The sequence below is a fragment of the Dipodomys spectabilis genome, unplaced genomic scaffold (assembly GCF_019054845.1).
Source record: "Dipodomys spectabilis isolate Male_0828 unplaced genomic scaffold, ASM1905484v1 ptg000329l, whole genome shotgun sequence".
NCBI lineage: Eukaryota > Metazoa > Chordata > Mammalia > Rodentia > Heteromyidae > Dipodomys > Dipodomys spectabilis.
Window position 1 is genome coordinate 3,110,781 of NW_024871006.1, and position 219,883 is coordinate 3,330,663.

A 219,883-nucleotide genomic window follows, 5' to 3' on the forward strand; every position below is an offset into this window, starting at 1 on the left:
GGTGGGAAGAAGTTGGGGTGCCTAGGCTTCCAGCACCCAAGTGGCATGCTTTTAGTTATGAAGATGACTTCCACTTGATCTCTGCCTTCAAGTGTCTCACATGCCGATGGGGAAGTTTCCGTACTTACCCAGAAAGCAGAAGTAGATAGCATGGAGGGCAGGCTGGGGGTGTAGCTCAGGAAAGTTCTTTCTCAGTATGCATGAGGCCTTGGCATTCTCTGCCCATCCCAGCACAAAAATAGAAAGGGGGCATGCATCTGTGGTCCCATCACTCAGCAGACAGGTTGCTGGAGACCAGAGTGTTTCAGGTCAGTCTGGAACATGGACTCTAGAAGGAAGAGGGGTGGGGTGGGAGGAGGGGGAGGAGAAAGAAAGGGAAATGGGGAGGGAGGAGGCTGTGGACCTTTGGGGAGGGTGGCACCAGGGGTTTGCCCTATGAGTTGGGGAGAACTTGAATTGTGGTTGTGGGCAAGAAGGGCACTTTTTGGTGGTGGTGGTGGTGGTGGTCATGGGGCTTGAACTCTGGGCCTGGGTGCTTCCCTCACTTCTTCCGCTCAAGGCTAGTCCTCTGCCACTTGAGCCACAGTGCCACTTCTGGTTTTCCTGCCCGGGTTGACTTTGAACCATGATCCTCAGATCTCAGCCTCCTGAGTAGCTAAAATTACAGGTGTGAGCCACCAGCACCAGGCTTGGAAGGGCACTTTCAAAGGAGGGGATAGCACTAACAGGACTTAAGAAACAGAGAACTCCCACTCATCTGGTCAAACCACTACTAAATATCCCCATGCTGCTGATCACATGTATGGTGTATATGTGTGCACCATTATATGTTATAGACTGTGATAGACAATTTGCTCCAGGAAAGTTAGAATGAACTTGTGACTTTATTTATTTTTTTGTCGGTCGTGGGGCTTGAACTCTGGGCCTGGGCGCTGTCCTTCAGCTCTTCAGCTCAAGGCGAGCACTCTACCACTTGAGCTACAGCGCCACTTCCGGTTTTCTGGTGGTTTATTGGAGATAGGAGTCTCACGGTCTTTCCTGCCTGGGCTGGCTTTGAACCGCGATTCTCAGATCTCAGCCTCCTGAGTAGCTAGGATTACAGGTGTGAGCCACCAGCGGCCGGCTAATGCTAACACTCTTTTTTTTTTTTTTTGGGGGGGGGGGGGTTCCTGTCATGGGGCTTGAGCTCTGGGCCTGGGCGCTGTCCCTCAGCTCTTCAGCTCAAGGCTAGCGCTCTACCACTTGAGCCACAGCACCACTTCCGGCTTTTTTCTTTTTGCTTATGTGGTGCTGAGGAATCGAACCCAGGGCCTCAGGCATGCAAGGCAAGCGCTCTACCACTGAGCCACCTTCCCAGCCCTGAACTTGTGACTTTAAATGAGCATCATTATTCCACAATACTGTGAAATTCAGGAAATTATGTAATCACTTAATCACAATTTAAAAAAAAAAAAAAAGAACCTCGCGGAAGGTAGGGAGGGAAGGGATGGTAGGGGGAAAACAATGGAGGGGGTAACAATGCTCAATAGGAAGTGTACTCATTACCTCGCTCATGTAACTGTAACCCTCTGTATAGTATCTTTACAATAATTTTTTTTTTTTAAAAGGAGAGGATAGCATGAGTGGTCACAGAGCTAGTATTAGGGCATTTCCTAGGGGAACAAGAGGTGATGGGGAGGACCAGTCCCTACTCCTGAGAAATTCCTCCCTGTAGATTCAAGGACAGTCCAGGTGACATGGATGCCTGCTGCTCTAATCCTAGCCACTCAGGAGGCTGAGACCTGAGGATTGTGGTTTGAAACTAGCCTGGGGAATAGCTCAGGGGTAGAGTGCTTGTCATGAGTTCTAACCCTGCTTCCTAAGAAAGTGGAAAAAGTTATTTCTCTTAAGACAAACAGCCAAGTGCTGGTGCCCACACCTGTAATCCTAGCTACTCAGAAGGCTGAGATTCATGGCTTGAAGCTAGCCAAGGCTGGAAACTCTTGAGACTCTTAACCACCAAAAAAAAAAGCCAGAAATGGAGCTGTGGCTCAAATGGTACAACACTAACCTTGAGCAAAAGAAGGTCAGGGACAGCATCCAGGCAGTAACTTCAAGGACCTGTACCCTCCAAAAAAAATGACCAAGTGCCAGGCACTTTGTCACCTGACAGGCATCCTTAGTCACCCCTGTTGAGGGGAATGCACACAGAGCTTGGCCATGACCAGGTTCCACAAGACAGTGGTGCATTGATGGTTTTGCACAGTGATAGTCTGGAAGATGACAAGAATCCAATTCCTATTGCACAAATCAACTGGGCAGCAAAAAGCATCCTGGGGAGTCTACCGTCTCCAGCCACGGCCCCCAGCACAGGGCGGAGGGATAGATATCCACATCTATGCTGGTGTAGAATAGAGTGCTTCACAGGAGTTAGGATCTCAGCAGATAAAAATCAGTAGTTATGTGCAGGAAATTAAAACCAGGAAAGAAAGACCCCTGGGCTTCAAGCAACAGGCCCAAGTCTCGGCCAACGTAGACTCTTCATGACCAGACTGCCCAAGCTGTGAGCAATCAGGTATGCCTTGCATTTTTTGGTATAAATAGAAATGGGTACAGCCCCATCAGAAGATAATTTACTAATATCTATGGAAATGAAAATCCAGGCACTTTTTGGCCCATCTGTTACTATGAGTATTCGGATGTTGGCCAAGACACCCACAGAAGTAGACGTGTGGATTCATTTTTCCCCTCTTTGTAATAAGATAGAAGTAATTTGATGTCCAAGGGAATTCTGATTAAATAAAAATAGTCCATCAGTGCAATGTTTAATACAATGAAGGGACAGCTCAGTGTGTATTCATAGGAAACCATTCTATAATCTCTGAAGATAATATCTGGAATATAATGTCTCAGTGGGTTGTGGTGACTCAGTCTCTGAGAGGGTTGTTTGCACTGATTGACGAGGACTACTTTATTGTGTGTGTGTCTGTGTGTATGTGTGTGTACGTGCACATGTGCACACATGCCTGTACTGGGTCTTGTGCTCTTACATAGCTTTTTTACTCAAGGCTAATCCTCTATCACTTGAGCCACAGCTCTGTTTCTGGCTTTTTGGTGGTTAATAAGTCTCACACTTTCCTACCCAGGCTGACTTTGAACTGGGATCCTCCGATCTTGGTCTCCTGAGTAGCTAGGATTACAGGCATGAAACACTGGTGCCTGACTTCAGGTTTTCTTATTGAAAGACAAAAATGCTATTGCAGGGCTGGGAAGGTGGCTCAGTGGTAGAGTGCTTGCCTCACATGCATGAGGCCCTCGTTTTGATTCCTCAGCACCACATAAGCAGACAAAGCCAGAAGTGGCGCTGTGGCTCAAGTGGTAGGGCGCTCGCCTTGAGCTGAAGAGCTGACCAGAGTTCAGGCCCCACAACTGACCCCCCCCCCCCAAAAAATATATTTCATCGCCCTGTTGTTGAGTCACTATTATTGGCTATAGATACACAAAGGTTTAAGAACTTAAGGCTGGAGCCAAATGCAGTTCTCTGAGAGTGTTAGCTGCAATTGTGGTAAAGATCAAATACTTATTCAAATGCAGTATATTTTCTGCTGGAGGTGGGGAGAAGTACAGTACTGGGTTTACTGACTGGCTATTCCCTATCACCATTGAGAGGGGGACCTTGCTTTGTTACAATGCATCTAATTCAGTACATATTTTCCTGGATATGGACTTCGAAATGCTTTCTTTGTTTGTTTGGTTGTTTTAATACCAGTCCTGGTGCTTGAACTCAGGAGCTGGGTACCCTCCCTGAGCTTTTTGTTGTTGGTCTTGGGGCTGGAACTCTGGGCTTGGGTGCTGTTCCTGCGCTCTTCAGCTCAAGCTGAGCACTCTACTGCTTGAGCTACAAGGCCACTTCCGGGTTTTCTAGTGGGTTATTGGCGATAAGAGTCTCACAGACTTTCCTACCGGGGCTGGCTCTGAATTGAGATCCTCACATCTCAACCTTCTGAGTAGTTAGGATTACAGGCGTGAGCCACAGGTGTCCCTGAGCTTCTTTTGCTCCAGGCCACCGCTCTACTGCTTGAGCCACCAGAGACTTCTGGCTTTTTCTGAGTGGTTTATTGGAGATAAGAATCTCTGGCTAGCTTCAAGCCAGAACCTTAATCTCAGCCTCCTGAGTAGCAAGGATTACAGGCGTGGGCTCCAGCCCTTGGCTGTTTGTCTTAGGAGAAATCACTTTTTCACTTTTTTAGGGAGCAGTGTTAGAACTCAAGACCTTACACATGCAAGGCAAGCATTCTACCCCTGAGCTATGCCCCAGGCCCTCAAAGAGTTTTAATCTGCCTGATGACCCTTATATTTGAATTTATATCTCTGACTTCCCAAATTCAAATTTGCTCTGCCTAATTAAAATTTCTAATTTGATATCTCAAGCTTAATATACCCAAACTAAGATTCTTGGCTCATGCCTGTAATCCTAGCTACTCAGGAGGCTGAGATCTGAGATCCATGTTCAAAGCCAGCCAAGGCAGGAAAAGTCTGTGAGATTCTTATCTCCAATAAAACACTCAGAAAATGGGAAGTGGTTCTGTGGCTCAAGTGTTAGAGCGCTAGCCTGGAGCTGAAGAGCTGAGGGGCAGCCACCACGCCCAGAGTTAAAGCCCCAGGACCAATCATAAAACAATACAAAACAAAGATACCAAATCCTCCTTCCCTCCCTCCTTCATCCCTCTCCCCCTCCCTCAGCCTCTACTTTCTTCCCTGTAATAGTGTTTTAGTTCATCAAGGGACCATCTGTGTAAAACCTTTTGTTAAATTTTTCTCCAGGTAGGATATTGCCGTCATTCCCATTTTGCAGAAGAGAAAACTAAGGCTCAGAGAGGAGAAATGCCTCTGAAGTCACAGACTGACTTAGCTACAGTACTAAGGCCATTTAGGTTCAGGCTCTACTTAGCTTTGAGAAAATTGCCTGGCTTCCTGGAAGCTCCCATTGCTTCCTTCCAATTCTGTTCCATCCTAGGTGGAGGATTGCAATGAAGATTACCTGAAAGACTGCATAGGAAGGACCCGGTCCTGGAGTTCATCTCGATCTGCAGTTGTGCTGTGCCATTTGTACCCCATGGTGATTCGGGACAGGCGGGAGTAGAGGGCCCTTTCTCTCTGCTCAGTATCTAGGTTGGAGAACTCCAGGTTGGGACCTTGGTGCCTGGAAAGCCACACGCCTGTGTTCTTCCAGCTTCTCTCTTGCTCCTCACATTGCACACATGCTTTCATGCACAGATGTTTGTTCTGTGGAATTTCCAGCTTGGACAGGAGAAAGGAATGTATTTTGAAGCCCACAATAGCCAGAAAAATAATCCAGCCTGGCACCGTTCCCAGGGCCCCCGCGTCCCTGGGGTTGTCTTGACCCAGGTCCACACCCAGTGGCCTTCTCACTGTCCAGTGCTCTGCTGGTCTCCCAGAACCACCCTCTCCTAGGACAGGATGCACGTCACCAAGACTAAGGCAAGCGAAGAGACAATAGAAGTGCAGACAGTCAAGACTGCTGCCCGGGCACTGGTGGCTCAACCTGTCATCCTAGCTACTCGGGAGGCTGAGATCTGAGGATTGCAGTTCAAACCCAGCCCGGGCAGGAAAGTCTATGAGACTCCTTTAATTTTTTTTTTTTGTTGTTGTTGTTGTTGGTTGGTTGTAGGGGCTGAACTCTGGGCCTGGGCACTGTTATTCAGCTCTTCAGCTCATGGCTAGCACCCTACCACCTCAGCCACAGCACCACTTTCCGCTTTTTTCTGCTTATGTGGTGCTGAGGAATTGAACCCAGGGCCTCATGCATGCGAGACAAGCGCTCTACTACTGAGCCACCTTCCCAGCCCTATGAGACTCTTATCTCCAATTAACCACCATAAAGCCAGAAGTGGAGCTGTAGCTCAAGTGGTAGAGCACTAGCCTTGAGCAAAAAAAAAAAGCTCAGGGGCAGTGTCCAGGCCCTGAGTTCAAGCCCCAGAACCAACACACACACACACACACACACACACACACACACGCTCACAAGGCTTTCAGATGGAAAAGACTATGGAATGCATGCAATGCAATGATGTTATATTGTGGAAAAGAATGTATTTTGTCTGTGTGCTGTGAATTTGCATGAAGCTGAATTTAAAGGTGAAGCACTAATTTTGTGGAAGATACCTCATAACCCCATTATTTAAACATTGGCATGGTTCTTGCTGGCTGCTTTTTGCCAGATTTTACAGTGAGCCTTGGAAGAAAAAAAAAAAAAAAAGATTTGAAAAAACATACAACTTGGCCAGAAAAGGAATAGCTTTAATGTGAGACTCAGGGCCCGCTCACTGGCCAGCGCTCTGCTGATCTCCCAGAACCACCTGCTCCAAGGACAGGATGTACATCCACAGGACTCTAAAGCACAAAAGCTCAGTGAGAATGCTCAGGGCCTGAGTTCAAACCCCGAGACACACACACACACACACACACACACACAAAGAATCAAACGCTTCAGCAGAACAATAAAAAAGATGCCTTGAGACTGTCTCAGGAATCAGTGAAACTCCATCCATCTACTGCATGTAGTTCATTTAAGACTTTCCCCTGAGGGCTGGGAAGGTGGCTCAGTGGTAGAGCGCTTGCCTTGCATGCCTGAGGCCCTGGGTTCGATTCCCCAGCACCACATAAGCAAAAAGAAAAAAGCCGGAAGTGGCACTGTGGCTCAAGTGGTAGAGTGCTAGCTTTGAGCTGAAGAGCTGAGGGACAGCACCTAGGCCCAGAGTTCAGGCCCCATGACCGGACCCCCAAAAAAAAAACTTTCCCCTGAAAAGACAGAACCACCTGCTGGCACAGGGTTACCTATGATGCTGCTTCCCCAGGGTCTGTTCACCACACGCAGCCAGCCAGGCACTCAGAGACCAATGTAACCACGGTCCAAGGGAGCTCAGACAGTGTTCAGACTGGCAGTGAACCTTGGCATCATCCACACCATGCTTTTTTTTTTCTTTTTGTCAGTTGTGGGGCTTGAACTCAGGGCCTGGGTACTGTCGCTGAGCTCTTTTGCTCTAGGCTGAAGCTCAGGAAAGTCTCATGGACTTCCTGCCTAGCCCCCTGAGTAGTTAGGATTACAGGCGTGAGCCACCCCACCCGTCTTACAGGTTGCTTTTGGGGGTTTTTTTTTGTTGTTTGTTTTTTTGGTTGGTCGTGGGGCTTGGACTCTGAGCCTGGGCGCTGTCCCTCAGCTCTTCAGCTCAAGGCTAGTGCTCTGCCACCTGAGCCATAGCACCACTTCCAGCCTTTTCTGCTTCCACTTCCAGCCTTTTCTGCTTATGTGGTGCTGAGGAATCGAACCCAGGGCCTCATGCATGCAAGGCAAGCACTCTTACCACTGAGCCACCTTCCCAGCCCACATGTTGCTTTTCTAAGCATGCAAAATTCAAGAGTTTCAGGGTCACCAGGCACCTGGCTCATGACTGTAATCCTAGCTACTCAGGAGGCTGAGATCTGAGAATCTCGGTTCAAAGCCAGCCCAGGCAGGAAAGTCCGTGAGAGTCTTACCTCCAATTAACCACCACAGAGCCAGAACTGGCGCTGTGGCTCAAGTGGTGGAGCACTTGCCTTGAGCTGAAGAGCTGAGGGACAGGGCCCAGGCCGAGTTCAAGCCCCTTGACCAACAGGGCCATAGAGGCTTCCATTGAATTGCAGAGTAAAGCCTTTGATGTTAGGCAGTGCCTGACAGGATTGGAACCTGGGAGGAAGCCTATGACAGGGCCATGCCGAAGTGAAGCGTAAGCTAGAATGTTGGAGGGGCCAGGAATGTGGAATGAGTACAACCAGCTCAACACGAGGCCACGTCGGCTGTCTGCCAGGCTGTGGGGGTGTGGCTGCCCACACCTGTAGAAGCCCACAGAATAACACAGTGTGCCTTGCATGCCAGACATGGAAGGATATGATTCACATTTGCCCTTCTGGGTTTGGTCTTGCTTGGTCTAATATCTTCCCTTTGAGTATGGGAATGTTAGTTCTGTGTCACTGTGTCTTAGAAGTATGTAACTTTTTGTTGTTATTAGTTGTGAGGTTTGAAATCTGGACCTAGGCACTGTCTCTGAGCTCTTTTGCTCATGGCTAGTGCTCTAGTACTTTGAGCCACAGCACCACTTCCAGTTTTTTGGTGGTTAGTTGGATATGAGTCCCCCAGAGGGGCTGGGAGGTGGCTCAGTGGTAGAGAGCTTGCCTTGCATGCATGAGGCCCTGGGTTCGATTCCTCAGCACTACATAAACAGAAAAAGCCGGAAGTGGCGCTGTAGTTCAAGCGGTAGAGCGCTCGCCTTGAGCTGAAGAGCTGAGGGACAGTGCCCAGGCCCAGAGTTCAGGTCCATGACCGGCAAAAAAAAAAAAAGTCTCACAGAGCCAGGTGCCAGAAAGTCACTGAGACTCTTTATCTCCAATTAACCACCAGAAAACCAGAAGTGGCCCTGTGGCTCAAAGTGATAGAGTACTAGCTCTGAACAAAAAAGCTCAGGGATATCACCTAATCCCACAGTTCAAGCCCACAACTGACAGAAACAAAAACAAAACACAGACTTTACTGCCTGGGCTGGCTTTGAACAGATCTCAGCTGCCTAAATAGCTAGGATTACAGGCATGAGCCACCAGCACCTGGCTTCATGCAGATTTTTCTTTTTCTTTTTTTTTCTTTCCATTGTTCTTATTTTTAGCCAGTATTGGGGCTTGAACTCAGGGCCTGGGCGATGTCCTTGAGCTTCTTTTGCTCAAACACTTGATTCACAGTGTCACTTCTGGCTTTTTCTGTTTATGTGGTACTAAGGAGTCAAACCCAGGGTTTCATGCATGCTAGGCAAGCATTCTACCACTAAGCTACATTGCCAGTGCATACATATTTTTAACCAATGCTAAGTATAGGATTTTTCTAGCTCATTCTGTGAAAATACTGCACTAGCCATGCTCATAGCAGATGATTTGGTGCTATTCAAATCCTGATTAAAGGTCAAGCCTTCTGAGGTACTTATTTTTCATTTTTAGGATTATTACTGGGTCATTTCTGAATATTTCATTTTTACGAAGGCATAAAACTTCATCCTAAATAGTGCATTAATTGTGTCTTTTTCCTCTACATTAACCCTTCAAGGAGTGTGAGTTTTAAGCGAGCCAGTCCTAGTAATCCTAGTCCTAGCTGCTCAGGAGGCTGTGATCTGAGGAGCATGGTTCGAGGCCAGCCTGAGCAGGAAAGTCCGTGAGACTCTTATCGCCAATTAACCACCAGAAAACTAGAAGTGGTGCTGTGGCTCAAGTGGTAGAGCGCTAACCTTGAGCTGAAGAGCGCAGGGACAATGCCCAGGCCCAGAGTTCAAGCCCTACAACCAACCCCCAAAAAAGTTTTCAGCTGGGCTGGAATGTGGCTTAGTGGTAAAGTGCTTGCCTAGCATGCATGAAGCCCTTGGTTTGATTCCTCAGTACCACAGAAACAAAAAGCGGCTCTGTGGCTCAAGTGGTAGAATGCTAGCCTTGAACAAGAAGCTCAGGCAGCGCCCATGCCCTGAGTTCAAGCCCCAGGACTGGCAAAAAAAGAGTCAGGGCATTCCATGTCAGCCACAACTCCCTATACGCTTTTATTTTTTCTCTCCTCAGGTTTTGGTCCCCATATATTTTATTTTCTTGTTTTTTTTGGGGTCCTGTCATGGGGCCTGAACTCTGGGCCTGGGCACTGTCCCTCAGCTCTTCAGCTCAAGGCTAGCGCTCTACCACTTGAGCCACAGCGCCACTTCTGGCTTTTTTCTTTTTTGCTTATGTGGTGCTGAGGAATCGAACCCAGGGCCTCATGCATGCAAGGCAAGCGCTCTACCATTGAGCCACCTTCCCAGCCCCGGTCCCCATATATTTTATTACTGGTTTTTTTTTTTTTTTTTTGCCAATTCTGGGGCTTGAATTCGGCCTGAGTGCTGTCCCTGAGTTTCTTTTGCTCAAGGCTAACATTCTATCACTTGAGCCACAGCCCCACTTCTGGCTTGTTCTGTGTATGTGTAACTGAGGAATAGAATGTAGGGCTTCATGCATGCTGAGCAAGCACTCTACCTAACTAAGTCACATTCCTAGTATATATTTTAAACCATTCCAGATTCTTTCTAATACCTAATTACAATATAAATAAGGTGTAAATAGTAGCTACACTGGTCTAGGGCTATGGAGTTGGCTTGCCCTGGTTTTGGCCCTCAAAGCTGAAACCAAAAAAATGTAGTTCTGTTTGTTGTTTAAGGCATAATGACACTGGAAAGTCTACAAGTTCAGTCCAGATGTAATTTGCTTCCCCAAATACTTTCCACTGTGGTTGGTTCAGTCCAGGAATGCCGAACCTGTGGATAAGGAGAACCAACTGCATCCACAAAACCAGCCCTGTTCCACCATTTGACCACGTGTTCATCAGCAGAAGGGCCAGTAGCGCCTCCTGCTGCCGCTATCTGTGCACTGCATCATGCCCAGTTACATCAATAATGGTGGCAGCCTCTGAGTTGTGGTTCCTCCAGCCCCTGACCCTTTTATCTGCACAGCCTGGCTGATCAAGTTCTTACACCCATTGCACCTGAATCCATCTGACAGCAGAGCACACTGTCACTGGAACTTCAGGACAGCTTGGGGTCCCTGCTTCAGCCCACCACAACTCCCATTCCTACTGGTGATGCGTGAAGCTAAAAACTACTAGTGAGCCTGGATTTGATCTGGGAGTTGCAGCTTCTGTACTGTCTTCCCTGCAAACCAAGGGACTGGCTCATGCTTCCCTTAGATGTTCCTGATGTGTCTTCTAGTTGAATTTTGGACTTCTAATGCCTTATTTACTAAAGTGTAGATGTTTCCCCTGCTGTGTTCACTGTGTGTCTGACCATATACATCTCTCAGCATGGCCCTCTCCCAGCGAGCTCTGTAGCTATAAGTATCTTTTTTTGGAGGCGGGGAGGGGGGTCCAGTTGTGGGGCCTGAACTCTAGGCCTGGGTGCTGTCCCTCAGCTCTTAAGCTCAAGGCTAGCACTCTACCACTTGAGCCACAGCACTACTTCTGGCTTTTTCTGTTTTTGTGGTGCTGAGGAATCGAACCCAGGGCTCCATGCACGCTAGGCAAGCACTCTGTCACTAAGCCACCTTCTCAGCCCTACTCTTACAATTTTGTTCAGGTGACATCTTCATTTAACAGTCCTGGCTTTGGAGCTGGGAAGGTGGCTCAGTGGTAGAGTGCTTGCCTTGCATGCATGAGGCCTTGGGTTCGATTCCTCAGCACGACATAAGCAGAAAAAGCCAGAAGTGGAGCTATGGTTCAAGTGGTAGAGCGCTAGCCTTGAGCTGAAGAGCTGAGGGACAGCGCCCAGGCCCAGAGTTCAGGCCCCACAACCGGACCCCCCCCCAAAAAAAAAAAAAAAAAAAACAGTCCTGGCTTCTACCCACAAAATGTCAATTGTGTTCCCTAGTTATTGAGCCTATACAAAAAATAAACAAGCCCTCCCCTCAGAATTCCATTGACCCCAAGGAAAACATCACCATCCTTGCTTAAGGATGGCCAGAGCAAAGAAAAACCTAAACATAAGGTGGTACTAAAGATGAAAAGCGTTGGGGGTAAAGCTCAGTGGTAGAGTGCTTACTTAACACGTGTGAAGCTCTGGGTTCAATTCCAAGCACCACAAAAACAAAAATAGCTTCCTTCAAAGGGAGAAAAGCTCCACTTAGGTTCAGTATTCAAATGTCAAGGGTGTGGGCCAGATAGCATTTCTCTTCCAAATAATGTAGTCATTCTCCACCCTGCTTTCTGCCTGGAGGCTGACCTACAGGGATCCCGAGAGGCTTTGGAGCGTGCTTTCACTTATTTTTCCTGAGGGGGGTAGGTTAGGATTGTGGGGATAGAGCATGTGTGCTAGGCAAGCATTCTACCACTGAGTTATGCCCAAGTTTCCATGTTCTGGTTTCTGGTTTAAGTCCAAGGAAGAGATCAAGGAAACAGATCAGAGCATTGGGCAAAGTTAACAGCGTAGCCTGTAATCCTAACTACTGAGGAGGCTGAGATCTCAGGATCAAAGCCAGGCCGTGCAGAAAAGTCCCTGTGAGACTCTTACCTCCAATTAGCCACCCAAAAGCCAGAAGTAGGACTGGCTCAAAGAAGTAGAGCGCTAGCCTTGAGCAAAAAGCTCAGGCAAAGGTGGCTGGGAAGGTGGCTCAGTGGTAGAGCACTTGCCTTGCATGCCTGAGGCCCTGCGTTCGGTTCCTCAGCACCACATAAGCAAAATAGAAAAAGGCCAGAAGTGGTGCTGCGGCTCAAGTGGTAGAGTGCTGGCCTTGAGCTGAAGGATATCGCCTAGGCCTAGAGTTCAGGCCCCACAACCAGATCCAAAAAACAAAACAAAACACTACATTGGCCTGGAGGTGGCGCCCTCGCTATCGATCTGGAAAAGCTAGACCACCAAGGTTAGAGGAGTCTGGCAAATGAATGGAAGGGATTGTAGAAGACTGGTTGGACCTTTCCACCAGCCCCCAGAAGAGAGCAGGGACACTGTCAAGTTCAACAGTCCAGCTACATTCTCCAGCTGTTTAGGATTCATCATGAAATCTGTTTTGTTGGTTGTGGGGCCTGAACTCTGGGTTTTGGGCACTGTTCCTCAGCTCTTCAGCTCAAGGCTAGAGCTCTACCACTTCAGCCACAGCGCCACTTCCAGCTTTTTCTGCTTATGTGGTACTTAAGGAATCGAACCCAGGGCTTCCTGCATGCCAGGCAAGCACTCTACTGGCAAGTACTGAGCCACCTTCCCAGCCCTTGAAATGTTTTTACTCCCATACCCTCGGATCCACAGTGACCTGGCTTTTACATACCACACTGATTTCTTCTTAACCATTCTGGGCTGGGCCAGATGGAGCCTGTAATCCCAGCAGTCAGAAGGTGGAGGTGGCAGGGTCTTAAGACCAGTCTGGGCTACATAGTGAGCAAAAGAAGGAAGAGAGGGATGAAAGAAGAGGGAAAGGAGGGAGGGAGGGTGAGAGGAAGGGAAGAGAAGGGAAATGGGGGAGAACATGCCAAATCCTTACCATAGAACCTTCACAAGTCCTGACTTGCAAGTCTGGATGCAGATGGCTACTCAGGAGGCTGAGATCAAGAATCACAGGCCAGGGCTGGGCATGTGGCTCATGGTAGAGTGCTTGCTTACCATGCATGAAGTCCTGGGTTCGATTCCTCAGTACCGCATACACAGAAAAAGCCGAAAATGGCCCTGTGGCTCTAGCTTTGAGAAAAAGAAGCTCAGGGACAGAGCCTAGGCCCTGAGTTCAAGCCTCAGGACTAGTAAAAAAAAAAAATGGTCAAAGCCAGTTTGGCCAGGAAAGTCTGAGACTCTCCAATTAACCACCAAAAAGCCAGAGATGATGCTGTAGTTCAAGTGATAGAGCACCAGCTTTTTCTTTTTTTCTTTTGGTCGGGCGTGGGGTTTGATCTCTGGGCCTAGGCGCTGTCTCCCAGCTCTTCAACTAAAGGTGAGCGCTCTACCACTTAAGCTACAGCACCACTTCTGGTTTTCTGGTGGTTTATTGGAGATAAGAATCTCAAAAGGATCCTGGTGCCTGTGGCTCATGCCTATAATCCTAGCTACTCAGAAGTCTGGGAACTGAGGATTGCAGTTCAAAGCCAGCCTGGGCAGGAAAAGTTCATGAGACTCTTATCTCCAATAAAACCACCCAAAAAAACAGAAGTACACCACCACATAAGCAGAAAAAGCTGGAAGTGGTGCTGTTGCTCAAGTGATAGAGCACTAGCCTTGAGCTGAAGAGCTGAGGGACAGTGCCCAGAGTTCAGGCCCCATGACTGACCCCCCCCTACCCTACCCAGAATGGCTTTGAACCATGATCCTCAGATCTCAGCCTCCTGAGTAGCTAGAATTATAGGTGTGAGCCACCAGCGCCTGGAAAGTGCCAGCCCTTAGTTCAAGTCCTGCTACAAGCACAAAAGAAAATAAAATGGAGAATCAACCAAGCAGGGCACAGTCCCACATAACTGAATCACATTAGGTGTAGCCTGGCCATGCCTGGTCTGGAGGACAATATGGTTGTGTGCGTGTGTGCGTGCGTGCGTGTGTGTGTGTGTGTGCGTGCGTGTGTGTGTGTGTGCGCGCGTGCGTGTGTGCGTGTGTACGTGTGTGTGTGTGTGTGTGTGTGTGTGTGTGTGTGTACGTACGTGACATGTTTACCCAGAACAGAGAAGGGCAGATCTATTTCTTCCAGTCTGGGTTCAAGGATACCTAAACCAGCCAAGGGGTGGACAGTTTCCACCCCCTCTCCAGCCTCTTATTTATTTTAGAAATTAAGAAACTTCTCTGGGCCTTTGGCATTCACTGACAAATGTGTAGCAAGTTTCATTCCTTACCTTGTCCTTCTGCTAAAAAATAAAAAGTCATTTATTTCATAATCAATCTATAACATACATTTGCTTTTGAGCAATGCAAATAAATGTTTCATAAAATTCTAAACCTCCAAAGATATTGACTTTATAGTTTCCTGGCTGAGAAAGTGGCATTGGGAAAAGTGAAACTGCTGGAATTATTTGAGGCAGCTTAAATTGATCAGAAAATAAAAATATTCTATCCCTATCTTGCTTGGTGAAAATGACCTATTAGGAAGACTAAACAGAACTTTGAAAAGTCTGCACCTGTTTCATTTTCTATTAGATGACTGTTCACAAAGCAGGCAGGGCCAAAGACAGCAGCTCAGGCTGGGCATGATGGCACAGGCCCATAATCCAAGAACCAGGGAAGTTAAAACAGGAAGAAAGAAGGTTCAGGGATAATAAGGGCGGAACAGAGTACCTACCTGAAAAAGAAAAAAAAAAGGGGGGGGGGAGGGGGGCTGGGAAGGTGGCTCAGTGGTAGAGTGCTTGCCTAGCATGCATGAAACCCTGGGTTCAATCCCTCAGTACCACTAAACAGAAAAAGCTGGAAGTGGTGCTGTGTCTCAAGTGGTAGAGTGCTAGCCTTGAGCACTGAGAGGCTCAGACACAGCGTCCAGGCCCCGAGTTCAAGGCCCAGTATCAGCAAAACAAAACAAAACAAAAAAAACTCCACTTTCTGGACATCAGGCACTAGTGGCTTATGCCTATAATCCTAGCTCTTGAGGAAGCTGAAATCTGAGGATCATGGTTTGAAGCTAGCAAAGGCAGGAAAAGTCTTTGAAACTCTTTTTTCCAATTAACCACCCAAAACAAAACAAAAAGAACAGCCAGTGGTGGCGCTGTGGCTCAAGTGGTAAAGTGCTAGCCTTGAGCAAAAGAAGCTCAGGGACAGTGCCCAGGCCTGAATTAACTTTGAAGTGATTAATATGTTTTTCATTTCTGACTTCTACTTTCCTCAGCCCTTTTTTATGTCTAAAATCAACCTCCTATGCTTGGCTCATTGAAATACTTACTCTGTGTTATGGAATAAAATTGGTACCATTTTAGAGTTAAAAATCAATTCAAGGGGGGGCTGGGAAGGTGGCTCAGTGGTAGAGTGCTTGCCTTGCATGCCTGAGGCCCTGGGTTCCATTCCTCAGCACCACATAAGCAAAAAGAAAAAAGCCGGAAGTGGTGCTGTGGCTCAAGTGGTAGAGCGCTAGCCATGAGCTAAGAGCTGAGGGACAGTGCCCAGGCCCAGAGGTCAGGCCCCACAACTGACAAAAAAAATACATATATTTCCTCTGATGCTATACATTTTATGAAGAACTCTGTGTGTGTGTGTGTGTGTGTGTGTGTGTGTGTGTGTGTGTGTGGTGTGTGTGTGTGTGGTGTGTGTGTGTGTGGTGTGTGTGTGTCCCGCTATGGGAGTTTGAACTCAGGACCTTTAGCTCTTGCTTGGCTTTTTGACTTAAGGCTGTTGTTTTACCACTTGAATCATACCTCCCACTTCTTGCTAGTTCATTGGAGATAAGTCTTACAGATTTTTTTTTTTTTGCCCAGGGCTGACTTCAAACCAAGATCCTCACACCTCAGCCTCCTGAGTTGCTAGGACTACAGGTGTGAATCACCAGCGCTCAGCTTTCTATTCCACCCAGCCTGAACCTCCACCCAGGTTCTTGTTTCTTGTTTTTTTTTTTTGGGTCCGGTTGTGGGGCCTGAACTCTGGGCCTGGATGCTGTCCTTAAGCTCTTTAGCTTAAGGCGAGTGCTCTACCACTAGAGTCACAGCGCCACTTCTGGTTTTCTGGTGGTTCATTGGAAATAATAGGCTCATGGACTTTCCTGCTCAGGCTGGCTTTGAACTGTAATCCTCAGATCTCAGCCTCCTGAGTAGCTGGGATTACAGGCGTGAGCCACTGGTGCCAGCCCCACCCAGGTTTTAAAGCATCCTTTCCACTTGCAGGTATAGCCTACAACCTTCTATTGGAATTGAGGTACCAGGCTGGGCCTCCCTTGTAGCTAAACACTGGACTAAGACACATACACTGAAACCTTATTGTTTTGTCCATCATGGGTCTAGAACTTGGAGCCTGGGCCATGTCCCTGAACTTTTTTTGCTCAAGGCTAACATTCTACCACTTTGAGACACAGTGCTACTTCTGGTTTTTCTGGTGGTTAATTGACGATAAGTGTCTCATGACTTTTCTGTATTGGCTGGCTTTAAACTGAGATCTTTAAATCTCAGCCTCCCGAGTAGCTAGGATTACAGGAAACACAGCACCTGGCTCACTGCAGCCTACCCTCCCACCCCCCAACTGAGCTCAGGGCCTGGGCACTGTCCCTAAGCTTCATTTGTTCAAGGCTAGTGCTCTACCACTTGAGCCACAGAGCCACTTCTTGTTTTTGTGTGTATGTGGTACTGAGGAATCAAACCTAGGGCTTCATACGTGCTAGGCAAGCACTCTACCATAAGCCACATTCCCAGCCCCACTGCAGCCTTTTAATCCATCCATCCATCCCATCCACCTCCCTAGCTATATCTATCTTGTGTTGAGGACTGAACCCAGGACCTCTTGTGCTAATTATGCGCTCTATCACTCACTGTCCCTCTTAAGTTTCTATAACAAGAACAGAGAGCTGCTTTGTACATAGCATGGGCGCTGCTATAAGGCCAAGCTGTCAGCTTGCTGTCTTCATTGGTGCATTTCTACAGCCTGACTTTGGACATTTCCTGGCTGCAAAGCCCAGTACCTAGCTCAGGTACTCTCAGAACTTAATGAAAGCTTAAAGTGGGCAGTATTATTATTATTTAACCAAGGATCCAACTGATAATTGGTTTCAGAATGGCTGTGGGCCACAGTTCAGAGTTAGAGGGGCATGGACAGTAGGTGTTATGACTGTCTTGTTTGTTTTTGTGAACTCTGAGCCTGGGCGCTGTCCCTCAGGTCTTCAAGGCTAGCGATCTACCACTTGAGCCACAGTGCCACTTCCGGCCTTTTCTGCTTATGTGATGCTGAGGAATCGAACCCAGCACCTCATGCATGCAAGGCAAGCACTCTACCACTGAGCCACCTTCCTAGCCCTTATCTTTTTTTTTTTTGGTTGGTTGTGGAGCTTGAACTCAGCCCTGGGCACTGTCCCTCAGCTCTTCAGCTCAAGGCTAGTGCTATACTACTTGAACACAGCGCCACTTTGGGTTTTCTGGTGGTTCATTGGAGATAAGAATCTCACAGACTTTCCTGCCTAGGCTGGCTCAGAACCACCATCCTCAGATCTCAGCCTTCTGAGTAGCTAGGATGTCTTGTCTTTTGAGGCCAATGATGGTAAAGACAGTGGACTAGGTTAAGGTTTGAGTCAGACAAATGCACACTATGAATATTCCGTTTTTTCCCCAGGGGCATAACCAATTTTGTAGAATCAGCTATGTCACTTGGAACTAAAGGCAAGTCTTTATAAGTGTGGTAGAAACCAAGGGGCATCCTTGCATGAGTATGTGGAAGCCCAGGACCCAGGACAGTGGGTGATGTGGGTTGGGTGAACAGGACAGGCAGCTTCTTGGACTTCTATAGCTCACATCTGGAGGTCTGCCTGAAGCTTGCTGAGCCAGCATGCAGAGCAAAGCTTCTTCAGCAGACCCAAAGTGCACAGATTATTGGGCCCCAGGATTCTGTGTAATTCCCACCCATCCACCATGCTCCAAGCCCAGGTACATACCTGGATGTACAGAGGCCACAAACCTCCAAAGGATCATCACTAGGAAGGGGGCAGACAAAACCTTGTTCTCAGCTAAGAACTATTCTGCTTATTTGGGAATTGCTCTTACTTTGTCGCTGGGCTTTGAGAAACAGAAAGCTGGGTGACCCAGACCTGGGCAGTTTATCAAGTAGCCATAAAGGCCTTCCCCAGAGAGGCAGGGCCTAGACAAAGGTAGGGCTGACCAGCCCTGGAAAAGCGCAGGAGTGCTGTGATTTCAAGCAAGTCTTCTCCAGTCACACCTCCTCAGCTCTCAATCATGGCCTTACGTAGAACTCGGCACACCCAAGTTACTGGGAACGCTGGGTTGACAGCCACATGGCATAGTGACAGTGACATCAACCATGGGAGGAAAAGTTATCTACCCTGATTTCACACCTGCTTTTCCACCAACTATTCTCTTACCAGCATCACCCATGCAACATAGGTATCTCTCTCTCTGGTGCTAGTACTGGAACTTGAACTCGGGGCCTGATACTGTCCTTTAGTTTTTTCACTCAAGACAGGTGCCCTACCATTTGAACCACAGCTTACTTCTGCCTTTTTTTTTTTTTTTGCTGTTCATTGGAGAGAAGAGTCTCTCAGACTTTCCTGCCTTGGCTGGCTTCAAACCTTGATCCTCAGCCTGAGAATGTGGCATAGCGGTGTACTACTTGCTATAGTACTTGCCTAGCATGCATGAAGCCCTGGATTCGACTCCTCAGTACCACATAAACAGAAAAGGCCAGAGGTGTGGCTTCAAGTGGTAGAGTGCTAGCCTTGAGCAAAAAAAGCAGATCAGGGATAGTGCCCAGGCCCTGAGTTCAAGCTCCAGGACATATATAATATATATATATATATTATATATATATGTATATGTATGTATACACACACACACACACACACACCAAACCACCAAACACCTCGATCCCAGATCTTAAGTGGACCTATCCACTCAGACATGAGCCACATGGCTAAGTGTAAACACTGTGGCATCTGCCTATGAACTAAGTTTACAATGAAAGGAGGACTGTGCTGCTAGATCCACTAACCTCACTATGCACCCAACAAACAGAACAGTGGAACAGCCTATGGAACGCTGGGCTTCCGAGGCAGATGGAAGGCAAACAGCCTGAGCACTCGGATTCCATTTACATTCAAAGCAGTTCTGGAAACGTCCACATCCTTCTGAAGAAGTTCTTCTGTTGCTTGCATCTAAAATCTCTACAGCATTTCCCCTCATGTGCCATCTACTATATTTTTATTGTTTTTGTCAGTCGTGAGGCTTGAACTCAGGACCTGGGTGCTGTCCCCTGAGCCTCTTTGTGCTCAAGGCTAGTGCTCTACCACTTGAGCCACAGCACCACTTCCAGTTTTTGAGAGGCTTATTGGAGATAAGAGTCTCCTGGGGACTCTTCTGCCCGGCTGGTTTTGAACCACGGTCCTCAGATCTCAGCCTCCTGAGTAGCTAGAATTACAGCTGTGAGCCACAGGCACCAGGCCTATTGTATTTTTAAAAGGTTATTCCTATTTATTTATTTATTTTGGGGTGCTGATTCTGGGGTGTCTGGGTGCTGTCCCTGAACTTTTTTGCTCAAGGCTAGTGCTCTATCACTTGAGACACAGCTTCACTTGCAGCTTAAAAAAAAAATGCTTAATTGGAGATAAGAGTCTTGTAAAAGGGGTTGGGAAGGCAGCTCAGTGGTAGAGCGCTTGCCTTGCATGCCTGAGGCTCTGGGTTCAATTCCTCAGCACCCCATAAGCAAAAAGAATAAAGCTGGAAGTGGCGCTGTGGCTCAAGTGGCAGAGCGCTAGCCTTGAGCTGAAGAGCTGAGGTACAGTGCCCAGGCCCAGAGTTCAGGCCCCACGACCAGAACCACCCCCCCCCCCCAAAAAAAAAAAAGAGCCTCGTAGAATTTCTAGCTGGGCTGGATAACCTCAGACTTGGGCAGTTTCTCATGATCCTCAAATCTCAGCCTTCTGAGTAGCTAGAATTCTAGGCATAAGCCACCAGGGCCCAGCTCCCATACCCATTTCTAATCTCTATTCCCTACAGTACGTAGAACACTGTACTTTTCATGGTGTAAGACACAGATTGTAAACTCATGGACTCTGGCTTATATCTGTAGAGCATTTTAATCAATCTGAAGTGTGCATATGTGTGTTTGTGTATGTATTTAAATGATTTATACCAGGTATGGCAGTACTTGCACTTAGGAAGCTGAATGAGGAGAATCACTTCAGCCCAGGAGTTTCATATCATACTGTAATATGTAGTGAGACCCTGTTTCCTGGAGAAAAAAAAAAAAAGGATGTGGTGGCATACACAGTAATCCCAGTGGAGGTACAAGCTAAGACCTTATTTTGGAAAAAATGAAAAGCAAAAGACCATAGTAGCCAATAATTAAAATTCAAAAGACTTCAATGAGATCCATACTTACTTCCATCTTTCCCTGAAGATTTGGCCTGCATTTAAACAGTGGTCCTTTTTTTTTTAAAAAAAACAATAATTTATTTTGCTGGTCTCAGCTTCCTGAGCAGCTAGGATTTTAAGCACGTGACATATATTTCAATAAATATGTGCTTATAAACTTCTCTTTTTTCTGTTTTTTTGGTGGTACTGGGGCTTGACTCTGGGTGTTCCTAACCTTTTGTGTTAAAGACTAGCATTCTACCACTACTTGAGCCACAGCTCCACTTCTGGCTTCTGCTGGGGCTGGCTTCAAATGAGAATCCTGATCTCAGCCTTCTGAGTTGTTGGATTACAGGCACGTGCTCTTGGGCTCTCTCTCTGAGACAGGGTCTTAAGTCCAGGTTGATATAGAATTTAGAATCTTACTTCAGACTCCAGAGCATTGGAATTACAAGTAGGAACTACTGCCTGGCTAAGAGAAAGGTTCTATAAAGCAGGGTGTGGTGATACTGCGCTCTTCTGGGGCTGGTGGCACACCCGATTAATCCTAGCTACTCAGGAGGCTGAGATCTGAGAGTGGCAGTTCAAAGCCAGCCCAGGCAGGAAAGTCCATCATACTTTTTGTTGTTGTTGTTTTTGTTTATGTGGTACTGAACCCAGGGCCTCATGCATGCTAGGCAAGCACTCTACCTTTAAGCCACCTTCCCTGGCCCTTCCCATCAGGCTCTTATTTCCAATTAACCACCAGAAAAATCGGAAGTGCCTGTAGTCCAAAGTGGTAGAGCAGAGTGTAGCTCAGAGACAGCGCCCAAGCCCCAAGTTCAAGCCTCAAGAGGACAAACAAACAAAACCCAAACCCCTGGATTATATAATGAGTTCAAAGCCAGCCAGGGCTACAAGGGGAGACCCTTTCCCAAAGAATACAAAACACTGCTCCAAAAAAGCTGCGTGCCAGTGGTGCACACCTGTGACCCCATCTCCAGTGGTGCACACCTGTGACCCCATCTCCAGTGGTGCACACCTGTGACCCTATCTCCAGTGGTGCACACCTGTGACCCCATCTCCAGTGGTGCACACCTGTGACCCCATCTCCTGTGGGACACACCTGTGACCCTATCTACTGGGGAGGCTGAGATCTGAGGAGCATTCCACGAAGCCAGGCCCGGAAGCAAGTCCAGTAGACTTTTATCTCCAATGAACCTCCAAAGCCGGAAGTGGATCTCTCTACAAACAAAAACAAACAAAACAAAAACCGCGTTCCCCTGGCCAGGGCTGACGCTGAGCGCCCCGCCGGTGTCCCCGACCTGGGCGCCTCGGATCTCGTCGGGGTTCACCCCGGGGCCAAGCCGAGACCCCGGGGAGGGGGGAACTTGTCCGAAGAGAAGTTGGACCGGCTTCCCAGTGGGACAGGGTGGCCGTGGGCGCGGGTGCGGGCGGCGGGGCTGCGCGGGGAACGGCGCCCGCGGCCGGGGAAGGTCGCTGCGCGGCGGCGAGGGTGGGGACGCCGGGCGCCGCCTCTGAGCGACCCTCCCTCGCCCCGGAGGCCCGCGGTGCGGCCGGGACGCGGGGCTCCCGAGCCGCTGTCACCGGGGCCGTTTCAGGGCACTCCACCCCAGCCGTCGGGGGGGGGGGTCTGACCTCGTGGGGAGGGTCGCCCCCACTTCCGCGCGCCGCCCCCCCCAGCTCCCCTGCAAGGCCGGCCGGCCTGGGGCCCCCGGCCGCTGGAATCGCTCCCCCGCATCCCTGCCCAGCGCTCCCCGAGGGGGTACCCGGGGATGACATGTGCGGGCGCCCCTGGCCTCCGACCTCGGGGTTGGAGGTCGTGAGGAGTTTGGGGGCCCCTCCGGGCCCTCCTCGCCTCGCCCCGGCAGAGACGTCGGAGTGAGGGCGCGTCCGGGAGCCGCGCAGCGCCGCTGCGCCCCCGCAGCGCGGCCCCCGGCGGCCCCGACCCCGCGCCCCAGGCGCCCCCGCCCCTCCAGCGCCGCCGCGGCGCTCCCGCGCTCCCCCTAGCGGCCGCCGCGCCGCCTCGCTCCGTCCCAGGCTCGTCGGCGGCGCAGCTCACGTGACGCGCTCCTGGGCCTGCGGCCGCTGTCGGTTCCCCCAGTCACCGAGCGAGAGGGAGGAAACAAGATGGCGGCTGAAGGCGATCCGGAGTGGGGCCCCAGCAATTCGGACTGAGCCTTCTCCCCTCCGCCCGCTCCCGCCGGCCGGGCCCCTCCCGCCCGGCCCCGCCGGCCTCCCCCCCCGGCCCCCGGCGCCCCCCCCTCACCACCCCGCGCCCCTCCCCCTCCGCTTTCCTTCACCCCCTCCCCCTCCTCCGCCTCCCCCGGCCGCCGCTCCGACATGAGGGGCCGGCGGGGCAGGCCGCCCAAGCAGCCCGCGGCGCCCGCGGCGGAGCGCTGCGCCCCGGCCCCGGCCCCGGCCCCGCCGCCGCCGCCGCCCCCGCCGCCGCCGCCGCCGCCCGCGTCCGGACCCATCGGGGGCCTGCGCTCGCGGCACCGAGGCAGCAGCCGGGGCAGGTGGGCCGCCGCCCAGGCTGAGGTGGCGCCCAAGACGCGGCTGAGCTCGCCCCGGGGGGGCGGCAGCGGCCGGAGGAAGCCGCCGCCGCCGCCGCCGCCGCCGGCCCCCCCCAGCACCGGCGCCCCGGGCCGGGGGGGGCGAGGAGGCGGGGGCGGCAGGACGGGGGGCGGCGGCGGCGGCGGCGGCGGCCACCTGGCCCGGACCACCCCGGCCCGGCGCGCCGTCAACAAAGTGGTGTACGATGACCACGAGAGCGAGGAGGACGAGGAGGAGGACATGGTCTCGGAGGAGGACGAGGAGGAGGAAGAGGAGGAAGGCGACGCCGACGAGACCCAGGACTCGGAGGAAGACGACGAGGAGGAGATGGAGGAGGACGAGGACGACTCCGATTATCCGGAGGAGATGGAAGATGACGACGACGACGCCAGCTACTGCACGGAGAGCAGCTTCAGGAGTCACAGCACCTACAGCAGCACTCCAGGTACGCGCCCCGCGGGGCCGCCGCGCGCCCCGGCCCCCCCCCCCCCCGCCGGTGTGCCGAGCATCCTGCGCCCGGCTCCCCCCCCACCTCCCCAAACGCCGGGCCCCGGCGACGCCGACCGCAAGTGGCAAAAAAACAACCCCAGCCCCACAGCCACCCCCCAAAACTCGATTTGCAAGAGAAAAAGAGGCGCATTGTTCAAAATGGAGATTGCATTGTTGCCTGGCAGGCCACACACGCTCGCTCGCTCCCTTTCTCTACCTTCCTCCATGCCATCCCACCCTCAGCCCCGCACCCCCCTCCCCGGCCCTCCTCCCTCCTCCCCCCCTCCTTCAAAATGTGTGCCACCGCAGTGCCCGGGCCGGGCAGGGTTGAAACTTTGGCACGCATCCATTGTGTTTACTTATTTATTTATTTTGTCTCTTTTCTCCTCCTGTTTTGGGGTGGTGTGCGTTGGGAATGAAGCAAGCCTCTCGTGTTGGCCAGACCTCTGGGCAGCGCGAACGTGGGTTCCTGACGGTTTTTATTTTATTTTATTATTTTCATCCTTATTCTGGCTCTGTTCCTTAAACGGGGGTCGAGGATTTGGGTAGCTTGTGGCAGCCCCGGCACACGCACAACACGCTCCCCTCTCTCGTGGCAGTGCGGTCTGAAAAGCGTGGTGGGTTGGACGGAGGGGGGTGGGAGGGGAGCTCTTCTGGTCCCGCGCGTGTGGTGTGTGTGTGTGTGTGTGTGTGTGTGTGTGTGTGTGTGTGTGTGTGTTCAAGTGCCCATGGGCGCGTGCAACAGTTGCGGGCACATTGCAAGGCCCAAAGCAGAGGACCCCGCATTCGACAGTCGAGGAGGTTCCAAATCATGTTAGTGCAATCCGGAAAGTCAAGTACAGAACCGCAGGGCCCCTAGGTCTCCGGAGCCCTGGGCTCTGCCGGGGAAACGCAGTTCGGTGGCACCTGTTGCGGAAGATGTGTAGTCGATCGTCCAGGCGCGAGTGCGGAAGAACTTTGCAGGTCACCCACTCACAACAAATGTACCACCATACTTTCCTCCTGCCATGTCTGAGGAAAAAGGCCTCCGCGATCTCTTAAGGCATTTCTCCATGCTGACGGCTCTCCTGTTTTCTCACAAAGTTTCTCAAGGCTAATGCTGAGATACATTTTGTAAAAAAAAAAAAAAAAAAATTAAAAAGAAAAGAAAGTAACCCACGCACAATTGCTGCTTTGTATTAAATGCGGAGTTGTGGTTTACTAACTTGTCAAAAAATATAACTTGTAACAACAAGCTATCGGGTCTGTATATTTTGTGAACGTGGGTTAAATAAATTACAATCCAGTTCTAGAAGCATTTACAAAGTAAAGTTTGTGAGGAAATAGGAACTTAAAGTAACCAACTTGTAATTTGCCATTTTTACAGAGATTGGGAGAATGAAAAGTGGTTAAAGGTTTCCGTTTTTTTAATAGACGCATAAGTGTTTATCAGGAGAAATACAGCTGTTAAGCCAGATGCAAATCCATTTAGGTTTTCCTAACTTGAAGTGAAAAAGGTAATTTCTTTTGTGTGGTGGTAGTAAGCATTGTGGTCTGTCTTAGGGGAGTGAGGGGAGAGGCTGGCAGGTAAAAGGCATAAGCCAATGTGAAATATGTATGTCTTTTACTGCTTGAACATGTTTTAATTTCTTGGGTGTGTGTGTGGGGGGGGGTTGTTTGTTTGTTTTGTTGTGGGACTTGAATTCTGGGCCAGGGCACTGCCACTGAGCTCTTCAGCTCAAGGCTAGTGCTCTACCACTTGAGCCACAGCACTACTTCCGGTTTTCTGGTGGCTCATTGGAGATAAGAGTCTCAGGGATGTTCCTGCCTGGGCTGGCTTTGAACTGCGATCCTCAGATCTCAACCTCCCTGAGTAGCTAGGGTTACACGCGTGAGCAACCAGTGCTCGGCTCTGTGTGTCTTTTTTATTTTTTTTTCTCTGAGGGGACTCTAACTCAATAGCTGATGTTTTTGCTCACTGGCAGTGTACCACCTGAGCCACGCCTCCAGCCACATGCACATCTTTCTCTCTTCTTTTTTTTTTTTGGACAGTTGTGGGGCTTGAATTCTGGGCCTGGGCACTGTTCCTGAGCTCTTTCAGCTCAGGGCTCATGCACATTTCTTATACGTAATAGGTTTTATCTTAAGAAGTCTTCCCTTTGTACCAAGAATTGAAACCTGAAGACTAAAGTATGTTCATGACTGGAGAAAGTTTTTTCAAGTTAAAACTGAGGCATTTTGGCAGGATAGTTCAATGGTTCCGCTAACTTTAATTCCTGATTAAGACCTAGCAAATAATACTTAGCATTGATGGCAGTGCATATGTTAAGTTAGAATTGGTGGTTTTGTGTGTGTGTGTGTGTGTGTGTCTGTCTGTCTGTCTGTCTGTCTGTCTATGTCTGTATATGTTGCTGTTGGGACTGAAACTTGGGACCTGTGCTCTGGGTGCTAACCCTTAGCTTTTCTGCTTAAGGCTGGCACTGTATCCCTTGAGCCACAACTCCACTTCTGGCTTTTTGGTGGTTAACTGTAGGTAAGAGTCTCTCTGACTTTCTTTCCTGCCTGGATTGGCTTTGAACCACCATCCTCAGGTCTCAGCCTCCTGAGTAGGCAGGATTATAGGTGTGAGCCACCAGTGCATGGCAGTCTTCTTTTTTAAAACAAGAAATTTGTTTATTTATGATACTTGGGGGGAACAATTTTTTCCTGACACTTTAGCATACTTGGGGTTACTTGTCCTGTATTTACTTGAACTTACTGACTCCTCATGGATCCTACTGACATAGCAGGAACTCAAGAAAGTTGGGTTAGATAAATTATTGTAGTGAGGATTTGTAATAGATGAAGTTTTGAGAATTGTTCAGCTTGTGTCATAACACATATTTTGGATTTAAGACACAGAGTTGGTCTGATTCGGTTTTGGTCAACAATTTTTTGTTTACTTTCTAAATTTGTTTTTTTTTTGGGTTGGTCCTGGGGCTTGAACTCTGGGCCAGGGCACTGTCCCTGAGCTCTTTAGCTCAAGACTAGTGCTCTACCACTTGAGCCACAGCACTACTTCCGGTTTTCTGGGTAGATAATTGGAGATAAGAGTCTGATGGGGATGGGAATGTGGCTTAGTGGTAGAGTGCTTGCCTAGTATGCATGAAGCCCTGGGTTCAATTCCTCAGTACCACATACACAGAAAAAGCTGGAATCTCATGGACTTTCCTGCCTGGACTGGTTTTGAACCACCATCCTTAGATCTCAGCCTCCTGAGTAGCTAGGATTATAGGCATGAGCCACCAGTGCCCAGCCTACTTTCTAAATTTCAAATGGTTGTACAGTACAAGGGGATTCCAGTTTAACATGTTCAAATAGGTGTCCAGTGATTGATTACAGCCCTTCTTGCCAAACAGTTTGACCGATAGCTGTTTCTAATAGCAACGAACTTGATTGCCAGGGAGCTTCCTTTGTGGAGTTAACTTGAATGTCTTACTTTTTTTTGGGGGGGGAGCTAGTATTGGGGTTTGAACTTTGTGTCTTGCAGAGGCTCTGCTACTTGAGCCACGCCCCTGCAGAGCCACGCCCCCCACATGAACTTTTACCTTTTGAAACATACTCTACCAAAACTATGGTAGAATGTGTACTACACTTTGTGTTTTACCTTGTAGTATATGTCCCCTTATCTAGAAGTGTACCAGTGAAAAATCATGAATTGTTTGGAGTTACATGCTAGCTAGTTTTATTAGTTTTATAGTCTGTTCTTCCTGGAGGGAGGCTGTCTAGTAAATGTGTGTGTGTTTGGGTTAAGCTATCCCAAGGGTAATACAAAAACAAAATGGTTAAATAGGAATGTCAAGATCTAAGAGAAATATACTTTATTGGTGATTTAGACTAGTTAGTTTTTGTAGTTTAGAATATTTAAGCACTAAAATATTAAATTCCTAGTATAAGAAGTAACTCATTTGTATACTGTGCATGCAGACGTGGGCTAACGTTGTGTATTAGAGATTGTTTACTTTTTATGGGAAAAAAACTGAATAAGTACCTAAGGTATTCACGTGACAATACTGTAGGGATGTCGTTTTACGAGTACAAAATTGAAATAACCTTCATTGATATGGGATTTATAGAAAATCTGCCCCCCCCCTTTTTTTTTTGCCCGTCCTGGGGCTTGAACTCAGGCCTGGGTACTGTCTCTGAGCTTTTTGTTCAAGGCTAACACTGTACCACTTGAGCCACAATGCCGTTGCTGGCTTTTTCTGTTTATGTGCTACTGAGGAATCGAACTCTAGGCTTCATGCATGCTAGGCAAGCACTTTACTACTAAGCCACATTCCCAGCCTTGCCCCCCTTTTTTTGTGGTACTGGTTTTTGTTTTTGTTTTCTTCCTTTTTTTGTGTGTTTTGTGTTGGTCCTGGGGGTTGAACTCAGAGCCTGGGCACCTCCCCTCAGGGTTTTTTTTTTTTTTGGTCCTGGGGCTTGAACTCTGGACCTGGGCGCTGTTCTTCAGCTCTTCAGCTCAAGGCTAGTGCTCTACCACTTGAGCCACAGTGCCATTTCTGGCTTTTTCTGCTTATGTGGTGCTGAGGAATCAAAACCAGGGCCTCATGCATGCAAGGCAAGCACTCTACCACTGAGCCACCTCCTCAGCCCCTGCCCTGACCTTTTTTGCTCAAGGTTAGTACTCTTCCACTTGAGTCACAGCTACACTTCTAGCTTTTTGGTGCTTTACTGGAGATAAGAGTCTTACTGACTTTTCTGACTGAGCTGATTTTGAATTGTGATCTTCAGATCTCAGCCTTCTGAGTAGCTAGGATTACAGGCAATCCAAACTGGATTTTGAACCCCTGGATTTCATGTACTAAACAGATGTTCTACCACTGAGTTACATTCCCCAACCCTTTAAAATATTTGATTTATTTTGGACAGTACTAGGGTTTGGACTCAGGGCTTCCTGCTTGCTAGGCAGGTTTCCTACTGTTTGAGCTACGCTTTGAGCCAGCTCTATTTAGTTTAGTTTAGTTTGTGAGGGTCCTGAAGCTTGAACTCAGGGCCTGGGCACTGTCTCTGAGTTTTTTTTTTTTGCTCAAAGCTAGTGATCTTACCACTTGAGCTACGGCTCCACTTTTGACTTTTAGGGGGACATAAAAGTCTCAGAGACTTTCCTGCCTGGGCTGGATTTGAACCAGGAACGTCTTATCTCAGCCACTGAGTAGCTAGGATTACAGGTGTCTAGCTCCTGTTTATGTTTTTCTTTAGACAAAGACTTGCTAAATTGAACTTCTGATCATCATGCCTCAGTTTACTGAGTAGTTTATGTTACCCTGCCCTGCAAAAAAACTTGCATAAACATTTGGAGTAGTTATGATTGCACTTTTAACTATTTGCTAATTTAAAAAACGGGGCTGGGAATGTGGTATAATGGTAGAGTGCTTGCCTAGCATGCATTAAGTCCTGGGTTCCATTTCTCAGTACTACATAAACAGAAAAAGCCAGAAATGGCACGATGGCCCAAGTAGCCTTGAGCAAAAGAAGCTCAGGGACAGTGCCCAGGCCCTGAGTTCAAACCCCAGGACTGGCAAAGAAAAAAAAAATTATGCTTGAAGCAGAATGTTTCCTAGAAGTGTGAGACTTCTGAGAATACTTACCTGGAATTTTGAAACTTGGAACTTCTGATGACATCAGAAGACTAAATGACTCAGGTGGTCTAAGGATGATGCAGGGGAGATGAGTGGCAGAATCAGAGCTGCGTGACTGCAGCAGCGTTTGTAACTGTGTGGCCAGGTTCATTCCCACCAGCATCAACCCAGCACCTTTTCAGTGCACGGGCAATTCCTGATCGCTACAGGTGAGGTACAAAGTACAGCAGAGATTTAAAGGAAGGCAAGATCCTGGGCCCCGGCTAGGGCTCAGTGTGGATGTGTGCTTCCTGGGTGGACTTGGGATTGTTAAGGACAGATGGAGAGAGGGAGGGAACAGGCAGCGCGCTCGGGCACTGGTAGTAAAGTGTGGGCAGTCACACAGGAGTGTGCTCCTCGAGAGGCTGGATATGGAAACGGGCTGTGCTCTGTGTTGGCCAGTTCCTTAGAGAGAAGGCAGTGGGGGCTGGGAAGGTGGCTCAGTGGTAGAGCGCTTGCCTTGCATGCATGAGGCCCTGGGTTCGATTCCTCAGCACCACATAAGCAAAAAGAAAAAAGTCAGAAGTGGCGCTGTGGCTCAAGTGGTAGAGCGCTAGCCTTGAGCTAAAGAGCTGAGGGACAGCACCCAGGCCCAGAGTTCAGGCCTCACCACCGGACCCCTCCCCCCCAAAAAAAAGAGAGACGGCAGTGGCCATTCTGTTTCCTCCTCCTCTGTGGAATGGGGGTTGGGTCACACTGGTGACCTCAGGCATTTTCAGTCTTGGAACTCAGGAGGGATTGCAGTGTTCCCATCAGTACCACACACCACATCACAGGTGCTGCCCCGACCTGTCAAGTCACTTGTGTGAGAGAGCTACCCGAGAGGTGGGCTCAAGACCCTTTGTCTGTCTGTCTGTCTGTCTGTCTGTATCTCAAATTAATTTCCTGTCTGTTTAACTTTGGATATGATGGGAAGTGGCCGCAATGGTGTTGTGGCTGGAGGATGGGTTGGAAGAGGGTGTGCTTAGCTGGTGGTGTCTGGATGAGCTTTGGAGCCTGGGATGGCCTTGGCCCATCAGAAGTGTAGACTGAGGTAGAAGCATGTTGCGCACATACCTCTAGATGAGAGCGCATTCCGTAGAGGTTGAGAAGTCAAGATGATGAGGGAAATGAGTGAAACTGATTTTCCAGTCTCAGCACTTGGAGAGATGAAACATGAGAAAAGGAGGGTCGAAGACTTCTTAAAAGGACCGCGAGCTGTGTAGCAGGGAGGCATGTGCTAATCTGCCATAATAAATAGCCTTGCATGCGGCTCATGCTTGTCTGCTCTTCTGCTACTTCCCCACAGGGATAGTTGGAAATGGAGCTGTCAATTGAAATGTGTGTGCAGCAGGCCGGGTGTTGTTAAGGTCAAGAGCTCTGGTCTCTTTCGTTAGGTCCTCTTTCCTCATTCTTTTAGACCACTTTTCTTCCTATAGCTGCAGACCTGTGTGTGTGTGTGTGTGTGTGTGTGTGTGTGTGTGTGTGTGTGTGTGTGTGTGTGTGTGTGTGTGTGTGTGTGTGTGTGTGTGTGTGTGTGTGTGTGTGTGTGTGTGTGCCTGTGCCTGCTGTGGGCGCTGATGGGAAACAAGTAATCCAAATGTCACAGGCAGAAGCAAGTCCTAGTGTATACCTTCCTCCCTCCCTGCTTGGGAGCCAGGCTGAAATCCCTGCTGAATTATTACAGATCCCTTCTGCTCATGTTTATCTTGGTCCCTTCTCTTTGAATGCTTGCTTAAAGTGTTACAACTTCTACTTTGTAAGTTAGCAGTAACTTACTTTGTAAGTTATTGTCATAGTAATGCCATAGGAAGCAGAACTTTTACCTTAGTCTCCCGAGTGCTGGGATTGAAGGCAGGTGCTACCACACCATACCCACTGGTGTTTGAATGCAGGGCTTCTTGCTTGATAGCCAGGGTGCTCTATCACTTGCTGTACACTTGATGACTCCAGCAAGAATTTTTTCTTTTTGGTCCATTATGGGGCTTGAACTCAGGGCCTGGTTGTTGTCCCCTGAGTGCTTTTGATCAAGGCGAACACTCTACCACTTTGAGTCACAGTGCCACTTCCAGTTTTCTGGTAGGTAATTGTAAATAAAGAGTCTCATGGACTTTCTGGCCCCTGCTGGCTTTGAACTGCGATCCTCAGATCTCAGCCTCCTGAGTAGCTAGGATGACAGTGTGAGCCACCTGCGCCTGGCTCAAGTATTTCTTACTTGTGGAATAATTTCCAGAAAAGCAACAGTAATAGCCAACATTTATTGGAAAGCTAAATTGCTAAATATTTTAATCAATATAGAAATAAATTTTAAAGCTGGGCACTGGTTACTCACACCTATAATCCTAGCTACTCAGGAGGCTGAGATCTGAGAATCCAGTTCAGAGCCAGCCTAGGCAGGAAAGTCTGTGAGACTCTTACCTCCAATGAACCACCAGAAAATCGGAAGTGGTGCTGTGGCTCAAAATGGTACAGTGCTGGCCTTGAGCCAAAAAGCTCAGGGACAGTGCCTGGGTCCTAAGTTCAAGTCCTGGGACCAACCAGAAACCACAAACCCCACAAAACCCCAACAACTCTACTCTGTTAGGATGTTAGGAAGTTTGTATTTCTTTAACTGCTACATTGATTTGCTCATTATTCAAGAAATACCTATTGAACCCCTGCTATTTCAGGTCCTACCCTGGATGTCCTAGTGAGTGTGTCAGATACAGCACCTGCTCTGATAAGGCCTCTTGGGCAGCACAGCCTCACAGGCAGCCTGTGTATCTGCAAGCCTTTCAAAGAAGAGAAAGCAGCTCAAAGTTATGCCAGAAGAGGTAGAGGTTTCTGGACCCAAGGATCAGATCAGTATGTTAATGCACCAGAGGGGAAATCATGAAAGGTTGTAAGTAGGCAGTGATATGATCAGACTTGTGTCTTAGAAAGTCTTTCAGGGGCCGGGCGCCGGTGGCTCATGCCTGTATTCCTAGCTACTCAGGAGGCTGAGATCTGAGGATCACAGTTCAAAGCCACCCCGGCAGGAAAGTCTGTGAGACTCTTATCTCCAATAAACTACTAGAAAACCGGAAGTGGCGCTGTGGCTCAAGCGGTAGAGCGCTAGCCTTGAGCTGAAGAGCACAGGGACAGCGCTCAAGCCCAGAGTTCAAGCCCCATAACCAACAACAACAAAAAAAAGTCCTTCAGGGTATGAACAATATTTAGTGAGTTTCTAGGTGTCTGTGCTACTGATTTTTAATTTAATTACATTCAAAGAAAGCTGGGGTTGTGTCTCACAGGTAGAATACTTGTTTTCTTTTAGGTTAAAGACTTCTGAGTTCAGGCTGGGAAGGTGGCTCAGTGGTAGAGCGCTTGCCTTGCATGCTTGAGGCCCTGGGTTCGATTCCCCAGTACCACATAAGCAAAAAGAAAAAAGCTGGAAGTGGCGCTGTGGCTCAAGTGGTAGAGCGCTAGCCTTGAGCTGAAGAGCTGAGGGACAGCTCCCAGGCCCAGAGTTCAGGCCCCACGACCGGACCCAAAAAAAAAAAAGACTGAGTTCATACTTCCTATGACCTGAGTTTTGTGATTTTGTTACCCCCACAGTGGTTTGAACTGAGGTTTGTACTCATAGACTTGTATTTTCTAAACAAGTGCTCTTACTGCGTGAGCTATTCTCTTTTAGCTCTTTCTTTCTTTTTTTTTTTGGGGGGGTCCGGTCGTGGGGCCTGAACTCTGGGCCTGGGCGCTGTCCCTCAATGCTTCAGCTCAAGGCTAGCACTCTACCACTTGAGCCACAGCGCCACTTCCGGCTTTTTTCTTTTTGCTTATGTGGTGCTGAGGAATTGAACCCAGGGCCTCGAGCATGCAAGGCAAGCACTCTACCACTGAGCCATCTTCCCAGCCCCTCTTTCTTTTTTTCTTTGTGGGGCCTGAACTCTGGGCCTGGGTGCTGTCCCTCAGCTCTTCAGCTCAAGGCTAGAGCTCTGCCACTAGAGTCACAGCGCCACTTCTGGCTTTTTCTGCTTATGTGGTGCTGAGGAATGGAACCCAGGGCCTCATGCATGCAAGGCAAGCACTCCACCACTGAGCCACCTTCCCTGCCCCTTAAAGTATTTTTTTTAACCCTTTTATAAAATATTTATTCTAAAAAACAATCACACTGTACAAACCTTAAGGTATTTTTTAAATACAGTCTTAATTTTCTTTTCAGGCTAGCCTTGCACTTTAATCCTCTCATCTCCGCTTCCAGAGTCACTGGGATTACAAGCATGTGCCACTACACCTAGTCCTATAAAATATTTTTAGAGCCAGCGCGAGTGGCTCATCCCTGGAATCATAGCTACTCAGGAGGCTGAGATCTGAGGATCATGGTTCAAAACCAGCCTGGACAGGAAAGTCCTCCTGCCCATGAGACTCCAATTAACCACCAGAAAACCGAAGTGGCACTGTTGCTCAAGTGGTAAGAGTGCTCACTTTGAGCTGAAGAGCTCAGGGACAGTACCCAGGCCCAGAGTTTAAGCCCCATGACCAACAACAAAAAACAAACAATTTTTACAGGTTTTCTTTCTTTCTTTCTTTCTTTCTTTCTTTCTTTCTTTCTTTCTTTCTTTCTTTCTTTCTTTCTTTCTTTCTTTCTTTCTTTCTTTCTTTCTTTCTTTCTTTCTTTTTTTCTGGTCCTGGGACTTGAACTCTAAGCCTGGGTGCTGTCCCTGAGCCTGTTTGTGTTCAAGGCTATCACTCTACCACTTGAGCCACAGCACCACTTCTGGCTTTTTCTGAGTAGTTTATTGGAGATAAGAGTCTCGTGGACTTTCCTGCCCAAGCTGGCTTTGAACCTTGATCTTAGCTTCCTAAATAGCTAGGGTTACAGGCATGAGCCACCAGCGCCCCATAGAGTATTTCAAGGTATTTGTGTTGCTTTGTAGGCTGGGCTTGAGTTCTTGTCTCAGTCTCCCAAGTGCTAAGATGATAGACATTGCCACTGTACCTAATTTAGAGATGTGTTTTGCACCCTGAAATATTGTCAGTCCAGGTAAATATCCTATAGGCACTTAAAAAAGCAGGTATTTCCTGCTGTTGTTGGGCAGAATATACCATAAATGTTAATTAGTTGATAGTATTAAGATCTAATCTTACAGATTTTTCTGTCTACTTGTCCTATTGACTATTAGTAAAGGACTTGTTTGTTTATAGGAGCTGTTTTTGTTTTGCTTTTTTGTTTTGTTGTTTTGTCCTGGGGCTTGAACTCTGGGCCTGGGCGCTGTCCCTTAGCTCTTCAACTCAAAATGAGTGCTGTGCCACGTGAGCCACAGCACCACTTCTGGTTTTCTGGTGGCTAATTGGAGATAGGCGTCTCATGAACTTTCCTGCCTTGCCCAGGCTGGCTTTGAACCGCAGTCCTCAGATCTCAGCCTCCTGAGTAGCTAGAATTACAGGCCCGAGCCGCTGGTGCCTGGCTCTACTTTTTTGTTTTTTAAAGACTATGTAGCCAGGGTGTCCTCAAACTCGCGTGCACCCTCATGCCTGGCTTCTCCGTGGGGTTCTGTCAGTTTTCATGTATTTTAAGTCTGTTATTAAGTTCATAAACCTTTACGAAGGATGTTTTATCAAACTCTTCATTATTTAAATGTTATCATGATATCTTTGTCAAGTCACTGGACTATGAAAATGGACTATTAGCTACCTGGGACCTCTATTATACCTACTTTAGGCAGGGAGGATCTTATGAAATCTCCGTTTCTTTAGTGCCAAGCCCAATTTCTAGTATTTGGTATGCTGCTCAGGGTAATTCTTTTCACATTCTTGTTCTGTGCTGTTTAGTATGGTAGCCACCTATCCCATGCAGAAGTGTGTGTGTGTGTGTGTGTGTGTGTGTGTGTGTGTGTGTGTGTATATTTTTTTTTTGTCCATCGTGGGGCTTGAACTCTGGGCCTGGGCACTGTCCCTCAGCCCTTCAGCTCAAGGCTAGCGCTCTACCATTTGAACCACAGCACCACTTCCAGTTCTCTGGTGGTTAATTGGAGATAGGTGTCTCACAGACTTTTCAGCCCAGGCTGGCTTTGAACCATGATCCTCAGATCTCAGACTCCTAAGTAGCTAGGATGGCAGGCATGAGCCATTGGCAGCCAGCTTCTGTGTTTGTACATTTTTTTTTGGGGGGGGGGTAATCCAGTCATGGGGCCTGAATTCTGGGCCTGGGCGCTGTCCCTCAGCTCTTCAGCTCAAGGCTAGCACTCTACCACTTGAGCCACAGTGCCACTTCCAGCCTTTTCTGCTTATGTGGTGCTGAGGAATCGAACCCAGGGCCTCATGCGTGCGAGGCAAGCACTCTACCACTGAGCCACCTTCCCAGCCCATGTGTTTGTACATTTTTGAGCCTCAGTTCTTCAGTATTCAACAGCCATGTGTGATACTTCATTGTGTGTATTCCACCACAATGGAGAACATTTCATAAAATGTTTCCTGTAATTGCAGAAAGTTGTTGTGTGGGCAGACTGTGCTCTGGTAGCCACTCTGCCTCTTGTAGATGATGGGAATTCACCTGACCTTTTCTTTTTCTCTGACCGTTACTTTCTCCACAGTGCTGGCAATGGTTATTTTTGTTAAGATTATTGGCCCATTGATGGATTGTATTCCTTTCAGTAAGAAAGAAGATTATAACGAAGCATTTAGTAGTTCATTCTTGTTGTAATCCTAGCTACTTAGGAGGCTGAGATCTGAGGATCATGGATCATGGTTCAAAGCCAGCCTAGGCAGGAATGTCCGTGAGACTCATCTCCAATTATGCACACACACAAAAAAAGCCACAGGTGGAGCTGTGGTTCAAGTGGTAGAATATTAATCTTGAGCAAAAGAAAAAAAAAAAAAGCTCAAGGAGAGCACTCAGGTCCTGAGCTCAAGCCCCCGACACACACACACACACACACACACACACACACACACACACACACGCGCGCGCGCGCGCACACACACACACACACACACACACACACACACATGCACACATGCACCACAGCACCACACCCCCCCCCAAAAAAAAAAAACAACAAAACACCACTTAGGGCCAGGCGCCGGTGGCTCACACCTGTAATCCTAGTTACTCAGTAGGCTAAGATCTGAGGATTACTAGCTGGGGAAGGAAAAGCTGTGAAACTCTTTATTTCCAATAAACCACCAGAAAACTGGAAATGGCACTGTGGCTCAAGTAGTAGAGCGCTGGCCTTGAGCTGAAGAACTGAGGGACGGTGCTCAGGCCCAGAGTTCAGGTCCCATGACTGACGAAAAAACCAACAAAACAGCAAACACTTTAGGAGGCACTGCTAAATGACTTACCTCATTGTTTGCAAGGAAAAGATGCTCCTTTTTTTGAGTGGAATTATTTTTTGACTTAAATGGGTAAGTTGCCGCTGTGGAGCCTCCTGAGAAAGTTAATGTTTGGTGTCTTCTCTCATGGATATGTTCTGTGGTTCACACACTTGAGAGGCGGCCTAGCGGAGTGATTCATACCAAACACTATTCTGTAGGTGCAGTTTTTATATTTTACTAGAAACATGGATTCATGTTCAGTTTCAACATCTTCATATCGCCTTCTTTGAGATCTGTTTCTATTCATGGAACTTAAAAGGTATTTTTGGAAATGAGCATATTAATCAGTGTGGAATTTCTCTTGTCCTTTTCCTTTTCTGATGGTTGCACAGCTACTTGAGAGACTTGTTTGAGGAGTCCAACATGAGACTAGCTAATGAGGGCAGTAGGGACGTGGCTCAAATAATTGCATGCCTGCCAGATATGCATGAGGTCAAGTTTAAACCCCAGTACTACCAGGAAGAAAAAAAATGTATTTTTGTTTAACTATTCTCTGCTTCAAAGTATTAGGTGAATAATATAAAATATAAAAAAATGAGTTTATATGGTACTGAGGAATCAAACCCAGGGCTTCATGCATGCTAGGCAAGCACCCTTCCACTAAGCCATCTTCCCAGCCCCAATACTACAGATTTTAAGAGCATGGTGGTGTTGCAGCTATAATCCCAGCACTGGGGATGTTGAATAAAGAGAGTTCATGATAAGCCTGGCTACTGAGTTTAAAGCTCCTATCTCAAAAGAAATCACAACCAAAAAGTGATTTATACTGTAATTTCAGACACATTTGAATTTTGAGTCTCAGTTTTCCTAGTGAAAGGCCTTATCTCAGATAATCTGCAAACTTGTGAGGTTGCCTTCTTCCTTTTTTTTTTTTTTTTTGACGGTTGTGGGGCTTGAACTCTGGGCTTGGGCGCTGTCCCTCAGGTCTTCAGCTCAAGGCAAGTGCTCTACCACTTGAGCTACAGCACCACTTCCGGTTTTCTAGTGGTTTATTGGAGATAGGAGTCTCACGGTCTCTCCTGCCCAGGCTGGCTTTGAACCGCGATCCTCAGATCTTAGCCTCCTGAGTAGCTAGGATTACAGGCGTGAGCCACCAGTGCCCGGCTTGCCTTCTTCCTTCTGAGTGTCTTGTCCTTGATTGCCTGAGTAGCTTGAGCTGATTCTTCTCTGTCTCAGAAGAAGCCTATGGCTGGTTGCCAGTGGTACATGCCTGTAATCCTAGCTATTCAGGAGGCTGAGATCTGAGGATTGTGATTTGAAGCCAGTCTAGGCAGAAAAGTCCATGAGACTCATTCTTCAATTAACTGCCAAAAAGTTGTAAGTGCAACTGTGGTTGAAGTAGTATAGCATCAGCCTTGCGCAAAAAAGCTAAGGGACCATGGACCATGCCCACCCTCTGAGTTCAAACCCCCGTTCTGGTACACATGCTCTCATGTGTACACATACTCGTACACACACATACAAAAGCCTAACAGTAGAAACTGGATATAACGGGAGAAGTGTCTGTCTGCCTGCCTGCCTGCCTGCCTGCCTGCCTGCCTGCCTGCCTGCCTGCCTGCCTGCCTGCCTTCCTTCCTTCCTTCCCCTCCCTCCCTCCATCCCTCCTTTCTTTCTCTCTCTCTCTTTCTCTCCTTCCTTCCTTCCTTCTTTCTTCTCTTCTCTTCTCTTTTCTTTTCTGTTTTCTTTCTTTCTTATCATGGGACTTAAACTCCGGGCCTTAACACTGTCTCTGAGCTTTTTCATTTAAGGCTGGTGCTCTACTACTTGGAGCCACAACACCACTTCCAGTTTTCTAGTGGTTAATTAGAGATAAGAGTCTCCCAGACTTTCCTGCCTGGGCTGGCTTTGAACTGGGATCCTCAGATCTAAGCCCCCTGAGTAGCTAGGATTATAGGCATGAGCCACCAGTACCTGGCAAGAAGTATCTTTAGTAATATATGACATATTTGTTATTGCTAGTTATTTGCTGTGAAATCTAGTCTTGTTAAGATTTCAGTCCCTTTTTGATTTTGCACAGTCTGTCTAAATGTTCTGGGGGTGTAAGTGCTTCCTGGTGCTTTGGGAGAGGACCTGCCATTTCAAAGGTCAAACAGGTGATACTCCATTGGTTGTTTGCTTAAAACTTCTTCTGTAAGTAGCTGGAATAGAATTTATGAGGGCTTATAGTCCCTATTACAACTCTGTTGTTGTTTATAAAACAACCAGGCAATATGAATGACTGTTCAATAAAACTTTATGGACTCTGCAGTTTGAATCCTACCTGATTCTCAACATCACTAAATTGGGTTATTATCCACCCATTTAGTTCTCATGGGCCAAACAAAAACAGTTCATGGGTGCACCATAATTTGCTGGTCAGTGTGAGACAGATTTTCCTCCTTTGATTTCTTTCGGACTTTTTATTTAAAAAAAATAGTTTCAGGCTCTCTTTCCCTCCCTCCCTCCCTCCCTCCCTCCCTCCCTCCCTCCCTCCCTCCCTCCCTCCGTCCCTCCCTCCGTCCCTCCCTCCTTTCCCTCCTTCTCTCCTTTCCTCTCCTCCTCTCCCCTGCTTAAGCTAGCATTCTACCACTTGAGCCACAGCTCCATTTCTGGCTTTTTGTTCTTTTTCGTAGTTAATTGGGGATAAGAGTTTCATGACTGGAGTGGCTTTGAACCTCTATCCTCAGATCTTATTAGCCTCCACAGCAGCAAGGATTACAGGTGTGAGCCATCAGCACCAGACTCTATTTTTGGTGGTAGGATCAAACCTAAGATCTTGCACATGCTCACAAGGGCTCTACCACTGAAATATTCCAGTGTGTGTGTGTGTGTGTGTGTGTGTGTGTGTGTGTGTGTGTGTGTGTGTGTGTGTGTGTGTGTGTGTGTGTGTGTGTGTGTGTGTGTGTGCGAGCGCGAGCGCAGGGGGCGGGGAGGGTGTACCTGTACCAGTCCTGGGGCTTGAACTCAGGGCTTGGGTACTGTCTCTGAGTTTTTCTGCTTGAAGTTAACACTATCACTTGAGCCACAGTTCTACTTCCAGCTTTTTTGATAGTTAATTTCGGAGAGGCATCCATGGATTTTCCTGTCTGGGCTGTCTCAAACCAAGATCCTCAGGTCTCAGCCTCCTAATTAGGTAGGATTACAGGCATGTGCCATTGCTGCCTGGCTGTTTTGTTTTGCCAGTCCTGGAGCACTTAGTGTTTTTGCTCAAGGCTGGTTTTCTACCATTTGAGCCACAGTTCCACTTTCAGCTTTGTTCTGGTTAATTCTAGATAAGAGTCTCATGGATTTTCCTACCCCACAATCCTCAAAATCTCAGCCTCCTGAGTAGTTAGGATTACAGGCATGAGCCACCTGCACCTAGCTTATTTAGTGTTTATTCATTTCTGACTGGTGAACTCCTATAGGTTCTTTATAGTTTTTCCTTAGTGCACATACCCCATGTTCCATTGGTTCATATGTGTATGTTTGTATGGGTTTTTAAATTTGATGGTTATTTCAGTTTTGACAAACTCCTTTTCTGTTATCACTCCATTGAGAATGTTTGCTATTTTACCATTACCTTAACCTCATTTTGATAACAATGGGTTATTTGAAGTCATTATTGTGCAGTGGTCCGTAGATATATCTCTGGACCAGGGTTGTCCAATAAGCGTTCTGTGGTGATGGAAGTATTCTCTTTATTCAGTATGGTAGCACATAAGCAACCACGTGTGGCTGTTAGGCACTTGAAATGATAGCTCTTATTGAAATTTTGGGCTCAGTCTCATTCTTTAATCCCATATCTGATTTCCTTTATCTGCTATTTCTCCATTCTGCACAAAAGGCATGTGCTACTTTTTAAATTTGTGTTCATTGAGAGGTCAGCTTGGTTTTTTTTTAGTAAAGAAAGGCTGTCCTAAGGTGGAAGTTCAGAATATAGGTTGAAGATCCTTGTACTCTTATGTTGTAGTGACACATTGAGCCTCTGTATAAGCATCTTTGAAAGGTAGTAATTGATAGATCTGAGGATAAAATAGGACAAGGCATTGAAAGGTGCTTGCACAATCCCTGCACCCAGGAAAGCCCTGTTTGTGAAAGCTTGCTGTTGTTTGTGAGCATTGCTGGTACAGAGGATAGGAATAAGGGCAGATGGGATGTGCTTGGAGAACACAGCCTTACCAGCAATAACCTCATGCTGGATTGAGACACTATTCTAGATTCAGGAGTGAATCCTTGTTAATGTTGGCAAGTTTGTTTCCAATTTCTGTTTTTGCTCCCCCCTCACCCAGGGATTGAACTGGATGAGCCTTGCATTTGCTAGACAGGTGCTTTTGACCACGTAAGCTACTCTCCAAGCCCTTTTTGATTTAGTTATTTCTCCAAATAGGGTCTTGTGTTTATGCCCATATTTATCTAGTATGGAGTTGGGATGAAAGGCATACATCATTGTGCCTAGCTTTTTTTTTTGGTCCAGTTGTGGGGCCTGAACTCTGGGCCTGGGTGCTGTCCCTCAGCTCTTCAGCTCAAGGCTAGCGCTCTACCACTTGAGCCACAGCGCCACGTCCGGCTTTTTTCTTTTTGCTTATGTGGTGCTGAGGAATCGAACCCAGGGCCTCAGGCATGCAAGGCAAGCGCTCTACCACTGAGCCAACTTCTCAGCCCATTTTTTTTGGGGGGGGGGGCGGTCGGTCATGGGGCCTGAACTCTGGGCCTGGGCGCTGTCCCTCAGCTCTTCAACTCGGGGCTAGCACACTACCACTTGAGCCACTTCTGGCTTTTTTCTTTTTGCTTATGTGGTGCTGAGGAATCGAACCCAGGGCCTTCTGCATGCAAGGTAAGCGTTCTACCACTGAGCCACCTTCCCAGCCCTGTGCCTAGCTTTTTATTGGTTAAAATGTCTTGAGAACCTAGGGTGGTCTCAAACCATGATCCTTCCAATTTCTTCTGCCTCCTGAGAGGTTGAAATTAGAGATGTATGCAACCTCAACTGGCCTATAATTTTTTTGTTTGGTCAGTTATGGTACTTGAATTGAAGCCTAGGAGCTGTCTCTGAGCTCTTTTTGCTCAAAGCTAACTACTCTACCACGTTGAGCCGCAGCGTCACTTCCCATGTTCCCATGTTCTGGTAGTTAGAGATAAGAGTCTCACAGACTTTATTGTCTGGGCTGGCTTTGAACCGTGATGCTTAGATCTCAGCCTCTGAGTAGCTAGGATTACAGGCATGAGCCACCAGCACCCAGCTGGCCCATAATATTAAAACAATGACTGTAAAGTACATGATATATTTTCATTTTTATTTATTTATTTATTTATTTATTTTTGTTGTTGGTAGTGGGGCTTGAACTCTGGGCCTGAGCACTGTCCTTGAGTTAGGCCACAGTGCCACTTGTGGTTTTCTGGTGGTTAATTGGAGATAAGAGTTTCACAGCTTTTCCTGTCCAGGCTGGTTTTGAACCATGATTCTCAGATCTCAGCCTTCTGCGTAGCTAGGATTACAGGCATGAGCCACCAGTGCCCAGCTTATATTTTTAATTTTGAGAGGATTTTTCTTTTCTTCTTTTTTTTTTTTTTGGTCAGTCATGAGGCTTAAACTCTGGGCTTGGGCGCTGTCCCTGTGCTCTTCAGCTCAGAGCGCTTTATGGCTTGAGCCTCAGTGCCACTTCTGGTTTTCTAGTGGTTTTTATTGGAGATAAGAGTCTCACGGAGCCAGGCGCTGGTGGCTCACGCCTGTAATCCTAGCTACTCAGGAGGCTGAGATCTGAGGATCTCGGTTCAAAGCCAGCCCGGGCAGGAGAGACCATGAGACTCCTATCTCCAATAAACCACCAGAAAACCGGAAGTGGCGCTGTAGCTCAAGTGGTAGAGTGCTCGCCTTGAGCTGAAGAGCTGAGGGACAGCGCCCAGGCCCAGAGTTCAAGCCCCATGACCGACAAAAAAAAAAAAAGTCTCACGGACTTTGCTGCATGGGCTGGCTTTGAACCGTGATCCCCAGATCTCAGCCTCCTGAATAGCTAGGATTATAGGCGTGAGCCACTGGCGCCTGGCTTTGAAAGGATTTTTCTATTAACATACATTGGTTGTTGGTACAAAGGACTTGATTTGGACATTTCTATACATATATACAATATATCTGATGAACTTCACTCCCCCTCTATCATTCTCCCTTCTCCTACCCCTTCTTAAAATAATTTTAACTGGTTTCATTGTTCTGTTTTCATACATGCATATAATTGGGCCATATTCACTCTCCTAAATCCTCTCCTTTGGTCCTTCCCCTCCTACTGATCCCCATTCCCCCCTTCCTGTCCCCCGAAAAGCCTGTTTGACTCTCCATGGCAGGTTTTTGTTGTTGTTTGTTTTTGGGGTCCGGTCATAGGGCCTGAATGCTGTTCTTCAGCTCTTCACCTAAAGGCTAGCGCTCTACCATTTGAGCTACAGCGCCACTTCCGTCTTTTTTCTTTTTGCTTGTGTGGTGCTGAGGAATTGAACCCAGGGCCTCATGCATGCAAGGCAAGCGCTCTACCACTGAGCCACCTTCCCAGCCCTGTGGCAGGTTATTTTTGTTGTACCACTTATAGTGTATATATGTGTGCCTGGAGGTTAATGAATTCGATTTTACTACATCCAAATCTCACTGGAGGTGAATTTCTCTCCCTCCTAATACCAAGGTTGAATTATTTGTCTCTCTTTCAGATTCCAGTTAGAAATAGGGGACTGTGTTTCATTTTTCTGTTCTAGAAACATATCTTAAGATTGACATAGGAAATCTAGAAGTCTGAAAGCACTCTGAGTATTCCTTTTAGAATTAGTAAAATAAAATTCAGGTGTCAGCCCTGACAAATCAACAGTGTCTTTGAGGTTTTACTCTTGGCTGGCCTTTTACTCCTGGGTTTCTACCCTCCCTGTGGCTGAACACTTTTTTTCCCCCCAGTGCTGGATCTTGAACTCAGTGCATTGCCCCCGAGCTTCTTTTGCTCAAGGCTAGCACACTATCCCTTGAGCCGCTGCGCCACTTCTGGCTTTTTCTGTTGATGTGGTACTGGTGCATCAAACCTTGGACTTCAGGCATGCTAGGCAAGTGTTTTACCACTAAGACACATTTCTAGCCCCTAAAACACTTTTGACTTTAGAGTAGTTAGGATTTGTGCTCTGAAGAGGTTAACAAATGAGCTGGGGCCACTTGAGCAGTGGTATACGGAAGTGCTTGTGCCATCTAGGAAGGCGGGACAAAGTGTGCCCAGTGCCAGAGGAGGCACAAGCCCACAAGACGGTGCGTGTCCTGGAGCAGGTCCTCACGAACGTCTCAGATAGCTGTCTCAAAACTTCCTCAAAGTAAGGCAGCGTCTGTCCAAAATATATAAGCTTTTTTTTTTTTTTCCTTTGTCAGTTGTGGGGCTTGAACTCTGGGCTTGGGCGGTGTCCCTGGGCTCTTCAGCTCAAGGCGAGTGCTCTACTGCTTGAGCACAGCACCACTTTCAGTGTTCTAGTGGTTTATTGGAGATAAGAGTCTCACAGACTTTGCTGCCCCGGCTGGCTTTGAACCGTGATCTGAAGATCTGCTAAAATGTATAAGCTTTTTAAAGTTAATTTTTTTTAATTTAAAAAACCCTAGAAGCTAAATAAATACAGAATGTGCCCTCAATGCATATTTTTAAACCTCAGCTGTGTAGAAAGAAACCCCTATAGCATTTTATGCAGAGTTTAGAGAAACACATGGTTTCTCTAAAAAAACATCTTCACATGGTTAGGATTATTTCACCTCTTCCTTTTCTTTTTGTAGACTTGTTAGTAGCTTTGATTAAGCTTCCATTTGCTTTAGATCAGTCTTCATCTTCCCTTCCTTTGCTTGACTTTGCCCAACTCATTCCCTGGGGAACTGTCCAGTTCTTTAAAGTAGTTTTCAAACTTGGCTGTACGTTAGAACTACCTGGAGAAAAGTATGAAAATAGGGGTTACTTGCTTCTCCTGGGGTTCTGTAATTTGGGTTGGGACTGAGAAAACATTATTATTATTAATGTATTGAAAAATATTTTAAAGGTGATGTACAGAGGGGTTAAGTCAGGTATTAAGTGCATTTTTTTGGAACAGTGTCACCCCCTTCCTCATTTTCTCAGAGAAAACTCTGAGTAGGTGATTTGCAGCTCTCTGCAGTGAGCACCTGAATCTGTGCAGGTTTGCAAAGCTTCAGGTCCTCATTCTGTGTGCCTGGAGTGGGACCTGCTGTTCTGGATTTCTTTCTGGTTTTTTTTTTTTCTCTCTTTCTGTTTTTTTGTTTGTTTGTTTTTTTGTCGGTTGTAGGGCTTGAACTCTGGGCCTGGGCGCTGTCCCTGTGCTCTTCAGCTCAAGGCGAGCTCTCTACCACTTGAGCCACAGCGCCACTTACGGTTTTCTAGTGGTTTATTGGAGATAGGAGTCTCACGGTCTCTCCTGCCCGGGCTGGCTTTGAACCGCGATCCTCAGATCTCAGCCTCCTGAGTAGCTAGGGTTACAGGTGTGAGCCACTGGCGTCTGGCTCTGGATTTCTTTCAAACATGCTCATCACATTTCTAGTTCCAAGGTTTGAAGGTATCTTCTGGAATTTTATCTAATGTATATTGTTTTACTCACCGGCCTCTTAGGGAGGGGATTTCAGAACAGCACTATTAGTGCATTCTGAGAATTATTAGAGATGCAAAATCTCAGACCCTGTTCTCAAATCTTTTTTTTGGGTGGGGGGGGGCAGGTCAGTCATGGGGTTTGAACTCTGGGTCTGGGTGCTATCCCTGAGCTCTTCAGCTCAAGGCTAGCACTCTACCACTTGAACCACGGTGCCCCTTCCAGCTTTTTCTGCTTATGGGGTGCTGAGGAATGGAACCCAGGGCCTCATGCATGCAAGGCAAGCGCTCCACCACTGAGCTACCTTCCCAGCCCTGAAGTCTATTTTAATCAGACTCAGCCCTCTAGTGACCGTGATGGTGTGTGAAGTTCAGGACCACTGTTCTAGGATTTCTCCCATATGTGCCGAGTTTGCAGAGTGAAAAGGTAACAAACATTTCTTGTCTCCTTCCTCCATCCTCTCTTGTTCTCTTCTCTTTCCAGAAGCAGGTCAGTGTGCAGCCCCGGCCCCGGCCCACCTCACACTCCCGCTGCGCCTGCTCCCACCCTCCAGAGTGTGGGATTGCAGGTGGTTTGTTTCCATGTTTAAGATTCCTTCATATTGACATACACAGCCCTCAATCACTCATAATTGCTCTAAAGAATTCTGCCAAGTGAATGTTCCACAATTTCCTAATCATTTCCTTATTAGTGAACCTTTTGGTTGTTTTCAGTTTGTTTGTTCTTTGTTTTCATAAACAATGTTGAGTGTCCTGAACATGCATTAGGAGAATTTTTCTAAAAGAATTTGTCAAACTGTGGGCTTCAACTAGCATTTGTTGTTGTTTTTTTGTTTTTTTTGGGTCAGTCCTGAGGCCTGAACTCTGGGTCTGGGCGTTTTCCCTCAGCTCTTCAGCTCAAAGCAAGCACTCTACCACTTGAGCCACAGCACCACTTCTGGCTTTTTCTGCTTATGTGGTGCTGATGAATCGAACCCAGAGCCTCATGCATGCAAGGCAAGCGCTCTACCACTGAGCCACCTTCCCAGCCCTTAACTAGCATTTTTAAAAAGTGAAACAGTAGAGACACAGAGGGAGAGGAGACGAGGGGACAGTAGTGGTCTGTAGAACTTTGACTTTCAGGCATTTGTGTGCCAGATGAAGATGTGAAATATATTCCCTACGTTAGTCATGGGCAAACAAGTTTGGAGACTGTTCTTTCAGGGTGGATGCAACCTTCTATAACCAGAACTGTCCTCAAGCTGTCCTTCTAGTTTATATAGTCTTCACCACAGGAGGTTTTCTGGTATTTCCATTGTTCTCAATTGTTTTGTTTACCTTAAAATTTTTGTCCCTTAGTGAGTGGTGGTTTTTCCTTTATCCGCTGACTCTTGAGGTGGAGATGAAGGTTTTGTCTTATTTGTTTGTTTGTTTTTGTTTTTTTCTTTCAGAGATTGAACTCAGAGCTTTGTGCATGCTAGGTAAACCTTCTGCTAACCAGTTGAGCTAACCAATTGAGCTAGGCTCTCATTTCTTTTTTTTTTTAAGTTTTTAATTTTATTTTTATTTTTTGCCAGTCCTGGGGCTTGAACTCAGGGCCTGGACACTGTCCCTGAGCTTTTTTTTTTTTTTTTTTTTTTTTGGGGGGGGGGGGTCCGGTAGTGGGGCCTGAACTCTGGGCCTGGACACTGTCCCTCAGCTCTTCAGCTCAAGGCTAGCGCTCTACGACTTGAGCCACAGCGCCACTTCCGGCTTTTTTCTTTTTGCTTATGTGGTGCTGAGGAATCGAACCCAGGGCCTCGAGCATGCAAGGCAAGCGCTCTACCACTGAGCCACCTTCCCAGCCCTCCCTGAGCTTTTTTTGCTCAAGGCTGGCACTCTACCACTTGAGCCACATCACCATGTCTGGCTTTTTCTGTTTATGTGGTACTGAGGAATTGAACCCAGGGCTTCATGCCCACGAGGCAAGTGCTCTATCACTAAGCCTCCTTCCCAGCCGCCTTTTAATTTTTTAGTACAGGAAAATTAACATAGTTAAGTCAGTGTTGGGAACAGTAATAATATAACATGTGATAAATGCATTTCTGTGAATTGTTGAAATGACTTGCTCATAACTAGCGATTCGACAGCTGAGGACCTTTCGTGGTTTCCTTTTATGAGTTTTCTCTTTACATACATAATCTATGGTTAGTTCTGTAAACCTGACTCTTTGCAATTGGTAAAGTGACCATATATTTGTAGTCAAACAAGACCATCCGCAGTTATAAGTAGGAGCATCATTTTTATCTGAATATCAGTATTATGTGTGTACATAGAAATTTACCCTTTTTTTTCCTATTAACGCGATAAAAGTGCTTGAGGTTTTTATTGTTGTTGTTTTTTTTTTTTTTTTTTTTGTCGGTCATGGGGCCTGAAGTAAATCTGGGCGCTGTCCCTCAGCTCTTCAGTTCAAGGCTAGCGCTCTACCACTTGAGCCACAGTGCCACTTCCCTTTTTTTCTGCTTAAGTGGTGCTGAGGAATTGAACCCAGGGCCTCATGCATGCAAGGCAAGCGCTCTATCACTGAGCCACCTTCCCAGCCCCTGCTTGAGGTTGTGTGTGTGTGTGCCTGCGCATGTGTGCGCTAGTACTGTGCTATCCTTTTTTCTTAGCCTTTTCTGCTCAAGGCTGGCACTCTACCACTTGAGCCCCAGCTCTACTTTCAGCTTTTTTGTGTGTATATGTGATTAATTGGAGACAAGAGTCTCATGGATTTTCCTGGCCAGGCTAGCTTCAAACTACAATCTTCAGATCTCAGATGCCTGCATAGCTAGGATTACCAGTATGAGCCACCAGTGCCTGGCCTGAGATTTTCTTTTTTCTTTTCTTTTTTTTTTTTGGGGGGGGGGGTCAGTCGTGGGGCTTGAACTCTGGGCCTGGGCGCTGTCCCTCAGCTTTTCAGCTCAAGGCGAGCGCTCTACTGCTTGAGCCACAGCGCCACTTCTGGTTTTCTAGTGGTTTATTGGAGAGAAGAGTCTCACGGACTTTGCTGCCCGGGCTGGCTTTGAACCGTGATCCTTAGATCTCAGCCTCCTGAGCAGCTAGGATTACAGGTGTACCAGTGCCCGGGGAGATTTTTTTTTTTGGGGGGGGGTCCGGTTGTGGGGCCTGAACTCTGGGCCTGGGCGTTGTCCCTCAGCTCTTCAGCTCAAGGCTAGGGCTCTACCACTTGAGCCACAGCGCCACTTCCGACTTTTTTCTTTTTGCTTATGTGGTGCTGAGGAATCGAACCCAGGGCCTCAGGCATGCAAGGCAAGTGCTCTACCACTGAGCCACCTTCCCAGCCCTGTTTTTTTTTTTTTTTTTTTTTTTTTTAAATTGTACAAAAATAGGTTTTGCTTCAACTGTAAGCCTCTAAACCAAAGTTCAGAGGGTTCTGTGATGGAAAGAGGATGAGGCATTCATTTACTGAGAGGTCCGTGTGTGTGAAAGGTAGGCTAGGGCCACACGGAACACCAGCAAGGGGAGTATTGTATGGAGGACCTGGGTTGCATGGGGAGGTAGCAGTTCCCCCGGAGCCTAGGGTCACTGAGGGAGGGAGCTTGGTGAGGATGCCTCCTGTCTATAGTGCGAAGTAGAGCTGTAGCTGTCGGCAGGTAGGGTGTAGAGTAGTTGGGGGGCTGGTACCCAAAGCCTCTGCTCCCTTGGGTGGCTATATATCCTGCTGCCCAGAGCAGGCCCCCTTGGGCCAGGCTGTAGTTTCCCTGGCCATAGTGGGCAGGCCCGGGCCTGAGCTCTTGGTTTTCCGCCGAGGCCGGTACTTGTAGTCTGGGTAGTCGCACAGATGAATTAATTGTTTTTTATACTTTGTTAGATGTGTATATCTTTAGGATAAATCCCCGGAGGCAGAAGTATATTCAGTAGGGCTTTGCCAACTTGCCTTTAAAAACAAAATTGACTCAGGCTTGTAGTCTCCCCCGAAAGTATCATATGAATATTTAAAGTTTACAATGTGAGACATGCTCACTTGGTTCAGTATATTGTGGTAACAATATGTAACTTACAGAAGTCTCTGGCCACCTTCCTTTACCTCTAAAACCAACCAAAGACTGACAGATGTCAGCTCTGGGGACTGTGGATCGCAGGGCTTTGCTGGGTGAGCAGCTCTGGGTTCAGTTATGAGCTACTTTGTTTTCAATGGCTGTCATCCAGGGAGAGTCTCTGGGCTCACTGTTTCTCTCATTCCTTTACTGTCCCTGGGTTATGCTTGTGCAGCAAAGTCTTACAGTGACCAGACTCCCACAGAAAGTATTGAGTATATTCTTACTTGAAACATCTGCTTGCTGGTGAGTGGTTGGGATTGCATTGTATAAATGTAAAAATCTTGACATTTTTTTTTTTCTCCTCTAGTATCTTGTATGACTAATTTGTAGATGGTAGAGTAAAGGTAGAGGTGAAGTTTTCCAGGGAATGGTAGCTTCACATCAGGGCTAATAAAACTGAATTGTACAAGAGGGAGTTCAATGTGAATCTCATTAACACTGTTCCTTTTTGAAAAGTAGAGATTTACCATTCTGTAGACATCGCCGGAAACTGTAACAATAATAATATTACAGGCATTAACTTTAGGAGGAGCTTGTTTGGTTAACAAGTTCTCTCATTTTAACAGACAGATCATAGTACCCCATGTGTTTGTTCAGAGGGTCAAGTGAGATGTGTACATGTGTTACAAAGTAAGCTGTCCCAAAGATGTCACACACATCTGAGAACTGACTTGATGATATCCATGGCCTTTTGTCCATTTCCTAAACAAGATACTTTTTTCTCCCAAGCGTTGGAGGTCCTCTCCTCTCCCCTCCCTGCTCATAGCTACCTCCTCCCCTTTACTTCCTGCTTCTGTCCTGAGCTCCTGCCTCCCTGTGGAGCTCTGAATCTCTGTTTTCTGTACAGTATAAGATGAGAACTCAAAGTGCTGCTTCTCTATAGTGGGTTTCATAATCCTGGGGATGATATCCAGGCCCTTGAGGCTTCCGGGCTGGTAGAGCTCTACCTCCGATCTACAGTCCCCAGTCCCTTTTGTGGCTCTATTTTAACTTGAGAGTTACAGGGAAATCGGGAGAACCCCATGTTTGTGGCAGCAGTGTGGTGTATAAATTTGTATATCATTACAAATGCTATCATGCGTTTCTTTGTTTGCAGGTAGACGAAAACCGAGAGTACATCGACCTCGTTCTCCAATATTGGAGGAAAAGGACATCCCCCCCCTCGAATTTCCCAAGTCCTCTGAGGATTTAATGGTGCCTAATGAGCATATAATGAATGTTATTGCCATTTATGAGGTACTGCGGAACTTTGGCACTGTTTTAAGACTGTCTCCTTTTCGCTTTGAGGACTTCTGCGCAGCTCTGGTAAGCCAGGAGCAGTGCACGCTCATGGCGGAGATGCACGTGGTGTTGTTGAAAGCCGTGCTGCGTGAGGAAGACACTTCCAATACTACCTTTGGGCCTGCGGATCTGAAAGACAGTGTCAACTCCACCCTGTATTTCATAGACGGAATGACCTGGCCGGAGGTGCTGCGGGTGTACTGCGAGAGCGACAGGGAGTACCACCACGTTCTGCCCTACCAGGAGGCGGAGGACTACCCCTATGGACCCGTGGAGAACAAAATCAAAGTTCTGCAGTTTTTAGTCGATCAGTTTCTTACGACAAACATTGCTCGTGAGGAGTTGATGTCGGAAGGGGTGATCCAGTATGACGACCACTGTAGGGTGTGTCACAAACTTGGGGACCTGCTTTGCTGTGAGACGTGTTCAGCTGTCTACCATTTGGAATGTGTGAAGCCCCCTCTTGAGGAGGTGCCAGAGGACGAGTGGCAGTGTGAAGTGTGCGTCGCACACAAGGTGCCTGGCGTGACTGACTGTGTGGCTGAAATCCAAAAGAACAAACCGTACATTCGACATGAGCCTATTGGATATGATCGAAGTCGGAGGAAATACTGGTTCTTAAACCGAAGACTCATAATGTAAGTTCCATGAGTGAGGGAATGAGTACATATCTTGTTGAGCATTGTTACTTTTTCCCTTGTTGTTCTCCCACTATATCTCTTCCCTCCCTCCCCTCCCCCCCATGTTGTAAAGTTGAATTCCAAGATAATGTCTTGTGGGTATCATTGTTGCAGTGGGTCATCCTGTGTCCTTGTTTCAGCGTTTTGTTATTTCCCTTCCCCTCCCCAAACAAGACAAATGTATATACAAGATGCAGGGTACCAAAATCAAGTACAGTGACAGCAGGGGATGTACCAGGCTGAAGACCACACAAAGGAAACAAGTGAAAAAGAAATCACATAGTACATTTAAAACAACAACAAGGAAAGGCCTCGTGTGTCCATATCCTGGGGTTCATTTCACTTAGCATCATCTTATATGGTCATATGTACATAGCTTTTAAACTTTGTCTGCTCATCTGATAAAATTGTCCTAGACATATACTAGTTGTTGCAAATGAGGGAAACCATGGGACCTAAATTTCTTTGGGTCTGGCTTACTTCACTTAATAGGATTTTTTTCCACATCTTTCCATTTCCTAACAAATGGTGTCATTCTTTCTGATGGAAGCATAGAATTCCATTGTGTGTGTGTGTGTGTGTGTATACCACATTTTCTTGATGCATTCATCTACTCAGGTACATCTGGTTTGGTTCCATAGCTAGCTGTCACTCGAGGATTTCTTTCTTTTTTTTTTTTTTTTTTGGGGGGGGGGGTCGGTCATGGGGCCTGAGCTCTGGGCCTGGGCGCTGTCCCTCAGCTCTTTAGCTCAAGGCTAGCACTCTACCACTGGAGCCACAGTGTCACTTCCACCTTTTTTCTTTTTGTTATGAGGTGCTGAGGAATCGAACCCAGGGCCTCATGAACGCAAGGCAAGCGCTCTACCACTGAGCCACCTTCCCAGCCCCTCACTGGAGGATTTCAACATGCCCTTCCAGGCTCACGTGGCAAGGCCAGGCAGACACTTCAGTTGTAATCAGGGCATCAGGCTACTCTTTTAAATTTTGTTTTTGAGGTAGAGTCTTGCCAGGTTTGCCCAAGCTAGCTTTATGATCCTCCTACTTTTATCTCCTAAAGAGCTGGAATTACGGTAGGCATTATCATACCCAGCTTCTGGTTCTTTTTCTTTTTTTCTTTTTTCTTTTGTCAGTTGTGGGACTTGAACTCTGGGCCTCAACACTATCCCTCAGCTCTTCAGCTCAAGGGTAGCCTCTACCACTTGAGACACAGTACCACTTCTGGCTTTTTCTGCTCATGTGGTGCTGAGGAATCGAACCCAGGGCCTCATGCATGGAAGGCAAGCACTCTGCCACTGAGCCACCTTCCCAGCCCCCCAGCTTCTGATTCTTGATTGTGTATGAGGGATTTGGCTGGAAGCTTTGGGTAATTTGTAGGTGTAGAATGAGATGTGGGTCTAGTTTTATCCATTGGACACCGTTTGGTAGTGAAGTGTGTCCATTGGTTCTGAGAACTCTTCTGACAACTTCCTCCTCTTCTTTCTCTGTTGTTATTATTTTATTGAATGTTGTGCTTCCTATTTTGGTCTTCTGATGTTCTTATCTTTCCTCTCCAGTGTTCATCTATGTTTATTTCCTCTTTGAGTTACTCAGTTTTTCTCAAAGGTTTTCTTATCTTGTTCTCCTAACCCTGCTACCTACTACTTTGACTAACATATTTTTCTATTTTTTTCCTAAGAAGCTTAGAAAACAATAATCCTAGAATCTTTCTGGTTTTAGGTGTCAGTTCTGGGCCTTGAACTCGCCTGGGTGCTATCCCTGTTAGTCTTGTGCTCAAGACTAACATTCTACTACATGAGTTGCAGCTCTTTCTAGCTTTTTGATGGTTAATTGGAGATTAGTGTCTCACATACTTTCTTGCCCAGGCTGACTTGAAATTAGATCCTTAGATCTCAGTCTCCTGAGTAGCTAGGATTATAGACTAGGCACGAGTCACTGGAACCTAGCTAGAATTTTTCTTTTTAAAAGTAATAAAACCTAAAAAACAAAAAATTTTCAGTACCAGTGATTCAGTCCTGGAATCCTAGTTACTCAAAAGCTTCAGATGCAGAGTGATTTGAGGCCAGCTTAGGTAAGAAGGGCTGAGACTCCATCTCCAAGATAACTGGCAAAAAGCTTGCTTGGCTCAAGGGCTAAAGAAACAGCTGAACAAGTACAAGGTTGAGTTCCGATCCCAGTGCTAAACCCCTTTCCCTAGAAAAATCCTGCTGAGAACTCTCAGTCCTCTTGCCTCAGTTTCCTGAATGCTGAGATAACAGGCTTGCTCTGACTATTCGCTTCGCTTCCGAGGATATTAATTATAGCTTTTTCCCCTTTGTATAGTCTTGTTTCTTCTAAATTACTTCCTTTTGTTTGTTTTGGTTTCTCTCTTCCATTTTCAGATGTCTATTAATCTATTTTCTGCTCCTAATGAACATGGTAGAACTATCTAGTTAATTGGAAGCTCTGGGCGAGTAGGTGGGCCTTAGCTTAACCATGAGTGATTTTCATTGTTTTAGCAGCCAGTCTCCTGTTAGTACCTTTAGCTCAGTCTTTGAGAGCTTGGAGCTTGCAGGTGTGGCTGGTGGCATTCTCAGCTGGTGGCTGAGTGGCAGAAGTGGGTTGCATGTCATTTAAAGCTCTGGTTTTCTGATAGTAGGACTTTTCTTCACCCTTGAGCCTGGTGTCTCCTGGCCCAGAGAACTTGAGTTTTGCATTCTCTAGAGACTGATGTTCAGCAGTTTGAATGTGAGAGATGTTCTGGGGACCTGCCCTTCAACAGCTTGCAGCCAGTTCTGTTGCAGACCCCCTTGCCTTCCGAGGGACTGGGAGCGTGGAGGGCAGGGAGCGTGCGTGGGCTGCCTCTCAGCTTCTCAGTTTCAGATGGGGCTTTTCTTGGCTCTCCACCTTGATGGTAATCTGTTGTCCATCTGCTTTCCTGTTCTTCATTTTTTTCTGTTGTCTCTCCTCTTTTCTTTACCCTTGTTAGCTTATACCTCTGGAAATAGTTCTTTTTTTAAAAAAGAAATATAAATAAGGGTTTTTTTTGGTAAGTGTGTGGTTTGTTTGCTTGCTCGTTGATTGGTACAAGTTCTCTCTGTGTAGCCCAGGTAGACCTGGAACTTGGACTTCCTGCTTCAGCCTCCCCGTGTGTGGTTCCATGCCTGGTGTTCTTTAGTACGGTTTAAAGCGAAAGAAGCGGTGTTAGATCCGTCACCTTATTCCACAAACTGACATAAGAGACAATATATAGGGCTGGGAAGGTGGCTCAGTGGTAGAGCGCTTGCCTTGCATGCTCGAGGCCCTGGGTTCAATTCCTCAGCACCACATAAGCAAAAAGAAAAAAGCTGGAAGTGCTGCTGTGGCTTAATTTTTAGTGCCGAGTCTGGGGCTTAAACTTAGGGCCTGGGTGCTACCCCTAAGCATTTTCACTCAGAGCTAATGCTCTGTATCACTTGAGCCACAGCTCTACTTCCAGCTTTCTGGTGGTTTATTGGAGATAAGAGTCCAACAGACTTTTCTGCCAGGGGTGGCTTTGAACCTCCATCCTAAGATCCCAGCCCGAATTACAGACATGAGCCCGAATTACAGACATGAGCCACCAGTATCTGGCCTCCTTTAAAATTTTTATATAGTGTGTCTTTTTTTTTTTTTTTTGGATCCGGTCATGGGGCCTGAACTCTGGCTCTGGGCGCTGTCCCTCAGCTCTTCAGCTCAAGGCTAGCACTCTACCACTTGAGCCACAGCGCCACTTCCGGCTTTTTTTCTTTTTGCTTACATGGTGCTGAGGAATCGAACCCAGGGCCTCATGCAGGCAAGGCAAGCGCTCTACCACTGAGCCACCTTCTCAGCCCGAAAAAAAAATAAATAAATAAAAATTTTAAACTATATTTTGTGTCTTTTCGGTTTGGATTTTTATGCCTTTTGGGGAGCAGAGTCTTGCTCTAGCCCAGGTTGGCCTTGAACCAGGATCCTCTTATTTCCACCTTCTGAGTAGCCGCACTTATGGGAAGGCTCGTGTCATAGTAAAAGATTTTTGTTACATGTACACTGAGTATTTCTGAGGGCTTTTAAATTTTGAAATAAAAGCATTTTTTAGAAAACAAACTAAATTAAGTGTTCTAAGTATTATTTTATATACTAATACATCAGGAGGCAGATATATAATACTAAGGAAGCAAAGAAGAGTATACTTTTGAAATCTCATGATTCACTTTTTAAAAAGTACACATAGACAAGTTTCTCTTTTTTTTTTTTTTTTTGGGTCCGGTCATGAGGCCTGAACTCTGGGCCTGGGCGCTGTCCCTCAGCTCTTCAGCTCAAGGCTAGCGCTCTACCTCTTGAGCCACAGCATCACTTCCGGCTTTTCTCTTTTTGCTTATGTGGTGCTGAGGAATCGAACCCAGGGCCTCAGCCATGCAAGGCAAGCGCTCTACCACTGAGCCACCTTCCCAGCCCCAAGTTTCTCTTATTGTAAAGATGAGTAAGGTAATGAGTACATTTCTTCCCCCTCCCCCCCCCCCCCCTTGCCAGTCTTGTGGCTTGAACTTGGAGCCTGGGCACTGTTCTTGAGCTTATTTTGCTTAAGGCTAGCACTCTACCACTTGAATCACAGCACCACTTCTGGCCTTTTCTGTTTATGTGGTACTGAGGAAGCAAACCCAGGGTTTCATGCATGCTAGGCACTTCAAGAACTCTAGTTGTAGCTGGGCACTGGGGTTCAGGCCCATAATTCTAGCTACTCAGGAGGCTGAGATCTAAGAATCACAGTTTAAAGCCAGCCTGGTGAAAGAAAAGTCTGAGAGACTGTTATCTCCAATAAAGAACTAGAAAACTGGAGAAGCTCTGTAGCTCAAGTGGTAGAATGCTTGCCTTGAGCTGAAATGGTGAGGGACAGTGCCCAGGCCTAGAGTTTAAGCTCCAGGATCAACAACAGCAACAAACACCCAACCAAAAACCCCTCAAATTGTAGTCTCTTAAATCTCCATTATTATGCGTAGTAAAGTGTGTAGAGTAAGGCACAGGCGCTCGAGATACCTAAGGATAGCTTTTTTTTTGTGCTGTGATATTTTGAACATTTCTTGTTTAAAATAAAATAAGTACTTCAAGCATTGAGATATTAGTGCTCTGTGTCAGTCATTTAAGTAGCTGAAAATAGGTTATATATTTTTTAATGAAAAGTAGATTAAGATAGTGCCCCCTGGTGGCAGACAATAGGAGGGCCCTGTGAAAGTTTCAGAACCTGAGGAAATTACTGGCCAGTTTAGTTCATGGTGTTTGGTCTGTGCTTCTCTGCAGCTCAGAAACTTAAATTGCTAATTCTTAGTGGCCCTGTAGTTCAGGGCAAAGGGAAATGTGTACAACAGCCTGCCCATGTACAACTGGTAAATATGAAGTTAGCAGTGCATAGTAATTTTTACATTACTGCTTTTATTTAGTAAGCATTAAAGATACATTATTTGTGTAGATCAACAATACATATAAAAGAGCCGGAAGTGGCGCTGTGGCTCAAGTGGTAGAGTGCTAGCTGAAGAGCTGAGGGACAGCGCCAGGCCCAGAGTTCAGGCTCCACGACCGGACCCCCCCAAAAAAAACAACAACAAAAACCGCAATATATATAAGAAAAGTTCTTACACATGAATTTATAGTCTACTCTGGGGAATCAAGCTAGATATTCAGCAAACAGTTTAAAGATTGGTTTAATTAGGTACCAATCAGACCAATCTTTTCTTTATTCCTTTCATTCCTTACCTCTTTCGTTCTTCCTTGCTTTTTCTCTTTCCATCTCTTCCTCTCTCCCATTATGTAGCCCAGGCTGGCCTTGATCTCAAGATATTCTTGTCTCTGCCTCTGGAGCATTCAGAGTATTGGGGTTACAAAGCTTTTATTAAAAACTTATTTGGTACTTATCCTGGGGCTCGAACTCAGGGCATAGGTGTTGTCTCTGAGCTTTTCTACTCAAGGTGAGTGCTCTTTGAGTCATAGTACCACCTCTCTCTGTCTCTCTGTCTCTCTCTTTCTTTCTTTCTTTCTCTCTTTCATGTTAGGATTTAGTTTATCTTTCTTCAGTCGGACAAAAGTCAAGAAAGGAAAATCCATTTACATGATTGAAGTTTGATGGTAGATACTGTTAAATTAATCATGTGAAGAGTATTTCCTAAAATGCAAAATTAAAATATTTTCCTTTTCAAATACTTCCTTTAATTTATCAACAACTGCTATTATGGCACGATAGCAGCAATGGAGGTTTGTAACATCTGTGGATCTTAGATATACAGGAAGCATAAAGACGTTACAAACAGACTGAAGGAAAACAAGACCAAAAATTATTTTCTTTTGATGGTAACTCATCACAATAATGTAAACATAAGTCTACCTTTTTCTACTTATAATAAAGTATAAACTATGCAGATGTGACAGTGCTTGTTAGTAAGAGAACCTTAGAAAAGATTTGTAAGAAGTACAATTGGGCTGGGAAGGTGGCTCAGTGGTAGGGTGCTTACCTTGCATGCATGAGCTCCTGGGTTCGATTCCTCAGCACCACATAAGCAGAAAAGGCTGGAAGTGGCGCTGTGGCTCAAGTGGTAGAGCGCTAGCCTTGAGCTGAAGAGCTGAGGGACAGTGCCCAGGCCCAGAGTTTAGGCCCCATGACTGACAAAAAAAGAAAAAAAAAAAAAAAGAAAGATACTTTGGGGCAATTAACTATTCTTTGTAGTTATCTTCAAATAAATTGAACAGAGAGGGCGCTGGTGGCTCACGCCTATAATCCTAGCTACTCAGGAGGCTGAGATCTGAGGATCGCGGTTCAAAGCCAGCCCGGGCAGGAGAGACCGTGAGACTCCTATCTCCAATAAACCACCACAAAACCGGAAGTGGCGCTTTAGCTCAAGTGGAAGAGCCCTGGCCTTGAGCAAAAAGAGCTGAGGGAGAACGCCCAGGCCCAGAGTTCAAGCCCCACGACCGACAAAAAAAAAAAAAAGAATAAATTGAACAGAGAATATAGAAATACAAATTTCCTGTGCACTCATGAAACTTCAAAAATAGTAGAATTAATGTGTTTCATAAAATTTGTAAGCAAAGTATAGCTACTTGTCACAATTATTTTAATATATTGCTGTTCTAAGGTAAATTTTAAACTCAGAAAAGTAGGGTTTGGAGTTGGGAGAATTCAAAAAGTCCTTATTTCTTGACTAGAAGATTGAGTATCACTCTAGTCTGTGTCTGTTTGTATAGCCCTCCCTCCCTCCCTCCTTCCCTCCTTCCCTGCCTCTCTCTCCTTTCTTATTTTTTTGGTATTGTTTCTGGGGCCTGTTGAGGGGCAGAGCAGTGGGTTGAACTAGGGCCTTGTAGTTGCTAGGCAGGTAGTCTATTACTTGAGGTGTGCCCCAGCTTTTTTTGCTTTAGTTACTTTTTTCTTCTCCCTCCCCCCCTTTTTCTTTTTCTTCCTTTGCCAGTCCTGGGCTTGAACTCAAGGCCTGGGCTAGCACTCTGCTACTTGAGCCACAGCACTACTTCTGGCCCTTTCTGCTTATGTGGTACTGAGGAATCAAACCCAGGGTTTCATGCATGCTAGACAGCCACATTCCCCAGCCCCAGTTTTTTGTTTTCTTTCTCTCTCTCTCTCCTTCCTTCCTTCCTTCCTTCCTTCCTTCCTTCCTTCCTTCCTTCCTTCCTTCCTTCCTTCCTTCCTTCCTTCCTTCCTTCCTTCCTTTCTTGTCTTGTCTTTTGTTTGTGGGTCTTGAATTCTGGACCCTGGGTGCTGTTCCTGAGCACCCACTTCTGGCTTTTTCTGTGTATGTGGTGCTGAGGAATCGAACTCAGGGCCTCATGCATGCAAGGCGAGCACTCTACCACTGAGCCACCTTCCCAGCCCCCTCCCTCTTTTTTGGGGGTGGGGGTCCAGTCGTGGGTCTGGGCTCTGTCCCTCAACTCTTCAGCTCAAGGCTAGCGCTCTACCACTTGAGCCACAGCGCCACTTCCGGCTTTTTTCTGCTTATGTGGTGCTGAGGAATCGAACCCAGGGCCTCATGCATACAAGGCAAGCGCTCTACCACTGAGCCACCTTCCCAGCCCTCCTCCCCACCCTTTTTATTAATAGTGTCTTACATTTTTTTCTGGGCTGGCCCAAACTGTAATACTCCTGTTTACACCTCCCAAGTAGCTACTAATCCCAGTTTTATTGATTGAAATGGGATCTCCCTAACTTCCCTCATAGTCTGGCCTTGCCTGTCATCCTCCCATTTTCCACTGATAGTGTAGCTGGGATTATAGGTGTGAGCCACTGTACCTAGCCTTTACTCTCTTATCTATGTGCCTGTCTCTATTCTCTTTTCTTTTTACATAGATGTCAGTCTTTGGATCATCTGAGATGATTTCATCTCAGAAGCTAAAATTAACATCTACAAAAGCCGTATTTTCAAAATTAAATAGACTTGGCATTTAGGGGGACACTACTGACTTATCTCAGGATTTCTTACTCCTTATTTCTGTGATTGGTTTACAAAAGAAATTTGCATCTGATGTGGTGACATAGGCTTGTAATGGTAGCACTTAGGAGGCTGAGTCAGGAGGATCTAGAGTTCTCGGCCAGCCAACCTGGACTACAAAGATTCCCCCCCCCCCCCAATACCTGAAAAAGAGAGAGAAAGAGGTGAAACAAAATCTACTATTAAACTTGCTATCCAGAGTGATTGGTTATACTTACAGTGCAGTCTAAAAGTTAAATTATGTGAAACTACATGAAATGCACATACATAGCTGGGCACTGGTGGCTCACACCTGTAATCCTTGCTTCTCAGGAGGCTTAGATCTGCGGATCACAGTTCAAAGCCAGCCTAGCTAGGAAAATCTGTAAGACTTTTTTTTTTTTTTTTTGGTCGGTCATGGGGCTTGAACTCTGGGCCTGGGCGCTGTCCCTCAGCTCTTCAGCTCAAGGCAAGTGTTCTACCAATTGAGCCACAGCGCCACTTTCAGTTTTCTTGTGGTTCATTGGCAAAGAGTCTCATAGACTTTCCTGGCCGGGTTGGCTTTGAACCACCATCCTCAGATCTCAGCCTCCTGAGTAGCTAGGATTACAGGTGTGAGCCACCAGCACCCGGCTAGTAAGACTCTTTGTCTTTAGTAAACCACCAGAAAACCAGAAGTGGCACTGTGGCTCAAGTGGCCTTGAGGCTGAAGAGCTGAGGGACAGCGCCCAGGCCCAGAGTTCAAGCCCCATGACTTACAAAAAAAAAAAGTACATACATGATGTGTACATATATCCCTATACAATTTATACCTGGTGGCCTGTAGTTTCCCTTTGTGGCAAGTATTCTGTGGAGCATCTGGGGAACTGCTGCAGGTGAGCCTCAGTGGGCAGCCAAGGAATGAATGCTGTGGGTAGTAGGCACAGAGCTCCCGAACCAAAGAGGCGGGCAAGCAGAAAGCTGCTGTGGTCTTTTGCACAATTACAACAGACAGTTTGGATTTTATAAACTTGGTAAATACATCCAAACACAGCATAAGCATAAACAACAACTTTCTCTGAGAGCATTAGCGGTTCCTGTTTACTCTGTTTTGCCACTTTATACTTAAGAGTGAGTGTATCCTTCTGTTGCTTTTGAGAGGAAAAAGTTAAGTCTGTGAATATTAATGTTGATGAACAGAATAAAAACCAGAGGCCTAACGCCTCATTTTTTAGAGACATTAAAGAACTGTGGTGGTAAGTCACTTGTCAGGGGGCTTGCAGCTGGACAGCATGCCACAGGAAGAACGATGCAAGTATTTGAACATGTTTAGCCTGAAAGAAAACAGCAGAGTAAGTGATGGGCACTGTGAAGGCTTTGAAGGATTTGTGTGGAGGAGGAGGTGTTAGGTTTGTTTCACATACTGTTAGCAGGCAGAATCGAGACTAATTGTAGAAATAGGCAGGGCGTGAGTCATCTCATTACAAGAAAAACTTACTAAAAGCAGCTCCAGCACAAAATGGCCTGCGAGAGGAAGTAGTGAGTTTTCTGTTGTGAATGGGAGACTCACAGTGTTAATGTCCCCTGCTAGTGTCCCCGTCAGTAGTCTGTGAATTACTTGTAAAATCAACAGAATGTCCATTTAGCTAATGTGTTTTCCTGTAGCATGTCATTTTCTTTTTCTTTGTCTTTTTTATTCTTTTTTTGTCAGTCCTGGGGCTTGAACTCAGGGCCTGAGCACTGTCCCTGAGTTTCTTTTGCTCAAGGCTGGCACTCTACCACTTGAGCCATAGCGTCACTCCCGGCCTTTTCTGTTTATGTGGTGCTGAAGACTTGAACCCAGGGCTTCATGCATGCTAGGCAAGTACTCTACCACTAAACCACATTCCCAGCCAGCATGTCATTTTCTTAGTGAAATCTTACATATATATTTGATTGATGAGACTTGAGCTCTGGCCCTGGGCACTGTCCCTGAGCTCCTTATGCTCAAAGGGCTAATCTAAAATTTATAGCTATTCTAAAATTTAAAGTTTTCATGTGGGTGTCTGTGTCTACACATGCATGGTGTACACTGAAGCTTGAACTCAGAGCTTGGAGTTCTTGTGCAGCTTTTTTTTTTTTTTTTTTGGTTGGTCGTGGAGCCTAAACTCTTGGCCTGGGCACTGTCCCTCAGCTCTTCAGTTTAAGGTGAGCACTCTACTACAGCGCCACTTCTGGCTTCTTCTGCTTAGATGGTGCTGAGGAATCGAACCCAGGGCCTCATGCATGCAAGGCAAGCACTGTACCACTGAGCCACCTTCCCAACCCCTTGTGTGGCTTTTTAATTCATTGCTTCCTTTGATTATTTAAGCCACACCTCCACCTCTGACACTTTGCTAGTTAGTTGGAGTCTTTTGGGTATGTCTGCCCAAGCTGGCTTCAAACTGTGAACTTTACACTTCTAAGTAGCTAAGATAGTAGGAGAATGGCACTGACAGTCAGAAGGTGTTTTTCTTGTTGCATTGAAGTGTGTAGATAGAGCTGTGTGTGGCTTACTGATGGGGCATGTTGTGAGAAGAGGCACTATTAGGCATCCTGGCCATGGGTGAACTTAATAAACTAGTTGGCGATCAACATGTGCTTACTTGGGCCCACCATAGTCTGAGCCAGTCCATCGTAGAATGAATTGCCAGTATGTGGTGCATAACTAATTCTCAACAAAGAAAATGCAATAATTGAAAAATAATGCAGCTGGGTGCTGGTGGCTCACACCTGTTGTAATCTTTGCTACTCAGGAGGCTAAGATCTGAGGATCGTGGTTCAGAGCCAGCCCAAGCAGCAAAGTTTGTGAGACTCTTATCTCCAATAAACTGCTTAGAAAAGCCTAGAAGGGGCCCTGTGACTCAAGTGGTAGAGTACTAACCTTGAGAAAAATAATCTCAGGGACAGGGCCCAGGCCCTGAATTCAAGTCCCAGGACTGTCATAACAAACAACTCAGCATCTTTATAAAAAGAGAAATCTTTGGGCTGGGATGTAGCTCAGTGGCAAAGCGCTTGCCTAGCAAGTGCAACCTCCTGGGTTCGATCCCCAGTACCAAAAAAGAAAAGACAAAAAAAATACAGTTAAAAAAAAAAACCCAAACCAAAAAAAAAAGAGAAATCTTTAAGACTGATTTTTTAGAAAATAATGGGCTGTGTAATAATTCTTAGGCTCAGAGCAAAGTACTGTCTAATTTTATGTTGCTACTTAGATTTTTGCTATAGTTATGTTTTAAAAGGTGTGTGTGTGTGTGTGTGTGTGTGTGTGTGTGTGTGTGTGTGTGTGTGTGTGTGTGTGTGTGTGTGTGTGTGTGTGTGTGTGTGTGTGTGTGTGTGTGTGTGTGTGTGTGTGTGTGTGTGTGTGTGTGTGTACGTACCAGGACTTGAACTCAGGGGCTCAAGCTCTGGCTCAGTTTTCTTTGCTCATAGCTGGTGCTCAACTGTTTGAGCCATACCTTCAGTCTAGCTCTTTTTTTTTTTTTTTTGATCCAGTCGTGGGCCATAACTCTGGGACTGGGCGCTGTCCCTCAGCTCTTCAGCTCAAGGCTAGCGCTCTACCACTTGAGCCACAGCGCCACTTCTGGCTTTTTTCCTTTTGCTTATGTGGTGCTGAGGAATTGAACCCAGGGCCTCATGCATGCAAGGCAAGTACTCTACCACTGAGCCACCTTCCCAGCCCCAGTCCAGCTCTTTTGCTAGTTAGTTGGAGATGGAGTCTTTCCTGTCTGGGTTGGCTTCAAGCTATGATCCTCATATTTCGACCTCCTAAGTAGCTAGCGTAAACCACTGGCATCCAGCCATTTTCTTCGTTTTTAGTATTTTTAATATCCTGTCATTGATCTAAGATTTTATATACCCTTTCTTGCATCAGAACTCCTGAATGACTTATTCATGGAATTCTAAATTTTTGTTAAGTTAATGGTAGTATTTAATATTTTCTGATCATCCACGAGTTGCTGGGCACTGTAACAGATGCTTTATCATAATACCTTCAAGGCTACAGTAATCCTGAGGCATTTTAGAAGTGGAGTGAACAAAATGGTTTAGAGACTCAGAGTTTTGTACTGTCCATGTCTTCATGTCTCAAATGTGCCAGTCCATTCAAAGCCAGATCTTTTCTATTTACAGTGGTGGGATGGAACTCCAAGGCCTCCAACATGCTAGTAAGCACTCTTCACCGAGCCGCATTCCTAATCCCAGGTCCTGTCTTCAAACCCAGTTCTCTCTGCTCCGTCAATCCACCAGTGAGGAAACAAAGTCATTGTATACAACACATTGCTTAATTCCTCTTGAGTTGGAGTGGAAATACCATGAGTGTTTTGTGAAATCTTGATGTAGGTGTTCATCTGCCATGTTTGTTTTGTTTTTTTAGCTAATGACTATCTCTGTTGAAGTCTCCACTTCTCTTAAAAGTAGATAGGGCCTGGCACTAGTGGCTCATGCCTGTAATCCTAGCTACTCAGGAGGCTGAGATCTCAGGATCTTGGTTTGAAGCCAGCCTGAGCAGGAAAGTCCATGAGACTCTTATCTCCAGTTTACCACCAGAAAACCGAAACTGGTGCTGTGGTGGCTCAAGTGGTAGAGTGCTAATCTTGAGCTGAAGAGCTGAGGGACAGCACCCAGCCCCAGAGTTCAAGCCCCAGGACTGACAAAAAAGAAAATAAAAGTGGATGGAAACTTAGGAGAGTTGTAGACAAGAAAGGAAGCTATTCCACTTCAATTTGAGCTGTATCTGCCCTTATGAAAAAAAGATGAAATGCTATTGCTCAATGAAGATGACTTCCTCAGCAGTTTATATCATTTGTGAAATGCTAACCTACATTTTAGTGTGAACCTGGTCTCTCCCCTTTCATGTACTGAGCTTACATATTTCTGATGGGCTCAGGTGTTAAAATTCTCACTGGACTGGTACAGGGGTTTTCAAGGAATTAAAGGGAATTCAAGGCCTTATGTGTGCTAGGCAGCACTTGCCACTTGAGCCCTGCTTCCATCTTTTTGTTTTAGTTAGCTAGGTTTACAGTCACCAGCCATCTATCATGTACAGTATACACTGCTGTTTTTTTGTTTTTGTTTTGTCAGTCGTGGGGCTTGGGAGCTGTCCTTGTGCTCTTCAGCTCAAGGTGAGCGCTCTACCGCTTGAGCCACAGCACCACTTTCGATTTTCTAGCAGTTTATTGGAGATAAGAGTCTCACGGCCTTTCCTGCCCAGGCTGGCTTTGAACCTCGATCCTCAGATCTCAGCCTTCTGAGTAGCTAGGATTACAGGCGTGAGCCACCGGCGCCCGGCTTTTTTTTTTTTTTTTTTTAAATTGACAGTCCTGGGGCTTGAACTCAAGGCCTGAGCACTGTCCCTGAGTTTCTTTTGCTCAAGGCTAGCCCTCTACCACTTGAGCCACAGCGCCACTTCTGGCTTTTTCTGTTTATGTGGAATCAAACCAGGACTTCATGCATGCTAAGCAGTACTCTAACACTAAGCCCCCTTCCCAGCCCTGCTCTGCTGATTTTAAAGGTGATTGACATAGAACTCTATCTATTTTCTATTCAATGCTTTGAATTTTGAGGTAGTTTATATGTCATGTTTAGGTATATCTCTTATCCAGCTCTGGTCCCAAATTATCTTCTTCTAAGAGGCTGAGGGCTCAGAAATCAAAACACTTAGAGGTTGCTTGAATGAAATAAGAGTAAATGGAGTTTGACTAAGACTGGAAGACGACCTGAAGACATTTCTGTGTGCTCACATTGAGCTTTTATACACACACACTTGTGGAATTGTTACCTGAGTACCATTATGTCTAACGTGTCCCATCCCTCCCTCATTCTACCACAGAGAAGAAGATACGGAAAATGAAAACGAAAAGAAAATTTGGTACTACAGCACAAAGGTTCAACTTGCAGAATTAATAGACTGCCTAGACAAAGATTACTGGGAAGCAGAACTTTGCAAAACTCTAGAAGAAATGCGTGAGGAAATCCACCGGCACATGGACATAACGGAAGACCTGACCAATAAGGCTCGGGGCAGTAACAAGTCCTTTCTAGCAGCAGCTAATGGTGAGGGGAGAAGCTTTCTTGTTTTATTTATTTATTTTTATTAAATTTGAGATAAATTCATGGTTTCAAATCACATAAAACTTTAAAATAGACATGAATGTCCAAATTACATGTTTTACTTTAACTCTTTTGGGAATCAGTTCACCAGATACTATTCATTTTAGGGTTTTATTTCTTGTCTTGGTCTTTGTTAATATTCATATCATTTCTTTACTTTTTTTCTTTTGTTAGAGTTTTTGAAAACAGTGTCTTGTTACATAGCTTGGACTAGCCTCGAACTTGTGTTCATCTTACATCAGTCTTCCATGTTCTGGGATTACAGACATGCACCATCACAGTCAGTCCGCTAGTTTCGTTTCATTTCTTTTCTTTTTTTTTCCTTTCTTTTTTCTTTTCTTTTCTGTCGGTTGTGGGGCTTGTCTGGGCCTGGATGCCCTCCCTCAGCTCTTCAGCTCAAAGGGAGCACTCTACCACTTGGGCCACAGCATCACCTCATCATTTCTTTTCTGAGTGGTTTATTGGAGATAAGATTCTCATGGACTTTCCTGCTGGGGCTGGCTTTGAACTGACATCCTCAGATCTCAGCCTCCTGAAAAGCTAGGATTACTGGCGTGAGCCACCAGTGCCTGGCTCCATTAGTTTCTTTAATTCAAACCTCCTCATACCCTTCTACTGCTATCCCCGGTAGACCCTCATGCTTGCTAGGCAATTTCTCTACTGCTAAGGAATGGCTCCAGCCCCAGGCTTTTTCCTTTTTTTTCCCCCTTTTCCCTACTGGTACAGGGGCTTAATTCATGGCCTTGCACTTTCACTTGGTCTTTTGCTCATAGTTAGTGCTCTAGCACTTGAGCCATGCCTCCAGTTGGCTTTTTGCTGGATAATTGGAGTCTCATAGTGTTACCTGGGCTGTCTTCAAACCATGATTCTCAGATCTCAGACTCCTAGGATTATACATGTGGAAACCAAAATCTTAGCTGTGATAGTCCAGGTAAATACCCAAAATATTATCTAAATTTTTGTTTTGTTTCGTTTTTCTGCCAGAACTCAGGGTTTGGGCACCATTTTCTATTCAAAGCTGTTGCTCTTCTATTTGAACCACACTTCCACTTCTACTGTTAGCTAATAGTCTAACAGACTCTGCTGCCTGGACTGGCTTTGAAGCCCAATCCTCAGATCTCAACCTCCTGAAGTTGCTAGGATTACAGATGTGAGCCACTGGTGCTCGGCTTAACTAATAGTTCCTTAACTTAGGATTCTATCTATCTATCTATCTATCTACTTGCTTACTTATCTGAGACTGGGACTCCAACTTGGTATGACTCTTGCTCATTGGCTGGTCTACCACCTGGCTACCCCTCCAACCTCTAACTTGGGATTTTTATGAGATGAAAACCAAATTGCTTGATTTATGATAATTGCCAATAATAATCTGCAACACAGTAACAGAAATTTGTAACAATGTGTATTAGAGACTTTGATTTAATAATTTTAATCTCTTTAATAGCATAATTCCTTTAAAATTCTTACTCTAGTTTTATATAGGTGCTTATCCACCTTAAGAGAGTTTAACTATTTTTGGTAGTTGAATTTTCTTCTCCATATCAGTGTGTAATATATGTGCAATATAAATATGTAATATATATATGAAATGTAAATGTGTAATATGTATCATATATGTTATGTAATGTACCTGTTATATAGTATGTGGCCTGGAACTCTCCATCCTCCTGCCTTATCCTCTCAAGGGTTGAGACTATAAGCAAGTATCCATTACCATATCCCACAGCTACTTTGGAAATATTCCTGTTCATTATAGAAATTTGGGTTTAGAATATAGTCCACTGGAAGTTCCTTCTTCACCACCACCTCCAAAAATAAATACTTAAATAAAATAAAATGTTTGCTGGGCTCCGGTGGCTCACGCCTGCAATCCTAGCTACTCAGGAGGCTGAGATCTGAGGATCGAGGTTCAAAGCCAGCCCAGGCAGGAAAGTCCATGAGACTCTTATCTCCAATAAACCACTAGAAAACTGGCGCTGTAGCTCAAGTGCTAGAGCACTAGCCTTGAGCTGAAGAGCTGAGGGACAGCACTCAGGCCCAGAGTTCAAGCCCCACGACTGAAAAAAATAAATTAATTAAAAAATAAATGTTTATAGGTAGACACATATAATATAGATGAGGTATATAATCCTCCTCCTCCTTTCTCTCCTTTTTTTTTTCACAGGTTCAAATCTTTATTTTTAAAATTGTACAGGTCTTTTACAATACAATATTTTGTTATTTAAGTGAGTAATGTACAGTGAATATCTTTTTCTGAAACTCAACCATGAATTGTGATTTTACCAGTATGATTATTCTAAATAGAGTCATCAAGATGTGGAAAAGGTTTGAGTCTTGCATGTGAAAACATCAGTGGCACAGACTCTTCCCTGTAGAACCCAGGTGGCCAATTTGTTCAAAGTGCTTTTGAAGACTGCTGATCATTTATAGCTGATCTTAAACTCAGTCAGTCAAAAAATTACACGTGTTTTTTCCCCCTCATAACATCAAAAGGACATTTAAAGAAATGAAAGAATTTGCTTTAGCAATCTATTGTCTCTCTCTCTCTGTTTTTGTCTCTCTGCTTTCCTTTTCATGCTTTTAAATTTTTTCCTCTTTTTTTTTTTTTTTACTGTTTTTCTTTATGGGTATGGCTATCGTATTTTTTAGCCTAAAATCAGTATACATAAATTAACAAATAAATTTAAGAGTTGATATTTGAAATTAAAACTTTCATAGAACATCAGAGAAGCTAGGATTATCCTATACTACCTTTGATTATCTGAGCTAAGTAGTCTAAATATAAATGACTAATAAATTTTTTTTTAAGCTGGGCTCTAGTGACTCACACCTGTAATCCTAGCTACTCAGGAGGCTGAGATCTGAGGATCAAGGATCGAAGCAGACTGGGCAGAGAAGTTCCTGTAAGACTCTCCAATAAACTGCTCAGAAATGCTGGGTGTGGCACTGTGGCTCAAGTAGTAGCTAGCCCTGGTCACAAAGAGGTTCTGGGGGAACACCTAGTTCCTGGGTTCAGTCCCCAGGACCCGCAAAATAACATGCAAACAAAAAGACAACAACAAAAAAAAAACCAGTTTTTTTTTCTCCACCAAATGACACTTAGGAAAGTACAGTGGGTATATAATAGTTTGGCTGGGAAAAGTTTTTATATTTGAAGGTCAAGATAGAGAAGCAGTGTGCATTTAAGGAAAATATGATTGGTAACTAGATTTTCTTTCCTTTTGTGGGAGAGAAGTGCTTAGTACTGAGGTTTAAACTAAGGGCCTTGTACTCATTCTGCTGCTTGAGTCATGTCCCAACCCCTTTTGCTTTGGCTGTTTTTGAGATACAGTCTTGCTTTTTGCCCAGGTAGCCTCAACCTCAGTCCTCCTATTGATACTTCCCATCATGCTCAGCTTTTCCAGTTGACACGAGTCTCTCTCTCTCTCTCTCTCTCTCTCTCTCTCTCTCTCACCCCCCCCCCCTTCCCCCCAAGGCTGACCTCAAATCACAATCTTCTTTATCTCTGTCTCCCAAGTAACTAGGATTACAGTTATGAGCCACTGTTCTTTAGCTTAGATTTTCTTTTGCTAATAAAAATTTCTCTGAAAATTAGTGATGGAAGTCCTCTCTTGGGTAAGTCTAGTGTACTTATAAGCTTGGGGAAATCAGCCCTGCAAGGCACCCAGTATGGTTAAGTTAATTAAATGGTACAAAGAAATAATGTAGAATTTGATATTTGAATGACTTGGATGATGAAGAGGATTGGGATAGGCTTTGAGTTTCCTTCAGTTTGGAATGTTGTAACTCTCTTAGCTTTGAGTTCTGATTCATTCCCATCTCCCATCCCCCTCACTGCTTATATGAGGTTTGCACTCTGGGTCTCACTGTTCTATTACCTGAGTCACACCCCTATCCCAACTCTGAATTCTTACAACAGTCAGGATTAGTGAAGATGACAGAGTGTGGGAGGAAATAGTTTTCGGAAGAAAAATTGTTTTCAAATAGTTCTGTATTTGTTCAGTTTATACTTGAGGATATAAAAGCCTGAAAGGGTTAGAAACCTTGCCTAGAGCGACAATGCCGATTCAAGATAGATCTGCATGGTTTTTTTTTGTTTGTTTGTTTCTGTTTTTTGCCTGTATCTGAGTTTGAACTCAAGATCTTGTGCCTGCTGAGCTTCCTCAGATTGCTTGCTGGGCTGGCACTCTACAACTTGAGCCATGCCTTCAGCCTTCCTTTTTGTGGGTTATTTTAGAGTTGGAGTCTCTCCGGTTTTTCTGCCCAAGTTGGCTTTGAACATTGATCCTTTGGATCTCAGCCTCCTGGGTGTCTTGGAGGGTACTGGTTTACATTTTTGTTTTTATTTTCAGTACTTAGGATTTGAACTCATTCTTTCACTGTCCTACTTGACCTATGCTCCTAGCCCTTTTGCTTTGTACTCATTGCTTTTGTGGTTATTTTTTAGGTAGGATTTCACTTTTGCTTGGGGCTGGGCTTAGACCGAGACCCATCTACTTAGGCATCCTGTGTAGCTGGGATTATAGATAATGCACCACCATGTCTGACTTGTTCTTTCAGATAGAATCTTGATAACTTTGCCCAAGCTGTCCTCTGAATTGCAATCCTCCTATCTGTCTATAACTTTCAAATAACTGTGGTGACAGTGTGACTGTCTCCAGGTCTTTAGGTTTTGATTCTTGCATTGTGATTATGCCGCTGACATTGAGTCTGTGTCAACTGTGTCTTTCCTGTGGCAGAAGATGTAACAATAATCTATAGCAAGTCTCAATTTCAAATGACAGACTACTTTTACTTTTTTTTTTTTAAGATAGGTCTTGTAACATAGGCTGCCTTAAGCTCAGAATCCTCCTTGCTTAGTCTTTCGAGCACTGGGATACAGGTGTGCACTACCATGCCCAGCCACCCCAGCTCCTTTTAAAGAAAGTAAATCTATAATTAGCGTGTACTTTATAAAAGTGAAGGAACCCCATATTGAGTTTTGTAAACACAGTTGTGTTGTAATATTATTTCATAGTTACAATGGTTTTAAAATGTTTTAACTTTTCTCTTTAATAACATACACAATAACTTCTAAGTGGCATTTGGTGATACTTTTGTTGTATATGCAAATAAGACTATGAATTTGGTTTTTTTTTAATCGTAGAAGAAATTTTGGACTCAATAAGAGCCAAAAAAGGAGACACCGATAATGATAAAAGCCCAGAAGAAGTAGAAAAAGACAAGAATGAAACTGAGAATAACAACTGTAAAGAGGCCGAGCCAAGCAGAGAGGAGTTTGAAGATCAGTCCTGTGAAAAAGAGACCGATGGCAGAGCATCGGATGACAGTCGGGAGCCAGGCAAATCAGAGGGTAAAAGAATTGCTTGCTTCGTAAGAATTGCCTCATTAGTTTTGTTGGTGAAGCATCCAGTTTTTACTTGCAAAATGACAATGAAAAAAATTATTGCAAACAACTACTTTTTATTTCAAAGGCAATTAAGATAGTCTGTCCCTTGTAATGAATTTGATAGATTGATAGATTCGCAATAATAATACTCTTCCTGGATCTCTACTTAAATATTTCCTAAGGAATTGCCATTCGCTGTGTGATTGTTGAAAAGTCACTATTTTTATCTTACTAAAATACACACTTTTATATGTGATTAAATTATGTTCAGTGTTACGTTAATTCCTTAAGCATTCTTAAAATATTAACTACCCATTGCAGTTACCCATTGCAAAACTGTCCAAGATTCTTAATTGCTTGAAAACGGCCAGCAAAGAGCCACAGGTTTTTGGTGATTGCTTGTTTTTATTGGTTGGTTGAATGTGGCCATTTGTCCCAAAGCAATTTTAAAGAATATCTTTAAAGTTTTGTTGTGCATTTTGCTGTAGAGCCAACAGAAGTTGGGGATAAAGGTAACTCTGTGTCAGCAAATCTTGGCGACAACACAACAAACGCTTCTTCCGAAGAGACTAGTCCCTGTGAAGGGAGGAGCCCCGAGGGGTGTCTCTCAGAAACCCATGATAGCAGCAACATGGCAGAGAAGAAGGTGGCATCCGAGCTCCCCCAGGATGTGCCAGGTACAGAGGGCCGTGTATCTGTGCCTCTGTAATGGGGGGAATCCTTCCCTTTTGCAGCACAAGCTGAGTGTCACCTAGAGCTCTAAAGTATGTGCTCATTCATGCTGCTTGCTCACATGCCATTCCTCATTGCTAAGTTGTCACCTAACATGTAAAGTTCCAACCCATCATAATCCTCATGCTTTTTTAAACCTCATCAAGCTGGTTTTGTTTACTAGATGTATATAGTTGCTTACCAGCTCATTGTGGCAGGTACTCGGGTTTGAATTACTTACGTATTAATGGCTCAGCGTTGAATGATTTGGCCCCTTGAGCTCTCTATGTACTAACACCTTAATTGTATGTTTGCATGTTCTCCTATCATTTTGACATTTTAAATTCATAATGTTATGACAGTATCCATCATCACAAAACCTTTTTGCAAGGTATAGTTTTTTATGTAAGTTGTATTTGAGCCTTTTTTAAAATTAAAATTTCTTTTAAAATTTTGATTGGTTGAAGGTGGCCATTTGTCCCAAAGCAATTTTAAAGACTGTCTTTAAAGTTTTGTTGTGCTTTTTGCTGTAGAGCCAACAGGAGTTGGGGATAAAGGTAACTGTGTCAGCAAATCTTGGCGACAACACAACAAATGCTTCTTCCAAAGAGACTAGTCCCTGTGAGGGGCTTATTTATATGCTGTGGTTCTTCTTTGTTTCTTTTTGTTAAAAGACTTTCTTTGTATGTGTGTATGTGTGTGTAGGTACTAGGATTTGAACTCAGGGCCTTATCCAATTGCTCAGCTTTTTTGCCATCTAATGGAATATAAGAATCTCTTGGATTTGTCTACATGTTTGGGTTCAAGCTGTGATCCTCATATCTTAGCCTCCTGAGAAGATAAGATTATAGGCATGATCCACTGGCTTATTATGTTCTTTAGAAAAGTAAACATTTGTGTAATCCAATAAAAAACTAAGAGTAGTACTGGAAAGACATCCTTAAAGATCCTTTTCTATGCCTGAAAAAAACAGTATCACCTATTTTCAAACTGTACCATAGCTGACATGTTGTAAGTGCAGCAACACCCTAACTGAAAAATAACTGAAAAATAACCAAAGGACTAGAAACACGGCTGAAGTTACCTGCCCAGCGAGCACAAGGACCTAAGTTCAAATGCCAACACCACCAGAATGAACAGAGACAATTAGGTCAGAAATGTAAATTGTGTTGTTCTAATTTATTTTCCTTCTGTTGTTTGGTTTTTTCCCCCTCCCTGCAAAATGTTTTCAAGCTATCCAATTATTACTGTGAGGTTGCTTTCTCTTTTATTATTTCATTTTAGTTTTAGTGTTTGCAGCGCTGGGCATTGAACGCAGGGCCATGCCTGTGTTAAATGGGTACACAACCGTTGAGCTGTACCCAACTCTTTATAGTCTGGTCCTCCCGTTTTTGTATTATATGCAGTTTAAGGCTACGTTCAGTGCATCCCACTGTGTTTCCGTGCAGTCTGATAGACGGTATTACACAAAGGAAAAATAACAAATGTATAGCTTAACAAAGTTATAGGAAAACATAAAAAAAGAATAATTCCTTTTCAAGATTACCAGCATCTTGGGTATAATCAGTAATCCAAAGCATTTTATGTGGATCTGACTGAAAGACCACATAGTGAAAGTGAGTAGCAATTTGACTTTTTTTTTTTTTTGGGTGGGGGTCCGGTTGTGGGGCCTGAACTCTGGGCCTGGGTGCTGTCCCTCAGCTCTTCAGCTCAAGGCTAGTACTCTACCACTTGAGCCACAGCGCCACTTCCGGCTTTTTTCTTTTTGCTTATGTGGTGCTGAGGAATGGAACCCAGGGCCTCAGGCATGCAAGGCAAGCGCTCTACCACTGAGCCACCTTCCCAGCCCCTGTGTTCTGGATTTTAGATTCAAAAGTACATGTCTTCCTGGCATCTTTTTTTTTTTTTTCCTCCTGTTGTGGTTTGAACTCAGGGACTTGTTCTTGCTCTGTTTGCTTGCTAGGCTGGCAGTCTACCAACTGACTCATACCACCAGCCAGGCATTTTGCTGATTATTTTGGAGTCTTACGTATTTTTTTAGCCCACGCTGTCTTTGGACTGATTAGCCTCAATTCTTGTAATGTGTGGGTCTTTTATTGGGCCATTGCCCTGTTGTTTCTAGTCTTTTCTGTTAAAAATCATGCTTTGCCAAATCACATGGCAGATAAGTAATGTAGAATTCTTGCTAGTTCCTTTTGTGACAGATTCTTAGCGATGGAATTACTAGGTGAGTAGTAAATGCACTGTTGGTTCTCTGATTTACCACCGACCCTCTGTCCAGATCCAAAGCAGTGTGTGGGAGTGTTTGAAGCCACTGCCTCAGCATATTGTGAGACTTGAATTTCTGCCAATCTGATACCTAAATAGTACTTTCTCCACGTAGTTGGGTTTTTGTTGTTGTTATTGTTTGTTTTTCTTTCTTTCCTCACACAGTTTCTGGGACATGAACTCAGGGCTTTGCTGTCTCATTCAGTTTTTTCTGCTGCAAGTTGATGCTCTACCACTTGAGCCACATGTTTACTTCTAGCTTTTTGCTAGTTAATTGGAAATAAGAGTCTCTCAGATTTGTCTGCCCAGACTGGCTTCTAACTTTCATCCTCAGATCTCAGCCTTTGGAGTAGTTAGGATTACAGACATGAAGCCACTGATACTGGGCTCTTCGTATAGTTTCATTTCACATTTCTCTTAGTTGAAATAAGTGAGTAAATGTCTATAAGTTTAAGGTCACTTTCATTTCTTTTAGGATTATTCCTGTTTTCCCATATTCTATCTGGTTGTTGACTCTTCCACAAAAAGATTTTAGGAGCTTATACATTTGAAATAGTATGACCGAATGTCAAGTACTTTTCAGTTGGAGTGGCTTAAAATGTGCCTCACTAGTGACATAGAAGGGCAGAGTGGCACTTCTGATTTCCGAATTGCTGTGGAAAAAACACTAAGGCTCTCAGTTTGTGCAAGTACTAATTTTAATATGATTACGTTTAAGAACTAAGCTCTTAGTGATGGTATTAAATTGTCCAGAAAAGCTACTCACGTCTAGGCACAACTTGGGGGGGCAGGTAGTTTAGGCAGAAAACTAACATATAAATAATCTTGTGGAAATCTGTTTTCACTACTGTTGAAGACAAGAGTCGTTGTTATCTGGCTATACCACCTGTGCAGTAATTGCGGCACCTTAAGTTTTGTGCAGTCATTATGGCTGTTGGTTTTGCTTTGGCTCTGGCTCTCTGAAACTTTGCCTTCCACTAGACTAAGAGGACTTTTCAAATACCTCCTGGGTGTGCTTACAAAGTCTTCTTGCTTAGTGTATTTCATTCTTCATACACAACCTGCCTTGCTTTTTAAAATACAAGCTTTGTAATGAAATCCCAAGACAATGAAGTGCCTTTTCTGACAGCTATTTTTGATGTGATTCTTCCATTTAAAAATGAGATATTCTATTTTTCTAGAAGACTCTCACAAGCCATGTGACAGCAGTAAGACTAGTGCTCCCACCTCCTCCGTGCAGCCCAATGTGGAAAACAGTAACAGCAGCAGTGAGCTCAATTCTTCCCCGAGTGACTCTGCTCAGGCCGCTGATGACCCTGAAAACGGAGAAAGAGAGTCCCATACACCTGTCTCTATTCAAGAAGAGATAGGTAAGAATTCACTTCTGCCTGCAAAGGAAGCATTTTTTATTTTTATTTTTTAATATTTTCAATTTTTTGTAACTAAAAGCTTGGTGGGGTGGAAAGATTGAACTTTTCCATTTTTTTCTTCCTTTTTTTTTTAAGTAGCACTTGAACTCGTTATTTTTTTTTTCCACTTCAAATAATATGGAAGCACACAGGGGAAAAAAAGAAAGACCCTTTCTTTTCACCACCCTTCCATCAGCAATCTGCGTTATATTCATATACATATATTTTCGCAGTTTCATTTTTTATTATTTTTTTCTTTTTCTTTCTCTTTCTCTCTCTCTCTCTTTCTCTTTTCCGCTCTCTTTTTACATAAATGGGATTAACCTGCATGCATTGTTCTGCATGGTGGTTTTTGTTTATTTTTTGTTCAGTAACTCTTGTCAGGAATCTTGTGAGGTTAAATTCATTCTCTGGAGTTTCTGCATGATACTTACCATTCCCAGGAGCAGTGCTTCTCCTCATCCTCAGTCTTGTCTGTTTGTCAGCATGGCCAGCAGTAGTAGCATTGCTGGTCAAATGTTAGAGACAGTTTAAAAGCATGGCCTTTACTTGGGGATCAAAAGGTAATTCTAATAACTCACAGACATATCTGTTCTCATGCCTAAATTTTACACTATCAATATTCTTAAATAAGCGTTTCATGAATTTGCATGCCCTTGCTTACTAATATATATGGCTGAACATCTTATATGTTAGTTGAATTGATTACCGATGTCTTTGCTCACATTTTCCTCTGGAGTTTGAAATTTTTCTTGAGTGGATTTGGAAATGTTTTCTGTATGGTTATTGCACTTGGGAGTTACACGTATTGTTACAGTAGTTACTCATTTTTAATTATCAGCTGTCTAGTCATACCGAAGTCTCTGCGTTTCTGTATGGTTAAACGTATTGATCTTTTTCTTCAGGATTTCTCTGGATTTTCTGTCTTAATAAGGACGACCATCCCAAGAATGTACATGTATTTCATAGTAGTTTCCTATAATGTTTAAAGGATAATTTTATATGTGGTATGTTATCTGTGGGAGATACATTTTATTTAGGACTTTTTCAATTGCAAGTGATCAAACTAGCTTAAACTAGCTTACAGGAAGAGGAAAATTAATTAGCTCATATAGGTGGGAAGTCTAAGACATTGTTTGGCGTAAATGCACCCCCCCCCAGGTATAGCTCCTCTTTCTGATTTCTTCTCTTTCTCCTCCACCTTTTGGATCTACATTTATCTGTGTGTTAATTTCCTTCTCTCCTAATACAGACAAGCTTTTTCCAAGTGTCAGGGAAGGTGGCACCAGCAGTTTGGTTTCATGTCTTCCTGAGGTCTGTGACCCAAAGGGAAGACCCCCTCCTGCTCCACATCCAGAATCCTTGAGGAAAGAACTTGAGTGGCCTATTTGGGATCCTATTGTTCTCACCCCTATGGCCAGGGAAGGCAAGGTATTATGATTGATGGCTCCAGCAGAAGTAAACTGTGAGAATGGGATCGGAGTGGCTTTCCAAGGAATGGTGCGGCCTGCACAGATAGAACATAGTAAATAGTTGCAGCTCCACCCTTGATTGCTCAGCACACACACACATTTACTCACACTTATTCACATACATTTAGTAAATATGCCTCTTATCTCATAATGCAAATAGCTTACCTACAACAGACCCCAAACTCTTTTCCGTCCCACAGTTACATCCAGTAATAGTATCTAGAGTCAAATCTGGGACTTTTGTTTGTTGTTCATTCATATTGACAGGTCTGGATATGGCTTATCTGAACTTCATTGCCTGAAACACCTCCTGACAGCGGAGGTACTCTGGGAAATCTAGAAGAATGATCATGAAAGACAAAGGACAAAAACATACCAGGGGGCGCTTCTGGAGGCCATTCAGTTTAGCAGCCTCATTCCTGCTAGCTGCTCCTAGGGATAGCTTGCTGGGAATTGCTGTAGTATTGAACAGTCAAATGTACCAGTTTGGGAGGCTTGTAATTTTTTCCTGCAGCAGCACTCCCTTATAGGGTGCTGGGTACCCCAGTAACTTATACTTCACATCCCAGGAGGTGAACCTCTCTGCATCCTCAGTTTGTCAGCTTCATAGACCAGTAACTCTTGCCCTCCATAGTCTGTCCCTCGCCAAAGAGGCTGAGGGAGAGCTAATCTGCACTCTGCCACCGAGTTTTCTCACAGTGAGCCACTACTTCATTATTGTTAACTGGGGAAGTACTGAGGTTTCAACTCCGCGCACCTTACGCTCGCCACGCAGGTATTCTACCACTAGGCAGTGCTCCCAGCCCTTTTTTGCTTTAGTTGTTTTTCAGGGAGAGTCTCTTGTTTCTTGCCTGGGCTATCCTGGAACACACACTTTCTACTTAAGCTTTCCTCATAGCTGGGATGACAGGTATATGCCACCATGCCTAGCTTTTTCATTGAAATGGAGTCTTGTAAACTTTTTGCTGGTTTGCTGGGGCTGGCCTCAAGCTAGGAACCTCCTGATCTTTGCTCTCCAAGTAGTTAGGATTATGTGCATGAGCACCTGTGGCTGGTCTGATTCACTCCTTTGTAATTGGAAAAATACGGCTCTTGGACAGAGTTGGTTCAGTTACGACCTCTACTCTCAGCCTCATTCCCTTTCTCCACTGTTTCAGGTTTTACTTGGTCATGAATTACTCAACTTGACAAATGGCAAAGATTAATTCTGAAATAGTGGCTGTACATTGAGAGATTTCTTTTAAAAAGCATTTGCCATTCCTTTGCTATTTTCAAGAAATCCAAAGTAGACCAAACAGTATGTATAAACTTGTTGCTCCAGGTTGTTTTGGATGGTCCCAAGAAATAGGCACCTAAGTTCAGCCTCTTGGTATAAAATTCCAGCATGAATAGAATCATGAGCTGAGACCCAAGAAAAAGAGGAATGGTCTGACCAACCATCTCATCACCACAACATCCAGGTTACCAGCCTTCTATCCCAGCATGGCAAGATACTTAGTGTCCCCATTCCTTTGTGATTTCGTCAGTACCATACTTTGGACTCAAAGTCTTAAAATTCTCTCCAGAATTATGTAGAACCTATTTGTTTGGCTAGAAATCCATTTATTCACCTTGCTTGAAATGGAAAGTGAATTTTGCTAGCATGGTTGACAGGGAAGTCCAGTATTATTGACAGCCTCAGGTGCATTATTTCAACTAACATTTTATAGGGTAGAAGTAGCCAGCTCCCTACTCACTAACAGAAAAAGCAGAGATCTGTCTTTACCTCCAGATTTTAAACAGTTGGGTAGGATGCTTCATTTCTTGGGCCATCTAGCCAGTTCCTGGAATAGTCACATGATTGTTTTGGCCAATCTCTGGGTCTTATTCATAACAGAGGGGCAAGATACTTGATAGGCAGCCTGCCAGCATTATATGATAGTGGAAAGAAAGGATATAAGACACAGGTTAAGTGAAAGAGGTTTACTAAGTTGTCTTATATCATTGTGCCCCCAGAAAATGAACAGCCAGTTTCCCAAACCTGTCTTTGTCCTTATGTATTTAAAATTGACATCATTATAATACATTATGAAGTAAATTCTCTGTCCTTGCCATATTGTGTCTTAACTTTTTTTGAAAAAACTTTAAATTAAAAAAGAAACAAGGGCTGGGAAGGTGGCTCAGTGGTAGAGTGCTTGCTTCGCCCTGGGTTCTATTCCTCAGCAGAAAAAGCTAAAAGTGGTGCTGTGGCTCAAGTGGTAGAGCGCTAGCCTTGAGCTGAAGAGCTGAGGGACAGCGCCCAGGCCCAGAGTTCAGGCCCCATGACTGACCAGAAAACAAAACAAAAAACCCCGAAATTTTGTGCAGCTACCTAGCCAATGTTAAGCCAATGATGGTGCTCTAGCTTTCATATGGATTAACCTGTTCAGCCCAAGGGAGGTTGGTTGGTGAGTGAACAAAAAACAGAGATGGCTTCTGGACAGTGTGGTCCATCACTTTAAAAAACAGTTAATACCGGGTGCCAGTGGCTCATGCCTGTAATCCTAGCTACTCAGGAGGCTGAGATCTGAGAATGGTGGTTCAGAGCCAGCCCAGGCAGGAAAGTCCATGAGACTTTTATCTCCAGTTAACCACCAAAAAACTGGAAGTGGTGCTGTGGCTCAAGTGGTAGAGCACTTGCCTTGAGCTGAAGAGCGCAGGGATAGCACCCGAGCCCAGAGTTCAAGCCCCATGACTAACAAAACAAAAACAAACAGAAAAAACTGAGTTATCAAAATGTTGAAAAGACCTTATTATAGTAAGTACATTAATTTAGTTACTTTTTACATTAATGAAAATAATTTCCCTTTGACACATTTATAAGATAAGCTCAAAACTGTTAGTTCCTTACACAGAATTTCAGTGGAAATTATTCTAAAATTAATTATATCCAGAAATCCATACTGAATATAAGGCAGCATTGTTAATGTCTGTTTTGAGTTACTATGTTTAGTACTTGTAAATTTCTAGCAGTAGCAGCTGCTCATATTTTCTAATAGATGAGCTTTGAAACATATTTCAACACATTTCTATTTTTTTGTGAAACAGAAATCACTTACAATGAAGTTCTAAATTTTTTTAAGTAAAATACTTAAGAATTAATGAAGTTTGCTTTTGTCTATTCAAGGATTTTTGTCTTTCTGGATCTTGAACATAGTAAAGCATTCATAAAGCATTCCTGTCAACAATTACTTTGTGGCTTTTTTGCTTGACACTAGGTGATTTCAGACTAGAGAAGTCTAATGGGGAGGTGGCTGAGTCCCCTGGTGCTGGAAGAGGAGCATCCGGCTCAACTCGGATCATCACCAGGTTGCGGAATCCTGACAGCAAACTAAGTCAGCTGAAGAACCAGCAGGTGGCAGCTGCAGCCCATGAAGCCAATAAACAGTTCAAGGAGGGCAAAGAGGTCTGTTCCTTCTGTTTAAAACCAGCACCTATACAGGATGAATTATTATGTTTATTTGACATTAAAAACCAGGGCAACAAGTTTTATTTTATTTTTTTATTTTTTATTTTTATTTTTGGGTCCAGTCATGGGGCCTGAACTCTGGGCCTGGGCGCTGTCCCTCAGCTCTTCAGCTCAAGGCTAGCGCTCTACCACTTTAGCCACAACACCACTTCTGGCTTTTTTCTTTTTGCTTATGTGGTGCTGAGGAATCGAACCCAGGGCCTCAAGCATGCAAGGCAAGCGCTCTACCACTGAGCCACCTTCCCAGCCCCAAGGGCAACAAGTTTATAGACTTACTTTTGAATTAAATTTGATCCATTTGTCAGGGTATTAGTGAGTGATGAGCAAAATTGTTATTTAGCGTTGTATTATGATTTTTTTAAAAAGCCACTTGTACAGCTTGCTGTAGTCCATACATAGAAATGCTGTAAGAGCCATGGATTCTTTTTTTTTTTTTAGTCGGTTGTGGGGCTTGAACTCTGGGCCTGGGCACTGTCCCGCAGCTCTTCAGCTCAAGGCCAACACTCTACTGCTTGAGCCACAGCACCACTTCTGGTTTTTGAGTGGTTTATTGGAGATAAGAGTCTCACGGACTTTCCGGGGATGTCTTTAAACCTCGATCCTCAGATCTCAGCCTCCTGAGTAGCTAGGATTACAGGCGTGAGCCATTGGCACCCAGCGTCCATGGATTCTTTACTAGGACCACTTCTAGTGAACTGCAGCCCTTGGTAGAGCTTATCTTGGCAATAGGAAACTGTGCACAAGGATTAAAGCTGGACACATGGATTAAAAACAGTTGCTTTGAAGTGTTGAAGCATCTTTTTGGGGAGATTTGTCTGCCTGGGCTGGCTTCAAAGCTCAATCTTTGGATTTCTGCCTCCTGAATAGCTAGGGTTTTAGCTACCAGCACCTGGCTGAAACACCATTTTGACTGTGACTCTTAGTGAGGTATGCCATTTTTTTCAGTCATCCATTCCCCTCATTGAAAAGCTTCCCGACGTAGTGGTACTATGTCAGAATTGCTGTGATATTTTCTTTTTTTTCTTTCTTTTTTTTTTTTTTGGGTCCGGTCATGGGGCCTGAACTCTGGGCCTGGGCGCTGTCCCTCAGCTCTTCAGCTCAAGGCTAGCGCTTTACCACTTGAGCTTCAGCGCCACTTCTGGTGTTTTTTTTTTTTTTTTTTTTTGCTTTTTGCTTATGTGGTGCTGAGGAATTGAACCCAGGGCCTCAGGCATGCAAGGCAAGTGCTCTACCACTGAGCCACCTTCCCAGCCCTGTGAGATTCTTATCTCCAGTTAACTGCCAGAAAAATCACAGGTGGTGCTGTGGCTCAGGGTGGTAGAGCACTAACTGAGCAAAAGTGCTCAGGGACAGCACCTAGGCCCCAAGTTCAAGTCCGAAAACTGGGGGGAAAAATTGAATAAGACCTACTGTTAGTTTCATAGTCCACTAGAGAATTGGGATCAACTTTCTGAAAATACTATCTTTAAAGTATCCATGGCTCTTGAACTGAAGCGAGAATGATGAAAGGAGCAGACAGAAATAGAATTGTTAGGAGTTAGTACGCATAAAGCCCTCCTGTAGTCCTAAAGCATGGATTGTAAACTTGGCATAATGACAGGTTAAAGGATTTACACACTTAGTTTCATGGTTGTTAGAGATTCATGAACATAGTCATCAGTAGTATCTATTGTACAATACTTAATTTTTTCCTCTTTTTGGCATATCTGCTTATTTAGTTCTGAACAGTTAACTGGCACTTTTTTTTTTTTTAAACACTCTCACTGTATTCTACAGAGCAGGGCAGCCTGGAGCTCCTTGCGCTACTCCTGCCTCAGCTTCCTGAGTGCTGAGATTACAGGAGTGTACTGCCACCCTCAGCTCTAGCTTTCATTTAAGTTTTTCAACTTCAACAAATCTGTTATAAAATGTATCTTGTTTGGAATGATGGTCGTTATTGAAAGACAGTTGATTAGGCAAAATTTGCATTTTTAACATTAATAATGAGTTCTTTTTGCGTTCTTGGTCAGGTACTGGTAGTTAACTCTCAAGGAGAAATTTCACGGTTGAGCACCAAGAAGGAAGTGGTCATGAAAGGAAATATCAACAATTATTTTAAATTGGGTCAAGAAGGGAAGTATAGAGTCTACCACAATCAGTACTCCACCAATTCATTTGCTTTGAATAAACACCAGCACCGGGAAGATCATGATAAGAGAAGACATCTTGCACATAAATTCTGCCTGACTCCAGCTGGAGAGTTCAAATGGAATGGCTCTGTCCATGGGTCCAAAGTTCTTACCATATCTACTCTGAGACTGACCATCACCCAGCTCGAAAGCAACATCCCTTCTTCCTTTCTTCATCCCAATTGGGCTTCACACAGGTAGAGGAAACTATGTTTAATTTATTGCTGCAAACATGCTAGATACTTAGGAAAGATTATTGTATCTGTATACTATTATTACTTATTAATGCATACAACTGTACAATTAAAATGCTGTTATAAATGAAGGAACTCTGTATTTGTACAAAAGACAGGAAGTTAGTAGAAGCCAAAATTCCAGAAACATTCTAGAAGGCCAAGGAATTGGGAGGTCTAAATGATCTCTGGGATTCCTTCCAGTGTTTGAAATCTATGATTTCTGTGAGCTAGAACTTTCCGCTTCCATTCTATTGGTATTTGTCACCTAGGACCCTTTTTCATATATGTCATAAGATGAAGTCATTGTTCTTTCAATTTAAGATCAACCTAGTGAAATGGCTTTTTTTTTTTTCTTTCTTCTGAAATTAGGGCAAATTGGATCAAGGCAGTTCAGATGTGTAGCAAACCCAGAGAGTTTGCATTGGCATTGGCTATTTTGGAGTGTGCAGTCAAACCAGTTGTGATGCTCCCAATATGGCGGGAATCTTTAGGACACACCAGGTGAGAAAATTCTGAGTAACTACACTATTCTCTGAAATGCTGGTTCATCAATAATTAAAGTTACTGTGTTCAAGAGATCATATTAAGGACTTCATTTACCTTTTCGGTCTTACTAATTTATTTTATTTATTTATTTATTTTGTCTAGTCCTGGGGCTTGAACTCAAGGCCTGGGCACTGTTCCTGAACCTCTCTGTGTGCGGTATTGTAATGAAGACCAAAGAGATCAAATACATAAAATGGAAAATACTTTTGTTGTTGTTGTTGTTGGTCATAGGGCTTTAATTCTGGTCCTGGGTGCTGTCCCTGAGCTCTTCAGCTCAAGGCTAGGGTTCTACCACTTGAGCCATAGCACCACTTCCAGTTTTTGAGTGGTTTATTGGAGATAAGAGTCTCATGGGGGCTGGGAAGGTGGCTCAGTGGTAGAGTGCTTGTCTTGCATGCATGAGGCCCTGGGTTTGATTCCTCAGCACCACATAAGCAAAAAAGCCAAAGTAGCACTGTGGCTCAAGTGGTAGAGCGCTAGCCTTGAGCTGAAGAGCTGAGGAATAGTGCCCAGGCCCAGCGTTCAGGCTGACAAAAAATAAATAATTAAAAATAAATAAATAAGTATATTTTTTTTTAAAGAAAAAAGTCTCATGGACTTTGCTGTCTGGGCTGGCTTTGAACCATGATCCTCAGATCTCAGCCTCCTGAGTAGCTAGGATTACAGGTGTGAGCCACCAGCACCCCACTTCAAAAATACTTTTATGCTGGGTGCTGGTGGCTCACGCCTGAAATCCTAGCTGAGATTTGAGGATCACAATTTGAAGCCCTGGACAAGGAAGTCCAGGAGAAAGCCGGGCGCTGGTGGCTCACGCCTGTAATCCTAGCTACTCAGGAGGCTGAGAGCTGAGAATCGCGGTTCAAAGCCAGCCCGGGCAGGAAAGACCGTGAGACTCCTATCTCCAATAAACCACTAGAAAACCGGAAGTGGCGCTGTAGCTCAAGTGGTAGAGTGCTCACTTTGAGCTGAAGAGCTGAGGGACAGCGCCCAGACCCAGAGTTCAAGCCTCATGACCGACCAAAAAAAAAAAAAAGAAAGTCCAGGAGACTCGTATCTCCAGTTAATTACCAAAAAGCCAGAAGTAAAGATGTGGCTTAAGGGCAGAGCACCAACCATGAGCAAAAAAGCTCAGGGATAGTTCTTTGGCTCTGAGTTCAAGCTCCCAAAGCAGCACATTTTTTTTTGCGGGGGGGGGGAAGGGGGTCTGGTCATGGGGCCTGAACTCTGGGCCTGGGCGCTGTCCCTCAGCTCTTCAGCTCAAGGCTAGCGCTCTACCACTTGAGCCATAGCTCCACTTCTGGCTTTTTCTGCTTATGTGGTGCTGAGGAATGGAACCCAGGGCCTCACGCATGCGAGGCAAGTGCTCTACCACTGAGCCACCTTCCCAGCCTTTTTTTTTTTTTTTTGTCGGTTGTGGGGCTTGAACTGTGGGCTTGAGTGCTGTCCCTCAGCTCTTCAGCTCAAGGCGAGCGCTCTACCACTTGAGCTACAGCGCCACTTCCAGTTTTCTGGTGGTTTATTGGAGATAGGAGTCTCATGGTCTTTCCTGCCCGGGCTGGCTTTGAACCGAGATCCTCAGATCTCAGCCTCCTGAGTAGCTAGGATTACAGGCGTGAGCCACCAGCGCCCGGCTTTTCTTTTAATTTAAAAATGCTTTCAAAGTGAAAAACATTTTGCTGGAATTGAGCACTTACATATTTAAGAATTTATTCTGACTTATATACTCGTCTAGATTTAGATGTCTGGCAAAAGAGCATAGAGCTCCCAAGTAGGGACTGTGTGTCTTGAGTAGGTAGTTTTTAGAAACAGATAAATTTTGTGACTTGAAACTTCTATTTTATCCCTGATAGAATTTTTTTTTTAAATAAAACTTCAGTTTCTTGAGAGTTATTACAAGTGCCAGAAACGTAGCTTAATAGTAGATAGAAAATGCCAGGTATAGTGGTACGCACTTAATAATCCCAACACTGATGGCTGAGGTAGGAGGATTGGGAATCTCAATCCAACCTATCTTAAAAATAAATAAATACAGCTGGGCACTGGTGGCTCATGCCTGTTGTCCTACTACTCAGGAAGCTAAGAGGTAAGGATCACAGTTCAACGCCAGCCCAGGCAGGAAAATTCATGAAACACCTATCTCCACTTAACAACCAGAAAGCTGGAAGTCAAGCCCTGGCTAAGTGATAGAATACTAACCTTGAACAAAAAAAAGCTGGGGTACCACCCAAGCCCCACAACTAACACAAAAAAAGAAAATTTAATAACAATATATATAGATCAGCCTCCAGTGTCTCATTTCTGTAACCCAGGCTACTTGAGAAACTGAAATCAGGCAGATCAAGGTTTGAGCAAGCCTGGGCAAAAAGTTGGTAAGCTGGATGTGGTGGCCTACACTTCATCATTCCAGCTACTATTGAAGCAGAGTTCCAGGCTGGCCTGAAGATAGCACTGAAAGGACTGGTAGTTCACGTGGTTGAGTACCTGCCTGGCAAGCACTAGCCCTCTTGAGCTCAAACCTAGGACTGCCAAAAAGGTTTTAAAAGTGCCAAAAAAGACCAGGCTCTGGCCTATAATCCTAGCAGCTTCGGATGCTGAGATTTGCGGATCATAGTTCAAAGCCAGCCTAAAAAAAAAGAAAAGAAAACGTTTAGGAGACTAGTCATAATGACAAACCAGGAAAAAAAATAAAATAATCTGGATTACAAAGACAAAAGTAGAGAAGTGCAATGGCTCGTGCTTGTGATCCTGCTTGCTCAGGACGCCGAGGTCTTAAGATCTGCATTTGAAGTCACCCTTGGCAGACAAATCTAAGAGATTTTTATCTCTAACCAATCAGCTACAAACCACTGTGGCTCAAGTGGTAGAGTGCTAGTCTTGAGCAAAAAGGCCAAGCGAGAGCATGAGAAACCATTCAAGCCCTAATACTGGCACCAAAAAGACATACCCTCCCTGCCCAAGTAAAACAGCCAAAGTTATAATATTGGTGACAGCCTTTCAGTAGGTCAGGAAACATAAAGTGGTTCTTACTTTTCACTTTATACTAGTAAGTAAGTATATAATAGTTTTGTAAAAAATATATTTCCTTGATTCTTTTTTTTTGGTGCTGTCTTGGGCTTGAACTCAGGACTTGGGTATCATTCCTGAGCTTTTTTTGCTCCAAGCTAGCACTCTACCATTTGAGCCACAGTGCTACTTCCCGCTTTTTCTATTTATGTGGTATTGAGGAATTAAACCCAGGGCTTCATGCATGTCAGGCAAGCACTCTACCACTAAGCCACATTCCCAGCGTAGGTTATTTTTTAAGTAATGATAAATTATGATCTTTTTGAGAAATGTACTAAATTTTTGTTGAAAACAATACCTAAAAAACAGGAAAATATCTAATGTTCTTTATAAGAATTATTGTCTTGCCTATTTCAATTATTCTCCTGTTAACATATTAAGTGAATTTCAGTAGCATTAAAATTTTTCATTGGATTTTCTGTAGAAAATCACAAATTTATTTGGAAAAGACTGGTATTGGAATAAGGTAAATGTGGCTGGACGTCGTACACACCTGTGATTCCAGCTCTACAGGACATGTCGGGGTCCTTGTCAAAGGTTGGCTCCTAGCCATTAAAAATAACTAAAGCAAGCCGGGCACTGGTGGCTCACGCCTGTAATCCTAGCTACTCAGGAGGCTGAGATCTGAGGATTGCGGTTCAAAGCCAGCCCGGGCAGGAGAGACTGTGAGACTCCTATCTCCAATAAACCACCAGAAAACCGGAAGTGGCGCTGTAGCTCAAGTGGTAGAGCGCTCGCCTTGAGCTGAAGAGCTGAGGGATAGCGCCCAGGCCCAGAGTTCAAGTCCCACAACCGACAAAAAAAAAAAAAAAAACTAAAGCAGAAAAGGACTCGGGATCTGCCAGGCACCAGAGGCTCACTCCTGTAACCCTAGTTATTTAGAAGGCTGAGATCTTAGGATCACGGTTCAAAGCCAACCTGAGCAGGAACATCCATGAGACACTTATCTCTAATAAACCACCAGAAAACCAAAAGTGGTGCTGTGGCCCAAGCAGTAGAGTGTTACCCTTGAGCTGAAGAGCTGAGGGACAGCATCCAGGCCCAGAGTTCAAGCCCTATGACCAACAAGAAAAGGGGGGGGATGTTCCTTTGTTGTTCAAACCCCTATATTCGAACCCCGATTCCTCCACATCTAGCCTCTGTGCAGCCAGTTTTATGCTTGTTACTGAATTTTCCAAATTCACGTTTTTTATTATTTAGAATACACATTGTAGTAAAGCTACAAGGGAAAGCTAGGTAACACTGTATATAAAAGGCAGTAATAAAGTTCAATTTCTTAACTTTCCTGTATTTTATGTATTTTTAAAAATTTACTGGAAAAGATTCCAGCAGCAAGATCAGCAACGAAACCTTCAGTTTCCTAGGAGTAAATGTAAGAAAAATGCTCAGTATCTGTGTAAACCAATCTTGAAACCTTATCTCCAAGTAACTAGCAAAAAAAAAAAAGAAGAAGGTAGTTCATGCCTGTAGTTCTGTCAGGAAGCTGAGATCTGAGGATCACAGTTTGAAGCCCACCCAGGCAGGAGTGTTTTGGTACTTTTATCTTCTAGCTAACCACCAAAAAATAAAAGGCAGAAGAACTAAAGTTGTGGCTCAAGCAATAGAGAGTCTAAAAGCTCAGAGGCAGGGCTAGGAAGGTGGCTCAGTGGTAGAGTGCTCGCCTTGCAAGCATGAGGCCCTGGGTTTGATTCCTCAGCACCATAAGCAAAAAGAAAAAAGCCGGAAGTGGCACTGTGGTTCAAGTGGTAGAACGCTAGCCTTGAGCTGAAGAGCTGAGGGACAGCGCCCAGGCCCAGAGTTCAGGCCCCACGACCGGAAAAAAAAAAAAAAAAAGCTCAGAGGCAGTGCCCAGGCCCTGCATTTAAGTTCTTGGTCCAGTGCATAAAAAGGCAGAAGTGGACCTGTGGTTTAAATGGTAGAGTGACAGCCTTGAGAGGAGTTCATATCCCACTACTTGGTGCTTACTTGCATGTATATATACCTTGTAACTATAAACTTGAAATGTATAGCCCTGTGGATAAGATTTTCTCTCCTTGGGCTATGCAAGTCTTGATCAAGAGGATAACATTTTATCTAGGAAAATTGATAGGCAAGAATAGTCACAAAGGGGAATAGATACCAAGACTAGATATAGAGCTAGGCATGGTGGTACATTCCTATAATCCCAGCACTCAGGAGGCAGTAGGAAGCAAGAGGATTGTATGTTGAGGCCAGCCTAGACTGCATAATGAGATCCTGTTTGAAAGATGAACAGACAGGAATTAGAGCGTATTTGGAAAATGTCCTATAGAAGAAGCAGGGCAGTGGAGTGGAGTAGACTCTGGAATTTAGCAATAGATCTAAAAATGTGAATTTCTATGGAACATTATACATCACAAGAGGAAGAAGCTAGTGGCGCTGTGGCTCAAGTGGTAGAGCACTCACCTTGAGCCGAAGAGCTGTGGGACAGCGCCCAGCTCACGCCTATAATCCTAGCTACTCAGGAGGCTGAGATTAGATGATGGTGGTTCAAAGCCAGCCCGGGCAGGAAAGTCCGTGAGACTCTTACCTCCAATAAACCACCAGAATACTAACGTGGCACTATGGCTCAAGTGGTAGGGCGCTAGCCTTGAGCTGAGGAGCTGAGGAATAGCACCCAGGCCCAGAGTTCAGAGTTCAGGCCCCACAACCAACCAAAAAAAATAAAATAAAAAATAACCACCTAAAAGCCAAACAACCTAAAAGACCTCAAGAAAACATGAATTAATTTATATTTTTGTTGTGATGCTTTCTTTTTAAACAGATATAAAATCCAGATGCCATAATGGAGAAAAATGGACACATGTATTTAAAATTGAGTGGAAAAAAATTTTGTTATAATCAAACTCTAAAGACAGATGACACACTGAGGAAAATTATTTGCACCACAAATGGAAAACCTCCCTTAATTGACAAAGACCTTTGATAAGTGAAAGGGATTAATTTAGTCCAATACAAACAAGACAAAGGATTTGAACAGACATTGTACAGACAAATAAATATGAAAGGCTAGTAGACATGAAAACCATTCCTTCTCTTATAATTAAAGAATGATAAGATAGTACCTTTTTCCCTCTCAGTTGAGCTGGTAGTTTGGAAGTTTGATACTCTAGTGATGGTATGACACAGCTTGTTGGCTTTTTAGTTGTGGCCAAATTGTTCCTCAGAATTGTGCACTACGGGGCTGGGAATGTGGCTTAGTGGTAGAGTTCTTGCCTGGCATGCATGAAGCTCTGGGTTTGATTCCTTAGTACCACATAAACAGAAAAGGCCAAAAGTGGTGGTGTGGCTCAAAGTAGTGATAGAGTGCTAGAAGAGAAGCTCAGGAACAATGCCCCAGGCCCTGAGTTCAAGCCCCAGGACTGGCTCCCCTTGCCCCCCCCCAAAAAAAAAATTGGGCACTACATGCTACATTGCATTAAATGCCATGAATTTTTGTTGTAATCCACACAGAGGGATATCCCCACTTGTGGATGAGAGGCATACGTTACGAGTTGTAACTTCAGTGTAGTAGCAGAGCTAAAGACTACAGGGCCCTGAGCAGTACATGGAAATTATGGGTGAGGTAGCACTCCATTGCTCCATGTGACCATGGTGTTGTACAAGGGACAGTGGTCATCTAGTGCCAGAAATTTCTAAACTGCACTGAACTACCAAGCTGCCTGTATGCTACCTCTCTCTGTAAGAATGATCTCAGTGTCAGTGCAATTGTTAGCATCACAGATCGCCTCTAACACTACCACCTCAGCAAAGTGCAGCTTTTGGTGATGAGAACAGACAAACTTGCCTTATAGACAAATGCCACTGTCCATACTGAGCACCAAGCACAGCTGTGGGCTCCTGGAGTTTCACTGTGATGTGATTGTCCACGTAGCATTCCGTTCCTGGCCTCTGTCACTGCTGAACCTGGCTTTTCAGAGTGCAGAGCAGCCCACGAACACAGAGCCATAAAACTTGGTCCTGGCATAGGCTGGTTTTAGTGCAGGACTGAGACTGCTAGCTTGCTCACATGCAGTGCTCTAGAGCTTGCTTTACTCCCTAGTTTCAAGAGTGTTGGTAAAGGATGGTGTTTCAGTACGTAAATGAGTTTCTAATGGGGACCCACCCCTGTTGTCTCCTCCTGTTAGTGTATGAGACCCTAAAGGAACTTTTATGGAGAATGTCCCGGTACTGCTTGTATGCAGCTAGTGCATGAACCCTCACCTGCAGAAGGCTGTGTGCTGAGGACCTGTCATTAGGATACAAAGCCTTCTTGAAATTGAGGAGGAGATGGGGGCTGGGAAGGTGGCTCAGTGGTAGAGTGCTTGTCTTGCATGCATGAGGCCCTGGGTTCGATTCCTCAGCACCACATACACAGAAAAAGCCAGAGGTGGCGCTGTGGCTCAAGTGGTAGAGCACTAGCCTTGAGCTGAAGAGCAAAGGGACAGCGCCCAGGCCCAGACTTCAGTCCCATGACTGTCCAAAAAAAATTGAAGAGAAGGAAGGAGAGAGAAAGGTTTGTTTCTTTTCTAGACAGGATCTCACATGTAGTTCAGGCTGGTGTCAAACTCCTCGTACTTCTGCCGCAGCCTCCTAAGTGCTGGGGTTACAGGTGTGGGCTACCAGACCTGCCTATTGTTGTCCGGTTTTGTTTTTTTTTAACTCTGTGTTCTGACAAGAAAAGATTTGCTGATTACAGAGTTCTGAGTGTGGTCAGTATCCTTTATGGAAATGTGTAGTAGTCAGGATTAGCAAATGCATGGAAGAAAACAGGAGCATTTCCTTGAAGCAGACATGCAGCAAGATAGCATTCCTTATTTTTGCTGTTTTGTGCTTTGATTTTTCTTGTTACAGTACTTCTACTTACTTTTGATAGATAAGATGGGGTTCTGGGGTTATAATTAACCAGCCCTTGCTTTTGTGCCTAATTTGCTGTGTTGCATTTTCAGCTTTTTATTTACCTTTTCGAAAGTTTACATAGAACTCTGTTTTTCTGCTTGTAGGTTACACAGGATGACATCCATTGAGAGAGAAGAGAAGGAGAAAGTGAAGAAGAAGGAGAAGAAGCAGGAAGAGGAAGAAACAATGCAGCAGGCCACATGGGTGAAGTACACATTCCCTGTCAAACACCAGGTAACACAACTCGATCCTCTTCAGCTGAGCTGGCCACTTCTGAGACATTGAGTAATTAATACAGTTGTGATGAAGTTCATCTTTCTGGTACTTTTCTAAGCATACGTTTCATTTTCTTTTTAGCAGGGGGGCTACCCAGTGCTTGACTCAGGGCCTCCCACTCATACATTTCTTGCTCAAAGCTGGCACTCTCCCACTTGAGTTACAGCTCCACTTTCAGCTTTTTGTTGATTAAGTGGAGGAGTGTCAAGACTGTTTCTGCCAGGACTGATTTTGAACTCTGATCCTTAGATCTCAGCCTCCTAAGTAAGTAGTTAGCATTACAGGTGTGAGCCTGCACCTAGCTGGTACCCAGGTATTAGCATAGATTTCTTTTAATGGAATACAGATGGAAAATTGGTTTCACTTTCTCATTTTAGAAAGGAATGAGGGGCTGGGAATGTGGCTTGGTGGTAGAGTGCTTGCATGAAGTCCTGGGTTCAATTCCTCAGTACCACATAAACAGAAAACTCCAGAAGCAGCTCTGTGGCCTTGAAGAAAAGAAGCTCAGGGACAATGCCCAGGCCCTGAGTTGAAGGCCCAGGACTGGTGCAAAAAAAAAAGAAAAAAGATACGTTCATCCATAAATGTTTGATTCCATGAGACAGATTAGTTGATACCTTTAATTTGTTTGATTCTTAGTATTGTTTAACAAGCATGAACTTCTACATGCTTTTTAACCATGTTGTCTAACAGAAGTGTTTGCATTCATCCAGGTGTGGAAACAGAAAGGAGAGGAATACAGAGTAACAGGATACGGTGGTTGGAGCTGGATTAGTAAAACTCATGTTTATAGGTTTGTTCCTAAATTGCCAGGCAATACTAATGTGAATTACAGAAAGCCATTAGAAGGAAGTAAGTGGTGAATTATTTTATGCTATATGTAATATTTTAGTAGTAATGTTGATTTATATGCAGAACAATTTTTGTTATGTATTATTTTCTTAGAAATTCATAGTATATTAACTTTATTGTTTATACTTATTTATACTATTGGGATTTTGAACACAGAGCCTTACACTTGGCTAGGCCAGTGCTCTGTTACTACTTGATTCACATCTTCCCTTTTCGATTTGATTTTAGTTTTGGTGGTGGTGGTGGTGGTGGTGGTGGTCGTGGTGGTGGTGGTGGTAGTGGTGGTGGTCGTGGTCATCGTCATCGTTATTGTTGTTGTTGTCATCGTCGTCGGGCTTGATCTCTGGGCCTAGGCGCTGTCCCTCAGCTCTTCAGATCAAGTCTAGCACTCTACCACTTGAGCCACAGCACCATTTCCACTTTTCTGGTGGTTAATGGGAGATTAAAGTCTCGTACACTACTTTCCTGCTCAGCTTGGCTTTGAAACGTGATCCTCAGATCTCAGCCTCCTAAATATCTAGGATTATAGGCGTGAACCACCCGATGCATGGCTTGATCTGTTGTTTTTTTGGTGTGTATGTGTGTGTGTGTGTGTGTGTGTGTGTGTGTGTGTGTGTGTGTGTGTGTGTGTGTGTGTGTGTGTGCGCTCTTGTATTTCACCCAGGACAGGTCTCAGACCACAATTCTTCTGCATATACCTCATGTATCTGCGACCACAGGCATGAGCCAACACATCTGACTTGTTTTATTGAGAAAGAGTCTTGCTAACTTTTTTCCTGGGCTAGCCTCAAGTCCTAGCTTTCCCAGCTATGCCAGTTTCTGCTCCCAGAGTATCTCAGATTACAAATCTAGTCCCACGCCCTGCAGCCAGCCATATTTTAGATAAAAGCATTTTACTGAAGTTTTTAGTAGTATGCAAAATTAGTATTGTAGTTGACTGATTAAACTCTAAAGTTTGCAAGATTCTAATTTAAATAAAGGTTTTAAAGATTTAATTTAAATATGATAGAAAAATATTTATAAAATGAAAGTGATAACCATCTGATTGGTTTGTTTTTCAAAGTCAAAATTCTGTACTAAGCTGGGTGTCCGTGTCTCATGCCTGTTACCCTAGCTACTTGGAGGCTGAGCTCTGAGGATCATGGCTCAAAGCCAGCCTGGACAGGAAAGTCTGTGAGACTCTTATCTCCAATTAACCATAATAAATCTGGAGGTAGAGCTGTGGCTCAAGTGGTAGAGCACTAGCCTTGAGCACAAAATATCAGCGACAATGCCCAGGTCAAGTTCAAGTCCCAGAACTAGTACATACACAAAAAAAAAATCCGTATACTAGCCGGGCGCTGGTGGCTCACGCCTGTAATGCTAGCTACTCAGGAGGCTGAGATCTGAGGATAGCGGTTCAAAGCCAGCCCGGGCAGGAGAGACTGTGAGACTCCTATCTCCAATAAACCACCAGAAAACCGGAAGTGGCGCTGTAGCTCAAGTGGTAGAGCGCTCGCCTTGAGCTGAAGAGCTGACGGACAGCGCCCAGGCCCAGAGTTCAAGCCCCACGACCGACAAAAAAAAAAAATCTGTATACTAGTTGAATTCTTGTTCTTGGGAAGTCACTTATCTGGTAAGCTCACTCTTCCTGAACATAGCAAACCCAGAAAAGAAGTGACAAGGGCTTCCAGAATACTATTACAGAATGGAGTTATAGATTGAGATTTAAGAAGTGGCCTTTTAAGAGACTAAGGAATTTCAAGTTGCAGAGCCCAGGACTCAAACTCAGTACCTGAGGCTTTCACTTATTGGCTAGTCTTCTACTAATTGAGCCACGCCTCCAACCCCTCAAATTACTAAAGATCAATTACTTCATAGATAGGCTGAGTGACACACTAAGCACCATGATGGGAGGTAGAACCCTGGCCAGCACACATGTCTTCTGTAGCTCTTTTTGCTGTCTGCCATGTGGTTTTTTGGTATCTAAGGGGGTTTCAGCAGAACTCATGGTAACTGTGCAGTGAGACTTGCTAATTCAGGCTGCAGTGTATTCATCCCTATGAAATCTCCATGAGGACATTGTAAAATAAACTGTATGTTTGCCTAGTGATCAGCCTTGGCTTCTTTCTGACTGATTCACTGAAGTTGTTTCTATAGAAAAATTATATTGGTTTATCTTAAACAGGAAAATAGGTATTTACAAGACTCACTATTTCATAGGCTAAAAGTTTCTTGGACATAGTAGAATTTCCAAGGCTTACTTCTCTTTGGGAACTAGCAATAGCCAGGACTCAATTCTGTAATCTATTATATTCATCTCAAATGGCAGTTATAATACCTTCCAACAGATGATTAAAAGATTCTTTTACTACTGTTTCCTTGCTCCTTTTACCCCATGTAGCACTTAGGATTATAGAGAGCTATAGGAGCTTTTTGTTTAATTGTTTTGACCTGGCTTTGACCTATATGATAAAAACCAGCTGATCAATATACATATTATTTATATTTTCCAGATTTATTTTAAATCCACTTTCTTTAGCACAGTGTTTTCCATTGTTCAAATCCTGGGCTGTTATCTCATTAAGTGGTAAATGATCTTTCTCAGCTCTGCCTCCCAGGTGATGGCAGGAAAGAAAGCAACAGTTCACATGCTTTATAAAATAGAAACCATAGTAGGCTCCTAGCAGTTCATGCCTGTAATCCTAGCTACTTAGAAGGCTGAGATCTAAAGATCTTATTCCAGAGCCAGTCCATGAGACTCTTAGATCCAATTAACTACCAGAAAAGTGGAAGTAGAGCACTAGCCTTGAGCACAAAAGCTCAGGGACAGCTCCTAGACCCTGATTTCAAGCCCTAAGACCAGTGCTGAAGAGCACTGCAGTTCAGGAAATTTCAGCTCAGGGCATTTGCATATGTTAGTCAAAAATTTTATTACTAAGATGCACCTCAGCCCAAGGAGACCTTTAATCCTGGGAAACCCAAACATTTCATAGTTACCTGTTTGAAATACCAGGACTCGTAATGCTTACAGAAAAGGAATGTCACCAGCATATAAATTGGTTGTTGTTTTTTTTTCCCCAAACAGGGAAGGATAAAGGATATGGGATGCCTTCAACTTCCATTGTGATAAAAAATAATGACATATACTTACTGGCAAATATTTGATTATTTCTACTGAACTAGATATATAGAGTTAATTTCTAGTATTGAATACATATATATATATATATAATTGTTATATGTGATTCTTTTTAGTGAAAAATAATGTAGATGAAAATATGGATGAATCAGATAAACAAAAAGGTCTACAAAGTCCCAAAAAAATAAAAACAGAATCTGATTGTGAAAAAAAAGATACTGCCAAAGGAGCAGGCCAGAGTGAAGTGGATATGTCAAAGACTACTGAGAAGAAGGAAGAAGGTAAGGAGGGTCCGTGAGGAGGGCGCCTGGGCGTCATGGGAATGCACTGCCCGGTTCCACCTCAGAAAGGTACTCGTCCTTCTGTTAACAGCTTTATTAACAAGCGGAATTCATGTCATGTACAGTTCACCCAGTTAATGTGACCATGGTCACATAGTTCCAGGTGGTTAGCCTGTGAAGTTTCTGAGATGATTAGAATAAGTCATGGACAGGGTTAAACACTGAATCTAATACACACTGTACTTTGTTACAAAAGATAAGTTTCACAAAAGGTTAGACATGGAGTTGTCATAGCATCTTCATAGTCAACCTTAGCACATTTTCATCACCCCAAAATTAAGCCCCTTGCTCACAAGCAGTCACCTTGCAATCCTTCCCAGATGCTTCCAGCCTACCAGTCTCTTCTTTGTATGCATTTTCCTGTGGTGGACATTTCAACGTAATCAGACAATATGTTGTCCTGTGGCTAACTTCTCTGACTTAGTGTAGTGTTTTCAAGGTTTATTATTTCCAGTATTTTATTTTATTGTCTCTAACAGGGCATATCTGAACTGTTTCTGCTTCTTAGCTATAAACCAGAGTTTGGTGTTTTTGTTTTTTGTAGATTTATGTTCTTACTTCTCAGAGCTAGATCTAGGAATGAAATTTACTAGTTTAAATGCAACTGTATGTGTAACCTTTGAGAAACTTCTCTTTTGTAACAAGGAGTGTATTAAAGTGGAATGTTTTTTTTTTAACATTTTATAATGTATAACCCTGTCCATGATCTATTTAATCACTTCAGAAACGTTAAGCCAGGCACCAGTGGCTCACTCCTATAATCTAAGCTACTCAGGAAGCTGAGATCTAAGGGTCACGATTCGAAGCCAACTCAAGCAGAAGAGTCCCTGTGAGAGTCATTTCCAATTAACCACTCAAAAAACCAGAGTGGAGCTGTGGCTTAAAGTAGTAGAGCATGCTAGCCTTGAGCAAAAGAGCTCAAGGACAGTCCCCAGACCCTGAGTTCAAGCCCCACAACTGACAAAAACAGAAAAAGAAAAAAAAGAAACTTCAAAATGTATGATATTTCCTTAAAGCTTTAGCATTACCTGTGTGTGCAATCATACACACATGCGTTTCAGAACTGGGGCTGGAACTCAGGGTGTGGTCAATTATCTTTGAGTTTTATTGCTCAAGGTTAGTGCTCACCCACTTGAATCACAGCTCACAGCTTCATTTCTGGTTTTTGTTGATTAATTGGAGATTAGAGTGTCATAGAATTTCTTTCCTAAACTGGCTTCTAGCTGTGATCCTGAGATTGTAACCTCCTGAATAGCTAGGACTATGGGCATGAGCCACCAATCAATGCCCAGCTTCCCCCCCCCCCCCTGCCCTTTTGGTCCTAGGGCTTGAACTCAGGGCCTGGGCACTGTCCTGGAGCCTCTTTTTGTTCAAGGCTAGCACTCTTACTTGAGCCACAGGGGCATTTCCAGCTTTCTTGAGTAGTTTATTAGAAATGAGAGTCTCACGGGGACTTTTCTGCCCAGGATGGCTCTCAACCATAATCCTCAGATCTCAGCCTCTTGAATAGCTAGGATTATAGGTGTGCGCCACCAGCACTCACATTCTCTAATTTATTTTATTTTATTTTTCTTGGGTCTGTTATGGGGCTTGATCTCAGGGCTCTCAGGATTGTCCCTCAGCTCTTCAGCTCAAGGCTAGTGTTTTACCACTTGAGCCACAGCACCACTTCCGGTTTTCTGATGGTTAATTGCAGATAAGATTCTCCTGGACTTTCTAGCCCAGGCTGGCTTTGAACCACAATTCTCAGATCTCAACCTCCTGAGTAGCTAGGGTTATAGACGTGAGTCACCAGCACCTGGCTTTCTGTAAGACTCTTATCTCCAATTAACTACCCAAAAGTAAAGTGGAGGTTCAAGTGGTAGAGCCTTGAGCAAAAATACTCAGAGTCAGCTCCCAGGCCCTGAGTTCAAACCTCAGGAATGGCACAAAAATTAATAGTGTGTGTGTGTGTGTGTGTGTGTGTGTGTGTGTGTGTGTGTGTGTGTGTGTGTGTGTAAACTATGTGTTTATATGTATATAGTCTCACGAATCCCTCTTTTCAGAGTTAAAAATTAACGGTTCTGTAAATGTCTATTTCGCAGATGTGAAAGAGCTATTGGATTCTGAGAATGATAAGTCCTTCAAGGAAGAAGCAATGGAGGTGGATCAGGAGGAGGTGAAAGCGGAGTCGCATGTGAACTGCCAGGAAAGCTCCCCCGTCGATGTGGTCAATGTCAGTGAGGGCTTTCACCTAAGGACTTGTTACAAAAAGAAAACCAAATCATCTAAACTAGATGGGCTTCTTGAAAGGCGAATTAAGCAGTTCACGATGGAAGAAAAACAGCGCCTGGAAAAGATGAAGTTGGAGGGTGGAATTAAGGGTTCTGGAAAGTCTTCTACAACTTCCTTGAGAGATCTCTCTGATTCACCCATCACAACCAAAGCAAAAGAAGGGTGTCAAAATGACTTGCTGAGAGACGAACCAAGCCCAGCTGTAAATAATGAGAAGTGTGAGGAGTCAATTCAGGGATGTTCACAAAGTGATTCCTCAGCTCTGGGCATCAGTGATTCTAGTCTTACCCCAAGCAAACCTTATTCAAAACGCCGCCTGTTAGATGATGTCTCCATTCGGACTCTGGGGACAAATTACCAGAAACAAAACTCGGTTGACAATGACGTAGATGAGAGTCTGTCTGAAAGCACCAGTCAAGGACAGGAACTCAGCAAAAGCAAAACAAAAGGAGGTGCTCTTTTCGTCGATGTCTCTAAACCAGCCAGAACAGATGATAGTGGTACTTTGAGATTTAAGACCAGAAAACCACTCCTAGAGGAAGAGAATGACAACTTTATTTCTTCTTCTGAGACTGCTTTACTCCCATCAGGACCTAAAAATGCCAGCAACAGAGATGCCCCATCACTCTCAAAAGCAATGGACTTCGACGGGAAACTAGTATGTGATGAATATAATAACAGCACTTTGGAAAATAGTTCTGATACTATGTCTATTCAGGATAGTAGTGAAGAAGATATGGTTGTTCAGAATAGCGGTGAAAGTATTTCTGAACAGTTCCTAACTCCAGAACAAGATATTGAAAGCTCAGAGCCATTGAGATGTGAATTTGTTTCGAAGTCCACTGGAAACTGTGATGACAGGCTACAGGGCAAGGTAACAGAAGCAAATGGGAAAAAAACAAGCCAGCAGCAGAGCTCAGAGGAGAGACCAATGAACAAATGTGCCGACCAAGCAAACCTCAAAAATATCACGGATAAAAGGAATAGTGAAAATCGAGAATCTGAAAGGAAAGGACCGAAGAGCACCTTTCAAATAAATGGAAAAGATAAGAAAGCAAAGATATATTCAAAAGGTGACTGCTTGAAGGAAATCCCCGAAAGTAAAGTAGTGAGTGGTAATGTTGAATCCAGAGTTAATAACGTAAATAAAATAATCCCTGAAAATGATATTAAGCCTTTGACTGTTAAAGAACCTTCTATGAAGCCTTTCATTAATGGTGATGTCATCATGGAAGAGCTGAACGAAAAAAACAATTCAGAGACCAATTCACGTGTACCAAGTTCCTCAGATGCGGAAGGTAATTACCAAGATAGCCTCAAGAGCCTGCCCTCAACCAAAGAGTCTGACAGCACGCAGATGACGCCTCCGTCCTCTTGTCCAGAAAGCAATTCCTTTAATCAGGTAGAAGATATGGAAGTGGAAACTCCAGAAGTGAAGAAGCTTACTCCGTCCTCTGTCACCTCGGGAGAGGAGTCCAGCCTTAGTAATGATTTCACGGATGAAAACGGGTTGCCCACCCACAAAGCCGAAAACATCAATGGAGATTCCAAAAGGAAAACAGTCATCACGGAAGTTACCACAATGACATCCACGGTTGCCACGGAATCGAAGACTGTGATCAAGGTAGCAAAAGGCGATAAGCAAACTGTGGTGTCGTCCACCGAAAATTGTGCCAAATCCACGGTCACTACCACCACCACAACAGTCACCAAACTGTCTACACCCTCCACAGACAGCACTGAGGACATCATCTCTGTTAAGGAGCAGAGCAAAACCGTGGTCACCACGACCGTGACGGACTCCCTGACCACCGCAGGAGGTACACTGGTGACATCCATGACTGTCAGCAAAGAGTATTCCACGAGGGACAAGGTGAAACTGATGAAGTTTTCCAGACCGAAGAAGGCTCGCTCAGGTACAGCTCTGCCATCCTACAGGAAGTTTATCACCAAGAGCAGCAAGAAGAGCATATTTGTCTTGCCTAACGATGACTTAAAAAAGTTAGCCAGAAAAGGAGGAATTCGAGAAGTCCCTTACTTTAATTATAATGCGAAACCTGCCTTGGATATATGGCCGTATCCTTCTCCTAGACCAACCTTTGGAATCACTTGGAGGTATATATTTTAAAATGTATTTGGGAGGATGGGAAGTTTTCAAAGAATGATCCCACACTTGTAATAAGATAATTGAACTGCGACAGAGAGGCATGCATTCAATGAGCAAAGTTGGTCATAGAAATAAGATACAGAAAGCTTCCATCTTGGCTAGTTGGTAGATACCAAAGTTCGTTTAGGAAGAAATATTGAAACACTTGGAAGTGTAAGGGAATCCTTTAATTCAATTTTCAATTTTAACTTTCATAAGGCAAAGGGAACCTGTCAACCCTAGCGTGCTTGTGTGCAAGTTATTTGCTGCTTTGTTTGTTCAGGGAACAAGATAACCACAAAATTGGATTGGGATTATCACCAGCTTTCTGGAATGTTTGTATTTTATTTCTATTGGGTAGATGCTCATAAAAATGTAAAAAGAAGGAAGCATACCAACATATTTCTTAAAATTCATCATAATGTGGAAATCTTCTGTAATTTATGTGCATGATAAACTTGTATTTTGGAGTTCTCTGTTATTCATGTAAGAAAAAGTAGACTCTGCAGTTCCTTAGGAATAGTCTAGAGCCCAGGAATGTTCCTCGTTTAAAATTTTCTGGGCACTGTAGATTCCAGGAGACAGATCTAAGTATATAGTATTGGCAGTTGTAAAGGGACCGTAAAAATTCTTTCCTAGATGTATAGCAATGTGCCTTTGCCTACATAGGGGTGGAGTTAGAAGTAAGGCCTAGTTTCCTGAATCCCACTCTGCTACTTTGTCATCTTTCACCTATTTGTCCTTGCTTTATCCTTTTTAATATATGTCTCTGTCTCTTCACCCTTTCAACTGAAGGTAGGACTTAAGTATGAGAATGTGTAGGGGCCTGGGGATTGTGTGTGGAAAGCAGGCCAGGTCTTATTGAAGATTGTTTTTGCTAGATTCTTAAGATTATTGTAGTAAGTTACTGAGCAGATTGCATTTCTCCTAAAACTTCATTTTGGTGTGTCTTTTAATGTGTTTCCAAATTTCTTTTACGTCACACTTTTTGTGTGTCCTTTATATTATAGTCAGCTAATATCAGAAGAGACCAAACAAGAATGTAAATAAGTGCTCTCTGTAGAGGAATTAATTTACTGATCCAACCAATCATAGTTTATATGAGCAAGTTTTATTTTTATTACTCATCATTTAATTTAAAGTAAAATATCATCACTCCATTACACATGCAATAGAGACAGCTGAAAAGTCCAATTTCTCTGCAGGGCCTGCAATGAAGGATTTGCAGAATCCTGCAGGGAATCAAGGAACTCTTCATTACAGTTCATGGATTTGTAGGATTACTCTGCACTTTTCTGCTTTCTTCATTGAGAGCGGTCCCAAAATGTATCCTTGACTGTCCTGCAGGTAACTTCTTTCCCACTGGAAAAGTTACTGTGTACAAATACTCTAATTCAAATGACCTGGCAATTGCTGAGGCTGGCCCTTCTGCTCTTTTCTGTTGGGAAGTGGAAGGTAGGCTGAACTGGGAAGTGCTGTTCTCTGAATTTGCCAGCCCTCAAGCCGTGCTCAGGGCCCTTCTGTGCACAGCTGGGTTTAGGAGCCTTGTGTCAATGTTTGCTATGTACTGTGCACAATTTGTACCTGTTTAATTTCTCATTTTTTAATGGAAAGAAATACTCTCCTATATGTTTTTGATAATTGCCTTCAGATACCTGCTAACATCTTAATTTGCTAAAGTTAAGGTAAATAAAATACCTTCTGAGAGAGGCCTGGGTAAATATGTATGTTCTTGATTTTGGAACACATTTTTTAAAAAGCTATTAAAAACATGCATATGAAGTGCGTTTTTATACTCACACTTGAATCAAGTATGATCCTTAGAGCAGGAACTAAGAATCCTACAGATAAGAGGAGTGATAGTTTCAAATATTTATTCTGGGGTCTCACTATGTTGCCCAGACTGGTCACCAATTCTAGGCTCCTTGTGCCCAGCCCCTCAGTTGCTGGGACTATAGGTGTGCCTGGCTGCATGTAAGAGTTCTATTAATGTTATAGCTGAGCATTGTGGTGAGTGAAGTTAGTCTCATAGACACAGAAACTTTGACCCGTCCACTGCCACTTACCTTTCCCAGGCCTGCCTCTCTGTTTCATGATCACTTTGACCTGGTAATCTCTACAGTGCTGCCAGGAGAATCCCGTAACATGTCACTCCGACTTATGATTATTCTGCGGATAACTACCCAATAACTGAAGCCTTTATATATATGTGTGTGGGTATACACACACACACACACACACACGTATATATATATATAGTCTATCCTACTCTTTAAGCCTTTGGTCTGAGCAGCACATTTTGGATTCTGCCTGCCTCTGTCAGGCCAGCTTCATCTCCATCTGAACCTCCACAATCCTGCCCCACACTCATAACACATTGGATGTGGTGTCAGACAAGTGTGTGCTCTGCAACATTTCTCCTAAGCAAATCTGTACCCCCTTGCCCTCAGACAGCCCCCCTCACCCCCCCCCCCCCCAGCACCCTTAACTTGTCCTTTTAGATGATGCCAAACCTCTGATCGCTGTCCTCAAGCTAGGTCAGATGTCCCTGTCTTGTACATAGAACACAGAAGCAGATCCTTTCACATAGTCTGCCAAACAGCCGAGACTTAGCTGTGTTCTGAACAAATGACTGGAGGAGCAAGCTGATGATCTAGGGAGTTTCTCCCTGATGAGGTTATTGTGTGGACATAGAGATGAGAAGAGTGAATGAGAATGAATTTGTCGCTGGGAAGGTGGCTCAGTGGTAGAGTGCTTGCCTTGCATGCATGAGGCCCTGGGTTCGATTCCTCAGCACCACATAAGCAGAAAAAGCCAAAAGTGGTGCTATGGCTCGAGTGGTAGAGCGCTAGCCTTGAGCTGAAAAGCTGAGGGACAGTGCCCAGGCCCAGAGTTCAGGGCCCACGTCTGGCCAAAAAAAAAAAAGAGAGAAAGAATAAACTTGTCTTTATACCTAAGTCTCCATTTGCTTTCTCCCATGAGAGCAGAGCTCCCGAAGGATTCCTTTAGGGTGTAGCCTGACAGTGACACTTTTTCCTCTCAGGATATCCCTGCACTTTGTGTTTCCCTCCTAATTAAGGAGCTGCTCTGTCCTGACTGAGGATGCACCAGGAGATAACAATGTGTCAAAGTAGGGGGGCAGGACATTAGGGAGCTGCAGCAAATTTCTAGCTAGAGCTTTGTCTTTTTTCACATGGTTCCTTTTTCTAATGCCCCTAGTAGGAAGTATTGCCCTTCAAATGCTAAGTTGTCTTCAGATTTACTGTCTACTGGGCTGGAGATATGGCTCAAGTGGTAGAGGACTTACCTAGCATGAAAGGTTCTAGGTTCAGTCTCCTGTAACACACTGACACAGTCTATCTCTATTAGTGAAAGAAGTTACTTTGATTTTGTAGACTTCCCTACATTGTAATCAGCCAGTGTATTCATTTATGTAGAGTGAAAATGTCAATTGCTTGTTATCCAAAGGTCCTAATAGAGAAGTGACAGCCTAAGGCTCCTTTAAAATGCATCATGGGGCTGGGAATGTAGCTTAGTTGTAGAGTACATGCCTAGCACACATGAATCCCTGGGGTCGATTCCTCAGTGCCACATAAACAAAAAAGGCCAAAGTGGCACTGTGACTCAAGTGGTAGAGTGCCTTGAGCAAAGGCGCTCCTAGACCCTGAGTTCAAGCCCCAAAATGAAATACATTCTGGTGCTAGGTTCTGGTGGCTCAAAGGGGTAGAGCACTTGCCTTGAGTGAAAAAGCTAAGACAGTACCCAGGCCCTGAGTTCAAGCCCCATGACCTATCCAAAAGAAAGAGAATTCTAGTGAGTTCTATTATAGGACATTTACCCACTGCAGTTGAGTAAATTCCTTTGAAATTGCTTTTAGCATTAGGCTTTGAAGAGTAGAAAAACAATTCAGTAACTTCACACACTATGCTGCTTATGTGTAAAGGGAAAAACAAATATTTCTGATTAGTCACTGATCTAGCATTGTCCTTTTTCTAATGTTTTACTACTTGTTATAGGATCCCTAAACTGCACTAACATTGTTAAATGATATTATTCATCATCTAGTACTTGATGTTTTGCAGAACCCCTATTTGGATACAGAGTTTTCTTTCCACTGGAAAGGTCTTCCTAGATTTGCAAAGTGTTCAGGTTTAATTTTGCTTTTAAGAAGATATAAACAGGCTGGGCACTGGTGGCTTACATCTGTAATCCTAGTTTACAAAGGGGACTGATATCTCAGGACTGAGGTTTGAAAAGCCAGCCAGGGCAGACAATTCTGTAAGACTCTTATCTCTACTGAGCCAGCCAGCGAAAAGATGGAAGTAGAGATGAGCTTGAGTGAAGAAGCCAAACAAGGGGGCTTGTCCCTGAGCTCCAGCCCCGTGTTGCTATGCACAGAAAAAGAAGATTGAATATTTTCAGATTTTTCTGCTTCGGCAAAAATTAGTCAGAACTCCTGTAGCTACTTTAAAAAACTATTTTATTTGTTCTTGTTTTTACTTTCCCTTGCAGATATTTTAGAATTGAATAAATTTATGAAATCTTCATAAATTGTTACCATTTCAGCTTTACAATAAAACATGCTTATTACTTTGCATATTTATGTGACATTCAGAGTGAATATGGACCCTTTAAAATTGTCAGACATGGGGCTGGGAAGGTGGCTCAGTGGTAGAGCGCTTGCCTTGCATGCCTGAGGCCCTGGGTTCCATTCCTCAGCACCACATAAGCAAAAAGAAAAAAGCCAGAAGTGGCGCTGTGGCTCAAGTGGTAGAGTGCTCGCCTTGAGCTGAAGAGCTGAGGGACAGCGCCCAGGCCCAGAGTTCAGGCCCCACGACCGGACCCAAAAAAAAAAAAAAAAATTGTCAGATACAAGTTGTGCTAGGAACAAAAAGTTCTTTCAAGGAACATATAATGTCAGAATCTTACAAAACCATATTATAAGCTGGGCACTGGGGGCTCACGCCTGTAATCCTAGCTACTAAGGAGGCTGAGATCTGAGGATCACCAGCCTGGACAGGAAAATCCATGAAACTTATCTCTGGGGAAAAAAACAGAAGTGGCGCTGTGGCCCAAAATGGTAGAGCCTTGAGCAAAAGAGCCCAGGCCCAGAGTTCAAGCCCCACAACTGACTTTTAAAACAAAAAAAATAAAACAAAGCAAAACAAAAAACTATCTATAAATGCTGAAGCCATAATAAAGATAAAGCCAAAATCTTTCAATTAAGGAAAGAAAAGAAAGGATAGAGAGGGAGGAATAGCAAGGGAGAGAGAAGGATGGGGAGGAACAGAGATTAAAATGGAAAATGTATGTGAATGTGCATGTAGAGAGAGAGTTTTACTTGGTCTGTTCTTTCAGATACAGGCTTCAGACTGTGAAGTCCCTGGCTGGAGTGAGCCTGATGTTACGGTTACTGTGGGCCAGCCTGAGATGGGACGACATGGCAGCCAAGGCTCCTCCAGGAGGAGGGACCACACGGACAGGTAAGGGGTATTGTAGATAGCATCTTTTACAAAACAAATGTAATGGTTGTTTTAAAGGTGATGCACAGAGGTACATAAATACGGGTAAAATGTGCAGTTTTTTTGGACAATGTCACCCCTTCCCTTGCTCACTCCAAGTGATAGTTTGCATCTTGGTTATTCATAAAAATACAGCTTTCTGGGCTGAAGGCATGGCTCAAGTGGTAGAATGTTGGCCTTGCAAGCGTGAGGCCTTGAGTTCAATTACTAGTACTACCAAAACAACAACAGCACTGCAGCTTTTAACTGTGACACATATCCTAAAATCCTGGTGGCTGGGACAATTCAGATTGTGACACCATACATGAAAGTCAAGTCTTTCAAATGACATCTTTTATAAGACTAGAAGTCATTGAAACTGAGTCTCCCAGAGTCCTGTGTTTGCTTCTGTTGTTCTATTTCTGTTGTTTTATTTTGTGGGTTGTTTTTTGTTTTTTTGTCCTAGACTGGGTCTCATACTTGGTACTTACTGCTTTCACTCATTGGCTAGTGCTCTACCAAGCCATGCCTCCATCCCAGGACTTGTATTTTGAGTTTCACTGCCAGAAACTAAGTTGTACCCTACAACAGTTTGTTCAGTTTAGAAATTTTTCTCTCAGCTATTCAAGAAGCTGAAGTAGGAAGATTGCTTGGATCCAAGAGTTCAGTACCAACATAGTGAGACCCTAGGTCAGAAGTACATAAATATATAACCTAAGAAGTTTTCCCATGGAAGAAACTATACTGTTGCAGTCTGCTAGCAACTGTGTAGTCATTAATTAAACGTTTCTGAAGGTTTATTCCATATGTGTCTCTTCATTAGAGTGCCAGGTGTGGTACCTTTGTAGTCTCTGAGAATGTCTGGTGGTATTAATAATATACAATTAAATCCCAATAGAAACATCTGAAACTGAAATCACAACCACAGAAATAATTAAGAGGCGGGATGTTGGTCCTTATGGCATTCGTTCTGAATACTGTATCAGGAAAATCATTTGTCCCATTGGAGTTCCAGAAGCACCAAAAGGTAAAGAACGGTAAAAATTCTACTCTCTTATATCCATACACATTAATTACATGAATTGAAAGATTTTGAAAAATATTTCTAGTATGAACTCTATAAGTTTCAGAAAGATTCAGAAAGAAACCTTAACTGAAGCCGGGTGCTGGTGGCTCACACCTACAATCCTAGCCACTCAGGAGGCTGAGATCTGATGATCACAGTTCAAAGCCAGCCAGGGCAGGAAAGTCCGAGAGACTCTTATCTCCAAGGAAGTGACCCTGTGACTCAAATGGTAGAGGGCTAGCCTTGAGCGGAAGAGCTTAGGGACAGCTCCCAGGCCCAGAGTTCAAGCCCCATGACCAACCAAAAAAAAAAAGTAAGAAATCTTAAGTGAATTTAAGCAATAAACAAAACAAAATTGCTAGCCACATATTAGTGCTTGTTGTTACTGTGTAACCTCATATAATGAAGATATGGGCAATGATTGGACCACAGGCCCTTAGCCCCAGGAAAACAGCTGCTACTATGGCTAGCTTATTGTAGTCATGGCACTTTGTGCAGTATCTGACCTATGAAAATGGTTTGTGGAGCCAAGGGTTGAAGCTACTGCAAAGTACTTCTGTGGTCAGAATAAAATAATATGAAACATGAAGAATTATTCAGGCTGGATGTAGTGGCATACACCTGAAATCCCAGCTTCTTGGGAGACTGAGGCATCCCAGTAAGGATACCCATCCCAACTGTGAGAGGGACATGCAACTTGCTGGGGTCTTAGTCACATGTGGGGAAGGGGCAGAAATAGTTACAGAGGGGCCAGGTCACACAGCCAGTAGGCCGTATCCCGTGAGCTTTTGCAACAGCCTGCTTTTTTTCTTGCAAATGAGGTTTGATTGAAGTATAGTTATTCTTACTCAGGTATGCATGCTCTTTTCTATTGTGATAAAGGGCAGAATCAAGTAATCAAGTAGGGAACAGAAACCAGCTGGCCTGCATAGTCTGACTATTGCATCTGGCACTTTTTTTTTTTTTTTTTTTTTTGGGTCCGGTCGTGGGGCCTGAACTCTGGGCCTGGGCGCTGTCCCTCAGCTCTTCAGCTCAAGGCTAGTGCTCTACCACTTGAGCCACAGCGCCACTTCCGGCTTTTTTCTTTTTGCTTATGTGGTGCTGAGGAATCGAACCCAGGGCCTTGAGCATGCAAGGCAAGCGCTCTACCACTGAGCCACTTTCCCAGCCCCAGCATCTGGCACTTTAAGGAGAGAAAGTTTGCTGAGCTTAGCTGTACATTCTTGCTGTCTACAACATTCACTCGCGAAGCTAAGGGGGAAGCATCATTAATCCAAGGCCAACCTGGGCTGCATACAATCTGTGTCCAAAAATGAAGTAAAAAGAAAAAGGTTGAGGGTGAAAAGCTTGAGGTGAAAAGCTGAGGGACAGTGCCCAGGCCCAGAGTTCAGGCCCCACAACCAAGGGGAGGGAGGGGGAATGAAATATATATATATGAGAAAACTCCCGCAGTACTCTCTTTTGGGGAGTTGGCGTGGGGGAGGCATCAGTCAGGGGCTTCATCTCAGGGCCTAAGAGCTCTTTTAGTCAAGGCTAGCACTCTACCACCTTGAGCCACAGTGCCATTTCTGGTTTTCTGGTGGTTAATTGGAGATGTCTTTCACAGACATTCCTGACCAGGCTGGCTTCAAACCACAATCCTCACATCTCAGCCTCCTGAGCAGCTAGGATTACAGGTGTGAGCCACCAGCACCTGGCAGTAGAGTCATTTCTAAAAAGCTATATTATTTAAAATACTCTGCTTTTTTTCCCAAAGAAACACCTACACCTCAGAGGAAAGGCCTTCGATCAAGTGCACTGCGGCCAAAGAGACCAGAAACACCTAAGCAAACTGGCCCTGTTATTATTGAAACCTGGGTAGCAGAGGAAGAATTAGAACTCTGGGAAATCAGGGCCTTTGCTGAGAGGTAAGGAAATCCTTAATATCTGGTCATAGATTCTATCAATTCAGAATTTAAAAATACCAGGCTATTATTCAGTATATAATTTATATATAGTATATTTCTATATAGATATGTCTATGTTTATAGATAGTTTATGTGTGTATAATCTATATAAGTCATGTTAATTTTATTGCACTTTTTGAGTTACTTTTTGTTCATTAAGGTCCTATTTTATATGTTATTATCCATTTGTTAGTCTCTAATTATCCTAACACGTTATTTTTTAACAGATTGGCAAAAAAATAAATAGAAATATTCTTACATTAGTGGCCAGATGTCTGATAGGATAGTTTCTGATAAGTTGCTTTTTTTTTTTCTGCAGAGTGGAGAAAGAAAAGGCCCAAGCAGTTGAACAACAGGCTAAGGTTAGTGACCAAAGGTGGGGGATGATTTCAGGGCCCATAGGGAGGCTCTCCTAAGACAATAGTGATCATCTACCTAACAAGGAGTCCTGCCTGGAAACCTATTTCCAGTTCTTGCCAAATTTATACATCCTGCAAGCACAGTAACTGTATATACACAGGATATTTCAAATGCCCCTCACCCACATTTTTAGTTTATTACTTGAACCCAACTTTGTGGTGCAGGAAGCTACATAGTGGAGAACATAGGAAAGTTCTGTTGTTCATTATCTTTCTAATTCCAGAAATTAGAATTCTAGAAATAAATTATCCTGAAAAATTCCAATCTGGAAAGTCTCTGTAATCTATGCACAAGTAAATTGTACTAACAACTCCATTCAAAGAATCTGTTGTAATTGCTAATGCTAAAGCCAGTGATAGTTCTGTGATGAACTGTACATGTGCCTGAGTACTTGCTGCACAAAGAGAAGATGCTTGTTTCTATCAAGGAGACATGAGGTGCTTTCACCCAGTGAGAAGTTTTAAACTCTGGAGACACAAATAAAATAGAATGTAGATAAAATAGTTTTGTTGTTGTTGTTACTATGTTGTGTCAGAAGTGGGGCTTGAACTCTGGGCCCACTGTTAGCTTTTTTGGTCAAGACAAGTAGAATCTACCACTAGAGCCACACTTCTACTTCTGGCTGTGTGTGTGTGTGTGTGTGTGTGTGTGTGTGTGTGTGTGTGTGTGTGTGTGTGTGTGTGTGTGTGTGTGTGTGTGTGTGTGTGTGTGTGTGTGTGTGTGTGTGTGTGTGTGTGTGTGTGTGTGTGTGTGTGTGTGTGTGTGTGCGCGCGCTCAGGCAGGTCCTATGGTTTGAACTCAGGACCTAAGCAGACCTAAGCTCTATCCCTAATCTCTTTTGATCAGGGCTATCACTCAACCACTTTAGCCAGGCTCTACTTCTGGCTTTTTGTGGTTGTAGATAAGAATCATAGACTTTCCTGACTGGGCTGGGATTGAACTGGGATCCTCAGATCTCAACTTCCTGAGTAGCTAGGATTACAGGTGTGTGCCTGGCTTACTTCTGGCTTTTTGATGGTTAATTGGAGATAAGAGTCTCCTCTTGAGTAGCAAGGATTATACACTTGAGCAGCTGGTATCTGGCCTTGCCTATTTTTTTTAATTGTTTATGGCAGGAAGGGTCTTACTATGTAGCCCAGGTTGACCTTAAACTAAAGATCATCCTGTCTCTACCTCTTGAGTGTTGGGATTATAATTGTATGGCACCATAACTGGCTTAACCCTGAGTTAGTTTTGTTTTGTGGTGTTCTAGGGGTTGCTTCATGATTGCTATGCAGATGCCCTACCACTTGAGCCAACTCCTTTTTTGTGTGATGGTTATTTTTGAACTTAGATCTCACTTTTCTGCCCATGCCTGGACTGTGGTTCTCTTATTTGTGGTTCTTAAGTTGTTGGATGACTGGTACTTTTTAACCACATCACACCCTTCCATTGGATAAGATGGAGTCTCACCAATTTTTTCACCTTTCATACCTGGTTTGCCCTCAAACTGTAATCCCCTACCCTCTACCCCACAAATAGCAAAGATTATAGACTAGAGTTCCTGTGTTTCTGTTTGGTTTGGTTTGGGGTTTTTTTGAAGATCTTATTATACCATTCTCTGTAAAATAACATTTTTGTTGTTGTTGTTGGTCATGGGGCTTGAAGTCTGAGCCTGGGCACTGTCCCTGAGCTCTTCAAATCAAGATGAGTGCTCTACCACTTGAGCCACAGCACCACTTCCGATTTTCTGACGGTTAATGGAGGTAAGAGTCACACGGACTTTCCTGCCCAAGCTGGCATTAAACCATGATCCTCAGATCTCAGCCTCCTGAGTAGCTAGGTTCAGGTGTGAGCTACTGGCCCCCGGCCCTAAAATATCTTTAGTAAAAATATTTTAACAAAATACTATGAGAACCAGATGCTAGCTACCCATGGCTGTAATCCTAACTGCTCACAAGGCTGAGAGCTGAGGATTATAGATTGAAGCCATGCAGAAAAGTTCATGAGACTTATTTCCAATGAGCTATTCAAAAAAAAAGAAACCAGGAGTTGGTGGCTCACACCTGTAATCCTCGCTACTCAGGAGGCTGAGATCTGAGGATTGCAGTTCAAAGCCAGCCCAGTCAGGAAAGTCCATGAGACTCTTATCTCCAATGAACCACCAGAAAACCAGAAGTGGCGCTGTGGCTCAAGTGGCCTTGAGCTGAAGAGTGAGGGAGGGCATCCAGGACTAGAGTTCAACCCCTACTACCAAAAAAAGAAGAGGGGGAGGGGTAGGGGAAGGAGGAGATGACGAGGACAACAAAGTTGTAGAGCGATGGCCTTAAGAAAAAAAATAAGCTCAGGGATAGCACCCAGGCCCTGAGTTCAAGCCCTGGGACCAGCACAAAAACAACAACAAAAAAAAACCTTTCAGAAGTCTAGAGAAGTTGTTTTTATAATTTTTAGCTTGTTGACTCTGATTGGATTATTATAGTGAAACAGAAACCTATGATTTGTTCTCAGCTCTGAATGTCACCCCTGAGCAGCAAGGTGTTCCTCTTTCCAGTAAACTAGTCACATCTTCTTTTCATTCTGAAAGCTTGGATGTTTGTACAGGTCACAAAATTTGGATCATTTTCTTTTGTTTTGGACAATGATAATGAAATATGTGTGATACAGAGACATGTAGATATTGCCTACATTAAAATTTTAAATTATAGATTAAATGTATTTTAGTCTCTTTAGAAGTGAAATATATTAGAAGTTTAAAAGCTCTAGTCACCAATGGCTCATGTCTGTAATCCCAGGTACCTAGGAGGCTGAGATAGGAGGATTGTGATTTGAAGCCAGCCTAGCCATCAAAGTCTGAGACTCTAATCGCTGCTAAAAACTACCAAAACCCCCTCCCCCCCCAACCCCTCAAAAGCCAGAAATGGAACTGTGGCTCAGACTGTAGAGCCCTAGCCTTGAGTAAAAAGAAGCTCAGAGACAGCACCCAGGTCCTGAGATCAAGTCCCAAGGCTGGCACCAAAAAATAAAATTTAGGGGCTGGGAAGGTGGCTCAGTGGTAGAGCGTATGCCTTGCATGCATGAGGCCCTGGGTTTGATTCCTCAGCCCCACATAAGCAAAAAGAAAAAAGCCAGAAGTGGCGCTGTGACTCAAGTGGTAGAGCGCTAGCCTTGAGCTGAAGAGCTGTGGGACAGCACCCAGGCCCAGAGTTCGGGCCCCACAACCGGATCCAAAAAAATAAAATTAAATAAATAAATAAAATTTAGTCTGTTTTCTTGGGGTGAACAAAATTATGGTGGGATTTCTTGTAGAACAGGTTGTTTTAATGTGGAACTATGTGGATTCACATTTTCTCTCACTGACTTTTGTAGAAACGACTGGAACAACAGAAGCCTACAGTCATTGCCGCTTCTACTACATCCTCACCAAACAGTACAACCAGCACCGTCTCTCCAGCCCAGAAAGTTATGGTGGCCCCCATAAGTGGTTCAGTTACCCCTGGTACAAAGATGGTACTAACTACCAAAGTGGGCTCTCCAGCGACAGTCACATTCCAGCAAAACAAGAACTTCCACCAGACCTTCGCCACCTGGGTTAAACAAGGCCAGTCAAATTCAGGTACAGACATGCTGAAGTCACACAGTTTGCCTCCAGGACAAAGCACTTTCAATCCTTCCCCTACTGAAATGAGACCTGTCTAGAAAGTTATTTTTCTTCTGCAGCTGATTGATCAAGCAAACTGTAACCATTGGTTTATTTCCAGCTAAATATTCATTATATGACATTAGCAAAGCTTTCCTACATTATTTAACGTTCAACATCTACATAATTCACTGTGAGTGGAGAGGAATGTGATAGAGGATGAGCCACATTTCATGCATTGGTGCCCTTCCTAGAAATCACTCCATTGCTGGTTATTTTAAATCTAAAGCTTATTAAATGTCTTATACCCCATTAGCCACCAGCACAGCTGCCACATCTGCTACCACCATTGCCAGCACAGGTCAGACGTTCCAAATTACAGGCAATCCAGTCACTATGGCAGGAAAAGTAATTACCAAACTGCCACTTCCTGCAAACAGCAAGATTGTCGCTGTAAATGTGCCAGCCACACAAGGAGGTAAGGGAGATGCAAAGAGTTTTAATTCACATTTGCCAGATCATACTGTTGCCATTATTCCATTTCCTCCTCACTGATTCCAGTCCTCAGATCTCACATTCTGTGTGGCCCACTATGCAACCTTCCACACATAGTTTCTTCTAGAAACCAAGCAGCACCAATGCTTCTCCTTAAAGAGATACTTGTTAATGACCTCTTCATCTTTTTTTAAGGTGTTGTTCAGGTGCAGCAGAAAGTCCTGGGTATCATTCCATCGAGTACAGGTACAAGTCAGCAGACGTTTACTTCATTCCAGCCAAGGACTGCAACCGTCACAATTAGACCTAATACCTCAGGCTCAGGAGGAACCACCAGCCCATCACAAGTAAGAGTTCTTCCCAGGCTCCTTTTGTTATGGAGTGATAGACATTTCAGGATGATGAGGAACTTAGGAGGACCTTGTTTAGGATCAGTCCAGCTAATTTATTTGTTTGTTTGTTTGTTTGTTTTGATATTGGTCCTTCTGTTTGAATTCGGGACTAGGGTGATATCTCTGAGGTTTTGTGCTCAAGGCTAGTAGTCTAGCACTTGAGCCACAGCTCTACTTTGAGCTTTTTGGTCATTAATTGGAGATAAATGTTATGGCCTTTCCTGCCTGGGTTGGCTTCGAACCATGATCTTCAAATCTCAGCCTCCTGAGTAACTAGGATCGTAGGTGTGAGCCATCAGCAGCACCCAGCTCTGCTTTTTCTTAATTTTGAACAAATTACTAATTTTGGAAAAAAATCTGTTTTCTTCCCTCCCTTCCTCCTACCCTCCCTCCCTTCCTTCCTCCCTCCCTCCCTCCCTCCTCCCTTCCTTCCTCCCTCCCTCCCTTCTTCCTCCCAAGCCCCCCCCTTCCTCCCTCCCTCCCGTGTATGCCTGTGTATGCGTGTACCCGACAGTCCTGAGTCTAAACTCAGAGCCTGGGTATTATCCTTCATCTTTTTGCTCATGGCTAGTGTTCTATCACTTGAAATACAGCTCCACTTCTGGCTTTTGTTGACATAAATGTTGGACATAAAAGTTTCAGACTTTACTACCCAGGCTGGCTTTGAACTGCAATCCGCAGATCTTAGTCTCCTGACTAGCTAGGATTACAAGCATGAGTCACAGCTCCTGGCTTATTTTATTTTTGTAATAAAGTTGATACATGAAGTATTAGTTTTTAACATTTAGTTAATAGCACATTAGTATAGTTTAGAAAAAATTTCTGCAAAGGAAACTTTACATAAAATCAGTGAATAGCACCAACCCACCAAAGAAAGCATTATACTGCCTACATAAGACATAGCATGATGGGGGCTGATGGGGGAGGTGCCGAGAGATGGGAAGGGATAGGAAGGGGAAACAAAGGAAGAGGCAACAATGCTTGATAAGAAATGTACTCATTATCTTGCCCAAGTAATTGTAACTCCTCTGTATGGTATTTTCACAATTTAAAAAAAAAAAAAAACTCAGGGACAGCACCCAGGCCCAGAGTTCAAGCCCCAGGATTGGCATTAAATGAATGAATGAATGAATAAGAAGTAGCATGAGGAAGTGGCACTGTGCTCATGTGCTGGAGCGCTAGCCTCGAGCTCAGGGACAGCGCCCAGGCCCAGAGTTCAAGCCCCACAACCAACCAGACAAAAAGGAGTAGCCTGAAAATATCTTGTCTACCCCCTGATAGAGATGGTATAGATATCACCTAAAAGTCCATGTTAGATACTTCATTTCTTTGGTGCTGGTATTAACTTTCTCAGTCTTTAATATTTTCTTACTCTATATAAAACTGAAATAGCATATATATAATTATATCTATTAAAACTATGGAAGAACAATGTAGATTCTCGTTATAAGTAGGCTTCAGGGATGGATTGAAGCATAAGTAAATTGTGCTGTCAGGAATGGGTGTAGAGCAGAACCTTCCCTGGCTCAGCTTCTTGCTTTTCTAAAAGTCTGGAGGTTGTTTCTAGTCTACACGGCAAGAATACATAATACTCATGTGAGCTCATTTGAATTAAATTTTATCTTCTCAAAAATCTCATCTTTATTCCAGTGCTTACTATTATTTAAAATGTACAATCCAAGAGCCTCTGTCATTTGGGTAGACATTTTTTGTCAGTATAGAAGGTTAAAAGATCTCATTCTAGGGCTGGGAAGGTGGCTCAGTGGTAGAGCGCTTGCCTTGCATGCATGAGGCCCTGGATTCGATTCCTCAGCACCACATAAGCAAAAAAAAAAAAAAAGCCGGAAGTGGCGCTGTGGCTCAAGTGGTAGAGCGCTAGCCTTGAGCTGAAGAGCTGAGGGACAGCACCCAGGCCCAGAGTTCAGGCGCCATGACCGGACCCAAAAAAATAAAATCTCATTCTAAGTCTATTGTCCTTTAGTTTTTTTTTGTTTGTTTGTTTGTTTTCGGTCGGTGCCACTTACGGTTTTCTAGTGGTTTATTGGAGATAAGAGTCTCACGGACTTTCCTGCCTGGGCTGGCTTTGAGCCGTGATCCTCAGTTCTCAGCCTCCTGAGTAGCTACGATTACAGGCATGAGCTACCAGTGCCCAGATTCCTTTAGTATTTTTATAGTATTTCATAGTATTTTAATGTATTGTTCTTTGTATCATTTATAGGTAATCACAGGACCTCAGATTCGACCTGGTATGACTGTGATTAGAACACCACTCCAACAATCAACACTTGGAAAGGCAATTATTCGAACACCAGTGATGGTACAGCCAGGTATTCATCCACCCACTATTATCATCTGCATCTGAACATCTGCTCTAGGAAATCAGTAATAGTTTATATTTGGCAATATTCATGTTAGAAAATACTGATTTAAATTTGCATTTAAAAGCATACCAAATTTCTAATCCATTATGTTATGCACCCATAGATATTATTCATTCTTGCTACCAAGATCAAAAATAGGTTAGGTATACTTACCAAAATGTAAAAGAAGCCTCTAATAAATGAAATATATAGATTCTAATCATTGTCCTAAAGAAAATGAAAAAATTTGCATGGCAAAATGTATAAAATCATGGAAACAGCAAAGAAACATACAACACAACATAAAGCAAAATTACAAAAGTAATGCCAGACCTCCATTTACTATAATGAATGAGATTCGGTTAAAAGTTAAAGACTGTGAGCCAGGGACTGGTGGCTCACGCCAAAATCCTTAGGAGGCTGAGATCTGAGGATCGTAGTTCAAAGCCAGCCCATGCAAGAAACTCCATGAGACCTTTTTTTTTTTTTTTGGTTGGTTATGGGGCCTGAACTCGACCTGGGCGCTGTCCCTCAGCTAAAGGCTCAAGACTCTACCACTTGACCAACAGCACCAGCTTTTTCTGCTTATGTGGTGCTGAGGAATCGTACCCAGGACCTCATGCATGCAAGACAAGCACTCTACCAATGAGCCACCTTCCCAAGCCCATCCTTGAGACTCTTATCTCCAATTAAATACTTTAAAAAGCCAGAAGTAGCCCTGTAATCATGTGGTAGAGTGCTCACCTTGAGCAAAAGAATCTCAGGGACAGCATCCAGTCCCAAAGATCAAGCCCCAAGACTAGCAAAAAAAAAAAAAGTTAAAGATGATTGACTGAAGCTCGGGGGAAGAGCTTTTATTTATCTAGCATACACAAAGGCCCTGAGTTATTCCCTAGCAGTACAACAACAAGAATGTTAAAATTAAAGACTGAGCTTTAACAACAACAAAAAGGAAACAAGATCCCTAAACAGTTATGAGAAAAATTATTTTATATAATAGGTTTTGAAGATTAAGACTGCAGTGATATGAAATCTTGAATTCTGTGATTTGGGTAAGGTGTAATAGTGCATTTTCAGAGCTAGTTAAAACCAAGGAGGCATTTGGTAAGAACGAGAACATAAGTAGATCACTGTGTGTCAACTTGTGTGCCTGCAAACGTACAGCACATTTATGTGTTACTTGGTGGGAAAATGGTCCTTGAGTCAGATAAGAGCTTGATAATTTCCAAAAAGTAGGATACGATTATGCCTCATTTTTTGGTGATAAAGCTAAAACCTAACACAAAGGCATAAATAACTTTTACCTGTTTTGGATTTTTTTTTAATGTATAATATGTATATATATATATGTATATATATATATATCTGTATACGTAAGTTTTCCCATAGTAACTTTAAACCATGACACCAATGCTGAACTCAGGCAGATTCAGTTCATCCAAAAAGTACTTGATTGCCTACTCTAGGCAGTTGAAACACATTGATGATGTTTTGACTAAAAATGCCATCTTCTTGTTTTTTTTGGCATGTGTGGTATAAGTATATGTGACTATGCGCATGCAAGTGCGTGTGCATGTCCTGAGGATTAATCTCAGACCTTGGGTGCTGCCCTGGAGCCTTTTTGCTCAAGGGAAGTACTCTGACATTTGAGCCACCGCTCTACTTCTTGCATTTTAGTAGTGGAGATAAGTCTCACAGACTTTCCTGCCCACCTAGCTTCAAACTGCAACCCTCAGATCTTAGCCTTTTAAGGGAGCCACTGGTGCCCAGACCATATTCTTGAATTTTAATTCGTAATTAGAAAAACATATAAAACAAATATTAATAGAGACTATTCTAGCTGGGTATCCACAGCTCCCTCCTGTAATCCCAGCTATTCAGGAGCCTGAGACCTGGAGGATCATTGTTCAAAGACACAAGACTCTCCATTTAACCAACTGGCAAAATGCTGTACTAGCAGCATGGCTCAAGTGGTAGAGCACCAGCCTGAGCCATCAAGCTGAATGAGAGACTAAGATGCTGAGTTCAAGCTCCAGTACCACATCAGAGAGAAAGAGAGAAGAGAGAATAAGAGTGAGTGAGAGAGAGGGAGAGGGAGAGAAGACAGGTCTCACAGCATGTACCATGACTACTACGCTCACCTGTAAGTATAAGCTCATGAGAATGCAAGGGAGCAGGAGAACTGTGTAAGCAATAATTCAAGCCAAAAGAGCCTCATTATTATTTTTTTATTATTATTATTAACACGGACCACATTAAAATTCATAGGTTTAGCCGGGCGCTGGTGGCTCACGCCTGTAATCCTAGCTACTCAGGAGGCTGAGATTTGAGAATCTAAGTTTGGAACCAGCCGGGCAGACAAATCCATGAAATTCTCTTACTTCACTTAACAGCAAAACACTGCAAGTAGAAGTAACATTCACAGTAAGAGCTTCAAGCCCTAAGTTGAAGTCTGGTACCATCACAAAAACAAATGTGTGTGTGTGTGTTCATTCACAGAAAGAAAAATGACAGGAAATAAATGCAAAAACCTGAGAAATGTGGTATCATGCACAAATTGGAAATGAACCAGTAAATAACAAATACTAAATAATTACTTCGGCATTGGCGGGGGCAGAGACAGTGCATTTGCCCATCTCGTTTTCAAGAAACAAAAGTGAAACACTAAGGTGTTTCAGCTGAGTGCCTTTATTTTGGAGACTAATGTGTGCAATTCTTTGGGCCCTGCCCTCATGTCAGGGACATGATGTGCTTCCCTTTATGCTCCTCACAATTGGCCCTGGATATTTGCAGTTCTAAGACTTTCCGATTGTGAAATTACTGTTATTTTTATGCATTAATTAAAAAAAAAAAACAAACTTGTGGTATGGTTTACACGTCTTTTGTCTCCCCTGTTGTCACTTCAGCTTTGAGGTTCTGGTGGGTATGTTGTCTCTTCACTCTGCTGTCAATGGCCCGAGCTGGCTAGTGGGTGTCAGTGACCCACTACCACTCAGGCAGCTCCTTTGGCTGTAGGCCTGTGTTTTAGTACGTGAAAGGTGAAATGAATATGTCATGTGCAGTGTTGAGTTATTTCAGCCTAGAATATTGCTTGCTGCAGCAGGCATGAAAGCATCCGAGTCCTTCTGCTGTTTGTACAGGTGCTCCTCAGCAAGTGGTGACTCAGATCATCCGAGGGCAGCCAGTTTCCACTGCCATCTCTGCCCCAAGTACAGCATCCTCGACCCCTGGGCAGAAAAGCATAACTTCAGGAGCAGCCAGCACCAGTCTACAGTCTTCCGCGTCCCCGGCCCCCCGCCCCCAGCAAGGGCAGGTGAAGCTTACCATGGCTCAGCTGACCCAGTTAACGCAGGGCCACGTAAGTAATGTCACTTCCGCTTGAGAGGTGATCTTGTTGAGTCTTGCTGTAAGTTTAAGAACATGTGCATATTCTGCTAAGTTTTACAAAATATTTAAGACAAGTGTGCTTCCTGGGTTCAGACAAACATACTTTGTACAGGGAAGACAATTTAATCAATCACAACTGTCTAGACTCTTTACATGTGAGCATGCAAACATAGTAGATAGCTCTTCTAACTACCAAATTGTTATTAGCTGGTCATTTCCACAGGAAACAACAGGGTACGTTAAGTTGCTTCCTCACAAGACATAATATTGCTTCCGCTGTTGATCAGTATATTCAATGCTGTTCCCGTTTAAACAGCAATGGGTATTTTTTTCTTGGTAGAACTTCACATGCTGACTTTTGCAAAGGTGTTTGGAAATACAAAGAATCAGAACTAGCTACAATACTAATAAAGACCAAGAGGACATGCCCTAAGTGGTATATTAAAACTTACAATAATGCTTCACTAATTAATACAGTAAGGTTCAGGAGCAGGAACAGACAGAGCAGCAAAATAGCACAGAGAGTAGAATGTGACCTATGTGTGTGGGTGCTTGTTAAATTAACAGATGTGCCATTGCGAACTATTGAAAGGACAAGGTTTGTAATAAATGGTCTGTGGTCAACTGAACAGACATGGGAAACCATGAATGTGAGTAAAATGTAAGAATAACTCAAATGTCTGTCTACAATGTTAGACAATAAGTTATAATTTCCTAGAGCACTGAAACAAACTGCATAGAAAACTACAGAGATGACTCTCACAAACACAATGTGGGATAAAAAATGCTTGTAACAAAAAAAAAAAAACAAAAAACATTATGACTCTATTTGTATAAAATTCAGAAACAGGCAAAACTATGCTATACTGTGTAGGGCTAAAATACCTCTTTATATTTGGAGAGGATACTTCCTGCGATATTCTTTTTTTTTTTTTTTTTTTTTTGGCCAGTCATAGGGCCTGAACTCTGGGCCTGGGCATTGTTCCTTAGCTCTTCAGCTCAAGACGAGTGCTCTACCACTTGAGCCACGGTGCCACTTCTGGCTTTTTCTGCTTATGTGGTGCTGAGGAACCAAACCCAGGGCCTCATGCATGCAAGACAAGCATTCTACCACTGAGCCACCTTCCCAGCCCCTTCCTAAGATATTCTTGTGAATGGTGCTCACGTGCTGGGAGCCTCTTTGGCCTTAGCATCACACAGGCCTCAGTAAAATCACTTGTGAGAGAAGCAGTGATGTGAAAGCAAGGGCAGGGTGACCTCTATAATTGCTTAAGTGACATTTGGTATGTGTATCTTTGAATCTACATAAAATAAATACATATTAGTCTGGGAATGTGGCCTAGCATGCATGAATCCCTGGTCTCGATTCCTCAGTTCCACATAAACAGAAATGGCCAGAAGTGGTGCTGAGGCTCAAGTGGTAGGGTGTTAGCCTTGAGTCAAAGAAGCTTAGGGACAGTGCCTGGACCCTGAGTTCAAGCCAGGACTGGCTTTAAAAAACAACAGCAACAAAAAATACATTCTAGATAAACAAGATTAAGTGTGCTATGAAGAAATCATGAATATATGAAACTCTGTACACCAACTTCAGATGTCTGGAATTGGCTTGTTGTTAAGTGTTTGTGAATTCTTTTTACTTTGGCTTTCTAGTTCTCTCCCATATTCCTGGCAGTCAAGGTGGTTGTATTCCTAGATGCTCGACAGAGAGTCAGTACATACAGCATTTTGGGCTCCTGGTTCCCATGTGGAAATTACTTGGACCTTAAGTGGCTCTCTTGACTTGGGGCTTACATCCTGTATCTAAAACTCGTAAGGGGCCAGGGTTATAGCTCACTGGTGGAATGCTTTCTTAGCATGTGAGAAGTTTAGTACCTAGCAGCACCAAAACAAAACAAAACACTTTTTCATACTTCATGTATAAACACACCCCAGTCAGAATGCTTTTCACATAGTTCAAAAACAACAAGCTGGTGCCGGCTGGCTCATGCCTGTAATCCTAGCTACTCAGAAGCCTGATCTGAACATTAAGATTTAAACCTAGCTTGGGCAGGAAAGTCTACAAGACTCTTATCTCCAACTACTAAAAAGCAAAAAATTGGCACTGTGGCTCAAGTGATAAAGCCCTATCCTTGTGCACAGAAGCTCAAGGACAGTTCCCAGCCCCTGAGTTCCTGGAAGGAGGAAAAAACAAAAGAAGAAGAAAACAATAGGAATATAATGTTTAAAATAAGAATTTTACAGAGGGCTGGGAATGTGGTTTAGTGGTAGAGTGCTTGCCTAGCTTGCATGAGGCCCTGGGTTCCATTCCTTGGTACCACATGAATAAATTTTTTAAAAAAATTTTACAAAGACTTAGTGCTTTGCTTCATGGATGGGGGACCATGGGCTGGAGGAATGATGCTTCTGGTAGGTGAATACCTGGCTGCTATTTGGAGAGCTAGGACCACACTCTTCATCATTCATGTGTTTTCTTCTAGACATCACAAGTACCCTCGTTTTAGCTTATCTAAATGCTTTTGTCATTCTATAGACACACACACACACACACACATATGTATGGATATGTATGTATTCCTTATGGTAAAGGTTCTTTACAATATATAAATGATTTAATAAGGAAGGGGGGCCTGGGGAGGGGGAGGAAGATGGGAAGGGGAAACAAAGGAGGAAGCAACAATGCTTGATTAAAAAATGTACTCGTTACCTTGCCTATGTAATTGTAACCTCTCTGTACGGTATTTTAAAATAAATAAATGATTTAATAATACTTTATAGCTGGCCACCAGTGGTACACACCTGTGATCCTAGCTACTCAGGAGGCTGACATCTGAGGATTGAGGTTCCAAGCCAGCCTAGGCAGGAAAATCCATGAGATTCTCTATCTCCAATAAACTACTTAGAAGAGACCTGAAGTGGAGCTATAACTCAACTGATAGAGCACTATCTTTGAGCAAAAGAAGTTCATGGACAGAGCCCAGGCCCAGAGTTCAAGCCCCAGGACTGGTTAAAAAAAAAAAAAAATATATATATATATATATATGCCAGGCACCGGTGGTTTATACCTATAATCCTTAGCTACTCAGGAGGCTGAGACTCAGAGGATCACAGTTCAAAGCTAGCTCAAGCAGAAAAGTCCATTAGATTCAGTGTCTAAAATAACTAGCAAAAAAGCAGGGCTTTCAGGAGGTAAGGCTGAAATAGTAGAGCACCATGGGTCGAGTACCAGCCCCCTAAGTTCAACCCTAGTATCTCCCCCAAAAAACAAAAAGCTTTACAGATTGGTTCTTTGAACATTCTTATATGTTGTGCTCTTTTCCCACAGGGTGGCAACCAAGGTTTGACCGTGGTAATTCAAGGACAAGGTCAGACTACTGGACAGTTGCAGTTGATACCTCAAGGGGTGACTATACTGCCAGGCCCAGGGCAGCAGCTCATGCAGGCTGCTATGCCAAATGGTACTGTGCAGCGATTCCTCTTTACCCCCTTGGCAACAACAACCACCACAGCCAGCACCAGCACCACCACTGTTTCCACTACAGCAGGTAGAGCTTTGGGCTTTTTGACAATGCTGAATGCTAGTGGCACTGTCACTGGGGTCAGCAGAACAGAACAGGAAGACCAGAGCTTAGCAATTGACACAATCACTCTCAGAACATCTCCCTGCTCCTGTGTCTTGTTCTTGTAGACTCACTGTCACCACTACCTCCTAACCAGCTTAAAAAATTAAAAAGCAGCCAGGTATTCTAGCTATGCAGGAGGCTGAGATCTGAGGATCAGAATGTCCGTGTCTCCAATAAACCACCAGAAAAGCAGAAGTGGTGCTTAGCTCAAGTGGTAGAATGCTTGCCTTGAGCTGAAGAGCTCAGGGACAGTTCCCAGGCCCAGAGTTCAAGCCCCAGGACCAACCACAAAAAGAAAAAGAGGCGCCCAAAATAATGGACAGCATGGCAGCTGTGCCCACTCCTTGCCAAGCTTTGATAGAGTCTTGGAGCCAGTTTGGAGGGTAAATCTGTCCAGGTCAACCTACAGCCCAGCGCTAGAGGTCCTCTCCACTTTACCAGGCTCCTCCTCCCAGTCAGTGCCTCTACCTGCCACCACACCCTTGGCGAAAGGGAGCCTTATAGCCTATGGCCCCCAGCAGCCATGTAACTTCAGAGGCTGGGCCTTACCTTGAGAGCCAGTGCCTTGGAGGGTAGAGCCGCGTACAGAATACAGCTGGAAAGCAACAGAACGAAGGGAGCCATTTCAAATGCACAACTTTAGAAATCTTCAGCTGTCATCTTACATTCTAAAGTAATAGGAACCATTTCTCTTTCCTCTTCACAGGCTCGGGTGAACAAAAACAGGGTAAATTGTCACCCCAGGCCCAGGTGCAGCCAGCCAAAACACTGCCACCAGCTCCGTCTTCAAGTGTGAGTCCTGCAGAGGCCCAGCCACAGACTGCTCAGCCTTCAGCACAGCCCCAGCCCCAGTCCTACCCCCAGCCCCAGTCCCCAACACAGCCTGAAGTTCAGGACCAGCCTGAAGTCCAGCCCCAGACAGCTGTTTCATCCCATGTCCCTTCTGAAGCACAACCCGCCCAAGCACAGTCATCCAGACCCCAAGTTGCAGCACAGTGTCAGCCTCAGACTAATGTTCAAGGACAGTCTCCTGTTCGTGTCCAGAGTCCACCACAGACTCGAATACGTCCATCAACTCCATCCCAGGTGTCTCCTGGACAGCAGTCCCAAGTTCAGACTTCAGCCTCACAACCGATTCCAATTCAGCCACACACATCTCTTCCGATACCTTCCCAAGGCCAGCCACAGTCACAACCCCAGGTACAGTCTTCAACTCAAACTCTTTCAGCAGGACAAACGTTAAGTCAAGTTACTGTTTCATCCCCCTCCTGTCCTCAGCTACAAATTCCGCAGCCACAGCCCCAAGTCATTGCTGTACCTCAGCTGCAACAACAAGTCCAGGTTCTCTCTCAGATCCAGCCGCAGGTTGTGGCTCAGATACAGGCCCAGCAAGGTGGTGTGCCCCAGCAGATCAAACTCCAGTTACCCATTCAAATTCAGCAAAGCAGTGCTGTGCAGCCTCACCAGATTCAGAATGTGGTTACAGTGCAGGCAGCCAGTGTACAAGAGCAGTTGCAGAGGGCTCAGCAACTCAGGGATCAGCAGCAAAAGAAGAAGCAGCAACAGATAGAGATTAAGCGCGAACACACCCTCCAAGCTTCTAACCAAAGTGAAGTCATTCAGAAACAGGTAAAGTTATTAAGTCAAAGCAGCATGTTCAGCAGCTTGAATTATTGTGCTGTGCAGTAGACTTAGTGTTCGGTTTCCTAAATGAGACATCACTGGTGTTGAAATTCATTCAGGAGAAGCACTAGGTGGACCGGAAATGTTGACTGTGATGGTTTGGAACTCTCTCTGTTGGTTACATGATCAGAGTTTATTAGAAACGGCCTGTTCGGGTGGGGGAAGAATGCCGCTCTGAGTTTAAATATCGTTAATACAAAAGTTAAAAACTAGTTCCAACAGGATGGAAATTCATTTGGAGTTATTTGCTATTTTCTTTCCTTAATTTGCGTTGAGATGAAGCAGATGTTAGCCAGATTGACTTCATTTGCATTTCCTGCCATACCTTACAAAAATGTTTTAAGTACTATTTTTCCATAGCTTACATTAAAGGTGGCCTTGTGCAGGTGCATCCTGGAGTGGCACCGTGGTGAAGTAAGGCAGTTTAGAGGAGTGAGGAATACTGTTAAGATGAAATCACACATGCAGCATCCATCTACAGTGTGTTTATTTAACACCGGGCAATGATTGGAGTGTAGGTTTGGGGTATTACCAAGTCAAGAAACTCCTTCATCTCCCCTGAGCTGTATCTTCATTAAAACTCCTCTCTTTGCAGCCACACAGGATTATTATAATGATCATAAAGGTCACATGGGATTCTTAATGGTGGGAGCGAATATTTCAGTAAAATGAATTTCTGTGTAATATGTTCAAATACATTCTCACCCAGTCCTCAGTGCAATGTAGTCTGTAAGATGAGAGTGATTCCAAAAGCTGTCCATCTTCTTAGTCCTTTGCATAAGAGGAGTGATGACAGCTCTGTAAGCCTGGAAAGAGAGTATAGTGATAATGGCCTGTGGTGCATGGTAATTGTGTGAAATTTGTGGTTGTTTTGTTTTTTAATCTTAAGCTAGTTAATTCTGTGTATCTCAGAATTTATGACCGTATCCCCTCTGACTCTGTTTTGATAAAGACTGGAGAAGGTCCTACCAAGTGCCTAGCTTAACATGGTACCCTGCACGTGGTAAGCACCCAGGCCCACCCAGCAGCTGCTAATTTTATTTGTATCAACATAAAATCCCTAGCCATTTCTCCCAAAAAGCAGATGTGTGCTGATTTCTACTGTGCCCTGTGTCCTAACTCTGGTCATTATAAAACAAGCACTTTTGGGTTTGCTCTTTCCTAAAGGTGGTGATGAAGCATAATGCTGTAATAGAACACTTAAAACAGAAAAAGCCCATGACTCCCGCTGAAAGAGAAGAGAACCAAAGGTAGGGGGAATCCAGGGCCTCTTCCCTTAGCCTGTACATGCAGCAAGGCTTGTAAGTTGCTGTTGGTTGAGTCTTGACTGAAGTTTGGTAACTTGGTGCTGATAGTTGATCACAACAGGTTTGAGGCACTCCTAGAAACTCTGCACACCCCGCTGTAGGGAAACCCCGAAGAATCTTGTCTTGAATCTTTCCAAATGAAATCCCCAGCATTTCACAGTTTGTGTATTTTTCTCTAGAATGATTGTCTGTAACCAGGTGATGAAGTATATTTTGGATAAGATAGATAAAGAAGAAAAACAGGCTGCGAAAAAACGGAAACGGGAGGAGAGTGTGGAACAGAAGCGGAGCAAGCAGAATGCTAGCAAGCTGTCTGCTCTGCTCTTCAAACACAAAGAGCAGCTCAAAGCAGAAATCCTCAAAAAGCGAGCACTCCTGGACAAAGACCTGCAAATCGAGGTGCAGGTAAGAAGGACACTTGTTCTTTATAGCATTTATTGGTGTTGAGCTTTGTCTTAAATTTCTGATCAGGCCTAAAATGTCAGCCTGTTTTCAGTCATTTGCTTTAGCCTAAAGGAACAGGAAAGTAACAAGTATGCAGGTACTTTGCATCAAGGGGAAGCTTTTCTAGCTAAAGAACAGACTCTCTCTCTCTCTCTCTCTCTCTCTCTCTCTCTCTCTCTCTCTCTCTCTCTCTCTCTCTCTCTCTCCTTTGCATGATAAAGAAAATACTGGGGCTAGGAAGGTGGCTCAGTGGTAGAGCGCTTGCCTTGCATTCATGAGGCCTGGGTTTGATTCCTCAGCACCACATAAGCAAAAAGAAAAAAGTCAGAAGTGGCGCTGTGGCTCAAGTGGTAGAGCGCTAGCCTTCAGCTAAAGAGCTGAGGGACAGCGCCCAGGACCAGAGTTCAGGCCCATGACCAACAAAAAAAAAAAGAAAATATCAATCAGAACAGCAGTCAACATGACCTAACTCAGACCCTAGAGATCATCACAATAGGGCAGAGACAGGACAGCAGAGCTGATAGTCAGTACCAGCTCCTCTCCAATGTGACAGTCCAAGAAAGATCAGAGACAAAAAGCAGAAGAAATGGGGCCAGGAAGGTAGCTCAATGGTAGAGTGCTTGCCTTGCATGCATGAGGCCCTGGGTTCAATTCCTCAGCACCACATAAGCAAAAAGAAAAAAGCTGGAAGTGGCGCTGTGGCTCAAGTGGTAGAGCGCTAGCCTTGAGCTGAAGAGCTGAGGGACAGCGCCCAGACCCAGAGTTCAGGCCCCACAACCGGACCCAAAAAAAAAAAAAAAAAAGCAGAAGAAATAAGAGAAACTACCTATGTGTGGTGTAATTGTTATATTGACACCCTAAGATCAAATATATGAAAGATTTTACTACGGTGGTCAGCTACAATATAAACATCAAGACTGTACCCGTTGTCATTTTGTTTTTTAGGGGTTTTTTGTTTTTTTGGGTTTTTTAATTTTTATTTTTTATTGTGAAAATACTGTACAGAAGGGTTATAATTACATTGGCAAGATAATGAGTACATTTCTTTTTTTTTTTTTTTTGCCAGTCATGGTGCCTGAACTCTGGGCCTGGGCACTGTCCCTCAGCTCTTCAGCTCAAGGCTAGTGCTCTATCATTTGAGCCACAGCACCACTTCCAGCTTTTTCTGTTTATGTGGTGCTGAGGAATCGAACCCAGGGCCTCATGAATGCAAGGCAAGCACTCTACCACTGAGCCACCTTCCCAGCCCCATGAGTACATTTCTTATCAAGCTGTTTTTTGTTTTTTTTGTCAGTCATGGGGCTTGAACTCTGGCCCTGAGCGCTGTCCCTCAGTTCTTTGGCGCAAGGCAAGCACTCTACCACTTGAGCCACAGCGCTACTTCTGGCTTTTTTCTGCTTATATGGTGCTAAGGAATCGAACCCAGGGCCTCATGCATGCAAGGCAAGCACTCGAGCACTGAGCCACCTTCCCAGCCCCTGTTGTCAGTTTTTAATCCACCAAAGAATCAATTTATAGTAGCAACAGAAAAATACCTCCTTTCACCTTAATTACAGTTCAGATACATCTAATTTAATTTAAATGTAAAATAGGAAATAAAAAAGAAGACATGATTGTCATTTTTGTAGTCTTGGAGTGGGTAAACCACTGCTAAGCATTATATAATTCAAGGGCTGCACAAACAAAAGATAATTTTGATGGCAAAAAAATAACAATTAAACAGCTGGGCGCAGGTGGCTGTAATCCTACGTACCCAGGAGGCTGAGATCTGAGGATCATGGTTCAAAGCCAGACTGGGCAGGAAAGTCCGTGAGACTCTTATTTCCAATAAACCACTCGAAAACCAGAAGCGGTGCCGTGGCTCAAACAGTAGAGGGCTCACCTTGAGTTGAAGAGCTGAGGGACAGTGCTCAGGCCCAGAGTTCAAGCCCTACGACCAACCAAAAAACAAAAAAATAATAATAACAATAAACAAACTTGAGTTAAGCTTGGTTGCATATGCTTGCAAGCCCAGCTTCTGAGGAAGAAGATGCAGGAGGGTATTGAATTAGTAGCCAGTCTGGGCAAAGTTAGAGATCTTAGGGGAAAAAATGCATCTGGGCACTAGTGGTTCATACCTATAATCCTAGATATTCAAGAGGTTGAGGTTGCCAAACACTGGTGACTCAAGCCTGTAATCCTAGCCACTAAGAAAACTGAGGTCTGAGAATTGTGGTTCAAAGCCAGCTGGGGTAAGAAAGTCTATGAGACTCTTATCTCCACTCACCTTCCGAAAAAGCCAGAAGTGGAAATGGCTCAAGTGATAGAGAACAAAAAGCACTCAAGCAAAAGCAACCCAGTGATAGCATCCAGGACACACACACACACAAACACACACACACACACACACACACACACACACAAACACACACACACACACACACACACACACACACACACGATGGCAGTTTGAGGTCACACGCACACACGATGGCAGTTTGAGGTCACACACACAGGCATACACGATGGCAGTTTGAGGTCATCAAGTGGTAAAGTGCAAGCCCCTGAAGTCAAACTCTTTAGACCAGAAAAAAGAGAAAGAGGCTCCAGGGACAACCCATACATGCGCAAGGCTTAGTTTAAGTTGGGCACTCGTGGCTCATGTCTGTAATCCTAGCTACTCAGGAGGCGGAGTCATGAGGATCACAGTTCAAAGCCAGCCCAGGCAGGAAAGTCATTGAGACTTATCTTCAATTAACCACCAGAAAACCGGAAGTGGCACTGTGGCTCAAGTTGTAGAGCACTTGCCTTGAGCTCAGGGACAGGACTCAGGCCCTGATTCAAGCTCTAGGACCAGTTTTTTAAAAAAAGGGCTGGGAGGGCTGGGAAGGTGGCTCAGTGGTAGAGTGCTTGCTTTGTATGCGTGAAGCCCTGGGTTCGATTCCTCAGCACCACATAAGCAAAAAGAAAAAAAAGCTGGAAGTGGCGCTGTGGCTCAAGTGGTAGAGCGCTAGCCTTGAGCTGAAGAGCTGAAGGACAGCGCCCAGGCCCAGAGTTCAGGCCCCACGACCAGACCCCAAAAAAAAAAGGGCTGGGAAGGGGGCTCAGTGGTAGAGTGCTTGCCTTGCATGCATGAGGCCCTGGGTTTGATTCCTCAATACCACATAAGCGCCAGAAATGGCGCTATGGCTGGAGTGGTAGAGCACTAGCCTTGAGCTGAAGAGCTGAGGGACAGCACCCAGGCCCAGAGTTCAGGCCCCATGACCAGCCAAAACAAACAAACAAAAAAGAACTTTTAGGCTGGGAAGTGGCTCAGTGGTAGAGCGCTTGCCTTGCATGCATGAGGCCCTGGGTTCGATTCCCCAGCACCACATAAGCAAAAAGAAAAAAAGCCGGAAGTGGCGCTATGGCTCAAGTGGTAGAGCGCTAGCCTTGAGCTGAAGAGCTGAGGGACAGTGCCTAGGCCTAGAGTTCAGGCCCCACGACTAGACCCAAAAAAAAAAAAAAAGGTTCCCAATAAACATATTAATGTTAGGTTTTTAAAAAGAGGTAGCCGAGTAAGAACTGTACCACGCACATGGTATTCAGGTAAGGGGTAGGTTTATTCAGTAGACCTGCTGGGACCAGGCAAGATTGGCACTCCACGCGGCTGGCAAAAGGCCTAGGAAAGAGAGAGAGCTGGGAAAGAGAGAGAAAAGAGTTTGAGAAGAGCTAGACAAGAGCAGAGAGCTAGAAAAGAGCAGAGAGAGAGCATCTGGGCCTGCCCTAGGCCTTATCTAGGGTATGGGCGGAGGAAGGTGTGGCCACATCAAATTCAGATGTGACCTCAGCGGATGCAGATGTGACCTCTTCCAGGTGTCCCAATTGCCTAGTTACGCAGGTACTGGTTGGAGTCTTTGCTGCGAGGAAGGTGGAGTCTGCTAGCCATCCAGGGGAGGACTTTACAATTAAATTATCTTTAATCTAATTGAGGAAACTGAAACAGCATATTTAAGAAACAATGCCATATACCCATATGCTATGGAAAACATTTCATCAGTATGTATCAAAAAAAACAGAACTATGGATATGATCAGATCCATAATTTTGCTTTTAGAAACTTGTCTAGTTTTGCTATCAGCCTCAAGTACACAGTGCACAGATTGGTAATCAGTGTTTCCAAACAGGAACACTTTGCCAGGGTGGGGTTTTGCTTTGTTTATTTTTGTTTCCCCCCATACCACGGCTGAAAATCAAGGCCTCACTTTCTTGGGTTTTTCTACTCAGAGCTGGTACTCTACCTCTTGATCCAGTCCTCTAGCTCAGTTTTTTGCTGGTTAATTGGAAATAAGAGCCTTAGAGACTTGTGTGCCTTCAAACCTTGATTCTTTGATCTCAACTTCCTAAATAGCTAGGATTACTAGTGTGAGCCAGTGGTGCCCAGCCAGGCCAGTTTTTAATAGTGTAAGAGACTTAACATCTTGGACCCACGGTTCTTTTTCGTTTTTATTTTGACTAAAACAGGAAAATGCCCTGGCCCTGTCCACATAGACTCTCGATGCTGTCTGCTAGGCTTTGGTGCCATTAGAAGCATTGTGGACTCTGCAAAATGAACTCCATTTTCTTTTTTGTTTTGTGCCAGTAGTGGGAACTTAGGCCTTGAGCTTTCAGCTTTTTCACTCATAGCTGGTACTCTACTACTACTTGAGCCATGCCTCCATTTACAACTTTTTTGATGATTTATCAAAAACAAAACCCCTCAGATTTGTCTGCCCTGACTGGCTTTGAACCAGGATCCTCAGATCTCAGCCTCCCAAGTAGCTAGGATTTCAGGTGTGAGCCATTGGCTCGCTATCAGTTTTAATAAAATAGTAAGGAATGTTATTTGATGTTTGGTGTTAGAGAGAACGTCGCATTGATAGCTGCTCAATCAAAACAGGTTATAGCCAGGTGCCAGTGGCTCACACCTATAATCCAAGCTACTCAGGAGGTTGAGGTCTAAGGATTGTGGTTCAGAGCCTTCCAGAACAGAAAAGTCCATGACATGCTCATCTCCAATAAACTACCCAAAAAGCTGGAAGTGAAGCTGTGGCTCGAAGTGGTAGAGCACCACTAACCTTGAGCCAAAAGCTCAAGGACAGCACCCAGGTCCTGAGTATAAGCCCCAGAACCAACAAAAATTTTAAAACTTTAAAAAAAAAAAAAAAAGCTCAGCTGGAAAGTCCATGAGATACCTATCTCCGATTATATACCCCCCAAAAAAAACCCAAAGTAGAACTGAGTCTCAAGTGATAGAGCGCTAGCCTGGAGAAAAAAACCAAACCTCAGGGACAGTGCCTAGGCCCTAATTTCAAGCCCCAGGACCAACACCAAAAAGCTATTTACAGTGTTTTCAGCAAATTTGCCAGTATTGTATTTCAGTTACCTTTATGCCCAGGCCAGCCTGGACCTTGATCCTCCTTACATTTCCAATGTGTAAGATAGACCCAACTATTACTAGTTGAGATTGGGGTCTCAAACTTTTTGCATTGATGGGCCTTGAACTTCTACTACAAGCTCCCCCCTAATCTCTGCCTCCCTAGTAGCTAGGATTACAGGTATGAGCCATTCATTGTGCCTGACCTTTTTTTTTTTTTCTTGAGGGGGGGCAGGGCAGGCTGTATTGGGACTTGAACTCAGAGGCTTCTGCCTGCTAAGCGCCACAGAAGGCACACCTGCAGCTCTTTCTGCCTCAGTTAGTTTACAGTTAAATTGGTGGCAAAACCCCTATTGAGAAACTAGTGTGTTTTGTCCTCACCTCTCCCAGCAGACATAGGAGTGCCATTAACAAGGCAAATCTGCCTCTAGGTTTACTTTGTGCTGGTCACGCCACCTTTTGAAACTCCTATTCAGTTCCTTACAATAAGGACAAAATGGGGGGGGGGGGGAGGCAGTCAATGAGGAGGACACTTGAAATCCCACCCAAGCCTCCACTGACACAGCCAGGCTCCAGCCGGAAGGGGTGGGCTTTCACACTTGAGGCTCCTTCGAGTAGATCTAGCAGTCTCTCCGTGCTTGACCCTTTTCTATTTCTGCTGGTTGAGATTGGACTTAAGGCATAGAGTAAGAAAACTCTTGTTGGGCATTCCTAAAACTCTCACATCAGAAGTGGGGGTGCCGGCAGTGCACACATGGAATCCTAGCTACTCAGGAGGCTAAGTTCTGAGGATCAAGGTTCGGAGCCAGCCCAGGCAGGAAACAAAACCCCTCTCACATCAGAATGACCATGGAGCTACTTGATGGCCTTGTCCAGGTCATGCATGGAAATAATTCTAATGATTTTCTTGCCTTGTGTCTCTACGACAGGAAGAGCTGAGGAGAGACCTGAAAATGAAGAAGGAGAAGGACATGGCGCAGGTGGCGCAGGCCAGTGCAGTAGCGGCCCCCTCACCCCCTGTGGCGGCGGCCGCGCCACCCCCCACAGCCCCTCCGCCCTCGCCTCCTGCTGTCCCCGGTCTGCAGCCCCCGCGCCTCCCGGTGCCCCCGCCCGCGGCTTCCCAGAAGAGGAAGCGGGAGGAGGACAAAGACTCAAACTCAAAGTCCAAGAAAAAGAAAGTGATCTCTACTACCTCAAAGGAAACTAAGAAGGACACAAAGCTTTATTGTATCTGTAAAACGCCTTATGATGAATCTAAGTGAGTAGAGTTTTTTGAGCTCTAGTTTATTTTAAGTTTAGCTGTTAAATTGGCAGGTGTAGGAAAGGCATGTACTGGTGACAGTGTACACGACAACCACTGTGAGGGTAATAAAGTTCCGTCTCTGGGGCAGGTGCTTATTCTCAGTCTTGCACCAGAAGTAAAGTGCTATTTCACAGGTTCGCAGTTCTTTGTCCTTTGGCGTATTCTTTCCTGTCAAAAACCAGCTTTCTGTTGCTCCTCTGCTTTCTCCGGTTCTTTCTGGGCCACTCCAGCCCTGCTGGGCCTCCATTCCCATACACAAGCCTGGTCTCTGCCTTCGCGAGAGCCCAGAGCCCAGAACTCCATCCCACCCACATGTGAATGGCGCAAGCAGCTTCAAATTTGAATCGTTCTGGGTTTTATTATAAGCAATTCTCCTTTTTTATATTGGGATAAAAAAATGTTTTTGTTAAAAGTTTCTACCTACTTGGTTGGAACAAAAGCCAAAAAAATACAAAAAAAAAATGTTCCTTCTACCCTTCTTCAAGTATAAGACTCAAAATTTGATAAGTGACCGGGTGCCAGTGGCTCACGCCTATCATCCTAGCTACTCAGGAGGCTGAGATCTGAGGATTGCGGTTCGAAGCCAGCCCGGGAAGAAACGTCCCCATGAGACTTTAACCACCAGAAAACCGGAAGTGGAGCTGTGGCTCAAAGTGGTAGAGCGCTAGCCTTGAGCAAATGAGCTCAGAGATAGTGCCCAGCCCTGAGTTCAAGCCCCACAACCAACAAAAACAAAAAATAAAAAATTGATAACTATAGCAGCTGGAAGCTGTTTTTGACAGTTGTGTCTTCAGTAAATGAGATTTTAGAGATAGTCTTTATATTGTTTTACATTTTGGTCATTACTATCATTCAGCTAAGTATTCAGAGACATTAAAATGTACACTACTTTTTTTCCCCTTGAGGCAGGGACTTGCTATGTAACCAGGCTATCTTGAACTTATAATCCTGCCTCAGCTTCCCAAGTGCTGGGATTATGCACCACTATACTACTTGTAAGCCCAGTTTTCCAAGCAACAAGTAACCATGGTACATATTTTTTACTGTACTAAAAAGAATATTAAACTTTGCTTTTAAATATTACTGCTGGGCACCAGTGGCTCATGCCTATAATCCTAACTACTCAGGAGGCTGAAACCTGAGGATCTTGATTTGAAATCAGCTGCACAGGAAAGCCCATGAGACTAACCGCCAATTCATCACCAAAAAAAAGGCAGAAGTAGAGCTGCAGCTCTAGTAGTAAAGTGTTTGCAATAAGCAAAAACGCTCAGGGACAGCACCCAAGCCGTGAGTGCAACTGCAAAGATCAGCATGAGGCGGGTGGGATGGGGGACATATATATATATAATTGTATAATAAATAATAATAAACATACAATACTAGTCGCTGGGTGCTGTAACTCACTTGAACCTGTAATCCTAGCTATTCAGGAGGCTGAGATCTGAGGATCAAAGTTTGAAGCCAGCCCTAGACAGGAAAGTCCATGAGATTCATCTCCAATTAATCACCCAAAAGCTGGAAGTAGAGGTGTGGCTCAAGTGGTAGAATGGTAGCCTCAGTGCCAAAGCTCAGAGATAGTGCCCAGTCCCTAAATTCAAGCCCCAGGCCAGAAAGAAAGAAAAAGCATTTAGCCAGCACCATTTGTTCACACCTATAATCCTGTCTATTCAAGAGGCTGAGATCTAAGGATCAAAGTTCAAAGTTGTCCCAGGCAGGAAAGTCCATGAAACTTTTCAGTTAACCACCAAAAACAACTAGATGTGAGCTGGGTGCTGATGACTCACACCTGTAAGCTATTCAGGAGACTGAAATTTGAGGATCATGGTTCAAGGCCAGCCCTACTAGGAAAGTTTATAATTCCAGTTAACTATCAAGAAGCCAAAAGTAGAACTGCTCTAGTAGGGTGCTAACCTTGAGCAAAAATGCTCTAGGACAGGCTCCCCCCCTCCCCCCCCACACACACACGTCAGAAGTGGAGCTGTGCCTCAAGTGGTAGAGCTCTAGCCTCAAGCAGAAAAGCTAAGGGACAGTACCCAGGCCCTGAGTTCAAGCTCTAGTACCAGCACACACACACAAAAAATCTTTTAGCCAGATGTTGGTGGTTCATACCTGTCATCCTAGCTACTCAGGAAGCTGAGATTGGAGGATCATGGTCTGAAACCATTCCAGGCAGGAAAGTCCCTGAAGCTCTTCCATTTAACCAGCAACAAGCCAAATGTGGAGGTGTGGCGCAAGTGCTAGAATACCAGCCTTGAGCAAAAAAGCCAAGTGAGAGTGCAAGCCTCTGAGTTCAAACCCCAATACTGGCACAAAGAAAAAAATAATGTAGAGCCAAACAGTGGTGCACAACTATTCCTAACAGTTAGGAAGCTGGAGCAGGAGGATCAAGAGTTCAAAGCCAGCCTGGGCTACATAATGACACCCTGTCTCCAAAAAGAAAGAAATTTGGGAATAGGAATGTTTAATGTCTAATTGGGGGGTCTAATTGCGTTTGTAATCTCGTAGGAAATTACTCTGGTGGCACTGTCTAAATTATCGCCTGTTTGCAAATGCCTGATGAAACCTTTGCTGGTTGGTTCGCTGTGTTAAACACGCATCCGTTCAGATCTCTTCCCCTTCCATCGTTTTGCCACAGTAGACATTGTCCCTAGTGTGAAAGTGGAGCCTGTCCACTGCGGTGGTCTGCTGCCGTGTGCCTCACTTCCGCAACACGCACTGAAGTGATTCCTGGGATAAAAGAGCATGCGATCCTTTCTATGAAAGAGATGCTTTGGGGGTTTCTTTGGCCTCAATTCTGTCAAGTGTTCAAATCACAGAAATTCATTTTGCACAAACTTTTTTGGGAAGCCTGAGTTGTGTAAAATGAGGCACACCTGTACACGTGCTCATGTTGAGGTGCCTCATTACTTTGTGGATATATCATACTTTTTTCAGTTCGCCATTCCAGCCTCCCAGCTTCATCCACTCCCTGTACTAGTTGAAATAACTTGTTGTGTTTTCAGTAGTAGTTCATAGTCTATCATACCAAGCCAGCCTAGGTGGAAGAATCTAGGAAGAGTAGCTAAAAAATGGAAATTCAAGTCCTGCCCTTGCATACATAGCTCACCAACCACCCTGAAGAGAACACAGCAAAAATACCCCCAGAAGACCCCCCCCTCCCCACCCCAGCAGAGATTAGCGCATAAGAGTCGGAATCCCAAAGGGAAAGAATAGAATAAACCCCTAGGCCTGTACTGCTCCCTGAGGCAGGAGGCGGCTTGCATTCCTCCAGGTGAATCCAGAGATGCCCGGGCAGAGTGAAGGATGCCAGGGGCAGGCCAGGGGCTGTGCGGGGGAACACTTAAGAGTCACTGGCGTGGTGATCCTGCACAGCAGGAGCCAACACTCATGGACACGCCCACTGAGGGGATAGCATCCCAGAAGCCTTGAGGTCTGCTCCTGTACACTCCTGCAGGAGAAGCATGCCTCCATCATTCTTCCCATGGTGGGCCCTTGCTTTTGACTCAACAGACCTTCCCATCTCCTAAGCAGTTGATTAACCTGGCCCCTCTCCCCTTTAGCCAGCCGCACACGTTAACCCAATCGCCCATGTCTGTCATCATCCACTATGAGGTGATTTGAATTAGGTCATAGCTTGATGCTTATAAACGTAGAAAACTTGGTAGAATTGAATTACTACATGTACCCTTTTCCTTTTCCTGCTTCACGTCACGTCTGACCACTTCACACCTGGATGACACGCATGTTCCTCGTGGTGTAACTTTCACTTGGTGTTTGCGCTTCGCTTTGTTTTTGATTTTCTTTTTTTTTTTGCCTCAAATTTAAATTGTGAGATACATTTTCAAACCTATCTGAGAAGCAGCCCTGCTATTGGAGTGGCTTCTGTGGCATAGGTTTGACAGATGTAAGTCGTGGTTCTTTGGCTCTGGTTTCTGTGCCTGTTACACTTTCGCACACATTCATTAAGAGGAAGCCATTACCATCAGTGTGTCATCTTTTTTTTTTTTAACTCCAGTGTGTTTTAGAACACCCATATTTCACGCAACAATATGTTTGTTGAAATCAATGTGAGTGACTTCTTTTTCCACACTGATCCAGCATCAGATGCTGAGTTTGCCACTGGTAGAATGGTTGGAGTCAGGGTGTTTAGGCGACTCATGGCAGAAATTATCCTGTAAGAAAGAGAATCCGGGTAGGGAAGACAGATTTAAGTACTATGCAGCTCAAAAATGACAATTACATTGTCATTTTCATTGTGAATACTTTTAGGTTCTATATTGGCTGTGATCTTTGTACTAACTGGTATCATGGAGAATGTGTTGGCATCACAGAAAAGGAGGCTAAGAAAATGGATGTGTACATCTGTAATGATTGTAAACGGGCACAAGAGGGCAGCAGTGAGGAATTGTACTGTATCTGCAGAACACCTTATGATGAGTCACAGTGAGTTCTGATAAGAGCATCATATTTAATAATGTAGGAAGCCACATTGCTCTGACTGGTTTACTTATTTATTTTAAAAATAAAAAGCAAGATCTTTTTCTGCATATATTATACACTTACATTACAAATTCTTTTCCAATTTTTTTTTTCTCTTTTCTCCTCTTTACCTCCCCTTCAAAATTTATGTTGCCTCATACTGAATGCTTGTGACACATTGGGGGAAATGTGGTTTAGTAGTAGAATTGATTCTTCAATGTGTAACGTAGAAATTAATGAGATTAAAACAGCCTGACTTATTTGGACTTAGTGTTTGAAATGGCACTTAAATTGTAGGAGAGAAAAACACTAATTATGTATAAACTCTGAAACATTGCTATTAGCTTACAGGATTCTGAACTCCCACTTGAAATGGTATTAGTTGAAAGATTTTTGGTTTTATTTTGTTTGGGGCTTTAAAAAAATCAATTAAATGTCTTACATTTTTCTTCAAATTGGTTCTCCAATATTATACAATGTTCATAATAAACTTTGCTTATTCTTAACTTCAAAAGTACTAAATTGACCCATTGGATTTCAACCTCAAGACTAGTAAAACGATCCTAATACAACTTTTATATCCTGGGGCTTACTAAGTTTTCAGTTGCATGTTTTGTTATTTGTAAAAGTCAATGATGAGATGCAAAGTTATCCTGTCCACTCGGAGCTCACTTTTGTTTTGGATCTTCCAGATTTTACATTGGCTGTGATCGGTGTCAGAACTGGTACCATGGGCGTTGCGTTGGCATCTTGCAGAGTGAGGCAGAGCTCATTGATGAGTATGTCTGTCCGCAGTGCCAGTCCACGGAAGATGCCATGACCGTGCTCACGCCGCTGACAGAGAAAGATTATGAGGGCTTGAAGCGGGTGCTCCGCTCCCTGCAGGTGAGGCGCCTCCTGGGACGCACTGAAAATGCCACGTGGGTCACGTTTGAACTTCCCGTCATGGAGAATGTGGTTAGTGGCTGGCTCTCAGCTCTTAGGGCGAAGGGCTTGACACACCGCAGTCTTCCCCCCCCCCCCCAACACACACACCCCAGTTCTGGGAGGCTTACCATATCCACATGCCACCTCCATGGTTGTTTACCTGATCTATCACTTGAAGTGCCTCACTGATTTTTGCTAACTTTTCACGTGGCTCACACCTGTGATCCTAGCTACTCAGGAGGCTCAGAGCTGAGCGTTGCGGTTGAAAGTCAGCCCAGACAGGAAAGCCCATGAAACTCTATCTCCAGTGAACCCCCAGAAAACTGGAAGTGGCACTGTGGCTCAAAGTGGTAGGAATACTAGCTTGAGCAAAAAGCTTAGGGACAGCACCCAGGCCCTGAGTTCAAGCCCCACAACCGACGAAAAGAGAAAAAGAAAATTAATCTCACGGCACAGATTAGAAAACAGTTGGATTCAAGTTTGCTTATTCACCCCTTTGTTAAAAACTAAAGGGGCTAGGCATTGTTGGCATCATTCAGGAGTGTTCACCAGCTATACCCAGAGCACTAGAGTGGAACTTTCCTCCTGCTATAATTTGAAACATGAGAACTAGAAGAACTGGAAGGAGAAGGGGAATTCACTGTGGCTGAGTGTTGTTTAACTTCTCGTCTCTGCCACCTCATTAGCCGAAAGTGGTCACTGTGACGCACTGTGAGCCCATCCACCCCGGCTTTACAAAGATGAGGCAGTGCCAACAGCGCTTAGCTGGCGGCTGCACTCAGCTGGCGGCCCAGCCAGCGTCCTGAGCACGTGTCCCGCCCCCCTCCACCACCCCCCCTCCCCCCAGCAGCCTAGAGTTGCCTCCCTCACCTCAGTGCAAATAGTCCATCCGCGCATGTAAAACTCACTCTTGGAGCTAAACGGTGTATTTATTTGGTAACGAACGTGAAAAATTGAAGTAACATTGAGTTCTTTTAAAGATTTGGGGGACGGGCTGGGAAGGTGGCTCAGTGGTAGAGCGCTAGCCTTGAGCTGAAGAGCTGAGGGACAGCGCCCAGGCCCAGAGTAAAAGATTTGGGGGACGTACATTAATTATACACGGTCAGGCTGGTGAGGACACCTCCATGTTGGTGATTTCTGTACATACATACAACACTCCCACCCTCACCCACCCCTACTTGGTCTCGCCCTCCAGTCTGTATTTCTGACAGTGATGTCTGTTTTATTATAGGCCCATAAGATGGCTTGGCCTTTCCTTGAACCAGTAGACCCTAATGATGCACCAGATTATTATCGTGTGATTAAGGAGCCGATGGGTAAGTATTTTGAGTTGAAAGTGAACTTCATTGAGAAGTCTCGAGAGCTATTTTACCACCCATAAAATTGATACACCATGAATGGGCTGGGAAGGTGGCTTAGTGGTAGAGTGCTTGCCTTGCATGCATAAAGCCCTGGGTTTGATTCCTCAGTACCACGTACACAGAAAAAGGCAGAAATGGTGCTGTGGCTCAAGTGGTAGGTAGAGCACTAGCCTTGAGCATGAGGATATTTTGACCAGGCTGGTGGAAGTACATGTTAGTATGGTCGTTGTGGAAAGTAACTCAAGAGTACATGTACTTGCTCTAAGTCAAGGTTTCATTCCTTAAGATTCACAGGGCCTAGGGCTGGGAAGGTGGCTCAGTGGTAGAGCGCTTGCCTTGCATGCATGAGGCCCTGGGTTTGATTCCTCAGCACTACATAAGCAAAAAGAAAAAAGCCGGAAGTGGCGCTGTGGCTCAAGTGGTAGAGCGCTAGCCTTGAGCTGAAGAACTGAGGGACAGCGCCCAGGCCCTGAGTTCGGGCCGCCATGGTATATATTCAAGGCAACAATGTTCATAATTCCAAAACAGCGGGAATGAATTAAATAGCCATAAGTAGAAGAGTAGCTAAGACAGTGGTATATGAATGACGTATTATGCAGCTGTGAAAGAATGAAGCCAGTGAATCTCCTCCTCCCTATCATCTCTTCCTCAATACAGACCTAAGACTATAGATTCATTTCCCAGAGGGGAAATGATATAACTGATCATGTTAAGATGAATACCTATCAGTGCTTGTGTAGGTTGTTTTTGTGTTTGTTTTTGGTGGGAGGGAATGGTGGGACTAGGGCTGGACTTGAACTTAAGGAACATGTTCATCATCTCCCTTAGCTTTTGCATCAAGTCTGGCACCCTGCTTGCTACATGATCCATACTTCCAAGTCTGGTTTTTTTACTAGTTAATTGGAAATAAGAGTCTCATAGATTTGTCCACCCAAGCTGGCTTTGAACCATGACCCTCACATCTCAGATTTCCTGAGAAGCTAGGATTATAGGCGTGAGCCACCGGTACCCAATGAGGAGGTTTGTGTTTGATGGCAACTTTGAAGAGGAGAGAAAGAAGAAAAATTAGCCAGGTGCCTGTAATCCTAGCTACTTGGGAAGCTGAGACCAGCTGTTCAAAGCCAGCCCAGGCAGGAAAGTCTATGAAACTCTTTATCTCACATAAATTACTCAGAAAAGCCAAGATTAGAGCGGTGGCTCAAGTAGTAGCAAAAGAAACTCAGGGATGGTGCCAGGCCCAGAGTTCTTCAAGCCTTAGGACCAGAAAAAAAAAAGGGCACAGTTGAAATGGTCTTCAAAAAACACAGTCAGCTGGGCACCAGTGGCTCATGCCTGTAATCCTAGCTACTCAGAAGACTGAGATCTGAGGATCACGGTTCAAAGCCAACCCGGGCAGGAAAGTCCATGAGACTCTTATCTCCAATAAACATTAGAAAACCAGAAGTAGTGCTGTAGCTCAAGCAGTAGAACTCTTGCCTTGAGCTGAAGAGTGCAAGGACAGCGCCCAGGCCCAGAGTTCAAGCTCCACGACCGACAAAAAAAAACACAGTCATGAGGAGCTTAATGACAAGGTACATTTCTTTTTTTTTTTCCTTTTTTTTCTTTTTTTGTTGGTTGTGGGTATTGAACTCTGGGCCTGGGCACTGTTCCTTAGCTCCTCAGCTCAAGGCAAGTACTCTAACACTTGAGCCACAGCGCTACTTTGGGTTTTCTGGTGGTTCATTGGAGATAAGAGTCTCATGGACTTTCCTGCCTGGGCTGGCTTTGAATCATGATCCTCAGATCTCAGCCTCCTGAGTAGCTAGGATTACAGGCGTGAGCCACTGGCGCCCAGCAATAAGGTACATTTCTAAACACTGTGCCATTAGGTAACTTTGTTGTTATATGAGTATCATTCCCATATTAACTGTACAGACATATTGGTACAATTAAGATGGCTGTGACATCCCCAGGGGATGTTCTCTTACAGTAGCACACTCTTACACAGGGCCGTCCTTGACTGAAACATCTTTTCAGTCAAGTGACTGAATACTTTCTTCTGTACTCCTGGTTTTAAAGACTAAACAAGTACAGCATTCACATATTTTAGATTTGTGTAGTTCCCTTTTTGACAACTACTGTTTATTAAAAGTAATAAGTTCTTCTAATTAACAATAAATACAGGTACCGGGCGCTGGTGGCTCACGCCTGTAATCCTAGCTACTCAGGAGGCTGAGATCTGAGGATCACGGTTCAAAGCCAGCCTGGGCAGGAAAGTCTGTGAGACTCTTGTCTCCAACAAACCACTCGAAAACCGGAAGTGGTGCTGTGGCTCAAGAGGTAGAGCGTTCAGCTTGAGCTGAAGAGTTCAGGCACAGTGCCCAAGCCCAGAGTTCAAGCCCCACGACCGACAAAAAAAATAAATAAATAATAAAAAATAAATAAATTACAGGGAGGGTTGGGATGACTTAGTGGTAGAGTGCTTGCCTTGCATGCATGAGACCTGGGTTCAATTTCTCAGCACTACATAAGCAGAAAAAGCCGGAAGTGGCACTGTGGCTCAAGTGGTAGAGTGCTAGCCTTGAGCTGAAGAGCTGAGGGACAGCGCCCAGGCCCAGAGTTCAGGCCCCACAACTGACTTAATTAATTAGTTAAATTATAGGGGTTGGGAATGTGGCTTAGTGGTAGAGTGCTTGCGTAGCATGCATGAACCCCTGGGTTCGATTTCTCAGTACCACATAAGGAGAAAAGGCTAGCCATGTGCTAACGGCTCTAGCCTGTAATCTCAGCTACTCAGGAGGCTGAGATCTGAAGATCACTGTTCAAAGCCAGCCCAGGCAAGAAAGTCCGTGAAACTCTTATCTCCAATAAGCCACCAGAAAACCAGAAGTGGCGCTGTAGCTCAAGTGGTAGAGTGCTAGCCTTGAGCTGAAGAGCTGAGGGACAGCACTCAAGCCCAGAGTTCAAGCTTCATGACAAAAAAAATAAATAAATAAAAGAGTTTCACAGCTTTTCCTGCCCAGGCTGTCTTTGAACCCAGCCTAGCTGTGAAACTCTTTTTGTGTATGTGTGTGTGTGTGTCCAGTCCTGGGGCCTGAACTCTGGGCCTGGGCACTGTCCCTCAGCTCTTCAGCTCAAGGCTAGCGCTCTACCACTTGAGCCACAGCACCACTTCCAGCTTTTTTTCTTTTTGCTTATGTGGTGCTGAGGAATCGAACCCAGGGCCTCATGCATGCAAGACAAGCGCTCTACCACTGAGCCAAGACCTTCCCAGCCTCTGTGAAACTCTTATCTCCAATAAAGCACTCAGAAAACTGGAAATGGCCCTGTGACTCAAAGGTTAGAGTTCTTGCCTTGAGTTGAAGAGCTGAAGGTCAGTGCCCAGGTCCAGAGTTCAAGCCCCATGACCAACAAGAAAGAGTGAGAGAAAGCTGGAATTGGTGCTGTGGCTCAAGTGGTAGAATGCTAGCCCTGAACACAAGATGCTCAGGGACGGTGTCCATGCCCTAAGTTCAAGCCCCAGAACCAGCAAAAAATAAATAAATAAATAAAATACAGCTAGGAGCTTCACGTTCACTCAATTTGCTTGCTCAGCTAATGAAACCACACCTCTAGACAGGCTTTTTGTTAGTTATTTGGAGAATATAGTCTCACAGACAAATCTACCCAGAGTGGCATCAAATTGGACTCCTAGATCTCAGCCTCCTAAATAACTAGAATTACAGGTATGAGCTATTGGTACCTGACCAACCTTTTTTTTTTGTAATGGGGCTTGAACTCTGGGCCTGAGCACTGTCCCTGAGCTCTTCAGCTCAAGGCAAGTGCTCTACCACTTGAGCCATAGCTCAACCACTTCGGATTTTCTGGTGGTTCATTGAAGATAAGAGTCTCATAGACTTTCTTGCCTGGGCTGGCTTTGAATCATGATCCTCAGATCTCAGCCTCCTGAGTAGCTAGGATTACAGGTGTGAGCCACAATCACCTGGCTCCAACATTGTTTTTAATCAAATAAAATTAAAATAATTTATTTCCCTCTCCCATTAATTTGTTTTGCTATTATTTGTATGTAGCTTTTGCTTATATAATCAACACAGTATTGTCTTTGTTCATACATCTGCCTGTATTTATTTCTTGGTCATAGGGTATCGATACTTCATATGCTTAAGTAAAATACTTTAGGAATCTTTAACTACTGTTGCCTTCATGAGAAGTGCAAAATGTTTCTCTCGCTTTTCTATTTCTCTATCTTAACCCTGTTACACTAAAATATATTCTTGGTAAAACTTTAAATAAGAACATACACTTTCTGGGCTGGGAAGGTGGCTCAGTGGTAGAGTGCTTGCCTCGCATGCCTGAGGCCCTGGGTTCGATTCCTCAGCACCACATCAACAGAAAAAGCCACAAGTGGTGCTATGGCTCCAGTAATAGAGCACTAGCCTTGAGCTGAAGAGCTCAGGGACAGCGCCCAGGCCCAGAGTTCAAGACGCACACCCAATAAACACACACACACACACTTTTACACTTTCAAGCTAGGCAAGATGGTTCACACCTGTAATCTCAATACTTGAGAGGCTAAGTCAGGAAAATCATGAGTTTGAGTCAAACCTAGTTTCCATAACAAGTTCCAAGACAACCTTAGCTAAATATGCTGAACTGTCTCAGAAAGTATAAAGAAAGGGGCTAGGAAGGTGGCTCAGTGCTAGCTAGGAAGGTGGCTCAGTGCTAGAGCGCTTGCCTTGCATGCATGAGGCCCTGGGTTCGATTCCTTAGCACCACATAAGCAAAAAGAAAAAAGCTGGAAGTGGCACTGTGGCTCAAGCGGTAGAGCACTCGCTTTGAGCTGAAGAGCTGAGGGACAGCGCCCAGGCCCAGAGTCAGGCCCCGTGACCGGACCCAAAAAAAAAAAGTATAAAGAAAAACAATACTTCAAGAAATTGAGCCAATTTCAGTAAATATGTCTGTAGTCTTTTCTCTGTACTCTTGAAAAGCACTAGAAATTAGCACACTGTCTTACATACTATTGGTGTTGGTGTACAAATGTAGCTGTCACAGAGATGGAATAAAATGTGAGATTGACCACCACTATCTACCACATAACAAAATAATAATAATAACGACAACAGTGTGGATATCCCAAGAGAAGAATGGGCAAAGCACATATTAAACTCAGAAAAAATACAGGCTAGTTTTTTAAGACATGAAAAGTCAAACACTTTCCTTGTCTAGGTTGTTAAAAGATAAAATTTTAACATAAGCCTACTAACAGCTATTCTCAGGCTATTCTGTCAGGCTGCAAATCATTGCTCCCACAACCCTTCTTTAGACTCCCCTTCATTAGCTCACTGAACTCAGGAAATGCTTAAATTTATGAGTTTGTTAAAAAGGATATTACAGTTGGGCACTGGTCGTGCACGCCTGTAATCCTAGGTACTCCAGAGGCCGAGAACTGAAGATCACGGTTCAAAACCAGCCCAGACAGGAAAATCCATCAGATTCTTTTTTTTTTTTGGGGGGGGGGGGGGGTCCGGTCATGGGGCCTAAACTCTGGGCCTGGGCGCTGTCCCTATTCTCTTCAGCTCAAGGCTAGCGCTCTACCACTTGAGCCACAGTGCCACTTCCGGCTTTTTTCTTTTTGCTTATGTGGTGCTGAGGAATCGAACCCAGGGCCTCAAGCATGCAAGGCAAGCGCTCTACCACTGAGCCACCTTCCCAGCCCCTCAGTTTCTTATCTCTAGTTAACCACCAAAAAGGCAGAAGTGGAACTGTGGCTCAAGCAGTAGAGTGCTAGCCTTGAACACAAAAAGCTCAAGGAAAGCACCTGAGTTCAAGCCCCAGGACCAGTACAAAAGAAGAAAAAAAAAACGGGTGGTATTACAAATCTGCGCATGATGGCTTATGCCTATAATATTCCTAGCTGCATAGGAGGCTGAGATTGGGAGGATCATGGTTCAAGGCCAGCCTGGGCAAAACGTTCACCAATAGCTGGGTGCTATGATGGTGCAAGCCTGTTATCCCAATTACTTGACAGACTGACATGATCGAGGTTCCAGACCAACTCAGGCAAAATAGGCCAGACTCCCATCTCAAAGGAAGAAGAAAGGTGTGGCCTGCACCTGTCAGTCCAGCTACGATATGAAGATAGGAGGGTCAGGGTCTAGTATGGACTCAGGCAAGAAGCAAGACCCTAAAATCAGTGCAGGCTGGTCACCAGTGGCTCATACCTGTAATTCTAGCTACTAAGGAAGGCTAAGATCTGAGAATCACTGTTTGAAGCCAGCAATTTATAAAGTACATTCTAGTTTGCAATTTATAAAGTACATTCTAGCACTTTCCCAATTTTGCCTTTGATCGGGTTTTTAAAAAAAACTCCTGGGTGCTGTGAAGATGCTTTTGCTTTTAATTACAGGGAAGAGCTTGTAAGTGCAGTGTACGTCTGAAGAGAAAGTGGTAATCTAGAATGTGAACAAACCTCTTTTTAAAAAATCCTTGTCCCAGGGGGGCAGGGGGAGGATGCGAAGGGGAAACAAAGGAGGAGGCTACAATGCTTGATAAGAAATGTACTCATTATCTTGCCCATGTAATTGTAACCCCTCTGTACAGTATTTTCACAATTAAAAAAAAAAATCCTTGTCCCAGACTTTACATGGTCTTGTCTTTTCATTCATTTAGATAGTTATCTTCCGTTTGGGACATACTAACGTACCCATTCATGGTGGTAATGACAGTAGATGATAGGAATAAACACAATGGTAGTAATATTACGTACAGATGAGAGGCAGGCAAAGCCGCTATCATTGGGTGCCCCCCGCCCATAATATGAGGAAGCTGGCCAGCATCCATTTCCTGGCACACAGCAGGTGATGTGTGTGCTGAAGGCTTGAGATGCCTGGTGGCTGGGGGCTCCTAGCAGTTTCAGGAAGGGGACAGGTTACCAGGAAGGCCAAGTCCTGACTAGAGGACTGGAACTTTCAGTTCCACCTTCCAACCTCTGGGAAGGAGAAAGGGGAGGTGAAGCTCATCACTATGACTGATGTGTAATGAAGCCTCTAGAATGAAGCCTCAAAGGTGGGGCTGGAGGCTCAGCTCTGGCGATAGATTGCCAGCCAATGAGGAAGAGTCAGATACTTAGGTTCAAGTTCCAGTCTCTAGGGAAAACAACAACAACACAAAAAACCCTCAAGAGTCTTGGTTCCAGGAACTTATGGGTAGCTAAAGGTGTGGAAGTTCTAGGAAGATGGTACAACCCTCCTCCTAGCCTTTGTTCTCTGCATTTTTTCATCTGGCTTCATGTGTATACATTATAATACCAGCAAGCCACTGATAAACCATCCGTCTAGTCCTTTTTTGCATCAATTATTAGTGTGTATATGTGTATGTGTGTGTGTGTGTGTGTGTGTACTGGTCTTGAGCCTTGAACTCAGGGCTCAGGCACTATTCCTAAGCTTTTTCTCAAGGCTAGTGTTCTACCACTTGACCCACACCTCCACTTCTGGCATTTTAGTGGCTTGTGGGATAAATCAGCTCAGTTCTATTATTGTTTTAGCAAAAAATCTATTCTCTAATCAGAACTACAGAATACGTTCATTTACAGTGGGAAAATCTTAAAACTTGGGGAATCTTTTTTCCTTTTCTGTTTTTAAGACCTTGCCACCATGGAAGAAAGAGTACAGAGACGGTATTATGAAAAGCTGACCGAATTTGTGGCAGACATGACCAAAATTTTTGATAATTGCCGTTACTACAATCCTAGTGACTCCCCTTTTTACCAATGTGCAGAAGTTCTGGAATCATTCTTTGTGCAGAAGTTGAAAGGATTCAAGGCCAGCAGGTAAGCAAATGGGCTTCACATTCTGCAGGGATTCAGCCCAGGAACTCTGTCTGTACACGGTGCTATCTAAGGAGTCTGCGCAGCATATGTAGCCAGTGTGAACCTTCAAATAAAAAAAGTTTTGAAAAATCAATACTCTTGTATTATGACATACTACCAGGACAAGTTTTTTTCTTTTTCTTTTTTTTCCAAATTGAACAAGCATTTATCAAGCACGCCCAGAACAGAAGATGCTGCCTTCAGGATCCCTTGAGAGCTCGTTCCTCTTGAGTTTCCATACAGTAGAGAATTACAGAAGTATAAAATGTCCCCTCAGGCTGCTTTAACTCTGCTGGAAGAGCACGGAGCAACTTGCTTGAGCCGGTTACTGAGGCCTTCATCGTTCTTAGGTTTCTGAGTCCCATGTGCATCCCCCATCTCAAGCCTGTGACTTCCTTCCTTCCTTTGGACACCTGCTTTCCTTTTCTGGGATAACTGCAGCCATTCTGCAGCCTGGAGATTCTCACTGTGCCCCATCCACCAGCCCCAGTTGGACCATTCCTAGGTGCTTGGATTGGGTAGACTGGGACTGGGTTGGTGCCTGGATGTCTCCATATTGTCTGGTGAATTCCTACGGGACACCACACAACTAGGAGAAAGTCCAGGCTAGAAGTGTAGGATCCGTGCTTTCTCTCCAGAGAAAATCTTCATTTTGGGGCTGGGAAGGTGGCTTCGTGGTAGAGTGCTTGCTTAGCATGCATGAAGCCCTGGGTTCCATTCCTCAGTACCACATACACAGAAAAAGCCACAAGTGGTGCTCTGGCTCCAGTGGTAGAGTGCTAGCCTTTAGCAAAAGAAACTCAGGGACAGCACCCAGGCCCTGAGTTCAAACCCCAGGACTGGGAAAAAAAAAAATAAAAGAAAATCTTCAGGGTGTTATCTTCCTTGTCCTGAAGCAAGTAATTACAAGAACTGTAGTTTTAGCGTCAGCTTACTTAAAGTGAAGGGTAAGTATCTAGTCACCTTCTGTTAAAGGAATTTCAGACTAGAAGGAAGGAAGGAAGCCAAGTAGGCAAACAGGATAAAAGAACACAGTAGTAAACTTTGCCAAGTGTATAAAACTATCAACCCCTACACATTAACTCACTGCTCTCACACTCTCCCCGCCCGCTCTCCTGCTTCCTCTCCTCCCTTTCTCTCTCTCTCCCTCCCTCCTCTCCCTCTCCTCCTCCCTCTCTCTCCTCTCCCTCTTCCTCTCTTCATAGGCATGGACACTAGGGCTTTGTGCTGATATTCCCCATCCAAAAGGGCCCACCTAGGACACATTTCCACCTGGTTATTCATAGGTAGCTGGTTGTTTTTTTTTTTACCGGGCCTGGGGTAGCCCGCTCAAGGCTAGCCCTCTACCACTTGAGCCACAGCACCACTTCCGGCTTTTTCTGTGTATGTGGCACTGAGGAACCCAAGGCTTCATGCATGCTAGGCAAGCACTCTACCACTGAGCCACCTTCCCAGCCCCTAGCTTTATTTTATTTAATTAATTTATTTGTTTTGGTGCCAATCCTGTGGGCTTTAACTCAGGGCCTCGGCATTGTTCCTGAGCTTTTTTTTACTCATGCTTTACATTCTATCACTTAAGCCATAGCTTCACTTGGGGCTTTTTTGGGGTGCTTATTGGAGATAAGAATCTCACAGGGCTGGGCGTGTGTGTCAGTGGTAGAGTGCTTACCTAGCATGCATGAAGCCCTGGGCTCCATTCCTCAGTGCCACATACACAGAACAAGTCAGATGTGGTGCTGTGGTAGAGTGCTAGCCTTGAGCAAAAGAAGCCCAGAGACAGTGCCCAGGTGCTGAGTTCAAGCTCCAGGATTGGCAGAAAAAATCCCATGGACTTTCCCGCCCAGGCTAACTTGGAATCATGATCCTCAGATCTTGAGTAGCGTATTGAGTAGCTAGGATTAAAACAGGCGTGAGCCACCAGCCCCTGGCTTTTACATAGCTTTTAGTATGCTAAGATTTATATAATTTTCTTTAGGGAACCTAGAAGCCAAGTTGAGAATTATACTCAGTTCTGCTTAAGTGAATTACAGTGTCAAGAGTCATCAAGGCTTACAGGCGTGAGCCAGCTCCTGGCTATAATTTATGTATTTTTAATGACTTTTTTCCAATGAGCTATCATGCTTATTGTTCTGCTATTACAGTTGAAAATTTCTGAATTGTTCTCTACTGTGTGCCAATGGTGAGCACAAGGCCCGCTCCCCGCATCGCCCACAAAAGCATCGTTGTTTCTCAGTCAGAAGAGTGCTTAATGATTCCCTGTTTTCTGTATTCTGTAGGTCTCATAACAACAAACTGCAGTCTTCAGCTTCTTAAAGTTCAGCACGTTAACCTAACGTAAAACTCAGCAAGAATCTGGTTGTCTGAACTATTTGAAATTAAGAAGCCAGATGTTTTTAGTCAGGTTATCCTGATGAGACATGAGCTACACTTCGTTTTTATTGGTCCTAACAGTCCAATTATATTCTTGGCCAATTTTGTCCAACGGACAAGGGAAAAACAAAGTCAACGACACCATTATCTTGTCAAGATCAAATGGTTTTACTATTGTGGCAGAAGCGGGAAAACTTTGTTTATTGAAAAAAAAAAAAAAAGAAAAAGAAAAAGCAAGAAAAAATAAATAAAAGACTATGGGGTCCCGTGAAAGTCCACGGATGCTGCGGCCGCTCTTCAGTGAAGAAGCTGGTTTAGTCAGTCCCACAGAAAACTTTTGACTGTATTTATTTATTGTTGCAAAAAAGACGCTTTTTTATTGCTGCCCTCATTTGTCAGCTAATTATTTTTTCTTATAAAATCCAGCCCTGGTTCCACGCGACCCATTCTGTATCTTATCATGACTCCTGTAGGTGAAGTTCCAACGACCTCTAGATGTCTTTTCTTTCTATGAAAGGAGCTGCTATGTACACATGTGCACACACACCTGGGAATCAACAATGAGTTACTGTTCATGGTAGACACAAATTAAGCTCGATGAGAGGTTGGGCTGAGTAGTCCTGGACTACAGACTGACTCCTTGAGCACACCATTACAGTCCGCCATTTACTCCGCACCAGGCTAAAAGGAGCAAAATCTATTTGAAGGTATCTTGTTTGTAAACATTTGTCAGATTCTAATTTTTTTCTTTTTGTATTAAAATTCAACTATGGATGTATATGAATGGAAATAAATGGAGATACTTTTTCTCCCACAGATGGAGGTGTCTTTGTGCGCTCATGAGGATCTGTGAGCCTTTGCGGGGAGGGGGCCATATCATGAGAGGCAGAGGTTCCAGTGAGACCTGGGTGTCTCCGGGACAGGGGTGACCCCCGTTAGGATTCCCAGTCCACTGTGGGCATGTGACGGAAAGTCTGCAGGGTGCTAATCCCTTTCCTCAGTTGACCATACCCATGAGAAAGGCCTTTGTCTGTTCTCTGAGATTCCAGGCGATGGCTGGTTCCAGACAGCTAATACTTAGAGTGCAGGAAGGGCATCTTTACGTACCCTTACCCTCTGTCATTGGTTGTTGGTTGGTTGGGGGTTTGTTCCTTTGTTTCTTGTCTGTCTGCTCCACATCAGGAAAAGTAGCATAAGCTTTGGGAAAACGGGAAAGCAGGGGAGGAAGGTGTATTATTCTGCTTGTGTTTCCTGTCAGTGTGTGATCCTTCTACACCATTCTTCCTGTGCGCTGAGAACCGCTTCTCACATCTGCCACAGTTGAATTAGGCAGCTTTGCAAGGATTTTTCTAGCGTTTTGCACAACTAGCTTTGTCCTTACCATGTCCTGGAAGTTGCCTACTTTTTGCTTTTTCAAGTTTCCTTCTGTTCAGTGTTGTCTTGCTATGCAAAACCTTTCCCAGCCAGTAGCTTCTTCAGAGTAAGCTGCTGCTGCAGTTCATCCCTCCCTCCTCCAGGCTCAGGTGCACAGGTTTTTCTGCAGTCATTTTATTCCCCCTGTACACGAAGATGTCACATCAACTCAGTGTAGAAACCTGGAAGCAAAGTTTTTGCCTAAAATATTAAGATGAAAGTAGTTAAATACAGGTTATTTGGTCCTTTTAGTTTTTGTGTGTGTGTGTGTGTGTTTTGTTTTGTTTTTTTTTTTAATGTTACATGTTGTATGCACTGGGCCGATGCAAGAATTCTACGTTTGAATGAATTACACAATTATTCGGCAAGTCATCACATCACAGTATTTCTGTACTATTTATTCACTTAAAATTAGGTTGCTATGTGTTTAACAAATTGTGGCAAAACGAAACAGCAATTCTTTTTGTACGTAATAGGACATTTCATCTTAGGAGAATAAAGTACTGGTTCTGACATTGGATTTGGTGCAGTTTCTAATGAAACAATAGCTGGTTGGTTGGCAGATTGGTTGCTATATTTTCTGAAGCTGTTGACATTGCCAAATTGTATCCAAAAAAAGACGTCCAGGAAGCCAGGCACGGGTAGTCTCACGCCTGTAATCCTAGCTACTCAAGAGGTTGAAATCTGAGGATCAAGGTTCCAAGCCAACCCAGGCAGACAAGTCCCAGAGACTTACCTCCAGTTAACCAGCAAAAAGCCAGAATTGGAGGCACGGCTCAAGTGAAAGAGCACTAGCCTTGAACGGAAAAAGCCACATACAAGCTCATGGCCCTGACTGAGATCAAGCCCAAGGACCTGCACAGAAAAGGAAAACGAAAAGACAAAGATGATGTTCATTTCATGTTTTTAATAGCATCAAGACTTTAATAACCATTTCTGTCATCGTATAAGTACGTGAAGACATTTTATATAGTTTTATCAACTAGAGTTCTAGTCTTTCAAAAGTGATTTTGAATAACTTACATTCTTCAAAAGCTACTTTTCTATGAGTATCTTTAACAAAAGTCTACTATTCAGTTAAGATATTAAGCTGTTTGGCTTTCAATAATCCAAGTAGAATAATGCACATCTGTTAATACTACTAGAATGTTTCTGCCCCAGCCTTGGGGCCTGTAAATAGATTTCACTTACATCAATGGATTCTTTTGGCTAAAATATATTTTCAATGTTTGCTATGCTTCATCTCCCAATTCACAATCCTTGAAACCATTTCATAAAAATTATTTTCATAAAGGTAAAGCTTTTTTCTCCAAATTCTGCAAAGTTTGTACTTCATGTCCTGCAGTGGGTTGTTGTTGTGGGGTTTTTTTTTTTTATTGTAAATTTTGGGAAGATATTTTCTAAAGCAAAACAATGACCTTTTATATCCAAGTGGCCTGGAGTGCTGTTTGTAACCTGCCTTCCAAAAAATCTACCAATAAAAGATCTCTCCCTATTTCTGTTGATCTGTCAGGCCAACTCCCTGTTTCTTTATATTTCTCACATTAGCCAACCTAGTGGCCTTTGAAAACCTACAGCTCTTACAGACTGAGCTGGGCAGGGCCGCTCTTCTCCAGATGGAGTTCATGACCGAGCAGTCTCAGATTTCCAGCCCTTAAATAAAAGTAATGGGGGCCGGGCACTGGTGGCTCAGGCCTGTAATCCTAGCAACTCAGGAGGCTGAGATCTGAGGTTCACGGTTCAAAGCTAGCCTGGGCAAAACAGACTGTGAGACTCTTACCTCCAATAAACTACTCAGAAAAAGCCAGAAGTGGGGCTATGGCTCAAGTGGTAGAACGCTTGCCTTGAGCAAAATGAAGCTCAGAGACAGCATCCAGACCCTGAGTTGAGGCCCCAGAACTGGCACAAAAAAAAAAAAAGAGGGGGTGGGGGCAGGGAAAGGGCAAGCTGAAAAGTATCTTTTTTTTTTTTTGTCCTGGGGCTTGAACTCTGGGCCTGGGCGCTGTCCCTGCGATCTTCAGCTCAAGGCTAGCGCTCTACCGCTTGAGCTACAACGCCACTTCCAAGTATCTCTAATAATGTGAAATAGTCTGAGGCACTTTGGACCAAATTCAACTAAAGAAATAAGCTATATTTTTTAAAATGATAAAGTCCTGCTTTAACTTGGTTCCATTGTTAAACAGATCCTGCAGTTGAGGTTAGACACAGTAGTAGGTGACGAGTCCGTTTTTTGAGAAGTGTTTGCATGTGCGTGTGTGTGCTTTAGGTAACCTTAAAAGATTATTTCAGGAGCAAGAGGAACTGTGCCAAATGGCGTCTTTGAGACATTTTTAAAAGCCACAAAGAAAGGAAAAAGTTGATCTTAGAGACCTTCCCATACCAAAAAAAAAAAATAGTACTTCCCCTTGAATTTTAAAGTGACAGCTTAATTTGAAGAACAGCTGCTAGTGAGCTCCTCCAGCGGGCTGCCCAGTATTTTCTCCGTGAGGCGCTGTTATATGCCCATAGGCACAAAGGGCCCTTTAGTCTTTGGCCCAAAAGCATGTACTGAGAAAAACCCATCAATAGGACAAAAGGGATTAGAAACAACGAACTTGCTCATTCAAATGTTCCTGACTGCATATTGACAAAGCTGCAGATCTTTTGTGCCTAACCTGGAGTTAGTCTGCTCTTGAGGTTCTCCGTCTACATCCGCAGTGAGCCTTCTCAGACCTGGCCGGAAAGATGGGTGGCCTTACATCTTCTGCAGGCTTCACTAAAAGCCGCCTGCATATGTTTATGGGGCCAGCAAATTCACCTCGTGACTTGCAAGTATCCATGAGCATCAGAGGCCTGGCATTTGTGTGTGTCTTCATTTTTTTCCCATACATTATCTTAGTTACATGAGTACTTTTGACCTTAACTCTCACGTTTATGTAAAATTGTTTTCTCTCTTAAATCTAACCACATGCATTTCTGGCACTTCTCTTTAGGCTTCAGAATGGGTGTAGTCTTACTGTAATTTTTTTCCCATCTTGTTCCTCAAAACACAACTAAGCCTTTTGCCATTTTACAAGCTTTGTTTTGAAGGCTGGAGCTGTGGCTCAGGAGTTGACTCCATGAAAACACAACTAAGCCTTTTGCCATTTTACAAGCTTTGTTTTGAAGGCTGGAGCTGTGGCTCAGGAGTTGACTCCCTGCTTAGTGAGCACTTAGGCCCTGAGTTCAAATCCAAGTACTTTCAAAAAAAAAAAAAAAGACATCCTTGATTTTTTTTTTTTTTACTGACCCTATTAAGCCTGAGTTAATCCTGAATAAAACATTAGTCTGAATCCCTTCATTCAGCCAGGCTCGGATGGTTTGCACCTGTAAAGCTAGCTACCGGGGAAGCAGAGATTTGAGGATTAAGCTGTGAAGCCAGCCTAGGCAAAAAAAAAAAAAGTTGGTAAGGCTCATCTCCAATTAACCAGCAAAAAGCTGGAAGCAGAGATGTGATTTCAAATGATAGAGCACTAGTCTTGAGCGATAAAGCCAAGTAAGCTTGAGTTCAAGCCCCCACACTAGTACACAAAAAAAAAAAAAAAACTTCACTAGCTGCATGCTCTATTGTCAATTCCTTATGCTGTAATGGACTCAATTTCTGAGCAACTGTAGTGAAACTTTTAATAAGTATCTGACAAGACTGATTTTTGTAAAATCCACTACAAGTCCCCAGTATTGCATTATCAGAGTAGCCAAAACCTCTCAGCTTCATTTTACCTCTGTCCCAGATCAGAGGTGAGAAGTCATGCCTGAAGCCATCAACCCTGCAGTGTCTCATCCCAGACAGGCCTGAGTTGAGCCTGTCACCTTGAGTCCAAAGAACCTGCTTCAAGCCCTTCATGGGAAGTCTGTGTTTGAGAAATAATCTTTGCACATTATTGGTATCTGTATTCGTAGTGCTTTAACCAAAACATAGCTTGATCTGAAAACCGCTGTAATGTCAAGTATGGAGTCGTTAGCAGATTTAGCTAGTGATTAAACTTTCTTTCAAACCCAACTGGAAAACATTTACAACTTGCTTGCTGGTGAGCTGTCCATTAATGAATTGCATTTGAGGAGTTGGTTTGGGAGGGTTTTTTTTTTTTTTTTCCTCAAACCTTCAGGCTCAGTGAGACTAAAAACAAAAACCAGGTGCATCCAAGATGTGATTTCAAGGCAAGATTTACTGCTTCCCATACACAAATGTGCTATTTGGTCTTCATAGAAAAATGACATCAGCTCCACCAGAGTATGCTTAGCATCGCAATACTGCAGTTGCTGCCGGTTTGGCACAAAACAAGCTATTAGGAGCAGGAGGCTAGAATCTAGACTATATTTTACGTTTTGGTACATCAGGAACTCTTGCCTTCTATAATACTGTGCTTGAATTAAGCCCTTTTGTACTCCTTAAATGTAAAATGTTAATACTTGTCCTGCTCTAACTCTAGGGTTTGATCTAAAGGACATTTCACCCGTAAATGTCTTCAGATGAGTGTGCTTTCCTCTTTTGTACAGAATTTGAAATGTGATGGTTTTAAGGATAACATTTGGCTTGGTACATGATATAAACGGTTCAAAGTTGTATATTTAAATTCAGATCTTTTTTGTGAACTATTTCTACCGGAGAATGTATTAAATTAAAATAATTTAAAAACTTCACATGAAGCCGTGATCTGTTCACCGCACAGGTCAGGTCCTGGAGGGGTGTCAGTAAACCCGGGTTCCATTTGAGGAACTGGCTACTGACCCGAGAAGCGGGTCCTGTCCGTGTGGAAATCGTCTGGTACATGAGCCTGTGGCAACTCTAAGAGTTGGGATGATCCCCAAGTTGTCCGTAACACAGCTGTGGGCCCCGTTTTTTAAAGACCCCTCCCTCTCCCCATTCCATGCAGACATCGTCGTTGGGGCTGAGTTCGAGTCTCCCGGGCTCGGCCGCGCTGCGTTTCAGCTGCACTGGAGGCGCATGGCCGCGCGCACCTGCCGGTCCCGCCTCCGGTTGAACCTCTTCACGTAGCTGCCCACGGGCAGCAGCCCGTCCCCGGGGCGCACGCGCCCCTTCAGCCTCGGGAGCAGGTCCCGGGGCAGCTGCCGGCGCTTGTGGTAGACGTGGCCCATCACGATGTACCTGGTGCCTGGTCCGAACAACCGAGAAGAGAGACGTTAGCGGCGTGCGCGCCTCGGGAGGCGGAGATCTGAGCGCCCCGGTTCGAAGCCAGCCCCGGGGCCGGGCAGTGCGTGAGTCTCTGACCTCCACCTAACCACCCGACAAGCTAGCAGTGGAGCTGGTGGCTCAGGTGGGAAGAGCGTCACCCATGAGGGGAAAAGCTGGGAGGCAGCACCCAGGGCCTGCGGGCGGGGAAGGCCCGGCGCCGGCGCATGAGCGCGCGCGCGCGCACACAGGCCTCACGGGCGGGAAGGAGGGAGGGCAGGGCTGCGGGAAGGAGGGAGGGCAGGGCTGCGGGAAGGAGGGAGGGCAGGGCTGCGGGAAGGAGGGAGGGCAGGGCTGCGGGAAGGAGACCCGGGCTGTGCTCCTCACCCGTGCAGTCCTCACCGTGTGTCTAACCCACCCGCCCCAGCAACTGGAAGCTTTTCTCCGCACAATCAGGTTTCCTCATCCGCCCCACTTTTTTGGGGGGTCGGCCGTGGGGCTTGAACTCTGGACCTGGGCGCTGTCCCTCAGCTCCTCACTCTACCACGTGAGCCCCGGCGCCACTTCCGGCTTTCGGGTGGTTTAGTCTCACGGCCGTCCCTGCCCAGGCTGGCTTTGAACCGCGATCCTCGGGTCTCAGCTAGGATGACAGGCGGGAGCCACGGGCGCCCGGCTCCACCCCACTTCCGTACGTAACACGTTTGCTGAGTGTCGTGGGCCGGGCCCGGGGTGCCTGTCGTCTAGGTTCTACCGAGGTGCGGGGCTGCGGGTGCCCCGCGGCCGGCGGCCTTCCTACCGAGCTTAAACTCCGGACACGGCCGGCTGCAGCGGGCGGAGTCCAGGGCGAGGATGTGGACCTGGAAGAGGAAGCCGTCGGGCGCCAGGTACAGGCGGTCGCGGCGGTACAGCCCGTCGCCGTCCAGCAGCAGCGTCACCAGGCGCGCGCCCGCGCCCAGCGCGTCCACGCCGCGCACCACGCCGTTCGCTGCTGCTTCCGGGGCGAGAGGGGGAGAGAGAGCGGTTCTGTCCGTCTGTCCGGGCGCCCCCTGCCCTCCCCGGCCCGCACCCACCCCTCCCTCACCGAACTCGCTGGCGCAGAACGCCTCGTGCTCGTCCGCGTCGGCCCCGCACGGGCGCGCGCAGGGCTCGGCGGGCCAGGGCGGCGGCGCGGCGGCGCGCGGCCGGTTGGGGTGCGGAGCGCGGGCGGCGGCGGCGCGCGGGGGCGCGCGCGGCGCGGGGGAACGCTGGGCACCGGGGCGCGCGCGGCGCGGGGGAACCTCCGACTCGGGCGCGCGGCGCGGCGACGCGCGGTTCTCGGCTTGAGCGAAGCGCGGGCCCGGCGTGGCGGCGGGCGCGCGCGTGGCCTCCCGGAAGCCGGCGCGGTTCTCGGAGGGCGGCGTGGGCTTCCGGCGCCCCGAGTCGGGCCAGGCGCTGGGGTCAGGGATCGCGGGCTCCCGCGGCTCCGGGGTCTTGGCGCCGCCGCCGCCGAGGTCGGGCTTCCTGCCGTGCGGCCCCGAGGCTGTGGGAGAAGGGGAGGCCGTCAGTGGAGGCCCGGGGGGTGAAGAAGGAAGGGCGGGACGGAGGACGGGGAGATCCAGCGCAGGCACACCTGCAGGAGGAGAGAAGGGGGGCCGGAAGTGGGGGGCGGAGCAGCTGGGTTCCCCACCCCCCGGGGGCAGGGGGCGGGCCGGGGTCGCCCCCCTAGAAACGGGGCTCGCCGCCGGTGGCCTCGCGGGCACGCTTTATTTTGTTTTGGAGCCTTTTTCCCCCGATCGACGGCATTTCGGATGACAGCCGCCGGTTTGCTGCTGGTCACGTGGGGTGAGCCGAGCCTCCGGCCCTTCCGGGGACCCCCCCCCCCCCCGGCTGCCGCTGGGGAAGGTCCCGAGCGCCGGCCCCGGGGCGGAGGCTCGGCTGAGCGCAGCTCCCCGCCCGCTTCGGCCGCCGCGCGCGTGGGTTCCCGTCCGCGGGGACGCAGCCCTCCGGGGCTCCGCGGAGGCCGGCGATCGCGAGCGGACTGGCCCCGGGGACGCCGCTCCGTCAGCCCGGCTGGGAGGCAGGGGCTCCCCGGTGAAGTGTGAAAGCACGCATCGCTGCCATTACACACCCGCACACTCTCACGCACGCACGAGACGGTGGGCGCAAACTCTAACTAGCCTGCCGTGAGGACACGGGAAACACAACACGACCCGTGGCTTTGCTCCCGCTCGGCAGACCGACAGGTCGGTGAAGAGACTGCGGCCGGCTGGGAACCGGGCAGCTTTCCACGGCCGGTTACACAACCCCGGCCCCCGGGGTGCGGGGTGGGGGTCGCCTGGGTCCCCGGGGTCCCCGCGCCGTCCAATCAGGCGCGAGAGCGGGGCTGCGCGGTGGGCGTGGCCTCCCCGCGGGCCCGAGCCCGGCGCTCGCAGACCCGCTGCCCTCCATCTACGGCGCTTCTCGCCAGACTGCGAACCTCCTCCAGCAAAATGAAGTCCGCTTTCTCCCGGCCAGAATGCCCCGTCCAGTCCTGTTTTCCCCCTTCTCTCCCCCGCCAACACCTGGTTCTGATTCCCCGTGGTGAAGGGGTGTCCCCCGGCACGAGCCGCCGCCGGGTCTCCGCGCCTGCCCGGCCGCCGTGCGCCTCTGCCCCGCTTCCCACGGGCGGGACCCTGGGCGGTCAGAGCCGCGAAAGGCTGCGATCCGCGGGGAGAAGCCGCCCGGGTCGTTCACCCGAAGTGCACCGCGGGGCGCGGTGGGGGGAGCACGCGGGACACCCCAAGACCAGCCAGCCCCCCACCTCGCCCCGCCGAGATCCAAGCCCTGGACTGCGTCTCCCGCCTGCCGTCCACGCGCGGCCGTGTCAAAGGCAGATCCGGCCGGGGAGGCGCCCGGGTCCCCCCCCCCCCCCGCTGGCCGTGTCACCCCCCGGCCCCTCCCCGTCCTGGGCCCGCAGCCCCCAGCCCGCGGGGCCCACGCTCCGGGGAGGGGGGAGGGAGGACGCCTGCTGCCCGCCGCGCCCCCCGAAGGCGCGCCGAGCCCCCTTTGACACTTTCTGCAACTACTCAGCATGCCAAGTTTGCTCCCGCCGGCCGGGCATCACGGAGCCTGAGCTGCCACAGACACACAACATTGGGGGACCCCAAGATTCCGGTCCTTTGCTCGCAGGCACCCCGCAAACTCTGCCCTCCCCGCCCTCCCGCCCTCCGCCCCGGCTCCCGACCTCACCTCTGCCCTGGGCCGCCAGGGCTCCGGCCGTCCACCCCGCCGCCAGGCAGAGCAGCCAGAGCGCGCGAGCTGTCATGCTGGGACGCGGGGCTCCCGGGCTCGAAGCCCCGGCCGCGGCGCGGGCTCGCCTTCTCCACCCCCAGCCCTGCCCCACACCCGCACCGTCCATGCTAATGAGGGGCGGCCTCGGGGGCGCGGGCACCGCCGGCCCCGGGCCCTGCGCCCCCGCCCCGGGCGGGCCCCGGGCTGCGGCCACCGGCACGGGAAGCGCGGCGCGGCCCAGGCCGAACGCCCGGATTCCCTCCCGGCCCGGCCCGGCCGCCGGGGCCTGCAGAACTGGATGGGGGGGGGAAGGGGGGTGGCGCGGCGAACACCGCCCCTCCCCCTCCCCTTCTATCTCCCCCTCCTCCCCCTCCCTCCTTTCCCCTACTTCCTACTTCTTCCTCCCCCTCCTCCACTTCCTCCTCCTTTCCCCTACTTCTTTCTTCTCCCTCTCCTCCACTCCCTCCTCCCCTACCTCTTCCCTCCTCTCTTCCCCTCCCTCCTCTTCCTCTCCTCTCCTCCCTCCCTCTTCTGTTCCTTCTCCTTCCCCTCTTCCTCTTCCTCCCCCTCTGCCCTTCTTCCTCCTCCCTCCCTCCTTTCCCCTGCTTCCTATTTCTTCTCTCCTCCTCTTCCTCCATCCTCCTTTCCCCTACTTCTCCCTCTCCTCCTCCCCCTCCTCCTTCTCCCCTCCCTCCTCATCTTATCTTCCCCTCTCCTCTTCCTCTCCCTCCTCCTCCCTCCCCCTCCTTCCCTTTCTCTTCTATCTCCCCCTCCTCCTTTTCCTCTTCCTCTTTTCCCCCTACTTCTTCCTCTCCTCCTCCTCCTCTACCTCTTCCCTCCTCTCTCCCTCTCCCTCCTCTGCCCCATTCTCTGGAGTTGGTTTTGTGTTGGCCTGTTTCTGTGTCTTCCTGGGGACCGGGGTCTTTCCCGGCTAGGTGAGCCGGGCGGGAAGCCGGGGAGCGGCCCTGACTCTGAAGGAGGCGAACTCTGTGAAGAGGTGCCCTGCGTCCCGCACCTGGGCCTTGTCGCCCACCCAGAGGGAGCACAGGGACCATTCCCCAAGGGGACTGGATTCACGGGGAGCACCCCACCCCCCACCCCAGGGCCTAGGGAGGCCCGGAGGAGGCTGGCTTGTTTGGAGCATCTGAGCCAAAGGAGACTCGGGAAGTAACGTGGCTTCCCTGCTCATGATTTGGTAGATTTGTTTCTGAGGGGTGGGGGTGAGGTTGGCTTTTTTCTTTTCTTCTTTTAGATATGGGGTAGCCTAGGCTGGCCTGGAACGCTCCGTCCAGGCACCTGCCTCCACACCCAGCCCCTGCACTGTGGTGGCTGGAAAATAGGAAGGCCAGGGGCTGAGCCCATTCTGAGGCCCTCCCCTTCCTCCCCCCCCTCTGGGGCAAGTGGGGAAGCCCATGGCAGGATGGTCAAGTTCTTTCTACTGGAGGCCTTGCCAGGCAGGCGGCCCACACACCAGAACATCTCTTCTTCACCATGAAAGTACCGATTGGTAGGAGTTAGGAAATGATGGGTCCAATTGCAGCTTCAGAAAGTATCCTTACAAGCAGTTTCCTCCAGAATGCAGGGCCTTGAGGACGTGTTCCGAGGAGCTCCCAGCCCTCAGGGAGGGAGCATCCCAAGGAGAAGAACTGCAGGGATTCTGAAGAACAGGTTCCTGACCTGTGTGTTGTGGTTTGTGGGCTACAGTGAAGCGAATTTACTCATCTGGAGAGACGCAGCTCAGCTAGGCAGAGCATTTGCCTAGCATGCACAAGGCCCTGGGGTTTGATTCCCAGCGAGAAAAGGAGGAAGAAGAGGAGGAATAATCTGGGCACTGTGGCACTCACACCTGAGATCCCAGCTACTTAGGAGGCTGAGATCTGTGAATCAACAGTTCCAAGCCAGCTCCACAACTGACAGCATAAACTAACGCATTAATTAAAAATGGAAGGCTGACAGCACAAGGAAGTAGGATGTCATATTTCCGTGGCTCAAGTCAGTTTCATCGTTGAACTGATCATAGGCCCAACTCATAAAAACAAAAACCCAGATGTATAAACCTGACTGTTGACTTGGCCAGCGAGGCTGCAGTGTGGTGAGTGAGAGGTGTCACTGTTCATGTGAAAGTGGCTTGGAGACCATGAGATCAAATGACAGCTGAAAAGCTGGACGCCAGTGGCTCAATGCCTGTCATCCTGGCTACTCAGAAGGCAGACAGCTGAGAAGCCCAGTTCAGTGTCAGCCTGAACAAGAAAGTCTGTGAGAGTCTTTTTTCTTTTTGTCAGTCAGGGGGCTTGAACTCTGGGCCTGGGCGCTGTCCCTCAGCTCTTCAGCTCAAGGCTAGTGCTCTACTACTTGAGCCACAGCACACTTCCAGCTTTTTCTGCTTATGTGGTACTGAGGAATCGAACCCAGGGCCTCATGCAAGCAAGACAAGCACTCTACCACTGAACCACCTTCCCAGCCCTTCTGGAGGATTCTTATCTCCAACTAACCACCAAAAAAGCTGGAAGTGGAGCTGTAGCTCAGTTTAGAGGGGAAAAGTTCAGGAATGGTATCAGGACCTGAGTTCAAGCCTCAAGAGCAGCACTTTTTTTTTCTTTTTACAGATTGCAATTGAAGTGAGCAAGCTAACCTTCCCTCACTCAGAACCAATGAAGCAAATTCTCTACTTCCTACTGAGGACTAGCCTCTCCGGTCATCACCAGCCATGCACACACAAAGCCCGTGTCTGTAGACTCAAGACACCATTCATTAGCTTTGTGCCCAGATTAGCCATTCTTCCATACACTCTTCCCTTTCCTTCTGTTCCACTACTAGGGTTTGAACTCAGAGCCACAAGCTTCCTCTGTTTTTTTGCTCACCAACTTGCGCCATGCTTTTTGCTGGTCGGAAATGGGGTTTCACAGATCTTTCTTCCTGGGCTGGCTTTGAACTGAAATCCTCTAGAGCTGAGTAGAAACTTGGCAGGAATCTTGGCTCCTTTCAGCCAAGTGGAAATAAAATGAAGGAGCCTAAAGCATTCTCAGTTGCAACCACACCTCAGACAGACCTTCCTGAGTTGGCATTCAAGTCACCCACATCTACTTTGGGATGTTCTGGAAATCTTCCTGCGGTAGGAATGTTTAAATGCCCTAAATCCCACACCCTGAAATATAGAAATAGAGAGGTGCCCAGTGGGCTCCTGTAACACCAGCTAGAAAGAATGCAAGCAGAGGCCAAGGCCAGCCTTGAACAGTGTCTGGTGTGCAAGCACAGAACCCCAGCAATGGGGGAAAACACAAAGGATTCTGGGGGACTGGTGTCCAACGCCAGAATGCCACCAGATGGATTTATAGGAAAATGACTCATGCATACTTAGGGCCTGGCCGGTGTTCTCTTTCAATAAACGAGTCACCCAAGAAGACCAAGCAAGGTGCTTGGGAAGAAGCCAGGGCGCAGGGAAGTTGCTCCCAGGGTTGGGATGTTTCGCTGCTCAGGGCTCCTCATCTCTGTCTCTCACACACAATAGCTGTATGTCCCTGTCAACTGGAAAACTCCAGGAGACTGATGGTCTCCTCTCCCCCTCCTTGCCCCCCCTCCCCCACCCCCCGCACGTTCTGGTCTTTGGGGTGTACATGGCTGCTGAGCAAATATTTATTGAGCACGAATTATGTGTTGGAATTTCTCAGGTGACAGGAATGTCATTGTGTTTCCTGAGCTTCCGGGTGACTTTTGAAGGGCCACCTGAGGGCTTGGCAGATAAGGATGTCATTGAGTCACCAGAAAGCACCAGATAGCATCTGAGGATGGGGCTTGCGGTCAGCCCTGCCTTCCCCAGGGAGGGAAAGGACACTGCAGATGGCGGGCACTCACTGGCAGTGATTTAACCAATGGCCTACTCAGTGGAACCCCAACTAAGAATTCTACAAGAAGCTACTCAGGGGGCTGAGATCTGAGAATCGCAGTTCAAAGCCAGCCCAGGCAGGAAAGACAATGTGACTCTAATCTCCAATAAACCACCAGAAAACCCAAAGTGGAAGTGGCACTGTGGCTCTAGTGGTAGAGTGCTAGCCTTGAGCTGAAGAGCTGAGGGACAGCACCCACGCCCAGAGTTCAGGCCCCAGAACCAAAAAACAAAAACAAAACACTAATCACAGGAGAGAGGGGAAAACTGGGAGAGAGCAAGGGAAGGGGAGACATTGTCCAAAAAGAAATGTACTCGTTACCTGGCTTACGTAGAAATGTACTCATTGCCTGGCTTATGCAACTGTAATCCCTCTGTACATCACCTTTATAATAACAATAAACTAAAAAAAACACTAATCTTTCATGAGAGGTCTATCTTCATCTAAAAATAGTCAATCTTGAGGGTCAGAGATTCACCCTACCCATCAGAGAACACATTCAGATCCGCTCCTTTGACTGTTGAGCAGCGTGGAAAGTCCTGTTGGCCTGACAGCCTCAACTTCCAATCGGATGGAACCATGGTAGTGTTTCCTGCCCTCAGCTCTTCTTCCGTGACAAGGAAGGCAAACTTTTCATCTAGTAGCTTGTTATTTCATTATTCATTAGATCCCTAAAGTATGCTTGCGTTTAATAGCTTGAAACAATAAGCCTTTGCTATTTCTTATTTTCTGTGGGGCAGAAATCTGGGCTTAGGAAGGAGCTATAAGCACCTCCTGGGCTCCTGGACCCAAGGCATTCTGGCTGCCCTGTGGGGCAGGGAGGCAAATCCAGACCCATTAGAAACAAGGAGTACTATTTGGCCTCCTTAGGTGTGACCCTAACCTTGGAGAGCGCCCTCTGTGGGCCTGTCCTGGGATCTGCAGCCACAGCCTCCTTCAGTCAACCTTCCTGGGAATTCTGCCCTTTATGGCTGGCTTCTTCCATCCTTGGCTTTCCCGGGTGTCTCCCGGCTCCCTGGGAGGGGATGTTCATGGTCTGGTTCTCATCTTCCTTGTTGCTTTTATGGGATTCCAAGACGAGTGGAAAAATGGCATTTTTCTATTGGATTGTTCCATGAAAGCCATACTGCCAGCCTGGCATCCTACTGGCTAATTGGAGACTGAACTGATTTGGGGCCATAATCTTCCAGGTCTGACTCCTAAGTAGTTTACAGGTGCGAAAATTCCACAAGACTCCATCTCTAATTAGCCAGCAAAAGGCTGGGTCAGATGTATGACTCAAGTGGTAGAGCACTTGGCTAGTAGGTAAACAGGTCATGAGTTGAAATTCCAGTACTGAATTATCCTCCCCCTCCCCCAAAAATTGTTTTTTTAAATCTTCAGGACCTGAAATTAGAGAAAGACAGAATGGGGTGTCTTCGATTTGCCAATGGAGACATCTTGTTGGGGAGAAGTTGGCATGGAAACAATGCCAAGAAAAAGCCTCCCAGAAAGAGAGAGGAGAGGGGCAAGTAGGAGCCACCAAAAAATGCTGCAGGGGCTGGGAATGTGGCTCAGCGGGAGAGTGCTTGCCTAGCCCGCATGAAGTCATGGGTTCGACTCCTCAGTACCACATATACCGAAAAAAACATAGAAGTGGCGCTGTGGCTCAAGTGATAGAGTGCTAGCTTTGAGCAAAAGAAGCTCAGGGACAGCGCCCAGGCCCTGAGTTCAAGCCCCAGGACTGGCAAAATAAAATGTTTTTTAAATTGTGATTTGCAATTCTCAGGCAGGCAAGTTTAAGTTTGGAACAATATCAGATTCACCACAAGTTGCAAACATAACCTACGAGTTTCCCCTAGCTCTAACATCTTTCCTGACCATGGCAACCATCAACACCAGGAAATCAACACTGTCCAATGGTAACTGAACTTCCCATTTCCTCTAATGACCTTTTTCTGTTGCAGACTCAGATCCAAATTGCCTTCAGTTGTTTTCAGGCATTAACTTGCTGACATTCCTTTTGTGCAAATTTGCAAGAAGACTTTCAACTTTTCATGCTAGACAACTGGACCGGACTTAATTCTTTATTTCTTTTATTTCACTAATTTGTAGATCATCCACACATACCAAACAAAACCTGATATTCTCATTACGTAAACTTTGTTCCTCATAATGCTTTGAAGCCAGAAACTATAAATTAGATTTGTGTTGTAACAGCATAGAAACCATAAATTATGTTTATTTGTGTTATAATAGCATAGCTTTTCTATAAATTCTCCTTAGTCCTGGAGATTCCAGAGGCAGCATTGCAATCTGGATGTACACATCGGCACAAGTTTTCCCAAGTATAGCTACCTGTGGTAGAGCTCAGCCTGAAAGGTGGAAAAGAAAGTACTGCTCTTTTGCTTTCTTTTTTTTCTTTAATCTGGGTGCCATTTATGATTCCTAGGATTTTGTGTTTCTTTTTCCTTTTTTTTTTTTTGTCAGTTGTGGAGCTTGAACTCAGAACCTGGGCCCTGTCCCTGAGCAATTTTGTTCAAGGTCAGTGCTCTACAATTTTGAGCCACAGGTTAATTTCTGATTTTCTGGTGGTTAATTGGAGATGAGTCTCACTGACTTTCTTGCCTGGTCTGGCTTTGAACCACAAATCCTCAGATCTCAGGCTCATGCCTGTTATTCTTGCTACTCAGGAGGCTGAGATCTGAGGATTGAGGTTCAGAGCCAGCTTGGGCAGGAAAGTTCCTGAGATTCTTATCTCCAGTTAAATACGAAAAAGCCCAAGTGCAGCTGTGACTCAATGGCAGGATGTCAGCCTTGAACACAAAGCTCAGGAGCAGTGCCCAGGCCCTGAGTTCAAGCCCAGGACTGGCAAAAACAGGGAGAGGGTGGTGGGGGGAGAGAGAGAGAGAAAGAGAGAGAGAGAGAGAGGATTTAAAAAAATCACTGTAAATTCAAATGAATTTTCCCTAGATAGATGCAGTGCTGTCTGTTGCTCCTCAGTAGAGCTAAGATGCAATTCTCTTTGAAGAATAAAAGTAACTTTCAGTACAATCATTGTCCCCTGTACTGCAATGTTTTGAAGACAGGCCCGTCTCTTAATTTGTAAATGTGTAAAACAATGGATGTGAAGACAGGTGAGACTCTGTTCCAAAATCTACTACTTCCTCTCAGAAAGAAAAAGAAAAGCAACCTGGTACGACCCAGATGGGACTCGAACCCACAATCCCCAGCTCCGGAGGCTGATGCCTTATCCATTAGGCCACTGGGTCACCACGGAATCCGCCTTCTCACACCCGCTCCTTACGTGATGCCTCCGCCCCTGCGTTCTGTAGTCTCGCGTTGGGTGGTGGGCGACAGCGGCAAAATGCGCATGCGCCCTTCCGAGCCGCCGCCGCCGCCGCGGCCGCGGTGCCGCGTGGGCCGGCAGTCTCCTTCCGCTGGGTTTGTGTTTGCTTTTTCCTTAGAAGATTCTCCACGTTTGCTGCGGTTTCGGCTCCGCTGGGGAACTGTAAACAGTTTTCTTGGCGGGTCCATTTTTCACGCTATCGGGGACCGGACACCGAGGGAGCATCTACTAAGGGACCGTCCACCAAGAGACGGAACACCAAGAGATTGTCTACTAAGGGACCGTCCACCAAGAGACGGAACACCAAGGGATTGTCTACTAAGGGACCGTCCACCAAGAGACGGAACACCAAGAGATTGTCTACTAAGGGACCGTCCACCAAGAGACGGAACACCAAGGGATTGTCTACTAAGGGACCGTCCACCAAGAGACGGAACACCAAGAGATTGTCTACTAAGGGACCGTCCACCAAGAGACGGAACACCAAGAGATTGTCTACTAAGGGACCGTCCACCAAGAGACGGAACACCAAGGGATTGTCTACTAAGGGACCGTCCACTACGGGATCTTCCTCAGTGCCTTGGGCTGGTATGAACTAGAAGGTTCCTGCTTTTCCCTCACAAACATAAACGAGCGCCCCGGCGTGGTGGCGCTGCCGGCAGGTTCCGGGGTCCGCAGAACCCAGGCCTCCCTTCCTCCCGCCGCCAGCAGCTGCCTCCGTTTACCCCCCCCCCCCTCCCAACCCCGATTGCTTAGCCCGTGGGCATCTTTGCAGATACGCTCCAGAAAATGACCGAATTGAAAAACGGCGCCGGGAAGGCGGCTCGCGTGCCTGAGGCCCTGGGTTCGATTCCACAGGAAGCGCCCGAGGTGGCGCCGTGGCCCAGGTGGTGGAGCGCCAGCCCTGAGCTGGAGGGCTGAGGGCAGCCAAAAGGAAAACAAGGCAGGGACTGACACCGTTTGTTGCTATTGAAATGGGTTGAGCTTTCAGCACAACAGTGCATCCGGCGCTTGGTAGCTTTCAGAGAAACGTTTTCCTGATCTAAGTGGGTGATAATGAATGAAGTTCGTGGGTGTTGTGTTTTGTCGGTCGTGGGCCCTGAACTCTGGGCCTGGGCGCTGTCCCTCAGCTCTTCAGCTCAAGGCGAGCGCTCTACCACTTGAGCCACAGCGCCACTTCTGGTTTTCGAGTGGTTTATTGGAGATAATCGTTACACGGATTGGGGCTGGGAAGGTGGCTCAGTGGTAGAGCGCTTGCCTTGCATGCATGAGGCCCTGGGTTCGATTCCTCAGCACCACATAAGCAAAAAGAAAAAAGCTGGAAGTGGTGCTGTGGAGCCACAGCTCCACTAAAGGCTTTTTGACCGGTTAATTAGAGGTCAGTCTCGAAGACCTTCTTGCTCAGAGCTGGCTTCAAACTGCCACGCTCAAGATCTCAGCCTGCTGAGTAGCTACCATGACAGGTGTGAGCCACTGGTGCCTGGCTAGACTTGATTTTTTAGCAATGTTAGTTTATCAGAAAAATTGAGTGAAAAGTAGACTGGTTTTTCCTAGTATTAAGGTTACATTAGTGTGATACATTTGTGATAATTGGCAAACTGACTTTGACACATTATTACTTTGTTTTTTGTTGTTGTTGTTGTTCAGTTTTGGGGCTTGAACTCTGGGCCTGAGCGCTGTCTCTCGGCTCTTCAGCTCAAGGCTAGTGCTCTACCACTCGATCCACATTGCTACTTCTGGTCTCACAGAGTTTCCTATCCAGGCTGCCTTTGAACCACAATTCTCAAATCTCAGGCTCCTAAGTAGCTAGGACGACAGGCATGAGTCACTAAACCTCTTCTGATTCTTCCTATTCATCCATATTGTGATGCAGACCTTGCACAAACAATGGCTGAGACCCAGGGGAAGATCCTCCTCCTTGGGTAGTCCACCTCCCTTCGAAAAGGAAAGTGTGGGGCCGGTTTCACCTAATCCTCAGAGCTGGTTTGAGAGAGCACTGGTTGCCACCAGAGACTCAGGAACTGCTGTTGAAAGAGCAGAGGAAACATCTACCGGAGAGCAGAAGTGGTTAATGCCAGTGCGCCAAGCAGCCAGCCAAACTGGTTTTCCATGTTTGAGAATCAGTGTAAAACTCACCTCAGTCCACCTGTCCTTTTAGATAAAAGTCTATCAAAACGTGTAGATTTAGGGCTGTATCCTGCTGGGCACTCCTGTCACACCTGTAATCCCAGCTACTCAGGAGGCTGCGATCTAAGGACCTCAGTTGGAAGCCAGCCCAGGCAGGAGAAGGCTGAGAGATCCTTATCTCTAATGAACTACCAAAGCAGTCAGAAGTGGAGCGTGGCTCAAGTGGTAGAGCACTAGCCCTGAGCCTGAGCTTGAAAGCCCAAGGACAGCACCCAGGATTGGCACACACACCCTCAAAAAGGCCCACCCTGCAGGGACCGTCCCTCTATTCTATACAGCCTCAGTACCGCTCCCTCCACCGACAATGCAAAAACATAGGCTGTCAGACAATGAGTAGCACATGTGAGGTCTTGGGTTCAACTCCAGGTACTTACTACAAAAACCAAACACATGCACACACACACACCGGTTAACCTGAGAATAGCTGTAGGTCTCTTGAGCAGTAATAGAATAGTCTTTGTTATATAAATGTGTATCCTGGTGTTTGCTTTAGGGTGCCTGCATTTTTTTTTCCAATCCTGGGGTTTGAACTCAGGGCCTGGGCACAAGGCTAGCACTCTACCACTTGAGCCACAGCACCACTTCAAGGTTTTTCTGTTTATGGGGTACTAAGGAATGGAACTGAGGGCTTCATGAACTAAGCTACATGCCCAGCCCTTAGCTGCTTTCTTTTTTTTTTTGTTGATCATGGGGCTTCAACTCTGGGCCTGGGCGCTGTCCCTCAGCTCTTCAGCTCAAGGCCAGCGAGCACTCTACCACTTGAGCTACAGCGCCATTTCGGGTTTTCTGGTGGTTTATTGGAGATCGGAGTCTCACGGTCTTTCCTGTCTGGGCTGGCTTTGAACTGGAATCCTCAGATCTCAGCTTCCTGAGTAGCTAGGATTACAGGCGTGAGCCACCAGCGCCTGGCTATTAGCTGCTTGAAGAAGCAAGTATGGCTGGTTTGAAGGGAAGTTCGCCTTCCACACAAGATACTTATTGTTGAATCTTTTTTCCTCTGATCCCAAGGTGATTGTAAAGTGACTACAGCAGAGAATCATTGGTGGCTCACGCCTGTAATCCTAGCTACTCTGTAATCCTAGCTACTCAGGAGGCTGAGATCTGAGGATTATAATTCAAAGTCGGCTTGAGCAGGAGAGTCACTCTTTTTTCGTTTGTTTGTTTTTGTTTTTGTTGGTTGTGGGACCTGAACTCTGGGCTTGGGCACTGTCCTTGCGCTCTTCAGCTCAAGGCGAGGGCTCTTCCGCTTGAGCCACAGCGCCACTTCCAAGAGTCAGACTCTTATCTCTAACCACCAAAAAATCTGGAAGTGGAGCTGTGGCTCAAGTAGTAGATCATCACACTTGAGCACAAAAGGTCAGGGACAGCACCCAGGCCCTGGATTCAAGCCCCACCACTGGAACCAAAAGGAAAAAAAAAGTTTGTCAGGTGCTGGTGTCTCATGCCTATAATCCTAGCTACTCAGGAGAAGAGATCTGAGGATCACAGCTCAAAGCCAGCCTGGGCAGGAAAGTCCATCCTTGAGACTGTTATCTCCAATTAACCACCAGAAAACCGGAAGTAGCTCTCTGGTTCAAGTAGTGGAGTGCTCACCTTGAACTAAAGAGCTCAGGGACAGTGCCAAGGCCCAGAGTTCAAGCCCCACAACTGACAAAAAAAGAAGAAAAAAGTTAAAACTGTTGCTCTCATGGAACCTGTGTGTGTCTGTGTAAAAATCCTAGTTAAAGAATTACTCTAAGGGGGGCTGGGAAGGTAGCTCAGTGGTAGAGTGCATGCCTTGCAAGCATAAGGCCCTGGGTTCGATTCCTCAGCACCACATAAACAGAAAAAGCCGGAAGTGGCGCTGTGGCTCCAGTGGTAGAGTGCTAGCCTTGAGCTGAAGAGCTGAGGGACAGGGCCCAGGCCCAGAGTTCAGGCCTCATGACCGGCAAAAAAAAAAAAAAAATTACTCTAAGGGGCTGGGAAGGTGGCTCAGTGGTAGAGTACTTGCCTTGCATGCATGAGGTCCTGAGTTCGATTCCTCAGTACCACATAGCAGAAAATGCTGGAAGTGGCGCTGTGGCTCAAGTGGTAGAGCGCTAGCCTTGAGCTGAAGGGCTGAGGGACAGTGCCCAGGCCCAGAGTTCGGGCCCCACGACTGACAAATGAAAAGAAAAAAAGAATTACTCTAATACAAATGATACAATAGGGCTGGGAAGGTGGCTCAGTGGTAGAACGCTTGCCTTGCATGCCTGAGGCCCTGGGTTCAATTCCTCAGCACCACATAAGCAAAAAGCAAAAAGCCGGAAGTGGCTCTGTGGCTCAAGTGGTAGAGTGCTAGCCTTGAGCTGAAGAGCTGAGGGACAATGCCCAGGCCCAGAGTTCAGGCCCCACGACCGGACCCAAAAAAAAAAAAACAAAAACAAAAAACAAATGATACAATATTCATTCCAGTTTGGCTTAATGAAAAAGAGAACTTATTGAGTTATAATCTGAATCTGTGAATAGAACCAAATTTGGGCCTGAGGTGAAGCAAGCGTCGCCAGGCTCTGTCTTTTTGGGTTTGCATCTCTGAAGTGGCTCCATTCTCTGCTCACATCATTTCAATACAGAGTCAGTGAGGACAGAGACATCTCAACGCTCAAAAGCCTTAGTAAGCATCGGATTGCGGTGTGAAGCTTCTTAATCCATTTTGTGTTATCACAAAATACGTGATGCTAGGTAATCCGCAAAGAAAAGAGGTTTTATGTAGCAGACGAAACATGAGGTACTGGCATCTCTGCTCAGCTCTAGTGAAAACTGTAAGGTCCGCTCCTGGATGGCTAGCAGACTCCACCCTCCTCGCAGCAAAGTCTCCACCCAGGGACCTGCGTTACCTAGGCAACTGGCACACCTGGAAGAGGTCACATCTGCATTCTCTGAGGTCACACGTGAATTTGATGTGACCGCACCTTTCTCCACCCATTCCCTAGATAAGGCCTAGCGCAGGCCCAGACGCCCTTTCTCTGCGCTCTCTGTTCTTTTCTAGCTCTCCCTGCTCTCTCTCTGCTCCCTCTCTCTGCTCGCTCTCGCTGCTCTTTCTGCGCTCACTCTGCTCTCTCGCTGCTCTTTTCTAGCTCCCTCTGCTCTCTCTCCTCTTTTCTAGCTCTTTCCTCTCTTTCCCAGCTCTCTCATTCCCAGGCCTTTCCCAGCCACGTGGAGTGCCAACCTTGCCTGGTCCCAGCAGGTCTAAGGAATAAACCTACCCCTTACCTGAATACCACGTGCGTGCTGCTGTTCTTACTTGGCTACCTCTTTTTCAAAACCTAACAAAAACCTGCTTGGTAACATCACATCATGGCCAGTGGCACCGTGGTGACAATATTTTTTTAAAAAGGGAACAGCCACACGGTGAAACAGATAGCAAGAGACACTTAGGGGCCAGGTCTATAGCAAGCTAAGCTCTCAAGGCCTAACCAGAGCCCAAGTAAATTACTGTAATCCCTTCTAAAGGCTAGCCTCCAATGACCTAAATACCTCCCATTAGGCCCCACCATTGCCCAACATCACTGTACACAGATTAAGCTTCTAGAACAGTAACCTTTCCCAGGAAGGAGACTCTCAAACTACAAAAATTATCCTGTCTCTGTGTCTGGTAGATGGAATATACTAGTGGGCGGAAGCCAGATAAGGCCTTTCCTGATTCCACATTGAAACTGCAGTGGCTTAGAGTAGGAGAGTATGTTCCCCCAGCATTCCCTTCCTTCCTCCCTCTCTCCCTTCGCTCGCTCCTGTCCTCCCCTAGACCTGCCTTAACATTGTTGACATCCTCCTCTGTCCCCCAGGTGCTTCATTGTCTTTCTGTTTTGCTTTTCGGTGGTGACACTGGGGCTTGAACTCAGGGCCTGGGCACTGTCTCTGAGCTTTTTGCTCAAGGCTAGCACTCTACCACTTGAGCCACAGTGCCACTTCCACCTTTTTTTTTGTTTATGTGGTGCTGAAAAATCGAACCTGGGGGCTGGGAAGGTGGCTTAGTGGTAGAGCGCATGCCTTGCATGCCAGAGGCCCTGGGTTCGATTCCTCAGCACCACATAAGCAAAAAGAAAAAGCCGGAAGTGGCACTGTGACTCAAGTGGTAGAGCGCTAGCCTTGAGCTGAAGAGCTGAGGGACAGCGCCCAGGCCCAGAGTTCAGGCCCCATGACCGGACCCAAAAAAAAAAAAGAATCGAACCTGGGGCTTCACCCGTGCTAGGCAGTCACTCTCCACTAAGCCCCCTTTGCAGCCCCTCAAAGGCAACTTTTGATAGTATACTTCTCTTGTAGGTTCTTTTCTGTCTTGAGAGCGTGAGTCAGGGCACTAGAATGCCTAGGTCTGAATCCTGTCTCTGTCATTTGTTAGCTATGTAAACCAGTTTGTTTGTTTTTTGGGTCCAGTCATGGGGCCTGAACTCTGGGCCTGGGCGCTGTCCCTCAGCTCTTCAGCTCAAGGCTAGCGCTCTACCACTTGAGCCACAGCGCCACTTCCGGCTTTTTTCTTTTTGCTTATGTGGTGCTGAGGAATCGAACTCAGGGCCTCAGGCATGCAAGGCAAGCGCTCTACCACTGAGCCACCTTCCCAGCCCCAGCTATGTAAACCAGTATCAATTAATTACTCATGATTCATTCTCATCTGAGAAATGGAGTAACAGAGCCACCTCGCAGAGGAGTGACAATTAAATGTATAAAGACATGCACAACACTCAAAACACTTCGAGAAGCACAGCACTTATGACTTTCAAGCAAAAGAAAATTTAGCCTTGTAAAAAATATACATTGATATGCTGGTGCAATACCATTTGATCCCTGTCCAAAGTCTGAAGTAGACCCTGAGATGGGGCCCAAGTTGGTATGATTCCATTTTGAGCTTTGCCTTTGTTTTAGGGATTTTAGACTCGATGGGCCTAGTTCCTAGAATGAAAAAAAAAATGCCTCTGGTCCCCCTACCCTGAACAACCTAAGCCACCTTTGTTGAGTTAAAGACTGACCCATAAGGGGCTGGGAAGGTAGCTCAGTGATAGAGCACTTGCCTTGCATGCATGAGGCCCTGGGTTCGATTCCTCAGCACCACATAAGCAAAATAAAAAGCCAGAAGTGGTACTGTGGCTCAAGTGTAGAGCACTAGCCTTGAGCTGAAGAGCTGAGGGACAGCGCCCAGGCCCAGAGTTCAGGCCCCATAACCGGACCCCACCCAAAAAAAAAAAAAAATATTGACCCATAAAAAGATAGCTTGTAATCTGGCTCCAACTAGCGATACTATGTGCTTAAGGTAAAGCCTGCCTTTTGCACATGCTTACAGTAAACTCCGCCTTTTGCCCCCCCAAAAGGTAGACCTCACCCACTAAATTTGTGTGCCATTTTAAACCAAGGTGATGGCTGGTCTAAACAGCCATTACAGGCAAACTGTAACCTCATTGGCCACCTGTGTATGGTCGGGTGTGACTGTACAATCCTTTGTGTGTGTGTTACGATCCCATTGTTCACTTGCCCGTGACCAGGCTTGACCTCATGGATTTTGCCTTTTAAAACCAAAGAATGGGGGCCGCTCTGGGTCACAGTATCAGCTCTCCAGCCTATGCTGCGGCCCTGATCAGTGTAGGAGCCTTCTCAATAAAGTTGCTTCTTTGTTAACAACTCTGTTGCGGTGGGCTCTGTCACTCCGGACGACTAGGTGGGCTTGCCTGCCTGAGTAGGGATCTTCCTACTACAAGCCCTAAAAACAAGCACAAAACACATTGAATCACCTAAGTACAAAACTTCAGAGATAACCATAGCTCTCCAAGGTAGGACACTGTGGATCAGAGCTCTCAAAGTATTAGTACAGTTCCCTAACTCAGATTTACAAGATTCAAATCTCTCCGGTAAGAGAAGACCACAACATTGACGAAAGTGAACTAAGTAACTCAAGGGCAGCCGTGGGAGCGTGGGAGGGAGGGAATGAGAGGAAAGGGGGAACAGCGTGCACTAAGAAAAAGGAAAGAGGGCTGGGAAGGTGGCTCAGTGGTAGAGCGCTTGCCTTGCATGCCTGAGGCCCTGGGTTCGATTCTTCAGCACCACATAAGCAAAAAGAAAAAAGCTGGAAGTGGTGCTGTGGCTCAAGTGGTAGAGCGCTAGCCTTGAGCTGAAGAGCTGAGGGACAGCGCTCAAGCCCAGAGTTCAGGCCCCACGACTGGACCCAAAAAAAAAAAAAAGAAAAAGGAAAGAAATGGACATATCACCCGATTTGGAAGAAATAGTTGTACTGTCAAAGTTGGTAGAGTTCACAAACTTTATGGATCATGATAATGACAATTCCCTTTGTGAAGGTTAAAGTGTATTTATGACTTTAGCTAAGTATCATTACCCCACAATGCTGTGAAATTTATGTAACCACCTAATCTCAATAAAGAAATGAGAGAGAGAGAGAGAGAGATCACCGCCTAGACTCCAACCTCCAGCTTCTAAACAAAAGCAAAGACCAGCCGGGCGCTGGTGGCTCACGCCTGTAATCCTAGCTACTCAGGAGGCTGAGATCTGAGGATCGCGGTTCAAAGCCAGCCTGGGCAGGAAAGACCGTGAGACTCCTACCTCCAATAAACCACCAGAAAACCGGAAGTGGCGCTGTAGCTCAAGTGGTAGAGCGCTCGCCTTGAGCTGAAGAGCTGAGGGACAGCACCCAGGCCCAGAGTTCAAGCCCCACGACCGACAAAAAAAAAAAAAAAGGCTGGGAAGGTGGCTCAGTGGTAGAGCACTTGCCTCGCATGCGTGAGGCCCTGGGTTCCATTCCTCAGCACCACATAAGCAGAAAAAGCCAGAAGTGGAGCTATGGCCCAAGTGGTAGAGCGCTCGCCTTGAGCTGAAGAGCTGAAGGACAGCGCCCAGGCCCAGAGTTCAAGCCCCATGGCCGACCAAAAAAAAAAAAAAAAAGCAAAGACCTCCAAGCAGGTTAAAGTCCTGTGCCTGTCCCTGCCCCAGAACCATTCACAGCTGCCCGAGAGTGCTCTGCAGTGATTGGTTCAGAGATGAATTCCTTCCACATTCTTACATTTACAGGGTAGGGATTATGTTGACTGGGTGTACGAGCAGCCTCCTACCTTGGCTGCTACTCAGTGAGTGGGACTGGCATGAACGCCTGCCAGGCAGAATGGACAAAGTTCGCTGAATTTACTTAAAGGTTCAGAAGAGACCAATGCAACTTTCCTAAAGAACTCCCCTTTTAGGACACAGAAGACTTGCTGAAAGCAAACACTAACAGCTCACGATCCAAATGTTTATAATCATCTCCAGCGTGACAAAACAAAAAGCAACAACAGAGAATCATGAATTCAGACTGTATTAATAGCACAGAAGTTCTTGGGGTGGTTTATGGTTTATTTAAAAAAAATAAAGTCTTGCAGCCGGGCGCCGGTGGCTCACGCCTGTCATCCTAGCTACTCAGGAGGCTGAGATCTGAGGATCGCGGTTCAAAGCCAGCCCGGGCAGGAAAGTCTGAGAGTCTTATCGCCAAAGAACCACCAGAAAACCGGAAGTGGTGCCGTGGCTCAAGTGGTAGAGCTTGAGCTTTGGGTAGAAGAGCTCCAGGCCAGCTTCCAGGATGTGAGTTCAAGCCCCAGGAGCAGCATAGACACAAAACAAAGAAGCCGGGGTCCATGGAGACACTTACGCGAATGCACTACGCGAAAGCTTGTAACTCTGCATTCGAGATGACAATAAGTAACCAAACGACGTTGACCCTCCAGACAAAGCTTGTGCTACTGTATTACAGCTTCCACACAAGTCTTTTATGATGCAATTAAAAAACAAGCAAGCAAGCAAGCGGGTAAGGGGGAAGAAGCGAACGGACACGACGCCTCCGCCCCGCAGCCGCCAAGTTCCTACGACGCTGCAGCGAGGAAAGCGGGCCCCTCGCGCTGCATGCCGGGATCTGGGGCGCGCAGGCCCGGCCCCAGACCGCTCCCTGGTCTCGCGATGCCGTCCTGTCTTCCTCCTGCTCCTCCTCCTTCTTCTAGGCCCCAGGACCCCTCCCCTTCGGCCCCGCCTAACGTGTTTTTCAAATCCACCAATGGGCGCGCAGCTTGGGCTCGAACCAGCCAATCGGAGTGCAGAGTCACCGGGAAATTTAAATCGGGCCGGCCGGCGGCACGAGGCACACCGTCTCTGGGCTGAGCCGCGTTGGGCGTTTCGAGGGCAGCCGATCCGCTCCCGGTGAACCCCGCACCGCCTCTCGAAGAAGCCTCAGCCCGATCTCCTGGTATGGTGGACCCCGGCTCCGTCACCGCCGCGGCGCTGACGCCTGGCGGTCGCGGGGTTGCGCGGGGCCTGGCGATCGCGGGAGGGAGGCTGGGGCGGGGGCAGGGGGGGAGAGGGATCCGGTCCGGGCGGGCCTGGGGATTGTTTGGCTTTCCTTCCCCGGGTGATCGGGCCTCGGGGGCTCGGTTCGTGGAGGTGGAGACTGGGTCGGGAATTAAGAGCGCCGCGAAGGGTGCAGAATGCGCCAGCTGATCCCGGCGGGCCCGGAGCGAGGGTCGGGGAGGGGCCGCTGGAGGCGGCGGCCGGCCTCTCCTCGGTCCGCGCCGCGCCCTCCCGGAGCTCGGCGCTCGGGGCTGGCCGTGGCGGAGCTGCTTCGGGGAAGGCGATCTCTGACGCCGGGGCCTGGGGTTGGCTGTGTCACTGTCGTGGGCGAGCCGCGGGGAATTGAGGATAGCGAATTGGGACCTTCCTGACACCTCCCCGCATCCGCCTGAAACGATCAGGAAGTGCAGATGTGTGCGGGGCGCTGCAGCTTCCAGTGTTCACCGGGGACAAAGATGGTTATGCCGGGCCCCGTCATGGCGTGGCTCCAATTCTTATATAACGTTCCGGTGCGGAGAAGGTCCTTACTTTTGGTCACTGGATGACAGTGAAGTTCAGAGAGCCTCTAGAGCATCTGAATTTACTGCCCTGTGAGGACATAGGTCCCCACAAGTTATTGTCATTCATCTATCCCCACTTGGGGTTGGATTAACCTTCATAGATTCCAGAATGTTAAGATCCCACCGTCTTGATCTTGGGACGGCCAGGTGTTTCCAAAGTCACCGGTCTCAGCAGAGGTCCACAGTGTGCTGCAGGACACAGGTTGGAGATGTATGGGAAGTGTAAAACCTTTTTTTTAATTATTATTATTGCTAACATGTCTAGGTAGTAGTTGGGCAAAATAGTATCATTCTTTTTTTCTTTTTAATGCGGCTACTGAAAGATTTATGTGGCTTGCATTAGCTTTCTGACGGACAGTTGTTCCAGGAAGTCTGTACTTTAGTAGAAGGGGACAGCTATTCTTGGAGTAAAACCATACCTACAATGCTGAGAACTGGAAGGTACTTGAAGGAGGTGTAGGGGTGGGCTGAATAGGTGGCTGATAATGCTGCGCCTGCTTGGTGCTCTCCTTGTTGACAAAGCGAAATGAAATTAGGCTATTTTTCCCCCCTCCTAGCTTCTAGCTTTCTCCCTTTGTCTCAACCATGTCCACCAATGAGAATGCTAATTCACCAGCTGCCCGGCTGAACAGATTCAAGAACAAGGGAAAAGACAGCACGGTGAGTACCTTTGGTTGTTGATTTTTTGGAATATTTTAGAATTGGAAGATGTTTGTTGAGAAGGGGTAGACACAAAGAAAACTAGTCACCTGGCTCCAAAGCTCATATCATAGGTGAAGTGATAAACCTTCTCTGCGTGTAGGAAATGAGACGGCGCCGGATAGAAGTTAATGTGGAGTTGAGGAAAGCTAAGAAGGATGACCAGATGCTGAAAAGGAGAAATGTCAGCTCCTTTCCTGATGATGCCACCTCTCCGCTGCAGGAGAACCGCAACAATCAGGTGCGTGGATTTCACGAAGGCTTGTAAACCTAGAGAATCCACCAAGACATTGCTTAGAAATCTGATGTGTACTTTTGACAACCAAATGTCTAAAGATCTGTTTTTCTGTTCCCAGTCAGTTGTTCTGATTGGTTTTCTTTGCTATCTGTTCTCTAATCTACTGAAGCTGATTCCAAGGTCTTGAATTATTTGTTTTGGACCACGCTAAGGATTGAGCCCAGAGCTTTACACTCCAGCAAGTGCTCTGCACAGAGCCGCAGCCCTAGCCCCCAGTGTTTTCATTTAGTTGACACTTTCCTTCAGGTGTCCTTGGATTTCCTGCTTCTAGATGGCCACCTGCTCTAATGTTAACTGTCTCTAGAACTAACCATTTTGAGTGTTAACTCTTTTTTGGAGGGGGGGGGGTTGGCCTTGGGGCTGAACTCTGCCTGGGCACTGTCCCTCATCTCCTCAGCTCAAGGAGAGGACTCTACCACTTGAGCCACAGTGCCACTTCTGGTTTTCTGAGAGGTTTATTTGAGATAAGAGTCTCTGGAGGGACATTCCTGCCCAAGCTAGCCTGGAACTCCAATCCTCAGATCCTCAGCCTCCTGATTAAATAGGATTATAGGTGTGAGCCACTGGCGCCTGGCCAATTTAACTTTTAACTTTGGTGCTCTTTCTCTCTCTCTCTCTCTCTCTCCCTCCTCCCTTCTCCTCTACTCCTCTCCCCTTCTTCCCCCTCCCTCCCCTCTATGTCATTGTCATCTCTCTGGTTAGCAGTGTTGGTCAAGTCTTTTTCCTCCTGAAATATTTACAATGGCTTTTTTGTTGTTGTTGTTGGTCATGGGGCTTGTACTCTGGGCTTAGACGCTGTCCCTCAACTCTTCAGCTCAAGGCTGGTGCTCTACCACTTGAGCCAGAACGCCACTTCTGGTTTTCTGAGTGGTTTATTGGAGATAAGAGTCTCATGGACTTTGCTGCCCAGGCTGGCTTTGAACCATAATCCTCAGATCTCAGCCTCCTGAGTACCTAGGATTACAGGCGTGAGCCACCAGTGCCCTGCTACAATGGCTTTGTAATTTCTTTCTCTTTATCCTGTACCATACACTACTTTACTAAAAACGAACCAGAAGTACAGTGGTGGGCCTTTTTTTTTTTTTTTTTTTTTTTTTGCCATCCTGGGGCTTGAACTCAGGGCCTAGGCACTGTCCCTGAGCTTTTGCTCAAGGCTAGCACTCTACCACTTGTGAGCCACAGAACCATTTCCAGCTTTTACTATGTATGTGGTACTGAGGAGTGGAATATCAGGTTTCATGCATGTGAGGCAAGCGCTCTACCACTGAGCCACCTTCCCAGCCCAGTTTCTGAGAATCTTATCTTCAGTAAACCACCAGAAAACTGGAAATGATGCTGTGGCTCAAGTGGTAGAGTGTTAGCCTTGAGCTGAAGAGCTGAGGGCCAATGCCCAGGCCTAGAGTTTAAGCCCCAAGACCAACAACAAAAAAATTTAAAAAAAAAATGTTGGGCTGGGAAGGTGGTTTAGTGGTAGAGTACTTGCCTAGCATGAATGAAACTCTAGGTTTGATTCCTCAGTACCATATAAACAGAAAAAACCAGAAGTGACGCTGTGGTTCAAGTGGTAGAGTGCTAGCCATGAGCAAAAAGAAGCTCAGGGAAGTTTCCAGTCCCTGAGTTCAGTCCTTAGGACTGGCAAAAAAAATGTGAACAATAAGCTAACATTTGTTGGAAAAGGGGGGCAAAAACTACCCCCGCATACTGGAGTTTGAATTAATTACATGTCTGTTTTGAGATGGAATTTTGCTACCTTTGCCCAGGCTCTCAAACTGGTGATCTTCCTGTCTTTTGAGCAGCTATGATTGTATTACTATCTAATGTCCAGCCTAAACTGGTCTTAAAATGGTTCACAGCTTCCTAGTATAGGGACAAAATTCTCCAATGAAGCTGGGTGTCGGTGACTAATTCCTGTAATCCTGACTATTCAGGAAGCTGAAATCTGAGGAACATAATTTGAAACCAACATGGGCAGAAACATCCAAGAGACTCCAATTAACCAATCAAAAAATTGGTCTTGCTGGGTGTTAATGGCTCATGCCTTATCCTAGCTACTTACATGGGAGGCTGAGATTTGAGGATCACAGTTTGAAGCCAGTTTGGGCAAGAATGTCTTTGAGACTCCTCCTCCCTCCCACCCCTTGCAAGTTTTCTGGTGATTGATTGGAGCTCTTTTTCCAGGCTGGCTTTGAACTCAGATCTTAGCATCTTGAATAGCTAGGATTACAGTTGTGAAACAGTGGTGCGTGACTAGGCTAAGTTTTAATAACTGATTATAACCCTAAAAATAACTTCACAAAAGCTGGGCAGTGGCTACTAATCCCAGCTACACAGGAGTAGCTCAGCCAGCCTGGGCAGGAAAGTCCCTTGAGACTCTTATCTCTAATTAATTGGTCACCAGAAAACTGGAAATGGAGCTGTGGCTCAAAGTGGTAGAGCCAAAGAGCTCGGGGACAGTGACATGCTCTGAGTTCCCCAGGACCAAATCCCCCAAAAAAATCTTCACAATGATAATAAGTTTTATTATTTGTTTAATCTTAAAAGTAACTTGTAAACTACCACTTTTCTTTTAGGGCATTGTGCACTGGTCCGTAGATGACATTGTCAAAGGTATAAATAGCAACAATGTGGAGAGCCAGCTCCAAGCTACACAGGCCGCTCGGTAAGCCTTGTGCATCCTAGCACGTGCAGCCTAAAAAGTGCCCTTTGTGGGTAGTCTGTTAGGAAGGGGACTTGGTTCTGGGTAGAGTACAGGTGAAACCAGGCATCAGCCTATTTCTCTATGGTGTTTTTTTTTCCCTAGGTGAAGCTTTGTAATTTCTACAATTGCCTAAAATTCTATCCCCAGTAACAATTGCTATTAGCCTTTTGGCATACCGTTTTTTTAGTAAAGAATTAATCTTTGGCAACAGTAGCATTTTAAGGCACTGGAAGTAGAAAAGGAAGAAATGTTTGAATTTGGGATTCATATATCCATTTAAAATGATATATCTGGTTTAAAATATATATATATAGGGCTGGGAATGTGGCTTAGTGGTAGAGTGCTTGCCTAGCATGTATGAAGCCCTGGGTTCGATTCCTCAGTACCACATAAACAGAAAAGGCCAGAAGTGGTGCTGTGGCTCAAGTGGTAGAGAGTGCTAGCCTTGAGCAAAAAGAAGCTCAAGGACAGTGTCCAGGCCATGAGTTCAAACCCTAAGACTGGTAAAAGGAAAAAAAACAAACCAAAACTGAGTGCTGGTGACTCACGCCTGTAATCCTAGCTACTCAGGAGGCTGAGATCTGAGGATCAGGGTTCAAAGCCAGCCAGAGCAGGAAAGTCAGTGAGATTCTTAACTCCAATTAACCACCAGAAAACCGGAATTGGTGCTGTGGGACAAGTGGTAGCTCACCTTGAACTGAAGAGCTGAGAGACAGGTGCCCAGGCCCAGAGTACAAGCCCTATGACCGCATCTTCCCCTACCCCCCCCCCCCCAAAAAAAAAGAAGACAGTGTATAGTGAAACAAGGCAAATGACAAGTAAAATGCACTGTACAGTCACTAGCAATCAGAGAAGTTAAATAACAAGAACAACTTGATAGATTTCCAGTAGTTCACAAAAGTGTTAAGTGCCAATAGCTCACACCTATAATCTCCAGAGGCTGAGATCTGAGGATTGCATTTCAAGGCCAGCCCAAGCGGGGAAAATCTGTGACAGTCTTAGCTCTAATGAACTAGAAAAATGTCAGAAGTAGAAATGTAGCTCAAGTAGTGCTAACCTGGAGTAGAAAAGGCTTAGGAAAAGTGTTCATGTCTTTGGTATAACTCCTAGTACCAACGTAGAAAAGAGAAAAACATGACAGTAGTGTATAGATTTTTGCAGGGAGAGAATAATTTGAATTACGGGTAATTGTTGGTGCAGGGGAACAAGGTTGTTGACAGTAAGATCGGTAGCACCAGGCAGCCATCTGTGTCCTGAAAGGTTTATAAGATTGGGCATATTGGCCTGTGCCTCTGTGGTATCAGATTGGAGGATCTGAAGTTTGAAGCCAAGATGAGCTACGCATTAATCCCCTGTCTTAAAATGGATTCTGTTGTACATTGATTTTCACACAAGCTTCTCCTTTTTGTTTCTTCCTTAGGAAACTTCTTTCTAGGGAAAAACAGCCCCCCATAGATAACATCATCCGTGCTGGTTTGATCCCCAAGTTCGTGTCCTTCTTGGGCAGAACCGATTGTGGGCCCATCCAGTTTGAGTCGGCGTGGGCTCTCACTAACATTGCCTCTGGGACTTCCGAACAGACCAAAGCTGTGGTGGATGGCGGCGCCATCCCGGCGTTCATCACTCTGCTGGCGTCTCCCCATGCCCACATCAGTGAACAGGCTGTGTGGGCCCTAGGAAACATCGCAGGTACTTGCCCTTAAAATTCTTTGGACTGAGCCAGGCGCCATTAGCTCACGCCTGTAATCCTAGCGACTCAGGAGGCTGAGATCTGAGGATCGAGGTTCAAAGCTAGCTTGGGAGACTCTTGAGCCTTATCTCCAATAAACCACTAGAAAACCGGAAGTGGCACTGTGGCTCAAGGACTTGCCTTGAGCTGAAGGGCTGAGGGACAGCGCCCAGGCCCAGAGTTCAAGCCCCAGACCACAAAAAAAATAAAAAATCTCTTTGGACTGAGTTTGGAGGAGGGTCATGTGAAGAGTAATAGTGACCTGTTAGGTTTGGAGTTTGCATCAGGCTCTTATTAAGAATGACAAAGACAGGACCAGGAAACTGAGTGCTGATGGCTCATGCCTGTAATCCCAGCTACTCCAGAGGCTGCGATCTGGAGAATTCGTGGGTAGGATCCGAGCTAACCTGAGCAGAAAAGTCAGCATCAGAAAGCTGCACGTGACCAAGTGCTAGTCCTGAGTGAAAAAGCCAATGAAAGAGCAAGAGGCCCTGTGTTCAAGGCCCGGTGTTGACACACACAAAAAGTGAAGGCAAACCCAGCCCCAGGGATTCATCAGAGTGAGGGAGGGAAAGTCTGATGTGTCAGTGGTGTTAGATGAGAAGATGTGGTAAGTCTGGTGTTCTTTTTTTGTAGGTGATGGTTCAGATTTCCGAGATTTGGTTATTAAGTACGGTGCAATCGACCCTCTGTTGGCTCTCCTGGCAGTTCCTGATATGTCAGCCTTAACAGTAAGTTTCTACGGGTCAGCAGGTGGTCTGTGTTGAGCCTAATGTCTTCCATCCCTCAATACCTATTTTGTGGTTTTCCCCCCAGTGTGGTTACTTAAGGAACGTTACCTGGACACTTTCAAACCTTTGCCGCAATAAGAATCCTGCACCCCCGTTAGATGCGGTTGAGCAGATTCTGCCTACTTTGGCCCGACTTCTGCATTACACCGACCCCGAGGTGTTAGCTGACACCTGCTGGGCCATCTCCTACCTGACTGATGGCCCCAACGAGCGCATCGAAATGGTTGTGAAGACAGGAGTTGTGCCCCAACTTGTGAAGCTTCTAGGAGCGACTGAATTGTCAATTGTGGTAGGTTTTTCACCTTTACACTACTGAAAAGAAAACAAGGATCAGATGATATACAACTTGCAATAAGAGGCTGGGGGAAGCCACAGACCAGTAGCTCACGCCTGTAATCCTAGCTACTCAGGAGGCTGAGCACAAAGAGGCCTGGGGACAGACAGCACCCAGGCCCTGACTTCAAACCCCACAGGCCCCCCCCCCCATTTTTTTTTTTTTTTTTTTTAGGATAAGAATTTTTTGAGCAATGTTGGGATAATAACCAGTCATTTTTTTCCTTTTAAGACTCCTGCACTTAGAGCCATAGGAAATATTGTCACGGGAACTGATGAGCAGACTCAGGTTGTGATCGACGCAGGAGCCCTTGCCGTCATGCCCAGCCTGCTAACGAACCCCAAGACAAACATTCAGAAAGAAGCCACGTGGACAATGTCAAACATCACAGCTGGCCGGCAGGACCAGATCCAGCAAGTGGTGAATCATGGACTGGTCCCATTTCTTGTGGGTGTCCTCTCTAAGGTAATCATTGTCGAATTCCATCCAATGACTGGTAATTATGTATAGACCAGCTGGGCTTGAGAACATCCTTTATTTAGTGCCTACTGCTTAAAATCCTCAGCTAATCCGCCACTCTCGGCTTACTCCTTAGAATCCTAGCAACTCAGGCAGCTGAAAATCTGACAATTGCATTTCAAAACCAGCCTAATGCAGAAAAGTCCATGAGATTCTATCTCCAATGAACTACCAGAAACTGGAAGTAGAGCTGTGGCTCAAGTGGGAGGGCACTAGCCTTGAACAAAAAGTTTAGGCACTGAGTTCAAATCCCAGGACCGACCAGCACACACACACAAACACACACACACAATCTTATTGCTAAGTAGTAGGCAATAAGTAATAACTATTTCACTTAAGGTTCTCTAGCCAAGTTGGTAGTTTCTGTCACTATTTTTGCAAAATGGGACCTGTGGGATTTTACTATTATGCCTTCTGAATTCGAACTATTTATGTTTATCAGGCTGACTTTAAGACACAAAAGGAGGCGGTCTGGGCAGTAACCAACTACACCAGTGGTGGATCTGTGGAACAAATTGTCTACCTTGTTCACTGTGGCATAATAGAACCATTGATGAGCCTCTTGAACGCGAAAGATACCAAAATTATCCTGGTCATTCTAGACGCCATTACAAATATCTTCCAGGTAAGTTCTAATGTGGTTGGTATTTGTTTGAATTAGGGCCCAGTAATCAGTTTCCTGTTTAAACTGGCAGGGGTGGGAGCAGGGTAGGGGCAGATAAATGTACTCAGTAAAAATAGGCCTTAGAATTATTCTGTTGATTCATTTGTTTTGTTTTGTTTTTGACACCAGTTTTCACATTATATTGTCCAAGCTTGCCTCAAACCTATGGATAAACTCAAGCTGTCTCTGGCTCAGCCTCTTGGTAGCTAGGATTACATGTGCACCATTACACTTGTCCAGACTACATTGCTTCTTTCTTTTTTATGCTAGTACTGAGGCTTCAACTTGAGCCAAATGCCAGTGGCTCACCCCAGTAATCCTAGCTTACTCAGGAAGCTGAGCTCTGAGGATCTCAGTTTGAAACCAAACCCAGGCAGGAAACTCCAGGAAACTCATCTCCAGCGAACCAGCAAAAAGCTGGAAGTGGAGTTGTTGGTCAAGTGGTAGAGCACAATCCCTGAGCCAAAAAAGCTAAAGGATAATGCTAAGATGCTGAGTTCCCGCTCGTGTTGGCACATACACAGACCACAAAAGAAGTAGGTGCTAAGAGTACACATATGGAAAATGGGCATAAAACTTCTATCATGTAAGCCAGGCGCCAGTGGCTCACACCTGTAATCTTAGCCACTCAGGAAGCTGAGATCTGAAGATTGCAGTTCAAAGCCACCCCAGGCAGGAAAGTCCTGGAGACTCTTGTTTCCAATAAACCACTCAAAAAACTAGAAGTGGTGCTTTGGCTCAAGTGGTACAGCACTTGACTTTGTGCTGAAGAGCTGAGGGACAGCACCTGGTCCTAGAGCTCAAGCCCCTTGACCAACCAAAAAACATCCCAAAACTTGTATCATGTAGTTGTTGATGAAACTAGTGTCCCTGATAAATATAGGTATAGATATAGACATTATTCTTCAGCTGGAGTGGTTTTCCCACTTAAATAGGACACCCAATGGAAGCTAGTAAATGTCCATTTTGTTCAGGCTGCTGAGAAGCTAGGAGAAACAGAGAAACTTAGCATAATGATTGAAGAGTGTGGCGGTTTGGACAGAATTGAAGCACTTCAGAACCATGAGAACGAGAGTGTGTACAAGGCCTCCCTGAAGCTGATTGAGAAGTACTTCTCCGTGGAGGTGAGTCATGTCATGTCACATCACGTCCTGCAGGGTGTTGACTGGAACAAGTCAGAAAAGAAACACTGGTGGGCCTTGGAGGTTTTCTCCCTTCTCCCAAGCACAGGTGAATCAGCCATGCTTGATAGCCCTTCTCCCTTCCCTGCTCAGAGTATTAGACTGTATGGTGCCAGGTTAAAGGTGGGGTATGTGAGCGAAGACCTTAAGAAGTGATGTGGGTTGTTAGGTAGGTTTTTGCTGAGAAATGTGCCATATTTCTGAGGTTTTTTTTTTTTCTTCCATATCTAGGAAGAAGAAGATCAAAATGTTGTGCCAGAAAGTACCTCTGAAAGCTATTCTTTCCAAGTTCAAGATGGTACTCCAGGGACCTTTAACTTCTAGATTTGTGCAGCTTCGGCATAAAGATGTTCCTTGTGTACCGTTTGGTATATGTTTGTCTTACTGTTTTCTCTCTAAGAACTCTTTTTTTTAAATGTGGTTATTGTAGCACTTTTTACAACAAAACTATACTTGAACAGTTCCAAACTGTACATACTGTATGAAGCCTGTCTGTGGAATTTCATATCTTGCATTGTCCTGTAAATAAAGATTAAGTTCCACCCTTTTCTCGGTTCACCCTCACCCATGTTTGCTGTCTAGCCTAGGCTCTTCATGATACCAGTGACATCACTGGGGGTCATCAAGGATCCAGGGGTGCTAACCTGTTCCTGCCGGATTCTGAGTCCTGCCAGTGGGCTGGGCTACTTTTCCTGCAGTGGGGGCTGGGCACCAGTGGCTCTTGCCTGTAATCTAGCTACTTGGGAGGCTGAGATCTGAGAATTGCAGTTCAAAGCCAACTCAGGCATCAAAGTCCCTGAGATTTCTCTCCAACTAACAACCATAAAGTCAGAAATGGAGATACGGTTCATACTACCACACACACACAAAATAACATAACAAAACTTTTAAGTGATTTATGACCTTTAAGTACTCCAGTGTTCTGAGAACCAATAGTGGAATGCCCCACATCTCCAGTTACCTTCTGGCTAGAAATGTGAGGATATTCTTCATTAAGGTGCATGTCAATATAGTTTCCTCCTCAAAAATAGCAGAGTTAGTTTTCAATTCCATGGGATTTTTTTGTTTTTTGTCTTGTCACTCCTGGGGCTTGAACTCGGGGCCTCATGATTCCTTTATAGATAGCTAATATCCAAAATACATTTCCTCATACTTTAGATACAATCCTTTTTTTTTGGGGGGGGGGATCCAGTCGTGGGGCTTGAACTCAGCCTGGGCGCTGTCCCTCAGGTCTTCAGCTCAAGGCTAGCGCACTACCACTTGAGCCATAGCACCACTTCCGGCTTTTTTTCTGCTTATGTGGTGCTGAGGAATGGAACCCAGGGCCTCATGCATGCAAGACAAGCGCTCTATCACTGAGCCACCTTCTCAGCCCCGACAATTGGATTTTTATTTAGCCTATCTGTAAGCTACCTTTTCTGTTTTGTTTTTTTTTTTGGTTGGTCATGGGGCTTGAACTCGGCTTGGGCCCTGTCCCTTAGCTCTTCAGCTCAAGGCTAGCATTCTACCACTTGAGCCACTTCAGGTTTTCTGGTGGCTATTTGGAGATGAGTCTCAGGGATGTTCCTGCCTGGGCTGGCTTTGAACTGCAATCCTCAAATCTCAGCCTCCTGAGTAGCTAGAATTACAGGTGTGAGCCACCAGCGCCTAACTGGAGAATGACTTTTTATAATAACTTGACAAAAACTCTATGGTCATCAATTTTTACCAAGTATATCTGAATTGGTAGTACTTTTTTGCTGCACCAAAACTTTATTTCCTAGTAGTCCCAAATCTCATTTAATGAATTATACATCTGCTTATATCTATTTTTGTCTGTGTGTGCTGCCTGTTTTGGGGTTTGAACTCATGGTCTTGGCACTGTCCCTGAGCTTTTGTGCTAGCCTTAAGCAAAAGAAGCCCAGGGAGCTGGGTGCCAGTGTCATACCTGTAATCCTAGCTACTCAGGAGACTAAGATCTGAGGATGGTAGTTCAAAGCCAGCCTCGCCCCGGCAGGAAGGACTGAGATGCTTTATCTTCCCAAAACCACCAGAAAACCATATGGCGGGGGAGGTGGGGGTGGAGGCTGTGGCTCAGAGAACTAGAGCACTAGCCTTGAGCAAAAGAGCTCAGGGACAGAACCCGGGCCCTAAATTCAAGCTCCAAGACTACCACTTCTACCAACAAACAAAAGCTCAGGGGTGCACCCATGCCCCCTGAGTTCAAGCTCCACAACAACCAAAAAAACATGGGTATTTGGTACAGCTCCAGACCCTGAAAAACAGCTAAATAACTATGGCACAAAGAACCTGGAGGAATGGCTTTCCCTAGCAGCATAAACCCAGGACCTAAGAAACAACAAATAAAAGAAAATAGATTCACTGTAGGAAATTGCCACATTGTATCTTTGCCTTAATATTCGAACTGTTTTGCCAGGCAGTTTTGTTTACCCTGTCAACATTCAACATTTTTCCACCTGTATCAACATTTGAAAGGGCTGAAAAATTGATTGGAGGGGCGGAGCGTGGTGTTTGTTAATGTAACTCCTGCCCGGCAGGGTGCTAACAGCTCTAAAGATTGAGCCAGGTATCCATTTTGGGCTTTTTGGTGGTTAGAGATAAGGGTTTCAGGCACATTACTGCCCTGGCTGGCTTTGAACCTTGATCCTCATATCTCAGTAGCTAGGATTCTTTTGTTTTCTTTTTTTTTTTTTTGCCAGTCCTGGGCTTGAACTCGGGGCTTGGGCACTGTTCCTGAGCTTCTTTTGCTCAAGACTAGCACTCTACCACTTGAGTCACAGTGCCACTTCTAGTTTTCTGGTGATTAATTGGAGATAAGATTCTCTTGGACTTTCCTTGCCCCGGCTGGCTTTGAACTGCAATCCTCAGATCTCAGCCTCCTGAGTAGCTAGGATTACAGGCAGGAGCCACTGGCACCTGGCTTTTTTGGTCTATTTTTTAAGTGTCCTGTTCTTTACCCTCTCAGCAAGAGCAGTTAAGACAGATTCTTGGGTTTGTTTGTATGGGCAGCTGGCAACTGAGAGAAACAGGACTCAAGTTCAGAAGGCCATTCAGAGAAGGTAGCTGGCAACTTCCCTCTCTCCGCCCTGCGGAAGCATGCCAAAACCCAGCTGGTTGATTTTGCAAAGCCCTGGAAGCATGTCATTAGTAGTGCTTGCTTTTGAACTTGGGCTGTTGACCTAATTTGTGCTAAACACAATGTGACCAGATCATGTAGAGCCCCTCACAGCCCCTTACCAAAAGGTGGTAGTAACACCCTCGATTGACGTTTCATAACCTCAGCTCATAAAGACGATTTAAAACTAAACAAACACCCCAGCTATCAAGGGGGGAGGAGGGGATGAGGATAGAAAGGCAATTGAGTTTTGAGCCTTTCTATGCTCGGTGGCATGTTGTTGGCATAGATTGAAAGCATAATTCAGTATCTCTAAACGCCCAGTTCCTCTTACATATCTGGAACAGTTTCGTAACAGCCGTAGGAGCTGTAGGCACCGAACCCTGAAATCCATCAGGCCATGTTTTCCTCCCATGCATACAAGGCCATAAATTGTTCCTTCTTGTCCAAGAGTATTAGGACCCATATCTGCCTGAGTTCAAGTTCTGCCTCTTCAGTAGGTCAGTCAATGACCGTGGAGTAGTTAAAGCTTACAAAATAAATAGTATGCATTTCCACTTAAGTACAGCAACTGCTCCCAACTTTTCACCAGGAAACATTGCCTTTAGCTCCTCCACAGACTTTGTGTGTGTGTGTATGTGTGTTTGCACGCGTGCACAGGCACATGCACACACTCCTATACTGAAGTTTGAACTCGGGGCCTGGGTGCTGTCACTTAGCTTTTTCACTCAAGGCTAGTACTCTACCACTTCCTTTTGGCTCTTTGCTGGTTAATTGGAAATAAGAAACTTATGGACTGTTCTGTCTGGGTTAGTTTTGAACCTCGATCCTCAGATCTCAGCCTCCTGAGATGCTAGGATTACAGGTGTGAGCCACCAATGCCTGACTTTTTGGACACATTTTATAGCAGCCTGGTTACATGTGACCCAAGACCACGCAGATAAGTATAGTCAGATGTTAAAGATGCTATAATCTCTCCACCTTCCAGCGGCCCCCAAACCACACAGCACTCCTTCCTGTATGGTGAGCTCTTTGAAGTTGCCAGCTTGAACTGCTTCTTTCAGGTTCTGAACGGGATCTCAAGAAGGGCTGGGGAAACCATTTCAACCTAGCTACAGTACCAAAATGTGGCCAGTTGGGCTTCCTGGAAGCCCTGGCATCAGTCACCATTGCCTAGACCTTCTCCATGAGCTTAGAGACCAACAGGGCCATGTCTCAAAGGTGGAAGGTCATGGTTTGAAATAGCAGGGATAAACGATGTACCAGCGTTTAACTCTTTTGAGAGCTCAGGATTCTCTTCCTGATTCCACCTACTATGATCCTCTCTTCCAATTCTATTGGATAGAATAATTGGAGCATCTAACTCCTGATTGGCTGCCCCTTGAGCTATTCAAGTCCAACTCGAAGAGGGTTTGCTTGTGTGAAAGCTGATGGAATTCTGGTAGACTTTTTTTCTTTTCTTTTCTTTTTATTTCTGGCAGTTCCCTCTGCCACAGGTTGCCAACCACTGTCATCCAGCAGCCCCAGAAGTGGCCTAAAGCAACGAGTCCCCCTGATTACAAGCCAACACAAACCTTTTTTTTTTTTTTTTTTTTTTCTGTTGATCATTTAACTGTCTCAGGTATTTGCTTATAGTGAAGGAATGCTGACCAACACAGACATTCTTTCCAAAAGCGTGATGAAGTAACACTGGAGTTCTGTAGTGCCTTTGTCCCTGGGGAGAGTTGATGAGGGAAAGGGATCTGGATTTTTCTGTTGGTCTCAGGTAAGGCTCCTCTGCAGGCCCCAGTGGCTGGGTAGAACAATGGTGTCTGATTCCTCATTCTCCTACTGACAGCTGGGGCTCAGAGGGGCAGTCCACATTCCCTGAGTTCTAAGGCTTCAGGAAGAATGGTTCATAAGTGTGGTTAGAAGGTACAGAGCTGGCCCAACCTTCACCAACACATCTGTCATTCTCTTTAGTCATTGGCTCTTCTCTAGACTCTGGAAGTTGCAATTGCTCTTTTTCTCTGGTAATTTTACTTCACTAACCTTATTGGGTCTTCTCATAGGGGGGTACCTGGGGAATTTGCTATGGTCACAGGCTAGCTGGCTCCCAGCACTGGCCACTGGAGTCTAGGTAACTAACTCCTGTGACCTCTAACACTCCAACAGTGATTTGCTTGGGAGCTGCAGACCTGGCTTGCTGGGACTCCCATACTACGAGATTTAAATGATCTAGAAAAAAAAAATCTTAATTCTTTCTTTGTCTTTGATTCTGCTTCTCTCTGTATCTCTGTCTCTGTCTGTCTCCACATACACACACACACACACACACACACACACACACACACACATACACACACACACACACACTTATACACACACAGAGTATGTTTTTAGGAATAGAAGCACAAATTCTCATCAGATACCAGTGGCTGACACCTATAATGCCAACTACTCAGGAAGCTGAGATCTGAGGATTTCACTATACAGCCAGCCCACGCAGAAAAAAAAAAAATCCAAAAGAATCATCTCCAATTCACCAGCCAAATGTTGGAAATGGAGGTGTTACACAAATAGCATAGCTCCAATCTTTTTTTTTTTTTGGTCGGTCATGGGGCTTGAACTCTGGGCCTGGGCGCTGTCCCTCAGCTCTTCAGCTCAAGGCGAGCGCTCTACCACTTGAGCTACAGCGCCACTTCCAGTTTTCTAGTGGTTTATTGGAGACAGGAGTCTCACGGTCTCTCCTGCCTGGGCTGGCTTTGAACCATGATCCTCAGATCTCAGCCTCCTGAGTAGCTAGGATTACAGGCATGAGCCACCAGTGCCCGGCTCATAGCTCCAACCTTGTGGGGAAAATACTAAGCAAGAACAAAAGGGCTTGAGTTCAAGCTCCAGTACTGACACACACACAAAAACATGTTCTTGACTGGGAAGGTAACTTAGTGGTAGAGTGCTTGCCTAGCATACATGAAGCCCTGGGTTCAATTCCTCAGTAGCATATAAACAGAAAAAGCCAGGCTTGGTGCTGTGGCTCAAGTGTAGAATGCTAGCCTTGAGCACAAAGAAGCTCAGGGACAGTGCCCAGGCCCTGAGTTCAAACCCCAAGACCAGTAGGGGTGGGGCGGGGGTGGGGGGAGCAGAATTATCTTCTAGGGTGTGTTCTTAAAGATACTGAGTTGGACAGCCAAATGATGTGTGATTCACACTCTCCACAGTGAGCAGCTGATCCTTTCAGGTAGAAACGAGACGCAGAGTGCAAATCATTCTTTTTCCTTGCAAAGAATTCTTTGGTGTCCATGTCCTGGACATGATGTTAGAGAATGCGAGCAGGTTTCTAATGTGCTCCGGCTGTTCAGGAAATACTTTAAATAATTTCCTGCTCTTGAGAATAGGAGGAGGGCCAGAACGTTGGAAAGCATTTCTCTCTTCTTTCTGTATGGTCTCCAGTGCAGTTCACAAGCGCCCGGGCTATTAACACGCAGCCACTCCTTCAAGCTCTTTTCTGGCACTACCAGCCTCTTTATTCGGGAATGTTCTTTTTTTTAAAGAGTTGTGGCGAGAATCCTAGTAACTTGGCCTTCCCATCGCATCGTGGCCTGGGATTCTTAAGAAATCTTACAAATCAGAGCTAATTAAGCCTGGAAAGCCCCATGAGAGTCCTCCCCGGGGATCATGATTGAAATGCAGCCAGCTCGGAGGTGGACCGGACTGCTTCCATTTTGCCATGCACAGAAACAATTCAAACAGTGAAGAGGAAGAGAAGCTGCCTGCCTAATGCAATTGAGTCTGCAAGGAAGAAACCAGTTAGGCAGCATGAATTAATTGCCTTTTGGGTTTTGCTGTGGCCCACTGTGGGGCTCACACCCCGGCATTGTTAACTGGATCAGTTATGACTTTGAATAAGGTAATCACCAAAATATTTTCTCATCTATTTTATTTCAGTCGGTCGTGGGGCTTGAACTCTGGGCCTGGGCACTGCCCCTCAGCAATTCAGCTCAAGGCAAGTGGTCTACCACTTGAGCCACAGCACCACTTCTAGTTTTCTGGTGGTTTATTGGGCATAAGAGTTTCATAGAGGGGCTGGGGAAGGTGGCTCAGGGGTAGAGCGCTTGCCTTGCATGCCTGAGGCCCTGGGTTCGATTCCTCAGCACCACATAAGCAAAAAGAAAAAAGCCGGAAGTGGTGTTGTGGCTCAAGTGGTAGAGCGCTAGCCTTGAGCTGAAGAGCTGAGGGACAGCACCCAAGCCCAGAGTTCAGGCCCCACGACCGGACCCAAAAAAAAAAAAAAAAAAAAGAGTTTCATAGATGTTTCTGCCCAGGCTGGCTTTTGAACTGTGATCCTCAGATCTCAGCCTCCTGAGAAGCTAGGATAACAGGCTTGAGCCACCAGTGACCGGCTAGATTCTACTTTTTCTTTTTTTGGTCCAAGACATAGACTCAAACTCAGTACCTGATGTTTTTGCTCCTTGGCTGATGCTCAACCAATTGAACCATGCCTCCAACCACTTAGTTTTCTCTAAAGAAAGAACAGCTCCCCAGTACTCTTGGATCAAGCCCCATGACTGACCAAAAAAAAGCAGAGAAAGAAAAAAGGGGACTGGGAATAACATTCTTGCCTGGGAATATGGCTTAGTGGTAGAGTACTTGCCTAGCATGTGTGAAAACCTGGGTTCAATTCTTCAGTACCACATAAGCAGAAAAAAGCCAGAGGTGGTGCTATGGCTTGAGTCAGGGACAGTGCCCAGGCCCTGAGTTCAAGCCCCATGATTGGCAAAAAAAAAAAAAATCCACAAAGAAAACTCTTTGAGCTGGGTGCAGTAGCTCCCACACAGTCCATAACCAGCAAAAAAACTGGAAGTGGAGGCGTGGCTCAAGTAGTAGAGTGCCAGCCTTGAGCAAAGAAGTTCAGAAACAGTGCCTTGAGTTCAAACTCCAATACCCTCACAAAAGAACAAACACAAGAACTGTCCAGTCCACCCAAGGAGTGAGAAACACAGAGGCTGGGAATCCTCCTTTCAATCAATCTCTGAAGCTTGTGTGTTGACTTGTGTGCCCTCTCTCAGTCCCAGATTTTTTGTTGATGACCTTTCAATTCATTGGGATGGAAGAGGTAAGCTTCTGCTGGCAGGCGGGCCTTGGTGGGTTCCCGAGCTCTGCACGGCTCCGCTCGACCGCAGACAGGATGCCAGGGGACTGTGCCTTTCCCACTGCCTGCCGTCCTGTGCATGGTCCCCTCTGTTAGGCCCCAGAGCTCACAGATCCTGGTTTTCCCAGTGAATAGCTGCGCATTCGCATTCCGGTTCTTACAGGCCTTTCAGACAGCAGCTCATTTCCTGCCTCCTGGGGTGGGAGAGCCCTGCCAGGGGGGACTGAAGCTTCAGAGAGCCCAGGGAAAGCAGCCACAGGACCGCCAGGAGCTTCTTTGCATCCTGTACGTTGTGTGTGTGTGTGTGTGTGTGTGTGTGTGTGTGTGTGCATGCATGCATGCATGCACCAGTACTGCAGCTTGAACTCAGAGCCTGGGTACTGTCCTGAGCTTCTTTTGCTCAAGGCTAGCACTCTACCCTTAGCACTCTACTTCTGTTGTTTGTTTTGTTTTGAATTTTCTGGTTAATTGAACGTAGTAGTCTCCTGGCCTTTCCTCTCAGGGTTGGCATTGAACAGTGGTCCTCGGATTTCAGCCTTCTGAGTGCTCAGCTAGGATGACAGATGTGAGCCACTACCCCCAACCCCATTTTTTTCTTGTTTTTGTTTGGGATGGGGCTTGAACTCAGGGCCTGGGCTCTGTCCCTGAGCTCTTTTGCTCAAGGCTATTGCCCTAGTTCTTTGAGCCTCAGCCACACTTCCAGTTTTCTGGTGGTTCATTGGAGATAAGAGTCTCATGGACTTTCTTGCCTGGGCTGGCTTTGAACCTTGATCCTCAGATCTCAGCCTCCTGAGTAGCTAGGATGACAGGCGTGAGCCACTGGCCCCTAGCTACAGCTCAATCTTTTTATGCATTCAAAGACCCTACATGAAGGGCTTGCCTCTCCCCTCTCAGCTCCATCCTTTTATGTATCTAAAGATGGAATGTGAAGGATCGACCCTGCCTCATTCCCCTGGCCGAGCAAAGCACCAGGTGTGTGCTAATGCTGGTCCGTGATTCCATGCTGTCCACAGATCATACCGACCTTGGTTTAACTAAAAGCCCAGTCCCCCAGGCAGAGCCCCAATCCCCCACACTTGGCCCCTAAGAGACCATAGCCTATTTTTTATTTTCTGCTCCCTTTTTAAGACTCATATAAACCCGGCCCCAAATCCAGTCTCTTGCACAACCTCCAAACCCACGGGAAAGTCTGTGTCCCTGGCAATCAACAGTCCTAGCCTATTGATGATAGAGTCTGGTCTATTCCTTTTCCATTCTCTTCCATTTTCCTAACACATAGTATTACTTAAGTGGATTGGATGTGTGTATGTGTGTGTGTGTGTGTGTGAGATAATGGAGTTTGAACTCAGGGCCTTGCTAGGCTGGCCACTCTACTGTTTTTTTTTGTTTTTGTTTTTTTTTTTGCTGGTCATGGAGCTTGAACTCTGGGCCTGGGCACTGTCCTCAGCTCTTCAGCTCAAGGCTAGCGCTCTACCACTTGAGCCATAGCACCTACTTCCAGCTTTTTCTGTGTATGTGGTGCTGAGGAATCGAACCCAGGGCCTCATGCATGCAAGGCAAACACTCTACCCCTGAGCCACGTTCCCAGCCCCTGGCCACTACTGTTAAGCATAGATGAGCCCCGTGGTTGAGATTTTAAATGTCCCCCACGTGCTAAACTGGATGTTTGATTACCAGCCAGCTGGGCTAATGGAAGAAAGTAGAACCTTTAAGAGGCGTGGCCCCTTGGCAGGAAGTTAGGTCATGGGGGTGTGTCCTTGGAGCAGCACCTAGTGTGTCTCTTTCCTACTCTGCCTGGAGGGTGAGAAAGCTTTGCTCTGCCAAGTTTTCTCTCTCTGTCCTGTCACCACAGGCTCTCAAACAATGCCAGCAACAGACCATGGACTGAAGCTGTGAACCAAAACAAGCCTTGCTAAGCTTTAGGTGTTTTTCTCTCAGGTGTTTGTTGCAGTAATGGTGAGCTGTCTAACTCTCCTGGAGTGGCCTTTGAGGGTTTCTTTTATTCTGAGCCTAGAGGTTTGAGAAGACATAGGAACCCCTCTGCAGCGTAGCCATACTGGTTACTTCAGTGCGTTTGAGCCACAGCGCCACTCCCGCTTTTCTGAATGGTTTACTGGAGATGAGAGTCTCACAGAGTTTCTACCTGGGCTGACTTTGAACTGAGATGCTCAGATCTCAGCCTCCTGAATAGCCAGGATTACAAGCGTGAGCCACTGATGTTTCTAACACTTCTATATTTGTCAGGATGAATTTCCTCAAAGTAGGCCCAGAAGGACTGATTCAGCTCCCACCCCTCCCCACGCGGGCCCCATGTCTCCAACACGTTACTGAATAACAAAGGAGGGACTTACTTTGTTTTTGCATAGAGAGGTAAGGAAAAAAATATTTTCCCTATAGTAATGGACAAGAGGAGGCAGAAGGGGGAGTTATTGGTAAAACAGCAAAATGAATAATGTATGGTTTTTATTTTTGTGGTGGGTCAGTATTTTATGGACATAACAATTGTGAATAAGACTTTGCTGCAAACCAGGCAGCAGTGCATGGGTGCATGCGTGTGCATGTGCGTGTGCGTGTGTGTGTGTGTGTGTGTGTGTGTGTATGTGTGTGTTAGGTGGGGAGGGGTTGGGGAGGAAAGGTCCTCTGTTAGCTTCAGAAACAGCCACAGGGAGGCAGTAGAGTTCAGGGGTTAATGGCCTGAGCTCTTAAATCCCACAGATGATGGAGTTGCAAACCTGGCTCTGACATCTAACAGCTGTGTGACCTCTGCTGAGTTGCTTAACTGAGCTGTGTTTCATTTCCTAACTCAGTAAAATGGGGCCAAATGTAGTCTCTAATAACAAGTCAGCTCTCCGTTAGTATTAGTTTAAAAAAGCAAGAATTTAAGGGCCAACGCTTTTGTGCTCAAGGCTAGCGTTCTACCACTTGAGCCACAGCTCCACTTCCAGCTTTTTTTTTTTTTAATTTATTGGAGATAAGACTCTCAAAGACTTTACTCTCCAGGCTGGCTTTGAACTACAATAATCAGATCTCAGCCTTCTGAGTAGCTAGGATTGTAGGAATGAACTCCTGGCTCTTGGCTCCACTTCTGGCTTTTTGGTAGTTAAGAGTCTCTTGAACTTTCCTGCCTGGGCTGGCTTTGAACCACGATCCTCAAGAGGCTTACAAATATGAGCCACTGGTGCCTGGCTGGAACACTGGCAACTTCTGATCTCCCTGGCAAGCTGGAGACATTCCAAATGACAGTTCCCAGTGTAGTCATTGGCATTTTCTGAGTGTTTACCTATGGCTAGGCTCTGGTGGACTTTGGTCTGCACAAAACTGTCAGCCACGCCTTGATACCACACTGCAAGGTGATTGCTATCTATGAATGCCTTTTGCACATGGGGACACTGAGGCACAGGCGGTCAAGGGCTTAACACTGAATAGCTACCATCTTGGACTTCACCATCGCCTCTGAATTACCCAGGGAGATGGTCCATGAAGCAGGTTTCATGCCAACACCCAGGGTGGGGTGTGGAGGGACTCCCAGGAAGGCAAGGTCGGTACATCTGGTCAGGAGACAAGTGGCCATGTGGCCATAAAGGGACACTAGCCAGAGGAGACCTAGGCCTTTTTCTGAGCAAATCAGCTCTTTCTGTGTGTGTGTGTGTGTGTGTGTGTGTGTGTGTGTGTGTGTGTGCGCGCGCACGCTCATGCGCGCACGCACACACGTGCACTGGGACTTGAACTCAAGTCCTTGGCACTGTCCTTTAGCTTTTTTTTCCCCTTTAGATTTTTCCCTCAAAGCTGCTGCTCTACCACTTGAGCCTCAGCACCACTTCTGATTTTTTGCTGGTTCATTGGAAATAAGGGTCTCATGGACTTTTCTGCCAGGGCTAGCTTTGAACTAGTAGAGCTAGGATTACAGGTACCCGGCTATATGTACTTATTTATTTATTTATTTTGCCAGTCTTGGGGCTTGAACTCAGGGCTTGAACCTCTGTCCCTGAGCCTCTCTCTGCTCAAGGCTAGCACTCTACCACTTGAGCCCCAGCACCACTTCTGGCTTTTTTTGTGTATGTGGTACTGAGGAATCGAACCCAGGACTTCATACATTCTAGGCAAGCACTCTAGCATGAAGCCACATTCCTGGCCCAAGAGTCTACCTTTATACAAGAAACTTAGGCTCAGAGAGGGTAAAGAAGCTCCCTAGAGCCCCCAGCTACGCTAGCAAGACTAGAAGAGTGATCTGCATTCTGTTTGGGTTTTTTTTTTAACTGTATTTTTTTTGTCTTTTCATTTTTGGTACTGGGGATCAAACCCAGGACATTATACTTGCTAGGCAAGTGCTTTGCCACTGAGCTACATCCCAGCCCGGTGAGCTGCATTCTGTTTCTCCCCTACCTTACATTGCTAAAGATGGTGCAGTTGTTCTGGTACTGGCCTGGGAGAAAAAGTCTGTTTGTTTGTCTTTTTTTATTTTTATTTTTGTCAGTCATGGGCTTGAAATCAAGGTCTGGCTATTCTTGAGCTTTTGCCCTTAAGGCTAGGGCTCTACCACTTTGAATCACAGCACCACTTATGGTTTTGTGGTAGTTAATTGGAGATAAGAGTCGCATGGAATTTCCTGCCTGCTGGCTTTGAACTATGATCCTCATATCTCAGCCTCCTGAGTGGCTTGGATGACAGGCGTGAAGCATTGATGCCTGGCTGTTGGTCTTTATTTTGTCTTTTGGGTTTTCTTTCTTTCAAATAGCCAGTAGGAATGAATGAAGGATGTGGAGTGATTTCCTACCCCTGGCACTCAGTCACCTTAACAGGCCAGCCATGGACTGAGAAGACACTGCTGCCATTTTGCCTCTGGAGACTCAGGCTCAGAGATCTTAAGGCCAATCAGTCCATTCGTGCAGGGCCAAAGGAAGTGCCACACAGATCTCTGGGGTGACTTGGTTTACCCTGCGTGTATGTGTGTGTGTATGTGTGTGTGTGTGTGTGTGTGTGCAGCCTCTGCTTCTGGTGGGGCCCGAATGGAATCAACCATAAGTCAAGTCAAAGACCCAGCGTCTCTGGTTGCTTAGTTCATGAGATAGAGCTGCGTGCAGATCTGCAGCTCCAGGCAGAGGGGACAACTTTGCTCCAACTGCGTCCCCTCTGAGAGCCCTTGGGAGCCGGCCAGGCCTGGTGACGCTGTGCCCGGGTAGCTGAGCCACAAGTCTTAGCCAAGTCAGCTGGGCTTTTTCCAGTAGAGGATGTCTTGGATGGGAACCAGATGTGGGGGTACCTTGCTCTTCAGGGGGTCTTTCCAGGCTCTCAACACCAGGCCAGGGGGGTTCTGGGAAGCAGTGGCTGGTGGACCGGTCTCCCCCTTCTTCTTCTCCCTTCCCCCCACCCCCTCAACACCAGTATGATGTGGAGCAGGAAGTTACAGTGGTCACATCGCACAAGTCCCTATGTCCTGGCTGCTCTCGCTAGGAATTTTCTGGGCCTCTCACTTGCTGGGTGTTTTATGTCCTTGCTACTCAGGGTATCTGAAGGAAATGTGGAGAAGGAGGATGTGGGTGATCGTCACTCCCTCACCCCGCTTTGTAATTGTGGGTGATGGAGTTATTTATGTCTGCCTAGAGGTACAGTTTCCACGGGCTACAATCCATCACACTCCCTGGTTATTTTAATGCTGAAATGAGTCCTGATTTGGCTAGGGGAGCCCCTTCAAGTTAACGGCTGTACTTTTGCGCCAGGACCCAGCATTTTTTGTGTTTCTACTACAAACTGTTCCAAGTTCATCTGCCCGTGTCCTGTCTCAGCCCTGCTTCTTCAGGCCCCTGGTGCTTTCTGGTGAAGATGGCATTTGGAAGGTAAGCTGGGACCGTCGCTGCCGGGGTGACCACTCTCACTGTGCTTTCAGTGGCCAGAGTGGGGTTCACATGTGTGTGTGAACACACTGCACACAGGTAATTATTCCCACTGTACCTATTATATTATTTTTTGAAATTGTGGGTAGATGAGAGTCTGCAGGTGAGTGGTACTGTGCTTACCATTCATAGTACCTCAAAAATGTAATACAACGTAAAATATATGTATACATTTACCAACTTGGTAATTTAGCAACTTCTCTTCTGCCGCTGCCACCTCCTCCCCTTCCTCCTCCTCTCTTCTTTTTGGCGGTCGTGGGGCTTGAACTGTTGGCCTGAACGCTGTCCCCAGCCCTTCAGCTCAAGGCTAGTGCTCTACCACTTGAGCCACAGTGCCACTTCCGATTTTCTGGTGGTTCATTGGAGATAAGAGTCTCATGGACTTTCCTGCTCAGGCTGGCTTTAAATTGCGATCCTCAGATCTCAGCCTTCTGAGTAGCTAGGATTACAGGTGGGAGCCATCATTGCCCAGAGGGCTGTGGTAATTTCTTTAGTTGAAGCACCCCCCCAGCTTTTCTCTGGGGACCCTCCTGCCAGCCTGGTCTTCACTTCCTTCTGTATGGTTCAGGTGGCAAAGCAGGCTTCTCTGTCAACAGAGCTGAACGGCAGTCCTTTGTCCGCAGTCCTTTGTCCATTATAAGGACTTGTCTTTGAGTGGCTAGTACTCGGATGAAAGGTATCTGATCATGCAAAAGGGATGAATTTTTAATGAAGAATCTGGATATTCAGGAATCCTATAAGCCAAGCGATCTGCAGCCTAGGCTGTCTGTGCCCTGCCCCTCCCAGGGCCAGCATCCTGACTGCTCATTGGCCTCTCTCAGTGGGGGCCAGCCAGGAGGTCATCTGAATGCAACTGGCTCCTAAAGCTGGAATGCTTGCCTCCCTCCAGCCTGCTACACCCCCCTTCACCTCACACCTCACACAAAAGTACTGTCAAAGCTCAGGATGATCCTGAGTTGTAAAGCAAAGCACCATACTTGTTTCGTTTGGCCCTCACTTAATTAAAAAAATACAAACGTAAAATTAGTTCACAACATGAAAAAAATCAGGAGCTCCTCATAAAAGTCTAGAGTTTGGCTTCTCTTGAAAAATCCAGATGTGGGAATAGGGGGCCCGCGTTCCCGCGTGGCAGCACACCAGAGCGGGCCAGAGCTGGATGGCAGCCGCCCTTTGGAACGGGCCAGAGCTGGATGGCAGCCGCCCTTTGGCTGTGACCTGCGCTCACGTGGCTGGTGTCACCGGCCGTGGTGCTCCGCCACCCGAGTTGGAGTCCAACACAGGTCTTGTGGTGGATTCATGTAGTTGATGTAAGTCTTTTTTTTTTTTTTCGGTCATGGGGCCTGAACTCTGGGCCTGGGCGCGGCCTCTCAGCTCTTCAGCTCAAGGCTAGTGCTCTACCACTTGAGCCACAGCACCACTTCCGGCTTCTGCTTATGTGGTGCTGAGGAACCCAGGGCCTCATGCATACAAGACAAGCAGTCTCCCACTGAGCCACTTTCCCAGCCCCTGTCTTGTCTTTTTTTTGTTGTTGTTGGTTGTAGAGCTTGAACTCTTGGCCTGGGCACTGACCCTCAGCTCTTCAGCTCAAGGCAAGTGCTCTACCACGGAGCCACCTTCCCAGCCATTCCAATTTATTAATTTTTTTTTTTGGGTCCGGTCGTGGGGCCTGAACTCTGGGCCTGGGCGCTGTCCCTCAGCTCTTCAGCTCAAGGCCAGCGCTCTACCACTTGAGCCACAGCGCCACTTCCGGCTTTTTTCTTTTTGCTTATGTGGTGCTGAGGAATCGAACCCAGGGCCTCAGGCATGCAAGGCAAGCGCTCTACCACTGAGCCATCTTCCCAGCCCTCCAATTTATTTTTTATTTTTTAATTTTCTTTTTATACTTACCCTGGGGCTTGAACTCAGGGCCTGGGTACTGTCCCTGAGCTTTTGTGCTTAAGGCTAGTAAGTACTCTGCCACTTTGAAGCACAGCTTTACTTCTGGCTTTTGGGTGGTTAATTAGAGATAAGACTTTCCTGGAGTTTTTTTTTTTTTTAAATAAGTTTTTTATTGTGAAAATACTTTATAGAGGGGTTACAGTTACATGAGCAAGGTAATGAGTACATTTCTTATCAAGCATTGTTGCCTCTTCCTTTGTTTTTCCCCTATCATCCCTTCCCTCCCATCTCCACAACTACACCCCCCCCTTCTTTTGTTTTTATTTTTGTCAGTTGTGGGGCCTGAACTCTGGGCCTGGGCGCTCTCCTTCAGCTCTTCAGCTCAAGGCTAGTGCTCTACCACTTGAGCCACAGCGCCACTTCCAGTTTTCTGGTGGTTTATTGGAGATAAGAGTCCCAAGGACTTTTTTGCCCATGCTGGCTTTTAACCTTGATCCTCAAATCTCAGCCTTCTGAGTAGCTAGGATTACAGGTGTGAGCCAACAATGCCCAGCTTTTCACGAGCCAACAATGCCCAGCTTTTCACGGAGTTTTTTTTAACCTAGTCTGGCTTTGATTTTTTTTTTTTTTTTTTTTGGTCGGTTGTGGGCCTGAACTCTGGGCCTGGGCGCTGTCCCTCAGCTCTTCGGTTCAAGGTTAACCCTCTACCACTTGAGCCACAGCGCCACTTCCGACTTTTCTGCTTATGTGGTGCTGAAGAATTGAACCCAGGGCCTCATGCATGCAAGGCAAGCACTCTACCACTGAGCCACCTTCCCAGCCCTTGGTCTGGTTTTGAAATGAGATCCTCAGATCTCAGCGTCCTTAGTAGCTAGGATTACAGCCATGTGCCACCAGTGGCCCTAGTGATTAAAATCAGGCCCTTACACATTAGGCTCTCATTGTAACACTGATTCTATACCTGAGCCCAAGCAAATTCCTTACAATGGAGTCTCTCAGATATACATTTGGCTCTTTTTTTTTTGATAACCCTAATATATGACAATTGCAAATAAAAGCTGGGTGCTGGATGTTCATGTCTATAATTGTAACTATTGTAGCTGAGATCTGAGGATTGTGTTTAAAGCCAGCTTGGGCACAAAAGTTTATGAGACTCTTATCTCCAATTAAGCACCAAAATCTGAAAATGGCACTGTGGCTCAAGAGGTAGAGCACTAACCTTGAGCAAAAAAGCTCAGACAGTGCCCAAGTCTTGAGTTCAAGCTCTAGGACTGGCACAATAAAATAAATTAACAAAGCTGGTATAGGTATTTATGTATAACAATTTTGTTTTGTTTTCTGTTTTTGAGGTGGAGTTTCTTCATGTGGCCCAGGCCAGTTTCAAACTTACAAGCTCATGTAATCCTTCCTGCTCAGCTTCCCAAGGAGTTGAGACTATACGTGTGTGCTACCATACCCAGCCCAGATGATGTACATCTTCATTTCTCCGAGAAAAACCCCCAGGAACACCACTTTGGGGGTCTTTTTTTTTTTTTTTTTTCTCAGTCGTGGGTGGGGCTTGAACTCTGGGCCTGGGTGCTGTCCCTCAGCTCTTCAGCTCAATAGGAGTGCTCTACCACTTGAGCTACGCTCCACTTCCGGTTTTCTGGTGGTTTATTGGAGATAGGAGTCTCATGGTCTCTCCTGCCCGGGCTGGCTTTGAACCGCGATCCTCAGATCTCAGCCTTCTGAGTAGCTAGGATTATAGGCATGAGCCACCAGGGCACGGCTCACTTTGGGGGTCTTAATGGTAAGTATATCTTTAATTTTTTTTGTTGTTGTTGTTGGTCGTGGGGCCTGGGCGCTGTCCCTCAGCTCTTCAGCCTAGCACTCTACCATTTGAACCACAGCACCACTTCTGCTCTTTTCTGCTTATGTGGTGCTAAGGAATCAAACCCAGGGTCTCAAGCACTCTACCACTGAACCACCTTCCCAGCCTGTATATCTTTAATTTTATACGAAACCATCAGTTTCCTAGAATGGCTGTGCAGATTTAGATTCCCTACTGGTTATTGTATTTTATGATTTAACGATATGAGTTCTAGGAGTCAAGTTCACACCCGATTGTCAGTTCAAAGGCTGGTTGAGTCTTTTGCAGACTTCACCTATAGAAGCTGAGTCCTGTAGGTTTGGCGATAGGAAATAACAAACCTGACTGCTTCAGAGTTTCAGGCTGGCATCAAGTCTTGCCAGACCTTTGAATCAGCGGGTGCGGGGAAGGGTCACCAGGAAACTGGCTGCCTGGACCCGACAGGAAGCATAGGATGGAACTTAACTCCAGCTCTGGCTTGTGTCCAGCCCGGCGGGGCTTGCAGCTCTAGCCTGGCTCTGTGTGCACACTCAGGAAACAGCCTGGGCCCTTGAAAATCGCCCCACCTCTGCAAAGTAAATTCCTAAACAAGATAGCTCCAAGACCCTTCCTTTGAGGAAGAGCATCTGGTTGCCTGGAGTAAGATTGATTTGTAGGGTCAGTAGGACTGTGTTTCTGGGTTTGAACAGCCACTCTTCTGTTAGTGAAAGGTGACTTGGGATTTTTTTTCCCAGTAGTTGGGCTTGAACTCTGGGCCTGGGCACTGTCCCTCAGCTCTTCAGCTCAAGGTGAGCACTCTACCACTTGAGCCACACACCACTTCCGGTTTTCTGGTGGTTTATTGGAGATGAGAATCCCATGGACTTTTTTGCTTAGGCTGCCTTTGAAACATGATCCTCAGGTCTCAGCCTCCTGAATAGGATTACAGGCATGAGCCACCGGTTCCTGGCTTACTGTGCCCTTTTGCGCTTGCCTTAGTTCACTGAACATGCTGCTTTCTGAGCTCACTGATATAGCATATCAGAATTTCATTCCTTTTAAAGGTTAAATACTATTCCATTGTACATATATACTGCATCTTATTGATGTATCCATCTAGTGAAAGGTGTTTTGAAGCCGGGCATGGGTGGCTCACACCTGTAATCAATCCTAGCTACTCAGGAGGCTGAGATCTGAGAATCACAATTCAAAGCTAGCCAGGGCAGGAAAGTCTGTAAGACCCTTCTCTCCAATTAACCATCAGAAAACTGGAAATAGTGCTGTGGCTCAAAGTGGTAGAGAGATAGCCTTGAGCAAAAGAGCTCAGGGACAGCATCCAGGCCCTGAGTTCAAGACCCATGACCAGCAAAAACAAGGAAAGAAAGGAAGGAAGGAAGAAAAAAGAAAGAAAGAAAAAGAAAAAAGAAAAGAAAAGAAAGAAAGAAAAACAAAGAAAGATGTTTTCGCTGAAACTACCTCTGGCTACTGAGAAGAATGCTGTTGTGGACATAGGGTGCAAAATAGCTGTTTGTCTGCTTTCAATTCTCTTTAGGTCTCAACTCAGTGTGGAATTGCTGGATCCTATGGTAATTCTGTGCTTTACTTTTTGAGGGACAACTCTCCTATTTTCCACAGTGGCTGCACGATTTTACATCCCTACCGGCAACGCGCATGTGTTCCAAATGACGACTTATCTTTCAAAATATCTTTACGTCCCAGATGAATGCATACCCACGCCAAACCCCAGCTGTGCAGGGAGAATGTGATTAAATATTACTGAGAGGTTACTTTACTGAACTTCACCTCCATCTGGTCTTACATGTAGACACCTGCATCCTCCTGCTCACCTCTCTGTCCCCTTACATCCCATCCTCTGCACAGAATCTGCACAAAATCTCAGATCATCTTGATGGTTGCCCTGCCCAGAACTTGCACAGGCCTCCCATTTTCCCCTGTATAATCGCCAAGTCTGAACTACAGTAGGCATAGCTGGAGCATAGCTTCTTTTGTAGCAGTGTTTCCTCCCTCCTGCCCCACCCACGCTGTCTGTGGCAGCCAATCAGGCATCCTTATCATTTGTTTGGACCAACCAAGCTCTTTCTCACCTTGAGGTATCTGTGTTTGTTTGAAGTCTGCAGAGCGGATTATAACTCCTCCTCTTGGGCCCCTCCCCAGACTAGTGCCTTTGTGACTGTCCATAAGAGTAACACGTCTCCTATTTTGGCATCTTCGCTTTCTATTGGCAAAATAGTGTGTAGTGACCCTGTGTGCTCATTACTCAGGTGCATTCGTGTGGTGTTTGTTTCCTTGGGTTATTCAAGAGTTTGAACACAGGGCATTGCTCTTGTTAAGAAGGCATTCTACCTCCAACCTGTATTTTTAGCATTGTTTTTCACTAGTGGGCTGTGTGTGTGTGTGTGTGTGTGTGTTGGGCCACAACTCCACCTCTGGCTTTTGGGAGATAAGAATTTCATGTATTTTTCTGCCAGGGCTGGCTTTGAACCATGATCCTTAGATTTCAGCCTCCTGAATAGCTAGGATTACAGGTATGACCTACCAGCACTTGGCAGCATCATTGTGTGTGGGTGTGTGGAGCTTGACTTCAGGGCCTCTCACTTAGCTTTTTCTACTCAAAGCTAGTGCTCTGTCACTTGAGCCATACCTCTACTTTGGGCTTTTTGTTGGTTAATTGGACATAAGAGTCTCATGGAGCGGGGCACCGGTGGCTCACGCCTGTAATCCTAGCTACTCAGGAGGCTGAGATCTGAGGATCGCGGTTCAAAGCCAGCCTGGGCAGGAGAGACTGTGAGACTCCTATCTGTAATAAACCACTAGAAAACCGGAAGTGGCGCTGTAGCTCAAGTGGTAGAGCGCTACCTTGAGCTGAAGAGCTGAGGGACAGTGCCCAAGCCCAGAGTTCAAGCCCCATGACCGACAAAAAAAAAAAAAAGAGTCTCATGGAATTCTCTGCCAGGGTTGTCATTTAACCTACATCTTCAGATCTCAACCTCCTGAGTAGTTAGGATTGCAGTTATGTGTTACTAGCACCTGGATTTATTACCATTTTCTTAACTTACAGCTATGCTAGTAGACATTTGGTAATACCTCATTTTGGTTTTGATCTGTGTTTCCCTGATTATCAATATAGTTGAGCATCTTTTCATGTGCATATTGACCATTTTTGTGTTTTGGGGGGGGAGTGGGGCGATTTTTATGGATTCTGAGCTTGATCATGTTTAGTGCAGTAATCATAGCAGAGATTCTAGAGCCAGCTTCCATGGACTCATAGTTGTATGATCTTGGGGAGGTTACTTAACTCTGGACCTTGGTTCTCCATATACAAATGACAGGTAATAGTAGTTACTAATACAAATGACAGGTAATAGTAGTTACTTCTTGGGCTTTTCCAGATGGTTAGGGAAAGTAATATATGTAGAGTCTGGATGGCTATGACTGGTGTGTAAGTGCTTTGTAAGTGTGATTGGTTTTAGAGTTGTATCTGGAAACAGCCAGAACTCAAACTGGGGGTGAGGTTGGTTATAGAGTACCCCAGGGTTAGCTTCAGTGAGGAGCCCTCATATCCTTAGACTGAAAGGGGTGGAAAGAGGGGCATCTCTGGGGTCTGAGGCCCAGATCTGGGATCTAGATGCAGAGAAGACTTCATGACCAAGGTCCCGTGTCAGGTCATTTGGTTAAGGGATATGGCCAAGCTAAGCTGACCCTACAGGGCTAGAGAAAAGGGCATATACCTTCTAATCCAGCTTTCCTGTCTCTTGTGGGAACTGTCTTTTAGTCAAACCTGACTGAACACCAAAGGTGAGGCCTCTTGGCTTTGATTTCACACGTCACCCTCTCTTGGTGCAGCAGTACATCAAGAAGGGTTGGGCCAGGTACTGGTGGCTCATGCCTGCAATCCCAGATACTCAGGAGGCTGAGATCTGAGGATGGAGGTTCAAAGCCAACCCTGAGCAGGAAAGTCCAATTAACCACCAGAAAACCAGTAGTAGTGCTGTGGCTCAAAGTGGTAGAGCACTAGCCTTGAGCAAAAGAGCTCAGGAATAGCACTCAAGCCCAGAGTTCAAACCCATGACCGACAAAAAAAAAAAAGGTTGGAATGAGCCAAGTATGTTGGCTCACACCTATAATCCCAGTACTTGGGAGGCCAAGAAGAAAAGCATCCCAGGCAGGCCTGTTTAACATAGCGAAACCTAGTCTCAAAAGCCCCAAAACTGTCAGGTGCCAGTAGCTTACACCTATAATTTTAGCTACTCAGGAAGCTAAGATCTGAGGATCATGGTTTGATCCATGATCCACCAGCCTGTTTGGGAGTCTGTGAAACTCATCCATGAAACTTTTATCTCCAATAAACCACCAGAAAACCGGAAGTGGCACTGTAGCTCAAATGGTAGAGCACTAGCCTTGAGCTGAAGAGCTGAGGGACAGTGCTCAAGCCCAGAGTTCAAGACCCACGACCGACCAAAAAAAAAAAAAGAAAGAAAGAAAAAGAAAATAAAAAAAGGCCAGAAGTAGACCTATGGTTCAAGTGGTAATGCTCCAGCCTTGAACAGCTCAGAGACAGCATCCAGGCCCTGAGTTCAAGCTGGCACACAAACCCAAAATTAAACTAATAATTAAGAGCTAAGACAAGCTGAGACATTAGTATGAGACTTCAGATGAAGCTATTAAAAGCTGCACTACTTTGTTCTTCCTTCCTGAAAACCAAAGCAAGCATGTTTAACCTGGTCCTTTGATAAGAGTTTAATGAAGACAGAGTAGGTGGCTCACGCCTGCAATCCTAGCTACTTAGGAGGCTGAGATCTTAGGATCGCAGTTTGAAGCCATTGTAGGCAGGAAAGTCTGTGAGACTCTAATCTCCAATTAACCACCAAAAAGCCAAAAGTGGAGCTAAGGCTCAAAGTGGTAGAGTACTAGCCTTGAGCCAAAGAACTCTGAGACAGTGCCTAGGTCCTGAGTTCAAGCCCCATGATCAGGAAAAAAAAAAATTAAGATTTATGTCAGAAGTTCAAGGATTATTAACCACGGAAAATCATAACAACAATCACGATAGCTTTGCAGACCTTTTTTTTTTGTCGGTCATGGGGCTTGAACTCTGGGCCTAGGCACTGTCCCTCAGCTCTTCAGCTCAAAGCTAGCGCTCTACCACTTGAGCCACAGCGCCACTTCCAGTTTTCTGTGATTTATTGGAGATGAGAGTCTCACAGACTTTTCCTGCCCAGATTGGCTTTGAACTGCGATTCTCAGATCTCAGCCTCCTGAGTAACTAGGATGACAGGCGTGAGCCACAGGCACCCAGCCTTTTGCTGACCCTCTTACCAGACAATTTTCAAGTTGAGATGCTGACCATCCCCCTCCCTGCTCGCTGAGCCTAGAGGAAGAATTAGAGCTCAGAAAAATAGCAGAATCGAACCCAGGGCCTTATGCATGCAAGGCAAGCGCACTCTACCACTGAGCCACCTTCCCAGCCCAACCCGGCTCTTTCTTTATCGCTTTCTTTCTTTCTTTTTTGGTGTGTGTGTGTGTGTGTGTGTGTGTGTGTGTGTGTGTGTGTGTGTGTGTGTGTGTGTGTGATCGTTTGGAGATAAGAATCTCATGGGCTTTTCTGCTTGATCTGGCTTTGAATTATAATCCTCACATCTTAGCCTCCTAAATAGCTGGGATTACAGATGTGAGCCACTGGTGCTTGGCTTTGTTTTATTTTAATTAATTAATTAATTTGTGCTTGTCCTGATACTTGAACTTAGAATCTGAGCGCTGTCCCAGAGCTTCTTTGCTTGAGGCTAGCACTCTATCACTTAAGCCCATGAGCTTTCCTACCTAGGCTGGCTTCAAACCATGATGCTCAGATCTCAGCCTCTTGTGTAGCTATGATTGCAGGCATGAACCAATGGTGCCTAGCTTCTGTTCTTATTTTCTACCTAGCTACAAAGGGTTTCTGAATTGTAAATCTGAGTTTTGCGAAGCTTGCACTGGGGTTTTGAACTCAGGGTCTCAGATATGCTAGGCAGGTGCTCTACCACTGAGCCATACCTCTGCCTCCTTTTGCTTTAGTTAATTTTTAGGTAGGGTCTTGTGCTTTTGCCCAGGCTAACCTCCTACTACTTTCTCCCAAGGTCAGGGATTACAGGTAAATGCCACCACACATATCAAGTCCCCAAATCTCTGATAGGTCTTAGAGCGAGACTGTTCACTCTTCTGTGTGTTATCCCAGGAGAGAGCTGAGGCTCAAGGCTCCAATCCTGCTTTGGGCAGTGGGGAGCCAAGCTTCCTGTGGTGGGCAGCCTAGACCTCCCTACTCGGGCCTCCTTCCTCAGGCTTGGACTCCGCCCCGGCGGCAGCGCAAGCCCCAGACCACTCCGCCCCTCTCTGAGAACGCAACCTCTTGTACAGCCACATAAAGGTGACCAGTGTCTGGTGGCTTCTGGGGTAGACTCGTCAAGGACTTCCTGCCTTTGATGCAGCGCCGGTTCCCGTGAGCGGGGTGGGGGCCTCTGAAGATGTCGGGACTCTTTTGACTTCCTGGAGTGTCTCAACAGTCAGACTCTTGGGGTTTGTGGTTAGACACACTGGTATGAAACGTTGTATTCTACAGAGCGTGCCCTCTGGGTCTCCTAAAGTTAACAGGCAAAATAGGCCTTCACCAAACTGACCAATCAATGATCAGTAAATGAAGGGAGCAGGAGGAGGAGGGGAACTGTTCAGAAGAGGGACTCTGACTGTTCCAGGACCCAGAAACACCTCTCAAATACTGTCAGAAGCCAGGCACCGTGGTTCATGCCTGTAATCCAAGCACTTGGGAAGGTTGGCTGTATGAGGCTCTCAAGTGGCAGGCCATCACGGGCAATCAATGACCTTAGTTCTAAAACAAAAGGTCTGGGGACCCGAGGCCTAGAATCCCAACTATTCAGGAGAGAGAGATCTGGAAGATGATGGTTTGATGCCAGCTTGGGCAGGTGTTTTGCCACTTGAGGCACGCTTCCAGTCCCTTTGTGCACTGGTTATTTTCTTTTCTTTTTTTTTTTTTTTTATTTTTTGGGACCGGTTGTGGGGCCTGAATTCTGGGCCTGGGGCTCTGTCCCTCAGCTCTTCAGCTCAAGGCTAGCGCTCTACCACTTGAGCCACAGCGCCACTTCCGGCTTTTTTCTATTTGCTTATGTGGTGCTGAGGAATCGAACCCAGGGCCTCAAGCATGCAAGGCAAGCGCTTTACCACTGAGCCACCTTCCCAGACCTGCACTGGTTATTTTCAAGGTAGTGTCTTCTTACTCTATGTCCAGTCCATCCTGAGATGTGATTCTCCCACTTGTGCTTCCCATGTAACTCAGGATGACAGACGTGCACTGCTGCACCCAGCCGCTGTGCTCTCCTGGTAGTTGGGAGATGTCAGGTACACGCCACTGTCTTTAAACATTAGTTGGCATTGGGCTGGGAAGGTGGCTCAGTGGTAGAGCGCTTGCCTTGCATGCCCGAGGCCCTGAGTTCGATTCCTCAGCACCACATGAGCAAAAAGAAAAAAAGCCAGAAGTGGTGCTATGGCTCAAGGGGTAGAGTGCTAGCCTTGAGCTGAAGAGCTGAGGGACAGTGCCCAGGCCCAGAGTTCAGGCCCACAACTGGACCCAAAAAAAAAAAAATTACTTGGCATGAAGTCTCTCAAACTTTTTTGCATGTATTCTGGTACTAGGACTTGAACTCGGAACCTTTCATTCTACCTTGGCTTTTTTTTTCCCCCTTTTTGCTCACAGCTGGCACTTTACCACTTTCAGCTTGCCCTCTAGGCTTGGTCTTGAACTTGAGTGGCCTTGACCCTTGATCCCTTGATCTATACCTCCCAAGTAGGTTGGAATAACAGCAGCAGGTTCCAGCATGCTTTGTGATGATTAATGTATGACTTCAGATCTGTAAATGATTTAAAAACCATATGCTAAGCCGGGCGCTGGTGGCTCACGCCTGTAATCCTAGCTACTCAGGAGGCTGAGATCTGAGGATCGCGGTTCAAAGCCAGCCCGGGCAAGAAAGACCGTGAGACTCCTATCTCCAATAAACCACCAGAAAACCGGAAGTGGCGCTGTAGCTCAAGTGGTAGAGCGCTCGCCTTGAGCTGAAGAGCTGAGGGACAGCGCCCAGGCCCAGAGTTCAAGCCCCACGACCGACAAAAAAAAAAAAAACATATGCTAGGTGTCACCTCCTCTGGTCTATGTGTGTGTGTGTGTGTGTGTGTGTGTGTGTGTGTGTGTATGTGTGTGTGTGTGTGTGTGCGTGTGTGTGCGTGTGCGTGCATGTGTGCACGCGCACACATGTGTGCTAGTCCTGGGGCTTGAACTTTGGGCGTGGGCACTGTCCCTGGGCTTTTGTATTCAAGGTTGATGCTCTACCACTTTGAGTCACTCACAGCAACATTTCTGGCTTTTGGGTAGTTAATTAGAGATGAGAACGTGGACATTCCTGCCTGGGCTGGCTTTGAATCATGATCCTCAGATTTCAGCCTTCTGAATAGCTAGGATTATAGGCATGAGCCACTTATGCTATCTTTATTAAACTCTTATCAAAGGACTAGCTTAAAGATGCTTGCTTTGGTTTTCAGAGAGGAGGAACAAAGTAGTACAGGTTTTATTAGCTTCATCTGAAGTCTCATAATAACATCTCAGGCTCTGAGCTGCTGCTGGCTTTCATCGTAAATACAATGTACACCTTGTTGCTGTGGTTACACTGAGTGGTTTTTCTGCTCTTCTGAAAATTGCTATCTCTGCTCCTTTCCATCTGAGCCCTGGGTGAAAAGGAGTTTCCCTAAATGGTCAGTTTTTTTGTTTTTTTTTTTTAGTTATAAGTTTCCTGGTATAGGTTTTTATGGCTTTGTATCCATCTGCAAACAAGCTGGACCCAAATGTTAGAGGCTACCAAGGCAGAGCTTCTGTGGAATGGCTGTGGGAATGTTTCTTTCTCTTTGAGCTACAAAATAAGACTTCAGGCCACTTTAATAAGGATGGCAGTGCCTAGCACTGGTGGCTTATGCTATAATTGTAGTTACTCAGGAGGCTGAGATCAGAGGATGGAGGTTTGAAGCCAGCCCAGGCAAGAATATCTGTGAGATTCTTATCTCAAATGAACCAATCAAAAAGCTGGAACTAAGCCAGGTGCCTGTAATCCTAGCTACTCAAAATGCTGAGATCTGTGGATTGCAGTTCAAAGCTGTCTGGGGGCGGCAAAATCTATGAGATTCTTACCTCCAATTAACCACAAAAAGCAGAAAGTAGACCTGTGGCTCAAGTGGTAGAGCACTAGCCTCAAACACAAAAAAGGGTTAGGAACAGTGTCCAGGCTCAGAATATAAGCCCTAGGACAGGGGGAAAAAGCTAGAACTAGAGACATGGCTCAAGTGGTAGAGTACCTGTCTTGAGTGGAAAAAAAATCAAGATCTTGCAAGGCTCTAAGTTCAATCCCTAGTACTGGACACCCAAAACAAAACAAAACACAAGCCTGGCAGACTCCTCCTTCCCGGCCCCAGCCCCAGAATGCTGGAACCCCAAGTCCCAGAGCTGGATAGGTCCAGCTAGGTTTGCTTCTTTGCCTACTTCTGGGAATGTACAGCTGGCTGGTTTTCCCAGAATCCCATGCAAAGGCTTTCTAGGTCGTCTACCTCAGACCTCAGATCAAGAAAGACAAGATTGGTTGAGTGAGCTCAAAGCTACTCCCTTGACAATTCTACAGATTTATTTATTTATTTATATTTATTTTTTGTCGGTTGTGGGGCTTGAACTCTGGGTCTGGGCGCTGTCCCTGAGCTCTTCATCTCAAGGCTAGCGCTCTACCACTTGAGCTACAGCACCACTTCCAGTTTTCTGGTGGTTTATTGGGCTTTCCTGCGTGTGCTGGCTTTGAACCGCGATCCTCAGATCTCAGCCTCCTGAGTAGCTAGGATTACAGGCGTGAGCCACCAGCGCCCAGGTTAGATTTTTTTTTTTTTTTTTTGCTGGTCCTGGGACTTAAACTCAGGGCTGGGCACTGTCCCTGAGCATCTTTTGCTCAAGGCTAGCACTCTGCCACTTGAGCCATAGCACCACTCTAGCTTTGTCTGTTTATGTGGTACTGAGAAATCAAACCAGGACTTCATGCATGCTAGGCAAGCACTCTACCACTAAGCCACATTCCCAGCTCTACAGATCTTTTTTGTTTAAGGGTGTGTGTGTGTGTGGGTGTGTGATTCCTAGGGCTTGAAATCAAGATCTGGGTGCTGTCTCTGAGCCACCACTTCATTTCTAGTTTAGCTTTGCTTCTCTCTCTCTCTCTTTCTTTTCTTTTTTTCTTTTTGTCAGTTGTGGGCTTGAACTCTCAGCCTGAATGTTATCCCTGAGCTCATTAGCTCAAGGCTAGCACTCTACCACTTGAGCCACAGCACCACTTCTGGTTTTCTGGTGGTTAATTGGAGTTAAGAGTCTCCTGGACTTTCCTTCGCCAGACTGGCTTTGAACCCAGATTCTCAGATCTCAGCCTCCTGAGTAGCTAGGATTATAGGCATGAGCCACGGGGCTCACTTCTAGCTTTTCTGATGGTTAATTGGAGATAAGCTTTTCCTGCCTGAACTGACTTTGAACCTCAATCCTCAGATTTTGGTCTCCTGAGTAGATTAGGATGACAGGTGTGAGCCACCTGCACTCGGCTACTTACAGTTCTTCAACCCAGGTGCTTCTTTCCCATTCTGCACTCAGTTGCCTTTCCGTGCTACGTAGAAGCATTACCAATGCTAGCTTTGCAAGGGTCCCTTTCCCACCCACATGGCCCGTGGTGGTGGTCCAGGAGCAGGTCACTTCTGCAGGACCTCCCCCCTCCCTGGCTGTGTGTGTGTGGCGGGGGTGGGGGGGAGAGGGGGATGTTTACATCCAGTCACCCCAGCTGGGGTCTCCAAAGGAGGAAGCACCTGCTAGACTTAATTTAGGACGGCGAATTCCCTGCCATAGAGCATGAGTCACCCCCCAGACACCATGCAGCGGATTTTACTCATCCACCAGGAATGGACCCTTGGAAGGCTCCAGAATGACTGGCCTCTTGTCTCAGGCACAGGGCATTTTCTCCTGATCCTTGTCTGCAAGTCAGCTTCCTCCCCGTGATGCTTCCTGTGTCTGGGAGTGCACCAGGCAGATTGCAGCCTCTGAGCAGACGGCTGGAGGTAGAGGCGTCTCTCTCCTTCCTCCGAGTTCCCCCACTTAATTCCACCTTCCTTCTCAGGCCTAGAAACCTGTCAGTATCGCGAGAACAAGGAACATATTCCTATTGGCCACTCCACTGTATGGCAAGTGCTTTGAGGCCTTCCCTGATCCATTATCAGCTTCTCAGTGGAAAAAGCAATCAGGAAAGGATCTAGGGCAAGGATCCATCTATTCATTCATTCATTTAATAAATATTTATTAACTGCCTACTAAGTTGGGCCATAGAGGTAAACAAAATATAGACATCTATGTCCTGCTGGTCATGATGTCCCACTGGGAGGGATATTTGATAAACAAGATAAAATATTTTCCTTTTCCATAGGAGGGCATGTGAGATAGCGAAGAATGCTGAGCAGACAGAACAAAGCTGGGAAAGCAACTAGGAATGTTGGGTAGGAGGGAAGTGTGAATTATTAAACAATGTCTTTGGCAAAAGTCCTCGCTGGGGAAGGGACTTTTTGAGTAAAGACGTGGAGAAGGCAAGAGCGTGGATTACGAAGCTCCTGTTGAGAACATGACTGGACAGGGTTGCTGACCAGGAGAAACGCTGTTGAGGGTGGGAGAGAGTGAAGACAGAAGAGTAATGGGAGTGAAAGTCGGTTACCTAGCCATCAGTTCATAGCCAGAGTATACACTTTGTTTTCTTCCTCACTGGAGGATTTAGGAATCCACTGGGTTTTAATAGAGAACAGACAGGATCTGATTTAGGGCTGGGAAGGTGGCTCAGTGGTAGAGGGCTTGCCTTGCCTGCATGAGGCCCTGGGTTCGATGCCTCAGCACTACATAAGCAGAAAAAGCCAGAAGTGGCGCTGTGGCTCAAGTGGTAGAGTGCCAACCTTGAGCTGAAGAGCGCAGGGACAGCGTCCAGGCCCAGAGTTCAGGGCCCACAACTAACAAACAAACAAACAAAAAAACTCCACCTTTTTGTGTCAATACTGGGACTTGAACTCAAGGCCTGGGTATTGTCCCTGAGCTATTCTGCTCAAGACTAACTAGCACTCTACCACTTAAGCCACAGCTCCATTTAGGGCTTTTTGGTGGTTAATTGGAGATAAGCATATCATGGACTTACCTGTCCTGGCTGGCTTCCAATCACGGTCCTCTCATCTCAGCCTCCAGAGTAGCTGGGATTATAGGTGTGAGCTATTCATGCCAGGCAGGTTCTACCTCGTAAAGCTTAGATCTCAAGCACACCAAGCTTGGAGGGAAATGCTCAAAGCCTAGCACAGCAGAGCTGTATTGCTCACTGGAGTTGGGAAACAAAATGAAGGGGCTGGCTGATTGGGTGTTGGGGAGAGCTTGTACTCTGCTCTACAGATAGAGTCATTGTTGCAGGTTCACCTGGTGCAAAGAACCTTCTTTTTTCTTCCTATGCCCTTATCATCATTTTACATTTCCTGAACTACTTTGAAACTGGATCCTCAGATGAGTAGTTTGTTCATTTGTCATTGTCTCCCTCTTTCTTACTAGAATCTAAGCTCCATGAGAGTACTGTTTTGCTTTGTTCAGTATCGTAGCCCAGTACTTGACGAGGGGCCTGGTACAGAGTTGGCAGTTCTGATTACCTGCTACTGGGGAACCTAATACCGTTCCTGAATGAATGAAGGAAATATATAGCAGTAGTAAATAAGGTGAATGTGTTTTCTGCTCTCATGGAGAAAACAAATGCTTGAGTCTTGAAAAAGGGTATAAATTGCCAGGCCCAAGGGCTCAAACTTGTAATCCTAGCTACTTGGGAGGCAGAGATGGGAGGATTGGGTTAGAGGCCAGCTGGAACAAAAAGTTTATGAGACTCCATCTCACTCAGTGGCTGGGTGCAGTGGTATTTGTCTGTCAACCCTAGCAACACAGGGAAGTACCAATAGGAGGATCACAGTCTAGGTGATCTTATCATAAAGTGAGATCTTACCTGAAAAAAAAAAATGCAGCCAGTTGCCAGCGGCTCACGCCTATAATCTTAGCTACTCAGGAGGCTGAGATCGGAGGATCACGGTTCAAAGCCAGCCCTGGCAGGAAAGGCTGTGAAACTCTTATCTCCAGTAAACCACCAGAAAACCAGAAGTGGTTGCTGTGGCTCAAGTGGTAGAGCGCTTGCCTTGAGCTGAAGAGCTGAGGGTCAGTGCTCAGGCTCAGAGTTCAAGTCCCATGACTGACAAAAAACCCCTACAAAAAACCAATGCAATCCAGGTGCATTGGACTGATAAAATGATATGTTGAATTGAAACCCTTTGTACAGCTACTTAATGATAATAAACATTTGAAAAGAATGCAAAAAGAGGCTAGAGGAGTGGCTCAAGTGGTGAAGTTTCTGCCTAGCATGAGGCCCGTGTTCAATCCCCAGCACCACAACAAATACATAGACAAATAAGGTATAAATAGTCTAGCTCTGAGGTACAGGTTATTGTTATTATTGTTACTATCACCTCAGCCCTGGTGTTCCTATTATTGGCATTGGCGATTGAACCCAGAACCTCACATGTGCTAATCATGTACTCTATCAGTGAGTGGCACCCCAAGTCTAGCTGTATTTTTATAGGATCTTGGACAGAGGCTGACCTGGAGTATGAATTTTCAATAAGTCATTAGTATGGTTTTCCAAGTCACCTTTCTAGACTTAAAATTTTATTCTTTTTTTTTTTTTGACAGTCCTGGGGCTTGAACTAAGGGCCTATGCACTGTTCCTGAGGTTCTTTTGCTTAAGCCTAACACTCTACCACTTGGGCCACAGTGCCATTTCCGGCCTTTTCTGTTTATGTGGTACCAAGGAAGCGAACCCAGGGCTTCATGCATGCTAGGCAAGCACTGGACCACTAAGCTACCTTCCCAGCCCTAAAAGTTTATTCTTACAAAGAGGGAATGAATATATACACATACACACAGTTGTTGTTGTTATTGTTGGTCATGGGGCTTGAACTCTGGGCCCGAGCTCTGTCCCTGAGCTCTTCAGCTCAAGGCTAGCATTCTACTACTTGAGCCACAGCACCACTTCTCGTTTTCTGAGTGGTTTATTAGAGATAAGAGTTTCTTGGCTTTTCCTGCCTAGGCTGGCTTTGAACCGTAATCATCAGATTTCAGCCTCCTGAGTAGCCAGGTGTGAGTCACCAGTGCCAGGCTGAATGGATTTTTTTTTTTTTTGGTTGGTTGTGGGGCTTGAACTCTGGGCTTGGGTGCTGTCCCTGTGCTCTTCAGCTCAAGGCAAGTGCTCTACCGCTTGAGCCACAGCACCACTTCCGGTTTACTAGTGGTTTATTGGAGATGAGAGTCTCATAGACTTTCCTGCCCTGGCTGGCTTTGAACCGCGATCCTCAGATCTCAACCTCCTGAGTAGCTAGGATTACAGGCGTGAGCCACCGGTGCCCAGCTGAATGGATATATATATATATATTTTTTTTTTTTTTGTCGGTTGTGGGGCTTGAACTCTGGGCCTGGGTGCTGTCCCTCAGCTCTTCAGCTCAAGGCGAGCACTCTACCACTTGAGCTACAGCGCCACTTCCAGTTTTCTGGTGGTTTATTGGAGATAGGAGTCTCAGGGTCTCTCCTGCCCGGGCTGGCTTTGAACCTCGATCCTCAGATCTCAGCCTCCTGAGTACCTAGGATTACAG

The 219,883-nt window shown here is 45.8% G+C and overlaps 3 protein-coding genes and 2 non-coding genes across 11 annotated transcripts; 3 read left to right on the forward strand and 2 right to left on the reverse strand.

The window, feature by feature from the left end:
- Positions 1-22,873: 22,873 nt before the first annotated feature.
- Positions 22,874-152,143, forward strand: Bptf (bromodomain PHD finger transcription factor). Of its 7 annotated transcripts, XM_042702575.1 has the most exons (31): positions 22,874-23,531; positions 50,247-51,069; positions 65,377-65,600; positions 70,807-71,013; positions 71,538-71,726; positions 75,210-75,398; positions 80,146-80,333; positions 82,406-82,761; positions 83,170-83,301; positions 91,410-91,539; positions 92,295-92,433; positions 95,671-95,835; positions 97,980-100,284; positions 105,674-105,798; positions 106,715-106,843; positions 108,639-108,789; positions 109,148-109,190; positions 112,594-112,840; positions 113,555-113,706; positions 115,970-116,078; positions 119,252-119,469; positions 122,821-123,040; positions 123,825-124,318; positions 125,969-126,051; positions 126,288-126,513; positions 132,856-133,184; positions 137,499-137,672; positions 138,401-138,593; positions 139,867-139,951; positions 147,617-147,803; positions 150,119-152,143. In XM_042702575.1, exons 1-31 carry the CDS (start codon positions 22,874-22,876, stop codon positions 150,153-150,155), a joined length of 8,907 nt encoding a protein of 2,968 aa, XP_042558509.1. In that variant the 3' UTR covers positions 150,156-152,143. The 7 variants fall into 7 exon arrangements, with proteins under 7 accessions (XP_042558509.1, XP_042558506.1, XP_042558511.1 ...); XM_042702572.1 differs by lacking the exon at positions 137,499-137,672 and having other exon boundaries at positions 123,825-124,747; XM_042702577.1 differs by lacking the exon at positions 137,499-137,672.
- Positions 129,834-129,902, forward strand: Trnaa-ugc. The gene has a single exon. It is a non-coding gene; the product is annotated as a tRNA-Ala (tRNA).
- Positions 152,144-155,791: 3,648 nt separating the features above from the next.
- Positions 155,792-167,423, reverse strand: CUNH17orf58 (chromosome unknown C17orf58 homolog). The gene is made up of 5 exons (XM_042702636.1): positions 167,228-167,423; positions 160,144-160,317; positions 157,856-158,293; positions 157,571-157,765; positions 155,792-156,757 (listed from the first exon to the last, which is right to left on the reverse strand). The coding sequence occupies exons 1-5, from the start codon at positions 167,421-167,423 to the stop codon at positions 156,570-156,572; spliced, it is 1,191 nt and encodes a 396-aa protein (XP_042558570.1). The 3' UTR covers positions 155,792-156,569.
- On the reverse strand, positions 167,086-167,158 carry Trnar-ccg. The gene has a single exon. It is a non-coding gene; the product is annotated as a tRNA-Arg (tRNA).
- A 10,103-nt stretch (positions 167,424-177,526) lies between the features above and the next one.
- On the forward strand, positions 177,527-187,784 carry Kpna2 (karyopherin subunit alpha 2). Its single transcript, XM_042665450.1, has 11 exons — positions 177,527-177,646; positions 178,865-178,967; positions 179,110-179,247; positions 181,875-181,963; positions 183,423-183,691; positions 184,368-184,462; positions 184,548-184,811; positions 185,088-185,321; positions 185,818-186,000; positions 187,014-187,163; positions 187,452-187,784. Exons 2-11 carry the CDS (start codon positions 178,893-178,895, stop codon positions 187,542-187,544), a joined length of 1,590 nt encoding a protein of 529 aa, XP_042521384.1. The 5' UTR covers positions 177,527-177,646; positions 178,865-178,892; the 3' UTR covers positions 187,545-187,784.
- The last annotated feature ends 32,099 nt before the right edge of the window (positions 187,785-219,883 follow it).

Excerpts from the sequence above, each read along its gene's own strand:
- Bptf (XM_042702572.1), top strand. The coding sequence starts at position 22,874 with ATGAGGGGCCGGCGGGGCAGGCCGCCCAAGCAGCCCGCGGCGCCCGCG. Across the intron at positions 80,334-82,405 it reads AGTTCAAGGAGGGCAAAGAG|GTACTGGTAGTTAACTCTCA; the intron begins GTCTGTTCCTTC and ends GTTCTTGGTCAG. Across the intron at positions 105,799-106,714 it reads AGGAGGGACCACACGGACAG|AAACATCTGAAACTGAAATC; the intron begins GTAAGGGGTATT and ends AAATCCCAATAG.
- CUNH17orf58 (XM_042702636.1), bottom strand. The coding sequence starts at position 167,423 with ATGGACCCGCCAAGAAAACTGTTTACAGTTCCCCAGCGGAGCCGAAAC. Across the intron at positions 157,766-157,855 it reads GTTCTGCGCCAGCGAGTTCG|CAGCAGCGAACGGCGTGGTG; the intron begins GTGAGGGAGGGG and ends TCGCCCCGGAAG. Across the intron at positions 156,758-157,570 it reads GTGTCCGGAGTTTAAGCTCG|GCACCAGGTACATCGTGATG; the intron begins GTAGGAAGGCCG and ends TGTTCGGACCAG.
- Kpna2 (XM_042665450.1), top strand. The coding sequence starts at position 178,893 with ATGTCCACCAATGAGAATGCTAATTCACCAGCTGCCCGGCTGAACAGA. Across the intron at positions 184,463-184,547 it reads CTGATATGTCAGCCTTAACA|TGTGGTTACTTAAGGAACGT; the intron begins GTAAGTTTCTAC and ends TTTTCCCCCCAG. Across the intron at positions 186,001-187,013 it reads CCATTACAAATATCTTCCAG|GCTGCTGAGAAGCTAGGAGA; the intron begins GTAAGTTCTAAT and ends CATTTTGTTCAG.